The sequence below is a fragment of the Myiozetetes cayanensis genome, unplaced genomic scaffold (genome assembly GCF_022539395.1).
Source record: "Myiozetetes cayanensis isolate MyiCay16 unplaced genomic scaffold, myiCay2020 scf5-8, whole genome shotgun sequence".
NCBI classification, from domain to species: Eukaryota; Metazoa; Chordata; class Aves; order Passeriformes; family Tyrannidae; genus Myiozetetes; species Myiozetetes cayanensis.
The window spans coordinates 37,416,495-37,704,852 of NW_026087742.1; the positions used below are offsets into that span (position 1 = coordinate 37,416,495).

General features: G+C 42.4%; 3 protein-coding genes across 7 annotated transcripts; all 3 read right to left on the reverse strand.

The window, feature by feature from the left end:
* Positions 1-4,341: 4,341 nt before the first annotated feature.
* Positions 4,342-213,750, reverse strand: MAML2 (mastermind like transcriptional coactivator 2). Its single transcript, XM_050334141.1, has 5 exons — positions 213,241-213,750; positions 66,661-68,118; positions 17,306-17,509; positions 14,855-14,966; positions 4,342-9,107 (listed from the first exon to the last, which is right to left on the reverse strand). The coding sequence occupies exons 1-5, from the start codon at positions 213,634-213,636 to the stop codon at positions 8,125-8,127; spliced, it is 3,153 nt and encodes a 1,050-aa protein (XP_050190098.1). The 5' UTR covers positions 213,637-213,750; the 3' UTR covers positions 4,342-8,124.
* Positions 213,751-214,050: 300 nt separating this feature from the next.
* On the reverse strand, positions 214,051-216,171 carry LOC126649738 (proline-rich protein 2-like). Its single transcript, XM_050334147.1, has 2 exons — positions 214,749-216,171; positions 214,051-214,413 (listed from the first exon to the last, which is right to left on the reverse strand). Exons 1-2 carry the CDS (start codon positions 215,049-215,051, stop codon positions 214,246-214,248), a joined length of 471 nt encoding a protein of 156 aa, XP_050190104.1. The 5' UTR covers positions 215,052-216,171; the 3' UTR covers positions 214,051-214,245.
* A 5,643-nt stretch (positions 216,172-221,814) lies between these two features.
* Positions 221,815-234,958, reverse strand: CCDC82 (coiled-coil domain containing 82). 5 transcript variants are annotated; one of them, XM_050334143.1, is made up of 8 exons: positions 234,820-234,958; positions 233,823-234,369; positions 233,121-233,355; positions 231,877-231,969; positions 229,742-229,866; positions 228,865-229,035; positions 222,577-222,762; positions 221,815-222,014 (listed from the first exon to the last, which is right to left on the reverse strand). In XM_050334143.1, exons 2-8 carry the CDS (start codon positions 234,360-234,362, stop codon positions 221,949-221,951), a joined length of 1,416 nt encoding a protein of 471 aa, XP_050190100.1. In that variant the 5' UTR covers positions 234,363-234,369; positions 234,820-234,958; the 3' UTR covers positions 221,815-221,948. The 5 variants fall into 5 exon arrangements, with proteins under 5 accessions (XP_050190100.1, XP_050190101.1, XP_050190099.1 ...); XM_050334144.1 differs by lacking the exon at positions 234,820-234,958 and adding an exon at positions 234,583-234,813; XM_050334142.1 differs by lacking the exon at positions 234,820-234,958 and adding an exon at positions 234,481-234,813.
* Between the last annotated feature and the right edge of the window lie 53,400 nt (positions 234,959-288,358).

A 288,358-nucleotide genomic window follows, 5' to 3' on the forward strand; every position in this document is an offset into this window, starting at 1 on the left:
GTCAGCTGTTGAATGCTCCTCTTTGTAACCCTCTAAAGCACTCCAGACATTTTCTTTGAGAAGGTTTTAAACTCCTCCAGTATAAACAGATGGTCTGTTGGTATTTGTATGTCAGAAGCTAGCAGTTTATATTGTCAAACACACTAGATTAAGTCTTGGGGGTTGGAGGGAAAGTTAATGAATAAGATTATCATGAGATGGCTTTACTCTACAAGATCCACAGAATTAATCAAGACCAGTGTGGCATATAATAACATAAAGATGCCATGTAACTATAGGGAAACTCTTTTGATTAGTGCATTTGTTACTTAAATGGAGGGAAAAGTTGGCTTTAGGGGAGTGTTATGCATGAAATCCTGATTTTAGCTGTACTAATGCAGTTAACTCACTGCTCACGTGTGAATGGGGATACCACATAGCCCTGCAGCTTTGATCAGCCTTTGGGAACACACATGGAGTTCCTGTCTCTGCTGTAGACATCCTGTCAGCCTGGTTATCTAACAGACCAAGGCTAACATGTTCACACTAAGGAAATTATATGAGAGAGTACAACGGGTTTCTTTTCACTGATTTTGATTTGTTGTACAGTTAACTTAATCACAAAGGTACTATGAATAACATTATGCCAATTAGAAGTCTTAACTGAAAGAAAAAGTAACATGGAATAAAAGGACAATTCTTAAAAGAGGAAGGAACTCAAAAAGGAATAAACCATCACTGGTAAAGTTGTGCAGATTTGCAAAGGGTTATTTTGCCCAACACATATATATTTTAGACATTCTTCGGTATTTACTTTAAAGACACTGAAGTTTGTGGAATCAAATAATATGGCGTGTGCATTCTGACACGTTTCTCTTTTTAAAAGCTGCAATTTCAGAAAGTTCACCAAATTCCTTGTAAAACAAATTTGAAGAGGTGCAGCCAAATTGCAGAGTCCCCACATATGCTTTTCCTTGAGAAAGTTAGATGTCTTTCAGTGATGGAAATTTCATTGATATATGAATTATATATTAACTTGACTGTCATATGTGCCCACTTGTTCATGAAATCAGCTTATGGAATTAACCCTGTAGGATACATCTACAAGAGGGAACTTTCCAGATCAGATCCTCAAACAATAGCACAATAATTTCTAAGAATATTTCTCAGAGGCTGGTACCCTGGAGTTCTTCAGGAACTAACTTAATTAAAAAAAAAAAAATTGTAGACCTCTAGATTCAAACTTCCCTGTTGTACTTAGAGACCTGGTCAGCACAAATGGCAGTTTGAATACATTCCCTGTTTTTATTTTCACCCTGTCCCTCCAACATAATGGTATCAAGGGCAAACTCTGCCCTTACATCCTGTTTATTGACCTTCACAGTGTCCAGGAACCTTTCCTTTCATGTCAAATTGATATTGAGGGATAGGTTTTGCCTTCAGATCTGTTAACTTCAACATGAGTTGCATGGATGCACCTACACTCAGCATTTCACCCAAACGCTTAACAGCACCACAGTGTTTTCCTGATGTTCCTGGGCACGAAGGATAAAAGAGAGCAACTGTGTCCTCTCAAACAAGGCATACCAGTCAGCCAGAGTGAAAACATGACAGGCAGCCTTCCAAAAAATTTAGATAGAGCATCTTTGTTGTCTGAAGCTGTGCACAGGAATGTACAACATGTCTGGAGCGAGTGAGCAGCTCACCAGGCATATGCCAGCAAAGCCAAGCAGGGCATTATCCGTGCTGCTTCAGGAGGCACAGGCTGGCTCTGCCATTGCACATCCCAAGGGTGATGGAGCAGCCCATCCAGCCTTGGTACACAGGCACACAGCACACCAGCAACACAAAGATCTTCATGTCCACTCAAAAAGGCCATCACTTCCTGGGTAATTACTCTTCAGCCCACAGGAGGCTGAGTTATTACAGGCAAAGCAATAATTAAAGCTCTGGCTCTTTTAAAGTAGTTCCTTGTAATGAAAATGCCAGATTGGCAATTGCTACTTTGGGTTGGGTTTCTTTTTTCTTCTTCATATTCTCTCTCTGTGTGTGTGTGTGTGTGTGTGTGTGTGTGTGTGTGGTTTTGGGATTTTTTTGGTTGGTTGGTTGGTTGGTTGGTTGGTTTTTTAAAGCTTATATTTCTAAGTCCTAATCAGGCTACTTTTTTCATTTTGCATGACCTGTTCTGGAGCATATGGATGAGGATTTCACCCTGCAATTCCTCCATTACGACAGTAACTTCTGGTTGAGCTAGCTTGTAACAATTTTGCGAACAAGAAAACAATTAAATAAATTTTGTATTTTGTTAAAAAGGATACTTGGGCTATGATTTGGAATCCTAGTACAGAGGGTCTGTCAAACTGGTCTGCATGACCCAGAATGCCCAATTTAAAAATAAGGATGAAGTAAGGTTTTCCTGTGGTCTAAACTTTTATTCTGGCAGGAGGACTCGTCTCTCTGCCATCCCTCGTTCTTGCAGCTGTCAGACCTCCATGCTGCCGTAGGAGGGAGCAGCACTCTCGGCTGGTCTGCCCGTCCGTGCTGGTAGTGGCTCCCACCAAGTGATTCGGATGCAATGGGAAAGGTCAGCCCTCATCTGGGTCTGGCGCAATTCCTGCTGTGCTGCATCTGGCCAGACAGGCAAAATATTCACTACCACCCCTGTCTCACACCCCTTCCATGTGGTCTCGCTGGCTACATCTCCCTGGGCAGAGGATACGGTCCTGGGGACATTTTCTTTCATGGAAACCACGTGGTACTGGGTGTGTCCATATTATTATACCATCCTATCTCTCTTGTCCTGCATCCACAGTGGGAATGCCTCTTTATGGTGCGACCTGTAGGAGGGCAGATATTGCACTTAAGCACTACGAGGGACCCTCACAGCCTGGTGGCAGAGGCAACCACACTTCAGGGATGGGGAGGGGGCCCGGGCTGTTTTTCAGCTCACTCATACAGATGTGCATTCTTCAGGTGGGCAGCAGCCCTGCCTGAGGGTTCCACATCCCACCTGCCCTGACTTCTGCCTTTACAGCAAGGATAGACAAAGAAGCACCTTTAGGGCTTGAGTTTCTTGACCTGCTTCAGGTTTACCTTCAGATGAGTGGGACTGTACCTTATTTTCCCCCCTTGAGTGCGAGAGAAGCACTGTCTGCCGCCTGCGCTGGAGATGCTGAAGCGAGGAGAGAGCCATGCACCTCCTGGGCACCTCCTCACTTCAGTGTGTCCATCCAGGATTGGGAACGTGGGCACGGCGGGTGTGGTGGGACGCAGGGCACCTGCCAGCATCCTTCCCCATCCCTCCAGTGGAAGCGCCAGATGCCAGGGAAGGACAGAGGAGCTGTTTGTGGGTGGGAGATACAATGGAGGGACCGAGCAACACTAGCAAAAAACCCCATGAGGGCAGCAGCCAGCTGAGCTGGTGCTGTGAGGGGCAGCCAAGGGTGCCTCCTCACTTACCTCTTGGGGGAAGGTGAGCAGAAGGGGACTGAAAGGGTGGATGCACTGAATGGCAGTCCCTGAGCATCATAACCAGCAGTGAAGCAGTTAAGTTGTGGGGAGCCCTTTTTTTTTTTCTACATCTGAAAATAGCACAAGGCAGCCTTTGAGCACAGGCATTGATGTGCTGACATTTGTCCCTCTGAAACATCCCCTTCCACCATCCCTTCTGCTCAGTTTGTAGGGTAGGAAGAGCTGCCCACTTGGAGATGGAGCCCAGAAAGCCTCTCGAGGAATAGGACATCACTTCCTCGGTGCTGACCTGCTAAAAATAGCCTGGTAGGGATGAATATTTGTGTGAAACAGTCTGGACCCGATGTGATCTGGTATATAGTGAAATCTCTTTAGGCTAGAATGAGGTGTAATGCGTTCAGGTAAGGAGGAAAGGGGGAGAAGGGCATCTGGCATCTCATTAGGGGTCTCTGCTAGTGAGGGGAGAGGGGCAGATATCTTCAGGGCATGATCCAGGGCAGGGCATGGCATGGGCTTGGGGACCTGGCCAGCCCTCTTGGGGTGCCTAGCTCTTGGGGGTTCACAGTTCTCAGGCTTTAACTTCTGCAGGATCCCAGAGCAAATTGCTGTGCTGCAAGACTATCAATCCATTCATCAGGAGCTAAAATACCACTTTTTGTTAACCGTTACTTGTTAACCCTTGCTGGTAATGAAACTATGTCTTCTGTCACTAGGAAAACATCACAGCTCTCTTGCAAAGAGGCAGGCTGAGCTCCTAGAAGCTACCACATGTACATTTTTCTCACCCCCCTCCTAAAATATCACCATAATTTTAATTTACTCAGATAAACCAGCAGTTGACTAAACAGACATTCAGTATAAAATTCACATTAAGAAAAGAGACACTTGGGATAATTTTGATTGATTTATTGGCAGAGTTTGATAGCTACTGAAAAACATACTATTCATGTTTAGGTGAAAAATAAATGGAGTCAAATAAGTGTCACTGCATAGTACTAGGAGGTATATACAGCCACATGTAAAAATGCATAAACACAAACATTTCTGTACAGCATCTTTTCAGTCTGTATAGAGAAACACTGGTTTATAATATGGGGAAAATATAAAGCAGACATACATGCAACAAGGACATGACAGTTACATAGGTCCCACCTGCATCCCAACAGCTGCAATAACAATAATAACAATAACAATAATAATAATAATAATAATAATAATAAAAGCCTTTTTCAGGGAAAAAATTTGAAACCTGGAATGTTTTCATATTGAGGTTTCCAGAGAGCTTCAGATGTTAAACATATCTGAAGGTAATTTAAAGGCTTGATTCAAAGCCCTGTGAAGGCAATGGAAAGACTCCATCGATTTCAGTGAGCTTGGGGTCAGACCCAGCTATTCAACCATGATCCCATTCTGCCCTCCCCCAAAACCCAAAGTTGAAGTCTGCAGATAAAAATAAACAATTGTATCATACAAAACTTTGTATATAGAATACAAAAGGTAACCGTTGACTTTTTGTATAAAATACAACTTTTTGATAGTATATTTATTTCACATATGTATAAATATAACCCAAATAATATGATTTTTATTATTCCTACCAAAATATTATTACTTTTTGTTGTTGTTTTTACAAAAGTTTACAAAACAAATAATTCTTTATATTTACAACCCAATACTGTGAAGAGTGCCCGGTCAATGATGAAAAATAGTCTATAAGGGTAGTGCACTTAGCCATTGCAAAAAAAGAGAAAAAAGACACTAGCTCCATTCAGATACAAGTGTTCTGAAGAAATGGTACTGGATTCAAGTTTTGGTTGCAAGAGTCTTTACAAGCTTGCATTTCAAATACATCAGGCTTATATTTACAGGACTGGAAATGGCCTCTACCATTTTTTAATTTACTTAAGACAGGATAAAATTTTGCTCCCAGGTATGGCACTCACAGCCCAGTGTCTTTTCCACTCTAGGCTGAGGCCAACAAGAAAACACTCAGCATTGAACCCACCACCATATGATATCACAGAGTAGACAGAATATCCTGAGTTGGAAGGGACCCACGAGAATCACTGAGTCCAACTCCTGACTCCATGGGATCAGCTCCTAAGCTGAACAATTTTTTTACATCATTTGAGGATCTGGAAAACAGTCTGCTCTTAATATAGAAAGCAGTGGTGGCTTTTTCAATGGTGTGTGAGGGTATTTGAAGTTACCAGACTTCGGTGACCATTGTTCATGGTGATACTAACTCAGCCTCAGCCTTAGTGGCGTCCATTGCAGAGTCATCTTGTTCCTTACCAGGGTGTTGGCAGTCACTGTTGACCTGCTCGTAAACGGGGTGTGTGCCTGTGTGTGAGGCAGATGAGCCAATCTTCCTTCTGCTTCAAGCTCATGTAGCTACTATTTCAGTCTAGTTTTGCATGACCTACAGGAGACACATTTGTTAGATTGCATTTGCATCTCTCCAAACTTAGGTGGGACCCCAGTGATCTGAGCTGAAAAGTTCTTCAAAGACTTGGAAAAACTTGTACTGACGTATCAAAGGGACCACATGCACCCCAGCCAAAACTGGGGAGAAGGGGGAGCTTTCTGGGCAGCTGAGCTACCATGTTACACAGTGCAGGGGTGTGCAATGATCACTAGCTGGAGTGGCAGAAGGGATTCTTCAGCAGGCTTTCTTGTCCCTCTTATGACAAACATTTCTGGGAATGAACAGCCTCAACTGGCATGTCTAACTAAATGCCCACATTACACCTTTCCTGGAGGTGCTAGTGCTCATTTGTGTGACAGTGCTTCTTGAAACATCTTGAAAAATTGTGCCCATTTGAAATGACAGGGTGAGCTGACTGGAAAAGCCTTATTAAAACCTCTCTCAAGAAATAGGTCAGATAAGTGCAGAGGCTATTGTCAGATAGTCTACTCATCCCGCTGCCACTAACAAGGATGAATAAAGCACTTGCACGGGCAGAGCAATGCCTCTTGGCACCAAGGCACGCGAACATAGGCATTGTATTCCTTTGCCACATCTAGTTTTAGCTAATTCAGAGGAGGCTGTGAAACACGTCACACCACATCATTTTAAAGAACAGCATTTTCATTTGAATTGCAAGATCTGTTCCCATCCATGAATCCTGTCTGAATCACTGTAGAGCTGCTTTATAGTGACATAGCATATCCTTCTGATGTCCTTACTGACCAAGTCTATAGCAAAAAATTTAACACAGTTGAGACTGTTCCTTGGTAGGTGTGGAACTACCTGTATCCTTATTGCTCTGCTCTGTTAGCCTTCAAGGCAAGGTGGCTCCAAACTATCTGTGGGAATAGTCTTTGCCCCAGGATATCTTCCTAGTGATGCACCGAAATTGCTCAGGGCACTGTTAGCTGGGCCATCACCAAACCCAGAACAGATGATTGAGTCCAGTGTCCAGAAATATTTCCCCAAACTGTTTCATCTACAAGCACAGACGTGGCTGAGTGGAGTCTCCTACTGTGAGCTATAATTGAAATGCATGCTAGTTTCAGGGGCAGAGCCTCTCATACTCCACCCAGTGGAGGCTGTGGGGACCTTGGCCATCACTGGAACTCTTTCAACTCCCCTCATATACCAAAGGAAAAAAGCATGGAGCCAAAATGCTGTGCAGTCAAAATGGCAGCCTCTCCCCAGACAAAAACGATGGCATTTCTTCTGGGGTGAACCTGTTTGATAGAAAAGGACCGGGCTGAACTAACTGACACTCACCAAGGTTTAAGATGAAAATGAGGACAGTGGCTTAGCTGAGCATTTGCCCTCCTCTAAGCTGGACTGGGAAAGTAGTTGGTGAGGGTCAAATCGTGAGCACCCTTCTCACTCAAGTTCTCCATTAAGTCACTGTAGTCCCTGGGGTAGGGCAGGGTGGCAAAGGGAGGATCCTGAGCTTTGGTAATAGTTCATCTCGTATTTCCCTCAATGCCCAAAACGACTGTGTTACTGGCAGGACAGTATCGTCCTCTGATACTCACTGCAAGCACTGATGAAAGGGAAAATGCAAATGCTAGAGCATACTGAGTAACATGCTGGATGATCTGCTTCCTTCTTCTCTTGGATAAGACCACTTACCCTGTTGTGTGCTAGAAAAGATAGAGGGTTTATAACAAAATAATTGAATAAGCAAATGTGAGTTTGTATGGAGCAGAAGTAAACAGTTTTTGTAATGCCATGAGAGACAGGGCTTGATGCTGTCAGGGCTGCAGTCCCAGGGAAGGTAAGGGCTGCGAACATGATGACTGAAGAGCTCTGGACCACTGGGGCTCTTACTTGCACTCAGAGAAATGTTGTTCCACAACCCATACCACTGTCTGGTGCTTCCATGTGTGGGAAGCTAAACACATTTTTCCCCACAGTCCCTGTGAGAAGAACTGATGAGTTTGCAATGCGCTGGGCACTGGTGTGGGGAACAGACCCTTCATGCATTCTCACTCCTTTGTGACAGGCAGGAATATCACTTACGCTATCACTTCATCTGGGGTAACCTCAATTTTGTTCCTAGAGCAACTCTTCAAAGAGGGCAGTTACCCTATGTGGTATTTTAAAGAACAGCCCAGTTACTGGAGTGTAAATTAATAAAGCAGGTTGTTGGCATCTAGAGAAAGCTAATGTCCTTGCTGTCTCTTCATCTGGTTCCCTCTTAGTACTGTCACTTACGAGTGGTTCCCTAGAATTTCGTCGAGGTTGATGTCTTTCATCCAGTCATCGTTACCAGGTTCTGTTTTCAGTAAAGAATCTATAAAGTCCGAGTCACTGTTGAGCGCAGGTCCTATACTGTCACCTTGCTGGTTCAGAAAGTCAAACGCTAGGTCATTACCATGATCACCTCCTTGGTAACCCCTAGAGTTTTGGTTGGTAGATGTGAAACCAGTTGATGGCAGAGATGACGGCGGTGTCATACTTGTTCCTGGCTGATTCAAGGTAGGCATAGTCTGTCCTCTCAGCTGGTTAGGTCTTATGCTGAGCCCTCGTAGTGAGCCAGCAGATTGTCCATTTAGAGTCTGGTGCATTGGGTTTGGAGGGGGCCTCATTTGGACTCCCGCTGTTAACTGGTTAGGAGGTACCAGTGCCCGCTGAGGAAAATGCTGGTTGCCTACATTGCGTTGCAAAGACTGGTTAGGATATGGAGTGCCAGTGGGGAAACGGACCCCTGCAGGCTTCAGTGCATCCTGCTGCTTCACTGCAGCTTCTTGTGGGGCCCAGTTCTGGGCAGTGGCAGTAGCTGTGATCATCACGTTGGCCGGCCGCTGAGCAGGGATACCTGTTGCTCCATGGTTCAAGCTTGGCCTTATTTGCTGAGTGTTGACCACTGACCCCGTCCCAAAGGCTGTCACACTGTTTCCCTGTGTCATGGTTTGCTGTCGGGACACCATGGGGTTATTCTGACTGGGCAGAACCTGATTTTGGTTTCTGTGTGGCTGCATTTGATTCATTCCTGAAGTCACGTTGTATGCACTTGGTTGGTTGCAGGGAAGGTTCCCGTAGCAGCCCACACTCCGAGCAGCAGGGACAGAAGGCATTCGGGTTCCAGCGGCGGTGGACATGAGACTGGAGCTCTGGGGCATGATGCTATGAGTTGAAATTGGGTTGGATAAGGACATGTTGTTGGAACTCATGCTCACAGCTGCTGAACCACCTGGAAAGAAAAGGCAAAAGTTACAACAAGCATGAGTGTATCAATAAGTGGTGTCATTCATATACCAACAGGTCAAAAATCCTATTTTTTATTAGCAGAATTTCTTGAAGAAGATACTGTGCTCTTAAGAGGACTTACCAGAACTTGCTCAAGGCCTTCAAGATACCTATCATCCAAAGGGTGGTTTGGCCTATATGAAGCCCTTGGTGATCTTTCCATCCCTTCAGAGGACAGCAGATAAGCCAAAACTGGTGCTCATTGTAAGAGAAATATTAAAGCTGAGAAGGACAGACTGAATCACTGGGCAGGAGAGAAGACTTCTCTGCCTTTTTTTACAGAAGTGCCAGACACCTTAGACAGAACAAAGCCTGTTTTAGTGATCAGAGATCGAGAACTTCCTTGCTGGGCATGGCTCATCCTGACTCCCTCTAAAGACAATGGGGAGCAAGAGGCACCATCATCAGGCTCCTTTTTCAACTACAGCAGCAGTATCCATCCCTTCTGGGAATGCCTGTCCCAGATGACAGTGGGAGCTGAGATTGCAGCTCACATATCTGCAGCCATGTGCTGGGAGAGCAGTTCAGCCCAGTCTGTGACCTGCTTGTCCTCCCACGTAACAGCAGAGCAGGTACAAGAACTTGACTCAGTGCTGTACCTGGGGAGTCCCACTCAGATGCCCTTCTAAACTCTCTTTCCAAATGGACTATGGCCATTTGTCCCTGCAGAAGCTGATCTGACCACAAGGGAACCATACATGATATGCAGGCATTTGCAGCACATGAAATTCACCTTCTGTGCATCAGAAACCTATGAGTTATGAATTGGCACAAATCTACCACTCGTGGCTAATTCTGCCCACTGGAGGATTTTCCTGTACCTGACACCTGCCAATGAATCATAAAAAAAAAGGCCTTCAGCCTCCAAACCTGGACACAAGCTCACTTCTGCAGCACCTTTGCAGCTACATAATCTCTATTTTGAGGCCATGGTAAGTCAATTATGCCATTGTAGGCTGATTGCTTATGCAGTGCAAGACTGAATTAATCCCTGAGAGGCTGGTTGAAGACAACCATTTTCCAGACATGGATGCTGTAGGTGGCACTGTGGAGAAGTGCACACAATCAGCTGCTCCATAGCTTAATTCCCTTTGCTACTGTTGCTTCCAGTACAAGCCCTGCGGGAAGCACAGCTTGGAGAAGTCAGGTTCAGGGCTAACGAAAGGAGATGTTTCTTCACACAGCGTATGGGTCAGCTGAGGAAATGTTTGCCACATGGCACAGTACAAGCTAAATTCTCATATCACTTTGTGTGGCTCCCAATGCGTGAGAAAACCAGTTGAATGGGCTGGCTAGCAAGATACCATTGCATTTCGGGAATTCCCTGAGCCTCTGCCAGAGGAAGGAACATACAATTCTGTAGATTTTCTATTTCACGGATAGCAACTAGTAACAATTGTTGGACATAGGACACTGCCTTGGTTTGATCCTTCATACATACAACAAAACCAGACTGAATTTGACTAACTTCGACTTTTTCATTGAATATATTGGTCTGTGTGATGAATTTTATCAGGTGGTTCATCATCAGTTCCTTCCTCCCACACAGGTGCTTCAAGACTGTGTCATGCCTGCAGCATTCTCTGAAAACTTTAGTCTCAGTCAGTGTCGTGTTTTCCAGCCCCTTGGTCCTTCAAAGCTCTTTTTGACGTTTGATTTCAGAGCTGTGCATCAGTGCTAGTCACAGTGACAGCTTTTGCACATCTCCAATATAGATGTAAAGTAAGCTCTATTTTTCTTGTTCGGCATCATTTGGACAGTGTTTGTGCATTAGGTTCCAATCACACACCGTGCTCAGAGTGATATCTGGAGATCTGTCAGCGATTACCTTTTGAGCTGTGTTAATTTTGTGTCACTCTGGTTTCTTAACAAAAATTGGCAGTATGAAGTCAGATGCTTTATAGGACATCATCTGAACAACTATTACCTTCAAGTTGTCATCTCATTGAAAGAAATACCACACAAATTTGAAAAGATTCTTTCATATCAGTCCATATTGTTTGATAGTAATTATATCCCCTTCCTATGTTCTTTATTATTCAGGCTGTATTTGCTCCCCAAGTAGTTTCTCTGAGTTCTTCATTAGGCCACTAGGGCTGCATTAACCTACTTAATCTTTTAATTTTTGTCATGGCATTGGCGATCTGGAGTTTCAAGACTAAATAAAAAGTAACATTAAGAATTTGGAGAACCTCTCAGCCAGCTCTTTTAAAACCCTTGAAGACAAATCATATGCATACATATTTTAAAAGTCTATGTTTAGGAACAGCTGTTTAATATACTGTTCCTGTTGAAATATCATCATCATAATGATGTTCCGCTCCCTTAGACTGGAACTGAAGAAAAAAATCATTTATTTCTGACTTTTCTGCATTATTTTTATATGTATGCTATTTCCATTTAGTAATGGATGCAAAAGATTAATTTTTTTTCCTTAAGGACTTAAAAATTAACTCTTGCCAAATCATTATTAACACTGAGAGTGACTCCACAACCAAAGTGCTTGTTCCAAATTAATATAAACATAGATACCTAAATTAAGAAGCTCCCCCCTGTCCTGGGAGGCAGCCTGTTCCACAAGCTGGCTCTAAGTGGGAGACACTTGCAGAGAATATATTTGCCTTAAGAATTATGTTGTCCTAACTTAAGCACCTAAATTCAGTCCCCAAGCTGGTCAGCTCCTGGTACAGGAGATGCTATGGGGAGTCCACCTGGCTTTAGCTCCACAGGGACAATCAAATTCTCACAATCAGTGCTCAGCAGGCAAAAACACATTTAGCCCTATATTTGGCTCTGCTGATGGGTTGTGCATTTTCAGAGCTACTGTAATATCTCCTGTGAAGAAAGGCTGAGAGAGTTGGGTTTATTAAGGCTAGGGAAGAGAAGGTTCTGGGCTGACCTAGCACCTTTCAGTACCTGAAGAGGGCTACAAGACAGCTGGTGAGGGACTTTTTACAAAGATATATGGTGATAGGACATGGCGAATGGCTTTTAACGGACAGAGGGTAGGCTTAGATTGGATATAAGGAAGAAATTCTTTACTCAGAGAGTGGTGAGGCACTGGAACAGAATGCCTGGAGACATTGTGGATGCCCCATTCCTGGAAGTGTCCAAGACCAGGTTGGATGGGGCTTTGAGCAACCTGGTCTAGTGGAAGGTGTCCCTGCCCAGGGCAGAGGGGGACTGAAACTGGATGATTGTTAAGGTTCCTTCCAACCCAAACCTTTTTGTGATTCTACGGTCTTTTTACAGGGGTGATAGGGATGGGGCCCCTGATTCTTTGCTCCTTTATGCTGAGGAGGAATGGTGCAGAATTCAGTGGCATTTCAAAAGACCTGGAACACCAAGCTGGGGAGAGGTGGTTTCCTCCCTCCAGAGGAACTACAAGTTTGTGGAGTTAATTAACTTGTCATTGGGATGAAGCCCCTCCTGGGGTGACCCTGCCAGCTGTTGAACAGAGCCCAGTGCTCCTGCAAATGCCACACTCTGAAAAACACAAGTGGCTGGGACATGGGCTGTACTTGTACAAAAGACGAAGCTTCCTCTTTCTTTGTATTGCTATTTTTATGATTTTATTTTTAACACAAGTATTTTGTGTTCTGATTTCTTCCAGATGGGAAGAAATGCCTTACCCAGAAGCACTGTGTACAGCAGCTGGGCACCCCAGGCTACAGCCATTCAGAGAAACGTCTTCCCTACCTGATTCACCTGCTTCTTGCCATGACATGGCACTGTGAGGAAAAGGATAGAGGAATAAAACTATTAATCAAGTTTCTCCAAGCCCCGGTGTTGTTTTAGTTAGCTTTTTGTCTCTTCTTCCCTGACCTGAGCAAAGCTATTCCCAGAAAAAGGGAACAGATTCCCTGCTGTTACTCCCTTATGCAAGAGTTTCCTAATCACTCCGTCTGGTAGCTTTGTTGGAAGCTCCCAGAACAGCCCTTTCTCCCAGGCTCGCCTGAAAAGCTGCTGTCCTCCCAGGGCTCACTCAGCAGGGACTTGAGATTTGAATGGACAAGTGCTGCCAATCTCACATGTTTCAAACCCAGGAGATGGGACGCCAAATACCACAAGACTGACAAAGAGACCATCAGATTAACAACAACAAGAACCACCGAATAACAGTGGTGATCTACTAATTTTGGAGCCTTTACAGATGTGGCTGCAGTCACTTCCATTTTCTCTCTCAGGCTAGAAAAGGAATGTTTTTAAGTAAAAGCCAAGAGTCTCAGTTAATCATTTGATTCCAGGAATGAGCCTTTAAACAACACACCAAATCACAAGATTCCCCAGCAAACGGCCAGGGTTGCCAAAGCATTTGTTTTGGGAGCACAGGAGGTAGCCAGCGAGCAGGGCGCTCTCTGCCCTGTGGCATTGCCCTCACCATGGGCTATTACACTGGCATCAGGGACGCTTGTGCAGATTTACTGGAGATCATAAACACTCATGTCCATTAGAAAGTGGCAGTTCCCAGCAGCAGTTTCCATCCCGCAGCAAGCTTATCACTGCTAGAACTTGGAAGCAAAGCAAAGGGGTGCTTGAATGTTGCCTGAAGAGCCCAACCTGGCCCTTCCCCACAGAGCTGGGCTGGTGGTCCCATGACCAGCAGGTTGGGCAGAGGGGTGGCATGTGAATGAGCTTCACTTCAGAGCTCATTAAAATCATAACAGAAGATGAAAAAGTTTTGCTACAAAGGACAGGTAGGAAGGAAAGACTCAGATCACTGGCTGAATCTTCAGAGCCAACAGTTATGGAAAAACAAAACACCAAACCATCTTTTTTTCTTCAGTGTGTTGTATACAAAATAACATGAGAAGGCAAAGGATCCTTTTTATACTTACATGCAAAGACACTTTGCAGTATAAAGAACATCCTTTGATCCCATCTGCTGCATTTCTCCCACCTCCTCTCTCTCCTCAGCATTTTTCCTTTGCTCTCTGAGTGGCCTCCAGCCAGCCAGCAAGGTGAACAGCATGAAAAGTCAAACAGGTAGGCCTGTGCTTCTGAAACTAGACTCTCCAAGGAGGTGAGGGCACAAGAGCTGAAACGAAGGACTAGTCCTGAAGTGTTGGGCATTTCCTGCCTGTGGCAGTTCTGGCAGAAACCAGGGGCTTTTCCTCTACTCTTTGACTGGTCTGTTGAAATGCTGCTTGTAGACCAGCCATGACCATGGCATATTAAACGCACCAAGAGTACCACCCATGATGGTGCCATGTGAGGTACTTAAAAATCAATATGAAGGTCTTCACACTGTACATGAACTGCCATTCAAAGGCAGGGATGGTTTTCATCTCATTCTCTGAAGCAAAATGGACCACATACATGAGAGAAGCATCTGGATGGAGTGAGATTGCATAGTCAAGAGGACACCTGTGCATCAAGTATTTCAGTGCACCTCTGCCCCAGACAGTGCTAATGGGAGGGGTACCAACCCCTCCTTCCCCATATCTGAGAGAGGCAGTATCAGCTAGGATGAACCACCAGATCATACATCAGCACTTCTCAGTGGTGCAGGACAGTAAGGTAAATAGCACAGGAGAGCAACAGCCACCACCCACTGCCTTTGTGGTGATGTAAGTGGATATCCAGAAAGTCATGCCCTGGTCATCTGTACATGCATGGCTCTTCTGGATTGTCTTCCAGCTGGAAGGAAGGAAGGAAACAAACAGTTTCATTGAGCCCATGGGCACTTACCAGGATATTGGTTTGCTTGTTGCATGTTGACCACGTTCCTTCTTTGGTCTTTATAATCTGGTGGTGGTCGTGTCAAGTGTCTGTTCAGCTGATCTTGTGGAGTTATTTTCTCCTAGAGGATTAGAGTAGAAATGTATTAATTTGCTTTTTCTTATGCTTTCCTGTCTCTGTGTTTTGCCCATCTCTTTGTTATCTCAGTATGTATAAAGCTGAAGATGTTTCTTCCTTTCACCCTGTCTGGTCCACAGAGGCACCTGTGAAACTGTGCCATCACCCACTAAATTCTATATGGAAAACTTTTTGCTGTTTTCAGTGTGTTTCAGACTGGTTTAACTTTCCTTAAAACCACTGGGAGTTTCTCAGCCTCTGAGAACACTGTCCTTGTCTGCACTGCAGTACAAAGTATCTTCTGATGTACACCCTGCCTTGCTCACTGTGCTAATCAGATAAGAGAGGCCTGATGGTTCCTCAGGGTTCCCTCCCTGTCTGTGCAGCTAGGTGTGCTTTCTCTGAAAGAACGGAGACAGAGCAAACACCCATGTCTAACCAAAAACAAGCACACAGCTGTGCAGCTGGGGAGCAGCAAGGGTTGACACCTGCTCCTTGTCTGTGTCAATGACTATCAGCCCATTTCACCCACACAGTTCTCTCAGCACGCGCAGCTGGCAAAGAGGACTTCAGCTCATCATCCCCATCCACAGGCATGCCCATTCCTCACTCACTTCTTCCTCCTACACTGGAGGGGTGACCAGAAAAATCAGCAAAGCCCTTGCTTTGTCCACGCTCCCTGTCTCCCCTCAGCAGGGGTGCCAGCAGGACACACGGTGTAGCAAGGATGGTGCTGTGCTGGCTGCTTTTCATGCCACTCACCAGTGCCCTGTCCTTCCCCATACATGTGCGTGATGCTGTCTTTCCTGTTACACTGGGAGTACGAGCATTGGGGCAAGGACAGAAGGGAGAGATTGAAGAAAAAAATATTAGTTGGGGAGAATTTTTTTTTTTATTATTTTGAACCTGCAGGGACATGTCTCTGGTAAGAGGAAGATAGAAATCAAAGTCCTTGAATTGAAATCTGATTAGCTGTCCTGTGGTCATAAAGATCTGGAAAGGGCAAGCACTGGAGTCAATGCCAATTTCTCATCAGAATCAGTGTGACCTGATGCATTCGGAGTGCTACTGTTCACCCATAAGCAACACCACCTTAGGACATGTGGTCCCGTGGCAGGAAATTGTGAGTTTGGTGCACACATGCTCTTACTGGGCAGCTGCTGGGCAAGCTTCACACCTCTGCAATGCGCCCAGCTTTCATGCTCAGCTGCCAGAATGGCAAGCTGCCTCACCAGTGTGAAAGAGTCAGGCCCTGGCTGGTGACAGAAGTCCACCAGAGTGATTTGAGGATCTTCTGCCTGACAAGAGCAGGCAAATGTACCTTCCAATGAAAAATCTGGTTTTTCTTCTCCCAGGAACACTTAAAAACACTGGGAAAAGAGTCTTTCTTGTGGTATTTAGGCATTTCCATAATGCATGATGGGTGAGTGGTCTGATTAAGGTTTTTAAGGCTTGTTTTTACATCCTGCTAAATCTGAACCCTTGTGGAGAAGAAAGACAAGTTATCTCGCAGGAAATCCTTGCAATGCATTCAGAAACTGTAGGCAAGCTTTTTGTGTGTTTCTATGTACACAATACAACAGCAAAGTCAAGCTGATTAAAAAAACACATTCTGTAGAGTATTTTCATTTTCTATTTATTTTTAAGAGGAGCTATTTAAGCAATTAACTTTTTTTTCTGCTAAAATTTCTGACAGAAAACTGCAGCACTTAGAGCTGACTTGAAACTTCTTTTTTCTTCTATATAAATCAAAAAGTCGAGAAATATTTCCTTGTACAATCCCCCATGCTCCATAAAATGACCAGAAACTCCCAGCTGGTCTCTCAGATACCAAAGGAGGGGGAAGAACTGACTACAGGTATCTGGAAATGCAAAAAGGAGGACTCATGTATGATCCCAGCTGAGCACGCAAACTTGTGCTGAAACCCAAAATCAGTGTACCGGATCCTTGTTTACACACAGGCTCTTTACACCATGCTGCCTGGGTCAAAGAGCCTGGAAGTCAACTTTCCTCTGAGGTTGAAGTAGCTTATCAGTGCATGTTGGTTTATCTTGCAAAGAAAACCATGGACGACCTCCATATGCCTCAAATCAAGCATATGCTTGGACTGTTCTTGTAATGACACCACAGTAGCTTGGATATTTAAGTTGTTTCATATAGACTGAAGAAGGTTTCAAAAGGGCTTAGCAAAGTGCTGAAAAATATGAGGCACACTCTTGAAGTTCTAGGCATTGCCAAAAGGACCTCACAGTTTAGGGGGCTTTCTTTCCCCATCTTAGCTTTCTTTTCTATTGTTTTTATGACAGCATTTTCCATGTAAAATAAGAAATTAGAAAACTTACAGCTTCTGCCAACATCTGCTGCTGTAGAAGGAGTTGTTTTTGCTCCATCATTTGCCGTTGCAGAGCCTGTTTCTTTTCCATCAACTGCTGATTCAACAATGATTGCTGGGATGAGTTCATGTAACCACTTCCAGTGTTTGGATTTGAGCAAGAACTGGAGCTTGGAGTGGGGCCAGCTCCCTGGCCTACCACAGAGTGTTGATCCTGAAACAGAAGAAATGGTTCGTGAAGGATGAAAATAACAACAAGCATGAAGAAAGGGAAATAATCTTTTGTATGTAATTAGCTCAAGTTCAGGACGCAGCCCACAGACTTTCAGGACAAGTGACCGATACAAAGGCTTTGACAAAGTAAGAAGGGGATTGAATAACTTCATTGCTCGGGGGAGACTGAAAATGTGCCAGGTGATTCCAGTGGAAAACCTCAGTATTGTACCAGGAGCTTGGGAAACATGACCAGAAGTAACAGAGCCGTCCTGGGGATGTTTCAGGAAACATGCACTGGGCTGTATGGCAGTTTGTTTGACCACAAGGGAACAAACTCAGTGTCTGCTGGTTCCTACTATCTGGTGTACAGCAGCAAGAAGTTACAGACTTATTACTGAAAGTGCCATCTATTCTTAGAAACTACAGAGGTGGTAAGTTGATACTTCACAGTGGGGTGAACGGTGCTGCTTTCATTCATCCCGTCATCTCCCTAACAAGAGCAATCTCTGAGAGATTGCTAATTGACTCCCACTAGCAACAGGATTAAATAGGCTTAAAGTGTATCAACTTCCTTGGTAAAACAAATGTGTAACTGGGAAGGTCCTTGAAGAGTGCTTTAGGGTCTCTCTGGTATTGGTGAGGAATCTAGACCCACTTCCTCTTCCCAGAGTGCAGCTTCATGAGGAAGGGATGGCAAAAATTCATTGCAGAAAGCAATGCAGAAAGTACTTGCTCATACAAGATGAGACATGAAATGAAAATATGCTGCTCCTTTTCTCTCAGCCATGATTTCCCTCAGCAGCAATATGTTTTCTGCCTACTTGCTCCACCAGTGTTTAGTACTTGGGCCTTTACCAAATGTAGGAAATAGCTTTCTCTGTGTATACACAAAACCACTCAGCCTATGTTGGATCACTCGATGCTCAGGTATTCCTTAGCCACCCAGCTTCAAAGAAAATGGGATACACTGGAGGGGTCACAACAGTCATGAGACACATCCATTCTCTGCCTCCACTTGGCTGCAATTCACCATAGAAACCAACCACATAGCTCTCTGTAACCTGACAGACAGCAGCATTTTTGCCTTGCAACACAAGACTCCACAGCTGGAGTCTGATGCTCGCTATTAGGCAGGGGTTCTCTCAGTACCGAGGTGTAGATCCAGGATCTGGTCTACAGCCTAGCAAAAGTCTGCTCCATGGCCACTGTCCCCCATGGCATCTAGGGAAATATGGACTGACCAACAGTGAAGCAAGGACTGGTCATTTTGCTTTGCAAACTCCAGGAAAGCCCATGTGCCTTAGCTTTTGCATCCTTCCCCTCCCCAATGACACTCACTACAGACTAATCCCACTTTTCTTTCTACCATCTGGCAAGGAAGAAATGCAATGATTGTTACGGGTGTTTCTATTTTAAAATAGTTCTGTGGCTTCTAGATGGGGACACATGAGTGTGTAGCTAGTTAGATAAAGTATTTAAAGACTGTTACTGAAATAAAAACCCTGACTTTCTTCTGGAGCCACCTGCAGCCCCCAAGGCAGTCTTACAAACCCACCCTTCAGATTTATTGGGCTCTTACACAATAATATCCTGCACACTTTCTTTCAGTTCCAGAAGGAATCCAGGATTGCTCGGCACTGCCACATTTTTCAGCCCTTATGTTAGCTGCAAGATAGAAAATACCTCCTCTCAACAGACCTGCTTGCCAAGTTGTTGCGCAAACTTTTTTGTCTTTCTTAAAATATTTTGAAAAGAAAAATATGTTACAATAAATTGGCTTTGACTTCTATATTCAAATGACAACTCTAGCTTGAACCCAGCCACATGTTCCATCCATTAATAGAATTCATCTGTTGCATTTTTGCACAGATAGTGCAGGCTCCCCTGAATGTGCTTTCATGGTCCTGCTTAAAAAAACCAACAAAGGCCAACTTTTTCTTTCCCTCATCCCCTACCAGCCCATATAAGCAGTAGGAGGGATTTTGTTTTAAGATAAACTGTGTAGTGTCCATTCAGAGTACCTATCAAAGAAAGCTCTTCTGTAATAGCCATTGGCACAAAACACCAGCTGCTTGGCAAACAGACCCTGAGAAAACAGTGTAAATCATCAATTTGGAGCCAGGTTGGGTTTTTTTTTGCATTTGGTCGTTTCTCTGCTGTTCATGAAATGTCAGTGTGAACCTATGAATCTACGATGTGTTACTTCTCCTGCCAGCTGATCTTCAATCAGCCACGTTGGGATCGGAGAAGTTTCCTAATAAATTAGGGGATTAGCTGTGCAGCAGTTTGACCCTTCATGAACCAGTGCTATTGAGCCTTGCTCTCATCCCCCGCTTGCAGCACTGCAAATCAGACAGCAGAAGGGCTACACTGCTGTCAGCGATGTGGAGCTCTGCTCCTGCACTTGGACAAAGGGCACCTTCCAACATCCCTGATGTTGAACTGTTTCATCCTGCTCTAAGCCTGGCTTTACTGCAGCAGCTTTAATACAACTCCACACATCTAAATCTGCTGGTATTGCCTTTTGAACCTCATTCCTGGGTTTCCATGCTGTGGTTCACGTGCTTTAACTTTAGAAACCCCTGACCAAAGAAAGCCTGGAGCGAGACATGCATGTCCCCTTGCCCAAGGGTCCTTCTGCCCAGCAGCCCAGCATCCCTCTGGCTCCAGAACCCCAAGTGCTTGCCTGCACAGTGACACCATGCACAAGGAAGGTAACCTTTCCACTCTGCCTCCAAGGAAGCAACATGACCAGGAGAACATCCGTGCAGCCAGCCAGGTGTCAGTGAAGGCTGGAAGCGTCACACCTCCAACAAGTACAAATGTCCATCTGAATTTGCCCCCAGTTTCTGCCCCACTTGCTGGCATGCCACATCCCTCCAAATGAGCTGCAGCCCTTTCAGGGCTGTGTCTGGTGCCAGCTGGGGCAGTGGCAGCAGCTGAGGGCTGAGTTAGTGTTCATCAAGCACCACAGAACCCCAGCTGGTCCAGTGGTGCTGAAACTTCAGCACGACAGCACTCTAAGTACAAAGCAGGTGTATTGCATCATGTGCTCTGATGTTACAGTGAGATATAAAACCCATGAGACGCAGAAAGAGGCCGTCAGTGAGAGCTCCTCAGAGCTGGTAGCACAACTGGAGTTTTGTTCATCAGCATCACAAAGAACATTACGTTCAAATGTTTAAATTAGCAGTAAATAAAGCACTGAAGACCAAGTTTTCTTTTCACTATCCCTGATGCAGCTGACTTTTGTTCATACAAATGAAGGGATGTTTTGGCTTCTAACACACATATGAACTTTATAAAATGCACTTCTCTTTTTTTCCCCTTTTCCCTTCCCCTCCCCTCCCCTCCCCTCCCCTCCTCCTCCCCCCTCCCCTCCCTCCCTCCCCTCCCTCCCTTCCTCCCCTCCCCCTCCTCTCCTTCCTTGCTTTGGACCTTTCCAACCAAATTGCACCTTTCTCTTTCCCCTCATTTTCCTTTCTCTCTAAAGCTTGTCAGGAGCCCTGAAAACCTTTTGAAAGCTTATGTCTCTGCATTCTTAGTTCAGAAGTGTTTTAGGGACATTTGGCTGGAAAAGGAGAGGTAAACCTTTCATCTCTTTCTCCTGAAATGCCTCGAATTGCTGAATAATTTTGCTGGTACAGAAGGGAAACAATGGTAATTTTTTTTACTAAACCACAGTGCCCACAGAGGCTGTTTGCTTCCCAGCCAGGAGCCCTGGCATCTGTGCCAAAAGGCAAGCTTCTGTTTCTTGCAGATTTTCCCTCAAAAGATGGGGAATTTTTCCACCTTTCTGTTCCTCTGTGGGGCAACGCATTCTGTGCCCAGCGTCAAGTCGGGAATGAACGCATCAAAGCAAGTCTCCTCTAAGTTTAGGTCTCTAACAAAAAACTTAGAGCAGATTTTGTCTAAACTGCCTGCTGGAGTTCTCCCCTCACTGTACAGAGGGATGGGGCTGTAATAATTATGCTTCAGATGTTTACTTTAGATAATCAACTTAGGAACCCTGATTAGATGATAGGAACATTCCCTTGCACTCCTCATTTTCAATGCTTCTAGTCACACTTGAGTAAGATGCCTGGAAGAGTGAGTGTGAACACACTTTGATTTGTCAAGCACTAGTAGATCACTTTCTAAGGGTGTTGTACAGAGTGACCAGAAAGCCTCCCAAATTAGCCATCTAGAAGATAGGCTGAATTTCTCCTAATACTCTGTCAGAGAGTATTTTTATGCATTCCAGGAAGATCGCTTTCATATGTACAAACAGCATTTGAAAAACCTGAATATTGCAAGATCTTGAGACCCATTTTTGCTGTGTCTAATATCCAGAGATACAGCTGGGTGAAGACTGCAAAATATTTCCTTTCAGTAATTTTGTGGAATGTTTATAAGAAGTTGGCTCAGCCAACTTCTGTATTTTTCTCCTGAGAACATCTGAGCTCTCAGGACAAAAATTTTAGGGCCAACCATGTTTCCGAGGCACATACACAAGGAATCAGGGACACTAGCATTGTAATTTCACAAGCCCAGGCTGTCTTCCAGAAATACTTGTGCCTTCATCCAAGCAGAGAAAAGAAGCAAATGCTGTGTCACTCCTTCAACAAACTGGAGTGACAGAGGTCGAAGAGGAAATGCATACTCATCCCTTTCCACTGAAGCTGGAAATGATCATGAAAGTAGAGAGCACACACCTGATTTCTGAATCCTCATGGTGTGAGTCATCCACTGGAGTGATAGGTTTGGACATCAAGCTATGCAGCAGGTACTCAGCATGCAGGGATAAGTATTTTAGCATACCCAACTGCTGCAGCTCTCACTGGAAGAGCCAGGGACACTAGGCTTTTTAAAAAGACACTTTTTTTTTGGACACACTGACATTAAAGTAGTACCTCATAACTACTTTCAGAAATAGGTAACACTGTGCACAATCTCACACATAAAAATGGGTGAGCAAATCCCTCAAAGGAGCCAATCCTCACTACTGGTGAGAAACCACGAGCAAAAGACTTTGACAGATAGTTAGTTATTTGTGCAATTCTTAATAGAAACTTTTTATTGCACTTTGCCTTTTCGGCACCAACAGGAAGCTGCTTACTCCTGAGATCCTTGGGAACTGATTTTCAGCCATTAGTGATTTATTTGTAGCCGTGCCATAATCCTTGATGGAAAGCTGCACAGCCCCATAGCCGCTAGCAGGCAGTCTTACAACAATGTTCTCAAACCCAGCTCCTTAAACTTGGGCAATGTGGGAACTGCATCTTGCAGGGTCCAAGCTCAGATTCATCACTTGCACAGTCACACAGCAACAGACCCAGGAACAGTGCCTCATTACCAGCCTTGTTTGACAATCAAGTCTTTAACGAGAACAAAGGCTGACAGTGATTAATCATTAGGACATTTCTTGTTCCTTGCTGCACGTGTTGGAGGCAGCCTCCTGCAGAGGCAGTCTGGCAGATTTCCTGTCTGCTCTATACCAGGGCCCGGGTCCGGACACACAGGGATGTCTTTTCCCAAAGCCAAGCGCACAGATGAAAGTCTTGTCTCCATTTCTGAGCATGGCAAATTCGGAATGCATGTGCATTCTGCAAAAATAATAAACCCTTAGCTGTAAATCTGATTGCTGTATATTCAGGCAAAATGACCTAAAGGAGATTTGTTCATGTCAGAATTTTTCCCAGAGACTTCAAGGATGGATTATTAGTATTTTACCACATGCACCATGGTGAACTTTTAATGTCATCTTCTGGCATAATGTATATATGAAGGTGTCCATTCTAGAAATATTTTGTTTATTTGTAATGAAAATAACATGCATGTGTTGAAAGTTCAACAGAGGAGGTTATTGTGAAATGTCTGCATTGGAAGAGGAATGTTGGCTCCATCAAAGTCAATGGCAAAACTCCAGCTGACTTCAACGGGACTAGAATTTCCTCCCAGATCTCCATCCAGCCACAGGGGCACAGTGGCACTCTTGGCTTGGAGTGACCTCATTTTGCACTTTCTGGACAAGATACCTGGTTCAGAGAGACACCATGTACTAATGTACTATCCTGTGCTCTGTATGGAGTTCAACATTTAAATACCTCAGGAGCTTTAACTTATATTAAAATAAGTTTGCCAATAAGCACGAATGATGAAGACTCCTATCTGGTTTTGGACAAGACCAGACACATAATGATTTGTTCTACTTCAGCGTTATCATTTGCAATGACTGTAATATGCAATACCCACATTGCAACAAGCCAGACCCTTTAGTTTTTCATCACATGATTGCAGGAAAACAAATTAAAGGGGTTTAAGAAATTGACACCGCTCTAGCTAGAGCAAGAGCTGGTATGAGTGGACCTGTTTTGCCTAGTACTACAGGACAAGGTACGTGCGTACACATAGGCTCTGTGCTTCCATTAAGGAGTGGTAACTTCCAGCTGAGGCAGTGGAAACTTCCTCAACTGACTGAATGAGACATTTGTGATTATCTGTCTGTACCTTTAGTGTGAGCATATATTATCTGTGTATATGTATATCTTATTCATCTAAATGTTCTTGTCTCATTGCCATATGTTTATTATCTTTCCCAAAAATTTTCTAGCCTGAGGTCAATACAGGAGAACTATCAGCAAGCAAAACTAGAGTCTTGTAAGAGGAAGAGTTGGATAATTCAGTAATAGGTGACAGTCTCATATATACACGTTTATATTTAAATGTTCAGTTCCCAAAGCAGTGCTAAAAAAGACACTGAAGTTTTACATATAATAGGTTTATGTATAACATGTATCTTTTCTGGCATCTCACCTTATCCTCATGTTTCCTACCCTACAGTGACTCTGACAGTCCCACTAATCAAGGGGTACGTAGGCAACATACAGGGAAGCATGGTCCTGAACTCCCCGAGCTAGTGGAGACCTGGGCTCCTAGGATCACATGGAGCCAAGTGAACTAGGAATATGTGGAAATTTTATTCTCAAAAGCCACTATTCAGTCTCAAAGATAAACCATGCTGGAGGACATTGAGCTGAGGGACATTGAGCTCAGTAGGATGCTGTGTGAATGCAACCATCTTCCGGACCTGAACCCACACAGGGCTGTCACTATAAGATCAGGTATACAAAAGCGCAGCATTTGCAAAACTATTGCATTCTAACGGACCTAATGGAAAGAGAATAAGTCTATGCCTTTTCTTTTGATCATAACCATTAATGCAAAATTCTATAGGAAATTACTGTAATTTTTTATCCTCTTGCTTTCCAGGCTATTATCTAGTTTCCTCAGCTTTTTTTCCCATTAACATTTCTCTAGGATTTCTTTGCACCTTCTATATCCCTCCTCATATAGGATTTGCCCTCCCTATTAATTCTCTGTAGTTCAAACATATCTGTGTCACTTCTAAATAACAAGTACAAAAAATAAAAAAGAAAGAAAGAAAAAAAATTGATGACATAATGCCCAAATTTTCCTCAAGCAATAAAAAAAGGCAAAGCAAACACCATCAATGCCAGCTTTGCTGCAAGAGTGCATGAGGGAGCAGTCAACTTGAACAAAATATTCAGTGAAGAAAGAAAAAAACAATTAAGCACAAAGAACACTAGCAACAATGGAAAAACCACATCACTTGAGCCAAGCACTTGAATTCAAATGGATACAACATGGGTGACAACACTATCAGAGATACATTTTAAGATCAAAACTCTCCTACTGAGAATACACAGCAAGAACATGAGCATCCTTAAACCAGAGCCTCCTGGGATTCACTTTCTAAACCAACTAAGCTCTGAACTCTGACAGAAAACAATGCCCAATACTGAAAAGCAATGTGTGAAGAATGGCTCTGACCTCCATCTCCACGCACTGACTGAGGCTGCGGGTGAGACATGCCTCAGGTGGGACTGGATCTCTTTGTTCCCAGTTACCCATCCCAGGACTATAACTGGTGGACCAAGTCACTGGGCAGAGAAGCGGTTTCCCACTGTGACAAAAAATGTTTCAACAATAATTGTTTCCCACCATGACAGCCCACAGCACTGGTGCAAGTGCACAATGCAGGGTTCAACAGAGCACCTATAACTGCCCATCTACTCAGTTTTAAATGAGTCCTTATCACACAACCCCAACTGTGGTCTTCCCTCTCCTTGCTGAAGGACCTTCTCCTTCCTTTATAACAGTCACTGTCTTTGTTATAAAACAACTTAATTTGATGGGTGTTAATTTGCAGGAATTGACATAGACCTTAGGCTCCTGCCATCCCCTTTCACTCTCTTCATGAGTGTCATAAAATGGTGTCAGTGGCCGCAGCAGCCTGAGGGTTTGACAAATCTACCTATCCCTCATCTGTCTGTGCCAACAGCAGTTTCATTAAAGTGTGAAAACACCAGGTTTCCTAAAAAGCACTCCTGGGATTTGACTCATTTTTCATTATGATCTCAAGATGTAGGAAGCAGTGTGGTTTTCTCGGGTACCCCAGCAGCTCCAAATACTTCTCTGGGCCAGGCAAAGAGTAAAGCCAGGACCCTGAACTTTAGGAAAACAAAATTCCAGCCATTCAAGAAGTAAGTTAGTAAGAGCCCCTGACAAACTGCTCTCAGGAAATAGGGAGCAGAACAGAGCTGGAAGATCTTTAAGGACACTTTCCACAGAATGCAGGAGCTGTCAATCCCCAGGTGTAAGAATTCAGAAAAGGAAGGCAAGGGACCAGTATGGATGAGTTGGGACCTGCTGGTCAAATTAAAGGACAAGAAAGAAATGCATAGGCAGTGGAAGCAGGGACAGGTATCCCAGCAAAACTATAGGATCGCTTCGCAGTTGTGTAGGGATGGGGTCAGGAAGGCCAACTTGCAACTTGAGCCAAACTTGTCAAGGGATGCAAGAATAACAAGAAGAGCTTGTACAGGTATGTCAGCCAGAAAAGGAAGGACAAGGAAAGCATACCTTTCCAATGAACATGACCAGCAAACTGGTAAGAATGGATGAGGATATTCTCAACATCCTTTTTGTCTCAGTCTTGACTAGCAATCTCTATTCCCACATTTTAGTTTTAGTGAAGATTCAGACTAAATATATGGAAGAAATTTTTTTATGATGAGAGTGGCGAAACACTGGAACAGTGTCTAGTGGAAGGTGTCCCCACTTATTGTAGAGGAGTTGGACTAGATGATCTTTAGAAGTCCATTCTAACCCAAATGATTTTATGATTCTATAAGATTATTCTTCTCTGAGAGGTAACAAGGTTAGACAGAGCTCACCCACTTATGCTTTCAGTCATGCAGAGTTTAGCTCTTTGCCTGGCCAGGATCCCCATCCTGGGAGTTGATCTGCTGCCTCACTGCTCCTCTGGTAGCCTTACTGGGCATGGCAGTGCTGCGTGATGGTGCATCTACTTCAGGAAGAAAAAGGTTATCAAAGGTAACAGAGGTCTGCTACCACTGTACAATGGCACAGGCCCTTCAAGGAGCACCTGGCATCTCATTGGGCTCAAAGAAAGCTTAAATGGAGCCAGCTAGAGAGGTCAGAATAGCTTGATCCACAGGGACCAGTCCTGCCTCGGAGAGCATGCCTGGGAGGAATTATCTGGGGAAAGGCTTCTTAAACCAGATGAAGTAAAAAAGAATTATACTTCTGGCATTTATTTAGCTATTTACTGCCCAAATCTTGCAGCGTGGGAAAGAATAACAGACTATCCAGAGCCTGCCGTATGCCAGCTATCAGATAATGTGAGACTCCAGAGAATGGGAAGGCTGATGCCAACAAAAACTTTCTTGGATGATTTCTGCTTGTTTTGTATTATTCTTGTGCAAGAGCAGTGAAAACCCATTTTACACCCCTGTTTTTAAATAGATCTACTCTCATATGAAAAAGAACAGGTGGACAGGGTTTTGCTGTCCTGTTTTCTTTCTCTGAGTAAGGGAAAACACAAATGCGATTTCCTACGTCAAATCATCCTCATATTTTGCTGCGGTATTTCCCACAATTGGGATATAGCAAAAGTCAATAACCCACAGAGTAAGGAGTAAGGGGCTCTGGGTAGGCTGTTATACTCATGCTATCCACTCTGCCAGACAAGCTATGGGCTTTGCTGTGGGGAACACAGTGTTGCCTTCTGGCAATGCCTTTGAAGAGGCACTGCGGAGGTTCAAGTTCTGTCTCCATCTTCACATGGTTGGTCACACCCAGACAATCGAATAAACACATAAACTAAGAAAAGACTCAGTTTATTGGTATCAGACTTTTTAGGAGTCAGAGTGTACCCTTCTCACTGTCTGGTGGCAGAGTTGAGGGTATAAAAGTACAGCAAGGAGCCTTTCATTGGCATCTGCAATGCCCACTGAGATGCACTGGACCAGACAGTTCAGATAAAATGGTGAAGTAGAAACACCCAGCTGACCACTTAACTGTGCTTATGACAAGAGAAAGCAAAAGGAGAAACCAGTTGAATTAAATGAACTACATGAGTTGTACCGCATTCTGTAACCACTTGGTTAGACACCACAGAGGTAAAAAAAAAAAAAAAAAAAAAAGGACTTGGTTTGGTTTGATTTGACTTCCCTGTAGAGGTCATCCCTTAGCAGTTCTGGCAGTTGGACAAAAATAGAGGACAAGAGAGAAGTGTTCACTTATTGTGAGCTTGGTTTATTTTGGATTTTAGATATTCTAAAACTGCATATTTACTCTACTGCAAAATTATCGTGATCTGTGACATCCTTTTCCCTATCCTAAAAAGCAAAAGTTGGATTCTTTCTTGGGCAATAGACAGCGTATGTCTCCTTTAACTTAAAAATAAGGTTTAAATAGGATTTACTTGGCTCACTGCTTTGCACTATTTGGCACAGAAAAAAGTTTATCCAAAGGCTGTTTTGCAGGCTACTCCTGCAAACAACCTTTTCTCTGGGCTGCACAAAAGTTTCTGGTAAGTTTTTAGATCTCGTAGGCCAGAGAAGCCTACCAGGCTTGAGCCTGTGTGGATTCAAACAACAGGAGGACATTCTGACACACAAGAATTCACATATATTTGTTAATTAGGGGAAGGGCAAAAATCTTGTGATAGGTCAAACTGCAGGTTCAGAATATTCAAAATATCATGATAAAGATTTGATACTGGATAGCAAGGAGTTGTGATGTGGCATTTGTGAGAGTTGACATCAAAACTCTTGAAAAACTGTATTAAAGTTACTACTTGATAAAATATCTCTAAAATACCATGCCCCTCTTGTTATGACAATTATAGAAGTGATGGAAAATACTGAGAGTTTGAATCAATGACATAAAGTACCTCAAATGGGTGTTGAAATATGTATGATTATGTAAATTAGACTGCTTGGGCTAGAAAGGGCAAGTTTACAAAGTAGTTGGTTGGCATGGTAAAGAGCTCTTTCCAAGTACATCTTGTTCTTCAGATCAAAAACGTGTTAAACTCAGGGAATAACCCCTTATTAGCAAGGTCTTGTAGCAAGATCTTTACTTACTCTAGTAAAAATGCTTCCTTGATTTTAAATAATGTTAGTTGTACCTCTTGATTTCTGCTCTGCTTCTCTGTAATACTTTTTGTGTGACTAATCAGACTTGAATCTAACAAAAATAAAGTGTTAATTAAGCTTTATCTAATCTCAATCTAATCTGACAGCAGCAACCCCCATCTACTGCTCTGCTGTGCACTCTATTTGGACCACCTACTATACATGGATAATTAGGTGTCGCAACTACTACGGCATCTAAGCTCAGGAGAATGCTGAGTGATTCAGACAGCCATCTTCGTAGCCAGGCCCACCAGTCCTTGCTTTCCTAGACGTGCAATGGACAGGAGTTACTGTATTGTCCCATCTAGGAGCCAGAAACGGATTCTTTTCATGCCATCAGAAAGTTAGGTATCTAATCCAGTCACCCAGGCTCTCCTGGTAGTTCATGTAATGAAGGCAGCTCATTGCTTCCAGAGGGTTACTGGCCAAGTCTGGCCTCTGAAATGGATGGGATTAATCTGGAGTTGCTTCTATTCTTCTGCTGACTGGAGGAGCATGGGGGGCTAACTTGGACATGAGACTGCACATTGAAATGAGACATCTCTCATCTGATGATAAGAAATCTGACTGAGAAATTACATGGGCACCAAATCTGTAGTAACAGATTTCAGAGCCAAATGCAAGTGCATTGCAAAGATCCCACTGGGCTTTGGACCAGGCTCTGTTGTCAAGACAAGTTAATAGGTGTGGGATATGGAGAGCGATGTGCAGAGAACTACAAAACCAAACATCCTGACAGTTAGATGTGTTTGCTTCTGGCCTGCACCTCTCAAGCTCTTCTGGAGGAATTACTCCAACTAATGCTCACCTTGTACATACAGTCATTTTGCAAGGATAAGGGATAATTTAATGTATTCTCCTCCCTTACTCAAATCAGACTTATCTAGTCTTTGTCCACATACACTGTGTGACCTGATTCCTCCCTGAGATAATTCTTCCTAAGCTGCTAAAAGCTTGTCTCAAAAGCCAGCTCAGAGGTCAAGTGAGAGGGATTTCATGATTTCACTGGGTATCTTTAAGGAGAAAATGAAAGCTTTGGGTTACACTGCCAGTCTGCCAGCACTAGACATAAACTGGGTCCAAAGAAATCTTCCAATGCTCACTCCACTGGCGGGAAGCACAACTTCTTGGTCCCCTGGCCAGAGCAGCTATCAGTTTAGATAAATAAAACCAAACGAAATGGAAAAGAAATATTAAATGAATTGTAAGGGTCAGGCAGACACCTTACAATACGGTGTAAGTAAAGATCTCTAGAGAGTTGCCACAAGGACTTTGCCTTTACTTTGTTCCACGAGCTCTGACAGAAATTCTCTGCTGAAATTAGGGGCAAAACTCCAAGCAACTTAAGCAGGGATGTGGGCGCCTCAAGAGTTTGCAGAGCTCTACACTGGGAAGTGTACCTGGCTTCTGAAAGGAACAAACGCTTAAAGGCATGGCATACTGAAAAAATGTGGCATAAAGGGAACAATGGATATACAGATAAGCAGACAGCAGATGATATATTCCTTCCTAACAAAGAAGGACAGCCCTCTTTACAGCTGAGAGACCTATCAGCATCTTTGATATCATTGTTCTTGGGGGAACTGCTGAATAAAGGGTCTCTGTCTTTTTGAGCATAATTACAACTGATTTTTTTTTCCTGATAAAGAATGTAGTCATTGAGCCATAATAGCATTATTTGATGACTTAAATTCATCCTCTAATCCCTCCAAAATGGTATAAATTATTGAATAAGTCACTCAACCCTATAAAAGCACTTTGAAAACATTTTGTTCAGCACGATAATGATCAGACAGAATCTAGCAAGAGTTACAGTAAATTAGACTCATGCTCCAAGCTGGCTGCCACTCAATATACTCATAGCTAAATTCTCACCTACTGAGTTAGACACTCTGTCATGGATAAATTAAGACATAGTCAGTTCTAAAGTGTGTTGGCAAGGACCTTTAGTTCCTTCCCATTTTTTATAGAGCACATCCATGTGATTTCTGGAGGTACTATCAGAGAGCTGCACAATGTTATGCCTTGGAGAGATGCTGTGGTACCTCTGAGCAAACCCAGAAACAGGGGAAATTAGTTTGGGTAGACCTAATGTTCCCAGAACACAATTTCCAGCATGTAGATTAGCTTCTCAGGCACTCCCAGTTTCTCTGCTGCCAACCTCAAGCAGCGCCACAAGTTAACCCTTAACAAGGTGCCCAGAGGTGAAACTCCCTCCTCAGCAAAGCACATCCACCAGGATCAGAGCTACTCCTGCAGTGTTCCTGTACTGTGAGGAACCAGATCTACCCCAAATTCAAGACCAACACCAGTGAAAGCCATGCTGTGAGCACCCTGTCTCATCCTACCACTTTCCATCTCTTACATGGCAATGGGGATGCCTCAGTAATGCGAGTCCTCGCAATGTTGTGACACTGGGGCAGTGAAGTGGGATCCTCATCTGAACTGAGGTTCCTTGTGATCACATATCACCGGTGATCACAGCAACTATAGGTGAAATACTCAGCTGAGAACACACTTTGACAGCCCTTGTAATCATACAAAATTTGTTAGTTTTTATTAGTAGTATCAGTGTGACAAAATAGTTATTCATGACGCTCCTTAACAAAGCGCATGTTACCTGCTCGAGTGTTATCAGTGACGATGACAGATAGCATGTACCAATAATTACAATGACAGTGCTCTAAATTCTGCATTTCTCTGAACTGATGATAGATAGCTGACAATTTTAGAAAACAGAGATGTCTTCACTAAGCATCAACATGTGATTCCCTGTGCCCCTGTCTGGGAGAGGTGCTGCAATCCTTAGATGTGTCACAGTCATGGACTAGCAGATACTTCTGAACTGTGTTCATTCTGAGGAATTTGATCCATCTTACAGAACACTGCCTAGGTTTGTTCCTGTGCTGGAACAGAGAGCCAGTGTGCTTGGGACCCAAGCCAAAGCACTAATTCTGCCCAGCTGCCAATGTATTCTGGGAAATTTCTGCCCACAAGCTAAACTTCTGCTTGTTTCTCTTCATTGTAACTGATGCCTCAGCAGAAACACTGGCCTGACCGTCTCCACTGCCCTTAATACTGGGCAAAAATCAGTGATATGTTCATAACACAGAAAAATCTAACACAGGTTTCCCCATATGAGATATTGTTGGTTACAACAGCTTTCTCCTATCCCAGATTCTATTCTATTCTATTCTATTCTATTCTATTCTATTCTATTCTATTCTATTCTATTCTAAAGAGTATAAGAGGTAACAAACATCTCCAGCTACCTGAGTATCCTGTTTCCAACAGCAATTCGTAATAAATACCTGGACTACAGGAAATAGAGTGCAAATAGAGTGCTTCTCCCCCTCATATATCTTCTCCATGTCAATCATACCTGCATGCTTCCAACAGGCCCTCCCAGATTTCTCTTGATCACCTCTGCTGCCTTTCTCTGATCCTCTTCTAGGGGTAAAATGGAACTGCAATGCAGTAGTCAAAATGTGAGTGAATTATGGGTTTAAACACTGGGAAAATTATGTTTTGTAGTCTGCTTTCTATTCCCTTTCCAATACTTTGTACCTACTATTTACCTTTCTGATAACTGTTGACCCTTATATTTTCAGAGAACTACTCATAACAACTCAATATATATCTACTGAGCAGTGGCAGCTAAGTTGGACCTCATGATTTTGTACATATACACAGGATTGTTTCCTTTAATCATGTTTGTTACTCTGTATTTATAGACAAGCACCATTTCATAGGCATTTATTTGTCAGGAACCTTTTTTCTCTCTCTTTTTAAAATTTTTTCTTCTTTCAGCTGGCATTTGGTTTTACACTGAATAATTTATGTTACGAGCAAACTTTATCACTCTGTTACCCCTTTTTCTAGATCTATTTGTCTGTTGTACATCAAAGATCCTGGCCTTAATCCCAATGATACCACTTTATTAAGAATCTGACTATTTAATCCCACAGTTTCTTTCCTAACTTGATTTAACTGTCTCTTAGCCCATTGATAGTCTGAACTTTGTTAGATAAGAGTTTCCACATCTCCTTATTTATATAATAACTGAAAGGAAGTTCCTTTTAAGCAAGGCAAGTAGCAGAAAACAGGTATATGCTAAACCAGACTCAATCCATTGACACTGAGACTCCTAAATAATATTCCTGGCTGTATGTTCTCTAGCCAACCAGCAGACCACATCCAAAACACAGGAAAAAGACCCAAGAATCACAATATCCTACATTATGGCATTTAGAGATGCCAAAATAATTCTGCTTGTGACCTAAAGAAGTTGAAGTCTGTTCTAACCTATGCCAGCTAGAAAGGTCCTGCAGGGATCTACTTGTTCTGTCAAAGATCCTCCTTGAGTGATGCTGTCCATGAAATGGTCCCTGTGCTTACACAGCAGTGGAAAGTATAAATCTGGCTTTGCTGGCTTTCTGGCTACTTGGGGATGACTGTACTTCAAAAATCTCAGTTCCCCTTTGAAAGTTTGACAGCTTTCATGGCACTGGAGCAACACATTTAATAATCTCTATCCTCGTCTTCCACCCTGGAAGCCAACATGTGAGGTGCTGACACAATGGACACAATCTCATTGTTCATATCTTGAGGAGAAATAAAGCTGCCACACTTGGATTATTACCTTAATGTTTAGATTATTACCTTAAGGTTCTTTATTATCACAGGAATGTATTGAGAAGTGAGAGAAACAAAAGGATCATTGAGAAATTCCTCTCATCATGGCCTCTCCTGCAATATTCTGGGGACCAAAACAAGCATACAGCTGGTATCTGTGCAGGGAAGATATGGACTGGAGACTGAAGCAGGGTCACTTGCATAAGCTCTGAAAAGGTAAAGACTGATACTGACTTCCCCCACTCCCCCAGATATGTCAGACTGAGCATCATTACATTCAGAGGAAGAAGTGAAAGGAGAGATTACAAGTTTATAGGAGTTACGGAAAGATTTGGAAAACAAACTTCTGCCTCCTTGAGAAATAATCTTTCAAAGAAAGCTTTCAGTGACAGTAACAGAAACAAAAACATCTTCATTTGCTTTCTAAGACCTCCATGAGCTTTTCCTCCAAAGACAGGGTTCCATCTTTCAATGCCATCAGAAGACCAAACGGCAGCCAAGGTCAACCTGACAAACACTTGTGCCAGAGATTCCCAAGATGGAAGACTGTGGGACCACTTGGCCTTTCTATTCATTTCCAGACAGCTCATTCAGGGAGATTTGCTAATGGCTCTGTTTAACTCTGTAACCAGCAATGCGAGCCATCAAGACTAAACTTTTCCTCTTCTGTGGCTTTTCCTGGAGTTGTGATGTCCCTAGCCAACGTTTTGACCTGGCAAGGAACAAGCTTTCTTTTCATCTCTTCTCTGGTATTTTGAGATTCCTATCAGTAATTCTGGGAGAACAAAGGTGGATCACATGAAGTTGGGATGGAAAACTGGCTGAGCATCCCCTGGAGAAGACAGAAGTCATCTGACCCACTGTGCTCACCCCTGCTTTCCATCACTCACCTGCCATCCCCTTCCTGATTCTCTCTTGCTCTACCCTGTTGAGTTTTGAACATCCTTCACATTTGGATGGGAGAGGATCTGTTCAGTGGGATATTCCCTGAAAACTGGCCTTTGCCAAAGTCCTCTATGCAACAGCAGTGCTCCCTCCCTTCTGTAATGACTCAGATGAGTAGGCCCAATGACTCAGTGGCTTGGAGAGCTTAAATATCAAGGGACTATTGACAATAGCCTTCCCTAGCTTGAGTAAGGATTACAAATCTTAGTGCTTTGGGATTGGAAGATTCCACCTCTTAAAGTTGTTTGTGACCTCCCTCCCTGGTATTGCAAAGGCATAATCAAGTAGTACACTGATAGAAACAGTGGAAAAAACCCTTCCTACTTTCCTGTGGCTGCTTAGGCATCACACTGGGATCTTCAGGGAACCAAGGTAGCACGTAAGAGATCAGCGTTATTCCACAGTTCCTGACTTCATGAGATCCAGAAGAGATTTAGCTTTTTCTAAAAGTGCACCTTTTCTGTCTGTTTCCTCCATGAAAAGAGAACATACGCACCTAAGATTGTTGCCATATTTCTACTAAAATGCAAAGGACTGAATTGCCAGAAAACCCCCGGACTAACAGGCAGTGGAAGTTTGGAAGCTGCAGATGAGAGCAGCATGCCCTTGTCTCCGTGCCAGGTCCTCCCTCCTGCCCACCACAACAAATGCACCTGGCAGCATTAGGCTATGCTAGCACAGAGTCAGCAGCAGAAAAACAGACATTTGAGGAGGTGGATCAGTCTGAAAAGCACATAATGGGAGACGAGAGACTGACCAAAAAGATAGAGGTTGCTAAACAGATGAAAAAAACAAACTAAAAAATTGTAAGGAATTATGATTTCCCTGAATGTCCCTTTCCATATACATATGGGATGCACCCAGAACCACCGTGACCAAAATAAAGATGCTATCCAGATAAATACATGTTTAAATATTTGCTTTGATGTAGGTTAACAATAAGGAGTAGAGGGGGATGAAAACATTCTCAAATAATCACACTCTTAAAAGATTACATTAAGCTCCGATACACTGTTGATACATCCAGTCAGGAAGAAAAGATTACTTAAACTGAACAGGATTTTTACATATGTAAGTAATTTTATTTGTGCACATTTTTGTTCTACTTTCTTGGGGAAGGAAAATGTGATGTACTTTGAGTGCCTAAAGACTTCAGCTTGACATTTATCTCATTTGTTGAAAACAGATCCTTCTGAATTGATTTAATAAAATCTTCAAGTGCCAAGTTTCCTGCTTGGAGCAATTGTTTTAAACAGTGAATGAAGGTATTTCAGTATCCTTCCCCTTTTTTTTGTTCCAACCCCACAAAGCCCTATTTTTTTTTTTTTTTACTTTCAGATGGTCACTCTTCATTATTTCTTAAAAACTGTCAAGTTTGAAAATGAGATTGTGACTGCTTTTGTTTTGTTTCAAATCCTGTCTATTCCTTCTGCCAAATCGATATGTAACCAAATGAAGGTGGGAAAGAATTAGTACCAAACTTTGTTGGAACTTTTTGGCAGTTCCTGTGTTCACAGTAAAAGTAAACAATTACTGCATATTACTGCACTCTGATTCTCTCTGAAGGAGCAGGTCCATTCCCTCACCTCAAGCAGAGGAGCAGGTGAGCCCATGCCCGAGGGGGAGGTGCTTCATGGAGTGACCCCTCATGGACACCAGCATAACAGCCCCAACAAACTGCAAATCCTTCAGTGGCCAGTTTCAGGACCCAGGTGAGGGAGAATAGATTTGAACTTTCAAGCAAATGAAACACAGGTCATCCAAAGGTCACTTTCTTACCTGACTGCCTGGTTAGCCACTTATGCACCCACCTACCCAGCTGCCTATGTGACTGTCTATTATTTTTCATCACCCTTATACATTAGCTCCTCCAGGTCTTTGAGAGATGATCTTTGAAGAGCTTAAACCTTACAAATCTCTAGTGATTCATGGTTTTGCAAGTCATTTTGCAAGTCCCCTTCTGGCTTCCTTGTAGGCCCCCTTCAGCTACTGGAAGGAATCCCTATGAATAGGTGCATTTCTCCTTTCCCACGACAAAATGACACAGGTATCCTAGTTGTTGTCAGCTCATCCAACTCCAGTTTACAGAGAAGTTCTCTCATGACTGCAGCTCAATGACTCTTATTCAGACGGGCTCCCATGTGTGTTGTGCTTGTTTTCTTTTTCTTTTTTAATCATCTGGCACAGCCCCAGATACTTCCTGATAAATCATATCTAATGTCTGTCTTGTGGTTTTCTGATGTGAACAACAACAACAAAATAAAAAAATCAAAGTGGTAAAAAGCAATATTAAAAACACATTTAGTGCAATCACACACTGGGGGGAAATGAAGAAAGCACTAAGCTCTACCTCCTTCTCTACAACCACCTTGAAAGTTTGAAAGTTACATTGAAAACACAGTGGGTTGTAGAGTGAAGCAGTAATGAGAATCAGAGGATTAAATCAAAAAACAATTAACAGTTTTATTCTTGACATGCTGTTTCCTGCTTTTGGTTTAATTTATCTTTATCATTCAGGTATTTGCATAACTGCTTAACTAAGGTGTTAGTAGTATTACTCAGGGAAGTTCAACATTTTGCTGGATTAGAGACATACATTTTTCAGTCCCCATTGATAACAATTACTGCTATTTTGGTTCCTGCTATTAAAAGCTTTCCCTTCCAAGGCTTCTATAGGCTCATTTTTTCCCCCCACTTACTTAAATTTCTAAATCTTCAAGCTCGTATTCTCTTTTATACCAACTCCTACCAGTTGTCCTAAATCTTCCTATTTGACCTCTCTCTCTCTTCCCCTCCACATGCTCTTTCTGAGGCTCCTACAACTGAAAATAGCAGTGTGCATGTGGCCATGATTCAGCAGCTACTTGGCCAACAGGGGCTAGACAACCATCTCACCAGGAGGAAAGCAGCTGCCTCAGTGCTCCAAGCTCCAGAGAAAGTGGGAGGTGGGATTCACCCCTAACTAGTGGCTAGACATAAAGCATTAATTTAATCTTCCGTATCATTTGCTCACAGCTGCTTCCAACTCTGCTCCTCCTTCTGACAATGTCCAAACTTCCCAGCAGATGGCATCTCCTCCCAACTTCTACCTGAGCTCACCATGTGCCCGAAGACAGAGCCTGCAGCCGCTTTCTTATGAAATAAACAATTTTATGTTCTATCTGTGCAGGAAACGTGCCCAAGGAAAGTGCAAACAGGAATGAATCTACACCATTACACATTCATTTTGCAGCTCGAACTACGGTGTTTCTCTCAATATCCAGACAATTATGGGTTTTTCACTGCTGGAGAAGACCCAGTGTTTATTTGCAGATCAGGTCTAAAAAAAGCAACCAAAGAGTGCAAATCATTTGCATCTATTACAACAGGAAATCTAACATAGAGTATAATCTATTACTTTGCAAAGCCAAATGGAAGCAACAATAACAAGGGCAATAAGGCTGATGTAGATGACCTTCCCTTCTTAAGCAATAGCTGGAGAATTGGGATGGTTGCAACCCTCAACCCTCAGCCAGATACTGCATAAACACATGCAGTAGGAGAACACTTCCTATTCCTTCCCTATGTAGCTGCATACTGTCTTTTCATTTCACCTCTGAGGACAATGTGAGCATGACTGAGTGACACCAAGACCTTTGTCCCAATGGTTTGGTAAATTAAGATAGGCAGAATTTGGATAAAGCTTCGATTGGCACAGCCATAGCAGCACTGTCAGCTGTTCACATCTGTGGATGCAGCTCCTCAGAGCCCAATTCTCTTGTGGGTCATGAAAGAAACAGGAAGGGACAGGGGACAGAAAATTGAGAAGAGGAGGTTTGGAGGAGGATGGTGGGAGAAGCTTTTAGATAAAATGTGAAGGATTTACTGACGGCATGCACTGCAGGAAAAATTTAGGACACTACCTCTTCTTGGAACACCATACTGGCCAAGTCCAGCCCTATTCTATCCCTAGCTGGAATTGCTTCACTGACCAGTGAAAACCAGTATACTGAAGGAATATAGGTCTTTCATTTTCAAACTTAGCTGTTATGGCTACCAAATAAACAAACAGAAATGATGCTACTGGGCTCATGTGACCACATGGAATTAACTATCACAACTCGGCCATGAAATGCTAACTGAGAATTCTTCATGAATAGCCCAAAGTTTAAAAACATGCCTCCAGATAAAAAAAAGCAATGCAATTATCTGATATAGGATTTGCATCGACAACCTACAAACAGAAGATGAGACTAAGTATGCAGAGTAAATGGGCCACTTTCTCAAACCTAACTTTTGACACTATGGTTTCCCTGAAGGAAATCTGTTGAGATTACCAGTGAGTCACATTCAGAACTGGATTTATGAAGTACATAAAAAAACAGCCACAGAAATTATAGAAAACGAGAGGAGCTGCATCAAAGATACATTTTTTCCCTGTATTAAGGCTAAAAGAGCCTGCTGATATAAAATGTGATTAGCACTGGTACACTTCTCATATTTGTTACATTTATTATGGTTATTAAACTGCACCACTTGTGTGCATGCTGCTGCAAAGATGGTGATCTTAGAGTGCTTTCAGCTGCAAGTTGACCTAAGGCTTTTATAATCTGAAGTCTCCTTCTTGGAAAGGCAGACAGAGACAAGCCAGAAACTGAACATGAAAGCTATATATACCATTTGGTTCAAAATACGGGATCTCTATAGCATGCTTGTTGGCTTTCTGTTCAGTCTCATTTCTAGGTAATGAGTGAGATTTAATAACAGAACCTGTTCATGTTGTAATCACTGGTCATTTTTTTAGTTGAAGAGGGGCAGATAAACTGAAGTTGTGTGTTTTTGAAACTATCACCCTGTCATTTAACTGGAGTAGTAATTTCCTTTAACATTTTGGACATGAATTCAATTCCCAAAGAGAGAGCAACCCATTGGCAAGGACTGCTAATGCAACACATGCCCGTTTCAAAGCATCCTTGGTGGCTCATTTAAAGTAGCAGTCAAAAATCCCCTGACTTTCTGGGGAAACTGTCCTGATGGTGACTTTTTAAACATAACCTAAGTTATTATTTTAGTTAAAATATGCCTTTTTCTCTTCCTTAAATGCGCTGTTTGAATTTTAACTGCTCTCAAATTTCAGATTTCAAGCACACAGTAAATGGGCAGGAGGACATTAATTTGCTGGGCAATTTTTCCCTCCACAGGCAGTTTTGTGCCTTAGGCAAAACACAGAGGGGAAGACTGGAGCACCACAGGACCATTTTGATTCCCCAGTAGTGCACCAGGAGGTGGTGACCTGGTGCTTTGGTCCCTGAGGGGAAGGCAGGCTGCAGCAGGGACCACCAGGAAGAGAGATATCTGGAAGGTTTAACACAGCTATGGTGTCCAAGATGCTGGGAAACAATCACAAGTTTTAAACAGCTCTTGGTCTGGGCTTTTCTGGGACACTGAGAAGAATTCTGCTCTAGACGGGTACAAAGCTGAGCAACCCATGCAGGAGGCATGGTAGCAGGAGTCTCTAAATCCAAGGGATGCCAAACTCAAGCCAGAGGCTCAAGCGAGACAGCAGTTACTAATCAAGGGATGTCAGCCATGGCCGAACTGAAGTCCTATCTGCTATTATGCAAATATGTGGGGCCACAGGATGCTCTCAGTTCCTTACTGAGGGAACAACTGAAAGCAGGGTGATGCAGAGCTGTGTGGGTGCACGTGTGCTGCTACTGGTACATGCTCAGCATCCTCCCCTCACCGAGACTGGTTTAGGAAGGTCTAGAGGGCTCAGGGAGGAAGGAACCCATGAGAATTGCAGTCTCTTTTTTTCCCCAGGCACTGGCTAAAATCCAAAGACACAGGTTTGCCTTCATTCGCAGATGTGGTGGAGACCATGGGGGATTTCAGTCCTGGACAACTAAGATCCCCTTCTGCCTATTCACTATGAGTACAGGCTGCTTTGAGAAATGCCTTTGTGCTGGGCTTGTAAGGGCCAGCCTTAATTATTCCCGTTCCTCTTAAATCGTCTCTTTGTGCTACAGGCTCAGTCGTGATGATTTTTCATTTGAAGGGATTGCATCACATCAGACTTGGGGCCATAAATCCCCCAGAATAGGCAAATTAGTGACAGCACTGGCCTGTTTTACAGCAGGAAAGTGTAAAGTTTATTGTCATTTTTAGAAGTGAAATGATTTTAAAGTGACATAATCTTAAAGGAAAAAAACCCCACACCACACTACCAGCAACACTGCAGAAAGTTAATGTTTTCCCCAAACAAAGTGACCAGGTTATGGGAAGGGGTGGGGGTGGGCGTGTTGGTGGAAGTGGCCAGAGGTGAATGAAAACAGGAAAGGAGAGTAGCTCTGATGTGGCTGTGATTGCCTGAACATCTTAACTCTTTGCTGTCCCTTTCTGACACTTAAGCGGCTTTGGGCTGCCTTGCCTCACAAAATAGCCTAACCCGTGAGTGTGCTCCATCTGTGAAAGGAATAGATAGGCCAGTGGAGCTGCATCCTGGGGCACATCCCTCCCAGGCTGTCCCTTTCCTGGGGACAGCCAGCTGTGGGCACATGAGAGGCCCTGGGATCAAGCTTTATTTTGATGAAATGTTTGGAAAGTACATACTGAGATTTGGTGGGAGGGATAGCAAAGCACAGCCCAAAGATCTGACTTGGCATTGTGCCCCGGTGCACTGTTTCAGATTTAGAGGGGGAGGATTTTTCCCATATGCTCTGCACTGGCTTTGCACTGCTCCTCTGAAGCCAACTGCCCCCACCCCACACCGAGAGCTTCAGAAGTCCCAGCTTGGGGTTTTGATTCTCTTGTTGCCCAGCCATGCTGGATGGGAGCACCTCTTCTGTCACGTGGGATTTGCTGACCTACCAAAGTAGGGAAAGAAGCTGCCCAAGGAAAGGCAGGGGCACAGAGAACTGACCCCTGCTCTGCATGCCCCAGTATCACCTGTTAGTGGGGAAGTTCTGTCCTTGCCTGGAAAAGGATTCATAGGCTTCCTTCTACTCTGATAAAAGTTGTGTCTAATACTAAAAGCCCCTTTGTGATCATGGCACCAGAGTAAAGCAAGACTGAATACTTCCAAGGAACATGATGCCATCCTGAAAACCCAGACAGCAGCCCTGGAGGACAGCACATGGGTCAGTCTGAATTAGCAAAGCAAGGCTGTGAGGAAGCTGCAGGGAGCTCTGCATTTCCAAGTCTCCCAAGTAGTATTTGAAGCTAATGATGGTTATCACAAAGGAGTCTGTACTCTGCGTGTCTGGAGAGATGGAGCTCCGGCAAGATATATTTCCAGAGCCTGCTCTTGGGGACAGCCTATGCCAGCTGGCCACATAACTCCACTGTGCTCCCGCAAATCCAGCTCCTTGCTTGGTGCCCATTGCACCGGTTAGCAACATGTCCCAAAAGCCAGCTTTCCTTATACACCCTGCTGCCAGTCCACAAGTGTTGGGTCACACTGTCCATTCAAAAGGGCTTATGAACACAGGTCCCTTCTCCATAGTGCACCAGCCCCAGTGTCTCCAAAGGCTACGGCATCTTGTGAGTCCAGCACAAGGCAGTGTATGTCTTCCCCAAAAGGCCTGACTTCCACGCTCAGAGCAAGTGTTTCAGTAAGTTACAAGGGACGTTTCTGTTCAGACAGACGCTTTTCTGCAGCCAGCTGCAAATCCATCTCACAGTAATGTTTCTATTTCAGTAGGCAAGTCTATTATGTCAGAAACCGTCTAGCCACAATCGTTCAGAACACAAAAGCAATCGCATAATCCCCTTACTCTGTGAGAGATAAGCAAGGCTCCAATAAATGGAGCACTTCTTCTCTTGTGGATTTAATCCCCATTTGAGGTTTTTTTACTGTTATTATTATCCTTTCTAATCATCCAGGAGTGAGCAAGGATTTCAAATGAAAACTGCCCCTAAAGGTTTCTGTCTTTATATACATGTACATATATATATATAATATAACAAATTTACATGTATATATACACACACACATAATTTTGAGTGTATGTATCACTACATTCACTGGTAAGATTCACAAGAACTTCTTTTACTCTGATTCCACAAGCAGGATCCCTTCCCAGCAGAAATATGAAGTGCTGCAGCTTCGTGCCAGTGGTTTCGAGTTGCAGACTTTAAGCTTTCTCTGACCTTTGTACACAATTTTAATTCTTTCTTTTCTTCCTTGCATTTCTAGATCGAGGGTGATAAAGGAGACCTACTGACTCAATGAGGTCCCATCACCCCAAAAAGCAATTGAAAAGAATAAAATTTGTGAGCTTCAGAGGAATTTTCACCCAACCAGCAAGGTAAGTAATAAAACAAAATTTATGGAAAATAATTCACCAGGTTTCTTTTCTGTTTTGACAGTAAAAGGAGAGACCAGCTCTTCTTCTTAAGTAACAGACATTTGCAACTGGCGAAAAACTTCATCTCCCCGGGCCTGAACCAGGTTGTGGGCTTGTACAGCATCTGTCCCTGTTGGGACTCTGTGTCCGACACTCGGTAGCGAGTTTCTGGACTCTCATCCTGGATGCAGGCCTGGGAGAAGGAAAAAGCAGCTTCAAACCATTTCCTTTGGCCTGGGAAGAACTGTTTTCAGGATAAGTAGCAGATTGCTACTTCAAATGAGGAGCGAGATATAAGAATAAAAAGTCTGGAGATGAGAGAGTGAATCCAGTTTACAAGAAACCTTTTGGTCATGAGTGATTAAGTGAAAAGTTATTCCTCCCTGCCTGTACTAATGCCTCACAATTAACAAAGCATTTAAAGGATACTTAAGAGATGATATACATGAAACAGATCTTACTGAGAATGCTTTGTGTTGGGCTCAGCCTTCAAAGCCCCAAATAGTTTTGCTTAGGCATACATGGCTGGCAGGGGGACCCTGCTCACTCGTCACAGCAAAAGTATGAAAGAACAAAAGTAAAAAAATGCAAAACACTGAGAGCTGCAGAGTGCCTGGGACTGCTTCTACTACTAAAAGTAGGAGTGCAAAATGAGGGTAAGCAAATCCAAGTAATTCAATCTGTTTCCCATAGCTTGGGACACACATAGGTGCCAGAGAGGGCATGGCAATAGTAGAGAATTGCGCTAAGAAGAGCATCAGGCAACAGGCAGACAGTAGCAAGGGAACAACTTGGCGCTATTTCAGAAATTATTGTCCCCTTAACTTGATGCCACCTCAGTGTTGGTTTTAATTACGTGATTTTATTTGGCATTGCAGACTCTCAGCAGAGATCCTGGGCTCCTGTTGTTACTAAACACTGGCTGAGAGGTCAGGCTGAAGATGTTTAAGTGCTATTTCAAAACTGAAAAGACATCAACCTCAAAATTTGGCTGAAGAGCAACTAATTTAAAGCTGATGAAGAGCAATCTTTGAAACTGTTCTGACTTGTCTTGTAGCTTTCTACAGTTAAAAAGTGATAGCAATTTTTTGGAGGATAGATAATAAAAATGTCTTTGCAGTATTTTCCACTAAAGCAATATATACATGAGTACTTCTGGTTTATTATATATATAAGAAATATCGCAGTTTAAAAATGAGTCAAAGAACATGTAAAATTTTTAGTACGCAGACTGCCATTTACTTTGTTGTTGAGTGCACTGAGGACAACATATCTGTGATCTGCTTTTACAACGGTAGTGGGAAATAACCTGAAATAATTACTTCAAGTTATACAGTGAACCAGAAATTCTAATGGTAGTTGAATTATTCTTAGGAGTAAAATTAGGTAAGTGTATAAATATTAGCATGAAGATATTAATCACAAGCTTCCACCCTATGTGCACTGATCCATGATTCAGTGATGTCAATGGGAAAGATGAGTGTCCTGCCTGATTTCAGGCAGCTACAAAAATAAAAGTGCTGCTGGTGTAGGAATGAGGATGCAAATTTTGAAAGGGTCAAGCATATTGTTTTCAAATTTTCGATGTTTTGTGGAGACATTGATATTTCAAAATGTTTTTTTGTTGAGGGTTTTTCTTTAGTAGTTTTGGCAGGACTAAATTAAATGCTTAATATTGAAATGCAGAAAAAGTGCAGAGATAAATTTTAAACTCTAGTCCTAATAGAAATGAGTGCTATATGTTCAAGTTGCAACCACATTTCATAAACATTAAGAGAGCTCAGATATCATGAATGTTTCATTTAGTTTGATGATTGAATGAATTCCTTTATTGAAACATGACTTTTAGAAGGTAGAATTAGCATTAAATTCAGAAAGCAAGAGATTTTTTTCCTGTGTCATAAATCTTTAATACAACTAAATAAATTAAATAAATGTAATTAGAAAAAATATTTTATAGGACCAAAGTCACTGAAGTCACTGTAAGAGTTCCCATTGACTTCAACGGTTCTGTAGGATTGTACTGCAGATTTAAGTGCTTTTAATTGAATAAATTAAAACCTTTCTGTTAAACTAAATTAAATGATTCAGAAGGCAAATTCTACCCTTCAAAGGGACATACCTAATGAGTAGAATTGCCTGAGCTTCACTTCTAACTGATTCTTCAAGGAGCTACTGGAAGCCTCTTCCCTCAAATTGTTAATTCAATGGATGCACAGCATGAATTCTCCCATCCCTCCCTGCTCCACTGCCAGAGGTCTGGCATTAGCTGAGGAGGAACCATGAGACAATAACAGTGACAGGAAATGATAAATGCTTTTTGTCTCCATCCCTCTTTTTGCCTCAAGGGCAAAACTTTTTATTGCAGCCTGGTGGTTTCACCTCTGCTATGTGCTGGCAACATACTCAGAGCAACTCCACTGGGACCCCTTCCTAGGGCATGTGAGTAAGTGTACAGAGCATGCACGTGGCAAGCTCTGCAGAAATGGGAGGGAAAAAAGACTGCTGGCATCCATACCCATCCACATGTAATAAAGTTATGGAAAGCTAAAATGATAGAAGTAGGAAACTGAGTATAGGAATAAGGTTCATGCAAAATTGGCACTTACTAGACCAGCTTAATTCCTTGGTTAAATAAAATATGTTTTGGTTAGCAACAAATACAAGAGACAGATTATATTGTGTGAAATGCATTACCATAGTCCCAGTTTAGCAAACCCATTGATTTAAATCTTGTTTTCTTACACTGGAAACAGACTGGAGTATTTGGCTCTTAGGCTTTTAATGCACAGTCATGGCATATGTAGGAGACTGAAAAGGACTTTCTTGGCATGAACCTCCTCAGCTGACAAATCAACCAACCAGTTGCTTTATCATTAACAAAATAATTTACACGGCCCAAATCCAGCTATGGAGATTTTCTTGGGGAGGGAGCATAGAGCATCTTCCCACAGCATATCCCAAATAGTAATGCCTGCTGTGGTAAAAGGACACCTGGTCTTGGGTCAGTAAAACTCTGACTCCTGCTTTGCCTCACTGCTTTCCCTTTCAGCTTTGTTTCTGCCCCTCAAGACCATATATCTATTCTCAAAAAGAGTGTAGGCTGGCTTAGGATTTACTAAGGGTTGGACTTGTCCCACAGTTTTTGTGGTGTTTTTTTTTTTTTTTGAACAGCCTGTTGATCTATCTGTGGGGTTTTTTAGAGCCATGCTTTTGTATAGCATCTGCTGTGAATGTGAACACTGAGAAGGCTGGGCTCACATTTTCTTTCCATTGCAAAGTCCCTCATTTGTGTCTTCCAACTGCCAGGAATGTGAACACTACCTGTGGCCTGAAAGTCAGGCTGTGTTCTTGTAGCCTCTGCATCATCGCAGCAATAAAAACGAAGTTAGCTCTGCTGTTAGTGACCTGAGAGCCAGAGTGTGATCCAGTCAGTCCTCCCTGAGCTGTCAGTGCTATGTATTGCTAATAGGAAGGGGAAAAAAAAAGTAAAAACTTGTTTCTTTTAGTGAAATAAGCAGCTATGACTCATAATGCACACCAGGGACCAATCAGTTGACTAAAAGGTATCTTTTTCGCTCCCTTCCTTTCTCTCCATAACCAGTGACACTTTGGCCTCAAAATGAGTATCACAATAGTGCTACATAGCGTCAAAGGCTTATTTTTTATGTTTTTATCTGAAAGCCTTACAAGCTGGAAGGCAAACGGAAATTTAGACAAGACAGATATTAATTTTATTCTCCTGCTCCATTATTTTTACCTTCTTTTTTCTTCCTATGCTTCTGACAGATCTGAATCTAACTAGAAGGGATACAGTTATTCCTCTTTCCAGAGGTGACTGTATCATGTTTTGATAGAGACCTGCTGCCAAGAGCTGGAATTGAATTATGTTTCAACTTCAAGATTCCTGTCAGCTTGGATCACAGAACTTTTCTAGCTGAAGGAATCGGTCAATAGTCCAAAACCTTCTCCGAAGGGACTTCAGTGAAGTCTAAACTGGGTGCTTAGGCAGCAGCAAGTAGTCTGTAGCTAATGCCTCTGTAGTAGTTCTTGGTTACATGAACCAGTCATTTATCCACTCTTTCAGACAGTAGCTACTCAACATCAAACCTGGGATGTCAGCCACCAGCAGTTCTGGATAAGCTTTTCAAAATCCCCCATTTCTGACTTATTGGCACCGCTTTCTTCAGAAAAGATGGAGATGCCAGGTGCACTGCTAAAATCAAGTTACTTGCATCTGACAGACAGCTGTCAAGTGAAGAGCTCAAGAAAATCTGACCTCCGGTTTGTCTTAGTAGCTTCATCAAAAAATGTATCTTCTGAGTTCTCATTTTCACAACCTTTTAACATGCAACAGCTCTCATTTCTTGCCCCCTCCATCATTCGCAGCTCTACAGAGCTGAATCATGCAGCACTCATTTGGTGTACTGGTCATGTGCCTGAGTCACATGGAGGGAGATGGCTCATAGCAGGACCAGGTCGCAGAGATGCCTCACAGCACCAACTCAGGCCACGGTGTGGCCTCTGACCAGGCTGCTGGAGCAGGCAAGCACTGGTGAATCTCCAGCAGCAGAGCTTCTCTGTGGCTTGCTTTCTGTTCCAGACCCTCTGGTCTGCTGTGCATACAGCTCTTCAGGGATCACAAATCCATCCAAGAAGCTCTGCCAGGTGTGGGCTCTTCTGAGATGTGGCAGAGGACACCACAGTCCCCGAAATGGAGGTCTGGCTCCAGAGAGGTATGACACAGAAATTCATGGGACTCATGAGGGCTAATTAATTTGGACATCTCTATGATACTGTTGAGATGCCGTAAGTGCTGTGACCCATCTGCCTGTATTGCTCCAGTCAGGAGTCCTGTAGTCCTGAGCAGCATCAGGTCCTAGGCAGGCACTTGGCATTCCACTGCACAGTTTCAGAAGCTGATAAGCAGTTCTGGAGATCTGGCTACAACCATGCATGCTGAGGGCTTGGAAAGACTAGCCACTTTTGCTGACTTGGATACATGTTAGGATACCTTCAAATCCCTCTATTGTGTAAAAGAGGGGGTGATACAACCAGGTAATGCTCCAAAGTTCCTTCAGAATAGCAGAAGGAGGCACAGGCTTGTCCACAGCAGGATGCTTCTCTCATAGCAGACACTCTGGCATAGCCCCCAGTGGAGACTCACTGTATGCTCACAGGAGTCCTTCTGATGGCAGCATTACTGCTGCTGAGTGGCAGATATCAAGCTGACAATAACACTTGTCTGACAGCATAGAGGTATCCACCCCAGTGCTTCAGCCAGCTTTGTGACCAGAGAAAAGGAGAAGGAATGGTGGTAAATACACACTCCTTGGCTCCCATGGAACTCTGGGTCAGTGATTGATATCACCCTGGGAGCATCAAGAGCTTTAAGACAAGGAGTGACTCTAATTTCTAAAATAAATGTAATGCCCTTGTACACAGTTGTTGTGGCAGCATTGGTGAGGATCCAGCTAGGCACATATCTGAGTCATGGCTTTATGTCATGACACAACAAGTTTAGATCACCTGTGTAAAGTTCTTGGGTTACAGCCAGTAACCAGATGGACAAATTTTCATCTCCCCTCTCTGCTTATAATAAGGGAAATATGCCTTTTCTCCAGTAAAAAGTGAAATTTCCCATTAGGAGGAGAGTTTTTATGTGTGTATTTACTAGCCGTCAACTGTACAAGCTAATCAAATGCACTTTCATAACAAAATTATTTTTTAATTGCATGAAAATTATAAATTTGCATGATGAATGAGGAATCACATTGCAAAAGGGACAGAACCTTCAAAACATCATTTTAGATCTCATCCTGCTCCAACTTCTTTTTTTTCTTGCATCTTCCATGAACTTAAGCTCTTCCATTTCCCCCCAAACACATGGTCATTGGGCCACAAACAGCACCTGGTGCAGCTCCAGCTGGCTTTCTGCCATCTACATCTATGGGAGCAGAAACATCTCTGTTCGTGACCATGTTTGAACACAAGAGATACAGTATAGTATAATTAGAAAAGATTAACACATCACTCAATCCTACAGGGTCACATAATCATTTAGGACATGGGAACAGTGTCAGTTCCTGATTTAAGGGCCTCAGTTACAGATATGACAAGCTAGCCATAAAGTAGCAGAAAAAAACCCCACAGTGCAATCCATCCTCCTTTCTGAACCAAAACTGCCAGTTGGTACTCAACAAAATGTCCACCAGAATATGTAAAATTAACGCCTGCCAGATCACACTAGGGTCCAGTGCTTTGACTGCACGGTTTCATTTTGGTTATGTATAAGAAAACAGCCCAAAGGCCACCCCAACTGCTGCTGCAGCAGCACTGAACTAAGGGCAAAAAAGTATTTTTCCCATATCCTGCAAGAGAAGTAAGGACTTCTTTCTCCTCTCCAAGGACAATGTAGCAGAGGAATGGTTAGGAAGGCTATTCTTTTCTGGTAGATGCACCCTTCTGCCTTCATATCTCTGAAATCTAGTTTGCAGCATAATTTCAGATGCCCAGGAGTCACAGATTACTTCTGAGGGTCAAAAGGTAACTAAGGAAAACAAGGTTTCTATTTGCTGTACTGGGTCTGTGGATTTCCTTGAAATAATGTGGATTCACCAGCTGGAAGAGGTTGAAACATGCTGAGCAGCCTGCTGGAAAGCTAGAAGGTGGAGGAAAGTAATGGAAAAGAATTTCACTTTTTAAAATTTTATCCCCCCTGAGCAGTATCTGCCTCACCACGCTAAACATTTGCAAATGTATCTCTTCAGGATGTTCTTCTGTAATGAAATAGGAGAACAGAAATTTCCCTCATTCCTTACATCCAGTCCATAGAAACTGCTGGTGAATCATAAGCAAAGTGGGTGGTAAAGGAAAGAAGACAGAAAGAGAAGAGAAGGAAATGTAACAGTCTGCTCTGGATCTGTTATCCGTGAGTAATAAGGGCAGTTATGGAAAAAAACCCCTGTTTATCCCTTGCAATTACTAAGTGTACCTTTCATCTTGATCACAAAACTTTGGTAATGGGATTATGCCGTTTGGCTGTGAAAAACATCATTTTAGCTCTACAGTATCCTCTCCCCAAGGATTTATGCAAACATTGCCTCTAACATCAAACATGCATATTTTAATAAACTGTATTAGTCTGCCTTCTATTAAACTACAGTTCAAAACACCAGTGTTAATGAGTTCTCCCCATTTCTGACCAAAAAAAACACAATAGCTAGGAAAAAAAAAGACTTTCTGCTGACAGGGGGGTTGAAACAATTTGTGTTTAACAAATCAAACAAAGCTAGTTTTATTTTTACATTCATTTCTACTGTACAGCTTGGGGGATAAAGCTCAGTGTTGCTATCAGTGAAGCCTTCCTGATTTTCCCCTGTAGGGACCATCTAATTTGCCATGCTGTGCTGTGCTGCCTTGTGGGCGCAGGTTGGACTCTGCCCTGTCCTAGCACCCTGCAAAGTGTCAGTCAGTTTCAGTGCAATGACTTCAGATTTTCAGCCAGGTACAAGCAGGAGCAACACTCGAGTGCTGGAAGAAGCAAGCAGCAGTTTGGGGAATAGTTGCTGGCATGTGAGGGCAGGGACACTCGGCAGATCTGTTGGCCTCACCCTGTGCCAGGCTTGCTGCATCAGCTGCCAGGGGTGGAGCTGCTCCTTCATCCTTACAAACAAGCTGCCACAAATGCACGATCCTTCCTGCTAGCTGCTCTGAGTGCTCACAGCAGCTTCCTCCATTCCTTCCAAACTAGGAGGCAGTCCCACAGGGGAGCTGAGGCATCTCATTTTTGGCAAAGAACCTCATTCCCATGAAACTAAGAGCAGCTTTTACACCACCATTGAATAACATGGCAACAATCTCATGCATTAGACCAATTTTCTTACTGCCGTGACTTGAAAAATAAATACTACCACAAAGCATGCTTTCAAAAAGCAGAGTGGTTTATCAAGCTTGCCTTCTCCTCTGCAATGATGGTTTATTAAAAAATACTCAAACATACTTTTGCCTGCACTATTTAGTGTCATTGCAGACCATGCACCTTTCTGCAGTATACACCACACGATGTCACCCAGTTTAACTATACAGGAAAGATTTCTGAAAAGCAGTTTCAGTGTATATGAGCAGGGCTGAGGCTGCACACACGTGAGCTTAGCCTTGGCTGCTACAGAATTGGGTGTGAAAACGCGAACAGAGCTGTACAACAGTGTAGCAGTAGGACAGAAGGCTGAATGTGTGTGTGCCAAGTTTTGTCCTGGTCAAAGCGCACAGCCAAAAGTGGAAGGAGCTCACACAGATAAAGATGAACCAAACTGCAAGAGTCTAACTTGGGCTTAAAAGAATGCGCCCATTGACCATGGTCCAGCTGCAGCTTGAAAGCAGCCTGAGGAATACCAGGCTGACATGTCAATGTAGCCTATGCTGGCTGCCCAGGCGTAAATTTCTTCTCTACCTTTGCAGAGACCAAACTCTCGCTGCTGGTCACTAAAAGGCCAGACTGTGCTCACAGGCTGGGCCCACAGCTGAGCTCATGCCCACCTGTTCACCACCCTGATGGGGCATTCACCTCATCTGCCCTTGGCTCTCTAGAGTGGGGTGAGCCATGGCGTCATTTCCCCACCGCTTCTGCCACCACCGTACATGTCACCACTGCTCTTGGCACCTCCTGGGGGACAGAGTCACTCATTCCCTGGAGGCCCCTGTCTCTCCTTTTACTAATGGGGATTATAAGTTTAAGTGAGAAGCATCATATTTAGGTAAGTATTGTTCAATGAGGCAGCTTGGAACCTAAGTGATTAGTAGGTAAAATTCTTCTTCCAGGCCTTTATTCCCTGAAAGGCCAAAAAAGACCTTCGCTCGTGGCGGTGAAAAAGCACTGGGTTGAGACTCCTACAGCGCCAAACCTTTCTGTCACCATCACAGTGTACTGACAATTTTTAGTTATTTTTATATGTATGGCATATAAAATTAACAAACATAATTTATTGCTCTCTCACACTGTAGCTGAATGTTTTACACAGAGGACCTATTCATCACCCTCTAACTAGTGCAAACAAACAGGGTTCCACAGTGTTGATTGATGGATATATTGGGTTTCTTTACTGCTGCTGCTTCTCATACTGCTCTTGAATTAATAACTAGGAGTTTACTTTGTATATTGTTGTGTTATTTTTAAAGAGCATTTGGTACACCTAAAGCCTGATTCTTGTTAACACTAAGTCCTTGATACACCAAAGTGGTCCGAAGATATAAGTAAATTTTTCTTCGATTAAAAGCTCTTTTCTGTGGTCATAATGATACAAAGGCGATCTCTGCCTCATTCAAAATCAGAGACAAAATTTTTGCTTAGGAACTTGCAATAGCAGGAAGGAGTAAACATTTCTGTTGTCACTATTTCCCCAGATTACCCTAGTAATCAGAAGTCTTTTGAACATAATTTAAAAAGCAGACATTAGTATTTTGGGGCTTTACATACTTGGCTTGAAAAGGATCCTGCAAGAATTAGTTTATAAATCTAATTTCCTTCATTTTTTGCAAGAAATATTTGGAAGTGAGCAAGGCTAGTACCTTCACATATATGCTTTTGGCTTCTCCATGAAATGCCATTCCAGTTTGGATCAGCTATAAATGGCTGAAAATCACCATTTCCCTTCTGTTGCTTGTTCCTTGGGACATTTGTGCCACCCTTTGAAATTAGTCATTAAACTTGCCCTGAAGGCATCAGCTGGAGGAGCACATATGGCAGTCGAAACTTCTGGGGGGTGCTAAGCTCTCCCAGAGCTGCCATCTTTGAAAAACTCCTTCCAAGAGTCATGGCTCCCAATCACATCCCTGTGCCTGCTCTCAGAGCTGAAAAAGCAAACAGCAGATCCACTGTCTCGAGCCCTGGGGCTGCTGGGCCAAAATGGGCCAGGTCAACTTGAAACAAGTCAAGTGAAAAAATACTGCCACAATGAGGGGCTGTAGGTTAGGTGATCCTAAACTTCTTTGGGGAAGACATGGCTAAGATTAATTCCCTCAAACAGGACATAATTCCTGGCATTCTTTGTATCAGTAACCTTTTCTGATATGATGAAGCACCCTTATTTCTGTGGCTCCAAACAGAACTGTGTGTTACAGTGGTCACCTTCACAGCGATTGAGGGGAGATGTTCAAGGACAGACTGTAGGAACAGAGCCTCTATATACTGTAATTGTGTGCAGTATATCTTCCAGATTCTGCCATTCAGGCATTTTGAATGCAGTTTTGCCTCTACATCATACTGTCTGACTGCCCTTCAGAAATATTTCTTCTGAATTTGCCCAACTCCAGGTTTGATTCCATGCTTACTTTTGGTATCCACAATGTTGTGTAGCAAAGATGCCTAAAGAAAGTGCTCCCTGGTGTTAGGGATAAGATGCCTTCCTCTTGCTTGTTTTGCTGCCTGATGATATCAGCAGGTGCCTACAACTTTCATGCTAGGAGACAGGGACTAACTCTTCTCCATTTGTCTTCCCCACTTCTTTCATGATCTCTGTCTGTACCTCCTCTCTCATACCCTGTCATCGTCTGAAAAGTCTCAGATTAAATGCAAGGAAGATGTTTCTTCCCTTCCATATGTTGCCTGAGATGGACACAAAGGTTGCTTGAGATGTAAACACCTAGCAGTACAGCTTCATTATCCCACACACACATATATATATATATATATATATATATATATGTCTCTGTGTGTGTGCGTGCTCCCCACTTCCACCACAGTGGCTCCTGCTGTTCATGTTGCTGTTTTGAGCAAAATTGGTGAGGGTATTTCAGGTGAGTACAGACTTTGTTTCCTTCTCCTTCACTACAGAACTTGCCCTGAGTTTCTCACAGAAACCCAGTAACACGCTGAACCAATGAACAAAAAGATAGACCTGAGTCTGTACAAGGAATAAAAATCTGCTTTTCCCAATATTTCAGAGCATTGGTTTGAAAATTAAAATATTTAAATGTACCTTTTGTTTTTAACTATTGTTTATGGAATATGGCAATTATGAACAATATTTTGATTACATTTCAGTAAGGACAGAGTTGCCCTCTGCATCATCACACATGAAAATACATTTGCCTTTGTGTAAATAGACACATATAAAGCAGTTGAGATGCAAATTTAGAAGCTTTGGTGTGAAATCAATTTCTTTTGTGATCTACATTTGAAGTGTAGCTCTTATCTTGCATCTATTTGCCATTTTGTGAAGTGCTACCACAGTGTACATGAGATTATTTCCATCACACGAGTATCAACACATACAGCCTCCTGCAGCATGGAATGTAAACCTATGAATTTTTTAAATGGTTTAAGCTATATATATTTAAATATTAATGAAATGAAATTCTGACCACTTTGGCTGGTGAAACCTCTAAAGGGAAGTTTCCTGAAAATACTCTGACATTTACAGGAATCTTTGCCTATTTGAAGTTTTAACATGGGAGTACTTGGTCAAAACATTTTAATTTGACAAATCTATAAAACCTGGAAAGTTTCTGGTAATTCTGAATCCAATCTCCTAATTTGGAGACTAAAATTAAAGCCATGCTTATGCATCTAAATACATGGCCAGTTTTCACAAGTACTGATCTACTTCATCTCTCCTCAACTTAGTCACCTTGTACCAAAACACCTACTTAGAAGCACCACATATTTTTCAAATGCTTTCACTTCACCAGCTGTGTTAGAAGAAAGTATTGATCTCATCATCTCAATTTTTAACCTTTACAGAACAGTAAATAGTTACTCACTTCACAGAACCTTTATGGATGAGTTAGTGTGTAGAAAACAATTAGCATATATTACATAATTTCATTACTTCTGCTATCACTATCTCTTTCCTACTGATATTTGTCGTGAACTCAATTTGGTTTAGTTTTTGCTTGTAGCATTTGCATGGCTAAAATAACACAAAATCTGAGCAAAATTTTATGTCTTTTTTTTGTTCAGTAACATTTATAGTGTAATTCCAGCTTCTGCATTGTTTTGTTGCCACAAAAAGACCAGAGATGTAAGAAAGATTTGGGAAAAGCACAATAATGACTATCCCAAATGTTTACTCGGGGGACAGAGAGACCAAAGGGCACCTTGGAAACGTCATTCAAGAGGACATGGGGCAGCAGCCATTCACTTGCTTCTTGCCCTGAGAGTAGAACACTGTGTTGTCCAGATCTATAGGCTCAAATGCAAACATCAAGACAAAGTTATCTAATTAGCAGCCTCAAAACTGCCTCTGGCTTTTATATGTTGTTTTTGTCAGGCTTGGTTTTGCATAGTAGTCTCCTCTCTTTGAAAGACTATAATGAAGGTGATTAAAATGATTCATTAACATTGTGCCTGTTTGAGCAAACAATCCAAACATTTCTATACTCCCTGGTATCAAGCGCAGTGATCTTCACACAAATGTCCAAAGGTCTTTTAGCTTTTTTATTTTTTCCACAGCTTGACTTTAATTAATGTTTCATGTGCAAATTTATATACAATTACCATGCCAACTGAACTAGCGTTCAATTTGATTTGGATTCTTTGGGAGGAGGAGAGGGAAAATATCCTCAGAGCTCATAACAGATCATTTATTTAAATGAATACTACAAATAAATGCCTGTGAGTCTATATGGTGTCCCTAGCCATACCATCTACTTCACTTTGCTTAGAGGTGGCCTCCACAGGTTCCTGCTTGGTTCTTTCTACAAAGAAAGGGACACAAGAGGTGACAATCAGAGGACTAGTTTTTATTTTGCTATGAAAGCAGACTAAAAAAGGATCCTATTTTTAATCTGAGAGCCTTGCTATCACAAATTTAGCACTTATTTTAAATTTTGTCTTAAAAGCAGTTAGGTTTTTGGCTACCAGCACTCTCCTCAGGAAAGCCAAACAATTTCTCAAATTTATGTGAGTGTGCTGTTAATTTCCAGCCTAAATTTACTCATGGCCAATGTCAAAAGTGGTTGCTAGATGCAGTGGTTGGAAAATTTGTTAGAAGAAAAACAGAGGAGGATATGTTAAAGCTATACGGTTTTTGGATGAACATTCTCTAGATCTGCATAAATAATTTGGCTATGGGCACATAAGTCCTATCCCGCAGCTTTAAAAAGCTCAGGCACAATAGGGAGATGAACGCTTGTATCTCCCAAACCCAACTTCCTTAGTATTTTCAGATCATGAGTACAACACTCCAGATAGCATTTCAGGAGGATTAAAAATCTGAATTTTTTTTTTTCCTATGCAGTACTTATATACATCTATGGAAAACCCTTCTGAAGAATGTCTCCAATGCTTCCTGCAGCCCTGGAGCTTTGCCCACCAAGAACTGTTGCTTCTGAGAAGAAAGGGCAGCCTTGATAGCACTTTAAATATGAAACAAGATTTTGACAACACAGCTGTACTTAGCCCATGAACTAGCTTTCATATTTACCAAAGAGCCCTGTAATTTGTGGACTGAGAGCTATTTACTTCTTTTAAAAATAAAACTCAGCAGTGAAAACTCTAAGTGAAGAAGAGAAGATGCCAAAATCAAGGACTGTGGCATGTTTGTGTCTCCTGCATCGATGTGATGGGTGCTGCTACTTTCTTGCTGTGTTAGGAGCCGACAGGGCTGTGAGATGTTTCTCAGTGGTGTTTCAGCTACCCAGAGTTGGGCGCTGAAGAGGAACCAGGGCTGAGAAAGGACAGTCAGTGGGCTGGAAGCACGAGAGCAGAGCTGTGGGATTAAAAGTAATGATAGGGCTGAGAGGAAGACAGCAAAAGAGGACTTTGCACATTCCTTGTGCCATAAGGCTGGCATTGCACAACAGGCCAAGGAAGCCCTAGCCAAGACAAAAAAAAGGCAGTTTGTATGCTGTTGCTAGGAATATGGTAGTGAAACAAGTGAGTAGGTCATGCAAACAACTTGTTCTACAGAAAGCAAACAAAGTGGATAAAGTCTGGTAGAGTACAACAGCTGTGACTGGAAATGAGACACCGAGATTGTTTTGGATTTGCTCTGGTTCAGTCAATGCAGCAGATAAACAGTTAATGCCATTCCAGAACAAATGGCAACAATCAAAAGCCAACAGGAAAAGGCCATCACTTGCCATAATGTGAGCAAAACTACTGCAGTGAACATCCTCCCTGCTGGGAAGTGGCAACACCAGATAAAAGCAATTGGAAAAAAGAAGTATTTTGGAAAAAACCTCACCCTGCCCCAAATACATTTCTTCCTGATGGAAATTTTTGAAGTCCAGTTATTATTACTGTTTAGCCAGGTTTGCTCACAGGAAAAACAGAGGATGACAGAGCTGAAAAAATTCTCAGTCTGTGCAATGCTCATAAGACCCACTTTAGAGTTTGTGGATCCCTTGTGTAGTGAAGCCCACAGAGTCCACTCTAGGGAGAAAACAGTAGAGGGAGACACTTAGCAGGCTGCAGAAAGGGTTAAAAGTGGTCAGTTCATCACTCTTCTGTGTGGTGCCTTGGAAGTTTTCACAACACCAGATGTGCGAAAAAAAAAGAAGCAAGCAAGCACAGTGAACACCAGTAGACATCCTGGTGCCCTGGAAGCAGTTAAATTAACACCCAGCAGGGACAAATTTGCAGCTTTGGGAACAAGCTAAAAGTTAGTCTGTTTTCATTCCTGGAGTGAATTTGCAAGTGTATGACAGTGAAGTACAGCCTGGGAAGGAGCAGGCAGCTTTGGATTAAGAATGGATAGCCAGAATTTGCTCCCACCCTCCCTCTTCCCACTCTGTTTTGCACTTAGGCTGTGAAGCTCCCAATGCTTCTGCTAATCCTGCTGTCTTCCCGTGTCTTTTACCAGTTCCAGTAGGAAAAAAAAGTAATTTTTTTTTTCCATTCTAGCTGAAACCAGACAAGACTGGAGTTACCCCAGCAAAACCTGCTTTCGCTGGGATTGCAGTTAACAATCCTTTGGAGAAATCTAGTTTCTGCAATGGATAAAGTTGGATGCTTTTCTAACCAGAACCAAAGCACTAAATCCTTTAGTCATTTATCACTCAGTTGGAGCCGGGCTGTGGCCCGGCCTGCAACCACTGCAAATTATAGAAAAGACTGGAAAAAGAAAAGTCTCTTAGAGTACATCTAACTCATCTTCACAGAATTACATAAAGCCCTCAAAGTCCCTGTCCCTCTTACAAGTTACACAACAAATTGTCTCCACAAAAATACCATCCTTCCTCATTTTCACACCTTAGTCTTTGCAAGTATTTTGGCATCAGTCAATCATGGGGAACTTTTCAATCAAGGTGGACTACACAGCTTCTTATGAAAACCTGAAAGGACCATTCAATGTCTATCATTCTTCCTCAAGAATATCTTTGGCAAGGCAGGAAGAAACTTCAAATCCTGAAAGAGGCTTCCCAGATAGGTGGTTGATGCCCCAAGCCTGTCAGTGTTTAAGAGGTATTTGAACCTGCTCTAACTTTTGGTCAACCATGAATTGGTCAGGCAGCTGGACTACGTGACCATTGTAGGTCCCTGCCAACTAAACTATTCTATTTATTCTATTCTGTTCTGTTTTGTTCTACACTGTTCTACTCATGTTGGTTATTCAATGGCTTCACTTGCAGCTGTATATGGTAGAGAAGCTGTAGGGTCCCCTGAAGTTGAAGAAAACCAGAGAACTGCTTGTATTAGTTGTTTTCCAGTGGGACAAGTATGTTGCTTATTCTGTCTCCCTGACTGATGGAGAGTGGCAGCCTGAAATATGTAGTACGCCCTTTCAACCAGCCATTCGAAGGGCTCAGGGCTGCATTTCCTGCCCTGTTCTGAAGGCTTCCTGCAGATGCTTTGGGAACTACTGGAGACAAAGCCCTTAGGCCCCTTCACTTATTCCTGGCATAGGGACAGAAACAGTTTTTAAGTGTTACCAGTCTTCTACTTTCCCCTTTGAGAAGACTGTAGGTGTTTGTCCCCTATGCATCAGTAGCCCCTATTCTGCCCCATTTTTCTCCCACACTATTTTCCACCCTTAGATGCCCTGTCCTCCTCTGCCTGCACCCAGCCTTACTTTCAGCTTTCCCCTCTGAAGCTCCCAATCCTTCTCCCTTGTTCCGTCTCATCCAAACTCAATTTGAACTCTGTACTACTGCCTTCCAGGCTTCTTCCTGCCCTCAGACCCTCACTCTTCCTGCTTCCTGCTTTACTCCTTCACAACCTTCTCTCACAATCTTGGTCCACCCCATCACAATTGCCCTACTCTGGATCCAGTCTCACCTGACTGCTTCTTTCTCTTGCACTAAACTTTCTGCTTCCTGACTCTCCCTGTCCTGTCCTTCCACACCCAGACTCCCTCTTGCATGCAGCTGTTTACCTTCCACTCCTTGTCCAGCCTCCCTGGTAGCTGAGGTTCCCCAGCACCACTCACATGAGTTGAGTTTAACAACTCGCTGTCGCTGGCAGAAGCAATCCCATCTCCGCTTCTGGCCTCCAGCTATGTGCTCCCACCACTTCCCTTGTGCCAATGTTGGCTTTGCCTGACCCTGCAAGCTGAAGAAAGTCACTAGAAGAGGAGAAAACTTACACAGAGAGAAAAAGAATAGTTTTCTGCTTGTTTTGTGAGAGCTCAGACAAGTGCCAGAGTTGGTGCCAGAGGAAGGAGTGGACAAAGGGCTGGGTTGAGGGAGGACTTCTTGTCCCTTTCTGAAGGGGCTTAACATGAAATACAGGTATCTGGCATGATAGAGAGGGATAAATATCCCTTCTTTTACTCAATTCCTTTTTACTGATTCACTGGGTCTGTTTCAACTCCAGGCTCTGTCAGAGGATTTCTCTGCAATGAAAAACCCTTATCCAACAACTCCAATGGACTGACTGTAGTGGCTTTGAATGACATCTTCCTTCTCTCTTTCCCCAAATACACAAGAATATATAAAAGATACAGTAACATTTCCTTCATCTCAAGGTTTTGCTGGCTTCCTTATTTAGAGTATAAATTCTTCAGGGCAAAACCTGTCTTTTACACTGTGTGTACATTACCAGAAACAGGCATGCAGCAAATGAAGCAGGCAGATGGTTCTGGAATAGTTCTGTTGGAGCATCTGGCTGATTTTCTGGATCAGCATCACATTCAAATGGTAAATTCACCCGTGAAAACTCACATTAAGGAAACATTACTTGGTCTGTTCTGTCTTAACAACAGTCATCTGTGGCCTGGGGCAGGTCTCCGCCGTAAAAACACCAGCGGTAAAGGTGGCTGAGTGGAGGAGTAAATATTTGCTATTAAAATATTCCTTCATTTTGAACCCCTAGAGAGACAAATTACTCTGACTGAGCACTCTTGAGCGCTTTTGGGAATTCAAATAATAGGAAAACTCTAGGGAGAGAAATGGTAGCTGGGGCTTGTTAAAATTTTTTTTGTTCCTTGACTTCTTGAGGTATTCGTAAATTGCCTACAAACAAGTAAAAAGTTACAGGAAAGGGTTTTTCATCATGCCAGCTCCAAATGGTTGTGGAATTATATTGTTTTTTCCAGGCTGCCTTTCCAAAATCCCTGCAGGAAGTTGTCTCAGGGCTTGACTCTGGCCTCAAATGCTCAAGCAGCAATAGCAGGAATCCTCACTTCAGCCAGGTAAGAAACCCTTGCAGATACCATAGCTTTATAGACAAGTTCACAGGTCAAGATAGACTAACTTGCCTATTAGCAGAGAACCATACCTGAAACATCCCTGGCCCCTTTCCTTCTGGTCAGCATGAAATCTTCACAGTTCCTTATCCCAGTCTTGCCCCGCTAGACTTCCTTTCCTGTTAATCTAATAAGCACAAACTCATGTCCTGTTTTTGGTTATGATTCCTCAATTTACCCTACTACCCCAAGCCTGTAAACTGTACTCTTAGCCACCAGCACTGTGGAGCTACTCACTTGCCATTTCCTCATTGCAGCCATCATCATCTTCTCCTGTGTACACACCTGGTCCCTCTGCTTTCTTTCCCCAGCCCCTGTCTTCCAGATGGCTGAGGACTAAAATCAGAGGAGTGAAGCAGGTAACAGCCTGACTGTACCTCCTTGTCTCCAACAGCATGTTTTTCCCCCACAGCCAAGACAGCTGACTTGGTCATGAAGGGCCTCTTGAACCACTGCTGTCCTCAAATCAACATTTCTAGACCTGCAGGTAGATAGAAGTTCATATCTATCAAATTCCTTCCATAAAACCCATCTTATCTTTGATATTAAAAAAGCCAGTTCAACACTGTTCCTTTGAAACAGGTGACATTTTTAATCTGAGTTTATACAGTTCTTCACAGGATGACATTTTGCCCTATCAGTGGATCTCCCAGGCACTTTCACAAATAAGACTTAAATTGTGCTGACATTAGCAAATAACTCAAATAAGGCAAGTGCAATGATGGTTTTCTTTGGTACCTTCATGGAAGTATCTTCAAAAAGCAGTTCAAAAGAGACTTAAGGAACTTTGCCATCTACTGCCCAAATCCCTTAACTTGGAAGCATTTCACCATGGCTAATAATCTACTATTCTTCCAGTGTAAATACTTTGTGCAAAGAGTTCAAGAAACCTTATGGAAGTGGGAATGTCCCTGAGACTCTGAGTTACAATGTCCTCAGGGACTGACTGTTCACAGTGTGACTGTCTATGTATTTTGTTCAGCAAACTGAGCATGAATGATGTAAAGCACTACCAAGATAACTATCTGTCATGACAACACAGGAACTTATGACATTTTCTCTCTGGTTTCATGTTCATAAATCAGCTGTGACCCTGCAACAGATAGTGGTATTATGGGACATACTCAAGTTTTTATACAGATTATTTAATTCAGAAGTCCTTGCACGAGGGAATGTGACTAAAATGGAGCTATCAATAAAAGCTGTCATCCAAATATTATTTTTATAGAGAGCATTGAAAGAAGGTCACATTGTTATTTTCTTACACTATGGAACAGTTTCTATTATTACAGATTCCTAAAGCCTGAAATCGTTGTTATTTACAATCTAAGTTAAATTCAAATCCTGGTTTGTACGAATTACCATAAGCCATTCTAAGTTTTCTCTCTTCATTTCACAAATATTTGCAAAATAATTCCTTCACACTTGAAAACAGAGAGATTGCCCCACCAAAATGTGTTCTTCTTTTCTTTTGTAATGGTAAATACAGAGGTCTAGGAAAATACTGTTTTGATATAAATCATTTAAAGAAGCCACATTTTCTTTAAGAAATTTCAGGGGCTAAATTAGAGATGTAAGTTACTGATCAGGAGTGAATAGTAACAAGAGTTTCTATATATCTGCACTTTCAAAAAAGACACTAGCTCTTTTGCTCCTGATGCTTCTTCCTCACTGACTATAGCACTCTGACTATCTGACAGTCCAACATATACTTTTTATTGAATCCATATGGTGCTCATGCTTTAAAACAAAAAGGTAGAAGGTCATATCCTGCTGCTTACCGTGCTACTGTAAGTCCAGTTACACTATCATGAAATGAAAATTCCCTGGCTTTACACTGGAGAAAATGAGAGGAGAATCTGTTTCAGCATCTCTGCAGAGCAGCCAGGTTAGTTGAAATACCATCTCTATCCCCTGGAGATATTTAAGAGTGATGAATACATATCAGTTAAGCTCTGGGCATTGGAAGGGCTGGTGTAATGGAATGGTCTGCAAGGGGGGATCACCTCAGCACTTGGAGCTCCTCTGTGGTGGCACATGCCTTGGTGCAGTGCTGCTCTGCGGCTTTTCTCCAGCCAGATGCAGCCATGCTGTGTCCCTGGGGAACGGAGCAGTTGGATGGCCATTGGCTTAGGATTCAGTAGAAAGGAAGAATGGTTGGATTTAAAAGGAGCCTGTTAAGACCTTGTGAAGAAAGTTATCCTAGGCATGCTCCAGTTAGGGTAAGTAAGGGCAAACACCACCCACCCACACCACCCCCAAAACTGCAACTAATCGCAATTCCTGGGTTATTGAAAATGAAAATAGAGAAGTGAAAAAGAAGAAGATGACTACATGCTCAAAGCAATTCTAAAGGAACAGGGGCTAACGTGGACCTCAGCTTTGTACAAGCAAGCACTGTTGTCGCTTGTAACTACATAGATGCTTCCAGAGCCTTAAAAATAGTGACTACTGGTTGTTCATGTAAAGTGGGGGATGAAGCTCTCACGATCCCTTGTATTATCCCCGCCTTCAAAGCCAAAACCAAATAGGACACATGCCCACATATAGCAGATGGAGTGGCCTTGCTCCATGAGGGTTCCTGTTCTCATGAGCTCAGCCTTCTATTCTCCCTTCCCTTGAGCAAATGAAGTTGAATAAAAACAATTGGAGAAAAATTCAGCTTGAAATCCTTGAGTTTAATTTGGCTTTAGGTCAAAACCAGAAGGGGATTGATAATATTTTATTTAGTAGATACAGGCTTTTTCTCTTTTTTTAATTTTTTTTTTCTTCTTCCCTGAAAATAATGGATCTTATTGAGCAAGTCTCATGTCCGATCAGAAACTTTGAAAATGTGTGTGGAATTTCTTAGACTAGTTAAAAACATTAAATTTTTCATTCAAAATCCTTATTTCAGAAGCATCTTTCACTGACTGGACTAAATTTCTTCACAAGGGGAAAGTTAGACTTCAAACTTTTACCCAAGCCCAGTTACAGATTTTCAGCTCAGGTTCTATATAAGTATTGCAAACCTGATTAAACCTGTATAGAATTTGGAAGTTCTAATTATTCCCTAAACAAAGAGAGTGTTGAATTTCTATGAGATTTTTCATCACTGTGTGTATATTGCATTCTAACAGAAAACGCAAAGGAATCTTTCCCACAACAAAGGAGAATAAGAGAGAGGCAAACAAACCCTTGATTCAGATCAACCTTGCAGGAAACCAAGATGATTTCCATCATTTTTATGACTTTTCCCTAATTAGCAAATCCCGCTGCAAATTTGTTTCAATTTGACACAAAGGGAATATGACAAGCAGAGAAATTATAACCCTTCCATTTCCAGTTAGCCAGCTTGGACTGATAAATCCAAGTTCAAATGGGTTTTGGGGATCTTAAAGCTTGGGGAGTGAAAATCCAGAGGATGAACTGGTTCTCTAAAAATGTGAATTTATAGCATTTCAGTCAGTGATATCTGATGGCAATGTCACAGCAGCCCTTTATGAACTCACATTATCAGCTACAAAGCATTCCAGCAAGTTATGAGATCGTCCTTACAGCGCACAACTACAGTGATCTGAGAGGGAGCTGAATGATACCAAGAAGAATCAAACCTTGATTCCTCATGAAGAAATAGACCATGAGTAAAACAAGTATTAATCATGAAGTTAATTAGTAAATGCTGGTAATTAATCATGCATTACTGTTATTGATGTGTAGGAATCCTCAGAAGTGGGAGATGATCCTTCAGGAAAGCAGACTGTGCCGCCTAAATGAGCTGATGTCCCCATTGCAAGAATCAGCAGCAGTCGACCCACTAAGTTGCTCTGACCTTAGTTGTCTTTACTGGAAGATAATACTAGAGTGTCTCCTCTTTCTCTGATTTAATATTCAGACTTATGGGAGAAGTGGGCCCTGACCAAGGAGTTGAGGGGGTCTTGCAGCTGTGCAGGCAGGCACTAAAGGTGCCCATGGAATTCATAAATACTGCAGGTAAACAGTTATGTTCAAACTTTTCAAAAACTCTGTAATTTACCGAGCAATTGTATTTCTAAGTTTTGTTCCAGCAGCTATAAAATACTCTGCTGAGAGAGACCTAACTGATTTTCTGAACTTCATCAGCACTTTGGAAAAACTGCTAAAGATCTCTGAAAAAAATCCACTTCTCTCTCTATAGCATAGAAAAACCAGTATTCTTGCTGCAAAGGCCCTGTAATGTGTGTCTACAAAGCTTTCAAGCTTCTCAGCTGTACTGTGGGTAAGGTAGCCACATCCTGCAGACACAACTGTGTAAAGTGGTCAGATGACAAGAAACTTCAGAAAATTAGTTTGCAGAAGTCTGTGATGATAGGCAAAACTCCTTTCCTGATGTAATATCCAAAGTTTGGCACTCGGCAAAGTTCATTTAGGACAAGTTTCCTGAGCCAAAAGATCTCATGGCTGCACAGGTGAGAGATCCTGCTAAACTCATGGTAAGTACTTGCAAGTACTGCTAGGGCCAAGGTGGCCAAGTCCCATCCAGTTGGCTGGCCTCCCTGAGGAGCAACCGAAGAGGATACAGAGCAAGGAGCTAACATTGCCTCAAGCAGAGTTGCTCTCTCTGTTTTTATTCCTTTCCAGAATGTGACCTTGCAATTTTTTTCAGAAAACAGTAGTATTTGCAGAAGTCCTGCCTGTCTCTCCTGTGCTGACAGACTGCTGGAAGGTTCATCATGGCTGAATGAAGAAACTGTTAAAATTCATCTGCCTGCCAGTCCATTAAGAAAATAGGGAAATGCACCTAAGAAGAGAGCACACAGTAGCCCAAGAAGAAGAGGAAACACCAGCTCCCATAAACCAGCAAAACTGTGCTTGCATCCTGCCAACACTCGTTCTCCAGCATCTTTTAATAAAACAACTTCTCAAACCTAGCCGTAGGTTTCACCTGGTACTTCTTGCTAAGGGATTTTCTGTTGGAAAAAAATAATGGTTATTTGGTCAGGAAATTTTAAAGAGTTAAAAGGAGAAAGGTGTGCAGGCATACAACTGTATTTACCCTTTTTAAAACAGATTGTTCACCCAAACAGTTTGGTGAAGAAACTCCAGTTCTGCATGATTCATTCATGCAGTGTTATTGGACTCCAGGGAAAACCTAGGCTCTCATTTTTCAGTAGTTTCTCATAGCTGTTTTTACATCCATAGATTATCTCCACACCTATATTCTGATTTCATATCTTCAAATGTGTTGAGCCAAAGTCCCACAGAAACTACTCGGAGTTGCTTAAATGTCCCAAGGTCAAATATGTTTTACTTGTTTTGCATCTGGTTTCTAGATTCTGGAGTACAGTGAGGTTGCACATTCTAACTTTGATTGGCAGGTCTGAAACTTGGGATCTGAGACTTGGGTGCACAGGGACTTGGCATAGCATAACTGAGCTATAACAGCAGATTTTGTCAGATCACTGTCTTATGATAACACAGTGGGAGCTGGCCATGTGGTATATAATTGCAGACATTTCTGTGGCAACCTTCTCCTTCATATCTAAGCCTGTATTTTATCCACACAATATTCCCAGAAGTGTGATGGGTGTTTATAAAGCTCACAGATAAGTCTGATTTTCGTTGCCAAACAGATAGCAAATGTGCAAACAGTATTTTTTGTCATATCAGTCAAAATATATCTAAAAAGAGAATTTCCTAACCCTGCCTTCCTGAGAAAAATGATGGCATAAAAATTAACATTGTCAAATACATAATCTAAGATAACAGAGGAATTCATTAAAATTTTGACTTCAAAAGAGCTTAAATTTTTGTAAGCTAGAAAACTTAGATAGGAGTCCAAAATAAGCTTGCATCTGCCCTACTATCTCACCTTTCTGACATGTATCTACATAATACATAGCAGTGACACATTCATTCCATTGCATTAAGCATGTGTTTCTTGAAATTTTTCTAAGCACACATTCATGATACACCTGAATAGGTTCTAAACTTGCCATCACCAGCTGTGCAGAAGTGTATGCTGAGAGGGTCATTACCTGCCAACAGTACACATCTCTTGGAGGAATGAGGCCAGGCTGGAAAAGCCTTTTATTAGTTGGACCAGAATCATTCTATAACAAATAAGGAGGAATTTGCCGTTTGCCTTACCTGTCTATGCTGCTGAGAGACTGGATACTGCAAACCTGAGATTTGCTGGCTTTGCTGCATTTTCTGAAGCATCATTTTTTGCTGCATTGCTAGGGTTACATTAGGTGGCCTCTGAAGAGACTGGTTTGGGAGAGGTTGAGCAGGTTGTGACTGCGGCTGTTGTTGCTGCTGCTGCTGTGGCTGTTGCACAGGAGTTGAACCCTGTGCCTGCTGGGTGTAGTGCAGAAGGGCAGGCTTGTTTTGGGAACCCAAAACTGAAGGCATCTGCTGGTTTGTTTGCTCTGAGTTAAAGTGAAACAAAGGCTTTGTGTTGCCATGATGCTGCTCTAGAGGTGGCTGAGCACTGCTGATAAAGTTCCTGTTGAGGTCCTGAGGCTTTTGTTGCATGATTATATCCATTGGATTGCTCTGGGGAGTGGTTGGTTTATAAACATAGTTGTTCATCCCTTTTGACTGGTTTCCATTCACTGGTACCCCAAGCATTGCTGAGCTCTGTGGGCTGAACTGCTGCTGGCGGAAAGAAGGACTGGGGATTTTCTCTTGCACAAAGGGTCCGGGGGAAGGTCCTGATGGAGACAGCGTGGACCAGTTGGCTGTCTGGTTCTGCTGCTGCTGTTGCTGCTGAATCAAGGCATGCTGCTGCCGGTTGGCTGCGATCTGTTTGAGCTGCTGTGCATGAGACACCTCTTGCCAGTTGGGCAACGGCCGACTGGACGCGGAAGAAACCTGTGATACCTGTGTTTGATTCTGAGGCACCGAGGGGATGGGTGAAGAGGTGGACATGGCAGTGGTGGCCATAGTGAAGGCTGAACCTGTAGAAGAAGGCCTCATCTGTGGGGAGCCCACAGGAGCCTGATTCATGCCTGGTGCATATTCACTTTTTATCACCATCTTATCCATCTGCAGAGGTCTCACAGGGCCCCTCTGGCTCTGCTGCCCAAGGTCAATGTTGAATGGCTCGTCTTGTTTTATCGTGGCATTTATCATATTCTCTAGCTCAAGATCAGTCATTGGTGGCACTGATATATTAGTCAATTCATTAAACAGTTCCTGAAGCTCAAGATCCATCATTTGGTCCCAGGAGTCTTCCCCATATCTGTTAGGGAACATGTTCTCATGGGACGTCTGGCCGTCTGAGTGTTTACTGCAGGACATCGTTTCTCCTGGCTCTTTCTTTACCTCTTTCAAAGTCATATTAAACATGCCATTCCCACTAGTATGTGTACTGTTTGCTAGGCTGCTGGCCTTTCTTTGTGATACTTGCCCCACAGTCATAGTTCCTGACATTGACTGGCTTTGGCAATTGTTAACATGTTGTCCACCTTGTCCCACTGCGATACTGTCACCCACTCTTATCCTCTTAATATCAAGGAAAGAGCTCTCTGAAACACCATTGGGCCTCTTGTTGTTGACAGGCGACAGATTTACCACCAACTTTCTCTTCAAGGAGCCTTGGAGCTGAAAGAAGCAGAGACAAAAATAATAATCATTAGATAATACTGAAGAAACCATCCATAGTCCAGTTGCTTGAAAGGCAACAGGCAAGTAAATACTGCTTAGCTCATAAAGCTTCTCTGGGCTTTTTCAGTCAATGAAACTGTGCAGAGCTGTAGGAAAATATGCTTTAAGTGATGAATCTCCCTGCCACCACCACCCCTGCCACCAGCATTTTTCAATCGCTGCTGCCTCCTGTTGATCACAGACCCTTTTTCCCCAATGGATGTGAGGGAGGAGGCAGCTGGAGCTGGAGCTGGTAAAACCTAAGCCATATCTGGCCCAGATTTGCTCCCATCTAGCTCTGCCAGACAGATCTAAAGTACTTTTAGATGGCAGAGATGAATGTAGTAATGAAGCCTGCCCTTGTGCTTCTCCATTGCTGCAGGCTTTCACTCTCCTGATTTCAGTATATGACCCAAAAGACCATTTTTGACTGCCACAGAGTCCAAAGGTCCTAGGATATGTTGTAATGGCACAAACAAGACTAAGGCATTCTGAGTTTACACAGGTTTATACTGGCCAGAGATGTGTATAATTAAAGACGTGAGATGTAACTTGTTGAAAACTGAGAATGAAACCACTGGAGACATGTCAGGTTATGTCAGCCAAGGGTCTGGCTCATGATGTACTGATGGATTATTTCCCAGAGATGTATATTAATACATTAAGCCCTAATTATTTATGTTCTGAAACATCTGCCATAAAACACACAGTCCACATAACACTGCTCTGACAGATGTAACTCTATTTCCTTTTCCTTGGATATTTACAGCAATACTTTAATTTGCTTACCAGCCCTGTGGGCCTACTGAAGGAAAAGAGGTTCATGGCTCTGCCTACCTGATTTACTCTCATCTGCTGTGGTTGTATACACAAATTCCCACCCTGCACACAGAAAACAGAGATGTCAAACCCATGAGCTGAAAAGTTTGGCCTTGGTGCACATGTCCTCTAATAAGATGACACCTTCAAGAAGAGTTGCTCAGAACATCATTCATAAAGGAACAGATCACTATAAAAGAAGGGTAGCTGTCCTATATTTAGCTCTCCACTTTTGTTCTTAGAGGTCTTTTCCAACCTTAATGGTTCTATGATTCTGTGACCAAAGGGGTCACACACGTGAGCAGCAGACAGACACACACACACGCACAGCCCTCACTCAGGGCATGCTGTCACTGTTTCAGCCGTGAGCAATGCCAGGAAACTAAGCAGTGAAACATGGCTCATCTTCTGCCTTTCTGCACCTGGGTAGAAGTGCAATGGCCTGGGAGACATCAGGCAATGCCATCTGACAAATACCTGTGTGTGCCAGTGAGAAAATGGTGCCTGTACAAACTGTGATGCCTCTGGGAGGCTGTGATGGGCAGAGACAACTGAGAACTCTAATTTTCCAGTTAAGTGAGGAAGGATGATTTATAAGATCTTCCAGTCACATTATCTGCATCATAGTGTTTCACGTATAGAAGTCCATGGGCACGTAATACTCTGTTGTGGCCTCTATGCCTCTCAGCTCCAGGCTTATCTATAGGTAAAAGCTCTTCCCAGATAACTCCAGGTGTGAACAATTTTATTCTGATGTGAATACCAATGAGTTGCTTGAGAAGAGATCAACTGAGAAATACTTATTTCCTCCATACCCATCTACCCTTCCATTGCATCAGAAGGTCACTGGATTTAGCCCTTAAAAATAAAGTTTGTAATTTCTCTCTCTGACATTGAAAATTTCATCTCATATCCCAAGTTAAGTTTTCAGTATAGCTTTTGAATCACAGATTCACATTTTCATTTCGTAAGGATAGACATGTTGGTGCCTATTTGTACAAGTCCACAGACCGTGTACCTTCAAGAGTAACTACTCGTCACTTGCTGTCCCTCGGGAGGAGAGGTTTGGGTGGTCATTACAAAAGGCACAGGCTGTCTTTGGTTAGCATGTTCCTTTCTGACACATGAGTCACTGTACTTTCCTTTGGAAAAAAAAAAAAAAAAAGCAAGCTGCACTTCCTTTTACCATCATCTTTTCTGTCGGTGTGTTTATTAGAAATCATTCTTGTGCCCCCAAATTCATCTTCCTGGGAAATGGGGAAGTTCCCAGGTCATCAGAATACATGACTTGGCAGCACATTTTGCTTTCAGAGTTGTTGCTGACAGAAAGACTGAATAGATGAAAAATATATTCTCTGCATATGTACACATTTGATGTGGTTAATATGACTTTCTGAGTTAATTTCAGTTTGCTTGACATTTTGAAGCAGAGGGAGATGTTTAAAAAGTCTCCACATTTTCAGGGCACCTGCACCAGGCTTTCTGATACATGTAAAAATGCAGATGTTACACTGGGCTTTGAATAGCAGCTGCTCTTCTCCTGCATTTGCAGTAGCTGCTAGCAGATAGCAGGGTGAGCTGAGTGAGCAGATAGGGCTGAGCTGGGAAGTGGTTTGCCACACAAAAGTCAGCAGCAGAGCCAGGCAGAGCTCCATGGTCTCCAGACACATCCCTTAACCAAGCACTCCCTCCCTCGACATGGGCTGGAGGACTCCTGGTTTCACGACATCTGCTCTGCTGAAGTGCCTTCCAAAAGGGGCACTGTGCAACTTATCACATCTCCTCAAAACCTTGCAAACATAGCCCTTGGAATGCTGACAACACCCTGGTCAATAGATGTCCCCACATTAAAGCAGAAATGATAGTGAGTGAGGCTGCAAGATGCAAGGGACTCTTAGGGGACTTCACTGAGGCTGCTAAAAAGGTCCTGATTTCACATCCCCCACAAGTCCAGGATATGGAGAGCAAGGGCATGGGAAGGATGTGAATAGCCCATAGGGATGAAGCCCCCTCTGCCTCCTTGCAGTGAGCTGTTACCAATTATATATCGGGGGGGTTGCAGGGGACTGGTCTGTGTTCAGTGACACAAGCAGTGTCCATCACAAGCCTCTCCATCTCACTACTTCATCTGAACTCTGCCTTTGGAGGAGCACTGCTGCCCCAGCCTTACATGTGGGTTGTTTTTGTTTTTGTTTTGTTTTTTTTTCAGAAGGGATTGGACCAAGGTTCCATGACTCAAATCTTTGCAGTTTTCTAACAATCACATTTTTTAACTACCAATTGGAAGTCACTACTCAAGCTCTTTTTCCCAAAGCAAAACACAGACTCTTCAGAAGGAAAAAAAAAAAAAAAAAGAACTTGCCAGATTTCAGGCTCCATCTCTTCCAATTTGCAAGCCAGGATTGATTTGGGTCAGTAAATGTAAAGCAAAAGTTCCTATAATACACACAGAGACACATTCCTCCGATCAAACAGGCTTGCGATTACACATCTCAAACTGCTTGAACTGCATAATACTGAAAGGCTCAGTGATGGGAAACAAGTGACATGACAGTAAGTGGGAGAGGACAAAACCTTCCATACCCAGCTCCATCCCACAGGTTGGTGTGCAGCACTGGATGAACCATCACAGAGCACAGGCATTTCCTGGCAGCCTGTGTTATAGTGAGACGTTTTGCTGAGCAGCCTCTGGTGAGTCAGAGTGTGTTCACGCACTTACAGCGAGGCAGTGCTGGATGATTGATCTTCTGAAGTTAAAACTGCACAGGCTGAGCTTCTGGAGATCGTGTCCGTGAGACAGCCCAGCACTGTTAGTGGCCAAACTGCTTGGGGACGTTAACAGTGGAGGGCAAAACTCTAGAGATGTCTTGGTCTAAACGACCCAGTATGACACCACGTCCTGTGCAGAGGGACATATATAATATTTATAAATTTTATATTTATAACTTATTCTGAGTTTTAAAGGGATTTAAGAGAGGCAGTTTCTTCTCTAATGCTCCTTGACACCAGGCCAAATCAGCAGATCTACCGAGCTAATACCAAGGGCGCATCAAATCCTGCTAACAAATAAATTCTCTTTTGGGAAAGAAAAATTACTTAACCTTTCTTTTGGTTGAAGTTTTTTACTAAATGTAAAACTAGAGGATTTTGCTGAAAATTGATTATTTTTTCTGTCTCAATTTTTTTTCAAAAAATGGAAACAAATGATTTTTTGATGCCAAAGCAAAAGTCATCAATGAGAAATTTTAGAAATTGTTTTCTCCAAAATACACATATTTAACAATATTTTTATCACATATTTGATACACGTCTGACATTACTCATGTATATTCACCTTGCATTCCTTTCTGCAGGGTCTGTTCAATATGGCCAAGAAAAGAATTGTCTGTGTCAGCAGGAAATTGCACAGTCTATCTGGTTTCACTTTCAATGAAAGTCTTATTTTTTGTGCACTTTATACAGCTTCTGCAATTGAACTTCCTTTAGAATTTGTTTTTTATCTCACTTAAAGCTGTGTAGAAGCACAGTGCTTGACAGAAGTCCTATGTTAACCATCCAGCACCTGGAGTTTCACAGCTCTCAGGACAAGTAAAACACAAGCTTATCCCTCTGACTTGCCCAAGTATCTCCACAGTGCCTGCAGATCTCAAAAAAAAAAAAAAAATTCCCAGGGCAAATGTTAGTAACACATTTTGAAATGTTTATAGCTGGACACTTAAGACTAGACCAAAACACCAAAATGTCCCAAGTGACCTACAGAGAAGATACCAGAGCACGATAGTTTTAAGTTCCCAGTAATCCTTATTAGCTGAACACATAAAAAGAAGATTCCTACCACCTTTGTTCTCCAACTCTCCCAATGTCCTGCTAAGGTCTGCAGCTTTCTTAGCTTGTGTGGTGGAACAATCAGGACAAAACTTGTGAGGTGCTACTAACTGAAACCCCATGATTGCCACCCTTTGTTTATGAACCAGGCAGTGTGGCAGCATTAGTGATTCGTGGAGAGTGATACTTCTGATGTTAAAAAAAAGGCAGCTTTAGATTTTATGCTTTTAATACAGAAGCAGCGGAAAAATCCACTTTAAAAGGTCCCTTTTGGACTACCTAGACTTTCTCACAATATGTGCTGACTGTATCTATGGCTGCACTGTAAACAAAATCCTTCACGTATCTGGGGAGGCAAAAGGGAAAAGGAATTACAGGAAAAATACGAGAAATATTCAAACAATGAAAAGAGGCCAAAAAAAAAAAATCATTCCAAAGGAGGAAAACATGATGAATGCTACTTCTTATTTATGCTGTGAAAGCACCTTTGCATTGCAGGGTTTGACCCAGCAAGCCACCCCTGGGGGCTTAGAGCCTGATCCTGAACGACAGTAACTCTCGTTTTCAAAATAGGGGTTTGCAATGTTTGTTGTCGGTCTTCTGCAATGCTACCTCCTGCAGTGTCTGTGGCTGTGCCAAGCTGGGGAGTGCCTCTCTGAGCAGGGACTGGAGCTCACCAGAGCAGAGCCTCCCAGTTGCAGGTATCCCCGTGTGCAGAGGGACCAGGTGCCTCTCTCCTTGTTTTCTTACCCCTTCAGCCAGACACAATAGGACAACAGGATGGTTGTGGTGACTCACGCTGTGGTCAGCTGTGAAGCCACAGAGGCACCCTGGGGCTGACACAAGGACAAGGAGAGGCCACTGCCCTGAGATGCCACCTCTGGGGCCATCACAGGTCCTAATGCAACAATCACACATGCATCCTCAAGGCCCATTTCTGACAACACACTCACGAGGGCTCCTGTTGCCTCTATTTCTACATATCTCATAAAATCTGATGGCTTGGCTGTTCCCCCTCTTTCTCACACCCAGTGGCGTCAGGTTCACCCTGACATCTCTCCTGAAGACCTCAAGAGCAGGGTTCTCTTCTGAGAACCTCTCCCTAGCCCTTCTGCTCTTTGCACAGCATGAGCATATTTATTTTTAGTATTTGTCTTAATTTGCAGCAGCTACCTGACATGGCTGAGGATGAAGGCATGACAGTTGTCTTCAGAGAGATTTTAGCACCCCAAGTTCAGAAAGTCCAATTTGCTGGATGATGCTGGATCTGGGAAGCAGCATTAATTTTTCATGTCAGACTGAGTGACAGAAAGGAGGCTCTGGGCACAGTGCACAACAGGGGGCAGTCCTGAAAGCTGGTGTGTCCTCACAGTGCCGCACAGCACCATGGCCGGGTCAAGGTGGCCCCTCCATGGGTGCAAAGAGCTGTGCAGGAGTAGCAGATGCTGTTTCTCTCTCCCGTCTGGTTTTGCACAGCCTCAGCTCCAGGTGCCTCCTGCCGCCCCCTCTGTGTTCCCAGGAAGGGGACCCACTGTTCTCTCTGAGCAGTGAGGAGGAGGAGGCACAGGTGCCTTCAGCCCCACACTGTAGGCTGAGTGCAGGGCACATGAGACAGCACACCTCAACCCTGTCTCACTTCCCTCCTATTTAGCTAATCAGTTCCTGAGATCACTTGGATGACCAAAAGCAAGGTTTACTGCCATGAGAATTTTGTTCTGCACATCCCAAACCTTCCCACTGCCGATCCCTGTCCTTCTTATCACAAGCAGTTTGGGAAGAAACTTGGTGCCTATACAGGCCTCTTGAAATGGTGTCCTGACTCTGGTCGATCCTTGGGCATAAGTACCACCAGCAATAATAATGCTGACTGAGAGGCAACATAAGTTTTCCTCCCTGTTTACTGTAATAAGTGCCACTAAAACTGAATTTGTAGTAATAAATAAGGATGTTCCTTGGTTGACAAGTATCCACTTAATTCTCATTAGCTGGAAAAAGGCTGGAATAGTAATCAGTATGTTAGAAATCCCACAATTTACCTTCACTTATGGAAAAATTATGTATCTTGCCAACTGAACATACCAACCTAAAAATGCATCCATATTATTCACAGTGTACTGCCTACAAACATAACGTCAGGGCTCTTGTCCAAGTTGCTGAAGCACAATAATTATATTTTTTATGCAGATTTTACATCTGATGGATTATAAAATATCATGTCTAGTCACAGTCTTTGAGAAGAATAGGAACACAGAAAAACAATAGCACTTTAACTAGGTCAAGATTGCTAATCAGAACGTAGCAGTCATTACTGTGTGCAAAACAAATAGGCATGAAAGATCTGCATTTCTTATCTTGCAAGCTGTGTATTTGTCTTCTGGAGAAGTCTTTTCTGTTGTGTGTTTTTTTTTTTTTTTTTAATGATCCTTTTCAACCATGAATAAATTAACAATCACTTTGTGTGAAATCTACAGAAATTTATGTCAACGTTTATTACCACGAAATGTGGAACAAAGCCTAATGCAACCTGAGCTCTGGGAAATACGACTGCTTAACTGATCCTATCCTGATGAGAAGGAAATATCAAATGCATTATAAATGCTGACAGGATGATCAGGAATGTAAAAGAGGTCATCCAACACCACCCTCCACATTGTTTACCAGTTTCATAAGTCAGCTTAAAGTATTAAAAACACATACTGTCTTGCACAGGAAGCTCCTAATCCTTAAAAATGTGGCTGCTGTTATTTGATTTGCCTTTTAGAGATCAATAGCACAGCAGACTTCACCTAAGGAAAGACTGCTGAGAGCAGTCTGGTCCTGATATTCTGCTCATTGTTGCTCCCAAACTGCCTCTATGAAGGCTTTGTAGGCTCATTAGGGCAGATATCCATGCCCACATGTGGGCTTTTATTACCTACCTAAGCACCTATCTCCTCTGCAACACTCTGTATCAAAGTTCAATTAGTGGAGGAAGACAGTAGCCATCTATCTAGCCTTGGAAAATAAGGAAATATTTAGACTATTTCTCTCTTCCTGCAAATCAATGCGTCACGCAGGATGCTCAAGCCAACTGTTTGGCCTTGAGGTCTTCTGCAGGGCAAGTTACATTTCATAGGAGATACAGTCATCACTTGTCAACTGGAAAAGAAAGATCCCTTCAGCATATTACCCAGTCATGCTTCCAGCATCAGACTCTATCAGCCAGGACAAGGAGGGCCCATGCCAATGAGAGCTGCCCTTCCATCATGCATCAGCTAATGCTATTAACGAGCAACTGGCAAAATGGCTTCTTGTTAGAAGGAAGGAGTGCTGATCCTCTGCCAAAAACTTCAGTGAAGAAGTGATATTTAGAATCAAATTCAGACCTGTGGTAAGAGAATGTCTCTAACGAGGTTGTTGCACTTGCCTGATGGCTGTGTTTGACTCGTATTAGCATCTTCACCCTGCCTCTCCCCATCATGCACGTTCACCCCATTAAGGACATAAAGTAAGAACAGTACTTAAGAGCCACTTTCAAACCCTTCAGCTTAAACATGCAATGTCAGGACAGGCCAAGTGCACCCCACCAAGAGTTTGATCTATATGAGCAGAACAGGCAAAGATTTAGAGGGCTTTGGAGGATTTGGAAACAACAATTTAAAAGCTTTGAAGAAGAAGCTTTCTTCTCCTATGAAGAGAATGGACAATAGAAGGGACAAATAAAAGAGAAAATGATGAAAGTTTATATAATAAGACTCTAACTGATTAACTACAGATCGAGAGATTATTTAACAAACTTGATCTGCAGTAAATTCAATGCCAGTGAAATGATATACTTTTTCATCCAAAGTGGATAGAGTCTGAGGAACTGCATGAGAGATTCAGAGCTCAGCAAGACCTAAAGAGGGACTTAACATTTGTTTGGAAATGGGAAGATGCTGACTTATGAAAGGTGATGATAGCATATGTAGCAGAGTATGAAAAATATTAAACATCCCATTTCAAACAGGTTTACGGTTCCAGGGGACTGGGAGTGCTTCTCAGTGGGCAGGGGAAAAAGAGGTAAGGGGAGGACCAGTGGTTTTCACAGGCCTATCAAGGTGGTTGTGTATCTTCCCCTAATATATCTGTCATTGCTATTGATGAGATGCCACAGGGTCTAGAAAGACACAAGTCTGGAAGAAAACTGTAAAAATGACCAGTATCCAGAAGATGATGAAATATGGAAGATCAATTTGGAATTCTTATGTAAGATCATCAGCAGGTTACAGGAACCCCAAATGCTTTGTTGCCTTGGAATAGCACATGTTCAGATGATTTTTCATTATTTGGTCTTTCTTTCAGTACCATCTTGATAAGAAGGTTGAGAATATCCAAACCCAAGAAAATGTCCAGAGAGGCTGAGTGGAGACAAGCACTCACCCAGGAGGGGATGCTCCAGGAGGTGGAAAAGGTCAGTGTGAATAGAGGGATCCAGGAACAGTCCAGGGTAAGAAAAAGGCATCTTTAAGATGAAAAAAACCCCGCAATTCAGGTACTGAAAAGCTTACAAGATCATGCTTAAAAGAAACGTGAGAAATGACAAGAAGAGTGGAGAGAATGAATTTGCACAAGAGAATGAGAGGAAGTTCACACAAGTACACAATGGAGACATCTTTGAATAAAGTGAAAAGAAGTTTTCTGTTGTTCTTTTTCTCTCTGATTGGCAAAGAGAATATTGCGTCTAGCAAAAGCCTGGCTTTTGTAAAAAGATTTGCTTTGGCAAAAAGGTTCAAGGAGACCACACCTAGGCAGGACTTGCAAACCTTCCCAGGGATGAGGTGATGTCATTTGTACACTGCAGCCCTTCAGCTCCTTTATCCTCCCCTCTGAGGCACAGCCCTGCTGCTGAGCACACACCGTGGTTTGTGGCTTGGAGCAGCAGTGTCAGTGACTAAGACTGTCGGTGCAATCCCCTGCTGCAGATGCTCACACCCCTGCAGCCATCCAGTCTCCTGGGAGCCTTTGTACTGGATGCCTTTATCCCGCCTACAGCTTTCTTCAAGGGGACCCTAGACCCACTGCTGAATCTCATGAGACACAGTGGGGTGCTAAGCAGCTGATGAAGATGCTTCTGGTAGTCCTGGTCAGCAGCCCATCCCCACCAGCTATGGTAGTAAATGACAAAGGGTCATCACAGAAGTTTCAGGTATTTTTGGCTGCTATGATAGTTTTCAGTTAATGGAACATAAGTGGATTCATTACAATTGATGCGTCCTATATGCCTTATTTTCCTACTGATCACCTGTTGAGTTGGCTTATGCAAATAGAAACGGCACTGAAAAATTAGTAGTTCTAGGCCTCTCAAATATAAAAGCCTTTCTCAAAGTCATATTTTCCTCCACAGTAGCCTTGAGTCTGTTTCTAGAGTCAACTGTGATTGCTGGCTTTGAAATTTCAAAATGAGAAAAATTCTTTATTTGGCAATAACTGAGTGGAATAGTGTCTCCTTCCTGACACAACACACTGTGACAAGGGGAAACATCCCTACAAGAATGGACACAGGTACCACAACCCTCCCAAGAAACAGAATTCCTTGGCACAGCCAAGGACTCTAAGGATCTCCCCACTACAACGGAGATTTGTTGCATCAGTGCTGCATCACTTTTGTAGCCTTACACATCAACGATGCCTCAGGTGTGGCCAGAAGCAAAACTGTTCAACTGCTCTGCTGACTTGGATAAGGGACTCCAGACACCTAGAGTCAGTCCCCACCAGGAGTCATGCAGTGGAAACCCTCTGCACTTGTATAGCTCCATAGGCACATTTCTTAAATTCCATCTCTGTAGACCACTAACACAGTAGATTTCACTTGCTACTTGTCCATTTACCATGTTACTCACAGAAAGAAAATTAAAGTATTGTGGCAGAGGCCTTAGTGGAGAGTTCCTTAGAAGACCTTTAGGATAAAATGACAGAAATGTGAAGGGATCTCTGGACATAGAATCAGTGAATCAGAGAATGGCTGCAGCTGGAAGGGACCTTAGGGACACCTTCCACTAGACCAGGTTGGTCAGACCTCCATCCAGCCTAGCCATAAAGACTTCCAGGAATGAGGCATCCACGGCTTCTCTCAGTAACCTGTTCCAGTGCCTCACCACCCTCACAGTAAAGGATTTTTTCCTAATATCTAATCTAAACCCACTCTTTTTTAACTTGAAGCCATTCCTCTTTGTCCTGTCACTACATGCTCTGCTAAAAGCAGAGCTACCAACAAAGTTACATCAGATTGCTCAGGACATTGTCCAGGCAAGTGTTGAACACATCCAAGGATGAAGACTCCACAACCTGTCTGGGCCCTGTTCCAGCTTCTTTACATCTAGTCAGCAGTTTGTGTTCCTTGCCTCTCATCCTTTTGTTGTTCACTTCTACGATGGACCTGGTAAGTAACTAGAAAATTTGGAATGTAGAACAAATGGAGGGAATGCATAAATTTGACTTATCTCCAAGTCAACGATATATATGAAGAGGGAGGAGGAGGAGATGAAAGCAATAAATGACAATGTACTTGAGAAATGTCAGTCTCCATTTCTATGCATATTCCTTCAGGGAAGACATCAGATCAGTAGTCTTTAAATGACATAAATCAAAAGGTTGACCGAGCAAACTGATGCTGCATGAGATGAAACTGAGTTGCTAAATTATGCTTTTCTTGAAGCCTGATCTTAAGTTCATTGAGATTACACAAGTCTTTAGATGGATTTTGCTGGCCTTTTTTCTCTCTTCTTGATTATAAGGTTCCATGACAAGGGCTTTATCTCTATATATTTTTCTGAAAAATACTCTTCATGCATTTAGACGCTGTCAAACACATTAGTAATGAGCCCCATTTTCCAGCTAGATTCCAAAAGACACCAATGCACATTCAGTGCCTCTGAAAAGCAGACATCTATTTAGGTGTCAAAATATGGATCCCAACATACTTTTGAACATGCTAGCCTGGATAAATATAATTTTACATTTTATAACTAATGCGAAACCTTTCACCTTTACAGAACTAGTTAATGGTGACTAGAAAGCGTTACAGTTGAAGGGTTGGACAGCAAACTGCTTTATTTGAAACTCCAGAGGTAGCAGATTGGACAAATGACCACATCATTCTTGGTGCTAATTAGTTCCTTTTGCCCTTCATATGCTTCCCTTTCTTTCATAAGCCTTACCTAGGATGCTCTGGGTCAAATGTGCTCAGAGGGCACACTCACCAACTTTCCACTCTCAGAAAAACCAACGAAAAACTCAGGGTTATCAAAGCTCTTCAGTGAAACCTTGTATGTGTATTTTACTTAGACCAGGCTGGCTTTGGTAGATACATATTTATTCTCATTTATGGAGTTGAAATAAGCATTTTATACCCTATTAAATACCTGAAAAAAATAAAATCAAAGGTATTTCTGTCCAGAAAAAAAGTCTGTCTTTTCATGCCGACTTCTGTCTATAGTGGTCTACACTTCGGAGAAGCCTTAGGAAAGGCTAGTCATGAAGTCTTGCTTGGGACATGGACCAAATCAGAGCAGTCTCCAGGGCAGCTGTTGCTCTGGCAGGCATGGATGAGTTCAGTCTTTAGGTCATCAATCAGGCACATTTCACACACACTTGAAAATACAGAGGTGGGGAAGTGTTTTGCCACATTCCCCAAGTGAAACTTAAATTCCAGGGACCCTTGATATGATGATATTTGTCTGCATACATGGCCTTGTTTTTGAATCTGAATCCCAATTACTGAATCCCAATTCAACAGTGAGATAAATTTTCTGTTGCTGTAAACAGATGCAGCTACACTGACCTGTATCAGTGGTTTATTAAGAACCAGCCCCGAAGCCTGAAATCTGGATTACGAACCAGCGTTTACTGGAAGTGCAGATTGCAGCAGGAACTTTTGTTGGACGCCTATTGCAACAGACTCCTCACTTCTTTTTAAAGTGCCTCTAGTGTTGCAGGCTTTTACTGAGGGAACACAATGGAGCTGGCAGGAAAGCCACAGCTCTTCACCATCTCAGAAAAGAAAAAAAAAAAAAAAATCAACAGTCCTTAAGGATACAGCAATGCTAGGTAACTGGGACAGTGAATTAACAAGGGCTGACTTTTCCCTCCCTCTGTTTTCAAGGATAGTAAGTAACAAAATCTGGCAGGCTGAAAAGCCCCTGCTCGGAGAAGAGAGACAAAGAGGCAGGGCTGAAATTCATCGTGTCAGTTTAAAAAGGCAGAGTTTTGCATTTACACAATATGCCCATTCTTGTTCTCCTTGACTCATGGAAAAATATTGAACATCAGACAAGAATGTAGGAATGTGTCTGGTGTCTGATCTCCACAAAAATCTAAATGCCGTTTGCATTCACATAAGAAATCAAGACTGGCTGTCCAGGCTCTCTTGATGTGTAAAAAAATAACAGTAGTGATAGCAATATCATTATAATAACAGCAGTAATGTAATTTTTTTAACTGGCTGTGTAACTAGTACAAATAAAGCACAAACCCAGGCACTCCTGGCCCTTAATCTCAAACACAACTCAGCAGAGCTTTCTCTACCATTTGCCTGTCACAAGCATCAAAAAGGCTCCTCTCCACCGATGGCATCTGAAACCACTGTTTGTTTTCCTGGGTAGCAGAGGTTAAAGCTTTTTATTGCTTTTTTGCCTTCAGAAGCCGTAATAGTTGCAGTGCCTATATTACCATCTATGGCAAACAGGCTGCATGTCTGCCAGCTGTCAGGCAGCCTATTCATCTCCAGTTGCCTTTTGCCTACTTTCTGCAGCAGAAGAATTTCTCTCCACTTGATTTCATGTGCTGGAGTCCTGTGCCTGCCGACGTTCCTGCTGCTTGTTTTTAAACACAGTCTGACTACAAGCACAGGGAGCATGGGAGCACACAGCCCTGAAGAACTTGGGGCTCCTCTGTCACATGCAGCTTGCCAGGCAGAGAGCTATGGCCCTGGGTCTAGGCAACATAATACAATGGGCAGGATGTGAATGCGGGATTGCTGGCTAAACCCAGCCATTGACTGGAGGAAGAGGCAACCAATGGGGTCACCATGGCCTGCACTGATGGGCTGCTCTAAGACACCCCAAAACACCTTCTTTCTGCGTGTTCCATGGCAGAGATGTGGAATCTGGCTACTTATCCTCTGCCCAGAAACCTCTCTTCTTTCCCAGTTCTTCTCATCCATCTATGACACGTGGTCTCTGTGGTAAGGATATTGGTACACATAATGTCTGGCCACTCCTGACCCAGCTGTTCCTGGAAATCCCCTCAGGCACCTGCCAGAATCATTAGGCAGCAGTATATCTCTAAAACATCCAATACTGTGGTGTTTTACAACTTTACCAAAGCCTGATTATCAGATAGGACTATGCAAGAAGATAGGATAGCCAGGTCTCCAGGCCATAAAGACCAGATCCTACAGTCATATGCTGTGCTATATCATTCTTTGCCCAAACAAATCACGACACCATTTACAAAAGGCCCTGAAATCATGAGAGGCAATGCTGATACCTAGTGGCTGCCTCTTTTCTTCTCCCCAGTAGGTTAGTGATCTGAAAATCTGTTGATCTGCCTATTTCTTGACCCATGGCATGAGCTAGTGATTCACAGGAGGTGGAGAGAGGATGAACACCTCTGCCAGACCTTGTGAGAGGGGTAAAATAGATCACTCAGTTACATGAGGTTTGCCAAACTGGTGTGTTTATTTTACATTTTCCTAGGTGTGACCCAACTCATCATCTGCTTACCCAGACTGGGAGAAGCCTCTTGAAATTTCACTTAAAATCCTAACCAAAAAGGATCAGTCTCATAGCTCCCAATTACCAAGCTCCGAGCCATGAGGTGCTCTTCCTGCCATTACTGCTATATGAAACTGCCTACAAAAAAGAAACAACACTTTAAAAAAACCACCCTCACACAGGCCAGCCAGGAAGCCCACAGCCAGAGGCATTTGCCCACCTCCCTGCTCCCCAAGGAGCCTAGGTCTGAGCTCTTGAAGTCAACAGAAAGACTATTGTAGACATCAGTGTGTCTTGGATCAGGCTCCAGCTACCCAAGAGAAAAGATGGGCTTTGCAGCCCATCCAGATGGTTAACAGCTTTACATATAACCACTGCCTTATTAAATCTACAGTAAATTAAATGAACACTTAAGACACTCAACTGAAAGTGCTATTGACTGCTGTAATTAAATTGCAATACCCAATTAACCACACCAGAATAGGAAATGAATATATCATGGGGCACCACTCTACAGTGTCTGAGCCAATCAGATGCTGTATATACCTTAATTTGGGATGAAATAATTTTTAAAGGGAGTTTATGATTATTTAAAGATGTGTTTATATAGTGCACACATATATATGTCTATATATGTGTATGTGTATATATATATATATACATACAGACACATATTATATTATTATATTTAAGTCTTCTGTCTGAGCTCTAGCCTTACACTGGCAGAGACGTACTTTCAATTCCAGGTCAGCCACCATCTTCCAAGATAAACTCCCGCATTATTAAAACATCTAAATCAGAAGGATTACAAATGTCACGCAGTGGACATTTTTTTCCTCTTTATTAAGAACTTTTACATAAAGGTGTCTGAAATTTCAAAGCCATTTCAGACTGAGGCCAAAGTGAATGTTTGGAGGGAAAAAAAAAAGAAGAAAGAAAGTCTTTTTCTCTCTGTTTAGCCTGTGCTGTCAGGTCTCTGCCTGCTGCTCTAACCACAGCCACCCCAAAGCAAAAGTTTACCTTTAATTAAGACATCTAAGTGTTAGGATTCTTAGGCTCTGAGCCTCTCTCCCTTTCCTCCCCCTCCTTTTTTCCATCAGGAGTGGAAACTTTATCTCAGCTACAAAGGCACACTTTGCCCAAATGTTAATAGACTACAGTGAAAAACTTTCACTTCACTCCAGACGAGACCCTGGTGGAAGGTTTTCAGCCATTCCCAGTGACAGGGCCCCCTTAAAAACATGGTGGTTTTGGGGCTGCCTTAGCTTGGAGAGAATTCAGGCATGGCCACCCCACCCTACTCTCCCAGAGATAAGCATGAGGCCCCAGTCCTGTTTTGGCCTTTGTTTGGAGGGGAATTTACTCTCCACAAATCATGAAACTGCAGCATCATAATAGCAGCACTCAGAATGACAAAAGGTCAAATTGGGTTACAGCCATTCAACCCTACTGAGTTATTTGGGTAGTGGCAAGAGGAGTTATTTTTAATGACTTCATGTCCCAGGCTCATCAACAATAACCAGAGAGTGCCTATGAGCCTGCAAGCCTTCATCTTCAGCTCAGGATCCAGCAGATCCCAAGAAAGCAGAGATATGACATGGGGTGGGAGTCATTTTCCTAATTTGGGGGTTTCAGTAGAGAACACACTTCCTTCCATTTCCTCAGTCATCTCACTCATCCTGGCATTGTCCACAGCATTGCCCCTGCCTTGTCCTGGGGTGGTGACCAGGTGCTATTTCTGCCTGATGCTCCTAATGGCTTCAATATCTTGGTGCCCAATGGACAGAGCTGAGGCAGGTGCCTGTCCTTGGTGATGCTGGACCCTGCCTCCCTGTGGGACCATGTTCAAAGGGTCTGAACTGCTGCCCTCCACCCAGGCTGGGGAGCCAGGGAAGGCAGAGGTGGTCCTACCATGGTTCTGCAGTATTTTGGAGGGCTCATATAGGTATCATTTCTGTAGGTATTTGCTTTGCTTTGGTCATGCCGCCACTTTGGCCACTTCCATACATTTTCTGGACCAAACCGATCTCTTATTGTTGCCCTCCCCATAAGTGGAATTGCAGCCCCTGTGGCCCTCTGCCACTGTTTATGCTGGCGGAGACCAGTGGATGTTGGCAGGTAAACTTGGATGGGATTCAACAGTGAGAGGGCAGAGAGGGAAGAAAGGGCACACTGTGGCCCTCAGTGCCTTTGCCTGCCTTTCAGAGAGCATGCTCACTGACAGAGGGAATGGAGGTCACAGGTGGGGTGAGAGCTGTCCTTGCTGGTCAGGAGCCTGGGCTGAGGCAGGTTGTAAGATGCTTAGATCTGAAAGGTACCTTGGATCCTGTTAGGTATCTGTAACATGCTCTCTGTGGAACATGCTCGGCTGGCCCCAGAAGCTTTCTTCTATTTATCTGACAGCACTTCTGAATGCATCATGCTGCTCACTCTGTCTCATGAAGGAGAGGCAATACGGTCAAGTGCAAAATGTGTGCTGGAACAGAGATGCCTCAGGCTTCAAAATGCATGGAACGTGCTTGAGCAGGAGCAGGGTGAACTCTGCTTCCTTGGCCATCCCTCCTCCACTCCACTGCACCAAGAGGTAGGAGAAGTGAGTCTGCCGTTGACTCACCTTTATGCCTCTGAGATGCCCAAGTAACCCAACCCTGACTGAAGTCAACAGAATACTCCTAATGGGCCCCAAGGCCTGTCCTTAATGCCTAGAAGAAGAACCTGGCCTGGACTGCCTGGCTACTATTCAAAACGGCTCTTAGTTATAAAGAACAAATTGTAAGTTCTCATGTAATGTCCCTGGCAGAATCCAAACTTGTAAAAGAAAAGCCTGTAAACATCATTCCTACTCAGGAACTGTGCAGTGTTATTTTCTGACCCCAATGCACTTTGACATATTGCAGAATTACGCAGGTCGAATGTCCCCCCGATGGTCTTGAATGAAAAATTTCAAAAGGTTTCTCTCCTTTTCTTTCCCTCTCTGCCTAATACAAAGAAACATTTCATTTTGCTCATGTAGATCTAAAATGATGACATACAGCTTTGAAATGGCTTCAAGTACAATAAGCAGATTACAAGCAAAAGCAGTTCATGAGCTCTAATTCTTCATTTACCTGCTGCGAGGAGCAGGTCCCAGAGCCTGCACCTCTCCACCGAGCCCCGGGAGTGCATGAGGGATTTGTTTACATGGTGGAGGAACAAAGTCATGTAAAGGAAATTCTGAAAATGGTTTTGCTGAATTTTACTATTTTCCAGCTTAATTGAAAGGAAGCACAGCTTCTCTGAACCTGAATCCTCCTCCACTGGCAGATTATTTATTAAACAGCAATGGTAGGCTGGAGCTGTTTTCACTTAAGGACAATTCTTTCAAAGCCTAACAGAGAAGCAGAGTTGCCATAGTTACCTGAGCAAGCTCTCAGCAGAGCACAATTCCTTCCTAAAACCCAAGAGTTTAGGGCAACTTGCAAGTTTGTCAGACAAAGCTTAATGATTTGCTATTTCATGCAAGTGTATTGCATTTATCCAATGAGAAGGTGATGTGAAATCTCAGACAGGATTGTCCCCCCTCCCCTTCTTTTTGGTGTTGATCCAGAAGCCCATGGGGTTCACACCAGCTGAAAATTCTGCAGGGTATCTTGACAGCTGGGGAGGAGTTTGGAGTAAAAACACATTTAGATCTTGGCACTGATTTAGGCCATCCAATCCAGCCCATCATTAACAGCTTCTGTACAGCACTGGTCTTCCTCCAGGGGCTGTAAAAATGAACAAAACCTTTGTTCAACCTAAACTTCCTTTCCTTGTCTGCTGTTCCTGCAGACTTTCCATTCTAGTGGTCCTATTGTTTCATTTGGAAATGTCAGAGAGCTGCACAGTGTGCCCATTTTATAAGGAATATGTTCCATTTTAGGAGGCCAAAATGGTACACTGTGTTGTTCCACAATTAATTTACTTGAAACTTGCTTGGGCTTACTATTGTTTGTCTGAAATGGTCTTCTTTCTCTTTCTTTCTTTATTTTTTTTCTTTTTTTAGGTTCCAGTATCTGTATTTAGATTGGTAGCTACTGCAGACACTTTGCACCTGAACAAATAGGATTGCTGAGGGCAAGATTAGGTCTTTTGTGCCAGCTAATTTGGACACTGGGCATCCCAATGAATGGGCATTTTGCTCTTGAACATCCCTTACTGGAAGCGGCAAAAAAAGAGTAAATACCCTGATTGTATCATCTGTTAAGTGGGTCATTCCTACAAAGGGAACTGGAAAATCTGCCTTCCTACTCACAGTTTCCTTCAGTTCTTCTTGTCGTGGTTTTTGTTGGAGAGAGCAAAAGGGAGAAGAATGTGCATAGAGACTTAATTCTCCTGAGAACATGGTGAAATCAGGCAATCCACAAACTGACAGTCCTACATCCCCACAGAGCCTAGGTTTCCATATTGCTCTGACCTTCTCCCCTCTTGGCTTCTCACCCCAGCAGCCCTATATCATGGTTTCAGGCATAAGTACATCCCTGCCAATCAGCACAACTGCAATTTAATTAGGAAGAAGGAGAGATGACATGAGCACAGAGAAAAGTGGCCACATACATTGGCCACTTCTGTCATTAATAGGATTAAGTTTTGTGAGGTTCTTGCTAAGGGGCTGTGATGTGGAATGGATAATGTTGCTGACCTGGGACCAGAGGCTCAGAGGGATTTAGACCCCTAAATCCTACTCAAAATTAATGGGGATTAAGTGTCAAAGCTGAGCAGCTGTTTAAACTCCCCTGGAAAACCTGAGGCTGAGTGCCTACTCAAGCAGTACTGCTGGCCTCTACTCCCCTTTCTGACCAACGCAGTTGACGTGCATTTTAGAAGACATCAGTATATGCAGGCGTGGTGCAATTTCAAGTAGAAGACAGCAAAGAGGAACAGGGGAAAGAGAATAAAAGAATTATGAAGCAGGGAGATAAGGATGAGACAATGCATGTTTTAGTCTGAGGAGTAAAGGACAGAACTCAGCGAAAGAAGAGATCTCCAGCAAGATCCTCCAGCAAGATCCTGAAGAATTAAAGAAGAAAGAAAGAGGAAATGAAGCAAAGGATGGCCATTTCTTTCTATTGTGGAGACAAGTCTTTGCTGCCCCTCAAGCTTTAAGGGGCCACTCGTATGTGAAGCAGCTTGTCACTAGTGAACTTTTGCAGGACACACCCATGTTATGACCGACTTTTAAGTAGATAGCTATTTTAAAGATGCTGTTTTAATAAATATCATGTTTCTGGCTGGAGGATTGACATAGGGGACATTGGATTTCCAGAGACGATAAGCATGCTAGAGTACTATGCCACTGGAATTTTGGTTGCTGAGGGTCTTTGCATTTTCCTTCTTTCCCTGCCAACACTGAATTCATTCCATTTGGATTTGACAGACTGGTTGGAGTCTCAGAGAAATAAAGCTCTTACAGGTTGCATGAAAATTAATGGCTAGGAAGGCAGAGGCTGGCACAGGTACAAACTGACCCAGCTGGCATCTAATGTCTTTTACCTGGTGAGGATGTTACAGAACACACGAGAAGGAACTGGGTATGTTGTGGTTGGTAAGAAAAAGGAATGTAAAGGGACAATGACTCAAACCCATAAGAAGCCCAGCTTCTTTTTCTGTTTCATCAACATCTCAGTTTTCAGAGGTAAATTATCCTGGATGATTTAGGCCATAAAAGCTTTTGAGTCATCTTGAGTATTTAGCTGTGAAAGATGAGACAGTTCAGTTCAAATCACTCATCTGAAGACATGTTAAATAATTAACAGTGTATGGTTTGCAATGCTATTTGCCATCCCACGGGGTTGCTAGTCCTCTGACCTTGTAACAGCCTTATTTCATAAACAACACTCCACAGGACTGCACACTGACAGAACTTCTTAAAATAAGGAACTGTAATTCAATATCAGCCCAATACGTGTTGTGGAGCAGGTAGTTTGTGATGGTTCTTTTGGGCCTCAAGTAAATAGAGTGAGTTAAACAATAGGGAAAACTGCAGAGGAAAGAAAGGGAATGTGGTATAAGCCAGTGCCAAAGCTTGAATACATCTGATGTAGTAAACTAAGGTCACTGCCTTTGTTAAGAAAATCTTGGCAAATGGCATCTGTTGTAGAGGTCAGGCAATTATATTCTCAAGGAAACACAAACTTGCATGCTATTTAATGTTTCCAGCCTCTGTAGCGCAGTCCTATGTCAGTTTAAATATACAACATCCCCGATGAGTAACAGATAGTGCTGGACATGTTGCTTTCCTCCAAGCTCAGTTCTAACAGTGGTAGAAACATTTATGGCAAAGTTGGGTTTTCACTGAGAAGAGCAACCTCTTTGAAATGGAAAAATATTGAGAATTACTCATAATAAAATTGACTGCTTTATTTTGCCTCTTTCCAAGTTTTCTATTTTATGTGAGTTTTATTTAGCTTTGTTTCCAGTTTACTGTTCGTTTTCTGTGCTTGTCATTTCATTTCATTTCAGGTCTTCCAGTGCTTGCAGCACAGGTCAGCTTCTCTACTCTCTGACTGGCTGAGTGTCCCTGATCACAATATTTGTCAAACAGTCGAAATATAAAGATAATCACTGAATGTTATGGGTTGACACCAGCAGCAAACTAAAGTGCCAAGTCATTCAGAAACTTGCAAAACTAAACTCTTTTCCAGGAAGCAAACCAAACCAAAGAAAAACAAAAACATGAAAACAAAACAAACAAACCACAAACAAACAAAACAACCAAAAATCAGTGTTTTTCCTACTTCCATCTTAATTCAGCTGAACTGTTAACTACAGGGTGCAGCTGTTGGTTAAAAATTATCTTGGCATCAGAACACTGGCAAGTGGCACCAATTTTTAAAAAGGTTCTAAGAAAAATACTTAAACCAGGTAAAATGTATATATAAAAAAATTTCTAAATAATATCTTTAGGTGACACTGGGATAAATAGGATATACTAGAGAAGTTCAGCTCAGCTTTTACAAAGGAAAATTGTACTTCACAACTCCAGTAAGGACTTTTGAAGAAAATAACAAACATGTGAACAAGAAAAATTCATTGACATAGCTTAACTGGAAAGCTTGTGCCCAAAGGCACTCAACAAGGTCACTTGCTTGAGATGCTTAAGGAAATTAAGCTGCTGTGGGTAAGAGGGAAGCTCTTCACATTGGTTAAAAGGCAGAACAGAAGGGTAAGAGCAAGTTATGAGTGAAAACTCACAAGAAAGGGAGATTACCAGCATCTAGGTGATAGAAGAGCAGATGGAATTCAATATAAATTGATATAGAATCCAGTACAAACGAAACAGTCCTTTCTCTACCTACAGAGAGGGGACCTAAAATCCATCTTACTCTTTGGGAATGAGGTCCCCACGTCAAAATATACTGTACTATAACACCACCTGAATGCCCAGAAATGCAAATGTTCAGACACCAATCTGAGTGATAGCAAAGGAACAGAGAGCAAGGCAGACACATCACGCTGGCAGTATCTAAATCCACCCCTGTCATAAAAAGAACATAGTAGACAGAAAAATATAGAGAGAAGGGCAAAAAGGACAGTCAAAGGGAAAAAAGCCCCAGTTTCCACAGAGGAACAAGTTAAACAGGCTAAGATTTATTCAGGCCAGGAAAGGAAAATTTGAGGGAATAATATGACAAGAGATCAATGAATCTTCAAATGCAAAAGTTGGACAACATCATGTTAAATGTGCACACGACAAGGTAAAAGCAGACAAGGAGGTCCTGATGTGAGAAACTGCTACAGAGTTATTTTTACCAGGATGTCATTCATGCTGTAAGTTTAAATAGATTCAGAAAGTAACTAGATAAATGAATTGAAGTTGTGTCAGGGGAGGTTTAGGTTAGATATTAGAAAAAGGTTTTTCACCCAGAACACTGGAACAGGCTCCCCAGGGAAGTGGTCACTGCACCAAGCCTGACAGAGTTCAAGAAGTGTTTGGATGATACTCTTGGGCACATGGTGTGACTCTTGGAGGTTGGTCCTGTGCAGGGCCCAGGAGCTGGACTTCATGATTCTTGTGGGTCCCTTCCAACTCAGCATATTCTATCATTCTGTGAATGCAAATACTCCATTTATTGATGCTTAGCCAAAGATGGCTGGAGGCTGGAAAAGCATCGTGGGGAAGGCCAATATTTGCTTATCTGGACATTATGCTGTCATAATAATGATCATTAAGAATGACTCCATACAGAATCAGACAAACCTCAGCCAGTCCAGATTTCATATCTGGGCTTGCTCTGAGATTTAAATCCCAACATTTCTAATTGTGTATGAAATGAAATGAAAAATTGCTTTTTTCCACTCACTCTGTTCATTTTGAACTGCTCTCAGTTTTGAGGGTGAGCATATAGGATATACATTGGGAAGAAATGCAAGAAGTTTTTTAAGGTATCATATCTTCTGCTGTGCAAATGTCATTTATTATATTTATGTTCATATAATAGTCATGAAAATGGAGCTTTCATGTGGTAGAGATCATTGTCTACTGGTGTAATATAACAAAACACTAATGAATGCTAATGATGGGATTTGTTTCTGCACACACGAGTATTTCTGTCCCATACTGTTTAAAATGAAGCTTCCAAACTCGTCTATCATCACTAAGTCCAAATTCAAACACAAAGCATTGAAACAAACCACTTGAAAATGTAAGCATTGACCTGTCAGAAGCATCTCCCTACACATCTCTGGTGTTGCAGTCTTCACTTTCTAGAGATGAACTCAGTCAAGACTTTCAGAATCAGCTGGAATGTTATTTCCCTTGAGTAAAATCTCTTGAAACCGATGAATATGTTGCTATTGGAAATCCCCGTGGGGTTGAGATTTTACTTCCAGTGCTAAAGTCTTGAGAACACCAAATGATTTAGTTGTAGTTGTGTAATCCTGAACTGGAGGCAGGGAATGAATAATCTAAGAACAGGTTTGTCATCTCCAGCCACTAAATACTGACATGGAAAATGTTCTGCACTAAAAATGAGCAGGTAGGTTGACCCGGAGGGGGACGGGTTGCTCAGACTTATCCAGTCCTTGGTCTCTCTGCTTGCCTCATGTTTTCATCATTTTCTCTCCCTGTTTCTCCTGATAAAGCTAACAATGTCTCAGTTGTTTTGCTCCTTGCCACTGCTGAGGGCTCTATTTTTAATCACAATTAATATGGAGGCCAAAACAAAGCAAAACTTATCTCTCACTCCCATTGTTTGTAAAGGGGATGTTTAGTCTGAGGTCATGGGGCATGCCTCTGGCCAGGCATGCCCCAAAGTCAAGCCATGCTCAGGGCCTGCATGACTCCTGCCAATCAAAACTGCCCTGCAGTTGCTTTACACATTATGTTTTTTTATCATCTGAAGTCTTCTAAATACTCCCTGCAGCTCTCTGCGTAGGTGTGTGGCGTGGCACGGCATGGAGAGATGCTGGGGAAACAGCACTGTTTCTTGAACTGTCTGTCAGTGCCATGACCACCCCTGACCCTTTGGGCAAGACTATATTTTTAAGTAAAGATGCCTGACATAGACATCAGCAGCTCCTCTCCTGACCATGGGTTATTTTGGCAGGAATGAGGCCACCTTGACCACTGTGGACTTAATGTACCTGACCGAGAGGGATCCAGATGGGTTAGCTAAAGTAACAACTAACTCATGATGGTGCCTGAAAACAATGGCTGATGCTCCTGAGAGCCCATTTCCTTGGGTACCAAAGCCTTATGAATATGCCCCAAAGAATCCTAGTGTATACACAGAAGCAGAGATCTCAGTACTATCATGGTTTCAGAGGGACTTCAAATTTCTGTAATTCACTACAGAGCTCCTTTCAGTTCACATGTTCCAGCCTTCCTTATCTACCTGAGCAGTCATGAATGCAATACAAGAGATGGTTTACCTATGGCAAACAGCCTTTACAGTCCTTCACAGTTCACCATGCAGGGAGGTAGCTTTGGTACTGCACCACCTGAGTGGGCAGCTGCTAAATGTCGTATTGCTACCTCAGAAGAATAATGTTATTTTCTTTTAATCTTTTTTTCCAGGATTAATTCCTAAAATGCTTGTTTATCTAATTTACAGGAGCTGGTTACATTCCAATTTTGCACACAAAGAAATAATAAAACCATCTTGATTTCAAAAGACCTTGCTTATCAAATGCATTTTTCGTAGACAAGATATTTGTTGAGCATTAGTGTATCAAGGCAGTTTTCTGTGCCTGTGCCAACAGCCACTTTTCCCTGAAGAACTGAATGTGTTTGAAATATTTTGAACCCCCACTTTCTGCTTCACTTGCTAAATAATTTCACATTTTTTTCCAAAAGCTGATATTCTTTCATCAGATAGCAATCCATATTATCGCAACTTCCTGGAACAGAGGAATGCTACTGACAGAATGAATATTTAGGTACAGAAGTAATTTTATTTTTTGCTTATTTAACACAGGAAAATGCTAAATCTGCACATTTCTAACGAGCATATGTGTAGATGCACTTCTTGCTGAAGCTGTCCAAACCAGGTTATGTTCTATAAGCATGCTTAACTAGTCCTCAGGGTTATTTTTTCCTACTTGCTTTTAGCATACCAACAGACAAAAATGCAACTGAAGGTCAGCTTTTGCAAACTTCCATGCATTCGACTTTACATGCATTCAGGCAACCTTATGTCCATCACTAACAGATTCGAAAGGCATGTAAACATGCACAAGGGAAATTTTATTAAAGAATGCCTATGCTATTAACTGCTTGCAGCTGCCCTATTAAGAAACAACATCATCAGCCTCAAAAATCCTGAAGCTGGTTACTGAAATGGTTACGGACTAAGCTGTCTATTTAGTTTGAGTATATATTTTATTTGAGCAAATGAAGTGAATAACCATGTGTGCAAATGATCAGACATGCTGATTTGTGTGTGATTACTCAAGTCAAATGTTTAATTTGCATAACTGAATGCAAATTAGGTACAGAACTGCAGGCTAATGTGAAGCATGCCATTTGGCGCCTGACAGTTTTAAAAATCAGACTCAAAACCTCCATGCTTAGTGAAACTAAATCAGAACAGTGGAATTCAGCACAGCAGCTATCTATCATTTGATTCTGCTTGTAATTATTTACCAATAAAGGAGGATGACACATAAACAAGCAGGAGAACCACAAGTCTGTTTCATTTTTTATCTCTCCAAAAGAAACCACTATTCTGAGCTTGTAGCATATTCTTTCTGGTCTTATTTCTTAAATAAAAATATCTGACAGGAGGACCTACAACTGTCCAAAAATATGCAAGGGCTCCCCTCTTAGAGTAGATGTTTGGCAGTTTCTTTGTAAGTGGAAGGTTTCCATTGTACATGGTCCTCAAATTATTTTTAGCTTTGCTTGTTTACAGTCTGGAATGACATATTCACTGTGATTTGATGTTTCCTAGTATTCTTGATCCACTCTTTTCCAAGGGAAGCAGTGGAAAGTCTAAGATGTAGTAAACTGAATGCAATACCTTGTATAAGGAAAATATTTATAGAGAACAATCTGACAGGGATTGGGAGCTGAACTGGATGATCTAATGGGGATTACATTCCTGGAGTCTAATGATTCATAGTTGCAAAATGGCAAAACAGCAATTCTCATGCTATTTAAGAGCACGGTGAGTAGGGTTTTCTGGTGTATTTGAAATTCTGGTTTACTATAATATACAAGAGACCCCATTGATTCTGCTCAGGATGTCTTTCTATAATATCTATAGCTTGGTTATAAACCCAAATACTTCAAAAGCCAAGTTTGGGAGCTGAAATATGGTCAGGAGATCAAACAGTGGCTGAGGATATCCCATACTCCAGCTTACATATATATCCCAATTTGTTGCCCTACATTTGAAGATGCAGCCCAGCTGAGACTGCTGCTGAACATGGAATTGCTACCTGTTTAAACTGGGAACTACAAAAGAAGGTTTGAAAGAAAGGCACTCAAAGCTCCTGCAACATAGGAGCCAAAAGACATAGACTTACAAAACACAACAGCCCTAAAAAAACCCCAAGTGACATGATTTTGCTTGCCCAATTAACAATTTATGAGTGACAGAGGTTGGCAACACTGAGGAACTGACTCGTGAATACTCTGCTTTCTCCATCAAGGACAAAAGCAGAGGGAAAAAAAAAAGCACAGGGCTGCCCTTTGGCTGTCTTCCCCATGGTGGGCAAAGCCCCCTGCAGCCCCTCTGTGTGGTACGTAGGGGACCAGGAGCGGAGCAGCCTCGTGCGGGGCACCGGTGCTGCAGCACACACTTGGCCTTAAAGAACCGACAGTTCATCGTCTATGTGGAAACTGAAGGTCTGTGCGTGTGCCCTGTCCAGACGATGGCTCTGGCTGTGCAACCACTGGAGGAGCAAACATGAAGGAACGCCGGACAAAGGAATTCTCACTTATCTGCTGGACGGTCTCAAGTGTTGTCTACAAATCTTCTGAGACAAAACCCAAACTCTGAAGATAGAAATAAGCTCTGTTTATTCAAACATACTAAAAATGTCTTTTGCTAAGCCTCTCTGTAATAAAAAAACCTAGAAGAGAGGCAAGTATTGATCATGTGTGATGCCCTGGTAGAAGTTATTTCAGTGAGCTGTGTGAACTATTAAACACCTATATTCACTGTGTGCATGCATTTCTGGGAACACACTGTATATTAGGCTGCAAATCCCACTGCTTCACTATAGGTGAAGCTGAGCTAACATCAAGGACAAGAGTTGTTTTTCAAAGGCAATGGAGTAAGCAAGTCTGTTCCTGAAGGCCCAAGATGCTAAAGCTGTGGGAGAGATAGGGCAGTGAGCAGATGAAATTAATGGAATTGCACTTCATTATAATTCAACTAAGAATCTGATCCTCTATCAATACAAGTGCACTGGTAGATTCCTAAAGATCAATATATGTGTATGTATAGATCACATTCAACTTGGAGACTGATTTCTCTCAATACAGCTTCCAGCTATTAAAGACCATTCTAATTCTGTCTGTGTGGCTGCGGGGCTTTCTACCCATCTATAGCACCTCACGCAGCAACACTCAAGACTAACCAAGTCAGCCCTCACCCTTCTCTTTCATAAAAAAAATGGAATGAGAAACCAAAATTCAATTCAGCAGTTACTTCGATTTCATGAGACGCAGTATGGATATGCTGTTTCTCCTCTGGTAGAATATATCCATATGAGTTCAGACTTATAACTGAGCTCCTGCAGCATGACACTGTTGGCACGTGTCAGCTCAGTCATGGCAACTCCACGCTTGTGTGTTCATAGTCCCTAGCAAATGGGATATAATTCAAGCAATCCTGAAGTAAGTTACACTTCAATGACAGCAGGTTATGCTAAGTCAAATTTCCATGTATCTGTCAGGAACTGGAAGTGTGCACATGGATTGTTACCACCAGTAATCAGAAGAGCACAATTACTGAAGTTGTGCTAACATACCCGAGAGTCTGAACTCTCTGTATGCACAGACCATGGAAGAGGTGTTTGATGACATAGGTCAGATTTCCCTGTCTTGAGGACTACATTATTCCTTTTTCAGTGATACTACACAGGACTTCAGCAGTTGCCAAATTTCAAGCACTGATTGTAACCTCACTTAACAGAAAAGAAAAACAAAATAAACAAAAATTCTTTTGGCCAGGAACTGCTAACTGAAATAGCTCGATGATTTCAGTGTACTTTGTTAGGATTTATAATCTCCAGGGTAAAACACAATCAGCATTTGCAACACAATGTAAGTATACAAAAAAAAGCAAGTAGAAATAGGAATATTCCCCCAGCCAAGAATTCTTGCAGGCTGGATCTGCTGATGTGCCTGCGCCTGCAGAGGCTTTCAGGCGAGGGGCTTGCAGAAGAGCTTGCAGGATGTCTGAGCTGTGGGAACTGACAGACAGCCTGGGAGGCTCAGTAGAGGCAGGGTACCCATCCTGGCATTTTCAAGACTTAACGCTGTGGCTCTGTAGGGAAACTATACTGATTTAAACAACAGTCACCACTGAAAATGGTCCTGCTTCTCTCCTCCCACTCTTCCTTGTGCACTGGCATTTTTCTGGCCTCAGACAAGCTGGGTTGGAGACCTGAGCCAGCTGCCGGCTCTCTGCTCGTTTCTGTAAGGCTAATTTTCTGCTGATTTAGCTTTCTGCACACGTTTTCTGGTGGGGGCAGAAAACTCTCAGTGCCAGTAGAAGGGGAGTGGCAGGGGGACAGCAAGGGGAAGGGAAAGAAGCAGAGCCCTACTTGGCTGCAGCAGCTGAGCATTAAGTCCATTTAGTGGCATCAAAGTATGACACCATTAGTATTCCTGTCCCATAAAGGACAAACAATCAATTCAACTTCAGTTCTTAGGGTTTCAAATCTGATTTCTCTAGCAAATCATTTGTTTGATGATAAGCTGCTTCCCATTGCTTACTGCAAGTAGTGCTGGCACACGATGCTGCAGTCAGACAGCATTTTGAACCTTCCTTTTCCCCGATCCTCTCAATGCAAACTGTCCCTAGTTGCATCTGTGTAAGCTCTCTGGGAACAGTACCAGCAGCCAGTACCACATATGGATGCATTTGGATGTCTTGGTCCTGGGTAGGTGGGCCCAGGGCTTTGTTGTCTCTCTGAGACAGTCTGAACACAGCCCAAACCACCACAGGCAAGGACAGGGAGGGGAAAGAGGACACAGGGAAGGGGAGGGCTGAGATCACAGGAGTGTGATGGGAACTCAGGCATCCTGACTGCTATCATAGCAGTCTGGCCAAGGTGTCCAATGGCTTCAGTGCAGACTGTGCACTCAAGTACAAATGAGTTGTGCTGTTGACCTGTCATCTCATGGCAACAGTGACTCCAGAAAGCTGTTTGTAAGGAGTCTGGCTCCATCCAAACACTGCTTTACACAGGCCCAAATGGCACAGAAAGTGGGCCAAAACTGACCAAACCCAATCAAGCAATAACCATTATTCATGCCTTCCTCAGGCTAACCCAGTGGAAAGGTTTTCTAATTGAATTTACATGCCTAATACAAAATTAAATACAAAAAATCCAGCTTCAGAAACGTAAAGGCTGTAAGTGACACAAGGCACGTGGAGCTCAGGTTTAATGCTGTTCTCTTCCCCATACTGCCATGATGTCCTGGTCTCACCCCAACATGCACACAGTCACTGTGGGGGTGCCAGGACTAATCCATCAGTGCTGCATAGTGCAGTGGTCTCAACAGGATGAACTAAGAGAACATAAATCACCACAGAAGCTAATTAGGCCAGAGAGAGCCAAACAACCTCAGTGACAAACCACATGAACCACTTTGTCTTATTTTGACACTCTAGGCTTATGAGGTTTCCTCAGCTTCTGTTGAGCCTTAGATCAATAGACTTTACATAGAGCAAATGGCCCACCAGTGCCTGCATATCCAACAAATATAAAACCAGAGAATTAAAAGCTCCCAAATCTCCAGTCTGCAGCTTTATTCTCCGTCTCTCAGACTTTAATACTGGTTTTTGTTATCATCTGGTAATTTGCTGACTTCTCAATTCTTCCCAACAGCTGCAGCTGACAGATTTTTTCTAACGTTATTCCAATGAAAGTTTAATGAGAACTTTGCTTTAAATAACCTAATGAAATAAGGGTACCAATTAATCCCTTTGGGCCAAAGTCAGTTCCTCTTTATTTTTGTTCTCCAAAAGAGGCTGTAAAAGTCCCTCCTGCAGACAGTGGTCCTGTGGAACTTCATGGAGATTAACCCATGAGTTTCAACTGCAATTGCATGATGGGGAGTTGGAAATTTTTCAGTCAGGAAGGATTTTCCATTGCAGAAATGCTGATTTGTCAAAAGCAATATATTTTGTGGAAAGTATTTCCAAAGAAAAAAGCATTACAGGATTTCAGTGCTATGAGAAACCAAAAAAATCTTCAAAAGTAAAACAAAGCCAAACATTAAAATATCAAAATTCACCATGACATGGAAATTCAGCTGGTTTAGCAGAAAGTTTCAACTATGCAAATAGCTTGATGTCCCCCAATATTTCTAGACAGGTTCTCAACAGTATCCACTTTAGGCAGCCATGCAGAATTCCTAAAACCAGGAAGGGACCTTAATGCAAAATCTGTCTACATCTTATGTGCAAAGTGAGACACAGCATGCCACTCAGTAATTTCAACATTCCTTGATGAGATGTTGCAATATGAGCTACATTTGCTCTTGACAAGACCAGGGTGGATGGGACTTTGAGCAACCTGGTCTAATGGCTGGGCTGCAGTAGCACAGAGCTCTGGGCAAGGTCTTTTATTTTGCTGAGTGATATCAGTCTGGGATCTCCCTGCTGCTGCTGTTGGATGGCTTTTGCTCTCTGAATTAGCTCATTTAATGTTCATGCATCTCAACACTGCACTGTAATCTGCAGTGTAGACAGAGCATTATTTCTCATCTAAATTTATCCAGCTTCAGTTTTCAGCCACTGGATCCTGTTATGTCTCTGTCTATCCATTCTAAAAACTTTCTATTATTAGAAATATGCTACAGAGTTGAACAGATCACATCCATCATCGCTTTATGATCCTCCCACTGTTTTCCTCATTTTTAAACCACAGTCTCCCGTGTCTGCATATGGGTCTCCTTTTCTCAGTCTCTGTTTTACAGTGGGGAAGCAAGTGCAAGGCTGAGAGTGTGGCACTGGCTGGGGATGCAGTTCTCACTGAAAGAGGGCAATTAGAGGGCAGAAAGAACTGGTAAGTGCATCTGCTGTGTTGCTGGGTCCAGCATCACCACGGGCACACTTGCATTATGTCAGTGTTTCACATGGTTGGTGGTGCCTGAATGATTGTTCTGTCTTGATCTCTCACCTGATAGGTATTTAGCTTTTGTCATGCCCTGCTTTGTTCTCACAGTTATGTGCCAACAAAATTATCTTCTCTTCTCCCCCAAACTGTCCTACAAACCTTTTAGTAAAGTATACTACATAAAACAGTCTCTGTCGTACCCCGGGCTGTCAAATCACGACCGTTTTTGGAGAGAGCTCAGATATGGATCTCATCGTGGAAGATCAGGTTCACCCACAGAGATGAGGAGAATCCTTTGTCTGCAAAAAGCAGTTTGCAAAGTTCAGTGCAAGTTCTCTGCTTAGTCCTGACGTTTGTGCGCTGCCCACACAACCAAATGGAACAATGAACTGTGGGAAACATTCCTCTGCCGCTCTCACCAAGCTGCCAGAGCAGGATGCAGAGCTAGGATTTATAGAGTTAAGAATTACACAAGGTTATATGGCTATATAAAATACAATTAAGATGCAAAGAATATTTTATAGCTTGACTGCATCAGTGTCATAGAATTTCATAGCTGACTGTGTGTTTTTCCATTTCCTAGAGCACTCTTTAAAAGCTGAAGGAAATGCATTCAAAGCCAACAAGATTAAATTATACATAGTTCCTATTACTTTGCTCTTATAAAAGGACCTCACATGGACACCTCAGCCTAAAACACAGGAATGATGAGGTTATTTTTGCCATAAGCCAAACATATGTCCTTTAGATTATGTAAGAAATATTTGTGGTCCCTGCTGGTGTTGTCAGAATGTACATCATGTATTAGATTCCCGAATACACAGAAATACCCTGCTATTAAAGCAAAACAAAAGGGATTTAACGGGTTAGACTAATGAATTTCAGGAACTGATTATCCGTGGCAGTATGATACTGCCTGACGCGTTAAAAACAGTGAAATAATGTAGGACCTTGCCTAAATAAGATTTATACACAGTGCCAGCTAGCTGGTAAAAAATAGCAATAACCTTTTAAAACATTAATTTAGGCTTTTATTAGAATACAAAGAACCTCCAGTTTTTGAAAGCAGGCATTGTCTCCCCTTTTAATTTCAACAGCACCATGGCTTGAATACAACACAGCAGGGTGTGTGTTTTCTAAAGTTGGGTTATTATCAGAGAGCTCAATGCAGTTTGCCAATAAGTCTTTATTTGGCAAAGCTTAAAACTGCTGACAAATGAGATTCTTCCTACAGCAGTAAAACAAGGCACAGTTCAATATGCCTAATTACAAAAACACACCGAGAACCACTGTGAAGTATGCACATCGCTGAAAAATCAAATGATCTCTGCACCACAAGTGAGGGGTTGGCATCCCAATGCCACCTAACCTCATGGAATCAAAATACATAAACACAAAAGACCTAGGGACAAGATCCTGCCTGGTTTGTGCAATCCTGTAACACCCAACAGACCCCGTCAAGCCCTTCTTCAGACTGCAGTGACCCACTGCCACAGGACATCCTGCAGTCATGCTGGCTTTAGGAGCTTTCTAACCGTGGCAAGATGAGCACCCTGTAAGATCAGAAGCAAGTTTAAGTACACAGAAGGAGAAGTATGAAAAGAAAAATTCTCATCTTGAACCAGAAGTTCAATTAACTGATTTTTTGACTACAAAAGTATGGCAGTGCTTTTTCTTCAGGACCTCTGAGACTTTCTCTCCAAGGGTATGAACTGTTGAGGAGTTGAGAACGCAATTAAAACCTTAAAACTAAATGAAAAGATAAATCTGTTTAAAGTGAAGTAGTTCTTCGTATCTTTCTCCAACATAAGGCTAGGTAACTAATGGACTAGTTTCTTTAATAGTGTGGGAGAGTGTGCACTTTGAGTTCAGATGTGAACCTCATTCCGATGACAATTATATGTAGCACTGATGAACTCTATTCTAACTCCAATGGAATTAGTATTTCATGAGAAATTGATTTGCCCACTTGGACTAAAGGTTGTTTCTAATGTACCCTTTTGTTAATGTACCTTTCATCCATGAGCATTTGAGCAGCTATTTGTGAGCAGCAGTCTCTGACAAGAGGATATAAGCAATGAAGAACCACAGTGAGCATGACTAAGAAACAGAAAATGATTAACAATTGCATTTTGACTGAGGAACAGAGTCCTTTTGGTTGACATAGGATAAAACTTTTGAGCAGAAAACTCGACGTCAGTGTCAGGACATTTAATGGTATTCCCAGGCAAAACTCATAATAAACAGGAGTAAATCGGTACAGCTATATGCACTGTTGCTGTTTCATGTCTATGGTGCATTTTTCTCATACTTTTAATGTTTTAAAATATGGGCACATTTTAAATGTTTCATATTTACCATAAATATTTATAAAAATATTAAGAACTACAAAGAGAAATAACCCATTGCAGCGAAGGCAAGTACCCAGTAAAAATGCCAAATCCCCAAATCAAATGTCCTATAATATAATGGAGTGTCTTATTTGTTGCCATGTCCCATCACTTCCTTCAGCTACACTGAGTGTCCCTGAATGGGGATTTACAGCAGCCACCACCGTATGTCTCAGTTACTCAGTCTGTGATTGTTTTTGAGCCAGGAATGAAGGGTTTTATGTTTATTCCCATTGCTTTCAGGATAAAATTGCAAATTCTGAGCACTAAACTCAAATTTTAGCTTGAAAATTAAACTTGGTACTTTCCCAGTTCTGTGCTAGCTGAAGTCTGATACATCTGCACCTAAATAACATTAGCAATATTCTAAGAAATGCCTGGAATGCTGAAGGAACCTGAAATTCCCTTTTCAAAGGCATTTAAATCATAAGAGAGAACCAATTTAATAGATAATTAATTCACTTAGGCTCCTGGGTGCACCAAGTCACTTTTGAAAATAAGCCCCAGCCTCCAGGGTCATGTAAGCTCTTTTGAAAACTTTACACACCAGCTCAAATTCACCTTAATTGTATTGATAATAGAGCTCAGGGTGAAACAGGATTCCTGGGAATCATGTATAACCAAAAAAGGATCCTGGTTTCATTGAGAGATCCCAGGTTAGGCTTGCAGAGCTGGCAGGGCAAAGAGAGGAGCTTTTTGTTGATCATATGTGATCTGTAGATAACTGAGACAGAACAACAGAGCTCTAGATGCATATCTTTCTGAAAAGGATAGTTGTTAAAAGGATAAAGGGAAACCTTAGGAGAACAATAAGCAATATATTAGACTGTAAATTAACAGCTGCCCTTAGTGGAATCAGTATTAGGTGTATGGAAAGTGCATTGTTTGGGTCACTCAAAGCTCTGCTCGTACCTGAAACTAAACTCCTGTTTATGGTGTGATTAGAAAGGGCTATGATGTGAGTATGTGGAACAGAGTGTTGCAGTCCATAGAGCTGAAGAGTGGGGAAAATGCAGGGAATTCAGAAGACAGCAGCAAAAGAGATGAGGCAGATGGAAGCACCAAGGTATGAGAAAAGATTAAGAGTTAACTACAGATAGCCTGCCTGAGCACTGAATTCAAGTGCCCAGCTAATATAAATGCCTTGGGAGCAGAGTTATTATTTACTGGGGTTTTAATCAGAGAATCATAGAACATGCTGAGTTGGAAGGGACTCATCAGGATCACTGAATCCAGCTCCTGGCTCTGCACAGGACCACCTCCAAGAGTCACACCATGTCCTGACAATATTGTCCAAATGCTTCTTGAACTCTGTCAGGCTTGGTGCTGTGACCACTTCCCTGAGGAGCCTGTTCCAGTGCCCAACCACTCTCTGGGAGAAAAACCTTTTCCTGATATATAACCTAAACCTTCCCTGACTCAGCTTCATGTCATTTCAAGTCCTGTCACTGGTCACAAGAGTGAAGAGATCAGTACTTGCACCTCCACTTCCCCTTGTGAGGATGTTGAAGACTGCAATGAGGTCTCCCCTCAGTCTCCTCTTCTCCAGCTTGAACAGACCAGGTGACCTCAGCCGCTCCTCATACAGCTTCCCCTCAAGGCCTTTCACTGTCTTTGTTGCCCTCCTTTGGACGCTCTCTAATGTCTTAATATTCTTCTTACATTGTGGAGTCCCAAACTGCCACAGTATTCAAGTTGAGGCCACCAGTGCAGAGCAGAGCAGGACAATCCCATCTCTCAGCTGGCTGGCTGTGCTGTGCCTGATGCCCCCCCCCCCCAGGACGAGGTTGGCCCTCCTGGGCAATGCTGACTCATAGTCAACTTGCTGTCAACCAGCAGACCCCCAGGTCCCTTCCCATGGCACTGCTCTCCAGCTCCTCATTCCCTAGTCTATACACACAACCAGAGTTTCTCCACTCCAGGAGCAGAATCTGGCACTTGCCCTTGATAAACTTCATGTGGTTGGTGATTTCCCAACCCTCTAATTTGTTGAGGTCTCCCTGCAGGGCCTCTCTGTCCTTGAAGAAGTCGGCAGCTCCTCCCAAATTAGTGTCACTGGCGAACTTCCTTAGTATTCCTTCAAGTCCTGCATCCAAGTCATTAATGAAGATGTTGAACAGACCTGGGCTGACCAGTTAAGCCAGGGAACATTCAGGGATGGATTTAAAAGATTGGACACATGTAAGGCATACATCATTTGGCGAGTTAGTGTGTGTTAGCAGAGCCACAGTAAGTCTTTACCTGTGCATTTTCAGCCCAAAAGTTCACTTGCCCTAGACTGCCCTGAAACAGGTTAGAGCTAAGCTGAATATTTTTGTGTGCTACAAGCAAGCATGCAGCTACCACCAGAGATGAGCTCATCTGGGGTAATTTGTTCATAAGGCCAAGTGCTAAGGAAAAAAAGTCTTAATTCTGAGATTTACTGGCTTCATTGTTGTGACCCTGTGAAGAAGTGGAAGGCTTATTGCTTGGGTTGTTTAAAAGTAGATTGACACAATAAAAGACAGTATACTACAAGGAATAACTCTGAACCCAGCAAAGAGATTAGTTAGATGTCTCAAAGGTCTGGGCAGCTTTCTTATTTTTTTATTTCTGCAACTTCCATATGACTTTCTGTGGAATACTGAGTGAAGGCATCTAAACAGAACCAAAGGCCCTCCACTTCTGTTTTGTTCCAAGACTCAGTTTACTAGACCACTTTTTCTAACCTCTCGGATGTTAGAATAAATGTTTTCCTACTTGCTATCTGAAATTGGGAGTGACAAAATACGCCAAGAAAAAACATTCCTATAGCATTTCCAGCTGGGACAAGACACAAAGGTTGCCAAAAATCTCGTGAGAAAGTTTATTATCAAGAGATTTCCAACCGCTTCTTTCGAAGTTCTGCTCAGTGCTACACTGTTGCCAAAACTGACTCTAAGCTCTGCTTCTCCTGAAAGCTGTCCATCACTCACCAGTGAAACTTTACGTGTAACTACCACATCTGCAAGAGGTGAGGCTGATGGGCAGCATCAGTGTGGGTAGAGGATGTGGGAGGTCTTCCCTAGAAGGCAGGAGGTGTTCAGTGCAGGGAAGAGGCAGGTCAGAAGATCCCTCAGTCCTACTCTGCCTTCCCAACATGGAAGCCCATGGTTTAGCCCATGCAACTGCACAAGACTTCGCAGAATCACAGAATGGGTAAGGTTGGAAGCGACCCAGTCCAACCTCCCCGCTCAAGCCAGGTCATCCTAGAGCACACTGCACAGGATCGTGCAATTGCAAGAATTGCAAGGACTTGGTCCAAAGCAAAACACCTAACATAACACATACAGATGTAGACCAAGGGTCCTTGGCATTCCACAGAACCTTTCTGTCCCACCACATCACTATTGCTAAAAGCCTGATCACTTGCATTTCTACTCGAGCAAGCACCTCGGTGATGCTACCCCTCTCTGTCTCACTTCATGGACTTCAGTGTTTCCCCACCAGTTACAGTCTTAAAGACCACCTTCCTGGAAAGTGCCTTTAGTTCCTCAAACAAAAGAAATCCTGAAAAATATTACAAAAAGACTGCAATTAGTACTGAAGTTCTGGTTGATGGCAACCTGGCTATGAGTCAGCAGTGCCCTGGCAGCCAGGAGGGCCAACTGTGTCCTGGGGGACATCAGGCAAAGCATCGCCAGCCGGTCAAGGGAGGGGATTGTCCTGCTCTGCTCTGCACTAGGGCAGCCTCAGGCACGTGTGTGATTCTCAGGGTGTCCTGTGCAGGGACAGGAGTTGGACTCAATGATCCTTGTGGGTCCCCTCCAGCTCAGTATATTCTGTGTGTGACTCTGTGTGATATATATATATATATATATATAAATTCCACTAGGAAACTATGATCTCCCAAATGTTCTCATGTTCAGTAGAATAACAGAGTTCTTTTTTTGTTCAACATGAAGTGGAAAGGCTTTTGGTCTTCACAGTTTTTTTTCTCACTTCCCTTTCATAGAGACAACGGGGTGGGGGGGGCAAAAGAACAAAGAGGAAAAAGAAAAAAGAAAGGGAAAAAATAGAGGATGAAGAAATTTGATTTATCAGCTTCAGATTTTTCACTTTTTATCTTTCCATCCCAATCAGAAAATGGAAGCATCAACTTTCTGATAAGATTCTTATTTCTGCAAAAGAATTTTTTTCTAAAAAATTAGTTTATGCATTAAAAAAGAAATCCGCTACGGACAGCATACAGCCAAAGCCTTGGCCTTGGGGCTTGCACAGGTTTTAGTTTACAAGCATGAGAAGTTTAAATAGAAGACTGTAAATGTTCTTTGATATAGGACTGATTGGAAAAATTCCAAAAGCCTTGAAGTAGAGAGGAAAGATATATATTGAGGAAAACAGCAATTAAATAAACAATGATTAAAATATTGCAATATAAAGATTGGGATATTGAAAAATTCCACTGACTAAAGAATATATGAAGAGTGCTTTTTTTTTTGGCTCAGACCACAGTGCCCAAGATATTATTAAACTTAGAGAGAACACTGTGGAAGAAAACTGTTTTACACCCATGTTAGTCTAACTTTATGATAGTGTGGTGATTTAGTTATGAGTGATTCCAGTGAACATGTACTGGTTTAAAGCTAGGGCAGTGGGAAATCAGGTTTTATTTTAGGTTTTATTTCCCGGTAAGAAAGAACCTGACTTTTAGAAATGTGATGGGCCTGATCTGCTTCTTGTCTCTATGGGTTTATCCTGATGTAGACCACCTGCAAATCCTGCCCAATATACTTTGTATCACTTGAATTTAACTAAAGGCTGAAAAAGTAATGATCCATGTGACTGTACACAAACGGAAAAGTTATCGATAGAAAAATCTGAGAAAAACCAAAACCCCAGAATCCTATTTGAACTTACAAGTTTGACAACAAAAAATAGACACTCTCAGCTCGGGGCCATGCAGCCTTTGATTGCCAGCTCTTAGAATGTGCAGGTGTTGGATCACCCACAGCAGGGCTGTCCCACAGCCCCCCTGGAGCAAAACCCCTGCTCTTTGATCCCTCCCCTTATCTCGATGGGAGTTCCCCCCTCTCTGGTTCCAGGTGGACCACGGGAAAAGGAAATGTTCTCTCTGAAGATGAAATCCAGTTTGCAGAACCCATACCTCAGCCCCTTCTCTCCACACGAGTGAACCGGAGAGCACAGAACAAGAGTTCCACCCATTTTTCCAGAGGTGAAGAATGATGTGCCATGGACAGGCAGCGGAAAGAAGATGTCTAGATCACCTGTGTGGTACAGATGGTGACATAAATTGGCATGTTCCCACTGTGGCCTTCGTTGTAGGCCAAACATACCATTTACCACTGCTCTTTCCTGACAATACCTGCATGTCAAAGGTTTGCACATAAACTTTGATTTGATGCATTCTCCTAATGTGTTTGTACACGCTGCCATGCTCACTGAACAGCAGCCTTTGTCAGGAAAGTATCTTGCAATGTTGTATGACAACTTCACTGGAGTCTTTGGAAGAGCCCAGATCCATTTCCCCAGTAGGTTTGTGCAGGTCACTAAGGAGACCAGTCTCACACTTTCTGAAGTACCTGTCTACACTGCACTGGCAGTCAAATTCAGACTGCCTTCACACTGTATCTAACTGAAGAAATTTAGAGGAGTGAGTGCATTTGCTACAGCAATAAGTTATCAGAGATGCCAGGGATGTGAGCACAGCACATCCAAATGCGACTAGGAAGGAAAAAGGAAGGAAGGACAAGTTTCAAGGTTTTACAGAGACCAGCGAGTCAACACCACAGGCTCAGCAGGTGTCCACGGTAAAGGTAAGGTCTATCTATGGCATTTGTAGGACATAGTGTGGGACTGACCATGCCTACGGAGTGACCTCTCTGGAACAATTTTGAAGTCTTACACTTTGTTGTGTTACTCTTTCACACAATAAGAGTACAGCATGAGCTGTGAACACGTGCCTCAGAAAAACGTAAAACAGTTGGCATAACTAATTGCTCAAGGAGAAAGACAGTCACCCCTGCCTCGAGCTATTGCCAATGCTTAGGGTGCTCAAAGTTCCACAAAGACAGTAGAGCATGAAAATCTGAGATGAAAAAAAGGAAACAGGAAAGGAGAGAGGTAAGGAAACCCAAAACCTAGTTATTTTTACATACTTTGGGGATTTTAATATTATGCTATTATGCCCATTTTGTGCTGATAATTTGTAGACAAATGCAGGCGTACAATTGCAGCCCACAAGAGGCAAAAGAAGTCAGGAATATCAGCACCGGTTTTTATTTGTGGTCTTCAAGCAAGTTTGATGACTGTCACTTAAGACCAACAATGACTGCTGACCAGAATCCCCTCTGAACCACTTTTCATTTCTTATCTTTTAATTCTCGCTTCTCTGAATTCTGAAATAGACTCAGAGTCTTGTATCTCTGAATGTGGCATCTTCTGTAGCAATTGATTCAGTGGTTTAATTCTGCTGTTACACTGCAATGTGAATAAACGTGGGTATGTGTTAAAGCATTCAGCACAAGGACCTTTTGGCAGGCTCACTCATAACTGTCTACCCTGAAGGTTATACAGTTTGTTTGTTTGCACCTTTTCCTGTAATACCTCCAACAGTCACTGTCATGGAGAGGATGTTTCAGTAATCGTACATTCCCCTGAATTAGCAAGTAAATTTCTAGGCACTAGAAAATGCTCTGACGAGCTTTCTGTCATCACCACAGCCCTTATAAATGACAGTAGCAAAAAACCAAAAAAAGCCAGATAAACTGCACAGCCAAAGACCCTGGAGTATTTTAGAAGTGAGTTGAGAGCCTACAGGGCCGGATCCTCCTCTCTTCTTTACATTTACACAGCAAACCACATCCTGTCATTGAGAACCTGGTGAAAGTGAAAGTTCGCCCAGCAGAAGAGCCCCTGTGCAACCATTAACAGCTCTGAGCAGGGAACTGATCCAGCTCCTGCCTGAGAGGGAGCAGGGATAAATACAGTCCTCTGAGGAGCATGAAACAGGTTACAAGTTGCTACCTTGAGGGCAAAGCTGCCCTCAGCTAGGACAGCTCAAATGTGGGAGATGATAAGAAATTTTTTTTTTTATGATATTTAGCACATCAGAAATACTTTTTTTGATACTTGGAACCCATCCCCAGCAGGGAGTAATGTGAAAACATCAACGTAAACCACAGGCAAGGGAATTCATCTGCTAGTGGTATAAACCCATAAGGTTGAGAGAACCTGGCTAACTGATGCTTTAGGGGTACATGGGACTTTTATTTCATTTTAGTGAAAAATTAATAACTAATTATCCTATAGCTTAGTGAGGATATTTTTCTGCCTTCCTCTTACAGCAAATCTGACCTGGACTACGTAAAAGTGTTTGTATACACCGGAAAGAAAGCTAAATTATAGATGTGAATTTCAAGTAGATTAGTTAAAGGACATTTAATACTTACATGGAAGGTTTCATTCTGAAATAAAGTAACTGTAACTTGTTTTAGGAATGAATGAAGCAAACTAAAGGCTCCTTTATGTCTAGATAAAAACATCCACTCATGGGTTTAATAGGTATTACCTCAAACGCTTTAAATTCACATTTTAGTTATTTCACTCTATCTTCCATGCAGATAAGCCCAAGCAATACCACTTTAACTGAGGTTTTGTCTCAGGTGCCAGCTTAACCTCTGCAGACACTCTTAAACTGAAAAGTGGGTATCTACACAGGGCTTTGCACTAGCTTTCCTAAATTGGTTTACAAAATAAACCTAATTCAGCTTCTGTGTAGAGATAAGTCCTAAATAGTTGAAAGAATGGGATTTATAGATAAACGAGGAGGGAAGCCATAAAAGCCGCACTGATTTCTGGCTGTGCTTCTGTTCAAAATCCCATTTTCTTCTAATCTGCTGCCTCTGTTGAAGACTGTTGGATCCCTCTTTTTTTCTTTAAAACTTCAGCTGAGTTTCAACTTGCTTCATTAGACTGACAATGAAGACTTAATCCCTCTTGGAATCTGCAAGATGTGAAAGACTGTGAGTTAGCCAGGTTTGACAGGACTCTGATTGGGAAAATTGCAAGTGTTCTTTGCTGGTACAGGTTGTTCCTATTCATCAGAGCCATCCTCACCTTCAGCCACAATTCTACAGAGCTAAGAGCACTAAAAACAGGGTGGTAGTGGATGAAGCAATAAAATCCTTCCTTCTGCATAGAATCCAATCTCATTTCATCATCTGGTTAGATGCAGACTTCTATATGGCCACACTGACTCCATGGTTTGCACACTCTGTGGTGTTCAGAAAAATACTCCAGCTTGACAGCACAGGCTTTTGGTTTCTTGGTTGGGACTTGGAGCAACCTGTTCTAGAGGAAGGTGTCCCTGCCTATGGCAGTGGAGTTGGAACTAGATATCTTTAAGGACCCTTCCAACCCAAACTGTTCTATGATTATATGATAAACAGTAGAATAAAAACACAAGGAAAAACTAATCTGATCCCATTCAGACATTTGGTCATGCTTAGTAGAGATGGATTCCTCATTGTGAATGACCCCACAGCTGTTAAAGCATTTAGCAAAGCTAAAGACTAACGACAGTGACAAACATGTTCTAGGAGGACATAATTTGCAATCAACTAAGGCAAATATTTACACATGCCATTATCACTTCCTGGTGGGATTACTGTCATCCATTATTTGCAGGTCTTCATGCTACCGTACTTCCTTTAGGGATTTGAATTTTTGCAGAGCTGTGGCTCCAAAATGCTCATCCCAGCCAAGATTCATTACTCACGTTACAGGGAAAGCTCCACTGACTTCCTCTGCAGCACAGAACTGACTTTAAAGACTTTTTGCTTATATGCAGAACCAAATGGTGATTAATCCATCATGCCTATAGTGCAAAACTGGTTTGGATCTGAATTCCAGAGGTATGCCATAAATTTCTGTCATTTTGCATAGGGTTTACTCACAATCTAAACATGTTAAGGACCGAAATAAATGTTGTTAACACAAAAATTACTTCACTAGCTATGGCTGCAGAAAGCGTCCAGAGCCTTTTAAAGGGACTTGATTAACTGAGAAGTAATTACATTCTGAAAATTGGTGAGTAATTTCACATTTGTGGCACTCGGAGACCAGTTTCCATTCCCTTTTGCTCTAGTACAGATAAATGCTAACCCTGTAAGTTTCCATGGATGTCAGGGGTTGCTGCTCAGCACTCTGTGAGATCACACTGCTCCCCGAGGTGCAGCTGAGTGCAATTCCAGAGCCAAGAGGCTTTGAGTCACAGCCACTCAGCACACGGTAGCAGGAGTTTCAAGACATTGCCACCAGCTTTTCTTATTCCTCAGCCACAAACTACTGCCTCTGCCCCAAAGCTGCAGACCAGATCACAGGAGGGGTGTTCAGCCTGAAGGACAGAACAAAGCTGGTCTTATGCAGAACACTGCACTGCAGATGCTGAGCCAGAGGCTCCAGAGCTGCCTCCTGCCAGTGCTGAGCCGAGGCTGGTAATCCTGAGACAGGAGTCAGCAGAGAGCTGCAAGTGGGAGATGCTTTAATTTTTGCAGTGAACTTTATCAGGGCTTTGTCTGTCAGCACCTTGATTTTTGCAGACCTCAGCCTACAGAAATAGCTGATGTTGGGCAAGACAGCTCTGATCTTTCACCCTCCTCGGCAGAGGCCCGCCAAGCACCACTGTACCACCTCACCACCTCCCAGAAGAAGCTTTGACAAGGCACATTACAAGCCTAACAGGGAGGGGTTAATTTCCAGGCAACCTTCAGAGACAAATATGAGGCTGTCATCAGCTCAGTGCTAAGCAGATGACTCTGAGCACCTTAAAAAGAAGACACTATTTCTGTAATAGTGGCAGGGGGATAACAGCATAAAGAGATCACCTTTAAACTGTAAAACATAGATGACAAACAACAATTTTTGGAACATCCTCACTGACATTAGCTAAAGTGGGATGAAAACAACATCACTCATTATAATGAATTTTGAGTGACAGTCCCAAACCCCATCATTCCTGAAGAACACATAGTTTTGAGGCTGAGTAATCATTAAAGCACAACAATGTGATAAACAAAGCTCTTCAGTGCAGTCGCTGCTGCCAGCTCTGCACTGCAGAGCAGTTTTACATGAAGTGTGGTTCTTAGGGTAAAACTGAGTCCTTCTGACAGCTTTATTCCTCTGCAAGGTACGACTCTTTACACAAGCACATCTGAGCAGAAGACATCATGTACTCCAGGTCCAGTCCAAAGGGTGGTACAAACCCTCCCAAGAGTCACTGAATGTTAAAGACTCCACCACTATCTGTCCACAGGCATGATGCCATTCTTCAACCTAATCTTGGGAAGATGTTTAATGGATGTGTTGGCATGTTCATTTAACAAATATTTAATTAAACTCCCTTCCAAGCTCTCAGTCACTGATAGTTTTCTCCTGGAAGATGTTGGCAGAACAAATGGTGTGTGTCCAAGGGACAGTCCCCGTTGCACAACACACTACTCAAAGGCAGTCGAATGGGACAGCAATGGGCACACAACTGCTAAGAAATGAGCAAAGATAGACTCTAACTAATTTGCAAGCAGTGGTGATGTTCAGAAGTTTTCCGAAGTCTAGCTCAGGTCTGTATCTTTCTTCAAAGGAAAAAAAAGGAAGGCAGACCAAAACACCCAAGGGCTAATGTTACTGAGAAAGAAAGATGGAGCTGTAATCAAGCTGACTTTAGCAGCATGGAGAGCTGCATTCACTGCTTTTGTTTTCTACATAGACAGAAAAGGTCAGATTTCTAGCTACTAATCACTAGCCAGAAAGCAGCCTCAGGATTTGGTCTTGGCATCATTTCTGGAAAAGGTTAAGAAGTCAAAGTTTATTATTGTGACATTCTCGAATAATTAACTTATGAATGAGACAGGATTTTTTATCAAGTATAAACTTAAAAGGTATCTTCTTGTATACTCAGAAATTCAGAGTCATAGAAAAGTCTGGGAAATAGTTTCTACTGCTTTAGTGTATCAGAGACCACAAGAAAATGAGGAAAGGAAAAGAGGCAAGATCTCTCCTGATACCTGAAGAAATAACAGAGCAGTGGAAGCTGTGAAAGATAAATCTCTCTCCAGAAGGTGGAGACAGCTTGCAGATGTACTTTTCCTTGAAGAAGGCAATGGGACAGGCTCTGGGGAGAAATGATTCCTCTTCGAAGGACAAAATTGCTCAATAACTCTTCAAATCTCTTACCCCAATGAGGGAAACTTTGTTTCATATTTAGATGAGCTAGGTAAGTAGCCTGAGATGAAGAAAGGACATCAGACATGGTGGTAGTTCTTAGCTCAGACAGCAGCAAAGAAGAAAGTTGCTGTAAGAGGGATTTGGTATAAGAGAGAGAGAGGCTGCATTGCTTGTATATTGTTGATTTGAGTCCTTTTTGAAACCCTAAAAGCTCCCTCTGCATTTCTAGGAACAATTTGGAAGTGCAATTTTGACCATACTGATATCTAGTATTTCACCAAAGCTAGGATTTCCTCTTTGTTTCAATAGTATAGTTTGAGATTTGGGCTATATTAGCAACTTCTGCGTGCAGTCCTGCTGTGTACTCAGTCCAACTGTGTACTGCAGTCATCTAAGGCAGAATTCAGCTGCTGGGCTTGGGGTAAATAAGATTTGAATGTATCTTCATAAGCCTCTTCACCCACAACTATCTGGTACAACCATGACAAGGAGGTCCTTAATCATTACTTCTGGTTGCTGTCATTGCTGTAGTCAGTGACTCAAATTTTCTCCTAGGTGAAACCTGACAGCAAAGCAAGTTGGAGAATGATTTTTGTGTGGAAAACAGTAGGGGGGCATAGAGTAAGGTTGTGTATCACATAACATTAAATCATCTCCTGGTGGCAGACAGTGACTCTGTCTCATGTAATAACAGTCCATTTGGTCTTAAATCTCAATGAAGCAGTCAGTTGTGCTGACAGAAAAAACAAAAAACCAAGAGGGCAGGTGGGGCGAAGCAAAAGTTCCTCTGACGGCCTGAAAATTAAGCCAATGTTTCATGAAGGCAACACTAACAGTTAATGCACAAGCATCGTTTCCTTCTCCCTGTTGCTCTTGACCTGGTAGCCAAAAAACACAGCACACATGTGGCGAATTTGATCTCTAGATAACTGCACTCAGTAGAATTGTAACAGTGCATTAGCATGAAAAATAACATACTGCACAGCTGCGTGAAAGTGGATCTGGTGCTTGTCACATATATTTTAATAGAAGATGCCTAGAAGGTGATCTCAGAACAAACATGTCACAAAGCAAAAGGCAGAAAGGAGAAAAAACACCCTCAAATCTCTGTATGTTCTTAAAGGGGTTTTGACATACAAAGTGTAGGTTTACAAGAGTTGAAATAAAATTGTTTCAAGTTAGAAATCTCTGTAATCTTTTTTATACAGTGAACCTCAGGCACCAAGGGCTTTGGCAGATGGGCTCTGGTGAATCTTGCTGGGATGATGCAAGAGAAGCATCCTGCTGGCACCCCATCCCTTCCCTCTACCAGATGATGGAGGCAAATGTGGGTCAGTGGCTTGGCCACCTACCTCCCAGTCTGGTACTACGGACTGAGCTCACCTTCATCAGGGCACTGGGGGAAGGAGGTGAGAAAAGACACTCCCTTCTGCAGACTTGGCTCCCAGGCAAGACAACCTCCCTAGGGCAGTGGGGTGGATGGCTGAGGCGGCAACAACTTACCATCCCAGCAAGGTTCACCAAAGACTATTAATACCCTTAGAGAAACAAACCCACTGGACTACCTTGGGTTTGGTTTAGACCAGATTTAGGCAGCATCCTTAAATATGCAGCGTTTTCTGTGAGTCCCTAATCACAGCCAACAATGTATGAGCTTTTACTTAAAACTCTTACAGAGTGATGCCTCCCTTGTAAAAGACAGAGGGATGATAGTCACGTGTAAATAATAAATATTGCTATGGCTCCTTATATTTGTAAGGTTCCAAACTTAACCTCCTCCAAGGTCTTCCCAGGAAATATTTTAGAATTGTATCTTCCCTGCAAGACCTTGCATTCCTGAACTGTTTATTGTCTGTGCGCTGATAACCTTGACAGTCCATTTTTACAAGGTCTCAGCTAAAACTTTGAGGGAGGTTGGCTATCTGTGTGAGCTTTCCAAAACTGCTGTCTTCCACAGTCATCCATTTTTCAGTATAACAAATCATTGACTTTCTAAAAAATCCCTTGTCATTAGCATTTTGGCATGTTTCACTTCAAGAAGAAGACAAGCCAAGAAAACTCAGTGATGATGTTATTAAGCTAGACAGGGAGCACCTGAGGATTTCAGCTCCTCTGCAGTATTAGAGAGGGTTTCTTTTATTGAATGCCATTAGTATATTAGGATGAATACCTCTGTATCCTAGAAAGCTCCCATATCTACCAGACTATTGGGTAAAACAAAGGCTCTGGCAACTTTAACTCAAGCCCCAGTAAATATTTTTCATGGGTAGAAAACTAAGTGTAAATGACAGATTTAGCTCAGGGGAGTTATGGTCAGGCCTGAACTGCACTGACAGAGCTCTGCTGGGAAGCCTGAATGCTGCCTGCATATAGCCAATATAATCAGCCCTGTGACCTTCTCAGTTCCTAGCATTTGACAAGGGGAAGAAAGTACTGCATGAAAAGCAAATTTCTAGAAGCAAAATCCAGTACTCTTCCTCAGGTGCACATGACCAGATACTTCTCTTTGGTGGGATAAGAGCCACCCCAGACGGTTTCTCTCAGGGACACACACTCAGACACTGGGGTGATGGGTGATCTCTTTAAAAAGAAAAAAACCAAAACAGCAATAGCCCCAAGACCTAGGTCATTCAGCCCACTTTATGACTGCCTGAAAAACCCTGATCATCTCTCCTTACTCAGGGAGATGAAGGGGAAAGGAACTTCTCCCAAGGGTCAAGGTTCTCTTACAGAGGACAATAGGGGCACATGCCAAACTTTTCTTATTTCCAACAGGGAGAGGCTGCAGCTGCCATTATTCCCATGAGAGAGGGGCAAAAGGACCTCTGGAGTAGTGTTTGCAAGGGTGGCTGAGGAAACATCAAGAGAAGATGTGGGGGAAGGAAGGAGGAAGCATCCCCTGACTGTACCCACAGTTTTCCCCCTTTGAGGAGGTCTAGTCCTCCGTCAGATTGTCAACATGATTAGGGCTGTCGTGGTGGCTGCGTGAGAGCCAGCGGTGCTGATCAGTGTGTGAGTCCTGCCAAACCTTTGCCCCTTTGGGGCACAAAGCCTCTGAAAGCTGGGCTGAGTCCACACATCACAGTGACAAGGCCCCACCCTGCATAGTGTGGAGAAGAACTGGGCAGCCCTGGGGAGGATTTCACTCTTTGGATTTTCATAAGGGGTTTAAAATAAAAACCTACGCTTTTCAAAACGCTCCAGGAGCTGAAGCTGGGCTGTGGGGCTGGCTGGTATTCATTGCCTTGGATAGCCTAGGCTAGGAGAGCTGGTTCTGTCAGTGCTGCTGGTGAAGTGGGAGAATGAAAAGTGAGAAGGCAGTGAGTCCATCACATTCCAGCAGAACCATGTCAAAAGCAAAGCTTCCCTGCAAGACTGCTCAGATTCACTGAGTCAGCAAATTCCAACAGAAAAGCACCATTTCCTGTATTTTCTTCTGACCTGGGCAGTACTGAGCTCTCTCACCCAAGACGAAAGTCCCACGTGGACATTGGAATCAACAATATAGCGCAGAAAAGACAACCAGTAGACAGTGCAGGAAGAAGAGGACATATGCAAAGAGTTGTCATAGAGAACAGATGAGTGGTACTGCTGGAAAATCTGAATAGTGCAAGCCTTACTCCTGGTTTACATGCTCATCCTTTCCTTATACATGGTACACAGCTCATGCCAGCAACCACCCAAAAGTTGTCCAAGTGAGAAAAGTTCATAATTAAAGGAACAGCAAACTTTTATTCCATGCACGGCCATGAGTGTGGCTGTGCAGGGAGACCCTGCACTATGCTGAACAATCGAAGCATGGGAGCCTTTCTGAGAGCAGGAGGACCAATTCCCCTTCCCCCTTAGGAAACTCACAGCTATACAACACCAGAGCACAAATCTGTGGGGCAGAATCCCCCTGGCAACTTGGAGTCTTACTGCAGTCATAAACAAGATCTTTTAGCCTCCAGAAATGAACCTCAACTACTTCAAAGCAACAGTTATTTTATAATATATCATATTATATATATTTTTATATATATATATATAAATACACGTATCAAATAATGTAGCATTCCTTGTCCCCCTTTCATTTAAATGTATTTGTTTTCAGAAGGCAGCAGGGAATCCTCGCTAGATGAGTGTGTGATAGTCAGCATGCTGGGACAAAGTTCATTTAGCAGTCAGGAGTGATTTCAAAATCAGGCTTCACAATAAGCAATAGCATTGATGAAGGACAAGGTGTGGGAGAAGGGGACGGATCTATGTTTGCTGAACACGCCCAGCAAGAGCAGGCCTAGCTTTCTGCACAAAGTGGGACAAGTCCCTGTCTTGTACATGCACTTTTGGGAATGTGCCATCCCACCAAACAAACACCTGAAGCCCAGCTCTGCTGACCTTACTCAGGCAGGGAATTCCTCACAGCTCAGCACCATGAAGACTCATGGGCAAAATATTGCAGACGCAGCTCATGCAGTATTAAGTGGCATCTACAGTTCCATGGCTATCATGTAGCTGAGTAACAAATTGTTTAATTTCAGAATGGATGCAGAAACTATTTGCTTCTGGAAAACCCACACTCATATCCAGGTGTAGGACATCACACTGACTTCAAGAGAAGGATCATGCCCTTCTGATCATTTATCCCCATCACAAACTGTATGAGCAGGCAGGCCCGGCCCCAAGGAGATGCTGGGTTTTGAAGTTCTTCCTCCCATCAGTGACCATAGCCCCATCTCTACATGCAGGGGCCACCCACCCGGTTGCAGGCAGCCCAGACAGCATCAGCCTTCTCTGCAGTGGGCTAAGTGTTACTGCATCCAGTGCAGAGCTCACCAAAGTAATTTTACAAAATCTCATTAAGCTCAGCTCAGTTTATTTTACAAACGAGGAACTGACTGAGGAGACCTTCAGATCCCTCAGATAGCATAAATCAGCCCCTGACTCAAACAAGCTAGAGGTCTGGCTCCCAGATTTTTATGACACAAAAGGCAGTAGAGCCAGAGCAGGTATTGGGTGAAGGATACCCTGGTACCATTGCCTTGCAAAAGCTGAGACTGGCAAGCTGCTGCTGACTACCAGGCTGCTCACCAGTGTGACCATGCGGATTGACACATCTGCTGGCACCAACAGCAGGTCTGCTAAGCCCAAGGAATTGTGACATAGACATTGCTCTTCAGTGGTTTGACCACCCCACAGGTTATATCAGACAGCTCCCCCTGCCTCTGGCATGGTCCCCACTTGTGTGATGTTCAAATAACACTTTCATGTCATGGCCAGAAATAGTTTCATTAAAATTAAATGCAATTGCAAAAATTTCTATGACAAAATAGACAATAAGTGCAAGACAATACCCAACTCCACAGTTAATTGTGACTCCAGCTGCTTCTCACTCACGGTAGTTTAAATTGGGGCTCCATTTTAAAGCTATTCTGTAATTAGTTATAAATTTGACAGTGACCCAGAAAAATGGAGAAGTTAATCTCTTCTCTTAGAATGTGGGAGGGGGGTATCAAGTTCTGGGATTTTCACATTTTCTTTTTTTTCTTGTCACCTTAATTCATTCAAAAGTGATAGCTTTAAAACACAGTGATGAAAAAGTTATGCTGTTCTTGTGTCTTCTAAAATAAATTTCACATGAAATACAGTATGTGTTAAAGGCATTTGGATTCCCAGGGAATGTGCGTATACATTTCACTTGTCCTGTTACAACTTCCTATGAATTTATTCAGCTGGCTTCAATAAAAAAAAAAAAAAAAAAAAAGGAAAAATCTGTGGGAATCTTTCTGTGTGTACATTACAAAGCTAGTAGGCCTTTACACTGATAATTTAAAACCAGCTAAGCACATGTGCACAAATGGGAAAATATGAGTAATTTGGTTTCATGTGCTTTCCAGCTTCTTGCTGTATAGATGGACACTGAGCCCTGAATGCTGAACTCCTGAGTTCAGCAGAACCTCTGCAGGGCTGACAGACCTTCCCAGGGACTTAGCATGTCTCTTGCAGAAGATAAAGCCAGGCTATAGGACACTCTTATGGCAGGACCTTTCTAGGTAAGGAACCCCTAGGCTGAAAGCTGCTGCTGATGTTTATTCCCTTGAAAGGGTCCAGCCAAGTGCCTGGTGGAGGCACATAACTGAGTGATTTCCCTGGCAGCAGCATTTTGCTCTCGCTTTCAGATGAGTTTTCCAGTGAGGGAGCTGTTGGTGCTCACTGTGACAGGAGCATCCCTGCTCGCTGTGCTCCAGGAGGAAGCCAGCACGTGTGCAAGGGGAGCAAGGCCCCTTTTGTGAGACCCAGCCAAGCAGCCTGATTTTAACATTACAAAAGCCACAGAGTGCTGTAGGAGCTGAGGTCCCATTTGCAAAAGGAGCTTTCAGCTTTGACTCATAAACTCTGATAATTCGTGCAGGGGTAATTTAGCACAGCCAGCTGTCTGCACAGCCCGAGTCAAAGGCTGTGGCTGTGAAGCAGCATTGGTGTGCCTGCCATCCAACCAGCCCCTACTCCCTGCTCAGTGCAGAGAGTTCAGCTACCCTGGACTTCACTTAACACTAATGGATGGACAGGAAGCTGGTGGTGCTGGTTCACTCTAGGTTGGGTTTAACCTGTATGGCTGAAGGTGTGATACTGCCCAGCTTTGCTAGTTAGAACTGTTCTCCAACCACTTCTGTTAGGTCAGATAGGTGTCATGGATGATATCCCTCAGGCACACAGGGTCAGGCTTCAAAAAGATGTGAGAATATGCAATGTAAATGGGTGACTGTACACTAAGAGTTGCTTTATTCTTCTAGTCTGGCGTGCATTGGCTTCAACAGACTTGGTCTTTACAAAAGCTCTGAGCCAGCTGGCACCGAGAACCACTTGGCATCAACAGGATTTGACTAAAGACCTCTTAATCCTAGTAGCTCTCTACACCTTTAGGAAATTAAACCTCATTGCAGATGCAGACTCGAGGAGGTTAAACCTCATGGAAGGGGAGTCCAATTGCCTGTGGAGTCGATGTGGCTAGGACACACCGAATTCTCTGGCTGGTGGCAGGTGGGATGCTGTGGTTAGCATCACATTGACTGGCAGCTGGCTCTTCGCTCCTAATAAGGAGGTGCAGCTGGGTTAATTGGAGGCAGCTTTCAGCACTGAACAATGCTTGAACGTGCTCCATGGTAGCTGCTGTGAGACAGCACAACTGCTCTGGCCCACACCATACTCCGTGTGGGTGAGAGGGACATTAACATTAATGTTAGGAAAACTGATCAGCCTATTACACAACTGGGTGACAGCTGCCACCTCGCCAGCACACTGAGAACCACAGACCTTCATAGATGAACCTGGGAGGTAGTTATGCTGCAAGCCAACAGACTGAGCATCTTCTTGTATTGGCAGCTGCCTCGCATGGAAACCTACAACACACAGCACCTTGGCAGTACGCTGACAACATTCTTCAATGACCTCTGGTAATGTGTTTGCAAAGGGTGAAAGCACATCTGTAAAATGTACTGCCTCTGGTTCTCTGCTGTGGTCCAAAGCAAGCTATTGAGCAGCTGAAGCTCTTGAAGGATCACATAACAAGGTACTAAGCTCTCCTTTAATAATTCTTCAGGCCTTAAAAAGTTATTTCTAGATCTCCCATTTACCAAATGTATGATTTCACTGCATAGAGTGGCTTCCACTGGTTGCATTACCATTCTCAGCCAGACATCTACAACTGTTTTACAGTCCTAAACCCTCTTGGAGGAACTCAGCTAGGCTTGATGAGCTTGGGGAAGGACATTCCACTTCCTCTGATATTGTTGCAATATTCATGAATTCTCAATTCTTTGTGGCACTTGCCCTCCATTTTGGGAGTGTAGGAACTTGAGATCCTCTAAGCTTTAGGAGACAGTATCATTGCCTCTTGAAAAATACAAATAAGCTTGCGAGCCTCATTACATATTTCTAACAACTCTGTGACTTATCTGTAAGGTTTATGCTGGCTTTTTAAATTAAGTAACATGTACATTAGGAAGAAGACCTCGTATACCACAGAACAAATAACTTCCAAATTTTTAAATCTACTAATTTCTACAAGGAAATTCTTCTCTCTTTTTAAACATGGAGCTACTCAACAGAATAGCAATAGTCTTTTTCTCAAAAAAAAAAAAAAAAAAAAAAGACAAATGACAAAGAATATTTAACGTCTATAAAGCACTTTTCTGGAAAAAAAAAAAGGATACATTTTTCAGCCCTGTTTAACACCTTACACAAATAATAGGAATTAGTCTTTAATTCATTTGTCTTTTTGAGGTCCTTACAGTGTTTTAGCTGCTGTTTGCTGAATTGGAAACATAGGTTTTGACCAGAGGCTGGGTGGTGTCACTTGTCTGGCTGCAGATGTCACAGCAAGGGCCAGATTCTCACAACACTACCACAAGACAGTTCAAACTGCATTTAATTAGTAGGTACCAAATGCTGCTGCCTGCCTTCTCTTAAAAGCCCAGGACATAGCCACGGGTAAACGTTTCACCAAACAGCACATGATGAATTTGAGTTTTCATCAGCTACCTCAGCTGGTCCCTCTCAGCCTCCTGCACCAACATCTGGGCCAGCTGCACACCCTTCCTTGGTGCTGGGGTAAGAACTGTGGTGGCCAGGCTGAAAGAGATGGGCATGAGCACACGAGGTCACTCAAAAATTTTGTCTTTCCCAGCTCTGAGAGGCAGCTCTTACTTCCCCGTGGTGTCAGACAATGAAGAAGTTACGGTGACAATCTCCATGAGTTTGATGTTCCTTTCTCTCCACAGATACCATGTGCTGCCTTGCAACCTCCACATACCTCCAGTCTCCCATGGGAATGTTAAATTGGGACTACTCCTGTGGCCTGCAAAATGACAGTGGTGATTATGGTGACCTGAACCTCAGCAGAGCAGCGAACAGTGCTAAGCCCTTTTGCTGCCCATGTTAATGAGTTAAGTCCCTCCCTTGAGTGCAAGGAGTGGTTCTGTGCAAAACCCCCAGCTGAACAGCCAACACAGGGTCATGGATTACTTTTGAAAGGTGACATCTCTCTAACCTTTAAAGCCATTCCCTCACCTCAAACATGGGGGAAACATGGAGAGGACAAGCGATATTCGGATACACAGAAAGGACAATTAAGTGGATGAAAAGATGTAAAGGAAGGAAACCGGTGTTCTGCAGCTCGGGACGAGAGGACTGGGGGATCTATCTGCGAACATCAGCAAATGGAGTGGGGGAAGAGTCAGGACAGGTATCATTTCTAGTCTGTTGGGGTTTGATAACATAGTAGTAGAGCTCAGAGGCTGTTAATCTTTAAGATACATTTGCATTTAAGTAAAACACGGCTTAACAACTGGTAACAATCTATCTACTGCCTAAAACTTCTGGAGCTGTTTGTGCAGGCTCCTAAGACTTCCTCCTTTTGCAGAAGCTTCCCTAGCACCCTCCTTATTCCCACCTCCAGCCATGTCCTCCACATCTCCTTCCCATCTCTGCTGGTTCTCACAAAACTCCTGTTCCCAAAAGACAAGCTTTCCCCTCGAGAGACTTCTTCTCAGTGCTAGACTTCCATTTTGGATCAATAGAAGCTTTGCCCATGCTAGTAGGAGCAGGAGTCTATGAAATAACCATCACCAGCCACAGAGCTGATGTAACCCATGGGATCACAGCCACAACTGACAATCTGTCCTCAGTTTCCTGAGCATATAGCTGGTGGTTTCCTGAAAAGGAGGAGATTCAATCCCAAGTTTACTGACATAGCAGGGCTGGGGGTGAGTCTGAGAGCCATAAGAAAAAGAACTGCAGAAGGTGGCAGAGGACACTGCAGGGTTTTTTGGTTAAATCTGAAATTCCGTCATAATCACAAGAGGACTGAATCCTCCTCTGAACACCTTCTCCTCAAAATACAAAGATATTTCAAATACCTCCATGAAGGGAAATTAGTAACTTCATATACTCCAAATCAGAACCTGTTTTCATGATACTGCTAAGCAAAAAAAGGTGTGAGGTTTCCAAATGACAGTCACAATGGTAACTTCACTGTATGTACAGGCCCACAATAACGTGCATAGCACTACACCAAACAGCTACCTACTCACTATACAATATCAACATATTTCATAAAAAACAGTGATCTGAGAATCTGCCTCCCAGGGCTGTTGCAAACCTTAATTTAACCCTTGAAAAACCTCAGAGGAAAGAGGTTTTACAATGTTTTCAAGCCCTAGACATAAAAGTGGGGACAAAAACCCCCAAATCACCAACTGTGCAAATCAACCAAATAATAGTCAAGCTGTCACCCAAGATTTTCATTTGGAGGTGAAACCATTTGCATTTTTATCTGTCATGTATGTGCAAGACAAATAACAGTATGCATTTATGCTGTCCCTTCAGGGAATTAATAAATCTCAAAACACCTTAAAATGCACATGATCAGCCCCGTGGAAAGAGTGTTACAAATTGTCACAGTGAAAAGATGCATCAGCCATCTTCACAAAGAACAAAACCAATTAACAGTGCACAACGTGGGTTTGGTTATTCAGTTAATCTGTCTGCAATTGACCAATTTTCTACCATGGAATAAGAAACATATAACTATTTTTAGGTCAAACACTAACAATTGGGGCTACCTTATATTATGGGTGGGAAGACAACAGATCAGTTTTTAAACAGAGAAAATAAGAAACTCATGTTTCAGTCACATTATGACTCGAAGCCAAGAGAAGCCAAAAAATTCAAAGATATTGGCTAACTCCCACAGAATGCTTAAAAAGCCAACTTTTAGCCCCAAGTGAATTTCTTCACTGAGTTATAAGTCCCGAAACTTGCCTTTTAAATGTTACTTGCTGACACAACTTTAATCACAATGCTGCAAAAGCTGTATGTACATAATAATAATAATTTTAAACTAAATGTTTCCAGTGTTTAGAACTTGTCAGAACTCCTGCAGATAGCTGCATCTGAAATAAAATATTTAGGGAAGAGCAATTTAACTTGGCTATGGTGAGTACAGGTAGTATATGTAGCACTGGCTCTGTCTGAATATTGAACAAAAATATCCAAAGGTGAAAATACACAGAATAAAAATTCAATTCTGATGAGATGAGAACAAAAATTTGTCCATTGCAATGCTGTTAGTTAAGTGTTAGTGCTCAGAGCAAGGACTGTGTACCACGACTCTTGGGTTCTTTATCTCAGTCTCACACAGGTCTGTTCCCAGTGCTGGAAATTAATATAAAATGCTCTGAAACCTATGCTTGAAGAGTCCTACGTGCAAAGCATTACTGGGGTGGGTTAACATTTTAAAAATGCTTGAGAGATTTGTCCCAAACAAGGAGATTGTAAAGCTAGGATTTTCTTCTTATCTGAATATGACTGAAAAACCTGTGCTCTGTTACCTTGATATTCTCCCACTCTGGGATTTTCATGGTCATACAACCAATGAGAGACTTTGCACCCCAGAGCTGACAAATTTCTGAGCGCTCTTAATGCCCTGAGACTTTACTGGAGTCTTGATTCCCAAATATTTCTGAAAATGAGGCTCCTTTTTAATTGTCCTACAGCATTTCTCATGCCAGAAACATCTGGGAAAGGCGAGAGCTGACCAAAAAGCACCACCTTTTTTTTTTTTTCACTCTCTTGCACATTGTTTGAAAAAGGTTTAAGGCTAAAATAAACTTCTCTGAAGCAACTGTGAAGCAGTTCACAGACAATGGCAGCAGCTGCAGATAGCAGAAGTTCATTCCTGTTTATTATATTCATTAAAACTGAAGGGAGAACTGTGGCAGCACCAGCTTAATGGTCATGTGAACATAATCATTAAGAAAGCATTGTTCTTTGGAAAGATGCAAAGTGTCAGACGGAACTTCACACCCTTGTCATAAAACCCCCACTTATTTCCTACCATTAATTGGATTAAATGGGCATTGTAGGATCGGAGGTGGAGGGAAATGGGTTAATGAGCATGTGTAGGAGGCAAATGACACTGGAAACTCAGTGTGTCTAGAGAGAGTGGGCAGAGGAAACAAAATCAGATGTGAGCAAATTTCTGGAGGGGAATTGGGCCGACAAAACTCATGAGACAGCACTTTGTGTTCTGATCATCCTTGAAAAGTACAAAAAGCAAAACTCTGGCCAGTTTACACATGTGTTTCAAACAACAATTGAGAGAGAAACAAAACCCAACCATGAATCAAGGGACTGCATTGACAGCCACAAAGCAAACTCCTTTTGAAATCCAGCCACATCCTTGTATCCTACAGCCTGTGCCATTCAGGAGTTCCCATCGTGCCTTTTGGTGCCATGAAATTCCCTCCACCTTGCTAAAAGCAGGGCAATTCCTCTTTGTAAGCACCAGTGAGCCCACTCACTGTCAGTCTGACTTTTCTTTAGTTGCCTTTCCCTTTCCAAATTGATGTTCACTGCCCTGTACTGATTGACTGATGTTAAAGGTGGATGCAGTTCTCACTCTCCCTGTAAGCAGGCTCAATGCCGAGAGCACCGTATGGGTTGGACTCCACCTCCTCCTCATGCAGGCAGTAGGTGAATTTGCTCTTCAGGCTGTTTTGGGTCAGTGTGAGAGCTCCTGTGGCTGCATCTGAAATCTGGGTGTCCCTCCATGGGTAGGTATGGATGGTAAATAATTTTTGCATCTATAGGCCACCTCTCAGCTTTTCCATCAGCCAGTGCTCTGCAATGGACAGATCTATGGGGCAGAAGTGTGGGAACAGCATTACTCTGTACAGACCACCACATCCCATGGTTTAGGATCTGTATGTGAACCATGAAATCCATCCCATGGCCTCTCCTGCCCAACCACAGAAATGCAGCATGATACGTGACAGAGCGTTGTATGGGGCTACAAGCTCAACCAGGAATTCCACTCCCTTCTCAGCCAGGACCCCCACTGATTCCTGTGAATGTTTTATGCTTCAGAGAAGGAACTATTGAGTTGCTCCTGGGCTGTAAAACTTATTTTCCTTAGCTGCTAAAAAAAAATGACCTTCAGACTTGAGCTGGCCAACACCAACCTCCATTCCACAGCTATTCCCAATGTTCACTGGTATACGACTGCAAAAGCAAATTACTGGACCTTCTGGAAAAATACCTTCTACCTTTCAGCAGAAAGAACAGCAATTCTTTAACAAAATGTACTCCCTTTTTTTGAGGCTGATCTTCCTTTGTGCAAAGCTGTCTTTTCCTGTAAGTACCAGGGATTTTTTTGTACAAGGATAATTGTTCTTACCTTTCACTCTTATATTAGTTGGTAATTTATTTATTTTTTTAACTTTAAATTTACTCCTGCTAGTCTTCACACACACCATTTTGTGCATCTAAGTCAAGGACATTCAAAAACCACTTCTTCAGCCTAGTCTCCCACTGGAATGATGTTTATATGACTGTGCTGCCCATGTGATCATCCAATTGCCTTTTCATCCCTTCCAGGAGCTTTAGAGAAGTTGGATAATTTCACCTTAGTGGGAGGCTGGAGTCTCAGTGGTCACAGCTGAAGCTCTAGGAGGGCTTCCATGGCCCCTCCTGACAATGCACCTAGAAAAAACCTAGGCACACATCACTGCCCACTCTGCTGCTGATCCCCTGGCACCATTGCAAGGGCCACAGGCTGTTCCCAAACAGGTCCCCCATCAGATGGCTGGAGAGGTAGGACTTCACGGTGGCTCTCAAGGTACTTTAGAAAATCTGATCAAATGTAACTTTTGCATCTATGTTTGCTTTGGGTTTATCTCGTCCGTCCCTTCAGTCAAAATTCTGCTTGCCCCAGCAACACGAGGGAGGAGAATGCATTCCTTCACTCAGCTGGATTTGCAGGGAGCCTAGCCGTCATCACTGCTTTTGGCCTTCTCACTGGATCTCAGGAAGTTGTTATATGTTATACATGTAATTAACTGCGCTACAAATGCCGGGTGATCCCTAATTCCTTGCTGCCTTTGCTTACTGAGTTGGGTGTTGACAGTACTTGGAGCAAGAGACCCACATACAGAATGTAAAATTAAACCAAAAGCTCTGGTTAGGGTTCAGATTTTAGGAAATTATAGACTGCAGTCCAAAACTTCCTGCTTTGAGCTGCTCTGTAGTCTGTGTGTTTCATAGCTCTGGGGAATAAGAGTTCTTTTGCCATAATTCTTTCATACACGCAGAAGTGGGAAATTCACCTTTCAGTCCTTCTGAAAGCACCCTCTGTGCTCCACACGCCAATTAGTGCTTCTGAAGGCTGCTATAATGCTGGAAAATTGCCAGTCAGACTCAGAGAAGGGCATCACCTGTATAACAATCTCAAAGTGACCAAAGCTTGCTGAAATAGATATGTACCTGTCTTCCCAGTCAAATGCCTTTCTCAGATTGTGTCTTATGGTCTCCACCGAAACTAATGCAAGTTTTTCAGTGGCATCCCAAAATTTCTCAATGACACTGTGAAAAGCAGAAATTTATCAGGTTTATTTTACACCATTTAAACCATCTCGCTCACAAGCTAAGTAAATTGTGTGCAGAGCTGAATGGGTGCCAAAAGAAGAAGTGGGTTCAAAAAGTGAAGGGACAAGTTCAGAGGGGACTGATTTGGTGGTGCCCACAGCTCATGATGTTGGCAGTCTCACCGTGTTGGCGACTCCTGCAAACTGGCAACATTCACCAAGGTAATGGTCATCTAATCTCCTACACTCTGGTCTAAATATTCACTCCTGTCATTACTAGACATAGGGACCAGGTTAGATGGACCTTTTGCTTGCTGCCTGCAAGGGTATCCCCGTGTGTAGTAAAGTAAATCCTGCCGGAGGTTGTCACAGTCAAATGAATTCATGACTTCTTAAAAGAAAAAAAAAAATCAAAGAAAAATCTGAAATTAGGGCTCACTTTCCACAAAGGTAGTGAGGGGAATGTTTTTCAAACTATCATCTGAATTCCCTCCAATAAAAATGGAAATATTTAAAAATTTTATTTTTTATTTATTTTATTTAATTTTTTATTTTATCTGCAAATCATAGCCGAGAGGCCTCTGGATACTTAAAAAAATATTAAAATTTTAAAAATGTATTAATAAAATGAGGAGATACAAACTTCTTCAGTAACTCACATATTCCTTCTATTGACTTAAGTAAAAAAGGACTACATTTTAAAGAGTACTTTCAAGAAAAATGTTATTTCATTATCTTTTTCAAAGGGAATATATGGGTTATTGAGTATTTTTGTTCCTTTATCATTCACTTTATTCAGACAGTGTTGCTATTTTAATACAATTTGAATACAGTGTACTTTCATTTAAAAATAAACTTCTTTACATTACATTTAAAATCTTGACATCTTTTATGAGACAATTAAGCCATATATTTCTATAAGTTAAATTAAACACAAATAGCTTTCAGGCAGTGCATGCTGTTAGCGAAGTTTTAAGAAAGCAAAACAACAGGCTTCGGGGAAGTCACTTGCTGAGCACCTGGAACAAGAATTTGCTGAAGTGATAAACCAGTGCTTGACAGCTGCAACTTGTTCTGCAGGTGCAGAAAGCACTTCTTCCTCTCAGTTCCTTCAGCTTAGTTCAGTTCAGTAGTTACTTCACTGAATGCTAAGAAACCACTTGAGAAATAAAAAAAAAAACACAACAAAACTAAACCAATTTTCCCTCTCTAGTCAAGGAATAAAAACTACATACAAGATATTTTCACACGAGTTTGAGTGTGAAACTGAAAGACAAGATGGTCTGAAATAATCTGTCCAATCCACCTCTAAAGATACGCTTCTTAGCATTCAATACATTAAGTAGGTTTTTAAAAATGAATTATTTTACATACTTATTCTTGAATTATCTATCATATTCCCTTAATAACAGGCAACATTATGACATTCGAAATGAATTTTTGTATTCTGACTCTGTGTATGTGCCATTTGATAAAATTACCAGAAAAATGTCCACAATAAAAATGGCTTTATTTCATACTATTATCTTTTACAGATAACATTGAAATTTGAATATGTATGTGGTAAAGTATGCTATGGCTTTAATGTGTATGTATTAAAAATGCTCTAAATTGTTAAACCATCCCCGATATTAGTGTAAAATCCATTATTAGCTGCACATTAATGTATTTTGTTATGAAACAATTACTTAAACTTTCATTTTGGAAAATATGTAAATTATACAAAGTAACTCAAGACCTAAAAAAGATTACCTAAATTGAAGGGGTTTACTTGCTTATTTAAATCACAGTTGTGACCAGTACTTTAACTCATTGTCTTACATGCATCCATTAATAATGGCAAATCCTTAACTTATAAGAGACCGAATTTCCAACAAATAAATAAGACAAAATTTATAAAAAACCTAACAAGATGAGCTCAAAATTGTTGTGTCTTACTTTCTACCACTGGCTATGAAAGAAATCCTTGAAGGAATCAATTTATTTTAATAGTAGAAAATACATGAAGAATAATAATTATGCAGTTGAATCTATATTAAAGACTTAAAAATGAAAATGAAGAAAAGGAGAAAATAATGTTTTCAAATGTATTTGGAGAATGTGGAGATGCTGACCTAAGGGATAAAAAAAGCTCTACAAGGACTTTGCTTCTGTTGCATGGTATTGAGAGTCAGCTCACTGAAGAAGAAGAAAAGGTGGTGATTTGAAAAGCTATTTCCCCACCGCAAAACTTTATTATCTAGAAATGTGTGCATGAGAATTTAAAGCTGCTACATCTTTTCCTTTCACTGTTTCATAAATCACTTGCTTCTGATCTCACAAATACTTCTTGCTTCCTTACAACTTGCAGCACTTTTTTTTTCACTGCAGCTGCAAAATCTATAACTCCAAAGTCATCGAGACACTGCCCTTTGAGGGGTGAAGGGGAGGAGGGAGGGGGATCCATTTGCTTTGAAGCCCTGTGCTCCAGAGGATGTCATCCTGGTTTCTTGCTGGCCTATCTCTTAAGCCTGTTAAAGGGTACTAAAAGAACTGTCAAAACTTCCAGTGCAGTGCAGCAGCACTTTCTCCAAATCCCATGAATGTAGCTGGTTTCGTGTGATAAAACAAGCTAGAAACAAAAATGCTCTTAGTAAAATTGAGCTGAGGTTGATGACGCTTCACATTGGCCCCTTTCCAGGACACAACCATAACACCCTTTCCTGCAAGCACTGGTGATTATAAATATGACTCTTGAATCACCTGGTTTGATCTTCTGGTTTATCATTGCCCAGATCCTCCTACACTGACCCCAAAGATTTCAGTTCATTTGTGTCCCCAGGAGAGATCAGCAGGTGTCCCAGGTGGAGAAGAAAGTCAGATGCTGCTGCTTGGTGACTCCTGAAATGACACCATCCCTCGTGACTGCATGATTCAAAAAGCTTGTTACACCTTCTCAGTGCCTAGCAGTATGATAGGGAAATCCATCACAAGGGAAAAGATATTCATTGCATAGGTAAAAAGTGGGAAAATATTCTCTTTTCCAAACACTGCACTCAGAACTGCCCAGCATAAGGAATTTGGGATGTTTTTACTGGCCCCCTGTGATATATTTGAACAAAGATCAACTTTCAGTCACATTCTGCCTCCTTTTTCTGCTCAAAACATATAGCTGCAATGACAGGAAGAAATCAAATGCTTCATAGCATACTTTTAAATGCAAGATTCAACTCTGGTTTACAGAGTCAGGATTTACTAGGTTTCCTTTGCTCCTCACACCTACCTATGGCACTTCCAAATTAGGTAACAGCAGACTATACTAACAAGAGCCTGATTTAAAGGTAAGGTGAAGATGTAGCACAGCCTGTATTACAGCACCCAGTGCAGCACTGTGAGGAGTTCAGTGCAATTTTGGAATTTAAAGCCTCAGTTTCTCATAGAATCAGCCTGAGGACTGGAGCAAAATGCTATGGGCTTTTGGATTAAACCCCAGCTGCTGAAAACACCCAGCATCCAGCCTCACTTAGGAGCATTCAGCAGAGCAGCATGCAGGTCCTCTGAAAGGCATGGAATCTCCACTGCTGTCCTCTAGTAGCACGTGGACTGGTTTTAGCCCCCATTAAAAACTAAATGCTATTATAGGCTCTCAAGCAGTGCCATGTTGTTCCTCCTTTTAAACGACATTTTAGGCAATAAACATGTGGTGCTCACTGGGCTAAAGCCAGTCAGCAAACTTCCACCTGGATCAGAAGGCAGAAGGCGTGCTTAGGGATGTGGCAGGCCACACCTCAGCACAGTGGGTCTGGGTCTGGTGAAGTGAAATGAAATTAGCTAATTAAGGAGGTGCATGGTTCCATTTCATGGAAATTTAGTAGGCACCTCAGCTTCCTGCAAAGCTGGAAATACTTTCATAAAGTGACAGTGCTGATATCCCTACATTAGGTAGTGTACTGGCCATGAAACAAAGAAATCCACGCATCCTTAACTCTTTTATAGGGGAAGCAGAAATCTCTCAAAAGTGTAGTTAAGAGTTGTGGGGAGCGAAGAAGGGTGATTTTACCACTGATGTCACTGACAGCATAAGCCTTTTATGGTCATGACTTAATAGTTGTGTCTCTGCTTCAAAATCAACAAAGAGCAGAGAAAAAAGGCTCGCTTCCTCCTTGGGAAATGGTGTATGTTCAGGGAGGAAGCTGCCTTCCTGTTTTCTCCATAATTGCAGCTTTGCATGGTTTTAGCAAGTTCCACAATTTTAAGCCTCTTCCATATGGAACATGTTCCTCTAAACATCTGGCTCCTTTTTTATTGCAGTGATAAAACAGATTTATTTTCTACAAACCATATAAAATATTACTTTCTCAGTGTACAATCTACTGTGCCTTTAAAAGTAAAAAATATACAAAGAGATCAATAGTCTGACATTTTTTTCTGTTACTAGTAACTAAGTTCTTTTCTAAAGAAGACTTAAGGAATAATTCTGAATCTGGAAAGGAAGAAAGTCTGGACACCTACATTTATTATCTCCGTGTTCCTTGGTGCAGACCACTGATATAAACCCAAATCAGAAAAGAACTACAAATCCAGACAAAGTACATTTCTCAGATCCAGGACAGACTTGAATGTGTATCTCTCACACTGGTTCTTAGCCTATATGCATCACCTTGTAACTATCATTGAGAGAGAAAGAAATGCTTTGATTAGTTTAGAAGTCATCTTTCTAATTTGCCTGAATAACATTAGAAAAGAAAGGCTTATGCCAAGAAATGAATCGGGATGTACAGTAACGAAAAGAAGAGCACTCTTTGATTATCTAATGGTAGTTAGGCTGCAATGTCAAATTTTTGTGGGCAAGGCACTCTAGCAATAAACCAGGAAAAAAGCCATTATAAATCAACAGATCATCTTGGCTTCCCCTTCCATTAGCTGTTATTTTTAGCTGTACTACATGCATGGCTAAGCAGCAGTGCTGCAGAGTGCTCCCCCAGAAGTTTTAACCTTTTTCTCTTCACTATTTCACCTGCTGTTGCCTGAAACAACACAAGCGTTCACTGCATGCAACAAGCCTAAAAGTGAGCTATAAACAATATTGTGAAAGATCTGGCCAAGGCTCGCTACAGGGATGTAGTCCAACAGTGTCTTCTTTAGAGAACAGGCAAAAAAAAAAAAAAAAAAAAAAAGTAATTTTCTAGATGCTTTGACAAATCCTGAATTAAGCAAAGTCCGGCATCATGCAGAAAAAATGGTGATGCTTTATACCTCAGCTTGCAGCTTGATACCATTTCCAGACTTACACTGCCCATGAAGCCCATCTGCCTCTGTGGGAAGTGACCAACTAGGGGAAAGGTAATTAGTGTTGGGTCACTTTTGGGAGAAGAACAGGGATAAGAAATAGTGATGAAAAGGAGGGTCAAGAAATGGGAAAAGGCTTCATAAGGCATGCAAGCTGTGTGAGCAATGGTGTCTGGAGTGGCCCTGTGGTGCATCCCTGTGCTGACCACCACATGCTACATCAGGGCAGTAAACCTAACCAACTGTCCTCCCTATACCACACACGCCAGACCTGCTCCTCCAGTCAGGAGAACCAGGACTAAGATAGCCCTCACTAGCAGGACAATACCTGGATGAGACAGCATCCCAGGACTACCCTGTCAGTGCTCTTTCTAGGTCCTTCTGCACTGGCATCCACCATCTCCTAATAGAAAGTTTGCTTCAAAATGTAAGGACAGAGAATACAGCTCTTCATTTAAATGAACGCTGCATCCTTGAACATGCAAGGGTTAAATCTGAATCTCTTGAGTGTACAGTTAAAACCAAATCTGGGCCACCCAGGCTAGAGACTAACTGGAAGCTGAAGTGAAATCAATTGTTCCATGTCCTTGCTCAGCCTGAGAGAGGAGTAGATGTCACCCTAAACCAGTTCAGGAAGGGCTAAATCTCACAAGAGAGGCAGAGGTCCCATCACTGTGATGGCACCAAGGGTCTGCCTACCCATCAGGTGAGAGATTATGCATTTTTAGGGCCTGATGGTGGCACAGCCACAGATCATCTGTGCTCCTCAGGCCTCACTGCCCTACTGAAGGGAGAAGACAGGGTAGAGACTTTTGGCTCTGCTCCTCCACCATCACATGGTGACAGATACAGACCTGCAGGTGCTTATGTCCTGCCTAGAGGAATCACAGTCTCCCTCCTATACTCCCAACCAATCATTAACGCCCAGTAACTCAATGTAAGGAAGTTTTCTTGCAAATACTTGCTATTTTTTTTGGTGCCTAACAGTGTTTGCATAATGCAGCAGGATAATGTAAAAAGTAATTCACTAGAAATAAATAACACTTTTTTCTCCTTAAATGGCCTTTGCTACCTTCTCTAGAGTTTAATTGCAAAATTAATACATATATTGCATGAAAGACTTATTAAAAACTGTTAGATGCCCTCTTACTAAGCACATCCATTTGTAAAGCTACCTCAAATTTACTTAATTTCAGAGTAGGGACCAGGAAGCTGCTAGTGGAAAATTACCAGACATGAAGAGACCTCATTACAAAGTTTACACCTGTATTTGTCATAATCACATTAGATATCAATGCTCCTTTTTCTAATCTCCACCATACCTTCTGATAAAGGTAAATGCATATACTCAGAAAAAACCACTCTTACACCTTAATGGTTTGGAATCAACAATAGTTACAGCCTTGCTTCCAAGTGATGAGTACAACCACTCATAAAACTGCTCTCTGAAATGTAATATCCAATAATTTCTTTTAATCTGGTCCCAAGCCACTGAAGAAAACTGAAACACAGTAAGTACCATAGGACATTTTGCCTTCACAGTATTATGAATCTTGTTGCTGGAGATTTGCAGAAACAGGCTATACAAATATTTGATTCAGAAGTTGATGATTGTGGCGTGAGATAAGATGTCAGAGGTTGGAGCCAGGCCTCTTCTTGAGGTCCTTTTCAACTCCATCTTCTATGTTGATAAAACCTACATGCCACAGCTAAAACTAAGTATATGCTTAAGTGTTCTGTCAGAGTGATGCACAAGTGCAAAGCAGATCCTGCATCTCTCATGGCTTTAAGATACACACTTTGTTTTTGTAACTCTTGTTCAAACTCTCCCTCAGCAGTAAGAGGGCACAAGCTCAAACAAGCATGGCTGTTGGGAAAGCAGTTTCCTTGCGCCTGCTATCCCCTGCTGGAGGGGCGATGGGCAGAGGAAGATTTACATCTGTTGCACAGGACACATAGCTTTCTCCCAAACTGCGTTGGAAACCTTTACTGTGATCAGAAAGAAATCACCCAGGTTAACCAGCAGCTGCACTAGAGAGGTAGCATCCAAGTTCCTGACCCTCTCTCAAAGGCAGATGTGCACGCTTCATTTAAATAACAAGAAATACAGATTTAACTCCTGAACTTCCCCTTCTCAATCTGGGGCATTTCCTGAAGTCGTACAAATTGTTTCCTACCTGACATGAAGCTTACATCCCAAGGGAAGGCCCAAGTCCTTTCCTTCCTCTCTTTTATTCTCAAAGCCCAGCACTGCCTTGAGTCCCATGGTGGTTTAGGCATTTCAGGAGCAAAACTACATGTGTCACCCTGAGAAGAAACCTAAGAAGAAATGACTCAGCTTAGTGTTCCAGTACGCCAACTCCTTGCTAGTTACACATGACCTGGTGAATGAAAAGTGATCCTTATAAACATTAGTAGCATTGCCATAAAAACAAATAAACAAAACCAGCAAAACCCCCAAACAAATTGAGAGCTATATCTGTGCATGTAGTTGTGTTCCTTTAAGTGAGGCAGTTTCTAACAACCAGGAACAAGATAGGTGGCATTTCCAGTTCAATCCTGGTTTGCACAGGATTGAATGTGGGTCAGTCTTTCAGGTTCTCCCTGCCTCATTTTACATTTGGGCAAACTTGTTCAGAGTGTCATGCTGATTAAATCATTAACATTAGAAAAGATCTTTGTATTCCTTGGATAAAATGATTGGGGAAGTGGGAGCATGGTATTATCACATCTAGATAATGAAGTAAACAGTCCTCAGCTAGTGTCAATGGGAGGAATTAACTAGTGTATGTAGAGCAACTGTTAAGTAAACTGGATCTCAGAAGCCTGTAGTCAGATGCTATAGAGCGCTGTATTTGAGATGTTTATTCTAATTCATGTTCAATGAAATGCAGTTAAGAAACTTAGTTTAAAAGGCTAGATCCTGAGTCTTTGCTGCAAATGCAAAAGGAAAGTCTGTAAAATGAAGCTCTCTACTTTGCTAGTGCTTCATGTTTCCATAGTACCAGCAAGTGAGCTGGGTTTTAAAGCCAAGTGAAGCAGCTGCCCAAGACTCAGATTTCTGAACACATAAGACAGTTTGGATGGGCAACATGAGCAGAAACACAGCTGGTGAGACAACATCAAGTTGGCCAAGTAACCAAAAGATTACTGCATGGAAGAGGTCCCTGAGACCTGTCATAGTCTCTCCCTGTCCTAGGACCAGCGTTGCCCATTCTGCAAAGTAGATCATGGAGGAAGAGAAAGGCCAGTATATCCTCAGCAGAGATGGACAATATGGGCCTCACTGTGAAACAGGGAGGAGCAACTTTCAGCTTGGAGGAGACATGCTCCAAAGATCCCTTGAAAAGTCTACAGAAACAGTAGCAGTGGCGAGGCTTGTGTTAAGCTTCCTCATCTTGGCACCCTGCCTTTGCTGCTTCCCAGTTCCCTTTCCATAACTCAACAGCCATGAAGATTGTGCCAACATCTAGCATGGGACTGAACATCCCTCCTTGCCCTGGGACTACAGTCCTTCAGTCAGTGGTGAGAGAAGCACCTCCCAATGTGGCAATTCAACCCATCTGAAGGACAGACCAGGCACTTGCTTGTGTTTGCCTGTTACACTGACTGCAGAGATAGTCTGGATAAGCAGCTGAGACAAATGGCCAAGTTTCTAACCACTAAAATGAAGTAAATACCTCTTTCCAGGAAAGCTGAGGGGAAATCTAGTTTCACTGAAGTTCAGGGGGTTGCAGTGGATAGGGATTGCTTTCATTCCTATCTAGTGCTCCACACTTTGTTACTGTTCAAGCGCAGTGAGTTTGACTTTAATCAAGCAAGATACATTCTGTACTGTGGCAGGAAAAAATGGCTGTGGTTTTACCCATTTCTTTCCCTAGCAGACCATGGGTTTTTATTCAAAGTGCTAAATCCCTCCTCAAATTAGTTGCTTTGGTGGTGAAAAAAAAAGCTTTTATTTTTTAGACACTCTAGGATTTTATGAATGTATGCAAATTAAAGCATCTTAAAAATAAAGGCTGAAGAGTCTAAGGGAAGTCTGGAGGGCAGTTGGAGTGCAACATGCTGAGAAGTTGTGTTGGGTTTTTTTTTCCCCACTCAATCATTTTACTAGTTAATCTTCCTGGGAACAGACTGATATTTACTCATCCCATGAGAGAGTGGAGTTGTCAAGAATCCAAATGACACCAAGGGATAAGATTTAAGGAACTCTACTATTAGTCATCAAATGTGAGGAAGCAGCACAGTTCTTTGGTGATGGACTGTACATATGAGCTGAATTTCTCTAAACTAAGAGGGAAATATTATGAATTGTCGGTAGAAAAAGAAATTACAAGCTTGAGAATGATTCCTCATCACTAAATCCCATGGGAAAAGTCTGTAGCTATCATGGTTGTATGACAGCAAACAAAATGACAAATAGAAAACAACGTATGGAAAGGTTCAACCATCACATTTTCCATACTAGCTTTCCCGAAGGCTCTCATGAATCCCAGATGGCTCCCAGCATTACTCCATGTTGTGCCCTGCAGACTCAACAGCACAGATCACCACCAGTCTGGACACCACCATGCTGCAATCTTGTCCAAGAGGAGAAAGTGCTGTAGCTTTTTCCATCTCCCTACAAGCCATGCTTTGCTTTCTTCTTATCTGGTTGCCATTTATGTTAAACTGCTCTTAAAATAAAGGTTTAGAAGGCACAAGATCTGAGTTAATTTTCTTGCTCTGTGCTAACTCACTATGCAACTTAATGGACAACCAATATACTCGTGTTTCTACTAGAAAATGAAATACCACTGGAGTTGTCCTCTGTTCACCACCACTAACACACCACAGACCACGTTCAAATCATTAGACTCTTCTAACTTCCAAAGTAGAGTCTGAATACACACTCAAACTGGGGGATGCTTACTCAGATATTGGGGATGGTGAGCTGAGCAAGTTAAAAGTTTGAGTTGGTTTGAGACAGAAATCAACCACAGGACCATTCAAACAGCTTGGGTCCACTAGCTTGGGTCATGATTACGTCATCACTTTTTTGTGGTGCTTGGTCTCTGGCCCTCTGCACTCCATCTATCAATGAAGGATCATAGCAGTTCTTAACCTATGATATGGAGTTAAGATGTGATAATATGTCATCTCTCTGTAACAGAAATAATCACAGGTAGGAAAGATCAATATAAGTATAATCTTACGAAATGCTGCATTCTTCCAATACGCCTCTGATTTATTCTATCTTATGAGTCCACAAAGGCTGCTACACATCTTGCAGTTTTGACCCCAGGGGTGCAAAGCACAGAGAGTATGCAGCCCTTTAGAAATGTGCCTTGACACAGTACTTCTCATCTGACTATCTCAGTGTATTTGATGCCCTTATCCAGGATGTATAGAGCCTTGTTCCACAAATCGTTCCAATGGCAGTCACACAATACGAATTGACACCTCAGAGACTGGGCAGGCTCTAACGTGCACAACATCTTAAGATGGATGAACAGACATATTCATATATGGGAAAAGGCAACACTGGGTCATCTGAAATGCTCTCAGGACTCTACTGATTGCATTGCCTAGGTCTCCACTAAGTAAAGAAGGAGTTTAGATACTACAACAGTGTGTTTACAATCTACTTCATGGGCCAGTTGAGCCATGGTAATTCACCTTGCACTTACTGGAAGACCGCAGCAAGGCAATTTGTTCTAGTTCAACTGGTAATTAATTGGGGTTGAAATTAGTCTTTTACACTGGCTCCAGGCTAAGAGTTTGTATGCAAATGGAGAATTCCACAGCTCAGCTAAGGTGTTGTGGCTTCAATCATGGTAATTTGGGCCTAAATCTGACCATAGCATGCATCTTTTGAACTAGATTCAAGTAGAAACTGCTAGGGGTAAAGTTTTTGCCTAAGTGCTGTGAAATATAAAAGGGACTTGCAATTACATGTTTCTTACTCGCTCACCAAGATTTATCCTGCTTATTACCACTTCATTGCCTTCTACAGAGTAATTATTAATTCACCGTAGCATATGTCAGAGAAAAATTAGGAGCGCTGTCCTACCCTGATAGTTCTCAGTTACTAAATCATTGGTATTAAACTCGGAAAGATAAGAGGCAGAGAAAACAACCCCTCTGTGAAGAATAATCTACTTGAGGATACCTGTATTTCATAATCCTATTGTATCTGTAAGTGAACCTCCAGTAAATCAAGAAAAAGCATCCATTTAAGTTGTGAATGCAGTTCCACCTGAGAGACAGAGGTCTGTACAAAGCCTGTGACAACTCAGCCAACTCAGTCAGTCTTATTGCTACTCTTTTTGCATGTATATATGTTGCTCTTCCATATGTCTTTGCTGAAGTTGAAGAATATCTTTGGACACGTGTATATGGCTGTGTGAAGTGAGGCCAGTCCAACTGAGTGGATGAGAGCCAGCTCTAGTCCAGAATTATGCTTCAGCTAATGAGTCCTGCTGATCTGCTGACAGCAAGGAGGAAATAAACAAGAGGTGAAAAAGAGAAGAACCACAGGGCAAAGAGGCACTGAAGAAGGATTTCAACCTCTGATACATGCGCAGAGCCCCGAGTCCCTTCTCAAGCCACACAAAACACCTGGACAGAGCTTGTCAGTTCCTACCTATGTTTGTCCAGTGCTCTCTAAAAGGCTGATAACAGATGGGAGGGAAGTAGCCACATGTCAAGTGTATGTGCAGGAAAAGCAGCATGCTGCTTTTCCATAGCACAGCTGTGAAGATCCAGCATGAAGCTTACCACCAGGCCTCCAGTCTGGTACCACCCAAAGGCAATCAGGATGTGCACTGTCTCCGCAAATGTGTGATTGATTTTCAAGAAGCCCTGTGCTTCTTGAAAATCAATCAAGTGACCCGAGAGGTCACTTTGGCAGCTCCCAGACAAGAGGGGTAACTTGAAGATGGAAGTTGCACTGCTTTAGCTAGGAGGAAACACAGATAACCATTCCAAACGTGCATTACAGCAAGAGTTATACCATTGCAAGTCGCTTAAGCCAGAATATATGTGCAAGCTGACACATGAGATGAACAAGTAGTTGAACACTAGAGAAAGCCCACTCAGAGTTTAATGGACCCTGGGAAACATCTCACCATCACTGAAACCAGGAGATCTGCACACAAAATCAGCTTCCCTTGGGAGACAAAGGGGAGAAACTCTCAGCACACTGACAAGCACAAGGTCCACAATGCAAGCAACAGCCGCCTTCCCCTGTTCATACACACCCCAATACCCAGATCCTCGGGCAGGGGGATGTACAGGAAGCCCATACCAAGGAATGTGGGACCCTGGGGTCTCCAACATAGCGACACAGTTAGGTTGTAACCTTGTTAAGCTCACACAGGAAAGTAAAATAACTAAGTGTGGCTGCCAAAACTATACAGTTGCACCCTTAGCTCATGAAAACACACCATCTTCCTCTTAGCACTCTCCACATCACTGCAGATCGTGAGAATCAAATCCACCCTCTGCACTCCACAGCTCTATTCAGAAAGGAGCCCAGGGATTCATTTCACACCATCATGGCATGGTAGACAGCACACAGTTACTAACACTAAGCACATTGTGATGATGTCTGGCCCTGTCTTTCCCAAACTCCTTACCTGCTTTTCATCTACTTAAGGTAACCAGCTCAACCTCATGGTGATGAGAACACCAGAGGGATGCATGGAGTTACCATTACAGTCTTCTGTCATGGTCACTGCTTGTCCCATCATACAAAGTGGAGTCCGCATGAACATCAACAAGTGCCTGGAACAGGTTTTTTCTGCACAGCTTGGCTTTCACACAGCTGTGGAGAATGAATTTCTGTGGTCCGTTGTAAGGAAGCAGTGTTCTTCCAAAACAAACAAAAACCTCAAACCAAATGAAACCAAAAGGATGGTTTTTCCCCCCCTAAGTAAACCCAAACCTGGAAACTTTCATTGTCATAAAAGAAGTGCTGACTGCTTCCCAAGCAGGTAACAAAAATGTTTACCCTCCAGTAAAGCAGATCATTTTGATCATACAGCAACAGAGCACAGCTTGAACTTGTTCTCAAGATCAGGTCCTTCCCTCCAGCATATTTCTGCTCAGGGCAGGCGTAGCATTGCCTTAGACTCCTCCAAACTTTCCTGACAGGCCCCTAATATTTCAGAGTTATCTGAAAGGCAAACAATTCCCCACACTGATGTCTGGCTGGCGAGTGGCATGGTAAACAAAGCAGTGACTGAGCCGAGAGGCACAGTTCTATGGAGCACAGCTCTGTTGTCAGAGCACAGCCATCCCCTGCAGGCTCCCCACATCAGGTACACTCGAGCTCTCCTGGCCACACAGGAAGACCAAATTCAGCTTCCCATTTGCAGATGACATGTCTTGGAGCAGCCTGTTGGGGACTTGTGGGCTCTCAGTCCCGTGTCCCATTGACCCCGAGTACAGTCTCGACACTGCTCAGCATGAGCGCGGGCGCTGCTGCAGCCGGTCACTGCGAGCAGTCGGAGGCAGCATGCATTGTAAGGGCTGTCAGCACTGCAACCAGTTCCAGTGACTCCTTTTTGATTTACATTTTCTACATCCTTTCTGAGAAACCTCAATTGTCTATTTAATCCCTTAGCACTGGAGCAAAAGCATTCAGCTGTGCAGCCCAGTACAGCAGGCGCAAATTTGATACCCATTGAAGCTGAGAAGTTACCAGGCATAAAAACCCATATGGGGACAATATAATCCCTGGTGTAATTCCATTCATTTTCATGTACCAGTGATGAATCTGACCCAGCAATGAGTATTTCCATCTCATACCAGCTTCCTACATCCCTCTAGTGTGTTCACTAAAAGCAATTCCAGCTTGCATTTATATGGGTGTGAGTAGAATTAGGTTTATTCTGCTGATGTTCTCTGATGTTTGCCTGCATGCTCTGGTCATGAGCAGGGACCACAGCTTTGCTCTCTCTGTAGAGTTTTCCATAATGAATAGATCCCTTTTCAACGATATAATTTTCAACTCTGCTTACTTCCAGAGTGTGATGGGAGCTGGGTTGGGGCAATGACACGAAACACTATGCAGATTCAATTAGGGCAGCCCTGGTGTGCGAGTCAAGCACCGCTCTCTGCAAAGGGCAGAGATGTGCTTCAAAGGACTGTCTCACACACAAGGTCCAAAGGTGATAACATGGGCCTGAAGGTTTGTAATATAATTACCAGTGGGTGCAGTTGAGCATGTGTGTCTCTTGTGAAGTTTTATTGTCCAGATAACAAATTACACATCAGGATGTATGAAAGTCACAAGCATTATACCCTGAATTTATAGGTCTGGCACTAATATATGCATTCGGACTTAAAGCACTTTCTTGCAAGTTAAAACCCAGCTCTGCTAAGAATTGGGGTAATTCAATACTTCCTTTGAAAAACCTCACATAGGAAGATTAGAACAATCTTAGTGATTACAGTCTATCTGGGGTCCACAGATGCCACTAATCTATGGAAATTGTGAACTCAAAGGATTTATGTCTAAATGTGATTTAAAATCCACTACCAAATCTCCATCATGGTGAGTTTTTTTAATGATTTCTTTCTCTCTGCTCCCTCTCTCTCTTCTCCTTTTCCCCCCTCAGACTGGATTTCTGTAAGCAGTGCCTGTCGGGAGGACAAACAGGCACAAGCTGAACAAGTGCCTGCCTCCTCTGTGGCCCCCAGTGTGTGTGCACCCTCCTCCACAGTAGTAGCAGCAATTGCCCCAGGCTGGGCCCTGGAGCCTGTCTGCAGCCCTCACCCTGATGAGAGGCAGCTGTGGACCGGTTTTGGTTTATTCTTCTTAAAGATCTATCATAGACTCCCACGTGAATAGGAATGTAAAGAGAAGTCACAAATCAAACCTGAACCATGCAGGCCACTTAGGTGAACGATATTTGGGCCATATGTTTTGCAGGTTCATTTCATCAGAATAGTAAATTGGTCTGAAATTAGAGCCAGATTTTAGAAGGCAGCACCAAAGATGTGTCCCTTCAGCATGCACGCACATGAACTCAGACAAAGGGACAACGTCACTCCCAACCCGCAAAGAGGCAAGGTAAATGGACACCCACATGCAGGACACAGGGATGGGCATATCCCATGGACTTTTGTTTGGTGTGCTAATGTACAGCCCTTCCAGGTGACTCTTCAGGGCCTGTCCTTTGAATTGTGACCTTGGCACCATCTCTTCCCTGTGTGGACACAGTTATTACTTCCCAGCACTGGGTATTCCACATGCAGATCCTCACATACTTCGGCGGGCATACATCCACAAATCATTAGTACAAGCTTTTAAATTACAGGGCTTTCAAACAACAACAATAACCTTGTCTTCCCAGCCTGTTCAAATAAACTGTTGCAGATTAAGGGCCTCAGTTTTTGTCAAGTTTAAACAAATATGTAGAGCACAAGAACTCTGCAGTATTGCATTACCGTGACAGCCAGCTCCCAGCAGCAATTCAAGGCAAAGCAATGCACTGATGGGATTCCTTGCCCACGAGATCCCCTCTCACCAGCTCAGAAGATGCAGATCCAGAGGGTCCTTAATCCAAACCAGGGTTTTGGCTTTACAGCTTTGGAATAAGAAGGTTTTGCTTACCCCAAACCTGGCTTCAATTTTATCTCATTTCCATAAATAGCACTAGGAACCTCTGGCAATGTTTTGCCACATTTTCCAGTGGAGGACAGGCAAAGACTCAAGGCCAGTGCTTTATAAGGGTATCTGAACAGTGTTTCTTCTGCCTCTTCGCACCCAAGAGCCTCTCAAACCTCCTGCCGACATGTTTTATTCTCTTCTACTTTTCAGTCCATATTTTTGAACTGTCATTCCCTTGTGTTTCACCTCATTTCCTCTTAGTTTCTACCTCCATTTTGTCACTTAATCACGTGGGCCTCTATAGCCTCTCATTTGCTTGTGGTAAATCCGGCATCTTTAGTAATCCAGACTGTTTCACTCAGGGGACATATTTACAGGTAAATCTCCTTACAGACAGCTACCTCTGACTCAATAGTACATTTAATCCTGCGGCTGTCAAACAAAAGGTGATAAATCATCTACCTCTGATCAAACAAATCCTTCCTCTTCTCATTCAACCATGGAACTTCTCCCACATTACTGGAGATGGAGCGTTGGCTTGGGTTCTGAAAGTTACGGACTGAGCTTTTCAACACTTAAAAATCAGCTCCCTTGTCAGCAACATCTAAACTCCTGTTGGCTTAATTTGTGCTGAATCGGGGTCTGAAGAAAGTAAGTTTTTCTTTGTTTGATTTCTTTGGGTTTTTTAAAGGGTGTTTTTTGGGTTTTTTTGAGGGTGTTTTTTTTTTTTGTTGCTTCCTGATGTTGGAAGAAGGAAAACAAACCCAAAAGGCTTGGATCAAAAAAAAGCTTGGATCAAAATCCTGCTGTAGAGCTAGGAAAGGGTTAAAGGCATCCTGTCTATATCCCAGGGAGGGACTCAGGAGGCTGGGCAGCCCCTGCCTCTACACAAAGCCCCATTGAGCTGGGGCAGGATGGGGCAGGAGGGGTGTGCAGCGCAGTTGTAACTCCACAAGCCCGTTCTTTTCACTGCAAAGACCCAGCAAGGCCCGTTGGCAGCTCCCGCCGAGTTTGCAGGCTCTGCCAGCCAACTGCTCCCTGTTTGTTCCTTTTTCTTAAAACAACAAGGCACACAAGGAAAATAAATACAAAAAGCCCCCGGTATGTGCGTAGGATTAAGCTGCAAGAGCCGCTGCTCCAGGCCAAGGGTTTAAAAAACCTACAGTTTCTTCTAGTGTGCTAATTTGGCCGTGTTGCACCTGCAAAGTATTTTTTATTCCAGCATCTTTCTAAAACACAGATGTACATGCTGAGCCAGGAGCCCTCTGAAGTGCTCTGTGTTGACTTAACTCTTTCCCTCTGGCCTCCAGTGACTTCAATAAGATCACCCATGCCAAGGCTGAGCGCTTTGAAAACCCTCGCTCTCAGGTGCAGGGCCTATGTGCTCCAGTCTGTGTGCCTCAATTTCAGCTACCTACATCTACCCCTTGACTTCCAAACATCGTCTGATCTGTACAGCCCATAAGTCCTGATTGCAATAAGGCTGTTCAGTGCCTATAAAAAATCAGGCCACTTGTTTTGAAGTACTCAGACATGGATTTAGGATCCAGATCCCAGATGCTCGAAAACTACAGCTTAAATTTAGACATCTGCATCTGTACCACTAGCAAAGTGGTACAGATTTATTTTTGGAAGCAGTGAGCCCCACCAGCTCCCATTAATTTCAGTAAGAAATGCTGGGAGCAGAAAGTCTTGGAAACCTCTCCTAGGGAAGCTGTGCTAACATTAGACTCTTGTTTTCAAAAGCATTGGCTTGAAAAGAAATAACACACAATCAGAAGGAAGGAAAATGTTTGTTTAGCCTTCCTATTTAATAAAGTCATTTATCAGATCCATGAGCAATGGATCTGGTAAACTCCAGGTTTTTTGAGGAATGGTGTCCAGTGTCCTCAAAATCCCACCACCAAAAAGCAGTTTGCTCAATACTCTCTAACACTGCCAGTCCCTTTGGTGGGACAAACTGCTGTGGCCAGATCCTGATTACCGGCTGGGCAGTTGGCTGCTGCCACTGAAAACTGAGTGACAGCTGCCTTTCCTCCAGTGCCAGCTTAATTTCTTCTTCTTTCTTCTAACCAGACTAATTTTCATGGAAACTGCAGGAACTTATGCACTGCAGACCTTTCACCTTCTATCAAATTTGGTTGAAAAATTGCCCAGAACTTATTACGGACAAGAAACACAACTGGATAAGTTTTGTTTCCTTAGGAACCTAGGCTAAGAGGAAAAAATAATCAGGTACTTGTGGATATCTGAAAAATTCAGGTTAGAGAACTGAGTTATAGCAAATTAACTGGCTACAAAAGACAAAGCAAAAAAAGTTCATAAGGCTGCAAGACCTGATGGCAAGTAGAAGTCTAAATGCAGGCACAAGCTTAAAAAATGCATACAATAGAAAATATGTGGCATTTTCTTCCATTTTGACCCCTGTGTGAGACAGGCAAGAGTGGAGGTGTTCGTGTTTCCACTAAATGGAAAGCATGTGACTCACATGAAGTGTAGGATTCAAGGAAGTGTCACATTCAGATAAATCCCTGAGCAATGCACAGAGGTGTCTACAGCTACAAAAGCAGGAATTCACACCAAGCTGAGGATTCCTGCCTTGTGTGCCGCAGTAGTTGTGAAGCGCATGGTGCCTGGGGAAGAAACAGCCTAACAGGAGTTTTTGTAGATGACATTTGCTATGCTTTTAAAACAGTTATAAATACAATCCCAAAAGCCATAAATTCCATCTGTGTTCACAGCTGAAGGAGACACCAGTAACTCGGTCTCATCTTCCATAAGACAGGAGAAGATGTCAGGGGAGAACACTGTGATTTTCTAGAAAGAAAAATAAAATGAGGAAGATAAATCCATGGCAAAAGCAGTTCAAATATTTTTAAAAGAGGATGCTTGGGAAATGAACACTATCAGGGCAGTGGAACTGTATTGAAAAATGCAGGAAATGGCCCATTTCAGGAATGGAGGAAGAGCTGCCAGGCTGTATCACGGCCTCGTATTGCTCTCTGAACCATGATCACTCTGGCTGTGGTCTGCAGGACCTGCTTTTGGAACAGGCACCCCCAAGATGTAAGATGTCAGAAATTTTATTCTTCTTGCCCTTTTATCTTTCACGTAAGAAGAAAACTGTTGATATAAAATTTTGCTACTACATCTTTTGAACAAGACACAAACAGAAGTTGCGCATGCCAGACCTAAGGGTTCAGCTGCCCTTGCTGGCAGGAAATATTAACCTCTGTGGCTGCAGATAGCAATGCAGTAGTTTAGGGGGTGGCAGTGCCGACATGTTCAGGAGAGAAACACAAGGCAAGTCCTGGGGTGGGCTGGGACAGCATGTGTGGGTTTTATCAACTCCATACATAACCATTCCAATCTCTTTTCTCCAAGGATTGCGAGGAAATTCCCCAAAGACCACATTTTTACCAAGCAGCAATCTGGCAGCATTTCCTTTTGAAAGCTGTCAAATGCAGTGCTTCCAAAGCACGCTATGTGGCTGCTGGGGATGGGTGACCTGGGCACTGGGTATCCCGGGTGCCCTGGCTGGTAGATGTGATGCCTGCTCTTACAGGGTAGCAGAGAGGCTGCTGGAGCTTCCCTCATTTCTGCCCACCAGTCACTGCATTGGAGGGAGAAGCTGAGAAAGTCTGTGGAAAAGCCATGTTTCTGATCATGGAACCTAGTGCCAGAACTGGAAATAAACCCATAGCAGACCTCTACACTCCAGTTTCAGTAGCTGGCCACGTTTTAATTACTCTCTAGGTTTTAGGTTAGCAAATGTCACTTGAAACCTGACAAGAACACATTTTCTCCCTATCTCCTCTCAGAGCAGTGAGGTGTTAGGGAATATGACTCTGATGTAGTCCTGCCCCACTCAGTTTTCCTACCTGCTTCTGTTTAGCCAGTTTGATGTTAATATGGAACAAGTTTTGGCCAATCTCATGGCACTAACTAGATTGCTGAAAACTGTTCAAAGAAGGCAACTGAAAGAACTGACCAAAGGAAAATTTTCAAACGATGGTTCTGAAGTACCACAAAGTGGAAAAAGGGCTATAAAGCAATAATTTCTGACAGTAAATTCAGAGTGTGAACCCAAGATTTGCCTCATTCAGGTTTTGTAGATTATCGTCAGAAATGCATAACATAGGGTTAATAAAGAGCACTGTAGCACAGACCAATCCCTTCTTTCACTGGGGGCCTGCAACCTGCCATCCTGATTTATTCCTTATTCATAGGGTGAAAAACACCCATTGGTTTCAGAACATATTTCAGATCAAGCACTGAAGCATTTGTGCCTAGATTTTCAGTCCATGAATTTTACACACTTCTGAATACTAACAACAATGCTCTGACTTTGTAGGGATACGTGCATTTAAACCAGCATCAAAACTCCTTTATGGTTAGGATTTAAAATGTTGAATGCATTAGAGAAGAGAAACATTTGCACTGTGTTTCTTATTGTTGGTTGCCTTTCTGTAAGTGCTTTCAACACCACCAAATTAGTCCAGAAGTGGTTAAAAGCAGCTAAAGGGAGCTTTGGAGGACTCAGTGTCAGCTGGTATTCTAATGAGAATTAGACAATCGGAAATAGACAGCTCCGAGGCCAAACAATTAGCCAGACAATTAAAAGGCTCTACTGTACAGGGTTTTATGTGGGATAGGATAATGCAGCCGCAATATTTGTGCTAATAAGCTAGACGGATAAGAATGAAGTTAATTTCCCTTCTCAGTACCTAAATGAACAGATTGCTCCATTTTAGTCTAGCCCAAAAGGATGTGATTTTTCTCTGCTCAGAAAAAAAAAGGTAAGAGAAAGTAATAAAAATGTTAGTCTCTGGCTGGATATTGAACCGGTGTGGAGCTTGCAGGGGCCCAGTAGCAATGCCACCCTGCTCTGCTCTGTCTTCTGCCTTTTGCAAATGGCACTTTCACCCACCATGGCTAAAGCTCTCCCCATTCTCATTCTGGATTCTTCCGTATGTATAGGATAAGAATTTTACACATCTATTTTGACATTTTCCATAATATGTTGCTCACTACAGATCAGAGGTATGACAATTTCCTGTGAAAAATGAAAACAGGGATGAGTATAAACACAAACTGCCACTACCCCAAAATATGCACCTAAGCTTCTTGTATTTGGAGAAATCGCAGCGTGTGGCACCCCATGGGATGCAGAGGATGAGCCTCCTTCTGGGAAACCTCCCTTCATGGTGGCGCCTTCCTGTGAATGCTGTACACTGAACTACAGAAGTGACACAGGCTGGAGGCCAGAGTAACCCCAGAAAGACTCCCAACTCCAGATGGGTTATCTTACCCCTATATTCTGAAATGCTCCCTAATGCCTCTCTAAACCCACAGCATAGCAATGATATGCCACAAGATCACCAAAAATCGAACTCTCATTACCCATCCAGTTTTGTATGGGTCAGGCTTAGTTACTGCAGCAGCATCTTACACTGGTATTTCCCTCAGGGAAAAACCCTCTGAACTTTAACATCCACCTGGCCTATGTAAAACTGTACCCAAACCCCAAGGCACGAAGTAGATGCTACCAACTTGACGCAAATGGAATACAGTCCATTCCCTTGGACACAGTCTTGGGCAGCCAGCTCCAAGTGGTACTGCTTGAGCAGGAGGGGTAGACCAGGTGACCTCCAGAGATCCTTGCCAACCTCAGACGTGTGGCTCTCTGATGTGCCATGTGCTGATGGTGGAAAACGCCGCTGAGGCTTCCAACACCTTCTCCTGCACTGGAAGTGTCACATGTGAGAATGAGGGCTGGGAGTTTGTGGAGGTGTGTCTAGAAGCTCCATTCAAAACACACAGAGGCAGAAATATTGGAGGTTTCTGGTTCCCCTCTCCTTCAGACAGTGCAGGCTGCTGCCAGAGTCTGACGTCCCACTTTTCATTAAATAACTGGCTTCTGTGGTGGACCAGCAGTCATGTGTTGCTATTTAACAGAAAGCACCACCAAAACAGTGAAAATGAGCTATTTTGGTTTGGTGCCTCCTTGCAATTACAAAAGACCAGAAGCAAGTTGTCATACACGGGATAATTGATTCCCCAGGAAAACAAGCCACTTGGAACACAAGACACTCTACAGAGGGTCACGCTGTTGTTTTTTCTGCTGTGATGGCAGCGTTTTTGTATCTTTCGAGGCTTACCGCACATGCACAGGATAGGTCAGATGTGGGCAGCTTTCCTCTCTGCCCCTCTCTCTCCTCCCTCTTCCCCAAAAAAGCCAAATGAATAGACACGTGACAATATCACAGACTCAGAGGCAAATGTATTTACAAGGCATCGGCATGGCTCAGTTCAGTCTATAATTACCAAATTATGGCTTCAGCCAAGCCATTTCTCCAACAATGCCCAGATGTACCAATTACTTCTCCTCTACAATGAAAACAGATGAGAAACAGGTGACAAGCCCTGTTTGTAGCAGAGGGAAGGAAAGAAAGTTTTGACTAATGAAAAGATTGCCCTAATAAGAATCTTGTACCAAAACAGTGTGGTGAAACTGCCTTAAAGGCTTCGCTCTCTGCAGATCTGATGTAGAAGATCACAGAGCTAACTATCACTTTAATATGTTTAATACAGGCATCTGCACTGGTAACCAAAATCTCTTTTTGGCCACTGGAAAATAGAAGCATGTGTTTGAGGCTACGTTCCCATCTTGCCAGCCCTGACACCATGAACTCTGGCCAAGTTCTGCTACACCAAGTGTCTCACTTTCCAGACCGACCCTGAGCAGGAGGCCCCTTTGGAGGATCAGGTGTACACTGAAGTCCTTACCCCTTCCCTGTCTTGCTTTTAAAAGGACTTTTTTGTATGACTGCTCCCTGGTTCTTGCTCTTTTTTTGAGCAGGCACATATGGAGTTGAGGAGCTCCATGTTGCAAAGATCACCGTCCAGTGGAAACCACAGAGCCTCAGTTGCCTCTTCCCTGGGCAGCCTGACACAGAGACCAGGGAAGCAATGTAAGATGCAAATACCATCCCTCTGGATGACTGGAAATGCCATTTTTGACCAAAAAGTCTTTCCCAATAATCACTGTATCAAAACCTGCTAGGTAAGCAATTTTGTCCAAAAATTCCTGAACATATCAAAATCCCTGGAAAACAGGCAGTGTCTTCCTCCATTTGAAATCATTCTGCATTCATAAGCTGCAACAAGGGAAATTTTACCAGGTGGACATACAGAATGCTCATATTGATACTAGTACTTCTGCCTACAAACCACAGCACTGGAAAAGAAGTACTTACACAAAGCTTTATCAAAGAACTTCAAGCATGCATTCGCTCTGTCTGGGATATACAATGAAAAGCTACTTGATTTTGATTTTGTGATTCATGTAGATACATCCTCACTAATGACAACGAGGTACAGTGATGCAGAGCTGGTGGAAAGGTAAACAGATTTACACTAGTCTGTAAAAGAATACATTCTTTAAAACCATATCACTGTCTCCCAGCAAAGTGTGAGGGCTTTTTCTGCTATGACATAATTAAGATTACGAATGATAATGAAGTACTTTTACTAGTATGTGGCCAAGTGTCGTTCATATACGACTAATAGAAAGTTGTTCATAATTTACATGATTACCACGTTAGTACTTCCCCCCACACTGATTCAGTCACATTTGTCAACTTGTTTTCGTTTATTTTATTTTAATCAGCTCTAGCAACAAGATGTGTGAAGCCTTGCTGTGGGGTTAGCAGCACAGTTATCTGAAGGGCTGAATCACAAGTCCTCCGTGAGCATCACCGAAGGATTTCACTGGAGACGCCAGTGCAGAGTTCAGGCGATCAGCAGTGGTTTCTGGATGGGTTTTGACATACTGCCTGTAACCAGCTGAGACCCAAGTCCTTCTGAAATCAATGGAAAGTCCTGCATGGCCACAATTAAACTCAGTGAGATTCAGGAATGTCTGTTACTCCAGAATATTCGCTACAAGGAGGGCCAAGCTGCCCAGCTTTTATTTTCTATTGCATTTAAGATAACATTTTCTAGGTTTCCCATTGTGTGGCTTTGGCTTCTGAGCCCATCTGCTACACTTCAGGGTATGTTTTCATTGTGTTGCGTGGGCTTTTGGCTCATTAACATGGTGTTAATGGAGTATGGCAGCTAGAGCCTTCCTCCACTCACTGATAAGACGCTCCTTCTGAAAGGAGGTTTGCCCACAGCAGATTCAGCAGCTGAAGCATTTATCTGCCATGGAGTGTTAATAACTCTTGGGTTATAATTACCAAATCTCAATATTTACATAAAACCAGAATCTCTATTGTGCAGCTAATAGCACAATCTTGAATGTACAAAATGCCAATTTGCTATGAATGAGGAGCTGCTTGCTAAAATTCAAAAGCAATTAAACTGTAAGCAGTAGCTGACATTTAACAATTGTACTGTTTGCCAAGAAGTCACCACTTGCTGGGTGCAATTCTGGCAGTGAAGATGCTTTATGGGACAGAAGGACCTGGGGATTCTCCTCCCCAGCTACACCACAGAGAAGATTAGTGCCTCAGCTAGAAGACTGGAAGACTCAAACCATTTTAAAACCTCTAGACATAAGGAAGAATTTTTTTTTACAATGAAGGTAGTGAAACACTGGCACAAGTTGCCTAGAGAGGCGGTAGATGCCCCATCCCTAGAAACATTCAAGGGCAGGCAGGATGGGTCTCTGAGCAATCTGGTCAAGTGGAAGATTTCCCTTCTCATTGCAAACAGTTTGGATCTATATGACCTTGAAAGGCCCCTTCCAACCAAAATCATTCTACAAGTCTATAACCTGAGTTGCTTCAAACAGCTGGCTGGCAGAAGATCCCACTGCACCTTCTTGAGATCCTCTGATGTGGGATCAGGTTGTGCACTGAAAGATGGGGCAGCTCCTCTGTTTTCTGCTGCTGAAGAGAGGGAAGGTAAATTTTGTTCTTCTGTCTATTCTTTATCTATTCTTCTTTGGTCTAGTGTGTAAGCTGTTAAATATGTGATGTGTCTTCTCTGCATGAGTGAGAGATCTGGTCCTCCAAATCTAATCTCCTTCATCATATCAGTAATTATACTGCACACCAAAATAAACAGAAGAGGAGTGTATTTTTAATATTATTACTCCTTGGAAGATTTTTGTGCGTGTTTTGTCTTTTTTTTTTGCTTTGTTTTGATGGCCCAAAGTCCCTTTCTTTTTTTTCCCTCGAGAAGCAAAATTGTCTATTCAATGGGGGTTGAACAGAAAAATCTACATTCAACTTTAATTGCAATTTTGAAATTGAATTTATTTCCTCTGGAAGGATTTTTCTTTTTTACTGTTCTTTGCTATTGCAAAGCTGAGACAAATTTCAAAACAAAACTTTGTTTCCCAGTGAAAAAAGAAAGCAGTCATTTAAAAAAGTCAAGATATGTCCGTTCTCCTGTCACTAGAACCACTTGCTAAATTTCACAAGTACTATTAAAAAGTTTTGGTTTATCCAAACCTGTGTGATTTTTTTCAGCAAGGAAAGTCTGTGCCCTATAATTTCATCCCAATCTCCAGAAAGCAGCCTTTATCTTTAACCCTGGGAATCATGACTGCAAGGCTTCCCTCAGTACATTGATATAATAAGAGGGTCACCTGTAGAAACTTTACAGTGGACTAAACGCAGTAGAGAAAGTCTGCCTGGTTATCACAGCAGATCAATGGATATTGTGATTAAGCCAAGGATCAAGGCCTGCACAGGAGACACTCGATGAAGGATGAGGTCATGACCCCTCCAGCAGCCAAGCCATGCTGACTGCAACCCTGCAGAGGACAAAACCTGGCAGAGGCTGCTTTAGTGTCCTCATCCCTCCTCCAAAAGCCTGGCCAAGGGGGATGGAGGGCAGCTGGTATCCTGCATGGGGCACATCCTGGTTACTGTTTCTCAGCTTCAGCCAGGTTCTGCATTTTCCCTGGGAAATGCAAATCCAGGACTGAGACTCTGAGCTTTAGGTAGCTTTTAAAACCCCTCTTTCCCATTTTCCCTGCTCCTCTACAGCCTACAGACCAGTGCTGTGTCCTGGGAGTACAGCTCTTTTTGACAAGGAGTGGTGTAAGGTTAAGCTGTTCAAAACAGTTCCTGTGCCTACTCTAAGTTTTTGAATAGGAAAAAATTCGACTTTTGCTAATACTCATTACAGCTAGGGATAAAGTTCCCTATCTCTCAGCACATTTGGTAACTATTTACTTAACTAAATAGTGAAAAAGAGAAGCCTCAATTCTCCAGAGTTGCCTCCCTCAGCTTGTTTATCACTGTGTTGCAATGGCTCTGTGGTTGTGAAATCCTGAGCTGAAAACTCCAAAGGAAATTTCTAGTGACAAGCTTTCCTTGAGGCTGTAAACAAATAGAATTCATTAGGAGGAAGGAAAAGAAGCAGAAAACATCAAAATTAACACATGCATGCGCGTGTATGCACACACACACACACACACTGCTTTTTCATAACTGTGATGAGGAAAAAAATCCTTATGCCAGGCTTATTTTTTTCCAAGGATAACCAGCTTGACCTAATGCTCTCTGCAGTTGGTAGGAAACTGAGCTCTTTCTCAGACTGCAACAGAAGTAGGATTTTACTTTCAGGCAGCCTGTTTCATCTCCCATGCCCTGAAAGTGCTGTATGCTTTCTACACCTGCTTGTGCAAACTACAAAACATGGCTCTCTAGGAGTTATCAGGTGTTTGCTGATAGACAATGTATTTGCTTAAAAGAAAAAGAATGAATAATGCATTAAAAAGAAGCTTCTGAGCCAACTGTACTAATGGCTTTTTACCTGTAGCACCAAGAGCTTGTATATTCTGGCTTCGTGTTAAAAAGTGTGCTGATTAAACCATAATATTATGTTTTGATCTAGCCTACAGCTGAATGAATTACTGGCAGGAAACACAGCTCATGAATTCAATCAAAAATCCTTTCATTTGTCACAGCCGCTTCCTGTCCGTCTTTTAAACATCTGCTTCTCTTGTTCACGACAGAAAAAGTCTTTGTTAAAATAATAAGCATTCACCGATCCTTCCCCCAAATAAAGTGTGCAGTTCCTTGATGAAACACGCTTTCCTCCCCGCTTCAAGTTTATTTTATATATCTTTAATAGCTTCCTCACACCCCTCTCTTTCTTTCTGCTTTGAAATTCTTGAAAATCTCAAGCTGACAAAAGACCACACTTCCAAAGCATGAGCTTGAGCTGCCCCTGGCCTTTCTGCCAATGGGACCCAGCATTTGGGATGCTTTGATGCAATCCCTGACAAGAACCTCTATCCAGCTCCTTAAATGGAAGCCACTTCCTCCCCAAGAAGGCCAAGCATCCATCTGGTGTCCAGGGAGAGGTGTTTTTCCAAGGTGCTCACTCTCCCGGGCATGTGAAGCTGCAGCTGGGACGGGCATGCACTTCTGGGAAGTGTCACCAGTCCTTCTTCATGAGCACTGAAGCACCACAGCTCCTCCCGGCCAGAGGGTCAGGCTAGGAGAGAAACACAGAGCAACTCCTTTCTTAACTTTCCATTTCCAGACATTGCAGTGAGGCATCTCGGATTATGGCTATTTAGTCAGCTATAAGTGAAAGTGGTGGATATCATTTGTGCAGCCCCCTCCTGCTGTCCTTAAATGTCTCACAAATCCACAATCGGCATACTGGGGTTTATGTGCATGTTTGGCACCATCAGCAGCTCCAAATTTCTTTACAATCATCTACAGGGAAGAACACCAGTCTTCCAGTGAAATTTTAAATCCCTACTTTGAAGCAAACCACTTTCTTTGCTAATTACTTCCTAATAATTAATTATCTACTTCCTGCACCTCTTCCGAAAGCACTCAGGGTGTTCACTTCTAAACTTGACGATCCAACGCTCGGCACCAAAATGCAGCTAACTCTGGAGTGCGGCCTAAGAGTGCTATAACAAACCTTAACAGTGCTCAGAAAACCCACCACTGCAGGCATTAAGATGGAAAGTTTAGGGCTGGAAAAGAAGCAGCTGCATTAGAAAGAACCTAACCTCTACAGAGGATCAGCCTGTAAGTTCTCTCATGCTGTGTGCCAACCCTGTGCCTCTTCCTAAAGCTATCCAAGGAAGGATGCCCTCAGTGACTGCAATGGTCAGGATGGGGACAGATGGCTATCCTGTGAGAAGTGGAATTGAACTATTCTTCCCCGTTCTCAGAAGCTAGAAAAAATAAGCCAGTCCAGTTAGCACATTTTCATTGTTTTTTGCATCATGTGAACTTTCATAATGTGAGACATGGCTGGCAAGTGACTGAAAGCTAAGACTGCATGTGAAATAGGCTGATGACAGACAGAAGTAGAAGATGGTTAGGGAGATTTGCATGATGCTTTTCCAATGCTCAAATGACTACTTTTTTAATTTCCAATTTTCCACTGCGTGCTCATAAAAAAAATTATTTTAATGTAATCAGTTTTGATGCATAGATTACTTTCGTTGCAGGAGATTCTTACTTTTACTCTCATTCTTTACTACAATACAGCACTATATCTAAATAAAAGTGATATAAATTAGGGTTATCCCAAACATAAGAATTCCTGCCATGGGTTAGCCCAAAGGTTAGTCTGTCCCAGTGTCCCATCTCCATCTTGGACTGACAGCAGGTACACAGGGAAGAGGATGGGAATGGGGTAAACACATAGCAATAAATCCTTTGTATTTTCCACCAACTGCCAGATGTTTGTAGCTTAGGGAACTCCCTAGACAGAGCCAGGGTGTTTGCATTTCATGGCTATCAATATTTTTTTTTCTTCCTGAGATATGTTTAATTGCTTTTTACCTTGCCAACTATTAGCAACACAGAATCATGCGGTGGTGAGTTCAGCAGTTTAACTGTGACTGTTGTTTCTGTCTGTCTAAAGCCCGACACCACCTCATCATATTGGATGTCCCATAGGTCTTGTATTGAAAGAAACGGCCCAAGTAATTTCCAGCAAACTCACTGGAGGGCATTCATGGTTGTCAGCACCTCTGTACTATTCTCTCCCTCCCTTTTTGGACCAGGGAGTCCCCAATATCTAGAAACTGTCCTATACTTTGGGTTATCTTTGTAACTTTGGTGCCTTTTTATTTCTAATACACTCTTTCTGAGAAGGAAAGGCAGAACTAGTAAATTTGTACAGTTCTGGTTTTCCTCTTTTTTCCTACTCACCCGTGATGTTTGATTTGTTTTGCACTGCTATCAAGGAACAAACAGCTGTTTTCACAAGCTATTACAACTCTGGGATCTAATTCCTGAACAGACACAGCTAACTCACAGTCTATCAACAGGCATCTACACTTAGGAGTTTTTCCCATGCACACCACTCCATGTTTATCTAAATTAATCTTGTCTGCTCTTTTATTGCCTCACTATAGTGAGCGCCTTCTGCAAGTCTTTGCAGTCATCTTTCATTTTTACTACTCTTAATAACTTACTATCTATCAATAGCAAACATTGCCACCTCACTATCCATCCTCTTTTACAGATCGTGGGAGATAAGAGCTTCAATCCTGCCCTGAGCCAGTTCTCCCCTTATTCCAGTTACAGTGACAAACCCACACTCCTACTAGTAGAACTTGTTTTGCTTGTGGAAAGAGGTTTTCCACTGCCAGTGCAGCTTTGCCAGATGTGTCCACGCTAGGAGTATATTGCTGGATTCATGTGATGGTATTTTTGTACCAATATAAAAAACCCCCAAACCTTTCTTATGGTTTAAAATCATCCCTTGGACATAGTATGAAAGCTGGGGGTGAAGTGCAACCTTCCCAAAGGAGGAGTACAGTTTAAGTAGGGAGACATCAAGTTAATGCATAACTTGTGATATTTAACCTTGGCTTTGGGTTTAAATCAGGCTCCTGTGGGGCTATAAATTAAGAAAGAAAAAAATGGGAGCTGACAGAGAACGTAGGAGCATAAATTATTTTCTGTAAGTAAATAAGCAGACAGTTGCTGTCAGAGCTTCTTCTGCACATCCCCACATGGCCACATTAAGATATATGTGATGGTACTTGGAGGGTATCTGAAAAACAGCTACTTCAGATATCTGCAATATCCTTCCTTTCCAGTTGACCCAAGCTGGGGCACTTCTTGAGCATCCCACTTTTCTGCCTTCTGCTGGAGTGCAGGGTAGGAGACTGAGTGCAAATGCTTGCATATAGAAAAATACTAGACAATATCAACTTGACCTTAAGCTAGAAACAATACAAGACATGGTGGAGCAAGATGGGAGCCAGGTTGCTGCCCATTCACCTGCTGAACTGCAACCAGCAGACTTGCATACAGGCTTTGCCTGCTGGGTGCTGCTGGTGAGAAGGCTGCAGGTCAGCAGACAGTGTCAGCGCAGGAAGCTGAGCCATGAAGTGATTGCATGAGGTGAAGCATGAGCTGGTTGCATACACCTTGTACCCAGGCACATGCTACCTGCTTAGTTTGGAGCCTCCCATCCCTCCTTTTTATTTTTTTGTTTGATTTAGTTTTTTGTTGGTTTGGGGTTTTTGTGTGTGTGTGTTTTTGTTTTGGTTTGGTTTTTTTTGTTTGTTTTTTCTTTTCAAGAAAGGACATTAAATGCCATTAAGAAGCATCAGATTTCCAGCAAACCAAAGTAAGCATGTTTCTGTCCAGTGCAAATTAAACAGTGGAGATCATGGCCATCAGCTGTTGCTGAGGCCAGAAGTTAAAAGAGAAATTATAGAAACTTATAAAGGGACAGAAAGTCCATTGGAATTACTAAAAACAAAGATACTGTCTCCAACTCAGGGACTTCCAGCCCTTTGACTGCACTGGGAAAAGGACTGTGGCATATTCAGCTATTTTCATATGTTTTTTCTCCATCATCCACTCCTGGACAGAACTAGGACAGGATCCTGGACTGAACATACCCCTTGCAGACCCAGTATAGTTGTTCTTCAGCCATGTGTAAAAGTCCTGCAGCTCATTTTACAATTGTGTGTGCTCCAAGAAATGCCTCTTGCTTTTGATTTTGAAGGCTTAACTGACAGATCCAAGAAAAGTAAGCCCCAGATAATCTGATCTGTCTAATGCACAAGGTCCTAGATATATCAGTGCTGCCAGTATTTCTCCTTCCATATTATCCCTGTGCTATGTATCACCTGATTGAGAAAGGCAATGCAGTCCACTGGACTGAGTGCTGTGCAATGCCAGGGCCAACATGGGAGATTTAGAGAATGCAAGAGTCTGACTTTTTGTACTAGATGGGAATATGTAGGCCTGAGGTCCAGAGGTGACTACTCAGACTAAAGAATCATATTCTTCTGACCTCTCTATTGAGCATGTATTTTGTATCACTAATTGTTAAATGCCAGAAACTAATTTAATTTTAAAAGATCTTTAATATCATGCATTTTTAAAAAGGCTATGAAGCTCCTACGCTTCAGAATTGCAACCTGACACCCAATTCCCATCTGTCTGCTATTAACAAAAACAACCTAGATAATCTCCAGTTGCATGTGGGAAGAGATGTGAAAAACTGATGAAGATGATATAGTGTAGACCAAATAGCAGTCAGCAGCATCTTAACAGCACCCATCAGATCTGGTGGCTAATTTAAGGAATGACTGAATGAAGAGGAGATAAAATTAACAGATAGGGCCAACTATATACACTGACAAAGTGAAACTACATTTAGCAAGGTGTAGAGGGTGATTTGTTTGATTTCAAGGCCACTCCAAAACTCCATATCACTATATAAGGTATCAATTACATGAGCAATCTCAGCTCCAGATGCTCATCCTAAGTGCCTGAATGAAAAGAGAAGAGACATGCCAGGAATAGTCTGTATGAGGCAGGACACATGAACACGATGAAATGCAGACTGGACTGCCACTGGCACTGCTGCCTCACAAGCGTGCACGCCGGCAGGGATTTCAGGTGAGCTTTGTCACTGGAGGGAATGTGAGCAGCTTCAGGGATTTCCTACAGAGTTTGTGTGGACTAGGGAGAGCAGATGTGGGTATACTGAAGCCCAGTGGCAGGAGCCCTGCAGAGGTAATCTAGCAGGGTGGGCACTTTGGGCTTGGACAACAGTCAGGAAATGAAGCAGAAAAGCATTGGAGTCAAGGGGCTTATTGACTTCCAACACAGCCCATCCTGCTCAAACACCCAGGTGTCCTGGTGCTGATGCATTAACTTCAGGCTACCAGAGAAAGCTTTTGCACCCCTAGGAGAGCTCCCACCCCTGTGTGTCCACACAACCTCACCTACAGCCCACTGAGCTTTGCAGTGTCCTACCCTGGAGGCACCATGCTACACTGACTGATGAGGAGGAGAAAAGGACTGTTCAGTGGATGAAGAAAAGGCTGGATTTCTGATTTCTGAAATGAGACAGGTGCAGAGTGGGAAACCATGAACAAAATCTGCTAATGAAGCACAGTACCTGGCAATATTTCCCATCAGGAACTACAGAATCACAGAATCAAACAGGTTGGAAAAGACCTCTGAGATCATCAAGTCCAACCCATGACCCAACACCACCCTGTCAACTAGACCACGGCACTAAGTGGCACATCCAATATCTTCTTAAATACCTCCAGGGATGGTGACTCCACCACCTCCCTGGGCAGCGCATTCCAATGCCTGATCACTCTCTCTATTAAGAGTTTCCTTCTAATGTCTAGCCTAAACTTCCCCTGGAGCAGCTTGAGACTGTGCCCCCTTGTCCTACTGCTGATTGTCTGGGAGAAGAGACTGACCCCCAGCTCGTTCCAACCTCCTTTCAGAGAGTTATAGAGAGTGATAAGCTCTCCCTTCTACAGGCTAAACAACCCCAGCTCCCTCAGCTGCTCTTCATAGGGCCTGCGCTCCAGTCCTTTCACCAGCCTTGTCGCCCTTCTTTGGACACTCTCCAGCACCTCAGTGTCCTCCCTAAACTGAGGGGCCCAGAACTGGACACAGTACTCAAGGTGTGGCCTCAACAGTGCCAACTGCAGAGGCAGAATCACTGTCCTGGTCCTGCTGGCCACACTGTTCCTGATCCAGGCCAGGATGCCATTGGCCTTCTTGGCCACCTGGGCACACTGCTGGCTCATGTTCAGCCTCCTGTCGATCAGCACCCCCAGGGTCCCTTTCTGCCTGGCTGTTCTCCAGCCACTCTGTGCCCAGCCTGTAGTGCTGCAGGGGTTGTTGTGGCCAAAGTGCAGGACCTGGCACTTGGTCTTTTTAAACATCATACCACTGGATTCAGACCATTTATCCAACCTGTCCAAGACCCTCTGCAGAGCCCTCCTACCCTCCAGCAGATTGACACTCCTTCCAACTTGGTGTCATCTGCAAATTGCTAATGGTGGACTCAATCCCCTCGTCCAGATCATCCATAAAGATGTTAAACAGGACCAGGCCCAGCACTGATCCCTGGGGGACACCACTGGTGACCGGCCGCCAAGAGAAGCAGTGAGGGGGCTTGCACAGTGGAAGGCAGTTGAGGAAGAGCACTGTGGTGGCTGGCTGAGGCTGCAGGTCTGCTGAGCAAATGGGAGCTTTCTGCAAACACACAGCCAGTTCCTCACGCCGGGAGGATCACACGCGATTTTTGTGTTCAGAGAATTCCACTGCATATAATTATTCCTTTGATCATGTTAAAAGAGCCGTCACCGTGTGCTTGAATCATGGCTTTGCTGGGAATTACCAGTTTGGACAGGGAAAGGAGCAGCCCTCTCTTACAAGTTCCTCTTTTATTCTTTTTTGGTTTTGTTTTGTTTGTTTGTTTAAATTTCAATTTGTACATATTTCAACCAAACTGTGCTGCAGTCAGGACAAGAAAATCATTCCAGGAACTACTTTAATTATCATTAGCAAAGTGGACGTCCTGTGCAGTTTTTGCTTTTGGCCCAGGCAGCTGCCCAAAGACTGCACTTCAAAGGTCTCTCCTCAGCTCACATTAGAGCACCACCTCAGTTTCCTAGACACAGCCTCCACCAGCTCAGGACCTGCTTCTCCTTGCATTTCTCCACTTGGTTTAGGCTCACCAAACATCAGTGACCTCAGTCGCGTGCAAGCATCTTGCAGGAGACAATGAAGTGTCTAAGGCAGCTGACTTCCATTACCTCACTGAGTTGCTAATCCAGGAGGACAGCTTCTAGTTAGCAAGTGGCTAGAGCTGGGCTTTACAGTAAAAAAAAAGAAAAAGGCAGAATTTTCCTGGAGGATAAGGAAAGCTCCCTTCTGGGGCTTTCACCAAAGTCCAAAGGACTCAGAGCCAACAGAAGGTCAAATGCTACTGAATCTCTACCAACCAAACCAAACTTAAGTACCATTTGCCACCTCACATCATGATCTGTCTCAGGTAAACACTGAGACAGAAAAAGCTGAGCCTAGCTTTGGTGTGCAGTGCTTCATCCCACATCAAACCAGACTATTCAGCTGTGGGAAGGAGAAATCAGTGGCTCTGGCTCTCAGGGCTTGCCCACTAACCTCCAAGACTTGCCTCTCACATGACAGCACTCGTTGCCACACAGCCACCAGAGAACAGTACACGAGACAGGCAAGCATATTATAGCTCAAGTATACCCAAATGCTGAGACAGGCTGGGTTTGACAAAGTAGCACTGACTCCATTAAGCTCTTAAGGGGGTTCAGAGAGCTGCTTTCCCTTTTTGCTGCCTACCAACACCGCCACCATGGGGCATCAATCTGTTTTGTGCCTGTGTTTGAGCAGCTTTGCATGCAAAATGCCAACGTGTCCCTCTGGGCTGACGGGTACATGAGCTCTAAAGCCACTGTGGCCTCTGCTACAGTCAGATCTCTACAGACACTGCTCTGCTACTGTGCCAGATCCCAGCTTATATTGACTCCAATAATTAATTGCTTTTTCTATTTTTAAATATGAAAGGGTCTCTGTTTGGCTGTCAAGTGCAGTTATCGCAGGCATGAAAGAGCCAGTTTTCAGCTGAAATTTATCCAGAGGTTGTTTGGGATTTGTAGAGTAGATCTAGGGGCTGCATTTCTCTCCCAAGTGCAGTTCCTCCAGGGCTTCATGAAGATTTGCCAAGTCTCACACAATTTAACCCCCCCTTTCCCTGCAGCATTAGAGCTAGGATGGAGCACTGCAGCCCTGGGTGCTACCTTGGCTGGTCAAGGTGGAGCTCTGTCCCACAACACTTGCCCACCCTGAGAGGTGGATCCTTCCTGCTCATAAATCACATTTTCTGGAAGAGAAAAAGTAGGTTCATTTCATCTCTTTGTTCCAGACTCGAGGGTCATGGAGGCATCACCCTCCTAATCTAAGAAATGTTCCAGTGGTGGGGAGATAGCACAGGTGTCTGCTGGTGTCACAGCAACACCTGCTTGTCTTTACTGAAGTAAAACTGAGCTGCCTCTACGGAAGAAGTTTTTAAGTGTTTTTTTTTTCTAATCGATCCAAGAAAATGTAAGCTGGCAACTTCAAAGTAATAGTAGTAGCAAGACCAGGCTGCCAGCTGCCAGTGTGACCTGGGTTGACTGCAGGCTGAGATGGTGATGGCCAGGGCAGCGCAGTAGCAAGGTAAAGCCTTCACAGCATCGCTCTCTCTGTTTATTGAATGTGCTACTTGGACAAGTAGTTAAGGCTATTTGTGCTGTATAAGTAAAAAAAATAGCCAGCTTGACTAATTTTTTTTTTCTTTATCTTGACTTGCAAAGTGAGTTGACCACAGACTAGCAGGCTATTTTCCCAGGCTACATTGACAATGCTGTTTCTTTGTCTGGATGAACACTGACCTTACTGCACTGCTGCACACTGGCCACATCCATGGAGTACCACATCCTCCCACTGAGGCATGGGGCTGGCATAAGCCGTGGCACTTGTTTGGTAAGAAACCATCAGCTGATAGCTTGGTTATCTGTTTGGGTCACAGAAAAGCTGGCCATGACTTTTCATAGGGCTGTTATGGTGTGTCCCACTGCAGTGACAAAACTAGCTTCTGCTGGCAAGGTTTTGTAGTGCCAACCAGGTTTTGCCATGGACATCCATCTGACACCACCTTTCAGCTGATGGTATCCTCACCCAGCCAACTAGCTGCAAGTGCCTACCCCAAGGAAAAGGCTGAGGTTAAATCATGTTTGCTAGCTCATGTTAGCCAAACCTGATGGAAGACAGACTGACTTTTGGTAAACAGATGTGTTTGTTTGAGATATTACCACCCTGGGTGTTTGACTGTCGGAATCACAGCCCTTATCCAAACCGGTGGATAAAACAAGCAAACATGCCTTTGGCATCCCAGTTCACTACCTGGCATCTTACTGTGAAGCAGCCTCCATATGTCTGTCTCAGCCCTGGGCTGCTGGAATGCCTGTGGCTCAGGCATGTGTTGCTTTCTGGGAGGCTGGGGAGAAATAATCTAGCAGAAAAGGTGGTATGGATGGTACTATAGCACAAATCCCTGGAGCCAGACTTTCGGAGTGGTGGTGGTACTTGAGGGGCAACTCAAGTCACTCAGATCTGACATTTCTCCCTCCATTCAGGCTACTGTTAGGGGAGAAGACAGACAACAAAGCTATAGTCATGTCACAGGGACATTCCCAGTTTGCACAGGTACCCTTATTTTTGTGTGTGGCATTATGATTCACCAGAGCATATATGATGGCTCACACCCACCAGAGCAGGCTCCAAGGCTCTTGCTAGGCTTTGGCAATATAATGGCAAAAAGTACCTCCTTCCTCTTTGAGAAACTTGGCAGCAGGGATAGGAAGCCAGACATGCCACAAAAGTAGCAATCAAATAGTTTTCTTAATCAGGGCTCATTTTGTAAGAGATCCAGCAGGCTCCTGAATTTTGCTGACTGCTTTGAAAAGCTGGCATTATTATTTCTCTGAAAATGGAAAAAAGCACCCAGCAAGTAAGATAGCTATGCATATTTCTTTAGTTATGTGCAGTACAAGGGATGTCTGCAGTGACAGTGGGTGGTATCTCACTCTATCCACATCTGCACAAACTGGGAGGGATTCCCACACCAGGAAGTGAAGACCCATGGCCTCTCATTTTCTCTTTGCTTCACCCTGACTATCGAGATGAAGCAAGCACTGAGATAGCAATCCTTATATTTTTTCATGGATCTGAATACTTCCTTTCCAAGACATTTAGGCACCGACTCCCTCAGATGCCAAAGCCAGCAGTGTAATAATACCTGTGCAGCACTGCTGAGCAAAAGGTCAAAATCAGGCTCACTGTATCATTCATGTTCCTTGTCTGAGGAACTGAAGGTAATCTTATAGATTATGTTAGGGCTTTTGGAGATTTATGATATAATTCCAGGCTGTCCATGGGCTTTCCCCCCACCTTGTCTAGTTGCCTACAAATTATAATAAATTGGAAATACTGAATGCCTGACTATCCAATATCCAGGGTCCCTGACACAGCGATGACTGATATTTGGGGTTTTACTTCTAAAAGTGAGTAACATCAATATGTGACCACGGTCAATTTATCACTGTGACAAAGACCCAGCTACAGTGAGTGGGGACAAGAATATATCAAACCCCAAAGGTTTAATCCTAAAAGCATACATATATCCACTCTTATTTCACGATGTTACACTATTGTAAAATGGGAGAGCTGACTCTAGAGGCTGGAGACTGTAATTCCATTATTAATGTGCTCCTCCTTGTCTCCTCACTGGATTTTTTACAGGGAACATCACAAGAGTTTTGTGGTTTTATGAGCTTTAGTGAGTTTTATGCATTTGCTGAACCAATTCATGCACTATGCTTTTCTCTCACCTGCACCATGGTAATTCTGGAGTGATTAAATTCATTAACAGGGCACAGAAATCACTGCAATCTCCCCAATATTGTTCTGCCTTTACGGTTGCAGCATGGTGGTTTTCATAAGTAAATAAGAAGGTTGCAGGAAAATACAAATGTTGACTCTGGTGGAAGAGTTTAATTTACTAAACAAATCCTCAGAAATTGATCAAACTTGTAAGGTACCAGAGAGAGAAAAAAATTTGCTTCTACACAAACAAGAGTGATATTTTCAAACATGATAGCTGTATCTGAACTGGAGGAAAAAAAAAGAAAAGAAAAAAAGAAAAAAAGAAACCAACAACCTCAGGAGCAGCACAAAACATCCTTTGTTGCCGGACGTGAGAAAAACACTACAGTTCTAAAAAAAGCCATAGGAAGGAAGTGGAAGAACCTCAGAGGCGAGTGGGAGTGCGAAAGGAATGTGGCTGCATTTTTTCCCCCTCCCTGCATGTAAGCTTGCTGTTTGCAGGCGAGAGAAGAGCTGTTGTGAGAGTTTTGCTACTTGGGAACTTTGCTGTTCACAAGTGCAGTGCATATTAAAGCAACTGACTCTTCTATTTTCTCTTTCTGGACTTTACAGTTAAAAAAACCCAACACCCCAAATGACTACTGGGTTTAGCATCCAAGTTCTGCTCTTGATTCTACTTCTGTAAGTTTCAAAGAATCTGTAAGGTCAAAATTATCTATTTTCTTCTGATTACTACATTCTTGCATTGAGTTTTACCACCCTGATGCCCCCTCTCTTCTCAACTTCTTGCTACACTCACAACCAATAAGACATGGGAGGAAGCAAGCACTGACTACTTCGGCATTGAAACATTTGGAAAAGCTCTGAATTATATTCCTTGTAGCTCCCAAGCCACTGAGATTGCCAAAAAAACAAGCAGAAGAAAACAGAAGAGTCATTTGAAAACAATGTCATGAAAAGGAAATCAATTTCGTATGCATTTCTGAGATTAATGACCAGCATAAAAGAGAAAGAACATGTAGACCACAGACTTAGGAGGACTTTATGTTGCACTATGGCAGAGACTTATGGGCAGAATAACAGGTACTCTCTGCTCAAAACTACCTGCATCTTTAAAACATCTCTCTGGACCACCGGGCCAGAGTAGTCCAATGGCTCTGAATAATGAATGACTTGCTAAGCCACAGTCCCTGCTGGCAGGATGTCTCCAAGAGTCATGGATTTGCTAAGCAGTGCTATATGGGCCATATTTGCTTAATCTGAGAAAAGGCCTTATCATTTCAGCATGGAGAAAAAAAAAGATAGTAAAAATCTTAATATAAAACCAATTTGTTTGTTTATTTGTAAGTGATGATTGTCATCCCACTGTTTGGCTAAATCTTGCAGTAACTGTGAAACAACTTGAATTTGTTTTATGAGGGAGTGATGTAAACTCTGAAAGGCTTCACCTTTCACATTCCCTCTTTGCAGCGATGCAGTATGTTCTCTCTTTCCAACAAGAAATACCATTTATTTTTACCATTTCTCTTCATGTGCTCTCCATTATTAATGAGGTTTGCATGAGAACATATTTTCTGTTTTGTTCCAGAGCTTGTTTGCTCCTGCACTGCCCACAGCCACACTGTATGTCTCCTTACACTGCTGCAGAGAACAAAGGCAGCCAAAGGGCACAGGGAGGACAATGAGTAGTAACAACAACACTCCTGACAAGTCAGGCTAGCCAGGGATCTGTCTCCCCCTCCCCAGGAAGATGAGAGGGAAAGCAATTTTGCTTCTTCGTAAAAAGCACTTCAGAGCCCCCACGTACCCCGTGGCTACTGTGGCTGCCATGCTTCACATTCCTAGTTGCTAGAGATTTGCCGTAATCTCAGTGTTAACTTGAACAAGCTTATCTCTGTGTCCAGCACTTCCTGTGGAAAAGCATGGACCCAAGTGATGCCTTGCATTTAGCAGAACTCCTTACACTGGTGCAAAACAGGTGGGAAACCGTGCCCCACTGAAAGACTTTTCAACCATCTCTGTGCAGTAGTGGGAATAGGAACCTCGTGGTTTTTTATGACTGTGGTCTCCTCCTAAGTACTGCGATCAAGTAGGGGTCCCAAAGGCGGTTTGCTTTAAGCTGAAGTTTTTAAAGTTACGTGCATAAACAACCATGAGAGCCCCTGAAAATTAGAACAGACTATCTTTTACAGCTCCCTGGTGAGATAGAGTAAAGCAACACCTTCTATTTTACACAGGGCATATGATAAAGCTGAAGGATGTGCCTGAAGCACATGTGGGAAGTCTGGCAGAGCAAAAGGAGCTGTGACTTCCAAACCAGCAGGATAAGGCCTTTCTGACACAAGCCCTTCTTCCCATCCTTCCTAACAAAGGCCTGACTCAGGCTCATGGCTCTGGGTACTCTGCACCAACACATTCTTCACCCAGACCTTTCTCTAGAGATGGTCAGAGCTCTTAAGTTCTGGTGTGAACTTTTCAGTGCTGGTAGTTGACGGCAGCTCAGGGCATACCAGATGTCAGGGTGATGAGTTCCTTCCAAACATATCGACTGACAGTTCCGGTGGTTCCGCTTTTTTGTTTACAAATGCAAACCCAGCCCTGACTCTTCTTCATCTCCTTCTTCACTGACACACTCTCCCTAGTGACCAGGGAGAACCACAGGAGGAACATGGGGTTACAACACTGAGCTGTGATCAAGGAGCTTCATGGCCTGTTCTGTCTTCGTCTTCCCAGGAGATCCTGAGTAAAACTCAATGGACTTGATCCACAGCTCCTGTTTTCTCTGCTTGCCATCACAGTCTACCAGGTCTGAACCCAGGTTTTCTCTAAGGCTATGGGCCACTGTCATCATGACCATTACATCCTATCTGCAAGCTCAGGAATAGGTCTGGACTGTCTGCAGACAGACCATTGGTCCCTATACCACTAATGGAAAGGGACAGGCTTGACAACTCATGAACATTTCCAGTGGGCAATGTGAATGCCACCTTCAGTGCCCAGCTCACTTGCTCTACAGGGCAGCTTTCTCCCATCTCAGTTCTGCAGCTTTTCCAGGTAGGACCTCTCTCCTATAGCTTGTGGTACCACAGGGACTATGCCAGGGTGGGGGCACATCATTCGTGCTGTAATACAGAGACTCGTAACAGGATGCCGGCTCCATGGTGGGAGGCAACACCCACACAGGCAGGGAACGATGATGGGAAAATTCCTCAGTGCTCCTCCCATGGCCCATGTATCCCAGCTCTGCCAGCAAATATCTGCAGGGGTCCCTCGGCGGCCTGTGCACCGCCTTCCCTGTAGCCCCTCTGCTCTCACCACTCCCTCCATCCCCCAGAAAGACCAGAGCAATGCACTGGTGAGGATGTACCCATGGTTGTATAAGGCTGCTCTGCATCACCGGCTCTTGTAGGATCAACAGCAACCAGCCAGGACACGACTGTTCCCAGAAATCATTCTGCTCTCACATTAATGAGATCACTTTTTATGAAACAGTGTGAAAAGTTAGATCAGATGTGTTTTTCTCTGTGGGAAATGCACTGTTATTTGTCATTCATAGGATGACAGCACAAAAAGCTGCATGCACTTTTCCCCTTCACTTTCCATCTCCACACTTGGGTGAATGGGGTGTTTTCCCTGTGCCTTCCACCATCACCAGAGTTTTATTTTAACTCACTGACTGCCACTGTGCCTATTCGGTGACTTGAAGTGCTAACAAAAGCTCAAAACTGGCTGTTGCAAAGCTGATACTCCAGTTAGTACCAACCAATTCAGCTTTTGGTTCCTGCTCAGCAGTGCTGAGCGAGGTGAAAGTGCTGTAACCCATTACCCAAACCCTCAGTCAGCCCAGGCCATTTTTTTTTTGTTTGTTTTCTTTACAGCAATCTCTTGAGTGTTTGCAGAAATGCAAACAGAAAGCGCTCCTGACAGATTGAAAACAATTAGGAAAGACTCAGAGTCACTGGAGCAGAGATTTTGTTATGATAATAAAGAATGTTCTTTGCTGGTGTATTATTTTAAAAGGAGAAAATTAAAAAGAAATATATCATGAAGGAGCTGACAGTGCTCAAAACCCACATCCTGTTGTTATCCATGGGCCTGGTACTATATACCGCTGGCAGCTGCGAGATGAACTTTCCCATTAGGCCCCTTGCAAGCCCTTAACCCTGACCCAAAGGGACCTTCTTTCCCTCTTTTAAAGGGAGAGAGAGAAATCAATCTCCCTGCTGATTCAGCTGTGGGCCTCTTATGTCCAACGAATATTAGCACTGCAAAAAGAAGAAGGAAAAAAAAGTGCAGATTGAGTTTTTTTAATGATGTGGATCGGTGATATTTATGGACTAAGGTTCCTATCCCTGGGACCCATTTGATGCAATCAAATTACTTTCATAAAGCATCAAAGACTCAGATTCTAAACTGAAACCCCTTGTTTGGTCTTAATTCCTTCCAGCATGCTTAGAACTAATAATTTCCAAGACCAGATTAAAGTCACGGATACTACTAGTCCTAGTTCTTGTAAACTTCCTCCTGCAGGACTGCCTTACTTGAGAATCATAGACACTTTTTTCAGGTTTTTTAACAGCTACACACATGTCTTTTTAATTTCCTAAGACAAGGCTAGTTCCTTTCAAGATGTTCCTCTAGCTCACTGCTATTACTGTCAAGCTTGCTTGCTCTCCCTATTTTGCCTGTTTTTTCTCTATTTATGGGCTTCTAGGAATATATTAAGCTTCATTCTTTGAAAAAGCAGTGTGTCCTTCTTCTTAGCTGCCTTGCTTTGCAAAAAAAAAAAAAAAAAAAAAGAGAGAAAGAAGAAAAATGAGAAAAGGCTCAGAAAGAAAAAATAACTAAATAATAGAAAGAAAGAAAAAGAAAGGAAAAGAGGCAAGGAAAGAAAGAGAGAAAGAAAGAGAGAGAAAAAGAAAGAAAGAAAGAGAGAAAGAAAGAAAGAGAGAAAGAAAGAAAGAAAGAGAGAAAGAAAGAAAAAGAGAAAGAAAGAAAGAAAGAGAAAGAGAGAAAGAAAGAAAGAAAGAAAGAGAAAGAGAAAGAAAGAAAGAAAGAGAAAGAGAGAAAGAAAGAAAGAAAGGAAAGAAAGAAAGAAAGAAAGAAAAAGAGAAAGAAAGAAAGAAAGAGAAAGAAAGAAAGAGAGAAAGAAAGAAAGAAAGAAAGGAAAGAAAGAAAGAAAGAAAGAAAGAAAAAGAAAGAAAGAAAGTCCCACCACACTTAATCCTACCTAAAGCTTAAATCTTTTCGATCTTTGTAAAAAGCTAACAGCGCCTCATTTAGAGACAGAAGTAAAAAGTTCACCAGAAATGCCCCCATCTGGAAGCATTTACTGGCTTAAGGTATCTCTGTCTTTTGCCATGTTTCTGTGAAGTCACATTTACAAGCTAAGCCAGCCTTTCTGTTCAGACAGTGGGGATACATAGGCAAAATAAACTTGAGACCAGAGCCTTAAGAATACTCATAGTGCCTTGTAGTATGCCACTGTCATAAAAGTCCCATTAGTGGAGCACTGCCTGCAAGACATGATCTAGAAGAAAACAACAGCCATTTTGGGAGGTCTTGTACCCAGCTGAAGGTTTGTGTTTGGTCGTGTATACCCAGGGTGATTCCTCTGAAGCTACTGAGCACAGGTTTTGATGGGGGTACCTTAGCTTTTGCCAGGACAAGCTGAGGCAGGTCCAGGCAAGGATTCTGGAGGCAGATAAATGGGGGCAGCTCTCAGGAGAACTCCAGCCCAGGTGAGCAGCCTTGACAGTTCAGTGAAGATCAGCAGGTTAGCACTCCCCAGTCTTGCCTCACCAGCTCGAGGAGCACCCCAGACTCCTTGGAGTCTCACTGACAGCTCATACCCCAGAATGGTCCCAAGGTAACTCACTTAACTTTGGCTGCTTTCACATGGATTCCCCCTGACCTAACTGTGTCCAAGACATCATTTTGTTTTGCAGATTCATAGCAACTCTCATATCCTCATATCTGTGCAGACGATGTCTGTGGACAGGACCAGCTTCTTCAGTGCAAGAGCTCTGAGAAGTAGAAGGAGTGAAACCTGATCGGAGATGTCTCTGGAGCTGAAAGGGCTGAAGGTTCCAACATCTCTAATGGTTTTACCATGGTCCTGGACACAGGAAACCAGAGAGAGGGAAAAAGAGAGGGAAGAAGGGAGGATGCTACTACTTTGTACAGTGAGAAGCTCTCCCTTCAGCAGAAAAGTTGCCTCCACTTCAGCCTTTCATAGGTAATTCTGGTGGAGGCAGAAGAGGTGTCTGGTGTCACCAGATTCAAATAAATCAAAATAAATCCAGGTAATTCTTTGCTACTGTGACAGTAGAAGGATGGATAAATGCACTTTAAACCCACTACATTTTTATGTTATTTTTAGCTTTGGTATCTAACATGAAGTATCCAGGTTGGAAAACTCTGACCTAAAGGCTTTCTCCATTTCATCTGTGAATGAACTCAGCAAAGGTTTTCCTGGCCTGACTAGGAATTGGTGAAATTTAACTCATTCATATGTCAAAACCACTTTAAAATCCTTGGTGATGAAGCATTATGGAAGAGCTGAGTGCTCAGAAATTGTGACTCAGCCTTTCCTCTCTCCTGTCCCACTCCAAAAAACTACAATCAGGAATTGGCTCAAAAAGTGCTAATTTCTTTTTTTTTTTTTTTTTAACACGTAGTACTGGAGGAGGGAAGTTTTTTATCGGACTCCTAGGTTTGAAGTGACTGTTCATCTTTCCCAGTTCTTCTCTGCTCCTGAAAGGGACAACTCTGATTTTTGTTTCCTCTTAGTGCAGATCTAGACGTGAGCTACAGGATGTGACCTAGGAGGGGCACAGTGACTGGGGAAGGGCTGTGAAGTATGTGTGTCACCTAAAGCATTCCCTCTCACAGCAGTGCAACTTCACAACTTCTCCTTTTGTCTGTGATCCCGGAGTGTGCCATGGAATAGGGATGAGCTGAGCCTGATGTAAGGCTCTCAGAGAGGGAGGGAGGCCACAGGGCTCCAGCTGCAGGGTTGGAATGGGCCATGGTGGGAGACGTATACCTTTGGAGTAATCACAGCATTCAAGGACCTGGAGACTGAAGTGAGACAAAACTCCAAGGTGAGACCGCTGCTGCAGTCAGGTGAGCTAGTAAGCTGCCAAGGATAAGGTGTTATCATTATTCTAATTAGCTGCTGAGTTACCATTCCTGATTTCATCGTTTTGTGGGGTGCACAAAGAAGACTCCAGGGGGAAAGAGCCTTAGCACAATGCACACTTTCAACACAAAAACTGGACTGCCAGAATCACATCATCTTTTGGCTCATGGACTTACACTGTGGAGGACAGGAATGTGCTGAAAAAGGAAAGCCCTCTCTACGCCTAAGTAGCCCCTAAGGTTAGGCTACAGAGAAAGAATATAATCGTGTATAATCATCTAATTTTGTGAACACTTTTCTCTTGCCATCAGAGATAGAAGTTGAAAAGTGGACACTGCTGTTCATCACAAGCCTGATAAAAATTGTTATAGGAAATAGGAAGAGTGGGTTTCTGTATGCTTCACATTTGGAGGGAGGAGACCTAGAGCAGAGAATGAGGAACTAGCAATACAAGGACAGTCTGGGAGTTGAAAGTTATAACTATGCGATGTTGTGACCTTTCAGGCCTTAGACTTCAAATGAACCCTGGCAAAACAAGACTCTGTCCAGAGGCCCAGGCACGATGGCAACAGGGTCATGTCACATGAAATGTGAGAAAACTCTGTATTGGACAAATAAGAGTCAGTGAACTCTGCAGCTGGCTTCATCAGCACAGCTTCCCACCCAAGGGTGAGCTCTGGCATCTGCCACCACCTCCTCAGACCTGTGCTCCTGTTTGTTGGTCCCCACAGCTCTGGCAAGGACTCAGAGATCTTTGCTCTCCTTTTTGGTACCTTCTTGCCTTGTCCTAACTATAACCTGTGGTTAGAAAAGAAAAGGTTAATGTAATTAGTCTTCCCTAGTGCCTGTCTCTGAAAGAAAATTAGTTTTCCTCAAGTATGCAGATATGACATGTTATTATGTCATTATGTAAATGGTGGAGCCTTTTAAGCCTGTGTATCTTCCCTGCAGAAATCCCAGTGAAGGTGGGGCCCTGGTGGTTCCACAAAGACACAGACACATAGAGCACCTACACCAGAGTCCCCTGCTGCTCTATCTCACAGTAACCAGAGGCTGAGGAACGGATCTCACAAGAAGCTGTTGCTACCACTTCTACTCAGCTACTGTAACCACCAGGTTACAACCGGGTGTTCAACACCAAAGGTACAAGAAGCTCTAATAAAGTGATTAAAATTGCCTTGGGGATAACAACCGTTCCTGTTATTATCAGTAGGGAAACTGAGGCATGGAGAAGCAGGGAATTGCTCATGGCCACACAGAGAGTGAGTGGCCGCACTCCAAGTTCTTCCACTGATGCTCAGCTGTGAACACCCCTTCAGGCCATGCTGCCTGTCACCAGGAAAAAACAAGAAGCACGCTGCAACTCGGCAGCTTATAAGACTATAAATATACTTCAAGGTTGCACTGATACAATAATAATCCACGGGAGTGAAACCTGAGCCATTTATGTGTGTGTGTATAAACAGGGCTGGGAGATGTGTTTATAGTGCTGCTCAGAGATTTCCTCTCCATTATACTCCAAGCAGATGCATACTGTGCTGAAGACAAAATATTCTCTTCACTTGGATGTGCTTTCTTGGACCTTTCTCACCTTCCAGATGCAGTTTTCTTCTCTGTGCCTCCCTTCCACTTGTTCTTCTTCTTGCCACCAAAATCCTTCCTGCTCATCTGGATGGAACAACAGGAACAGCAAACCACCAGATCTGCCCAGTTGGGAATAGTGCAGTCAGAGTCTTTCTCTCTTGCAGAATAAGTAGCAGGATACAGAGGAATAGGAGGCAAGTGTAAGAGAAGGGAATAATAAAGACAGTAAAAGGAAAATTTGGCTTCCAGAACACCACCTCTACGATTGGTGTATAACTCTACACCAAACTGTGATCTAGAATATGGAGTAATGATAGCTATCCCCGCCTTCCCACCAAAACAGTTTGGGAGTCAACTGAGAAGAAAGGTCACTGTTTCCTTTCCCTCACGTACATCCCTCCATGAGATGTCCTTGCAGCTTTCGTTTCCTCCTCCCTGGCTGCCTTGCTTTGCTCAAACCACAAGGCACAGCTGGAATCAGGGACAGGCTGCTGGGCCAGCATGCATCCACCTTTTTTGGTTGATTTTAATCTCACTTTCTTGTGTTTCAACATATTCATCAATTCTCCTCCATACACACACAGGTCAGGGCTTCACTTCTATCCATTCACAGTTTTTGCTTTGTGAGCTTCTCCTGTGAATTCATCTCATGTCTTATATAATGCTGGATCATGTTTAATTTATGCCATTCAGTCTTTCCTTCAGACCAGCCTCCCTGCACAACAGCCCCAGACTTTTTATACCACTGTCCCAGGACAAGGGCTTGGAATTGGACCCTTCCCTCTGGAGCTCTCCTGGCTTTACCATTCTTGTTGTCTCAGCTCCTTTCCCTCCCAACTTACCAGCTGTTCAGTGAATAGCAGCTACTTCCAGAGCACCAAAGGCAATGACCCAAACTGCTTTTTGCCCTTAGGATAGTCAAAGTATGCCCTAGTTTGGGGTCCTTTCATGTACCAAATCCCTGTGTGGCCTGACTTCTCAGACTGCTGGGCAACTCACGTCAAAGTCAGTGGGTAACAAAGAGGCTCAACATCCCAGGCATGCAGGAAACAGTAGCACCCCAACTGAGGGGACAGATTAGACCACATAGCCTTATTGAATTCCCAGGGGAATCAGCTGAAATCTTAAGGTGAAGGTCATAACTAGTTCCAGTCATGTCAAATAAGTAACTCCCACAAGCACAGTTTGCACTAACTGGTTCAAATGCATCACATTCCTACTCTAATCACTGATTAAAGAGGAGGAAACTGCACATAAATTCTGTTATTGCATGGGCTGGACTTAAACTCCTATCAGTTCATATCTTGTTGCAACCATAAATCTTCTTCAGTGACAGCAAGTTTTTATCAAGAAGTAACCATATATTCCTAATAGCTGGCAGCTGGCCTAAGACTCATAGTTTATAAAACTTGTTTTAAAATAAGTCATAAAATTCATTACATAAATTACTGTAAACCTCCAGGGTTTAAAATGCAAGACTTGGACTACAAAATCATGAGACTGGCTTAAAAAAACCCCAAACAACAAAAAAACAACAATCCAGGAGATTTAAGAAAGAAAATAATGAAAATAATCCAACATTCATTCACTACCAGGTTTCTGAAGCTGTAATAAACACAGCTAGATGTTCACAATATTTTTTTCCCTACAGCCATGATAGAGTCAAATATTTTTTGAACAAACTTGAGATTTCTACTTTCTGCCTCTAAGGACTGCTGTTTTACCAGAGAAATAGTATTATTAGAACTTGCCATCATCTATGTATGAATTCACTGAACAAACCAAACAAAATTGGTCATTGTGGAGTAAATCTTTTTCTAATAATGACACTGACTGTGATGGAGCCATGCCAGAAGTCTGATGCCATTCTGGTGAAGAACATCATATGGTCCCAGGGATACTAGCCCACATTCGAATTAGCTGTCATAATTGGCAGTGAAGCCAGACCTGCCCAATCCAATACATTCTTTAGCTTACAAAATGGACCAAAATGATACAATGGGATCTTCATGGGCATTAGAAGGAGTTGGAAAGGGTGAGGCGTTTTGGCAGGTGAAGAAATGAGATTGGGAAAAACAAGATAAATATTTTCCCTGTGAATAATTGTCCACAAAATCTGCAAGTGAGACAATAAAACCCATCTTACTGGAACAACTTTGTTCTGTGAAAGAAAGGTCTTTGGTAAAGACGATTCAGAACGATAAATGAGAGCAAAGGAGCATCCCATACAAATGCAGCTGTGAGGCAGCGCTGTGTGAAGACAGAATGGCTCTGGGAACATCACTGTCTGGTGAAGACTGTGTAGCCCAAACCCTTTTCAGCTCTCATCCTCCATATACTTAGAAGGAGCTCTGAAAATGCCTGTTGCAGAAAGCCTGAAGATGACCATTTTGTTATCTACTTGTTATTGATTCTGATTATTTTCACGTCAAAATTGATCTCCAAGGCCCCACAGATCTCTGGTACAACTGGCATTCAAAGATGGATAAAGAGGGAAAGATTCATATTCGCAGAGAGAAATACTGACTTGCATACTTGCAGTTATGTCTATATAACCTTCTGAGCAGCATTTGACCCTAAATGGCTGGCTGGGACTCAAAACATTTCTTGAACAATACATCAAAATAATCTTTTTTTCTAGGCCATGAGGTGATGGTTGTGTAGGTCCCTTGAGGGAGCTGTACCCCTGAACCAATGAAGGCTTTGTAAGGCTTTCTGGAAAGGCGGAAGCCCAAGCAGAAGGCAAGAGTGGCAAAGGTCTATGTGGAGTAGAAGTACTCAGTCCTGATCAAGCAGGAGGTCAGGTCTCAAAGAAGCAGTGCTATCCTGCTATCCTCCACAGAGTACTGTGCATCTTCCCCCTCCACTACGTAAAACCAGAATACAAAATCATACAAGCAAAAGGAAGAATTTTTCCCCTACAGGAAATCTTGAACCCTGTATTGGAATATTTCCTGTCAATGACACTTCTGACAAACAAGCAGAAAACACATAAAGGGAGTATCACTAACTAGTCAACTACAAAGGATCTGGGACTCCCTTGATTTCATAAGGTATAGAAATATTTACTTTATCCATTGCATGGTGTCGAAGGTTTTGGATATTTGGTCATACTTAAGTAGTTTTACTTTTGTAAATAATTGATAGGACAGAGGAGAAAACGTGCTTACAAATAGCTCTGGTAGACACCAGTAGTCCCTCCTGCACACTCAAACAACACGGAGGTTGTGACACAAACTGACAAGAGAAAGAAAATTTATAGATGCTGCTGGACCATTAAGCCAACTCAAACATGTCCTTTGTGACATGCAGCTGAAGGAGGTCACTTGCATATTTTGATTCCCAAAACAACAAAACAACCCAAACTCTATGCCCTGAGACATCCAATGCCTGCTGATTAGCAAACTGTGAAATGCCTGCATGTACACAGATGGGGCAGGTTTTCATCCAAGTGTGTGGTCCAGCTATGCCTCATGGTGAGAAGAACAGCCTGGGCATCTTCTACTGTTCAGGGCTTGGGAGTGGGTTGGGTAAGTGTTGCATGGGCTCTCATTGTACCATGGAACCTGTGAGACTTTCCTTGGCTTCAGGCCAGGATTTTCACAGGGAGCAGAGGGAGCAGGGTACATCACTTTACTCACTAAAGCTGTTCTGACCATCATCCCAACTGATGGCTAAAATTTTGTCCTAAGCTACATCCCCTTAGATATCAGCAATGGCACCTGGATGAGCAGGGCTTGAGTCAGATGTTAATTATCATGATTTATCCCTTTTCCTTCTCATGGGGAGGCTCTGAAATAAAAATAGGTAGAGGGTGGTAATGCAGCCACATCTTTCCTCATCCTCCCTTACTCTCTTATCTTCCAGAGCTTCGTTTTGGCAGATGTGCCTTGTTCACAGAACTGTCTGCATTTCCTCTCTGCCCTTAAAAAAAAAAAAAAGGCAGGGTGGGAGAGGGAAAGGGAGGGGAGAGAGAGGGAGAAGAAGTGGGCTGGAAGAATTGGCCTATGTGGCATTTAATAGGCACTCTCTCACACATGCAGGTATAACCTGTATGTGGTGATTGTGTCAACTACAATGCTCCTTGTCTCTGGGGATTTTGCTACATGTATTCAAAAGCATCAGTATTTCTGTTTAGTTAATAGAATACTAGGTCTTATGCCCTTTACTTACGAGGGTTTATGCATTTGCAGCAAACCTTCATTCTGAAATTAGCTGTGAGTTTATTCTTCTGCATATGCTTTCAATAATTGAAAAACAGCTATGATCTCCTCAGCTGAGTGGCATTTTGCAGCACATTTGTCCATATTGAGAACTATGTCTGCCTAATATTTGCAAACCAAGATAAACAGAAACAAAAGAAAGGAAAAACAATTTGCAGCTTTCCAATGCACACACATCCAGCAACATTTTTCTCTACCAGCAAGTACATCTCAAACACACTAGGCCAAGTGCGGCAGATGTGAGGAGTGCCAGTTCTTTGAAATAGTTTATTTTACAACCAATTAGACCAATCATCCGCAACCTAAAAATTCTCTAAGTTGGCAGTTGCACCAGGGAAGTAGAGACCTTTAATATACTCACACAGATTTTTATACCACATAGGAAGCTGATCACTGTATTTGTGTATGCAATGAAACATTTGGGAAAGAAACTACCACCTCTATGGTATGCTTGGCCTCTGCAGTTTTTCATGTTCTTCCTGTGTTGCTCAGGGACATGGGAACAGAGCAGATCGTCTCAAAGACATTGCTAGGAAGTGCTCACTGGAGTCCAACTTTCTGCAGAGCATTTTGGTAAGACCCCAGAATTCCACAGCTCTTATTCACCCTGTAAGTATCTCCAACCCTCAAGAACTCTTGCCTTTCTTTATGTATTTTTTATCATTTTTTTTAATGGTATGCTATCATATAAGAAAGCTGATGACAAGGCAGCAGCCACCCAGAAATTGTTCCTCTCTGTTGAAGGTGGACTGGTGGCAAAGGACAGCAGAGGAGAGCACCAGACAAGGAGTACACCATGGCCAGAAAAGTGGAAAGCTGTCTTGGCTCCTTCATGGTTGTTGAACTGTGTTTAAGCATCTGTCCATTACAGTTTTTTTACAGAGTTTGAAGATAAAGAGAGAACATTTACTTGATGTTTGGCACGTTTGAAAAATTCCTCCTCAAAACTACAAAAAGACTTCCTTGAAAATTCAGTTAGTAGCCAAGGGGTCAAGTACAAAAATCAAATAGTGGCAGCAGAAGTGGAGCACATAGGGAGAGTCTAGTGAGAAGGGAAAGTCCATAATGAGACAAAAAGACAATGGTATAGTCAAAGCAATGCTCGAGGAAAATTCTCCTTTTGACATGTTTTGAATAAATTCATTTGCCTTTCTGTTCTCATCACTTTTACATTTGTAGTCTTTCTAGAGATGAGTTTTCAGAGTGCACTCTCAGCAGTCTCAAATTACAGTAATTATGAATTAGTCCTTTCATAGAGAACTGGGGGTTTATATGAGATTTTTAACTCACACCTTTGCCAAGTTCTCAAATGTCCACTCTTCAGGCCTGGATAGGAAGGCTGGGTCAAAGAAGTCCCAGTTTGATTTCTTACACCAAAAAATGCACACCAGCAGGACTTGGGCTACATAATGAAGGTCAGAACTGTGAAGAGGCATTAAGAATGAAAGTATTCCCTAAGTGCTCAGGGTGAGACTTGCACCAATTTTACTAGAAGTTCTGATTTGCTCCCAAGGCCAGAAACTTTCCCAGGAATACACTCTAAAGTACATTAGTCACTATTGGACCAAACAGCAAAACACGCTGTGTATTTAATGAGTTATCCTCAATTTAAGGTCTATAAAGAGCCTACTTTTCCAATAGACCTTTTTTAATTTAGCCCCATTAGCTGAAGATTGCCCATTTAATGCAACACATCATTATGGTTTTATTGTTAGTTTTTTATGAACTGTACCAGATTAGCTGCGGAGAATTTACACTAGATGCCCTAATTAGACCTTTAAAGGTAGCCATAATTTTCTTTTCATGTGCCCATAAAGACTGATAAATTAATCTGCAGGAACATGAACTCCGTCATCTTTTCTCCCTCTTCACCACTCACTCCTTGTTCTGATAAAGCCCTAATGAATGCACTTGCACAATTCTCTTCTGTTTTGTTTTCCTTTAAAGGCTAATTTTCAACTAGACAATTCAACCAACTGCAATATTTTTCCATATATGATGCCAGAGAATAAGCGTCAAGCATGATCCTTTTTTCTATGGTTTAATCATTTCCATTCTGAGTGGAAAACGATCCATCAACAATAGCAAACAAAGAAGTGTGATCTGTAAAGCTTAACTTTGGATCATTTATTTAGCAAAGGGGAAAAGCAGGAAAATAATAAACAGTAAACTCTAGGGCTGCTAATTGTAAGTTAATTAGCAAAAAATGCCAGAGTAGGAATAGAATCTCTCAAAGAAACAGTAGCAACAGAAATAGTTTTCTCATTTACAGTTTTGAATATATCCCTCACACAAAAGACTTAAAGGATCTTGAAGGATCCAGCCTCTGTTTCAGCAAAAACCATTCTTAAGCAGCAAAATCTTAAATATATGCTTAAAACTCTGCTAACTGGAAGGGATGTTCTGCTTTAGACAGAATGCCCATCTACTCTACCTATCTGGCTGTTGCAGAATCTCCATTCAATAATTTTTGTCTTTCTCAAGACAGGAATCAGTGAAAACAAAACTGTCTGTTCATTAGTGCTGGCACCCACTTACAAACTGAAGGCCATAACTTTTACTGCACTAAGTAGTTTACAGTGACTTTTCTTCTTAAATATTTGCTTGGATTTAAGCAATTGAAGAAGGGACTGTTGATTGCATTCATACCTACAAAATCACAGAATATATGGCTAACTGCACTCCTAAACACATGTAGAATTTCGTTCTTGAGTACTGAAGTGAAAGAAGCTATACTACCAATATCAGCCATCAGCAATAATGTGGAAGTAGCATGCTTGCTAAAGAACTATTCAAGTTATATGAGGTAAAAATGTGACTTTGGTTATTAAATGAATGAAAATTGTATTAGTGGTTTCCACTGATGAAATGTGGTGCTTAAGAGGTCTTGGGCATAATTTAGAAACAATACTATACCAAAGTGTCTGCTGTACTCCATTATACCAAATACTAAGGAAATAAAATACAATTTTAAAAAGTCTGGGGGTGGCAAAGATTCCTCACAGGTAGTACCCAAAGTGAGTGGTAGAGCAGCTGAGTCATTGCTGTCCTCTGTGGGATTACAGTGTGTGGAGGAAATCAGGATGAGGCCCTCATGCACCCTGGAACTAGAAAGACCCAACACAAAGCTCTCCTTAACACAGGGCATTGTAGTTTCCTTTGGTCTCCTCTTTTACTCTTTTACTAGGGTGTTTTTTGTTTGTTTGTTTGATTTGGGGTTTAGTTGTTGTTTTGTTGTTGTTTTGTGGGGGTTTGGTTTTGGGCTTTTGTTTGTTTTATTTTTGTTTTGTTTTTAATTGGTTTTTTAAAGAAAAGAAGCAAATATGGTCCTACTCCAGGTGTACTTATATGAGAATCATAGAATCACAGAATCATAGAATTGTTTAGGTTGGAAAAAAACTCTAAGATCCTTGACTCTAACAATTAGACCAGCACTGCCAAATCCACCACAGATCATGTCCTTAAGTGCCACATCTATACATCTTTTAAATACCTCCAGGGATGGTGACTCCACCACTTACCTGGGCAGCCTGTTCCAATGCTTGACCATCCTTTCAGTGAAGAAATTTTTCTTAATGTACAATCTAAACCTCCCCTGGCACAACCTGAGGTTGCTTCTCCTTGTTATTTGGGAGAAGAGATTGACTCCCACCTCCCTAAAACATCCTTTCAGGTAGTTCTAGAAAGCAATAAGGTTCCCCCTTGAGCCTCCTTTTCTATATGCTAAACACCCCCAGCTCCCTCCTCATAAGACTTGTGCTCCAGACCCTTCAGCAACTCCACTGCCCTTCTCTGGACACACTACAGCACCTCAATGTCTTTTTTTCTAGTGAGAGGATGAAAACTGAACACAGGATTTGAGGCGAGACCTCACCAGAGCCATTTACAGGGGCAGAATCACTGCCCTTGTCCTGTTGGCCACACCAGTGCTGATACAGGCCAGGATGCCACTGGCCTTCTTGGCCACCTGGGCACACTGCTGGCTCCTGTTCAGCTGCTGTCAACCAGAACCCCCAGGTCCTTTTTAGTCAGGTAGCTTTCCAGCCATTCTGCTCCAAGCCTGTAGCACTGCCCAGGGTTGCTGCGACCCAAGTGCAGGACCTGTAATTTGGTCTTGTTGAACCTCACACAGTTGGGCTCTGACCATTGATCAAGCCTGTTCAGATCCCTCTGCAGAGCCTTTCTGCCCTCCAGCAGATCAGCACTGCCACCCAACTTGGTATTGTCTGCAAACTGACTGAGGGTACACTCGATCTCCTCATCCAGATCTTTGATAAAGATGTTAAACAGGCCTGTCCCAAATACTGAGCCCTGGAGAATGCCACCTTATGACCAGCCATCAGCTGGAGTTCACTCCAATTCACCACTCCATTCAGCATAACTCTGAGCTCAGCCATCCAGCCAGTTTTTCACCCAGTGAACGCTGCACCCATCCAAATCATGAGCAGCCAGTTTCTCCAGGGGAATATTGTGGGAAATAGTGTCAAAAGCTTTACTGAAGTCCAGACAACATCTACAGGCTTTCCTTCATCTATAAGCAGATCACCTTGCCGTGGGAGATGAGGTTAGTCAAGAATACTTGCATATGCCTAGCCTTTACCCCTAATTCTTATGTTTGCTGGCCAATTTTAACCAAACGTTTAGATATAAAAGAATTTGAAAATATTTTAGGTAACTGTACAACTATTGACAATAGACAGAAAAAACAGGAGTGTATTCATGATCCCATTAAAACAAAGGTGCTTTGGGTGATTTATACCTTAGTAGATGTCGGTGAATCCACTCAAGGCAGCCAGGACTCACTTGTTCACAGTCCACAGAACAACTCGATGTGTTTCAAAGGGATGCTTTCCCCACACCAATTGCATCAATGTAAATCTGGCCCTAGAAGGTAACATCAGGACCCAAGTCCCCCTGATGATCAGATGCCCGAATGGGAGACATTCAGCTGGTCTCTAGACCCATGAGTCCCTTACACCGATTGAGAGCAGGGGATGCCTTTCAAGCCTCAGCCCCTCTCACACCTCTCTTCTGATCCCCATATGGAGGAGCAAAAGGTGCCTCAAACCACACTGGGACCCTCATCCATGTCATACTGTCTTCAGGCACTCAATTCCTGCAGATCTCAGCAGATCTGCTTTTGCCATGTACCAAGCAACCAACACATCGACTGTTAGCAACATGGCAAAATTTAAACATCCCAAACCTCACAACTGTAGATTAAGCAGTCTTGCTCCTGATTTGTACCTCTTATTAACTTCTGATAATGTTTATCCAAAACAACAAATATAAAAAGCATTTACAAAAGAGCATTTACATAAAGAAGGGAGTGAGACTGGAAAACATAGTTCAAACTCCCACGAGATATAATCGTTCCAAGAGGGCAATGAATGTTATAACAAGCACCAGTCTCAGCAGTCTCATTTAATTACAGGACCATATACATAACCCCATCAAATTAAGTAATCAGGGACACAGTTTGGCTCGTGGACTCAGGCAATGTCTTTCAATTACACTGGGGGAAAGAATACTAGGCCTTTGGAACAGCTATAGCCCATGTGTGACTTTTCACATTATTACTGGCAAGGACTGAGGATGTGTTTTTGCAAATGCATAGTTCCCAAAAAAATCTGAAAGGCCTGTGGAGCCCTCAGCAAGAAAAATGCTCCTTAGCCCCATTTTACAGGCAATTTTGCAGGGGATTTGCTGAAGTGAAAACACGCTCTCAATAAATAAAAGAGAGAAGATGTTTTAGCAGTGCTTGCATGCATGGCAGCAGTGCCAGACCTACAATGTGTTCTGGACAAACACTGGCACCACAGTGAATGGCATGATCTACCAGATGCTAACAGTGTGTTACAAGGCTCCCAGAGGTAGCAGGTCCTCTATTTCTATCACCTGCCTTTGTTTAAACCCAGAAACTGAAAAATAGCTCCCTAAAAAGAATACTGTATAAAGGCTGGCATTGCTTTCTAATGCCTGACCCACCATAACATGCTCAACCCTGTCCAGGTCCCACATGAGCTGTATGTCCACAGAGTTTCCTTTGGGCTGGCCACAGACTTTTAGAGACGGGAGTCCAACAAGAAATGCTTGGCTCACAGCCTCAGTTAGGACTAAGTTATGGACATGTGAACCAGTGCATGCCATCCTGGCAATTCACACCATATCCATCTCCCCAGACAGCACTGCTGCCTGCCCGTAACAGTGAATTATGCTGCCCAAAAGGAGGATTTACACAGTCTTTATGAAGTGCTCTAGCTCTGAAAGGTGCAGAAGGGGCTTCTTAAGAAATACAAAAGGTCCAGGAGCTCAGTATTTCTAAAGGAATTTAATATACATGGGATTGGACCTTTTGGTCAAGTCTGTGTTGTGGCCAATTCAGGTACTCTCTGTGCATACCAAAAAGAATTACAATTCATGTTTAGGGATTTGCACAGCATCTATTCAATGCTTCTGTTGCTCAGCAAAACCAAAGTAAAAGCACGATCCATTTATTTTTAAAGCAGGATCTGTCCTATACATCTTACCAATTAAAAACATTGCTTTAAGGAGCTAAAGCGTTTTGTGTCAGAAATCATTCAACAGATTTGGAAACATCAGTGGTATCCCTAATGTAATAGCACCACTCCCCAAGCATTCAAAAATCATGAGTCAGATGTTTCCCTCCGAAAGAAAAATCACACAACTGGGTTCAAAAGATGCACATTAAAAAAAAAAAAAAGTAATCAATTCCAAATATGGGTTTGGATTTCTTAGTATATAATTGGGGGTCATGTTTCAATAATTTTTCTGACACCAAAAGAACTAGAAATTTTCTTTGGTTTTCAAATCAGAGCTGAATGATCCTCACATAATCCATTGTTTCTAGGAGCTGGTGTTTTAAGCAAAATAGAAAACACTGTCTCATGATAAAATCATAGATCTGGCAACACCACTAAGTGTGATACTTTTCTCCTACCATTAAAAGCCTGGCAAGGCAGGAAAAAACACTGAGATGTTCAAAAGGCTCTAAACAAATTCTGCTTTTGCATTTAAAAAAAAAAAAAAGGTACCTTTGCTTCAATTTCTGCTCTGTGCATTAAATTTGAGAGGGATTAAATTCTTTTTATTAAACCATCACTGCTGAACAGCATAGTCATCTACAGCAAGAGTGGCACAGGAGACCTTTTTTTTGTGAAATCATCAATGCCCTTTTAGAGTTGTCACTGAGATGCGAGGGCATTCAAGTCCTGAGACCAAGACACTGGGATAATCCTGAGTACAAGACATTATCATGTGGTCAAAGAAAAAGGTGGCTATTTATCCTTTCACCAGGCAAATCAATTCCTACAGTTGCTTCCTCTCCCCATGGCCAACAGCAGCTCAGACCAATAGCTCAAGGCTGTGCTCCCACATGGACTCCAGTGTAGTGCTAAGAGCTCCATGCCGTGCCCTAACACCACCTCCTGACCCTTTGGCTGGCACAGAGCTTGTCTGGCCATGCATGATGCCGTGTGCTGAGCCAAGGGGCAGGCTTAGGCAGAGGAGATCACAGAAGCTTTGACAATATGCCTCATACATGAGCCCTCAAGGGCTGCCTCCAGGGCCTGTTTGACTTATTTTACAGAAGTACTCTGAAAGCTTTCACCTCTATCTTAAATGGTCATATTTATCTTTCTCCTCTGGCAAAGGGGCTAAGGGGAAGGGCATATTTCACCTATTTATAGAGTTGTAAGAAGGAGTAATTCACTCTAACTGGTTTTGGTTTTATTCAATGAAAAAAGACTAAGCAGTTTTAAGGTATAAATTCCCGGACCTATTTTGGCTGTTCACAGATCAAATATAATGTTCTTATTTCCCTCCACAGACCACAACAAGTTCCAGGAAGATTAGCTCTGCTATAGATGTCTAAGATACATTTTGGAGGAGGGCACTGGAGGACACAATAAATGCATGTACAGTATGATCTCTCTATTTAAATCAAAGCTCTTGCAAGGTTTCATGATAGGACTGGCACCTGCTTGATTAAGAAACAAATCACCATTTAAACCTCATAGTAACTCCCTAAACACAGGGAAAGCCAAGCCTGTAACTACCACCAAAGCATGTTTTGTATCCAGCTCAGATACAGACCATTTCTGTGCTCAAGTGAACAGCACTATACCTAAAATGTAATTTCTAGAATCATACTGGAGTCTTTTCAACAACACAAAAAACACTATCACCAGCAAGTTTTTAGCAAGAGTTGACTAAAGCCTGTGAGAATTTGGCCATAGTTGTGTGAATTATGGACCCATAGTTTTTTCATAATGAAAACACAAAAACATTTTTGATCATAGCCTCTGCTTCTTGCTGTCCTGAGTATTTTGTGAAGGTTTATAGGAGTTCTCTACATAATTAAACAACCTGTGTTAAATCTGGGAGGACATTTCTCACTACACTTCACAAAAGTGATTGCTGGCTAATATGATCGCATGTAACAGCACTAAGCTCAGGGAAAGGTTCTTCATACTCACTAGAAAGAGTATTTTTGTAGATACACTTGGCGCTTAGTGAACCCATGTCACTCAAGAATATAACCGTGCCTTCCTCTGCACATCAGTCCCCTTCAGATCTAGGAACCAATATAATGGTTAACTCAGATGTGAAGAGTAATTATTCGGATGGGGCCAAAACTGGAATCCATATCACCAGAAAGATCAAAATACAGATACTCCTGTTCTCCTGAGAGAGGGAGCCAACACAGTACTCATGGAGAACGTTAAGCCACAAATATTAAGCCTTTTAATGAAAGGGAGTTGTTGTTCAAAATTCCCTAACACTGGGCTCGACCACAGTGCTGACTGCCCTGCTCAGCAGCTTCATAAAGCATTCAGGGAATTTGGTAATGGACTGACTAAACTGCTTGAGTTTTTTTGTTCTTTTTTTAAGTCAATTTAAAATAGGAAGGAAGTGAAAGACCAAAGAAAAGCAAGCATACTACTGCTTTTTGATCCTGGAGTGATTGTAGTAATTGTAATCTTTTATATCTAGCCGCTCTTCACAATAAAATAATGAAAACGATGTCAAGACATAATAATTTGCTAAACCCAAATAATAGGCAGTATAGATTTAAAATGAGTGTTTCCTTTTATTTTAAAACACACACTGTTACCAACGGATAAAATCTTAAAGGAGAAATAATTCACTATGCCAGAATAGGGCCGCCTGTGATGTGGTTTGAAAACTGGCTGAAGGTTCATAACCAAAGGCTAATGCTCATGTAAATGTAATGAGTTCTGCCCTGTGAGGCAGTGCATGAATCAGTGTATTAAAGTGGAATTTTTTTAGTACTTACAAATAATCTAAAAGAAGAAATAAACAATTCAGGAATGAAACTGCCAACTGCTAGCAGAATTGGAGAAACATCAAGAAACAAAGAAAACAGCAGAATATTGCAAATAGAAAGAAACCTGCAGTTAAAAAGTGTAAGAAGCTGATGTTTAATTCAGGCACAAAAATGGCAACTTGTTGCCTGTGGAAAATACTTACTTGGCTTACATATATTCAGCAAGGCAGAGTCCAAGTGCAGATTCTGAGAAGATGAGAGTACAAAGGAAGAGCAGATCAGTGCCATAAAAATGCACAACCAGAGCCTCAGAGGTATCCGAGCTCTCAGCTCAGACTCCTTTTTACAGGAAGTAGGTTCCTCTGTCCTCCTGCAAAATCAGTCCTATAGCACAGTATCACCAACCAGAGGGCATGAGTCCACAGATGTGTAAGCCCAACACACCAACAGCTGGCTTCCAAGTCCTGGCATTGCTGTGCTGGAAGAAGACAGGCATAAGGGGACTGAGCACAGACACATTAATGGTTTCAAGTGGTTGTATCTCCCTGATGTTGGGTGATTGAGAGGGCATTCTCAGCTGACAGCAAGGCAACAGGGCTGCCCTGCCCGGAGCTGGCGTGCAGCAGGTTTGCTAGGGCTCAGCGTGTGCAGCTCCAGCTCTTAAAGCTTTGGGTGGCCCACAGGGTGATGCCATATTGGAGAGAAGACAGCATGAGAGAGATGGGGACTGTTCATGCCCTGACAAGTACAGGATGGAGAAAGGAGATCGTGCCCAAGAGGTAAGGATGGCATGATTTTTGAGGAAAACTGATGCACTGTATGGAGAATCTGTCAAGAAATAAGTGGGAGAAGCAAACAAGGATGATAAGAACCTGCACATGCTTAAAGGATGTAAAAATCTGAAATGCAAAGAATTTATGACCCATTTTCCAAAACAGGTTCAGCCTTCTTTTGGTATATACATCTGTCTATGACTAGTGCTCACAAAGAAATGAGAGCTGAGGCCTTCTGAAAGCCAGTTACATAAATATAATGAGAAACTGAAACAAGAATTAAATCAAGGCTGAATCCCAAAAAGACATCCTGACGCTGTGAAGCTGTGGAATGGTATCCTGAGGGATGTTTCTTCACTTGGGCCTTTCCAAACTGGACTGAAGAAAGCATTAACACAAGTCCTGCAAAGAACCTGTGTTTCTGAAGGGAAAGAGGCAAGCTGTTTGCACCAGCAGGTGTTTTCCTCGTCAGTGTCAAATTTTAATTACGCAGCACAGGTTCACTTTTGAGCATGTTACAGGAAAAGAACATTTTGAGCCCAAACCCAGTTTCCCAGCCTCCCAGAGCTCTCACCCATTTGCAAACAATTGCGAAGGTGGAAGAATTCAGCGAACAGATGTAGCCTGCCCCCCTAGTCCCATCTGTTCACATCAGAAAACCACCACGCAATCTGGCACGGAGAGCTCTCTCTGCTCAAGATAAACACTGGCCTGGGCTGGAAGGGGAGAAGGAATGAGGGGGGCAGGGAAGGGTGGTGGTCGTGGGTCAGATCAGAGAGGCACTGCCAGCACTGCATGTGAAGCTTGCACAGCATCTGCCAGTACCACGTCTGGCTCAAGGCAGAGCAAAATCCTTCAGCAAAGTCTGTCAAAACACAAAGAACTTGCCTGCAGCTTTTTGCATCCCCCTGAGTGCACATCTTCCCACAAACACCACTGCAGCAAGGAAATGTCTCTCACTCCCCAACCAGCCAGAGAAGGCTTGCGAATTTGGGGATGTAGGCATGAGAGGATGTGCCAAATACACAGTGTTTAAGGGAAGGCTGAAGTAAATGGGTGTTCGAAGGTGCAGGCATGAAAGGCAGGGAAGTATGGCCTGCGAAGCACTTGGATATTTGCTTCCTTGCACTGCAAATCATTAACAGCAGTGCTGGACACCCTTGATAAAAACTGCTGTGATTTGAGAGCATCAGTGGTACAGGCTTAGATCCTGTGTATCCAGCAGTTCCTGCTTCTTCCCTTGAAGCCTGACTCCAGGTATGGACTGCTCACCCTTCCCTTCTTCATCATCAGCTCGTCCTGAAACCTTTCTGCTTGTCTGGAGCTGCTCCAGGCAGCTTGGGGAGCACACAAGGCAGCAGCGAGGTGATGGAGCTGCAGTGCGACAGCCACTGGCGCCAGGCAGAGAGCAGAGATGGCTGCCAGTTCACACTCCTCCCAAGCGTCCTCCTTCTCTGTCTGTGGAAACAGGCTGACAGCACTTTGCTCCTTCTCAAGGGTGTTGCAAAGATCTAGATCCATGAAGTGTTCAGCTAGTGCACCTTCAGGCAAGTATCTAAGCTGTAAAGTAGCCACAGCACTGCCCTAACTAAGCCATCCTCTGGTTCTCCCTGTGAGAAATGTAGCATAAAAACAGCATACAGCCAAGGTACAGCATTAAAAGGATAAGAAAAGTATACAGTAAATAGGGAATATAACATCAATGAAAAACGGGAAAGCTGCTCCTCCCCCACTGCTGGCGTAATTCAGCACTTCACATGTGAGATCATAAAATATTAATGGTAAAAGGCAAAGCCATAATGCTCTTCTGCTGATAGCTGAGGTGCAAAGTATTTTTAATCCTTTTTTCCTTTTTTTTTTAATAGATATTCTTGTGTTGATGTTTGGGGGTGCTTAATATCCTCTGGGAAAGATAAACATCAGTGATTATTTTAGGCCTGTATGACCTTGCTGAGGAGTAACATGACTCCTTGCAGGGCTAAGAGCAGACTTGGCAGAGTCTAGTTGTAAGGAAGTCTTCTATTGTGCAGACTTGCTTTGCCTGTGAAGCAATATGTTTTTTTGTCTTGCAGAGTGGAGCTCAGAGAAAAGGCACAGCCTGCACCAAACTCTAGCAGCAAATGACTGACTCATTTTCAGAAAATTAAACAGGATCACAGGAGGAAGTAATAACTGGCCTTTGGAGCTGAATGCTTTAAAACCCTGATCTCGATTCACCCTCACAATGGCAAAGGAAGAAGATAGCAAATGACAGTGGAAAGAGAGGCAACTTCTGTTCAGTTTCAATCAGTCTTTGATTTATGACAGATTTCATTAAATGTTAAAAAAAAAAGCTCACTCTAAAATATCTGGCAATGTATTCTTTTAAATTAACAAAACAGCATTTCAAATTCCTGCCATGTCTTGGTTGGCCAACAGCAAAGCCTCTTTCCTGAACAAAATGATTTGTTGTAGCAGAGTGGAGTAAGCCACAACAGCTGTAAATCTGTGTTTGCTTCCCTGCATAGCCCTGCTGCACCTGCAGATGAACTTTCAGTTCTGAATTTGAAACAAACAGCCCTTGCAATAAATGAATTTATTAGCTTTCACATGACCAGAATACTGCAGGGCACTTGAGTCATGGATGGAGTTATGAACAAGGGACACGTTATAACCTAAGCAGCATAATGCAATTATTTTTAATTCTGCTTCCACCTAGTCTATCACTCCTTTTAAGTTCCCTACAGTTGTGTCAAGGAAGCCCAGGCCGCTGGGGTGGTCTGATTTTTTTCTCCTTCCTCTCTCCCCTCCCACTCACACGCAGCTGTGTGTGCCATGTACACCTCCACTATGTGACATGTGGCTGCAGTCCTATGCAGCATCTCTTGCCCCTTTCTCCCCAGCCAGCTGCTGCACCCAGCCCTTTAACAAAAAGCATCCACTTGGGGTAAATGAGTGTGGCTGTGAGCTACCGTAACTGAGCTGAGCTTTCAGCACATCTCAAAATCATTTCTAGATCAAATTAAAGATTATCCTTTTGGGCTGAGGGCCTATATTAAGAAGGCATAAAGAAATGCAGGACTGGTGTAGTACTCCCTAAATTCAGCAGAGTCTCTGCAATACCCTGAGTGACGAATGTGGCAGGATCTAAAGAGCTTCGGTTTACATGTCAATCAACCTCTAAGAAACAGCACTTCCAAATAGCCAAAAAAAGTTCTCAGGCACCCAGGAAGTTCAGACTATCCACTTCACGAGCTTATTTTTGCTATCTGCTCTCCATTAAAGGGATTTAGGCAATACCAAGGAGGCAGAAAATCTGCCTTGGTCAGCGTGATGAGATGGCCAGAAGAAGGAAGGTGCCCTCCTACAGCTGTGTTGATGTGTAGCATGAGCTATTCTGCCTCCACAGAGCTTCTACCTGGCTGAGACAGGGGTAAAGAAACACCATAGGAATTCATAGCCCTTGGAGAAGTTTGTAGTAGCCATTTGGAGCAGCAAGGGAACATGGGTATCTCCTCATCCCTCATTTCCACAGGCTCTTTTCACTATTGCCAGAACCCTTGGTTAGTCCCTCTAATTAGTCTCTGCCTAACCATGGCCTTTCCTTCTCACCTGGCTAGCCTGAAATGTTGCTAGCTGGTAAAAGTTAGGACTTCACTGAGAAGACACCACTAAACCAAATGAGACTACTTCACTGTGTACAGAGAAGCTTTGTACACCACTGCCTAAAAGAATAAAGCATCAGGACAAGGATGCAGTTAGGTTTGAAGTAAGTTTACAGCTTCACTCTAGCTTCCTCTCTGCCCACTGCCCTGAAGCTTAGACAAGCCCAATGCAAACAGAGTGAATCCCCTGGGGCCAGAGGAAGGAGTGTGCAGAGATTTCCTTCCCTTTTCTCTCCACCTTACCCTGGTTCTGCCAGTTTTCCTTCCCTGATACTTGTAGAAGAACGTAAGCACCATTGACACCCATGTCTGGGGGCCTGAAAATGGTACAAGCTAACATAGCTAGACCTGCTGTAGGATATATCCTTAGCTGGGTCTGGCTCAATAACTATTAAAACCATTTTTCCCTTGGGGGAGGAAAACAAAGCAGGAGCTCTGGAAACCAGCTTCCCAAATTTCTCTGACAGCACAGCATGCATGACCCCAGAAAATTGCTGCTACAGTTTATACCAGCCAGCTCCTCTCTGGCTAGTGGAGGGAAAGCTGAGAAACATTACGATCCTCAGAGAAGGAAACTTCAGTAGTTCCTCAGATGGAGCAGTATACAAAATAACATGCATTTTGAAGACATGGTTCAGTTTAAGGATGACTCCCTGAATGATAAACAATTTTGTGGATACTTTCACTGTGCACTCAGTAGCAGCTTTTCCTTTGGAAAAACAGTGGTAGAACCGTGTGCAAGCGTCATTAAGAAGCCCAGCCCTTATGCTTATAAACTACTAAAACCAATCCCTTCATTTCATATGATGTTGCTGCTTTTGGATTCATCTACATCTGTTGTCCTCTTGCCTTTGTTGCTGAAAAGACTTGGAATAAACTATCTCCTGGAGTAAACCGGTGTGTTCTCAGTTGATGTCAATAGTGCTGCACCAGTTTGCACTGGTGGCAAATCTGGCCCCAGCCACACAAGAATCAGGAAACTGAGGTTACAGAAAGGTTTTTTTGTACTACAGGAATGAATGACAGTGCAGTTTCGGTTTCCTGTGTGACTACATTTCTCACATCCCTCACTTTTGGTCTTTCTCACACACTGGATCCCAAGCACAGCATGCTGCAAGGAAAGATTAAAGATGTTGCAGATCTCATTAATCTGCAGTGTCACTGAACATGTAACTACTACAACTCTGCGTGGAGGACACAAAAATTTCTGTACTGAGCCAGTAATGTCACAAAAACAAGTAACAGCAAAGAGAGGAAAAAAAGGCAGGATAAAAGCAACTCTTTTGAGTAAAGGATTAGTTTTAAAGCAACAACTATTCATCTCCCTGGGTAACTCCTCTGCTGGTGTAAGCTGTCACAGATCCATGAAGCCAAATTATTTACACTAGTTGATTTGTCCTGCCGTGTTTGGAACACCAGGTTTAGTCCACTTTGTGTTGCAACTTGTTGAGTCATCACAGCCTCCAAGTAACTGGAATATCATCTCCCAAGACAAACCCTGTTAAATGCAATGAGATGCAGCAAAGAGCCAGTGGCTTCACTAACAAAGCATGGCTGGATCCTGTGGTGATACTTAATCTTCAGATATTCCCTAGACCACAGTGAAATCAAAAGGAGTTTCTTACACCTCCCATGTTATAAAGATCTGCCCCCAGCTTCTCAGCTGGAGCTCCCAGCTCAACAACAAAATACCGCAAGCCAGCTTAACATCAGAGGCTGTGGTGGTACCCAGGCAGTTTTTTACCTTTGGAAGTAAACAGGTGATGATGCTGTTGGCTGCAGTTCATGGGAGTCTCACGTTGTCAGAGATTTTACAGGATGCACCTCCTGAGTATGATCACAGGAGAACTGCCATCACCAGAAGAAGTTTGTCACTGACTGAAGCAGAACTAAGATTTTCCTGTGTGTTCTCTGGCCAAATCCTATAGAAAGTAATTTTGATTCCTCCTGTTCTTATAGAAATCAGAGCTTTGCTAGATAATGATTTATGATGAACATTTAGAACACCTTTCCCTAAGAAGTGTATGTTAAAATAGGACTCCTAGATTCATCTATTATAACACTGAGCAGTCAGGTAGGAAATTATTATTCAAAACAAAAAGTAAGAAAATTATCCCCACAACAGTTCTTTTCTATAGAAAATAGATTTTTTTAAACATTCAGAATCCCTAAAAGCAAAAGAGTCCAAAACAAAATCCTGTCATTTCCCACCTGCTCAAATACATTTTGAAAAGAAGCATGTGCCTCTACCTCAATTAAATACATCATAGGAACACGACATGGCATCCAAGATTATAGGGAAAAGTCACAGTTACAAAAAATTATACTATGCAGTGGTATTTTTATGCTTCAGAATAACCCTGACAGCCTGCACCTAGTGTCTGTACTCTCAGAGTTTGGTGAGAAGGCAGTGGCTAAACAAGGATTCAGGCAGGGTTTAGTCTCCTGGATGAGCCCTGTGGCCACAGTTATTCATTTTCTAATGTGGGACTAATGGAACTGGCTGCTTTTGCAAATTGCTTTGAGATCTGTGCATAGAAAGTGATTTGTAGAAAGCATGCATCGCTATTAATTCCACCTCCAGGGAATAATGGCACTACTCAGAGTACGGGAAGCTCAGTATGAAGATAGCTTTTTGCTGGACTTGGGCCTTGATTAATTTTTTTTCTCTGTTTACGCTATGTATTTACTTTTTTCACTTCATTCAGAATAGCTAATGAAAGCAGTATAGTCTGCTTCCATTTTTGTTTCTGGAACAGATCAAAGACTTTAATGGACTCAGACTCAGCAGAACTGTAAATGCTCCTTTCTGTACAGATACAGCCAATTAAATGACCCTGTTCGCTTCCAGGAGGATTACTTGAGATTTTATTATTTGCACTGCTCTGAATTCAGTCCTACGAAGAGAGTGGTCACATTCTGCCAAAAATTAAAAAAAAAAAAAGTGGAAAACAGCAAAAGATTTTTTTTTTTTTTGCATCTCCTGTATTTAATGCAATCAGCTTTAGCATAGTGCACTACACTCCTCCTTGTTAAAGCAGTCCTGTCCTTTTCTTTTTCTCCCTGCCTTGGAATTGCTACAGAGGGATAAAGTTCTGCATGGCTCACTCACTCACACAGTTGTAATAAGTCAGAGTAGGCTGGCTCCCTGCCCAACAAAACACAAACTCCCCTGAAGTCTCCAGCTTTTCCATGGCAACACCACAGTCATCAACATAGCAAACAATTGCTCGAACCCTTTCTACTTCTCCACTCCTAGTGCAGGGAAGGATTGCATTGCATCCAGCCCATGGACCTGTGCTAATTATCAGGCATGAAAGGAGATAGTGATGGAGATCATGTTACCCTCTGCACAGAGCTTTGCGTTAGATCAAAGGAAAGAAAAGGCACTGAAACACTCAACACTTCTCAGTGTACTCTGCTTAGATGGGAAAAGATTGCTGCTGCATGTACAAGACATGAAACATCAAAAAGTGTAAGCACGCTGAGACTGAAACAGGGATGCAGCACGACCAAACAGGGATGCAGCACGACCAAACAGGAGTCCAACCCTGAGTAGAGTCCCTCAGCTCAAGAGAAGCACCTGTCACTCCAAGGTGCCTGATCCTCGCCATGGTTATCAATGTGCACTTGTGCTGGGCAAGTGCCTGGCTTTCAGGAGATAGCACCAGACTGATGGTTCAGCAAATAGGGTCGTTCCCCAGCTCTGCTGTGAGTAGCACTGCTCATGATATTCATGGAGGGGAGCAGTTACATTGCTGGGTCCTGATCTGTCACTGCTTTGCACTGGCATCCTTCACATCTGTCCAAATAAAAGCCAACGCCAGGGCTGAGCACCACCATCCTCACCTGGTAGCATTTTACTCACACTTCATGTATATAAGACCTCACAAGCTGCAAGGCAATAGAAGATTAGGCCCAAAAGGCCCCAAAATATCTTATTTTAACTAAGAGCTAGTGGTTTTCAAGCTGTGGTCTGCAGACCCATGAGGGTCTGAGGACTACTTCTGAAGGGTCTGTGAGAGTCAAGTAAGAAAAGCAAATCAATTTGCCACAAGGCTTAAATTAGTTGTAAACAAACCTTCATATGCATTGGAGAACTTTTATAGGATCTGTAGTTTGTAAAAGATTGACAGGTGTGTCCACAGGCTTTATACTTCCCTGCAGACGCGGCAAGAACCTGTTCTGTGCAAGAAAAGCTCCCTTGTTTTCGGATAATTTGAGGGTATATGTGAAAGCATGGATAAGAGTATGGGCAGTTCTCTGCCACTAAGCCTCAGCACTGTAAACTCAAGAATGGATATAGTTTTCTTGGCATAAGCAAAATTATAATTTCTTTGGACTAAGATTTTGCCTGTTTAGTTTTAAGGCCCTCATTAATGTAAAAAAAGCTTTGTAGGCTGGAAATGCCATAGGCCAACTAGCTTCTTGTGGACAAAGTAATTTTTAAGGTAAATTGGCCCCAAACCAGCCATTTCCAATTCAAATCCTGATGCAAAAGAATGTCCTTCAGGCTTTACAAAATTATTTAGCTATTTTTATAACATTTGAAAAACTTATTTCTCTGGAAAAAGCTCCAAATGTAAATAATATTCCAAGTATTCAAGCTCAAATGTAGGCTGAGATAGTGCTGTGCTTTCAGTGTGCCTGGCCTTGGAGTAAGTCTGTGTGAAGGTGTAAACCTCTGCTACTGGACCCATGACCTGAGGGTGTCAGTCCCCATGGCAAAATCCCACCACCATTTGTCTTTCTTCTCTGACACATGTGCAACTGAGGCACTATGGGGCCACGGTGGTACCTTGTACAAAGGCTCTGCAGTTTGCCTTGGTCCAGTACAACCTGTGGGAGAATTTATCCATCCTTCGAGGTGAATGGTGCGAACAAGAACTGCGGGAAGGATTCTGGTGCGCTAAGAGTGCTTCAGTTAAATGGGTTTCAGCCCAAGTTAGTGTGGACCCGCTCTAAACCATGCCCTCCGCCAGATGGATTTGTTCAAACCTACATTAGAGACATTTTGGTGTGGATAGTTTAAGCAAGAAGGTGAGCTTTCTACGTGATAGAGATACACATGGCTCAGGCAGGATTTGCTGCCACTAATACAAAACTGGATACCCTAACTAACACTGAGTTTAACTCTCATTGGCAAGAGAAGTACTTTACAGGACGCTCCCAGCGTGATGAGGTTTAGTGATGGTATGTTCGATGCCATTTTAAGATTGCTTCACCCTGGCCACTGGGTTACATCTGCCCAGTACAGGTGCCAAACTATAACCTACTGGTCAGTGTGTTATGCATCCGTTTCTGTGGCTCATCCACAGAGGAAATGAGTCTTTCAGCTATTACCCTAAAAGAGCTGTTTTTTCAGCCCACACTATGATAGCTCGTAAATTTAATTCTAGAGGTCCCTGACCTCTAGAATTTGGTAGTGGTGAAAACAGTGGTTAGCTTGCAAGTCTCTGTGTGTTAACATGAACAAGGACACAAAAAAAGAGGTTACCCTATGATTATGTACTGATGACCTGAACAAAGCCAGTCAATCCAAACTGAGTTCTTCTATGAAAATTATTTTTAATTTGATTTTCTTTATATTAAAACCATAACATTTCACTTCAGGGTTGGGCCCAGTCCTTTTTTATTCAGCGGCAACAAGACCACTGTCTTCTCTGTGAACAGGGTCACTAGCACAACCCCAGTGGCTCCTACTGATATACAACAACATGATTTTCTCCTGGGACTCTGTGATGCACTACCACAGCAATCGTCTCAAAACCTACAAGACCTATAGACCCAGAAAAGCAATCTAGAGCTTTGCATTAGTCTGCCTCAGTTGTGATAAGATTCCCTTCAATAGGCTGGGGAGCCTATGGATGAACATGGCATTCCTGCTATCGCTCCCTCATGTGCTACTGGTGATGGCTGCAGACGTGCAATCAGCATATGGGCCCCAAGGAGCATCCTCAGCTGAAGGAGGTCAGATTGGATTCCGGAGAGACCACAGAAGCAAAGATCAAATGGCTTATTAACCGGAGGTGAAATTTCAGCCTTGTTGCTATCAGTACAGATTCTCTTCTTTCTCTCACTGGTGTTAATCAGAAGAAAGTAATGAGATTGGGTATAAAACTGTAGGGTTCTGCCTTAGCCAAGGGAGTACATGTTCATTTTCTGCTTTGTACCCAGCTGCTCAATCTGCCTTTCTGCATGCAAAGCCATTCCCTGTCACTAGGTCATACCTTTTCACTCTGCAACACCAGGTACTCATTCCCTTCACAGATGGATGGGATGAAACCTCTCAACCGTCTGCTTAGAGATCCTGTGCAAGCAAAGGAATCACTTAGCCCGCAGTGGCAAAATAAATGTGAAGCCCTTCATACCATCATCCTACATTATGGTTCAGCCCTGCCCAATATATATAAAAGGTGTCCCTTGCCATTAGCCACAACAGCCCCAGGTACCAGTTGCTCTGGTTTGCATGTCTGCACCCTTCATCATATCAAGATGTAACTGTTCCAAGAGGAACCAAACACTCCACATAATTTTGTGTTCTGCTTCTCAGGAGGGTTTTCATTAATAAGGTGGCCTTCTGCCTGTGAGTGGGGAAGGCACTGACTATCTCTCCTGCTAAGCAGCCCATCCTGGCTACTGCAGAAAGACTTCGCACTACCACATTTCTAACCAGGCTAAGAGGCAGGAAGCTTTGCAATTTGGTTCATGTAAGGTTCATCTCTGTTTCTGATGCTGTGTTCTAGGAGTACAGTCCCCTCTTTGAAAGAGCCTGAGGGCCTTAAGGGCCCTCATAAGCACCTGTGTGTGGTGCCCTGCCCTGCTTGGTTTGGGAATCACTTGTATGAAGGATGCTTTTTTCTTATCACTTGAGTTCCTCACTGTAACAGACTACACAGAGAGGTTGTGGAATTTCCATCACCAGAGACATTCCAGAAGCACCTGGATGAAATCCTGTACTGTGTGCTTTAGGATGGCCCCACTTAAGCAGGGAGTTGGACCGTATGACCGACTGTGGTCCCTTCCAACCTGATCTGATTTGTGATTCTGAGTTTCTGCTGGGGCGCAATTAGACAGCTCTTTGCCTCAGTAACTGCTATGGCAGAGGAATCACTGGAAGTGTGATGCAAGAGCAGGCATATAAATGAAAGGGGGAGGCAGTGAGAAGAGTTGATTAACCAGACCATCCTAACCATGGGCTACTGGGGAGTGTCACAACTAAAACTAATTGAAAATAAACACTGACAGTAGCCATGGCTTGTTCCCATCAAGGAAACCAAATGAAATATCAGGGCGCAGAAACGGAAGGACCTGTTCAGAAAAGTGCTCTCACTAATTATATTTCTGAGTGGTAATCAGAGGTTTTATTGACATCTATGGCCCTGCATTTGAATTTTGCTGGAGAAACCCTCTAAGTCACAGGAGACCTTTGAACAATCCATTTCTGGGCTATAGAATCTCAGTCACCCACACCAAACCTCTGCAACCAGGTCCTCACCACTGCAAAGTCAGTTGGATGAGGGAAGGACAAGATCTGCTGTTTGCAATGCTCAGTGCCTAGTGAAAGAGCTTGTACAGCTCTTTTAACCTCTGCTCAACAGAATATCTCATGCCTCACTGCCTCATGTTTTTACCAAGGCTCCAATCTCCTTCCTGTCATTCCTTGATAACAAGGTAATAAATGCAGTAAAGATACTGATGTGTTAGATTAGATTGGATTAGATTAGATTAGATAAGAGAGGGTTAGAAGAGACTCTAATCAGCACAGTTGTTCATGCAGGACTTAAAACATCTCTTGCTATAGGCAGCTTTGTTTTGCTTTCAAGTCCATTGCTCCTGTAATCTTGTACCGTTACAGATCATTTCAGAAGAAGCCAAGTCCTAACAGGTAGCTCCTTGCTCCCATGAGAGGCAATGGCTCTGGACTCCCCTACAAAGCACTCACATTAAGTTGGTGCCCACACAGTCTTTGAAGTGCACACATGGAGAGGTTTGTAAAGTAGAAAAGGTGACAGCTAAAGAAGGGTTAAGTGCTGAGGGAGAAATCCTGATCTGAGGAAAAAAAGCGTATCAAGACATGGAAAGTACAAATCTTAGACATCTGAATGGTTTGTAATAGGGCTCATAACACAGGAGATCTGGCCACTTGGCTCCTGTTCCACTGCTGCAGTGGAGTTGGTCAAATTGGATCAATAGAGTTTTCCTTGAAAAATAACAAAAATAATTTTTCTACTCCTTGAAAGGATGACTATCCTGCTCTGTACCAATTTGCTTTCCTAGTCCCAGGGTAATTTTTTCAAGCTTCCTTTGCTTACATGTCATAGGTTGTACAGAGAGAGACACTCAGGCACTGACAGCAAAATTTCACTCTTTTCCTCAGCCCTTCAGCTCTGCTCTGCCCTCAGCTTCCAGCACTGGTCTCTAACACACCATTAAGATCAATGCTTACTACATGTACTGGGAAGTCCAGGCATCCCAGCACGCTGCAAGGATCAGGCACCCATGAGCCTGAGAGACAGTTCCAGCATCAATACTGGATTTTCCAGCTGGAATCTTCCTGCATGTGGTATGCCTAGAGTCCCTTACAGGTTTACAGGGGTTTACAGGTAAACTCCTTTTCAATAAATTATTGCCCTCAGTTTTTTTAATATATTTTCAGTAATACATCTAAAGAAAGAAAAGCCAAAACAAATAGAAAGCAGAAACAGTGGCAGATCACAAGGCGATGATAATAATTCATCCTTCTCTGAAGGAGTAGAGTTAAATCACTGGCAAGAAAAGAGACTGGACTGTCTCTTACTAGCACAGTTTGGGATTTTTCCTAGATCACACATACTTGGAAGGAAGGAAATGGGCCTTTTACATTTATTCTCTAGTATTTCTAACTGTTCAAGAATCAACAAGGCCTGTCTTTGTACAAGGCATTTAAAAATAGTGTTTTCACTCTACAGCAAACCCAAATGTCAAGTTAGTACTACAAGCGTAATTTCAGAAAGTAAATAGGTAACCACTTCTTAGGCAAATACAAGGAATACTTTGACCTCTGGCACTGATGGATGACTCATTGACTGATGCAATGATGTCACATGTCAGTGTTTTTTTGTGAGCAATGGTTCCAGTCTGTATTCTTGACTCAAGCAAAATCTCATAGGGATATGTTTTCCAAAGGTCTCCAGAGATTTTAGGCTGAGATTCAAAAATACAATTAGATGTCCAGTTCCCTGTGGTTTCAATTCACTACAGAGAAGACTAGATGCCTAGATGTTATAAGTAAAAAAGATTTGGACTCCTAGCTGTTCCAAGATTGATCATTGGGATGCAGGAGAGGAATCCAGGAGTTCAAGGATCCAACTCACTATCAATCACAGTTATAGAAATAATTCTAACTCTGTAAGAAAATTTCTTTTCTAAGACATAATTGCTCTTCATTTAATTGTAGTTGCTTTAAATAATTTGCACATGGGCAAGCAAACACATTATAGAACATTACAGAGGCATACAGGCAGCAGCACTATCAAAATTTATTTAGAGTTCAGAGACACTCCAGATTCTGTAGCATGAGTCAAAATGTAAAGGGTGACCAGGAGAGCCTCCACATTTTCTGCCTTTCCCACACCACCTAGCCCTATTTAAGAGTCATTAAAAATACAAGACAGTGAATGTACTGCTATTCTCAAAACTTTGGTATACTCTTAAGTATTTCCTGAATCAGACCAATAAAGATGCCTTCTCCAAGATGGGGTCCACTTCAAGGAAGCAGCACTCAACCCGGAAAGTATTTACTCATATGTTTAACATCACACATATTCTTTAAGTATTTTTCTGAACTGGAGCCTGAGCATTCAGAACTGCATGCCCAGTCTGTGAGCACTCATGGCCTGTGGTGAGAGGCTGAAGAACCTACAAGAGCCTTGTCAACTCACAGAAGTTTTTGCTCTAACTTTCTTATGACAATGACACAGGACCTTTGAGATCGTCCTTTATAAAACTAATGAGAAGAAGGAGGGAATACACTTGTGGTCATCAGATTTCCAGTTGAAGTAAAATGAGAAAGACAGCTAGAGAAGCAGTACGAGGGAAAATGAGGAGAGCATGTGGAAAACATGTGTTCAGCATCTCTCTTTTAGCCTGGCCCTCTGGCCTTTCCAAGCTAGAAAAACAACATGAAGCAGTGTCAGGAGCATGAAAGGAGAGAAGGGAGGGCCATAGCTCAGGTGAGAGAGGGGTGAATGTGGAGGAGGAAGAATGGGTAATAGCTTTGGGAAGCGGAGGAGGGGGATGACAGAGAAGGACTGCACCAGGGTAAGAGGATGAGTGTGCCTTTTGTGACCAGAAGTCACAATGTGAGGCTGTGGTGAAGAGTCCTTCTGAACTGTGTCAAAGAGCCTGTGCTTTGATGACAACCTGGGAGACCCAAGCACAGACAGTATGTCCTGGGAGAAGGCTGCAAGAACCACGATAGTCCATTGCAGTAAACGGCCCTTATGGCACACCTATCATCAAAAGGCAGTTACCCTTCACAGGCATGACAGAATGAACACACATCCAGTGCACTAGCAAGGGCGTTATCGACCTCACTAGCCATCCTGGCCCTAGCAGGGTCCCTCAGATATATTGTGTGTGATTCAAATGTATGTCAAAGGCCTTACATATGGTTGGTTTATACAGAAAGTTTTAGAAGTACACACTGTTTACTCAAGGAACTGGATTACCTTCTGCAGAGCTATTCTGGTCCACCTGTAAATACATGGGCTAAAGGGCTTTATGAAATGTAGTTACTGTGTATTAGCAAGTGGCAATTTTCAAAACCTGGATATCTCATATTATGAATGCTGGAGGTTTGTTTTGGTTTCTAAACACCAAAAAAATGACAGGATCAGGCTATACAACTACTGGATACCAATTTTTTTCCCCACAGTTCAAAGCCGGCTTTTATTCCCCAGTCCCCTAGGGCTAAAAAAGTTGTGTTAAACTTGCAGCATAAACTGCTGCTGGGAATTACCCTCGTCCTGATGCTCTTGTGTAGATGAATAGCAAGGTCTGTATGGTGCTTGACCAAGGCGATGAGAGGGGAGAGGACTGTGGTGCTCCCAGCCCTGCTCACACAGCAGCCTCACAGCCCAGGCACATCTGCAGCTTCCATGGTTGCTGAGAGTGACACTTATGGCATTATAAGAACTCCTACATGGAGGATGGTCACACCCAGTCTGAGGATGGCCTTCATGCTGAAGCTGGAGCTGTGCTCTCCGATTCACCATCCACACAGACAGTAAATTGTACCTTCAGGTTGCCTCAGGTACCCCTAGAAGGACAGCCTAGACTTACCCAAAAGGTTGGCTCAGAATAACTGAATCAGCCATTATCTCTGTTCTCTCAACTCACGACTTTGACGGAAAGCAAGAGGATTTTGTGGTAAAAGGGAAAAAAAAGCAGGGAGGTGGGGGGATGGGGCCAGAGTGTGTTTGCAGCTGCTGGCCATCAAATTTCAATTCAATCAACATGACTGAGTTCCAGCTCCTGGGAAAGAGAGCTTTTGACGACATATTGACATAGCCTGAACTACAGTGGTCCAAGTGGCAGTGCTATAATTATAAGGATTATATTTAATATTGCACTTCTAAATGAAGGTCTGAAACACTGTCATACTCTCTCTCTCTCCCTAAAAGCTGGCCAAAATATGTCCTAGGAACCATTATGGTAATACACAAAGTTGATAGGAAAAAAGAAACGTCAGAACTCAAATCGTTATGAAACGGGATCATGTGGCTGGCAGCTCAGGTCTGATGGGAGACGAATGAGGAGCAAAAATGAGTGTGAAAGGAAGAGCAGTTGGATTTTCAGGAAAAATGAAAAGTAGTTTTTAAAAGTACAGAATTAACTGGTTTAAGGAAGTAAGTCAATTGATAATTAATAAACTACTTACTTCTGAATTTGGATTCTTTTTGTAGCATGTTGTGGACTTCAGCCAGGCTGAGGCCTGTTTGTTGAACAAAGACCAAACCCTGCAAATATTTCTAGACTTGCTTAATTCGACACATCTTGATTTCAGTGCGATTACCCATGTGTGCACAATTAAGCACATGCATAACTGTTTCCGGGAACTGGGCCATAGAGGTAAGCAGCTGCATGTTGAAGACCAAGTGTATCTAGCTTGGAAGCATGTTGAACCAAAAGCTTTCAGAGAAGCAGAGACAATGCATTTCTTTGGAAAACAAAATAATTGTCTATAGACTAGCATAATGCCCCAAAACAAAAAGCTTGATCCTGCATTAGGTTGATGTTCAACAGTGCCAAGTCCATAGAATTTCCCATAGGCCTTTTCAGGAGGGGCAAATCAGATCAGAATCAAGACTAAAAAACGCAGGTGTTGAGATACCACAGCAGTGATGAAAAGGGAAAAAAAAAAGGGAAAGAGAGGAGGGGAGAGAAAAAGAGGAGAGGAGAGAGAGAGAAAGGGGAAGGGGAAAGGGAAAGGGAAAGAGGAAGGGGAAGGGGAAGGGAAGGAATTGGAGTGTCGGGAGATGGTTTCTAAAGCAACATAACCCTAAATAAACGGTCTGATTTTCCAAAGTGAAAAACATAAACTGAACAGCCCAAGAAGCATTTTTGCCAACTGTCACTGGGGTGGCATTTCTAAAATCTGGTGGAATGACTCATCCCAGAACAACAACTGTTGCCAACAAGGTCTTTCCTCCAGGTCTAGTTATTTGAATGAGAGAGATATAAAAACAAAATAAACAAAAAATTCAGAGACAGGTTCTTCTCTTGCGGTTCAACTCTGAAACTTCCTGTGAAGTCACCCACTCTCCAAGGTGCCTCCCTAACCCACTGAATAGGAATCCAGGTGATCCTCTGGGCTTAGGAAAGGAACAGCCCTTCTGGAGTAAAATCCCTGTTCGTTAAACCAAATTCTTCCTTCTGCACCTGGTTACCAACTCTATCACCATGGATATGTGCAGGATGCATCCTCTTGAGCCATTCTGCCCTCCATGGCAGCAAACATTACTAGGTGAAGCATGACCCTGCTGACAGGTAGCACAGTTCTCTAATGATTTGAGAGAGACAACCTTATATTCAGTGGGAGCACACCTAGTCCAAAGACTACAGTGTTGTGCAGTAATTAAACACAGCCCCATCAGCACAAATAATAATCCTTCTTTGGCTAGTACAAAATGCAACAATTTCAAAGACGCTTTCTGAAGCAGTGTTGTTTTGCTGAATAATTTATGTCCCTGAGTCCTCCAAAAATGAGCAGCATACGCTTCAATCCTGCAATAGCTATTCAGTGGAGACAGTGCACATTATGTTCAGTAAGCTCATTGCTTAAACACTGTTGCCATGACTATAAGAAAATGATTTTACTATTGTTTACAAGAAACTCTCGGAAAGTCATTACTACAGTAGCCAGAGTTTCGCCTCAAGTCAAAATTTTTGGGAAGAAAAAAAATCTGAGGTATAATTAATTTTGTGATCAAGATAATCCATTGAAAGACTTCAAAACCTGAATATATCATACAGTGAGGAATGAAAACAAGTAAGAATCACCACTGTCTCAGGACTATTAACTATCTGGTTTTCTGACTGTTTCATTGGCAAATTCCATGGAGAAGAAAAGCCCTGAACTAAATAAGTGTTGTAACTCATTTTCAAGGAAGAAATAATTTATAGAGCAAGCACCAATATAGGAGTTCAACTGTGATGTGTAATGCTGTAAAAACAAACCACTTTGTACACAATGTAAGGGAAAAAAAGACTTTAAAAATCTGACTTAGAAGAAACATTTGCGATTATGAAATATGGCTTTTCAGTGTCCTGCAATGAAACCAATACCTAGAGCACTTAGTTTTGAATTCTCTACTGCATGTACATGTACAAGAGTCCAGTACATAACCTCTTGATCTCAATAATGTGCTGATGATCAATAGTTTCCAAAACTAAAAAGTAACTCTGAAGCTGTTGGAAAGTATCCTCACATTTCCTATGGACAGTAACAGGCCACAGAACACAAAGCAAAGAGATGATTAATGGAGTGCCAGACTAAGAGTCAGGAAATCTGGGCTCCATTCCCAGTTCTGCCACTGACCTGCTGTTTGACCTTGGGTAAGACACTTGACCTTTCTGTGCTTCTGTTCCTCCTTCCATTCTTTGTCTATCTTGTCTCTTGAGGCCCTAAGCTATACAGGGAAGGGCTCAATTCTCACTGGGTGTTTGTATAACATCTACTCTAGGGAGGTGGCTGCAGAGCTCTGTAATAAAGCCAGGGTACCACAGGGATGGCTCTTGCACAATAGCATGTTTTGTTTCAAAACAGAATAGCTATGATGAACCTTCTTGGTGTTTCATCTGCTTGTTAAGGATCTTACCAGGTCTTTCAGCCAGCCTCAGGCTCAGGCAGCAGGTAAACATGTTTGCAAGATCTGCATCCTCACTTGTCAGAAGCACGTTCATGTCAATTCCTAATTGGTACTAATTTCTCTGCACCTTGATTCAGCTGTGCTTGCAAGAGCATCAGAATTATAACTGAGTGACACAGATAAAAATAGCTACAGGAGCCATTTCTGAAAAGGAATTTCTTCAGGGAAATGCCAAAACCTGTGAAACCACAGGCAGGAGATATTTTCAAATTAAAACTAAAATAAATTATAATTTTTCAATAAGTGTGTTGGAATTTTGTGGAAGTTACTCAATTAAGAAATATTTTTGTTTCTCCCACCCTAATCCATAAATGCAAACTATCCTTCATTACTACCAGATGAGAGGCAACACATGCAGGACAAGGTAGCTCCCACCTGCTAGCACTGGTGTGCAGGTGCAGCCTCACAGAGAGCTAGCTGATCAATAGCGTATATGATCTCAGTTCCAGTTCCACTTTTCTCCCAGTTTGCTGAAGCATCAAGTACATGAAACTTGGACACAGACAACTTAATTGGGAGACTAATTTGAGTACAAAATGATGCAGGACCAAGAGCAAGTAAAGCAAGAAATACTCAGTCAGGTTTGCATTTCCAGTACTTATATCTGTGGGTCAAAGGCTGAAAATGTGATTTGAATGCACCTCAAAGGCTTTGCAAACACAAACATTCAAAACTCCTGTCATAGGCTCCATCAATAATGAATTTCTTCTGAGCCATAAAACTCACTCCCAGATCTCAATGCACTTTACAAAGATGATAAATAGTACCTTTCATAAAGGAAACCAAGGTTTATGGAAATGAAATAACAGGAATAATCTGTTGAATAGATCCTAGAGTCAGAGTAGAAACACTGACTTTTTAGTTTACAGCATGCTCACCTAAAGACTGTTGTTTGAGGGTTGCAGGTATTTTGTTTTAGGTATTGGTGTTACCACTTCATTACAATTATGGGCTGATAAACTGCATCTAATAATACTTTGTAAGAACCTGACAAGGTATAACAAATTCACAAGTTGGCTCTCAAGTGTCTATGGGAAGCCTTCCAATGGAAATCCAGGACATAATAGTTTATACTTTTGTTTAAAAATAAAAACCCCACAAAAACAAAACCCCACAAACAAATAAACAAACAAAACAAACTGAAAAAAGTCCAGAAAAAAATTTGTCTCTTATTACTGTTAAGTTGAAAATGTGATCCAAATCTCATTCAACTCCTTTTCTGCAGCCAAGACCACTGCTTTTTTTCACTGCTCAAAGCTGTTCCAAACTGAAGCAGTGTGATATGGGTAAGACCCGTTTCAGGTTTACAGACACGGATTAAGATTCATGGCAAACAAAGACCTGTCATGAATCCCATCAGCCTCATCCTGCTGCTGCTGGGAGTACCACCACTGGGAAGGCATCCAAGGGAATGCTGACATATGGACACTGGAGAGAAGTTAAAGAGCAAAGACCTTATTCCTCTTCTCTTCAGAGAAGCCAGGCGCCTAAAGCTCTTCTAGGCACCATGAGCTGATTCTGTACCCTCCAAAGTGTTGTATAGTGGTTGCTTTAATCACCTGCCTGAACTCCATAGATGTGATGCTATTAGGTCATTATCATGTAGAATTGAGCCTTCTGCAGAAACCAAGGTCCCATGTGCTAGTGAGGCAGTGCCACCTGAAGAGCTTAAGGCTATAGGAGAAATAGTGGCACAGCAGGGGACACGTGCAAGGTCACAGAGACACTTCCTGGCAGAGCTGACACCTCTGTATCAGTGCTTTGTTAGCTGGAGCAGCTTGCCAGCATCCAGCTCCTCTTATACCACATAGGAAGGGCAATATAAATGGAGCAGTGGAGATACTACCCTTCCCAAAGTTGCCAAAGGGACCGGGATGGAACACTTCTTTTCCATTAATGAGACATGGTTAAGTTTCAGTTTCATAAGCCAACAGACTTAATGAGAAAGGCAGACTACAAGACTGTGAAGATGGTATCTTGGTAGAAGGGACTGTTGACAGCAGTTAGGAAGAAGAACAGAGGCATGCTGTGGCCTTTCTTAACCTGCTGACTAACCTAGCTGCTGGGGATTTTTTGGTCACTGCAACCTAACTGAGCCTCGCATACACCTTCTGCAAGCAGTGTGAGGGGAAAGTACTAATAGTGATGCAAGTCAAAGTTTCTGCAAAACAGCTTCTCTGACTCAGACATGCTTTTCTAAGGTTCAGATTTCCCCACAGAGCAGCCAACATTTTTGCTGGAGGCACACTTCTCAGCACAGGACAAACAGAAGCTGTATATCACTTTCCTTTGTTGTGGCGCTACAGACAAGGGGCTCAATTTGAGTACTGCAGGGGATGCAAGAACTCTATCAGAGAACATGCAGTAATAGCCAGGAAAGTTAAAAAGTGCTCAAGTTGGCCTTGGAGAGCACATCAAGTCCAGTAAGAGACACTGTTCCTCTGCTCACTACCTACAGCAAGTTTGGTGGTGGAAACAGCCTGTATAAACAGTTTCAGAATGGAGGAGACTTTCATTAGATGTATTCAAAGCCTAAGAAGCTTTAAATGGGGCAAATGATTTGGTGGGAGTGCGAAGGCTGAAGAGGCTCCTACACTAGTGTAAATTTAACAAATTCACTTTCTGAACTTTTCATTAAATATAGCTTTTATGCAGCTTCCAAGGAATCTTCTTGATTTTAGTTTGGAAAACATTCTCATGGCTGAGGGGAACAAAGATTTTAAACAGCGCCCATGTCCATCCTAAACAAATTTCTCCCAGCAGGCCAGAGGGCCCATGACAGCAGATCAATGTTTTCTACCCACAAAGACAATGTAACACTTCATTTTACCCGACTTGGCTACATAAATTAGCTTTATCAGAACACAGCTTCACTACTGCAGAAGCCCAAGTAGCAGACAGTGGTCCTTCACCTCGCAAACAGAACATTTCATTGCTTTGGCACTAAACTTTGTCAGGCACAAGATCCCACTCTAGTTTTGCAGGATGGTTTGTGCTTTAATCCACTTGTGCTCACTATATTGTAACATCACTTCACCACACAGCTGGTCACTTTATACTGCTTGCTTCAGACCACTTCCAAAAGTTACATACATCCACAACCAGAAAATGAAGGTATTTTTGCAGGGTACCCTGGCAGTCAACTAGCAAACACAGCAAAAAGCTTGGGAGAGGGGTTAAGTGCAAACTTGGGCAAAGACAGTACAGCACAGTCATTCCTTTAAAAATACTCAGGGATCTTTAATGCTAGCACATGAGGCCAAACCTCGGCAAGCACAGTGTGGATCATTAAAAAAAAAAAAAAAAAAAAAGTCCTAAGGAAATTAATTCAGGATCTCCACATAAAATAACTGCCTAAATTGAGGTTTTACAAGTCAACCTTGGCTCTTGATACCAGTCAGGCAACACTGTTTTCCACTGAGGTCCTCAGGGAACTGGAACAAACCCATTGACTCTTCTAGATTTGTACAGCTGTTGATGAGAATTTAGGGGAGCAGGAACAATTAACACATTCCCCTCTTTCTTGGATACATCACCTTTATGGGATTGTTTTCCCTTTTCTTTTTTTCACCTGCTTGCAGACTACATCTGAGGAGCAGACCCCTTTCACAGTCACTTTTCCAAGTACAGAAAATACTAATATATTTCATTATTATTTTAAATTAATTCTTATAATGACAAATACAGCACAACTTTGAGATAGGTGAAAGTAGAACAAGTCACCTGTGACTGATGACAAACATCCCTTAATACACTCACAGCCACCGGTGTGGTGGCTGCAATGAAAGAACCTGACCTGAATAACACAACAGTGCCCATGAGACAGAGTTCTCGGCTTGCACAGAGCAAAATGAGCAGGACTCAGCCTAAGTCAGAAGAACGATGGAACAAATTGACTGATGGAGACTTGAAACTGCAGCACAAGAACTTCGGTATTACCAGTTCAGTGCTTAAGCCACTGAGGAATGCCCTTCAGAGCTAACTGTTTATATATAATATAAATAGTATAAACAGCTAAGTGCTGGAGGGCATAACATACATATAGATGTATGTATAAAACAAAGACAGAATATTTTATCTGTTCCACTCTGCACCATGAAAAGTAACACCACCGTATAAATAAACAAATGTCAGCTCTTGGAAAATGCAGGGAGGCAGAAAGCAAAAAAGCTTCCCTAGCCATGTCCTGAACAATAAATTTTTCCTTCACACACACCCACATCCACTGGTCCAGCTAAAAAATCTGATCCCCAATCTCCAATTAGTAAATGCTGCTGCCAAAGATACTTTCTCAAAAAGCAAAGTAGCACTGTCAAATTAAGCCCAAACCAAGCCCTGCTAAAAACTCTCTCTTCTGCCAGTTTTAAACTCTCCACTGGGAAAAGATAATTATCAAATAATAGTATCAACAATGTCAGATAATCACTTTAAGCTCTTTGATATGTTCAAGTGTACGTTGTTTCAAATGTTACTGAATGTCAAATATTTACTCTTGAGTCCAACTGTGTAAATGACCCATCCAATGCCACTAAAAATTGCAGGCACACATGTAACAAGAGCAGTGGGACCTGCAAAGCAAAAGAAACAGCCCTGGGTTTTGCAAAGAGTGTCCTGATAGCCAGAATGCCCCAATGAGAGTTATGACTGCCTTTGCACTTATCTGCGTGGAGGTGTGGGGTTTTTTACGTGGTGGACTTAGACCAAGGCAGGTGGAACTTTACATTCACCTTGGAGTCAGAAAGGTGTCCGGTCTCACATGCTCAATGTGAGACTCACACCAACACTCCTGTCTTTATGTTTCCTTGTGCCAAAGCTGTACCTGCCACAACTGGAGCTCAGAGCTGCCCCTTGTTGTGGGACCCTGTGCACGTCAGATGTGCTCTGAGGAAAAAATCTGGAATTAGAGGAATAGTGTGTATAAGCTTCCACTGGATTTCCTCTTGGGAAACACCCCACAGAGGATGAATTCTGCTTAGAGATTGTTCTCTTGCCACCCATTTATAATGCACAGGGCAACAGGCTTAGTCTGCCTTGTCCTTCCTCTTCAAGTACCATTGGAATAACAGGCAGAGCAAATTCCTTCTCCAGCTGTGGCTGAAGGAAAAGCAAGACCCTATTATTTCTTGGTCCACTCCTGCCCTCTGAGTTTTCAAGAACAGGAGCACAATGCTGTACTACCTGATATATGACCCTCAGCCACTTGAATTCATCCCACTTAGACACGTGCATTTTGCATTTCCTTTTTAATATTTGCAACAATGTTCTAAGAAGCTCTTGGTAAGGGGAACATGTATTTCCATGACACAAAGACGTGACTTTGAACTGCTGCCTTTCTCTGTTTCTTAATTAGGCAGTCTGACCACAGCACCAAATGAGGAATTCCTGTGTCAAGCACAGAGTGGGAGGATCAGCGATGTGCAGTGATATCATTACAACAGTGCTGCTTCATGAGCCAGCGTTTCTTCAGTGTCGGAACACAGTTCAGGGCCCCAAACGTCATGCTCACTGAAGTCACACACCTTGTCAGCAGGATTACTGACCGCTAGCATGCAAAAACAATGGGGACTTGGTCAGACCTTTCGCTTGTCAAGGACACCTGTGTGTGGAGTTTTCTGGGACGTAACGCAACATGCAAGGTGGAGCGAGGGCCGTGCACAGCATCTCCAGCAAGGAGCAGGTTAACAGTTATTAGTGGTATTTCAGAAACAAGCACAATCTCTCTGCACTTAGGACATGAAAATCTTTCAATATTTTCTTTGGAGGCTTTTCATTTAGCATTTTCAAACAGCTGTCTCCAGATATTTCATAATAATAGTAACAACTAGTAAAAAAAATTTGAAAACAAAACAACAACAACAAAAAACCTACATAGGCCTGTCCCCTGATTCCAGAAAGTGACTTTTTCTGGGACATACATTATTAGGCAAAAGTTGTTTGTGGTTTTTTTTCCCATAAAGCAAGTGCAAAGCACTACATTAATACACACTGGAAAAATAAGATAATGGCTTTCTTGATTGTGAGGAGGAATGTGGGAGATTTAATCTGAACATTGAGTCAGGTCGAAGCGCCTAAACTCCCCTCGGACACAATGTTATCGCATTTAACGCTTACATCATCACCCTCACAAATGATGCTGAGTAACGCAGCCCCAAACGTCGATCCACGCACCGCAGCGAACTCCCGGGTAAGAAGGGAGAAACGACCACAAAGGTACCGTCTTAGCATACGTCAGGCACTAAGAAAGATAAGTTTGATGTCTGGAGCAGAGGGAGCGATCTATTTTCAGCTGTTCGAATAGCAGCCACGGGCCTATCAGGACGCAGTCATTCCTCTCTCAATGTTTCGCATGTGTGCCGAGAATTAGAGGGAGGCAGCGCAGCGCAGCGCAGCATACGCCTTCAAAAGCGTGGGGCGCTGACTGCTCGTAATAAGTAAGAGGAGACACGGCTTCGCCTCCTTGACATGTTCGGAGCAATTTCCAATTGAAAAAGGTCAACGTATCATTTACAAAGCGGCAGTGCCTGGAAAACTCTCGTAACTCTGCTCCGCGAAACACACTGGGTGACAATAACAACCCGAACATCGCTGGTGACGCCGGAGCTCGGAGCTGACCTGCAGGGCTCTCGGCACTGACCACTGCCCCGGGCCGAGTCGCTATCCGAGTTCGAGGGGCCCGGCCGCGAACTGAGCGAAAATAGATGCCTGAAACCTCTGATGAACGGGATGAAGAGGGGCAGCGGGGGGGCAACTCTCAACACGGGCGATACTTTAGCGCTACTTTTCACCCCTGCCCAGGGACGCGCGGAGAGCGCCGGCCGCCGGTGCCCTCCTCAGGGATGCAGCTGTCACCGCCTTGGCAGGGCGATGGCAGAGGCTTTTAGGACCACAACACGATTTAAGAAACAAACAAACTAACAAAAAACAACCAAACGGAAAACACCCCAAGCAATCCCAAAATCCCTTCGAGGCGCACACTCGCCCCCCGCTCGGCGCCGGGGCAGACCTGCCCAGCGCTCCTCGCACCCTCCACGCCGTGGCGGGGGTCCAGCGCCCGGCAAGGGACCACCTCAGGGTGCGGGAGGCCCGGCGTGCCGAGCCGGGCTGCCCGCGGACGCGGTGCCGGTGCGCGGCGCTGGCCCCGCACGGCGCTGGCCCCGCACGGCGCTGGCCCCGCACGGCGCTGGCCCCGCACGGCGCTGGCCCCGCACGGCGGGGCGGTGCGGGCAGGGCGGGCGCCCCGGGGGAGCGAGCGGGGGTCCCCGGCGCGGCGCCCCTCCCCGCCGGCAGCGGGCGCTGTGACTCACCGCCAGGAGCGCCGAGGCGCGCTGCTCCCCCGCCGGCTGCTCCCCGTTGATGCCGCCGTTGCCGAGGAGGTGCTGGTGGTAGTCCGGGGGCGCCGCGCCGGCGGCGGCGGAGGGGGCGGCGGCGGCGGCCGCCTTGGGGTGCTTGCCGGCCTTGCGGGCGCCCTGGCCCTGCTGCACGAGGTGCAGGAGCTGCAAGGTGCTCTCCCGCTCGCGGTCGGAGCTCTCGGCGCGGCCCCGCTCGTAGCGCCCCTCGCAGCTGAGGTGGTGCTGGCGGCAGACGGCGATGCGGGCCCGCAGCCGCTCCACGATGGCGCTGTGCACCCGGGGCGCCGCCGGGCCCCCCCCCAGCAGCCCGGCCCCCAGCCCCGCGGCCTGGGGGGGAGCCGTGTCGCCCATCGCTGGCTGCCGGTCCTGGCCCTCCGGATGGGTCGGTCCTCACTGCCGCATGGAGGAGGGCGGGGGTGGCGGGGAGAGGCGGGGGCAGCGGCGGGAGCCCGAGCCCGGGGGCTGGCGGCGGGGCGGAGGGCGGTCAGCCCCGCGCCCCAGCCCACCCCGCCCGGCCCCAGGCGGTGACGGCCCGCAGGGGTTGACAGATCGGGGGCGGGGGTCGCTAGGGCTGCGCCAGCATCGGCCGGCAGGAGGGGCGGGGGTCGGGGCCAGGCAGCCCCGCCAAGGGGCGCCCGGGGAGGGGGTACGGAGGGGGCTCCGCCGGGGGAGAAAGGTGAAAAAAAAAATAAAGCGAGCCTCTGCTTCCAAAATGAATCCCTGGACGGAGGAGTTCTCCCTCGGGAATGAGTGAGACTTGGCAGGTTTATTGGGTTTATTTTATTTCGGGGGCGCGGGGCGGGGGGGTTATTCCTTGAAGTGGAAATTTAAGGCATTGCCGTGCTCGGCGGTGCGGAGAAACCCCCGGCGGACCAAAAATCCCGTAGGTTTGGTGGAGTGGGTTTGTTGGGGGGATTCTTTCTTTTTTTCCTTTTCCTTTTTTTTTTTTTTTTTTTTTTTTTAAGTCTTTAGTAAATGTGCAAATAAAGAGCCGGGGAAGGAGGAGGAGGAGGAGGCGGCTCGGGTTAGTTTAGTCTTTGTGCTTTCTCGTTTCTCTCGCCCGCTCGTTGCTGGCCACTCTCCGGCGTGTGACTGTGTCCGGCTGGCTGCCGCTACACTGTAGTTCCTCTGAAAATCAGAGAGACGGATCCCCCGGTCCGGAACAATGTCAGTCAGTGGACTTCCAGACCACGCTTCGCCTTCACTTAATCCAGCCACTGGGTAAATCCGTATTGCTTTCAGTGCTCATTTCCCCCCTTAGCATTAAGCCGAAAGCTACGGACCCAGGCAAAGAGCTCCTCTCGCGTACTTTCCCTTATACTCCCAGATATTGAATAGTTTCAAGTACAGTTTCAAGAAAAGCACGGAGGAGGGAGGGGAGGAGGAAAGGGGAAGAGGAGGGGGGGAAAAAACCCACCCAGCCCCTCTTCAGACAGTAATTACAAACGGAGAGTTGCACTTACAAACTTCCAGCATTTTGCCCCCAGAACAGTCCAGCGGCCACTTTTCCTTTGTGTTTTTGTATATTCCATGCCCGGCTCGGCGGGCGGGTGGTTGCCTGTGGGCTGTCGGCGCTGCCGGTGCCGGCGCTGCCCGCGGCCCCTCGGTGCGGCGCGGCGCGGCGCGGCGCGGAGCGGGGCGCTGCGGGGGCGGGGGGCGGGTGTCACCGGCGGAGGGAGAGCGCGGCCGGGGCGATGCGCGGAGCCTCCCAGCGGCCGCCGAGGGGAGTCGGGCTGCCGCCGCCGCTCTCCGGGAGGTATGTGCATGGGAGGAAGCCGAGGAAATCCCCGCTCCCCTCCTCGCTCTGTACCTGAGTGCCGAGCCGGGCGCGCAGCGCAGCGGAGCGGAGCGGCCGCCGAGAAGCGCAGCCTCCCGCGCTCTCCCTCTTCTGCCGGCGGCGAGACCTTCAGGCGAGTACGAGGGAGTGAGTTCTCAAATAAATCACGGCGCTGCGCTCCTCTTACCAGCTGGATTTCTCTGGAACGGACGGTAGAAAAACAAGCGGTGCCTTCTAGGGCGCTCGCATGCACGGGACGAGCGCACGACACGAGGTCAGGCTCGGGATGCGGGAGCTCCGCGCGCTGACAGGAGCTTCTTGGGTGTCCGGGGCAAGTCACGTAGCGCCGGCACTGTGGTTTCTCCCCAGGAAAGCCGCAGCCTTGGTGCTTCTCTCGCCCGGCTCCTCTATTTAGAGCAGGGCAGTTTTAGACTGCGAGATCTGGCCCGTGGAACTGGCCTTGCTGCAACTGGCACTGGCAGCCGTCAGGTTCTGCGTGTTGCTGTAGGTGAGCTGTGAAGGAGGATGCAGAAATAGCTGGGAGCTGGCCGCCTTTATTAAAGCAATATGCTGTTGTACTACAGTGGCTGCATTAGCCAAATTCCCAAATCCCTCTGGGAATAAAAATGGCCCCCCAAGCACGCAGACACACATCCCTGATGGAAATCCTCTAACGTCTTTTTGTACTAAGCTACAGCCCTTGGTACATGGGTGCATCTTCTCATTCAGTTCTGCAATGGGTCGAATCAGAAAAATGCACAATTTCATCACAGCATACCTGAGAGCATTAAGCTGAGGATGAGCTGACGATAACCCTCTCAGGTGGTTTTATTGCCTTCCAAGGTCACGTAAATAAATACTTTGAATGCTAATGATGAAATGACACATTCCTGGAGAACTCCCCAAACTATAAAAGATACACAGCATTGGACATATGGGAAATATGAAAGCCCCTGCTTTCATGACCCCCATCTCTTTCACGTTGCAACAAACCTTCATGTTTGTTGCATGAAGGTTTGCTGCAACATGTGAGTTTCCAGGACCTGGCTCAGTGAGATCCTGAGCCCCCAGCATGTTCAGACTCATGTTTGCCTCTGCAAAGGCTTTGAGTCTTTGCTGAGGGACGAGGTCTGGGGTAGCGGTCTTAGGGATGTGCTACCTTCAGAGGAAGGCATTATTGCTAACAGGAAAAAGAGATTTTTTTTGTTTGTTTGTTTAACCTTGAACAACTGAGGAAGAGTGGGTTATTATTTGATACATAGCAGTTACTTGCATCTGTTGAAAACAATGGGTTGGCACAGCTGGAAAATGAAATTATAATGTTTGTAAAATAATAGACAATGTTACCTTTGCTTCAGGCCTCACTTAGGCTTTTATTTGTTCTTTACCGCTCAATGTTATTGCTGTGTTTAGGAGGGTCAGTCACAGAACACATGTGCAACAGTAACAAACCAATCTCATGGAGAATAAACAGGGGTATTTTAAATGACAGCTTGGCTGGGATTTTCAAAGTGGCTGTGGGAATATGAAATCCATAGTGCTGCTCCGGAAGCTACCAAGGCAGCTAGGATGAGTTCTCTCTCTTACAAGATTTTGTAGAACTCAATTACTGAGCCTTCAAAACAAAGGTTTTCTTTTTTTTTTTTTTTTTCATTTTAACTTGAGAGGTTTAAGATTCACTTTTTTGCCAAACAGCATCTCGCTCGGTCTGTGGTTTGATCTCTCTTTTTCGGGGTGAGAGGCAGCTGGCTGCGGGGCTGCGCTGCGAGTCCCGCTCGCTTAATCCGCAGCAAATGCTGCCCCTGGTGTTTCAGAGCAGGAAATACCCCAAAGCCGTCCCTCGGCTTTACATGTTTTGTCCGGAAGACCCTGGCGAATGCCACCACCCCTGGATACCACCATCGGGTTTGGATAGGTTGTTGTCAGTTTTCTTAAAAGCAAACTGTTCCTAACTTGATCATAACATCCCTTGCGCGTTGTGTTTACAGGCATTCTACTAAACACACACAGGATAAAACGTTTAATGTAACAGGACCTGAACAATGAATTACTTTTTTTCCTTCTGTTGACACTGATTTGGGACCTTTTTACATGATACTGTAATCTCACATGAGCTGTCATGCTTGAGCATTTTTTCTTTGTGAATTCCCTACTGTTGTTGAAAGTCTGAGTTTCCCAAGCTGGCAGCCCCTTCCAGATCAGCAAAGCACTTATTTGTGCTGGGTTCACAGGCAGACATCCCACTGTGGTAATAACTTTACAAAAATTGGAACAAAAAGATTGAGCTGAACCTATGTCACCCAAAATCTTGAGTGCATACCTTATGTTTAGAAATCATGCATCAAATTGCTTCAAGGATGTATTAAACTCCACAGGAATGGCTTAATATCAATCCTGAGGAGGATTTTGCAAACTTGGAGCTTTGAATTTTCAACCATTTCCATTATTTGCTTTTCAGTGAGGGTTCTTGGCTGTTTTGAATGCCTACAGTTACACATACACGTATTTCCCAGGGTATTCCTAGCTAGGCAGGCTCGTATCATGCTGCTTACCTTGCAAATTGCTTAACTTTGAGACAGAGTCTGACTGCACTCAAGTCAGTTTTCTTATCCTTAAATTTTGGGTACAAGGTGCATGCAACTGCAGTTGTTTAAACTGTAAACTAAGCCATCTTGAACACACTGCTTTCGGGGGCTTGTTTGGTTTTGTTTGTTTTGTTTTTATTGTTGGTTTTGTTGTTGTTGTTTGGGTTTGTTTGTTTTGTTTTAAATAAGAATATAATCCCCAGAGCAATCTCAAGAAACTATGATTGCAGCTTATTTAATAAACAACAGGGGAAAACCCCCAAAACTCCATGCCATCACTTACTACCTAGACAAATAACAAAACTCACATAAACTATTCAGGGAAGAGGAATCACTGAAGTGATTATTATCAGGTTCTTTCAATATAATTTTGGTAGATCATATTTTTTACATTCTTTTGTCTAATCTCTAAACGCAGATTAGAACTTGGTATCTCTTTCTTCTCAATGCAGAATCAGAAAGTCATCTTTTTAAAGTCTCTTTTGCGTGTGGTAGGTATTTCTCTTGGAGTGGTATTGTATTTACATGCGCTTCTGTACCACATGTGTACACTAGCACACTCACTCTGTTTATTCAGACAGACTTACAGAAGGATAAAACCAGAAGTCTTTATTTATCCTAATAAAAGTAAACTAGAGGAGCTAAGCATGGGAATTGCCTGCAATTGCCTGCGGAACTGCTAAAAATAGCTCCTTTTTGGAAACAGGAGAAGCCTTCACTGTCGAAAAAGTAACAGTAACAGCTATCTACTGTTAGCAAACTACTTTCTTTCCAAAACCTGAAGGACACAGGGACAAAAATCACTTCTTATCATACTTCCCTGCAAGAACTGGACAGAATGTAGACCAAAAAGGGCCTTCTGTCCCAGAAGTACCTCGTGTTGGTAAGCCTGATCCTGTGCATAAATACCTTGTGTGAACTTCATCATTATCACTGTCTCGAGTTACAGAACTTAAACTAGAGCAGATTATCAAAACATTGCAGGAACTAAAGTAATTTCCAAGTACGATCATTAATCACCCGTGCCAAGTCTAATCACATACTGAGCTCTCTTCATTGTTCCATTAAGACAGGTACTTTATCTTAATTAGAGCTATTGCTTCAAAAATTAACACTAAAGACAATTTAAAATGTCCTATCGGAGCAAACATTTTATTCTCTCACCTCCTAACTCCATTCAGCTTCTCTGATGGGGAAAAAAAAGCATGAAGGACTGCTCAGATTTCTGAGTTCTCCCATCGTTAGATACTTGCACAATTTTTTTCTGCTAGAAATATTCTTACTGAGTAATTCTATATATAGAAAGCCTCAGGGGGTAGAGTCCTCTTTGTGCTTCATGCTGTACAAGCACTAGCATTTACAGACTGACCTGGAAAATTTGATCTAAATTTTTACATATTTACTCTCTAAACAATATTTTCATTTCCTGTGGTGAAGACAAATGTAAACATGATGTAATGACACTTCACATTTGCTGTCTTGCAGAAACATTTCAGGTAAAACAACAGCCACAAAAACCTTATCACTTCCTCCAATCTCAGTGAGGGGAATATCAGAGTTTAAGAGAAACTATACGCACAAACATCATATCAACCCCTGCAAAATCAAATCAAATATCTCTTTCTAACTGAAATAGAAATCAGTGATGTAAATTTGAAGCATTTTCTTAGTCCCACTGGTGATAGTACACATAAGATTAGTAAACCTACGGAAGCACTTTTTAACAAGAAACTTCAGCAGGATACTTTTGGATCTCTGTTAGCAACAGAAAAACATTGTTCTGGAAAAAAAAGTGCCTGCAGGAACAAGTAGTAGATAGCTTACACTTTTTAGGTTAATGGAGAGGAGGTGAGAAACAGGGTCTGGGATATGAAAGAATGAGTAAAAGTCACTGAACAATTTTCAATCAAAATGTATGTATTCCTGAAATATTATCTTTAATCAGCAAGCCAGAATTTCCCAAACTTATTTTTTAATTTGGTAGCAAACAGTTTAAATGTAGCAAAATGAAGGAAAAGGAATAGCGAAGAATTCCTTCAGCTTTGGTAACCAGGGAGACAGATATGAGACATACCAAATCTCAGAATTATATATATCTAACTCACAGTTATGGAGGGAGGTATGGAAGGAATATCTTCAACATAAATTGAAACAATCTCAATCTGTATACTGAGAATTTTCATCTTGGTTTTGTAAATCTTGTATCTGTATGTGGTAAAAAAGAGAACTGATACTATTAGCTCTCCCTAATAGCATATAAACCATTGCCTAACTTCAACTCCTTAAAAAAGTAAAACCAGTTCATTTCTTACAATGAATGCTGGAAAAAGGGTAGTGAATGACAAATCTAAGATGCAGTCTCTGAATAAAAAAACTCAGCAGATGTTCACTGTTAAGCTATACACCTGTTAGCAGTTGCCTTTCCAATCAACCTATTTGTTTCTATGAGAGTGTAAAATCAATGTGGGGATTTCTTATGGACAAATCCATGAAACATCAGGTTTCATTACTTTTGCTTCTGATAGAATAACCTGTTAAAAGAATTCAGAGTGTTAACAGTATATTGCCTTTCACTAGGTTGCCATATTAGCCACAAAAGACTAATAATGTTCATACAGCAATATGTAGGAACAGTTCCTAACTGGATTCAAAACGCTGTGCCCCACATGTTATCTTAGGCTACATCTGGTTCATTTCATATGCAGCACAAAATACAGGACAGAAACATTGAATGATTAGGGTTGGAAGCAACCTTTAGAGATCATAATAGGGACATCTTCTGCTAGACCAGGTTGCTCTGACCCATCCTGACCCGACCTTACACACTTCCAGGAATGGGGCATGCACAGCTTTTCTCAGCAACCTGTGCTAGTGCCTCACCACCATCACAGCAAAGAATTTCTTCCCTACATCCAGCTATACCTACTCTCCTTCAATTTAAAACTCGTTCATTGCCCTGTCACTACAGGCCTTGGTAGAAAAGGCCCTCCCCATCTTTCATGAATGCCCACTTTAAGTACTGAAAGGGTCCAATAAAGTCTCTATGCCTTCTCTTCTCCAGACTGAACAGCCCCAACCCTCTCAGCCTGTCTTCATGGGAGAGGTGCTCCAGCCCTCTGATCAATTTAGTGGCCCTCCTCTAGACTTGCTCCAGCAGGTCTATGTCCTTCCTGTGCTGAGGACCCCAGAGCTGCATGCAGCACTCCAAGGGGGGTCTCACCAGAGTGGAGTAAAGAGGCGAAATCCCCTCCTTTGACCTGCTGGCCAATCTGGTTTTGATGCAGCCCAGGACACGCGTGGCTTTCTGGGCTGCAAACACACATTGCTGACACATGTCCAGTTTTACAGGATGGATGGTATCTTATTTAAACCTTCCTAACTCCTCAAAAATCTACTCTGATCTGGGTCACATGTAATTCTGGTAAGCCATGCATCCTGCTTCTGAGTAACTCCTACTTTCTGTTAAGTTACACTGTAAGAATTCCTGCTTATCTTGCATGGGCACATTAATCCATTCTCTTAGGCTTGCAGTTACTGCAAGTTGCTGCCATTATGTTTGCACAACATAATTTGATGTTTAAAATCTGAGTAAATTGCCCCAGCTGCTTATCAGAGACAGCAATGTGGGCCCACGTATTCATTTAGATGGCTAAGCCAGGCTCAGTCTGTATGACGCCTATAATGTGACTCATCACCTACTCTCTCAAGAGAGGAATGACTACAGTGCTGCAAATGTAGTCAGGACTGCAGAATATTTCCTCTGTTGCCTTGCAACTGTCTATACTGATTCCTCAGAGGAGAAATAGATCTTTGCATTTGGGTTCTGTTTATTGTAACTATCAGTCTAACTGGCTGGACTTACTTGCATATAGTGAGCAATAAGGAAGGTAAGATGCAAGTCATAAGGTCTTGTATAACATAGCCTTACCTTTCCAAACACACCCATTTCAAAAGATCTCAGCATCTCCTACCTCCCTACAATGCAGCTCAATATACATAGGTGGAAGTTTTATTTCACAAGTAAATAGATGTTGATTGAGCTGTTATTTCTAAGAACAGAAGGAAACTTAAAATGATTTACGCAGTAAGGCTGGAGGACTGATTTGGTAAACCTTTGGGTTATTATTGACACAGATGAGAAAAAAAGATACAACACATTATCAAACAGCAGTTTAAAGGCATATATGAATTTAAGTGTATCCTAAAAAGAATCTTGAAGTCCAAGCAGAGGTAAAGTGCGTGGAGATAAAGCAGGCCATTCAAATTTTTATACGATGTCTTTCAAAACGGTATACGATCACTTAATCAATTTTCTCTTCTTGGAAATTGTCTGCCTCATCCATGCAATCTTCAAGATGATTGTATCTCTACAAATGAAATAAAACCTGTATTATTTTATCAATGTTTAATAACTGGGTTACGTAAAGACTGCTTTTTCTTGTTCAACACATTACCAAACATGTCAATAACAATTTAGAAAGAACGATATCTGAAGGCTTTTTAAACGCAATTGAACTTCAAGTTGTCTTAAAATAGTTCATGAAGTGTTCCTGAATAATTCAAAGTACTTCAGTGTAAATAAACAGAATTCTAAAATATTCTGTGCCTTATGTATGTGTTTCCAATCTTTCTAAGTTAAAGCTCGAGTGTTTTGTGCTGCTGCTTTCAAACGAAAGAGGAGTTTGCCCTCCACAGCCTAGAGATCATGCAGCTGTCAAAAAGCTTCATGTCAAAACTTGATACAAACTCTATGTAAGCACAGCAACATACCCGTGTTTGAAAGACTGGGTCAGCAGAAATGGATAAACAGTTAAGCTGAGTTGTATTATACAAGGCAAATAATTCAGAATTGATCAATTAAATCAGACATTTTATCTCAATGTACTTTTATCTGCTTCAAAAAGGACACAGGAAATAATTCAGGCATACCTTCTGAATCCACCCACTCTCTTCCAAGTGGCTGAGAAGTCGTTCTACAGTGTCTTTGACTGGTTCATCCTCAACACCATCCGATCCAGCAACAGAGCTGCAATCCACATACAACTTGTACTTGAAGTGCTTCAAATTGTGATAAACTTTTGTACGATTTGCACACACTGTGCCAACCTTCAAAACCTAGGCCAGAACCAACAAATCATTCTCTCTGATAGAACTGATTATCTTGACAATATATAGAATTGGTAAGTTAGTCTAGTAAGACTTAATCAGTCAGTCCAGGAAATTTTTCTGAATAATGAATTAAACAGAATGATGCTACATGCATAAAATCAGCAAAAAACCATGTAGTTTTCACAGCCACAGCACAGCGATTTTTGAGCAAGCAGTCAGCCAGCAAGTCTACGCAATGGCAGCTTATCAGTATGGTCTTCTTGCAAACACAACCATGTTTATAATTGGTGGTATCTTTCCTATCTCCTGGTGGAACTTTGTTACAAAATCACTAACACTTTAGACAACCACCATATTGTGCAAGCAAGGAAGAAAAATTATTTGTTTACTTTTGCTTAATATGTAAGTACTTCCTAGGATATGAAATACAGTTTTAACATTTTGTAGACTGATTAACATTCAATAAATACACAAGTATACAAATAGACATATGCCTCAAAACATTTATTTAATAAATATGAAGGGGGGGTTGAATTTCATAAAAATAAAATCTGAAAACTGAGGTTTTGTAGAATGCAGACGTTAATCTGTGAGAGGTACAGCTAGGCCACAATGCTGTAGAAATCAAAGCCTCTGCATCTCCCAGTTATCACCAGTTTTATTTCTAGGATTTCCATGCAGAAAAGACAGAATTGTCTTATTCCATAGTTTTCTTTATAGCAGTATTTATAGATAAACAGGTGGTAAATATGCTTGCAACTACATAATCAGAGCATGGATTACAGTAAATCTGTTATCATCTATCAGCACTAACATGAAAATACTGAGTAATACATTGGTTACAGAAATCTTTGACCATCCTAAATCTTCACTAAGAGTAAATGAAATTGGAGATATGGAGAGGGAGAAAGAGTCAATTTTCACCTGCACTTAAGGATATCCTGCATTTCACAAGAGTATGTTTTGTCCCACTTGTAGAACAGTAGGTTCCAGTAGATACAATGGCAAGTCAGAAGAGGATTCTATCCTCTCTAAGTAACCCACAAGTGTACCTATCACTACTCTCACCTGAGGAGACAAAGCTTATTAGGTAAGAAATCCCCAGAAAACCCAGCTGGTTTTTGGGGGTCAGGTTTTCTACACTCAAAAGCAACGTAATTAATACATACATAAAGAAATGCAGCTCCAGATACATACCTAAGAAATTAATTTAGTTTTTCTGAAAAAAAAACACCTCATCAGCTTATCCTTCAAGAACAGCACTGTTTTGGACTGATGTCTTGTCACACTTTTGCAAGTAACAAGCACATAAATGGCTAAAGGTCAGAGTTCTTTGCTTCAGTAACACAAGCTGCAGTTGTACTATTTCACATTACACACACACATATATAAAAGAACCAACTGTGTATAAGCTGAAAAATTATTTCTTCTGAGCCACAACAGTGATACCTTTTATTGCTGCCATTGGCAATAATCTGAATTATCTCAAATTACAAGAAAGTTAAGTTTTAATTGATGCTTACAACCTGCATTTTCAGAGAGCTTTTCCAAATGCACAACCAAATGTTTGCATCTGTGAGCAGCTCCCCAAAACACCTGACCTTAAATATCTGAATATATTTAATTTCTGAAATATATTTTTATATAAAACCAGCAGCTCAGTTGATATCAGCAGACATAATATCACTGAAGTCAAAAGAGACACACTCACTTTTAAGAAATTTTGCTCTGACCTACAGTAAATGGTTATTAACTGCACTGTTAAACATCTTGAGATAAAAAATGCCTATTACTATATTGTAATTCTCTATTATAATGCACATGTTGTACCTATATGCAGCTCCATTTCTACTATTCCCAAAAATGAAAAGCTAAGGCTGCTTAAGCAGTGCTGCAGGTGCTTCTGAAGCACAAGACCTACCAACCAATGCTTGATTTATTCAAATTTCCAGAATTATCATTTCAACTACTGAAACAATCAAGAACTGAGCTGTGGCATTTTGTAGAGCATTTCATAACTTTCCAAGGATCCCAAGCAATGCGGTGTGGCACTTGGAACATTATGTGATGCAAAATAGGATACCATCCTGCATCAAACTGATGGCCCAGTTCTTTCCCCTGTGACAACAGCTAGCAGGATTTTGGGACCCACTAATAATTTCCCTTCAAAAATATCTTGTGGCAATGAGTTTCATAGCTTATATATGTGCGAGGTGTAAAGTATTGCCACATTGGAGAAATGCCAAATGCAAATAGCTAAATATCGTATAAATGCAACTATGCATTGTGTTTTTAAAGCAAGAACGATAGTCTAAAAATAAAGAGCTATTTCAGAATGCAGTGTTGGAAAGAATCTCAGTACTGTACTCATTCTAATTTTTTCCTCTTGCAGTTCTCAGTCCCTCTGTGCTAATGCTTAACTTATCTACTCAAACTGGCTCTATCAGCCAAAGTTGTGTTAAATCACTTTGTATGGAATGCAGGAGCATGGCCTGACAACAGCACAACATGCAGTGACTGAATCCATGTCCTCTAAGCATGTTTATAAACAGAAGTAGAACACCAAAACTGAAGAGAGAAAACAGTTTATAATCCAGGTGACACAGGAGCAAGAAGTGTGGGGGACACCTATACCTGTAAACTGTTTTGATTCCCCTGACTATGAAGAAATGAGAATTGGCACCTACACAGTGAACAATCACTGCAAGGCTAAGCAAAACTAGAACATCTGTTTCTCTTCTCTTTCTACTGGCAAAGCAGAATACTTCAGAGATGAGAGAAAAGGAAAGTTTCGTGCAGAAGAAGGGGGCTGGAGGTCTGTCTTTGTTCTCTCCACATCCACTTTTCTCGAGTATTTTCAAACAAATCTATAGAAGATAGTCCAACTATGTGTTTCCACTCAATCTGATCTGCTGTTGCTGAACTACCTTCTCTATCAATTTTGTGAAATGCCAGTTTGTGAAATGCCAGTTTAAGTAGCTTTGTGAGCCTTTTTTTCCTTTTTACTTTTTCTTCCTTTCTTTTTTTCTCAATTGCCAGGCCTCGTTGATCAATGCACTGTCAGCAGAACTTTAAAGACAACTTGAGAACAGTACTTTTAGCAGTCTAAATGGCAGGTCACCATAAGAACAAAAATGTTGTATTATAAAGACACTATCAAAAATTACTGGAAAGTGCTCAACTACTCTTTCTCCTGACTGTTCTACAGCCCCTGAGCTGTACTGAACATGCACATAGCAGACATGCCCCCAGATGCTACTGTACATAGGGTAAAAAAAGCTCTCATTCTCTACTGTTAAGCTGAAGAGGACAAAAATGAACTAGCAAGTTAGTTCAATATTCAGGATATTTCAAGTTTTTTCCAAAGTGAAAAACAGACAACACTTTACGTAGGACAACATTTGGTCAGCAGTGAGGGAATTGCTACTTTTATTTCCACAGTTATGTTGAAAGTTGAGAAAAGATTAAATTCTTGTGCGAGTTCATTTATTATTTCTGGTTAGGTAAGGCACACACTTCCCATGAAAAACTGAAATTTTTTAAATTAGTGATCTACATTTAGAGGTTTGTATGTAAGAAAGAATGACTGTACTACAGGCTACAGTATCAGTGCTAGGATGACTGCAGAGGACTCACTGTTTTCATGCAATAAACAAGTGACAAAACCTTGCTGGAAGAGCCTAGCTCTCTGGACTATCATGCACATACATATTTTTCAAACCAGAGTATCAGCAACTGCTGCTCAGAAAGGTCTGTAATCTAAGAAAAACTGGCACAGATATTCCTAGCTCCTGCATTACATGCAGAGCCCAATATGATGGCATGGTAATCACACCAACACCCCTCAAATCTCTAAGTTAGAAAATTTGAAAAAATCCAAACCATACAGGCTTCTGCTTCAGTAAGATGTACTCACAGTCTGACAAGAGCTTCACTTTATTTTTGCATAAGAAATCCCATTATACCTCATTATCAAATACACTGAAAAAAAGACTTGTTCTGAAACTTTTCAGAAAATACTGTGAGGAACTTCAGCTGTATTCAGAAATTCTTTTACACTCACAAAACAAAACAAAACAAAACAAAAACACCATCTGCACCTCCTGAAAGGGAAGAAAGGCAAAACTTGGATATCAGCTTGATTAAATATAGCAATATTTTACTCTTGACAAATTGTGTGCTTTGAGTTTTTCATAAGAGATCATGAATTACATTACCTAAGGAGATCATAACAATCATAACATGTAGCTGTAAATTTGAAACGATGATATCTAAATATTAGAAATACCTAGGTTTTTAAGAGTCAAGGTCTTCAAAAGGCTCAGCTGTGAAATAAAATTATATTATGTTATTATTAAATTACTTTAGGTGACTTCTGAAGTTATGTAAATTGACTACCTCATGCAACATCATGTAACAACAGGAAAGATGCCTTTCACTCCAAAAATATAACTTAATTCAAAACGTTCTAGCAGAGACAACTGAGTGAGAAAAAGATGCAAGACTACCTAAAAAAATGTTCTCTAGTTTGGAAAAGTAGTTCTGATAATGCAGTAATGGGGAAAAGGCTCTAATAACATGTAGTGTTGTAGCCAGGAACAAGTCTTCTCAAAAGCAGATCAGCAACTTCAAGCGTCAGTGCAACTGAGATGCCAAGATACTTTGTCCTAAATGAATAGGAATGTGGGAAATAGCAGATGTGCAAAAAAATCTGAAGACTGAAGCAGTAAATTCTGACTAGGTTGCACTTGGACTATTGGGACGATCAGGGCACTGTTTTAGTGTTTGGACCTAGAGCAAAATAGAACTGCTGGAGTGCACATGGATGCTCCAAACTCTAGAGGAATAGTAAGCACAGAATTAGCAAATCTAGTGACCCAATGTAGAACAAACCTTACTTGTCACAAAATAGAAAACATAATCATTCAAGGGAGATGATTGTCCATCATACAGAAAGTTACTTTTACAATGTCTCTGAAAGCTAAATCAATGCAAGATCCCTGCTGGGAAAGTCTTAAGGGCATTATAGGCACACACAAAGGGAAAGGGCTTTCAAGTGATCTACCCTCAATGAAAAAGCATTCTGATATTTAGAATATTTGAAAATATGAGGAGAATGTAATTCTTGATTTAAAGTCTCAGACTCCTGGCATACAAACATAGTATCTTATCAAGATCAAAAAAAAAAAAGTCATAGTATTTCTCTGGTACTTGGTGAATGCCACATATGTGCAGAGCATCAGTCATGTAATTTCTTCATCACTGTTTTCCCTTCTTTTAAGATACACATCTGCTTTGGGATTTTCAATCTTCTATTAATTGTTATCTGACAAAACAAGAAGCTACTTTAGAAATAACTGCATACTCATATTAGTACTTTGGTTAGTGTGTAAATCTTCACATGTGCTGTCAGCCTCCTCAATACAGAGTTTCAGACTGCTTCCCCAAGTACCACAAAAGACAAGCATGCTGAGTAGGTTGCCATGTACCTAGAGTTTCCTTCTTGCCCTGGATGGGACTCTGACTATAAAGATTTGAAGCAGAGAAAAGGGTAGAGGCAAACGTCAATTATGACTTAAGGGAAAGAGTTACCAATGTCTTATGTCTTAGAGCTCTTTATCCTTTATCATGAAGACCAGCTCGTGGCTGGGTACACTTATTAGCACTTACATCTGCTACATCAAGTATTAAGTGGTAAAAGTGGGAAGGAAATATTGCATGGATCATTGTGACGCAGGTAAAAACAAAGATCACAGAAAAAGAACTTGTTTATTTTCTTGATAAAAGCTGGATTTATTTGAGGATACTTTTCATTACCTCTTTCCCAACGTATAAGAAAGAGGGAAGAGGGGCGGTCCAGGCAGAGGGGAATGCCTCCACTCATCTTTTCAAGTTCTATAGGAACTTCCTTCATAATTCCTAGCTAAATCCAAGACTATACTTCAAACTGTAAAATGGTCCTCATATCTAAAAATTAATAGGGTTTAAACAAGGAAATACAATAGCCTAACACTCGACTCTAGCATTATAGACATTGGATGTGTTGATAGGTGAGTTTCTGTAATACTACACAAAACTTTTAAAAATAGAGTGATTGTTTGAAGTTACCTGCTTGTCATTTGACATGAAGTCATCCGCTTTCAAAGTTTTACTATTATAAAGCCGTCCAGAGAGCAACACATTAAACTTACAATGCCGCTTCAATTCACAGGCCTGACAAGACATATTTTTTGGATTTTTCAAGATTATGTGAACATCTGGGTAACAATCCACACGCTCCTGAAAAACAGATTTCAAATAACATTAAATAATCTCTGTAAAATGAATGATTCCTCAAATAGAGTGCTGAGTACTCTGTACTCACAAAAAATTAGTCCAAGAAAAACAAATGAGATTAAAATCTGCGATCTTTCATCATTCAGTTGTGAACATAGACCTCCATCATTTTCCAACACTTCACTCAGTTCACTCAAACTCATGAATTCTTTCTTTCAGCTTCAGACCTAGAGAATGGCTTCTGCATCGTGGCAGAATTTTTCTCACATCTTTTTTTTTTTTTTTTTTAGGGGGTAGGCGTCTAACTACATCAGTTGTTCTCCTTCAAATAAATACACTGTCTCACTGCACTGGCCAGACTCCATTATTACAGTGATTATTAGATCACCACACCTATCACAGTAATACTATTCTAGTAATATGCATATGATGACTCTGTTCCTGTGTAGTGACTTCATTTTTTGTAGTACTAGTAGAAGATTCATGAGCATACTAGTTTATCTTTTTGTGGGAGGAGGAAGAAATTTTGTTATAACATTTATCAAGTCATAAAAAAGTCCTTAAAAAGTCATCTGCTGAAGTTAGCAGGAGAAGCATTCAGGTAGCTGAGAAGAGATTCTGCTCTGCTACCTGAATGTTTATCTGGTTATCAACACATAAAATATTTGATTTGGAGCCCACTTCACTATTCAAAGTAGAATCTACATACCTTGTATCGATCTTTCCAGCGACTTCTAGCGATTAAGTTCTCAAGCCGAGGCTGAATGAAGCGGTTATCCAAATAATGAAGTGAGAGCAACATATCTTGTGCATACTTCTTTTGTCTTGTTCCATCTGGTCAGTGAGAATCATTACTAATTTGCTGACCACGCTTTGTTGTACAAGTTTCTTGAGATAAAATTTGCAAGGACACAGTGCTTCTGCATACTAAAAACTATGAATGATTTTAATAAATTATTACTCAATATATTTGCTACTGTTACCCATAAAAGTGATCCATGCATCTTTGATAAAGGGATGTATTTAATTATTTTAAAAGTGGTACATGACTAAACTCCACAATCAAGGTTAAAGTGAAAAGCTGTCATCCCAAATAGAGATCCATTGATTCAATCCAATTTAAAAGAATGGGAAAGGAAGAAGGAGGGGAGAAATGTCTTGCTTTTTGTCTAATCTATTTAAGTTGTTCTTAATGCATAAGGGGGGTGGTTGCAATCCATGAAAACAAACTGCTCTGAGCTACTTCAGAGCACAAATTTTGCCAACTCTCTTTGTGACTTGCAAAGAGCACAGAGAAACTGACCTTTACGCTCCACCATCCCAGTCAGATGCCTTGAGTTAGGCAGCATAAGTACTTCCAAATACTTAACTCAAGCAAAAATAAATGAACAAGCATGAGGATGAGTAAAACTACAACTGTTCCACTACTATTTCCCAAATACACCCTGGACCCCAGGAATTAAATAGGACTTCCATAGGTGCAGGCCAATGCTTACTATCCTGGAACTTCAGCATGTATGGACATACAACTTAACACAGCTACCTTCTCATGTCTTCTGGCAATACTGTTACCAAAAACCCCACCAGAACTGAGAAGGACTGATGTCTGTCTATCTAGCCTCTTATATAAAACCATCAATTGTCATAGATTTCATAATCGCAATTAACTGTTTTTCCCTATTCACTTTACACACACACATTTACAGTATAAGTATGTGCTAGACCATAAAAAAATCCCTCTCAATAAAAAGCAAGTCTGAACTCTAACACTATAGTAGCTACTCTTGATTCGAGCTAATGAAGACATTCGCTTTCCTTAACTCATAAAAATTAATTCTATGTTACAGAAATACTTTTTTGTAATGCTAGGCTATGTTCATACTATTCAGTGTTCACGTACGACCTCCAGCTCCCCTGCAGAGCTCACCTACTTCCGGCACCTTGGTAGTAAATTGCTACATTGTGTAGAGTAGATACCACTTGGAATAGAAGGAAGCTATTACAACATTAATCTGGGGAAGTTCACTTATTACTTTTCATAAGCTTGTTTTCACTTGGTGAAACAAAACAAACCAAACACCTGAAGAACTAGCAATGGTAGATAAAAGACACTTTTAACTCCAAGAATATACAACCTTTATTCTGAGGTCTGTGGTATACTTCAGTTTCTCTGTTTCCTCTTAGTTCTGATAACACCAAAATTTCCTCTCTTTGGCACTTCACTGACTCTTCCACAGTCTGACACTGACAGTCCTCTCCTTAATCCCATCTTTACAGTGTTTATGAAACTACATGTGAGGTTGTCATTCAGCCCCACTAGGACAAATGCCAAAAAGCACTTTCCCAGAAAGAACAAGACAAGAAGTACTGACTGATGCTGAACCTTATTTACCTGAAAGCACAAATGTTAAAAAAAAAAGGAAAGGAAAAAATCAGATATGGAGTCACTGCCATAGCTAAAATTATTTATTACCACATTCCTCAGAAAAAAAACATGGAGCACAAAAGATTTTGACAAATCAGCAGACCTTGCACTGTTTTCATTGACATATCTGCTTTGAAACTAATTTTGCTTTCATGCTGGAAAGGTTACTACTGATCAGTAACACAAAAAGATTTCCCTTCATCTCAAGAAGGTATTTTAAGCCTTCTAGGCTAAAAAGAATTAAGTCTACACGTTTTTCCAAGATTAGTCTATCCTCACCTCCCCTGCCAAAGTTACAGTGCAGGAAAACCCCATGCAGATTTCAGGACTCAGCTCTATAATCAGGAGAAACACCCCTCCCTAGATTAAATGGCTTTGTATAACTTTGAATGCAGTATTATATTATGTGATTTACTTACCATATAATGAGCTCAGAAAAGTGTCATCAATTGCATTTATGAGGAAAGCCTTTACTATTCTTTTGAAGTGCACATAATGATCACAGCGAGGTACTTGGAAGAAAGCAGTATCATCAGAATTTACCCAAAAAAGGGAAAAAAACAGAAAAAAAAGAAAGCAATATTAGAAGTCCTGTAAGAAGAAATCTTTTTTACATAACTATGAATTTAGAATTTCAAAGTTATTTAAATATGGATTTAGAAATAATTGCAAGGTACAACATCTACACCCGTAAGATCCTGCCTTTAAATTGTACTTCTTATCCCAATTATCCTACACAGTTTTAGCACCCTCAAGTCACATGTGCCTTCAGCAAGAAGAGCGCACAGAAAGAGCTACAAACACTAAAAGAAGTAAATACTTTGTTCTATGAATAGCAGAAAAGAATGCAAAACAGAGAAGACCAGGCTTATGTTGTGGATTTTTGGTTGTTTTGGGGGGGGTTGTTGTTGTTGTTCTGGTTTTGTTTATTTTTTCTATCTTTCTTTCAAATACACACCATTCTGCTGAAGTCTTCATTGGGGAAGAAATACCACAAATGCTTTTGATCACCTACACTAGCATGGACTGCCCAGTCAGTACATACCTGCTTCTGAACAACAAAATACAGAAGAAAATAGCTCATATAAAGTTCTGTTTTAAATGTCTCTGCTCCATCCAGAAATCGGTTCTCATAAAAGAACAACTCGAAGAGTTTTCTTGCTCTGTGCAGTTTGACCAATCTTGGCCAATGAAGTAAGAAACCTCTCTAGACCTCTGCTCCCAAGTCTCACCACCACAGAATAAAAATACATTAAAAAAAAAAAATCCCAAGCCCCACACTCTCAAAGTCATGGCAATTTGGACAGAATTAACATAGCTGCTCTTAGCATATATCACAAGATCACAGGATGGAGGATGATGCTTTCAGGTCTCCACAGGAATGACTGTGGCATCAGCAGCCTACTTCATCCTAAATCAAACTACCTTAAAAAGTTCTGTGCAATAAAATTTCCCTTCCTTCCCTCTCTTAAATTAAGATACTGAAAGACTGCAGAAGTTTACTGTGGAAATCAGACTGTTTCCACAATAAATTGAAGACTTTAGGAATCTGCTTTCAAACTATCATATCTTATTACTTAGCATTTGTATTTAGCCCATTAATCTTTATAACAGTACTACAAACAAGTTATACATAGAGAATTACCACTAATTTTGATCTTACATTGTGGGACGTAGTATGACAGCAACTCGCTACTTGACATATTTAGTTGCTTTTGTTGCAGCTGATTTTCACTCTTTACGTGCTCTGTGTTGTTATCATCATCATTATCATCATCTTCATCTTCCTCTACTATAAAATCTTCCATGCTGTCACTGTCAGTTTCACTACCTTCTGTTGGTGTGAGGGGCAAGTGACAGAGCGGTTCCTCTTCTATTTCTGCTTCACTATTAGAATCCTAATTAAATTTTAAAAGGTACTTCAAACAAGAATTTTCAGTATTTGCACTGATAAGATACTACATATACTAGCTAAGATTTTTGACCATTTCATTACACTATTTGTTCAATTAAGAAGCAGGCACACATTCCCAAAAAATACATCATTCTGTACTAGACAACAATTACTTTCAGATTAAATTAGCCATCTCCAAGTACCTCTCTTCAGTCTATTTGTAGGAATTAAGCTAACATGAGATCTCCAAGTTACTTTACCAGGTATTCTGCTTCCTGATAAAAAGCATTTGACATCTTTTCAGCAGTCACCATTGTTATCTAGTTAATGTGACTATTAAAATGTGACAGAACTACTGATTTGTCATGCATTCAAACCCAAAAACAATCCCACTGATTTATATCTATTAGTCTTTGCCTTTCCTCACATTAAGTATTTTCTCCAGTTAAATTTCAAAGATAAAACCCAGACCTCCCAATTTGCACTGCTGCAAGATCTCCGAGTTGCACTTTTTCTTGCAAGTTCTTTCAGTTTTGCAAACACTTTCTGTTTCCTAGTCGAAACATTCTCTGTAGGGCACGCTTTATCAGGTTGCTGTTCTTCGGAACTGTCATCCTCATCCATTATACAGCGGCGTTTAGCAAAGACTTTTCTAACCAGTATGTCACTGTCCTGACTTTCATCACTGTCATACAGGACAGAGGTGTTCGACCTCTTACGCTTCCCAGGCACAATGCACTCATCCTCCCCATCATCTGTTCCTTCCGTATTGTGGCCTTTTTCCTCCTGATCTGAAAAGCTGCTCTTCATACAAGTTTCATCCTTTTCATCTATTTCACTTTCTGATGTGGTAGGCTCCTCCTCCTCAGAGGTAGCTGAGGATTCGTCACTGCTGTCAAATACTATGAGTTCCCTTTTAGTACGCCTCCAATCGACCCGGGATTTGGACAGCTCTCTTCCTGCTGCCTTACTTCTTGTTTCGTATCTTCTGACGGGCGCTTTTATCTCCATTGGGAGGCTGTGGCAACACACCAAAACACAAACCGGTAAAACAATGCACTTAATACATTATGCCATTAAAAAAAAAAAAAAAAAAAGAGTACATAGGCGTACATATTTTGTTACATACACTTATGACTTGACAGCACCATTCATTAAGAGACACGCGTGGAAACCAGCACCAAACAAAGCTAAGCCTGCACAGTAACTTCTGGGGGGGAATACACCTTACTGAAAACATGCAAAGGAGCAGAAGCAGCCCGCGCCCAGCGCCGCTTCTGGACAAACTGAAGAACTCAGGTCAGGTCTGAATGCAGCTACCGGTCCCACCGTCCTCTCCCAACGCCGGAAGCCTCCAGGTCCGTTCTGGACCCGCTCTGACGGGACGGGACCGCTCGCTCGGGACCAGCGCCTTCAGGCCCCAACTGCGCAGCGCCCCGACCCTACACCTCCTGCCCCTTACCCTTACCCTGCCCGGCCCGCAGCAAGGCCTGAGGGGACCCGGCTGCACAGAGCGGGACAGGACGGGGACAGGGACGGGGCAGGCCGGGCCGTTACCGCGCGCCCGTTACCGCTCCCCGTCACCGTTTCCCGCCGCCCGCGCCCCGCTCGGCAGCTGAGCGGAGGCTCCGCCCCCCTCCGGCGGCGCCGCGCACCGCGATTGGCCACCGCCCCCTGTCACTCAGCCTGCCGCTATGTTTACGGAAGTGCGGTCAGGCCGCGCCGGGGGTTGGTGTGTAGTGGTTGGGGAGGTGGAAGTGACGGGTTCGAGTCCCGCCTCGGCAGGTCTCGAGCAACTCTGTCGTGTGGTAGTTTGGTTTTTTTTGTCCGGCCTACATGCGTTCCTGAGGAAAATCTGTGCGGGCTTGTGAAGTACGGCACCTCCCCAAAGGGGTTGACAGGGACCACCGCTGGTGTGGTCCGAGGCGCTCAGCTTCTCTGCAGCCCTGGGAACAAACTCGGCGGATTAATGAGGAGCGGCTGAGGGAGTTGGGGATGTTTAGCCTGGAGAAAAGGAGGCTTGGAGGGACCTTATCGCTCCCCACAACTGCCTGAAAGGAGCTCGTATCCCGGTGGGTGTCGGTCTCTTCTCCCAGGCAACGAGTGACTGGCCAAGAGGAAATGGCCTGAAGTTGTGCCAGGGGAGGTTTAGATTGGATCCTAGGAAGTATTTCTTCACTGAAAGGGTTGTCAAGCATTAGAACAGGCTGCCCAGGGAAGTGACTGAGTCATCATCCGTAGAAGTGTTCAAAAAAACCGCGTGAATATGGCACTTGAGGATATGGTTTAGTGGTGAATAGGGTGGTGGTACTGGGCTGATGGTTGGGCTTGATGATCTTACAGGTCTTCTCCAAACTTAATGATTCAGTGATTCCGTGAATAATGAGCTTCTGCTGTTGTTCTGCGTAAGATGTCTGTTGAGTAGGATGCTGGATTCTGTTCAGAGCTAATATGATTACAAATACATTTTAATAACAGGATTCATGTCTTAAATTTGCTTTGCTTGGTCTGTGGCAGAAAACTGCTGCTACCTTGGAATTCATTCTGCTGACATTTTCTGTACAGTTTTAGCAAGATCTTGAAATCGTTTCCATGTATTCCTTAAAAAATAGCTGGCAACAAAACTGCAAGGAGAGGAAATCCTGGAAATGAAACACAATTATTTCTCATCTTATTTGCATAGCACTGCTATGACATTGACATGGCAAAGAGGTGTTATATACACGGTAGGTTGAATTTCCAACAAAATGTTTATATTGCAAGGATTATCATGATTATAATTCAAGGATTATATTGCATTAACGGATTTATAGTCCTGGGCTGACATTTGTTTTAACTGCTTTAAATTTAAATTCCGTACGTGAATTTTCAAATAAATAAAAGGATCAGAGTTTTCCCATTATTTAATATCTCCTCCGAAGTGTGGTGGAAGTTAACATTTCAGGGTACTGCTCTTCATCGCGCGTCTTGCTTCCAACGTCGCCACCTTGTGACAAAAGGGGTGAAGGAAACCTAGTAGTTTTACGCGTGTAGTACACGAAATAAGGTAGCTAGAATGAAAATATTGTATGTAACTGAAAAAAATGTATAGTAAATAAATTTTTTTACTTGAATGACATGAAGAGTCTTAGTTATGAATACTGGCTTCTGAAGGACAGCAAAGAAGTTTTTATTATTCACAGTGCTGAAAGATCTTACATCCTGACTTTTGGGATGATTTTTCAGAGGAGTCTACAGCATGAGGTCATGTGTGTCCTTAGATTTCAGTTGCAGACTTCCAGTCAAGAGATACGCAGTTTTCCAAACAGACCAGTTATCCTCAAAGCTCCTCTCTAAATTTCTTAATATTTTGCCTACACATTAACGAAACTCATTCATCACATAAAAAATAAACTCAGTTGATTTTCTTGTGTACCAAAGCCTTTTTGTGGAGCTTGTGCAATCACTGTGCCACGTGATGGTGATAGCATCGCGCCAGCACTGAGTTTTCTATTTTACTAGGGTATCCCAATCTCCTATGATTTTAGATAACAGAGAAATTAATATGTTGGAAACTTTGTTTTGAGTAGCAGCCCTCACTAGCCCCTTCTGTTCCTGGCTGCTTTAGCTGCTGAGTATTTGCCATACTGCTTTCCAACTGATCTGTTAGTTGTCTGGCTGTTGCTATGTTCACACTGCAGTTTCTCTGAAGCTTGAGCTCTTCTGTGGTTCAGTAATGTACAGGATTATATGAACATTCCTTCCATAAAACAGACCCTTCCTGCTTGGGGTATTCTCCTTTCCCTAAGGTAAGCAATGGGAAGCTCAGAGCCCACAGTTCCCAGGGACTGTTTCCTGCAGCAGTGCAGCCTTTGCAAACACTCTGTGACTTCCAGGCATATTGAGCATTAGGCTGGCTCATGCCCAAATAGTAGTGCTGAATTTACCCCAGCTGGAAAAAAAGAAAAAAAAAAAAACTAAACCAAACAAAACAATGCAAAAAGCTCATTCTAATTTTTAAACTTACGAGGAGGTCTAGGCCTGTCTGGAACTGGCACAGCATGAAGGTGGCTCTCGCTCTCAGACAGATTGCAACAACTCAACAGCTCGTTAGAGCAGAAATGGCAAGTCACCTCTGAGTTCACCAATAAGTGGTTTAGCCAACAGAAGCCATGACAATGAGCTTTAATGCTTTCAAAATAAATTTTCAGCATTGCAGTTCCTTAGAAGGGACTTTTTACTGGTCACCAGATTATGTCACCAGAGACTCCCCATCCCCTACACCAAACATGCTGCTCATGTCCATTGATGTCATGCATTAAGTAGAGACATAAATTAACCACAAAGTAACAGTTTTATCACCAGAAAGAGCTGCTGGGACTCATAGGGAGGCCCCCAAGTAAGACTATGCCTGAAGTGTAGAAATTGAATACAGGTTATCTTTTTTAATTTATGTCTGTCTCTTATTTTTTCTTTCTGTCTTTGTTGAACACAACCTTCTACATGGTATATGAGGAGAGTATTAACAGGGGACTTGTTATCTTGCCTTTCTCTGCCTCCTATTTCTCATCGATGGAAGACCATTTCCCTAATTTTATGGGGAATCCCTGCAAATGATAAGCCTAGCCAGAAGCCCTGGGAGCTGCTGGCTGACTTTGACATGATTCTTGTCATTTTTTTTGGCTATTGCTCTGTAGTCAGTAGCAACAGAGAATAGTTATAATTTTTTAACAGAAAGTATTTTAAGATTCTATTTCAATGCCTATTTTAGAGAATGTACATCTCCATTTAGAAGAAAAATGTTTCAAAAAAATTTAAAAATTTTTCTGGAGCATAGAGTAATTCTAAATACTCTAGTAATTTAGAGTATTCAAATAGTAATTTTGATATTACTATTAGAATAGTAATTCTAAATACCTACCCTCCTCAGCCCCTTTTGCTGAAAGTATTTAACAAATGTTAGTATGTGTTTAACACAGAGTGTTTGTTACAACTTTTCTCAGAGACTGGAATTCATTTCTGCACAGAAGCCTTTTTAAGGAATTAAATGGAGTTTGTGAGATCCTTAACCCTGATTCTGGCTCTTTGTGTAGTGTTGAATTTCATAGAAAGAGTGAGTTTCAGACAAAAGAGACCAATGGAGCTAACATTTAATCTCTTTTTGAAACACTGAGGGTTTTCTGGTCTTGGGAGATTCTGAAATGATGTTCCATATACAAAAGTTTTCTTTGTGTGTCTTATAGGCTGGTTCACAATTGCTAGATGACTTGCGTGTTTATTTTGTCAGCAGTGCCTTTGTGAGTTCTTGTTGTCCCTGCTATTTGAAAGCCCTAGTAATTGATAAGATATGTAGTTTATCTTGCCACTTGTGTGTGAGGTTAAAATCTTTTATCTTCAGTACCTGGAGTATATACAATCTAATAGTAGGATGGTACAAGGCTGAATGTTAAGGTTCATTATCACTATTTGAAGATCACCTGTATTTCGATCCAGTTCCACTCCAGTAAAACTCAGTTTATTCTACTTTCACTGCCATAAGATATCAAAAATACCTTGATCTTTCAAAGTTACGGAGTGTGAATTTTATCCTTCTGTGTTGAAGTAAGAGACTGAGGAGTAAATAGGATTTGATTTTTGTCTGGTGCTGTTATAAGGCTGAGGCATTCCTACATGATCCTGGAAAGGTTCTGTTTGATGTGCTAAGTTTTGAGCAAGAGTCATGCAAGGAATACTTGCTAGCATCCAGCAGAACTGTGTAATGAAGGTCAGGATTTTTGTACATTGAGGGGAGTGGTATTTTATCCTACTTTCAGAGTTTTTAACCTTAATTTTGATATTTCTTGAAGAATTTATTTTTATCTTTTAGGATGGTTTCTTTTCTCTTTGTCACAAACCATATAAAATCCCTGGGCAGCAGTTGTCTAGCTGGACAATCTTTTGCCAGGAGGAATGTGATGAGTCATGATGTGTGACCAGAATAGCTATGCTGTGAAAATTGCCAAGAGTAGATGGAGTTGCACCCATAAAACTGTGCATAGGTACTCTAATATATTTGATCTGGGACAGCAGAAACAAGGGGTGCTTAGAATGAAGTGTAGTGTCAAAAGTGTTTATCTGCTTGTTAGTGCATCTGCAGTAACTTCTTACTATGATAATATACCGGAGTCTCTATACCTGCAAAGCCTTTCAGCTTTAACTTTGTTTTCGGCCTGGCTTGATTAACAGCTATTAAAAGCTTTCTTTTGTGTATTTCCTTGCATTATATATGTAAAATAAGCATTTAAACTATAATGAAGAGACCACCTGATTGGTTAACCTAACCTAACCTAACCTGTACTACAAAGAGAATACCAAAGTATATACAAATAAACTGACATCCCTAAACATAATTGCTTTTTGCGACATTTAGTTCTTATTTTATTGAGGGAATGAAAGCGAGGTAACCCTATTGTGAAGAGGTGCAATTTACATATTCTATCTGTAAAGGTTAGAAACCTATTAAATTAAATTGCATAATAGCAAAGTCAGAATAAAGGATTGTTTCATCTCATGGCTAATGGTTCTTCTCCCAGATTTACTATTTGAATAAAGCACCCTTCATCTGAAGGTATTGTTGTTATTCAGATCCTTGGCAAAAAGAAGAGATACAGATACCAGGACAGCTGCAGACAGAGTATCGAGTTTTGAGTCTTAACCTGCTGCTGGTGGAGCCAACAACAGAAGTTCAACTGACTTCAACCACAGGGACTCAGACCCTGAAAGACCAGCACAGGAAAAGAGATGTGGGAAGAGATATATAAGAGAAAAAGAGAAAGCAGGTTTGCCTGCTCTTCTTTGAAATAGATATATAATATATTTTAAAATGTTACTTTTATTTTAGATTTGCACATTTGGACTACATTAAAAAACTAGATCACATGGAGAGTTATTTAACTGTTAAAATAATTAAAATAGAAGATGGATTTTCTCTTTAAAGATTTATCTCTGAAATTCTTTTTTTTTCTTATTAGTGTGAAATTTGCACATCTGCTCTGGTTCAAAAGTCTCCCAGCCTCCCCTTATATTCTTTTGTATCTGCTTACCTCTCATTTGAGAACTGGCCTGTTGTACAGCAATACGCTACTTCAGAGGGCTTATATTTCCATCTTTAAAATCTGGGAATCTTTCAGCATAATTGGGATATATGTACAAAAGAACAGTATCAACAACATGTAATATGTATCAAAAGTATCCAAAAGCAAACTGTAGACAAGACAGACACAAATGCTGGTACCCAGCAAGTAATCAAATATTATGTTCTTAAGCATAAGTTCTTTGTAAGTACAATTACATTTTTTTCTTAACAAAATATGCTCACTCAGTGTCCTTAGTACAGGTATGGTCTTTTCAGAGACCAGATGATGCAGTGGGGTTTTTCAGTCACCTTAACTATGTATTTAAAGTTTCCCACCCCTTCTACTCTATGCTTGTCCTTCCCTCCAGAAATAGCCTTTGAGTTCACAACGAGCCCAGCTACATGATATTGAGGTTGGGATGTGGTCTCTGGTAAGCCAAAGGAAAAGCCAAATGAAAGAGTGTTACAAAAACCTCCTGTCTTGAAATTCTGCCTTGAAATTATCAAAACCACAGACCAGTTGGTAGAGGCCAGTACAGGATCTCAGCTGCTGAGTTAATCCACTTCCTTTGAAATTACAGAGATCAGAAATACTCAAACTTCTACCTCCTTTCCCCACACTTCCAAACAGTACTAGTGCAGAAAAGCAGAGTTTTCAGCAAGGTGAAATAGACCTGGGGAAAAAAAAGTGCTATTTACTAAGTAAGCAGTCACAGGCTGAATTGCCTCTGAACACTGTGAATGATGAAATAATTTGGCCATGTGAAAAGCCTCAAAGACCTGTGCCCTTAGAGGGCTGGGCTAGATTTTTATCTTAGATTTCTTAGGCTATGTAGTTTGTCAGTTCCTTTCCCATGACTTTTCTATTTCTGATGTTATCTAACTAAGCATATTTTCCCATTCAGATCGAGGGGTACATAGTTCATTAACTGATGTCTTGTATTTTAGCTACACAACATGCTTAGGAATTGTCATAGCTACTTTTTAAGCACATGGGGATATTGTGGAAGGGAAAGAAAGTTCTTGGTGGGGAGTGTTGGTAAAGTTGCTTTTATTAGATATGAATGTTTGCCGGTAGCTTAACTTTAAAATTTATGCTGACTCTAATTTTCATTTGTTAAAAGACTTTTGCATTCCTCCTTTTTTTTTTTTTTTGTGTAATTTGGCTTATTAAAAAAACCCAAACAAATCCAATTACTACTTTTTATAAATTCCCATAACATATTTAAATTACTTTTTTCTGTCTGAAGAGAACTCTCTCTTTCTGTCCTATGAGTTATATAACCAATTGTGAGCAAAACTGGTCACAATGAAAAATTTCCTTGAGATTTCTATGATTGCTTAAATGAAACACTTAGGAATTTCTTACATTTTAATGTAATGATATCATGCAATTATATGGATTTTTATCTTCACATAAGAGGCCTCCTTCAGTAGTAGTGTATAACATATTTTGAGATTATGCTTTTCTTAGAGTATTCATTTTTTGGGCTCCATTAAACTTAAGTGCCTCTCGCCTGAAGTTGGTAAAATGGTGGTTAAATTTCACGTCAAATTCCAAGCATCACATTTACAAAGTACTTAATATTGTTTGGCAACAGAAGAGTGCAGAGCAGAACATTAGAATGTAATTGTAGGATTGCTGGGTCTCTGCTTTGCCCATGTACTTGTATAACTCAAACCACAGTGGCTTGATGTTAACTGCTCTCAGTGGAGGCATGAAAGGGGTATTTCAGTTTCAGCTCATTGTTGCTCCTCTGAGTAGTCATTACCTGTGTTAGAGAAGCACCTACCAGTTCACATATAGAGCTGCACTGTTGATTATTGTGAAAAGATGGTCTCTGTTCCTTAGAGTGTATGATTTAAGGGTGAAGTAAGAGACAGAGGGTGGATAACAGGAAACTAAAAGGAACAGAGGGACACAGCCAGTTATTTACGATTGCAATGACAAGCAGAGGTCACAGAACCACAGTTTTGTAAACACCATGAATCAAATCTCAGAGAACTTTGGAATTTGATTGTTGTTTTGGCTGAAAACTTTTTTTAGCCTTCAGTTAATCATTCTCTTCTCCCTCTGACAGTGCTAGGCAAGTAGGAAACACAGGCAGTTATCTCAACACTTTAGCTGGTGAGCTAAAGAAAATAAAAGAAGTTGAGAGAAGCTCCTAAAATCTTAATAGAGACAGGAGTCAACTACTCTGTTCATAAAGAAGATTCCAGGCAAAACAAGCTTGCTTCACCTGTGAATTCAGGCAAACTCAGGGTGACCACTTACTCCACTTGAACGTGATTAAATGATTAGTGCTGATAATGTTTCCTGCAGCTGGAAAGGTTTATGCTCTAAACTGGCTTTAGTTTCTGCCCTCCTTTAGGCCCCTAGGATATTTTGAATAGTCAAAACTGACAGCACTGTTGTAGTCAAAGCTATATTTAAGGAAACAGCAAAACTCTGCAGAGCATCTTCCTTTAGATCTGCAGTGGATTCTGCACCTGACTATTGTGCTGAAATTCATTTAGGTCGTGGTGTTTGTTGATGGGACTGGCATCTGCTTTTGTTCCTGCTTCTTGTAGTTGAGTAGGCCATGAAGGAAACTTTCTGACAGGTAGGTTCATGAGATCTGCATGTGACCACACATATCCCCAGTACCTGGTACTGTATAACCCCAGAGCTAGTGACTTCCAAGCCCATTACACTTCTCTTCTTTCCATCTCTCAACAAATACTTCATAGCATTTCAGTTTTTATGGTGCCAAGTTTGGGAGCAAATCTAACAGACATATCTTGTATCTAGGTAATAGCAACAGAGATGGTCATGAGACCATTCAGATATGATGAGACAACTATTTTCTCTCTGTGCTTCATAACAGAATAGCTCACATTGCAAATACTTCCACCTCAAAATGATACCCCCCCCCCCCCCATGAAGTAGTTATGTAGGAAGAATAACCTTCTATGCAGGCTAAGGGAATTAAGCATATTGCAAATGTTGTTCCTTATGAACACCTACGTGATATCTTTCTTAACGTGCTATTAGTTCCAGAGATGTGAATCCCTGGAGTCTGTTTTGAAACAATAGTGTTTCAAAAAACTCTACATTCACTATTTTTAACTTCTGAAAAATGAGGGGTTAAAGTCATTACGCATTAAACCTAATTTTAGGGACTTGATTTCCCACTGAAATCCTTGCAGATCTGGCCCCAAGTTCTACATAGGTACTGTACTGTCATTAATATCAGTAAAAGTTATACATTTTAATGCTTCTCAGATTTGCTTCCTGTTGGTCTTTCTACATATTTTGAGGTGAAAAGAAGCTTCTCATCCAGTGAGAGAGCAAATGGAACCGAATCACAGAAATTGTGGCATGGTAACCCTCCAGACTAAGGAAGTAGTAATCTGAGGAGTCTGTGCACAGTGAGGAGACCAGGGGAACGGTAGGATCATGGTAACCAATGGTAGTAGTGGAAGCAGGAGCAATGGATATTTTACAGAGCTACAGCACAGTAAGGTTGCTGTGGGCTGTAAATTTTCTAGCCTGCTCTGGGTGCAAGGCTCGCTTGCTGACACCTAAACCAAGGTGCAAAAGGAAGCAGTGGAGGGGAAGGCAATGGAGGAGAAGTCATGGAGAATGATAAGGAAGAAAATAAAGTTGTTTCCCTTGTACATTTATCTATGATTAGGGTTTTATAGTTGAGGGTGGGGTTCGGTGCTTCTTTATTTGAAAGCAAAGTTGCAAAATAGATAGGTCCTGTTGCCTATAAACACAAGACCCATTGACTGAGGCCAGATCTCCTGTGAACTTCAAAGTTTAGGACTGTGTCCTCCTCTCCTGTGACAGTGGTTCAGAAGCATCTGACAGGTCTTTGCTTATGCTGCTTCTGCTGTGTCAACAGACAGAGAACAACTGACCCAGGACAAGCCCATTTCTTAAATGCCAACATAAAGTATTTTTATCTTCATAATGTATGCAGTTTTATTGCTTTCTTGTTAGAAAGTGCTTCCAGAAAAAGGAATTTGAAGAGATTTTTTAGCATAGGAAGTTATATTTTATAACAGGAGGCTCTTAAAATAGGCATTTAGAACAAGTTTTTAAAAGTGATTTTTGAAGGAAAGGAAAAAGAACGGTTACTATGGGGTAATGTAATGATAACCCTTCCTCATTAGTTGACAGGTGCTGATTTATCTTTTTCTGTTGCACTGATTATAGATTATGTAACACTGAATATATTTTGGGACAGAGTAGATTTCTGGATTTATCCAGTATGGTCTCAGGAAATTGCTTTCTTGCTGGGTTTGCACTTATTCTGATTTGATGAAAAAGTATTAGTTACTAAAGAAGAGTAGAGTTTTGAGAACTATTTAATAAACGGGTTTATCAAAAAGTGAAAAATTTTTTGTACAAAACTTGTCATAGAAATGGGTTAGTTGAAATTACCCCCTTAACTTAAAGATTGCTCAGAGCTTTTTTAAAATTATGAATATATTAATATTTTCAAAATTGAGAAATCCCTGTCTTATATTTCAAAATAATGTATAGTTTAAAACAACATTATTGACACATATTGTAAAATTTATTATAAACCACACATTCAAAACTACTCAAATAAATTGTTTGTACGTTGCATCAGCGTGCTATTTTGATTCACCTTTTTGTTCAGATTTAATGGGGTTTGTAAATTTGGGGGGGTCAGTTTTGTCTATTCCTCTCAGTTTGGAATAAGAAGATTTATTTAAACAAAAAGTTTCAAAGCTTCACTCATTAAGTAGGCCAATTCCCACTGGTCCTATTAAAATGAAACAACACTGAAAAGAAACCAACAAAAGAAGTGTGATGGTTTGTCTATAAATTTACAGTCTTGGGAGATGGGGGAGAGAGATGGAGAGAGAGAGATGGAGAAGGGGAAAGATAGAGGAAATTACCATATGTGTACACTAAATCTGATGTGATATAAGACAATTTAAACTGCATGGTATCTTTGCTTTGTAGCATATCAAAGAAACAGAGAAGGGGCCTGAAAGCCAGAACTGTAGCTCACAAAAGACTGCTGAATTTGCAGAATAATCTGAGGTTTTATTAGTCCAGGACCCAAAAAGCCAATTCTGCTGATACTCTATCCTAAAGGGACCTACTTCCTCAAATTCAGGCTGTGTGCTGGGAGATAACCAAGTGGGAACTCTCACTTTATGTAATGGATTGATCCTTTCTGGTTCAGTGCAGCACTGAAATAAAGTGACTGAAAAACAGACTCTAAGTCATCAAACGTGAAGGATGGTTAGTCAGAACAGCCGGATAGGACTGTCAGTCTGACTCCAAACTTGAAGTGGACAGAAAGAATCCCACTGACTGCAGTTCACTTGCAGTGTGTGGTTCATGCTGTGAGCCAAAAGTGTGGCACACTAATATTTCCTTTAGGATTCTTTTGATTTGTAGTTTTGGGGGGTGTGTGTGTGTTTGTTGTGCTTTTTCTTTATTTCTTTGTGGGGGTTTTGTTGGGTTGTTTGTTTTTGTTGTTTTGGGTTGTTGCTTTCTTTTTGTTTGTTTATTTGTTTTTTGTTTTGTTTTGTTTTTTTTAATACTCCCAAGTAATTATTTGGCCTTACTGCACAATATATCCTATTTCAAGATAACCTTTGGTTTTTAGGTGCTTGGGAGTGGTTTTCCTGACATGAATCGTGCTCGTGCTCTGAGCTGTACTTAAATGACAAAACGCCTTCCTCTCTTTAGCACTTACAAAGACCTTTGTGTACTTTTCCATTAAACCTCTAATACGCTGTCATGGGCAACTCTGCACCCCAGTTCAGCAAAGCACTTGACTACTGCACAGACCCCGCTGCCTTCTCAAGCCGAAGCGAAACGGGTTTAAAAGTTTTCCTGAGCTTGAACCACTGGGGGAAAACTGCTGAGGGAGGAAGAGCGGGGAAACGGCGGGACCAGAAGTAAAGGTGTACTTTTCACTTTCCAGCATGGGTTGTGCCCAGTAGATGGCACTTGGAACCCGCGCACCGTCAGCTGCTCGCCACGCATTCCAATGCATCTCAATTTTCCAGCTGAAGTGATTTTTAGTTAACACACACCCTATGTTTTCATTAATACTGGCCCAATGAGGTTACTTTGACCTGGATTAATAAAATGTGTAATCATTTTGGAAATATTTGGAGTCAGATCTGCCAACTGCTTTTTTCTTTTTCCTCTTCCCCCCCGCCCCCAGATCTCGCAGTAATCAATACAAGATCCTAAAATGCAAATCACGCAAAGTGTCTTGCATGGCACGTCTCCTCTCAGCCTCTCTTCCTGCCTCTCCCTGCATAGCATTACCCATCCTGGAAGTCACAGTTGTCAGCGCGGGGGAGAGGGAACCATCAGCCAAATTTGTCCTTTCTGGGTACTTTTCAAGGAGAATGAACGATGCAAATGCACAGAAAAGCAGGGCTGGCACTACCCGCGGCATTACCCGAGGGCAGTGCAGGGTCCTGATACAGCCCCGGCCAACCTGGGGACTTTTACCCACCTGTGGGAGAAATATTTTGGAACCTGGGACGAGGGCGGTAGGCGCGCTGCGGGGCCGGCAGGGCGCGCTGCTGCACCGTGGGACCCGCCGACCTGAGCCGCCGGAATCCTTGGAATCCCCCGCATCTCCCAGGAACGGCAGGGAGGCCTGGGAGAGTGTCCTCAGAACCCCAGCAAGGGTTCCTACCCATATTTCACAGGACAAAAAAATTAAAAAAAACCCCACAACCGCAGACTGCTGTATAAACCAGGACAATGTTTTATTTTATTTTGTTTAACAAAATCTAATTTTCACTTTGGGTGAGGGGCCAGAAATGACTGGAACCTTCCCTTACCAGGTCTTTAATATTCTGTAATTACCTATTGACATCTGTTTAATTTCAATTGGTTTATTTATTTTACAATTATTCTGTAGGAAACAGGCACATCTAGGAACCAAGTTAATTGTATTACTGTTTTGTATGTTGAGACTGTTGTGGTCTTCTATAATAGTCAAATATCCTTTTGGCTCAATGTTTAAAGGTGCACCTAAAAAAAAGATTTGCCTGTTACTGCTCCAGGAGAGGTATTCTGCTGTACATCTGTGGTTGTGCCATCTCTGTGTTTCTGTTTGTTGCAGGTATTTAATGATCATTAACTGGTCTGTGAAGCACTTCAGTGCATTTTTAACTGCAAGTGTACAAGCAGCCCTCCTGAAGTCAACAATTCCCTTCAAGCACTTTAGCTTAATCGTGTACTTAAATACTTGACTGTGTCTTCAGTCACCACATCACAACACCTGCAGAGGAGCGGTGAAAAGTATTATAATTAAATATGAGTTAGAGGAGTCGAGGCCAAGATCAAGTCCCATGGCTCTGGAACAAGCTAAGACTATGAGAGTCCTGCTGGGTGCAGGATCCTGGATTAGGGGATCCGAACACAAGATCAGTGCTGATCTCAGTAGTCTGTCTGAAGATTAATGGCACTGTCCTGCTGAAGGGGCTGTCACAGCATGTTGTAAATCCACTGCCATGTCATATAAAGGCACTAAAGAAGCTGCAAAATGCTTTAACAGAGCCTGGATGTACACTAATGGCCAACTTTCAGCATGGAATTCCCTGCTTACACGTTTCTCCCACAGCTTCAAATACCATCAGACTTTGTATAAGCAGATCTGAGTGTAATTCAGCTGACACTGATTTAAAAGGATAATCTCTACAAAAGTATTGACCTCTGCATATGAAAGAACTAAAAAGAACAGCAGGTAGCTCACTGTGTGAAACCAGCTCCTGAGGCACTCACAGGCTTTGTCTTGCCTAAACCTAAACCCTGCCATGCTCTGAGCCCAGTTTGGATAAATGACCACCACCACACCAATATGAAGGCTCTATCATCAGTTCTGCAAAGCAGGAGGCTGAACTGTGTGTTCATATGTTCAAATGCTGATGAGATGTCAGTATTAGCCAAATTCGGGGGCAGGTGGAAAGGAAAAAAGGTCTTATTGATATGGCTACACAACGTGCAGGGAATAACATATGATATGTTATTTACATATGATTTTAAACAGCATAGTAATGAATACAGTGTGGAGGCAGATGGCTGGGAAAGAGCAAGAAGCTTCTCTTTCCCCCTGAATTAGAGATGGACAGAATGTGAAGGTCCTCATCTAGATAGTTGGAGCAGTGAGTCATGGAAGGCTAATGTCCCTCCTCAGTCAGTTAAGTTATTATTTGGACCTCAGCAGTTTCAGTAATAACAGAAAATGTATTCATTATGTTTGTAGAGATAATGTCCACCTCAATCTAAATCAATCCAGTCAAATGGCAAATCTGTGAAATGGAGGCTGAATGAAATAGATTTAATCCATTACTGAGGTCTATACTGTGGCCAGTTCTGGATGAGGGGATTAAGTGCACCCTCACTCAGTTTGCAGATGACATCAAGTTGGGTGGGAGTGTTGATCTGCTGGAGAGCAGGAAGTGTTGATCTGCTGGAGAGCAGGAAGGCTCTGCAGAGGGATCTGGACAGTCTGGATAGATGAGCCAATGCCAGTTGCATGAGGTTCAACAAGGACAAATGATGGGTCCTGCACCTGGATTACAATGATCCCATGTGGAACTACAGACTTGGGACAGAGCAGCTGAAAAGTTGTCTTGTGGAAAAGAACCTGGGGGTGCTGGTTGACAGCAACTGAACATGAGCCAGCAGTGTGCCCAGGTGGCCAAGAAGGCCAGTGGCATCCTGGCTTGTATCAGCAATAGTATGGCCAGCAGGATCAGGGCAGGGATCATCCCCCTGTACTCGGCGCTGGTGAGGCCACGCCTCAAATCATATGCCCAGTTCTGGGCCCCTCATGACAAGAAAGTACAAGAGGTGTTGAGGCACCCATGTGAGACCTGACACGCTCTTTAGAGAGCTGTGCTGCTGAGGGCTCATATCAGGGATGTCACTGAGCAACTATCAAGCCTCATACAGGACACTGACTATTTATTTTTATCTGCTGCCACTGTTTCATGTGGGCATCAGTGACATAGCCAGGAGTAGTCTGAGGAGTATCAAGAGGGTTACAGAACCCTAGGAGCCCTGGTAAGGGACTCTGGAGCACAGGTAGATTTTTTATCAATCCTCCTGGTCAAAGTGATTTGAAAGAGCCAGTTGAATCTGGTGAATCAACAAGTATTTACAGGACTGTGTCACAGGCAGGGCTTTGGCTACTTAGGCCATGGGACTTGCTTTGAGAAACCGGATCTACTGGGGGATGATGGTGTCCATCTGTCAGAGAAGGGGATGAGCATCTTTGGTCGCAGGCTTGCCAAGCTGGTGAAGAGGACTTTAACCTAATATGGATGGCAGAGGAGAACCTCAGCCCATCCCATTCCTACCAGTTTGATGTCAGTGCCAGCAAGAGATGCCCAGAGCCTGGAGAGGGATCACAGGAAAGCACCTGAAGAGCAGCACAAAGAAATTCCAGCCACTCTAGCTAGTAGGTTGGCTTTGTGGGGGTGGGTGTAGGGGCAGGGCAGGGACACAGCGACCTAAATGCCTCGGTGCAAGAGCAGGTAACATGGGGAATAAACAAAAGGAGTTAAGAGAGTTGTGCACACCTTCAAGGCCGTGATCTTATTGGCAACTCTGAGCAGTGGTGGGTTGGCTCCTATGACTGAAGTGTTGGAATGGAAGGCTCTTTAGGAAGGACAGGCAGGGGAGACAACAAGGGGGTGTCATCCTCTATGTCAATAACCACCTGGAGTGCATGGAGCTCCGCTTGGGGATGAGTGAGGAGCCAACTGAGAGCTTAGGGTCAGGATTAAAGGGAGGGCAGGGACAGGTGACACTGTAATGGGGACCTGCTACAGGCCACCTGTCCAGGAAGATTGAGCCGATGAGACCCTCTACAGACAGATAGGAACAGCCTCATGTTCACAGGCCCTGGACTTCATGAGTGACTCCAACCACCCTGATATCTGCTGGAGAGAAAACACAGCAAAACATAGGCAATCCAGGAGATTGCATTGATGATGACTTCCTTTTCCAAGTGACAGAGAAGTCAACAAGGAGAGGTGCTATGCTAGGACTTGTTCTTACCAACACTGAGGGGCTAGTGAGGAAGGTGAAGCTCAAGGGCAGCGCTGCAGCAATGACCATGAAACAGTCGAGTCCAGGATCCTCAGGGCAGTGAGGAGGGTACAGAGCAAGCTCACTGCCCTAGACTTCAGGAGAGCAGACTTTGTCCTCCTCAGGGATCTGCCTGGCAGAGTAACATTGGATGAAGCCCAGGAAGAAAGAGGGGCCTAAGAAGGCTCATCTCCTCCAAGCTAAGGAGAGGTGCATCCCAAGAAAGAGGAAGTCATGCACAAATGTCAGGAGACCTGCATGGATGAACAAGGAGCTCCTGGACAAACTCAAGCACGAAAAAGAAGTCTAAAGAGGATGGCAGCAAGGACAAGTAGCCTGTGAGGAATACAGAGATTGTCCAAGCAGCCAAGGATCAGGTTAGGAAAGTTAAAGCCCTGACAGAATTATATCTGTCCAGAGACATCAAGAGCAGCAAGAAAAGCTTCTATAGATACACTGGTGATAAAACAAAGCCTAGAGAAAATGGCAGTGCTGGGTTAACAGTTGGACTCAATGATCTTAAAGGTCTTTTTCAACATAAATGGTTCTATGGTTGTATTGAATCCTCTTGAATTTAGTCAGAGGCAGGCATCTGGTAAGCACCAATAAACTTATTTTTGTTATTGGAAAGCAATTTATTGTATATTATTTTCTATTGCTTTAAAGTTAGCTCAAAAGGTAAATTAGAAACAGTCTTGAAATATTTTGCTTTGTAGATAAACACTCAAAATAAACAAAATGCTAAATAGATTTAATGAATATATTTTTAGCAAACCTATTGAGTGCAGTCTTCTGATTCAAATGGATAGCTCAGAACTCACAAACATCACCTTCTCCTACCTCTACTATTTTTGTCATAATATTTTGTTTAGAAAGTGAAAACAGATTTCACACTCCTGAAAAGCCAAGCCAGACTCCTAAGGGAGTTAATTTCACTGATGTGTGAAGTTACCAGAGCCTGTTTTTTTCCTTAATTTCAGGTAGTACAATATGTAAATTGGCCAGAATACTCTGGAGAATTTCTTTTGGGAGTTCTCCTGAAACCTGTGATGTCTTACACTTTTGATTCTCTCCTGTCTACAAGTGTGTGTGCAGCACAGTGCTACGGCCTCTCTCCCACTCCCCGACTGGTGTTTTTTTAACCTAAATCCAAGCACCTACCCTGCAGAGATAATTTTTTTTTTTCCTGAACTGAGCAGTCCAGGCTCCCTTTCTAGTCAATGAAAACAAGAGAAAGGCATTTCTAGGGCATGAGTCACCTTATCGTAACGTGCACAACTAAAATCTTGTAGAATGCTTTTGATTTAACAAGAAATGTGAAGTGTTCCAGGTTCAAGGCATTGAGAATCAGTGAAATTAGTATTTCAACATTCTAGTTTTATTTCTTTCTGCAAAGGGCATGCATTTGAGTACCGTTTCCTTATGGCTGTTCTAAAAGCACAGTTCATTAATAATTCTGAAGTGTCTGGATATTAGGGCCACACTGGCTGGGTAAATATAGGGATATCCAGGCAGCAAAAACATTCAGAATGAGTCATGACTCTGTGCATCAAAAATGAGGTTCATTAATCTCAGAACTGAAATTAAACTAATGTTCCTCAGTGAATAGACAGACTAATTTTAACAGTGTCATTGCCACTCTGTATTCTTTCTTTGAGGACAGGTAGAAATCCAAGGCAGATTGTGTTCCCAAACCATGGGCAATCAGGGAGAGAAAATGCTGCTCTGAGACCCTTGGATTCTCCGTTGTGCATATTGTGCAAGCCAGCTGTATCAGGAAAAGAAATGTTTCACTCACATCACTGAGACTTAAGATGAAACACAGTCTTTTGGCAAAGATACATGACTAAGTGTCACGAGATCTGTGATTTCTTCCCAGCTCTCCTTCAAGTCTCCACAGCTTACTTTTTCCGAAATGATTGACTTAAGTAACTAAAGCTGTAGGCAGAGAACACAGACAAATTACTGTATTTTCTTAAGACTGCTGAATCACTGAAGCTGAGATTGAAAATTAACATCTACCTTGTTAATTTTTGGAACTTGTTATAAAAGCTGAGGGAAGGTAATCTATGAGTACCAAGAATAATTATTCTGCAAGTGTAACTATTAGAGTGTCAGAAAAAGAACATTCTGAAAGACCCTCAGCCTTTTTTTTTTTTTTTTTAAAAGCGTTGGAAGACATCAGTAATCACTAAATGCCTCTAAAATCTCCTTGAAGTGTTATAAAGCCACAAAAAGACAGCTCAGCTAAACCTGGAGTGGTTCAGCCAATAAGATATGCAAAGACTGACTTCCAGCAGATTTAGGTTTATTACAGCCCCAGCTAACTCATCTGCTGAGAATCTCACTTTTCTGGCCCACCTGGTAAAGCTGCTGTATGTGGACCACAAAATGTCCCAGATCACATCTCAGGTGTTCTAAATATGCATTTTGGCTGGTGCGGGGGACAGCACTAATTGGTTAAGTATGTTCTAGTGTCTGGCCACCAGCTGCCAGCCACAACACTGCACAGCACTGCCTTAATGCTGTTTGTTCCAATCAGTTAATTTGTCTGGATTATGAACTCTTCTGCCATCAGGAAGAGAAAAGCACTTTAAGGCTATTTCAACCCGTCTGCTCTGCCTTCCCCTGTCAAAAGCCTAATTTGCAATTAGGAATTTCAGCAGCACTTTCATGTGCTCAGAAAGCAGCGGAGCAAAGCTTCCAGAGAGATTTATTTCCCATAGAAATAGAGGTATCAGCAATTCCCAAGAAACTGGTCTTTGTCAGAAGTTAGTAGATTGTTAGTATTGTTGTAGTTTATGAGCCTATAAAAGTGCACAGAGCTGTGGTGTCTCCTCCAAAGATGGGTATGGTAACGTGTGCCTCACATGGCTGGTTCTTCTCTCAGGCTGGAGGCAGCCACACTGCCAAGGGATCAGGAAAGAGCTCTCTGCTGGGAGCCCCAAGCTTAGGGTAGTCTTGTCCTTTATGATGCCCTAATAACATGCTGGTTAGTGTAAAATAGGGATGAGATGTATCAAATCCTCCTTTTTACCTATGGGACTTGCTGCCAGAGCTCTCCCTCTGCTCAGGTAGCTGTGACTTTGCCTTTGCTTGTAGCTGAGCCTTCTTTTCCCCTAATTTAAATATAATTTTTCTAATAAGATGCTAACTCAGGAAGATACTGAATTTTTTCCTGGAAAAGCATTGATTTTTCTATAGTTCCCATTATTTCTTCCAACAAAACCTTTGAAATTATGGCCTTTGTTTATTAGTTCTGTTGTTGCTGTTATTGGTACAATGCAAATTCCTTCCAAATGAATGATCCTTACTTCTAACAGTGTTGTTTTATAATTAAATCCTGAGGTCATGCTTTCTAAGGGATTTCAGACCAATGAGTAATTGCTCATTGAAATAATCTGCAAATAAAGAAGGCAGGGATGAACAGACTGGCATGAATACAGAAGGTGTGAATCGTATTCTCACAGGTAAAAGTCCTTGTAACTGTCCCTCTCCAAATTAGTTGAACCCTTTTATAGTCAACACAGGGAAATGAAGTATTCGAGGGTGCAATTCCTATCAGCCTAAAGCAGACATCTAAACTCGAGTGGAGAATTCGTGCTCATTTCACTCAAGTGACTATAGTGGGAGCTCAGAATTACTAAGTCAAATTTAGGTGTCTACACTGCAAATATCTAAAATGAAGTTAAATGAATCCTAGGGTGAATATGTTTTGAGGCAAAAAGCCATAGTCTTTATTCCCAGGTTACAGGAGAGTTGCAAAGTGTTAAGTGTGTTAAATCCCAAATCCTATTAACTGCAAAATTACAGTGCTTTCCTCTTTTGTCAAGTGTTGTGCCATCCTTTCCGTGTCCCTTTGGGTCCTGAGGCTGACAGCAGTGGACTGGAGGGAATGTCCACAGCCACCAATGTCCTCAGTTCTTACCCAGCAGGGTTTGATGGCTGGAGATCCCCTCTTCCTCTATTTTAGGGTCAGTTTAGGTTTATGTTTCACTATTTTCTTAATACAGCCTGCATTATATGGGCTTTCCTTTCTTTAGGTCTCAACTATTCATTTTTGTGGTCTCTTTATTATATCTAAACTGGTTTAGACAGTTGCCTGCCTTCAGTGACCACTGACTGACCATTGGGATTTGTGTTTACAGTCCAGGACCTCCAGTACACTCCATGTTTGCATTCTCACAAACCCTATTTTATTCTGGGATCACAGGTAATTTAATCTACACAGAAAATCTACTTGTTATCACTGTAAACCAGAGCTAACCCAAAGCAAACCTGACTGCTGGACATTTCCTCCCCCAGTTAAATAAAACAAGCTCATTATCAGCTTAGGCCAGGACAAGCTCAAACAAACCCTGACACCCTCTGCTGTCAGGTCAATAAAAAACACGTGGCCTTTTACCAGGAATAACAAAAAAACCCCAATCATATTTACTGGACTACACCAAACACCATCCAGAAGTTGTTTGGCTGTGTTTGCACAGTGCTGTGCCTCATCTGTTCTGCTCCAGAAGTTGTGTAGCTGTGTTGACACTGCTGTGCTAATACAGCTACATAACTGCTGAGTAGCGTTTAGCTTGTGTATGTCCAGCTCAGCACATGGACAGAGAGAGCTTCCATCTGTCTCCATCCATCTTTAGAGGCAGATTCACAGTCTGTCTGCCTTTTGCAAAAATGCAAGCAAGTAAGAGGACAAAGATGCTTGGAGTGTTTCTTATAGTGATGGCTTAAGTGTTTAGGAGAGCCACTGGAGTAATTCTAAATGCCTGGATATTTGAAACACATTTGCAACATCCAGTGTTCTGAGCACTGACCACCTTGAAAGTGGAACCACAGATAACTCTTGATTTGTTCTTCCAGTTATTCATAAGCAAAAATCAAGGATCCATTCAAAAAAATTAGGCAAAATTCAACAACCATGGAAAAGTAGCAGCCACCTGGCAGTAAACAGCCAGAGACATAGTAAAGGGACTGGTAGTTTCACTTTTATTTACATTTATGGAATTCATTTGAGTAGATACATATCATAGAAATGACTACATTTCAGCTGGTTCTCTTTTAGATGAATGTAAAAAAAGGCTTCTAGGGTTAGAGTCATCATGTTGTGAAAAGGGTTTCTAAAGTAAACCCAGCAAGTCGTGCTCTGTATGTTTCTTTTTTTTTTTTTTTTTTTCTCTTCTCTGTCATGGCAGGCTCCAGTGGCTAGCTTAGATGTAGATGCCTGCTTTATTGACATACAAAATTAGATTAGATAAACTCTATATACATCCTAAAGGTGCTACCTCATAGCTAGAGTTTCAAGTGATGAATATGAAGTTTTATAAAATGCTGAACACACATGACACTGAAGCTGTAGTGCACAGCTTCATTTTGTAAGGCTAAATCAAATAAAAACACCACAGACACACAGGGCAAACACAGAACTGATGAAAGCTCATCCTGCCAATTCAAATAGAATCCCTTTTGAAGGGATAACTTTGTGCCAGTGGATTCTATTCCAGAGCAGAAATGGTCTCGTGTCATTCTCTTCTTACAGTGCACTGGGTATTGACTATTTTTCCAAGTGACAAGAAGCTGATGTAAATACCATATCTATTTTTTTTCTAACATGACATAAATACAGTTCTGTGCTCTTGTCTGACCCAGATGAAATTCTTACTGTTTGGTAATGCATTATATCAATGAAGGTGGAACCAAGGTTGTTCTGTAAGGGCTTTTATTCTTGAGCAATGACATCTGCCATCTGGCTTGTCTCCTGACTGATCTGTGCTGGCAGACCCTGTTTTGAACATTGAATAAACCTTATCAGGTGCAAACATATTTCAGATCATTGATCCTAGTTACCTGCTTTACTCTTATTTGTGCTGTCTGACATGTCTTTCACCCCAAGGAGAGCTCCTTTCACATGATATGTGAGGAACGGGGCTAGCATGTGCTGGCATCTTCCAGTGCTGATGCTGGTTTCATAGTAAGCTTCATGCTCTGAGATGGCTTCTACTTTGAAAGCTTTATTGACCTGATAAATGTTCCTAGCTCATGTTAAATGGGCTGTGAGTTTGATCCAGATGGCTTGCTGGATACAGCTTTGAGGTCAAATGCTGCTGACACTTGTGCCAGTAACATGTGTGAGCTAAAGCATCTGGAATCAAAACCATAATTCTCTTCTTAAACAAACCAGGCCTGTGTTAGCTGGTGGTTTTACAGCATGAATTTCTCACTTGATACACTACAAAAGAGAACTACTTGTGTCTAATAGCTTAGGATAGTCGATGTAGAGAAGACAAACCATTAGAAGATACTGTCCTTTTCTTTCTAATTTTCCCCTGCACTCACCAAGGTATCTGTGTCAACAATGAACATCCTATAAATGGATGGTGCCATTTCTTGTTAATGCTGAAACAGATTTCCCAGAGTTATATGCATTTTTAAATCAACTGGGAGATTTGTATTCAGACAGAATAATAAGAGCACACTTAAAATTAAAACAAAGAAGAATTTAAAATAGGGCCAGGAGACCCAATGTTGTTCTCTGACAGACATGATTTGTTTTGCTAGAAGGGGAGATGTCAAGCAGAGCTTTGGTGAGGACAGCAGAACTGTTTTCAGTCAATAGTCATAGTAGAAATTTTAGCAAGTTCACTTTGATTGTGATCACACCTTTCTTCTGGCACAGAAAAACTGCATAGATAGTAAGTGGTGCGAGACAGAAAAATATTTAAATCAAATAGTAAAGAACTTTCTTAAAGCACAGTTGTCATTCATAATTCTATGGTTGCACAACAGGAAACAATTTGGGCAGTGCATCCTTCCTGCCTGGGAGAAGCAGCTCTTCATGTGACTGGTGAGTCTTCTCAGAACAGTTCATGCTTTAAATATGAAAAACTTACTAAACTGATTTGGTCGGGATGGGTGGGTGTGTGTGGGTGTGTGTGTGTGGTCAAATTTTTTGGGAAAATTAGACAGTTGCCAAGACTGCCCTTTTTTTTAGAAGTGCTGCCAAATGGTTCTTTTTCAAAAAGATGTTTGCCACAGCTAGTGTCACTTTTAGCTCTGTACCACTGTACCGCCTATGTACCAACTTTCCCAAAGGCCATCAGCCTTCCACATACTAACTCTAAACCTAGAAAAAAATCAGCAACCAGTCAGCCAAGATACTTGTGTCTCAAACAAAAATAGGGAGATGTTCCATAGCGATCACGGCACTTTTGCTGTGGTGGAGCACAAGACCCCACGGTCAGTGAGGGGCTCATGTGACCACGTTTGACTGCAGATCAGGTTTGAGCCAGGGAATAAGTGGAGCCTCTCCGAGGAGTCAGTGGAGTTGGTCCCTCCTTGGAGCAGCGGGTCGGCAGTCGGGGGTCTCCCCTTGGGTCGGGGCGCCGCGCAGGGAAACTGCTGGAGGCTGAGAGCCTTCGAGGCACCGGCATTTCGGGCTACCCTGCTGAAACCTTCAGGATTCTTAAGCCAGTCGGGTCGTACCAATTCCCTTTGAGCTGAAAGCAGTTTAATAAAGAGAAAGAAATCGAAAGGACCGGGGGGTCTCGCCCTTCCCGTGCTGCCGCCGGGCGGGGCGGGGGTCCCACTTGCCGTACGTGCCGCAGGCACTGGGTGGCGGCAGCAGAGAGGAAAAGGAGCGGGGCTCGGGAGTCCCACGTCATGTCGGGAGAGCGGTGGGAGCTGTTCCCGGCCCGGGGCACCCGGCGGAGCGGCGCTCCGCTTGGCTCCCGGCGTCTCGCACAGCATCCCGGTGTCTGCATAGAGAGGGGGTGGTGGAGAACATGCCGCCAGGCAGACGTGCCTGGGGCCAGTGAGCCTGCCGCCACTAATCCTGCTGGCCCTGCTCGTTGTGTTACAACGCAGTGCTGCTGCGGGCTGGAGGGCTGGGGGTGGGGGTTCTCCTCCTCCTCCTTCTCCTCTTCCCTCCGCTCTGGAGCATCCTCAGAGTCTCCCCATCCTGCAGACACCGTGGACTTCCATTAGCTGCCAGACCTGATTTCCATGGTGATTTTCCAGCCCCTTCTGAGCCCCTCGCCTCTGTGTCCCCTGATAGTGGGGATAGGTTGGCACTAGGCACTGCTGACACCCCCAAAACTGGGGGTGTGGGGAGGGGGTGTGGGGTGGTGGCATCTGGTATCCCAGTGGGTGTGCTGGCACCAGGGGAGCTGGGTAGGCTGGAGAAACACCTGCAGGGAGGGTGCCAAGGGATGAGCCCAGCATTGCCCAGCGCAGGGGTGCACAGGACAATTGACATGAGCTGTGTGGTGGTACAAAATCGCTTTCCCTTTCTTGGCTGGGTCCATACATGGCTACTGTCGAAGCACATCCCTAGGAGAAAGTTGTACTTGTTCTGGTGAGGTCTCCAAGGTAGACACTGAGGTGCTAGAGCATGTCCAGAGAAAGACACTGGAGCTGAGCACTGGTAGCAATAATGGCACAGCATTAGTCCTATAAATTTTTCTCTTGGATCAGCCACAAGCAATTCAGTTGTCGTGTTCCAGTTGTTCCTTCAGGCACCCAATACAGCTCTCCTTCTCTGGGTCGTGCTCTTCATACTCTGCAAAATTTTTACCTGTCCTCTGAACTCCTTTTAAAATTCACATTGCTGACTGGTGTGAGCCTCTCCAGATCAAAAATCTGATTGACTTTTTTCTCCTACGCCTGATCCTTTAATTGCACACTGCTGTGCAACCTGCAGGTTCTTCTCTCAGGAATCCCAAAACCTGTACTCTCTTTTACACTTCCTCAGGGTAAAGCATACTTACAGACTGAGGAATGAGGTGCTGGAAAGCAGTGATGTGTAAAGGGACCTGAGTGTCCTGGTTCCTGGCAAATTGACTGTCAGTCAGCAGTGCCCTGGCAGCCAGGAAGGCCAACCGTGTCCTGGTGGGCATCAGGCAAAGCATCACCAGCCAGTCGAGGCAGGGGATTGTTCCACTCTGCTCTGCGCTAGGGCTGCCTCACCTTGAGTATTGTGTGCAGTTTTGGGCACCACAATATAGGAAAGATATGAAAGAGCATCCAAAGGAGGATGATGAAGATAATGAAGGGCCTTGAGGGGAAGCGTCTGAGGAATGGCTGAGGTCACTTGATCTGTTCATCCTGGAGGAGACTGAGGGGAGACGTCATTGCAGTTACAGCTTCCTTGTGAGAGGAAGAGAAGGGGCAGGCACTAATCTCTTCTCTGTGGTGATCAGTGACAGGACCTGAGGAAAAGGCCTGAAGTTGTACCAGGGGAAGTTTATGTTGGATATTGGGAAGAGGTTTTCACCCAGATAGTAGTTGGACACTGGAACAGGCTAAGCAGGGAAGTGGTCACAGCACCAAGTCTGTCAAGTTCAAGAAGGATTTGGACAATACTCTGAGGCACATGGTGTGATTCTTAGGGACAGTCCTGTGCAGGGCCAGGAGTTGGACTCAGTGATCCTTCTGGGTCCCTTCCAACTCAGCATATTCTATGATTCTGTGATTTTTTTTTTTAATTAAGACAACCCAATTGTTACTTTATCCGTTCTTAGCCTTTCTTCCAAGAAAAGGAATCTTACCTGTGCAATGAAGCACTCTGTTTGCGTCATTCCCTAGAAGCACAGACTAAGAGTCTGATGAAAAATGCCAATTACCATTTCTCCCTTGGAGTTTAATAAACTGTAGTCATCAGCAGTATCACCATAAGCCTTCCCAGAGGCCAGGTACTAGAATAAAGTATTTTCTTAGTGTTTTGAGTTCCTCCTTCCCTGGGTATTCATCCATTTTGATCCTTTCTTTGATCCTTTAAGTTGATCCTTCTTTCATCCATTTAAAGCTGTTTGTTCCCTTTTATTTAGAGTGCTTCCATTGACCTAGAGTAAGGATGACTCTAAACTGTAGATAAAGGTTTTTATTTATCCTGTCCTTTTGCAAAGGTGACACTTGAGAACCTCTGGTAGAGCTTAAGGACATCTGCTGGGGAAAGCACTTGGCTGAGCAGTAAGGTGGAGGTCTCATCCCTATTTTATTTTTATTCTGTTGACCAATGAATCTGGATTTCCTCCTCCACTTTAGTAATTTCAGTACTCTGGGGCATGCCCTAACAGAATCTGGTGGCAAGCCCTGTGGATCTCCTCTCTTTAAGGAAAAGGCAGAGGAAGGTACATCTTGGATCATCACTGCAGTGTAGCTTGTTAGTTCAAGCTAAAGTAGGTATGTGCACAGCACCAAGACCTTGCTTGATATAGGTAGGCTTGGCCTGGTGTAGTCATTAGGACGATACCAGTCTGTGTCAAAAACTAGAGGATAACTCAGTTCTGTGTCATGGGAAAGAGATTTAGTTCTTCACACTCCCAGGGTGCTGTCAGCAACAAAGGATGTTATGTCATTAACTTTTGCTGTGTTTAAGTATATTGAGTGTTTTAATAGTCAGCTTTGCTCACTGGAGGAGTGTGTGCCTGGAGGAGACTATGGCTGGGCACCAGAATGAACCATTTAGCTGGTAAAAAGTAAGTATTCCCTGAAAACTGGAGCCAGACTCCTTATCCGATAGGAAATTCAAAAGCTATGGAATATCCTTTCATTTCCAAATCAGAAAGAGAAGTGGTGAAATCTGAAATTCAGTGTGATTGAAGATATCACATTGGCTTGTTTGTTTCAGATTTAATGTCTAGACTATATGTGATGTAAAAATGTTTATAAACAGTAATTTCAAATAATACTTTGAAATATTTTAAATAATTTTCCATTTTTCTTCTTCTTAGTGAGATTTAGACTTTGTCAGGGAGTTGTCCCAAGATGACCTGGCTTAAAAAGCCCCAGTGTTTCCCAAGGACTGGAATGCTCCACTAATTTTGTGACTAAGTGTAATTATATTTTTATTTAATATGATCTGAATTTTGCTAATTTTGAAGTTCTGTGTTTCTTATTCAGAGGAAATCTTCAGCATTAGTTATCTATTTCAGTGGGGATTTTTATCTAGATGTCATAGAAAGGAAGGTAAATGTAAATGGTACTTCATATGTAAAATAAACATTCATTTAATTTCTATGGTAGGAACACATTTATATTTCATGGTTTCTAAATTCATAGTACTATAGTATCTAGATCTGGATGGCTGCTTTCAGAGGGGTTTGATAAACAACATTGTCCCTTGCAGTTAGATAGCAATATTAAGAACAGCCCATTCAGCAGCAAATCAAAAGATTTATATTAAAGAGGAAAGTCATATTAATCTTGCCTCAGTTGCATCAATGCATGAAACTTATTTGAAATAGGAGGTAGAAACAGTAGCCTAAAAAAGACGGTGATTATACTTGAGCCTAAAGAAGCGATGATGACATGGTGATAGAAAAGGAACTGTCTGTGACTTGGAACTATTTTTTGCTTCTGTATTGAAACAGAAAACTCAGTATCTGCAATAACTGACTAAAAGGATGAGCTTGTCTGATACTGTGTGTGTATACTGCTTCATGGAATAGACAGAATACATGGGAGAAGGTGCATTGCAGGGTGTAAAAAGTCTTTGTCAGATACAGAGTGCTTTTGATCTTAGTATTTTATCTTGTGTGAGTTTTTGAGTAGTGTGGATTTCATGTATTATATATGGCATGGACTAGTGTGTTTTACTGATAGCGAAGGAAAAGCAGATCTCTAATGCAGTGTGATAAATGATGCGGAGAGGTGGATGTACACTTATTTGTGGATTTTGTGGGTTTTTTTAAGGTATGCCTGAGTACAGAAGAGCAAATAAAATATTGTAACTGGAAGCTAGGTGTTTGTTATTTTAACTCACTCTTTCATAGTAGCAGATACAGATAGCAGGTTTATTGTTTTCTGTAGATGCTCTCAAATTCAGTTAACATAAAATATTTTCATGGCCTCTTTCGACCAGGACTTGTGAGCTTGGGTTAAACTTCCACTTCTGCTGCACCCAGGCAATAGGCTTCACAGGCATGACACAATTTCTTAATATTCCATCTGTAAAACAGGTAAAACAACTGAGAGCAGTAGCTGATCAGCCGTAAGTGGTTCCGCTATGCATCCACATATGGATCAGATGACCATTTGAGGTCTTTTGCAGTCTTATTTTCTGATTCGTTTTTCCCTGTCTCTTCCATTTAAAACTCAGTTCATCTGATCAGTCATATCAGCCCGTGTCTCTTATCCCATTTATGCTCAGTTTCAACACAGTGACATCCAGTGCCAGCCAGATAATTCTGCCTTCCAGAATTATTACAGTACAAATAATAACAAAAAAACACAGCCTTGATAAGAGTTATTACTACTCAAAAGCAATACAGCATGTTTGTACAAACTATTTTTTATCTCCCAGGAAGAAGTTTTCACTAAGATGGGGGAGGGCATTATGGCTTCATGAATAAAAAACTGTAGAGACTTTTGAGGTAGAAAGCCCCAGAGATTGCAAAAGGCTTTCCAGGAATCATATAATTTCTTTTGTTTAGTTGCTCTAAAGGACATTGTGTTCCTTGCCATTTTAGCTCAAAAGATATATTTCTCCATCTATGTAGAAATTTGTTTTCCAACATGGTGAAGTATGGTGGAGTTTTAGCACTGTTATGAATCTCCTGTAGGAAACGTGGGAACTGTTCTGATATATGGCAGATATAGTGCAACTATTATGATGAAAACCATCCAAGGAGCTCATGTTTCTTCTTTCTCTTCTGCTGTGTTCGGAAAACCCTTCAGTGTGTATCATCAGTCTGGAGTTACAGAGCTCCAAAGCTGGATGTCAGAAAACATCACTGGTTCCAGCTCATCCCTCACGTAACTCCATGGATTTGGATGAGATTATACCATGAGTAAACTGAGCCCAATGATCTTCACTGAGCCTGCTTGACTTCATGAAATCCAACATGAGGATTTGTAATGCTAAACTGTCAGTAGAGGCCAAAGAATTGTGCAAGTGAAGTGGAGGAGTTAGGAAATGGGGAGGGGCGGGGGAAGAAGAAGAGAAAGAGAGGGGGGAGGAGAAAGCTGATTTCAGGTGACTATCAACTCTGCCTTTGTCCTTGTCCTTTGTCTTTCCTCTGCTTTTATTTGGTTTTCTTTTTGCCCTTCTTTTATTTATCTTCATTTTATTTTCATGGTTCAGTCATTTTAGCCAGCCTTTTCTCTGTGGTGCTTGTTCAGTTTTTTAGCACCATCATTTCAACAGCTTTTAACAGCTACACATATTAACCGAGTTACAGGGACCTCCTGGGGGAAGCAAATCAGCCTTTTAGCAGTGCTTGGGAAATCTCCTTTACTCTGATTCCATGGAGCTCTGCATACATTTAGTAGCAAAAAGGAGTTATGGAAAGAAAAGTGGACTTCCGTAGGTCTAACGCAGAGCAGGTGGAGATCTTGGGCTGTGGATCCTCTTAAGAAGAATAAACTCTCTCCATGAAATGAGAAAACCTGGACTGGATGCAGAGTTTACTGATGTTTGCAGGTATTGCGCTGTTGTGGTTGTTATCTCCCTTTTAGGTACATTACTGCAGTGCCCAGGAATCACTGTCATGGACTATGACTTGTACTTGATAAACATGCTGACCATAAAGCAGACCTCCCTGTTTTGGGGTAGGCTCTCTTCACTGAAGATCATCTTTTTGAGGGGAGCATCAGGAAAAAAAAAAAAAGGTTTGCAGTTCTTCTCTGAATTTCTTTTATCATCAGGTCTTGGTGGCATTTTCAGGAGCAGATAGGAAAAGCCAAATTAGAAAGAAACTTGAGCTTTTCAGTCTGCACAGATACTGGATTTAAGCCCTTGTCTGACTCAGAGTTATGATTTTGTAAGTATTTTAGAGAAAATACTTTTTTTAAAGATCACTTTACTACTTGAAATCATAATTTGTAAGAGAAATCTTTTACAAGATCAAATGAGCACTTTTTACTTCTTCAGTGATGACTTTCCAGAACCCAGGATAAAAAGTGAAGGCTTTTTTGTGTTCTGTTTTGCTTTTTGTAACTTTGCAAAAATTGTGCCTGTAGTGAAAGCTCTACTCTAAGTAAGAGGCAAGTAATCTGTGAAAGACTCTTTCTCCTATGAAGTCCAGAAGTTAAACATATCTGAGCAAATAATATTTAATACTATGCAAGGAGGTTTGATACACAGTTCCCACTGCAGAGAAGTCTCCATGTAGTGTTTGAGAACTTGTTTTCTCCAGGAGGAGGCAGTTTCAGAGTATACTCCAAACAAAACAAATTATTTTGTTGCTGACTGTAGATAGCAAATGATGAATATATCCTCTTTGCCAGTTCAGGCATCACTTTTTCTATAACGAGGTTGAACAATACTGAAAGTAAAATAAAAAAATCTTGTTAGCTTTACTGTTTTGATTGAAGGCATAAAAGACACAGGTTTAGCTGATACTTGGTTTCATCCTATGTTTAGTCTTTATTCTCTCTGGCTCTATGTATGCATAAATGCATTCTTGTTAAAATTAAAACCAAGTTATTTATCTGTCAAACTGCTTCTATGAAACTCATTCGCTGTCAAGAGCTTAGTTGAGCAACATGTAGCCCACAGTAGCCAATTTACAAAAGATGGATAATTTCGTAGCAAAGTTGTCATGACAACTTTAACTCCATCTCCGCCTTTTCTATCCACACATTATGAATGAAGGATTGGAGGGGTTGTCAAGGGAACTTAAGCTGAGTATTCTGATTTCTGGGATTTAGTGTTTAGTCTAAGCACTGTTTTTGTTTGCTTTTAATTACTACTTCTTATTCAGAGTGTAGTTAGTGCTGTATTTAGACTTTTTGATTATTTTGGGATCTTATAGATAAATGACATGCATAATATGCAAGAAGAAAAAAAAAAAAAAAAAAGATACTCTAAGACTTCTGTGGAAAATTGAGTAGAACTCCAGTTAAACCACTGTGCTAAACCTCACTTTCAGAAGTACTTCCTATGAAAAAAGGATCTTTGATACCATGTTTCTGAATACAATATCCTTGGTTTTGATTTCATAGCAATTTTAGCCTGGGATAGCAGTACAGAGCTAAATGGCACTGTTTCTGATTCACAGCAGCATAAGTAAAACAAACCTAAATAAATCTGTTTTTTAAGAAGTGTAACAGACTTTCCTTCCTTTTTCCCTTGTGTAATCAAGTTGAAGTAAGCATAAGGATCTTTCACTCTCATCAGTCACTAAAGGACTAATGGTGACCTAGAGTCCATCCAGGAACCATCTTCTTTAGTTCTCAGCTTTTGGTACAGCTAATGCCGGAAGAAGAAGAGATGTTGCGATGTCTGACTTGTTTTATCATAGCAGAAACCACCCCATAATAATCTAAAATAGTATCTTAAGTGAGAAAGTATTGGATGGATGGCTGTTTTTTTCCTGTACTGGCAGCAGTTAAACATGTTCATTAACACTTTTTTGGTGAAAGCCAGTGCTGCCTGCCACCTTGTTCTCCATGCATCCAGCTGACTTGTGAGGGTCCTTTCCAGTCTATCCCTGACCATATATTTTTGACAGAGCCTAGCTGGCAGATTGCAGCACTGCTGGTAGTATACGGGAAATTTGGAGTAACGTCCAAATGCGTGATGTTATGTGTTGGAATTAAATTGATGAACTCTTTCATTTCAGTACAGTGCTCAGGACTCCAGTGTGTAGCAGAGAAATTGCTGTAGTCTGCACTGATTCAGCTGGACCTGAGCTTCAGACTTTGGGCCAGATGTTGGTACTAGCTGATGTAAGTGATATGGAGCAAAAGTTGCTGGAATGCAAGAGTTTGAGCATGAATTGCAAACTGAAGACATAGCAGTGAATGGTTTCAGCAATAACTTCTGGCTACAGATACCTGTGGTCCATCTGTGCTAGGAAAATGGTCAGCTGCTGATCCCTGTCATTAACAAGAGTGCAACAATGGCAGCAAACTCTCCTAGGGCAGGATTAAAGTGCAGGCATTAGGAGGAAGCTTTCCCTGCTGTTGCCCTGAATCACCTTTTCTGCAGATAAGGGGCTTCACTCTTCTGTGGTGCCTTGCCAAGGGTGTGTTTACCATATTGTGGAAAAGAACAGTGCTAAAGGGTAAAGCAGATGAAAGCGTGCACAAAATTATTTAACAACCTAGGTGAAAGTATCACCAAGCAGAAGCAGGGCTGCATTTTTAAATAACCCCCTGGCGAAGGCTGGTCAAAGCCAAACTCCTGGGGAAATTCAAAAAGCTGTTGCCTGTGTCTGCAGGGATGAATGGTTGTGACAAAGTAAACAGCTGTTTCAGAAGAAGTGGAGGAAGCACAGTCTGGAGAATGCAAGCAGAGGCAGGAGCTCTCAGCTGGGTAGATGGGGCTGATTGATGATAAACTGAGGTTTATAAACACTTTGGGCAAACTTCTATACCTGCTTCTGCTCTGTGGATGTTCCCATCCTTGTGGCAAATCTCTGCCATACATTCTGTGCAGTTCCTTTGTGGGAGGAACTTTGACTTGCAGACTTTGTGGAAGATGAGTTTGGAATAATGCAAGTCAGATCTCAAAACATACCTGATCCACAGTTCAGATAACACACCTGATTATCTGGATCAGGAAAAGTCCATACACTGTTGCTGGATGTGTATTCTTTTTGGGAGATGTGTAAATGAACTTAAAATGGTCACAAAGCTACTCAGTCTAATAACTAAAGGAGAGGAGAAAGACCTATTATGATAAACCTTACTGTCTTAAGCACAGAAAATCTCCCAGCACCTTGAGAAAAACATTTGAATTGTATTTAAAATAATTAAACAGCTTGTCCAAGTATGGGGAGGAGTGGGAGGATAGCCAAAAAAGCTTCACTGGCTAATTTTGAAGCATATGGCACAATTAATAATGGACTGAAACTGCAAAATTAGAGCTAGATATTGGGAGTTTTGGATAGTGTGCATTGGTTTAAGATGAACAGCACTTGAATACCACAGCGACAGGTACATAGATGGATCTAATAATGCATACATTACAGAGATGTAAAAGTGTAGAAGTCTGCTGATGCATAGGAGAAATAAGTGAAATTCAGCTATTACTTTTATTGGCTGTGAACACTAGAGAGGCTTCATTACCTAGCAAGAGCTGGCATGGAAACCTCTTATATTCTTAGTGGCTGTGAGCATTTTCCATATGAATGGGATATGTCAGAGCAACAGATCTGTTTTGGACTCTTGACTCAAGAACTGTGGCCTCCAGGTCATAAGTTTTATAATTTCACAGCTCACTTGGAAAACCCTGTTCCTCTCTTCCCCAGCAAAGTTTGCTAGGAGTTCAAGTGGGCCATTTACCCTCTTTGGAAAAAGGGATGTTGAATCATTAGTTTTTCTTGGCATGCATGAGGTTGTGTTGTTCACATTGGGATCCTGGGCAGAATTCCAATGGCACATGCAAAAGAATTCTGTTCCCTTGGTCTTTATGGACCTGTCCTTTCAAGACCAGCATTTCTGAGCACACTCATTTTTTATGCCACACAGCACCTCTTATCTCCTCCTTCTTCAAAGTGTTACTTGTGACTGCCCTTGCTAACTTCAGGGGAAGCAGCTTCATCTTTATGACTATGTGTGCTTGAATAAAAATTTGGGAGAAGGAAATCTTCCTTTATTCTCCTTTATAAATACCAACTGTAAAGGTTAAATCTCTCACTTTAACTAAAGAATCAAGTGTAACTTAATATTTTACATTAAATCTGAAGATCGCATAATTGGGTGGATGTGTGGGAAAATGCCTTGTTTGAGTTTAATATGTGTTATGGACAAATTCACTCTCTCTCTTATAATGTCTTGTGTGGTTTATGGCCAGAGAAAGCACAGGAATTGCAGGTAATCTGGTCCCTCTGTACAGGGTTCATAAACTTGCACAGGTGATCTGTGAAGTCAAGTCAGAGGGGCAAGAGCTGACTGTTCTGTATAATCTAGCTATTTTGCTTTGATGATATCTTTTGCAGCTAAGACACTACTGGCATCATGTGCTATTTTTATTTTCTGTATGATCAGGCACACCTTTACCCAGTAGAAGCTTGGATATGTAGCTTTTTAAAAGCAGTTTGATGGTTTTATTTGCTAGACCTACTGTTTCCCTGGTTTACGATAGCAGCACACACTTGCTCTAGGATGAACATATAGAAATGTATTTATGTGTTTTATTTTCATACCAGAAACAGAAAGTGTGGGAATATTTTTTTCTGATTCTAGCTATCTATAAAGGGTATCTCGAGATCCCTCCCAGAGGTTCCTCCTTATTACAGTAGGGGAATGAACATACCTCTGAAGTGCTTAACTCTGTCTAATATTAGACACAACTGCAGTGGAGAAGTGGAAGCAGAGAAGAAAGGAGTAAGCAAGAGTATTTTCCAATCGTAGTGAAATGCTCTTCCCTCTGAGCAAGACAAAAAAGCAACTTGTGAATTCCTCCCAAGACTCATTCCTAATGTGGCATAGCTAAATGTTATCCTCTATTGAGAGCTGTGTCTGAGTGTCACTGTCAAGCCCTAAGGAAACAAATTCAGAAAAAAACAAGGAGTATTGGCTTTCATGCCTCCAGATTGTAATGTTAATTACCTGATTTAATGCAACATAAGTTAAGAATTTAATCTAGAGACAGTTCTGCTGTCCTCAGTTTGTATCTTAGATTCCTTTCCTGGAATAAACTATCATCTATAACTTTGAAATTTTTGAATTTGTCAGTTTGTGGTAGATCAAACAAAGTAAGATTTAAATGCAGGATTTTTAATATATGTGTCTTCTTATGCCTTATTAATGCAATCAGTCAGCTTAGGAAAAATATGTCAGAGATAACGAACTTGCAGAGTGCATTCTTTCTTCCTCTCCTCCTTCAGAAAATATAGGTTATGCTTATGAAGATTAACTGCTTTCTTTGGAAACTGGAGTGATCTATTTTTATGTAGGAGAGGTAAAATATGGACAGCAACTGTTTATGCCTTTTATGTCCTTCAGGGCCTTATTCTGTCAGGTTCAGAGCAATATTGCCCCCCGAAGCCTCAGACTGGTGCAGACAGAGCCCAGAATGTCAGGGAGCAAAGCCAGGTAGGGGTGTGGATCCAGAAAGGAGCTTTGGCTGCTCTGTAGGTTCATGGCACAATTTGTGGTGGGCACATAGCCTTCCTGAACCTGTTCTTGCCCTCCACAGGTGGGGAGAGTTGCAAGGACAGCTGACAAATTGCGCAAGCAGCACAAAGTCTCTCACACTTGGGGTAATATCCAGCAAGGAGGAGAGGAAACACACCTCCGACTCTACACTGTCTCTCTTTTCTCTTGCTGCTGTTTTGTCAGGTGAGCCAGAGCAGCCTTATGGTAATTAATAAATAGATAACCAAATGATTTCATTTTTATTCTGTTGGGTGTTTTTAACCTTTGCACAGAGTATAATTGAGACTTGATTGTGCATCTTCATAACTGAGTGTGCTGAGGACTTTCAGGATGGAGCCCACACTAAAATATTTCCTCTCTCTGGTTGTTTTGCTGCATGACCTGACTCTTACTAACATAGGATTGGTGTGGTTGATGGGCTGACAGGTAAAAGGAGTAAATGCAAATGCTGCTTCAGTTTGTCTGGTTACTTCTACAACTAGTCCTTGCTGGAATAGCATTTTCAATGTGTTGTAACCCAGACCTATATTATAGCTGTAAAGGAAATGAAGACTTGAATTACTGCTTTTGGCATACAGTAGTTTAAAACACACGCATCCTAAAACTATTTATTAAGTGGATTTTATATGCTGAATATCTAAGCCTTGTTTGCAGCAGCTGTGAGGATTTGCAATTTGCAAAATTTGTGGGTGGTGATAGTCTGTTAAATACTATTCAAAACTAGCCTGGCTTATTTCTCTGCTGTGAGAAAGATCTTTAGGCAAATGTCCTAACACATTCACCATGTGAACAGTTTGCAGGTCAGTGACTGTACATTCAAAAGTGTTTTACTCAGCGATAAAATCTTCATCATGGTTTCATTACCGTAAACACGTGGTGACAAAAGTAGTTCAGAGCTTTGCACATCACATATTGGCTTTATATTAATTCTTAGTTACAATTCTCCTGGGGTTACCCACAATGACTCAAGGTCTTGCACTAATTGAACAGGAGGAAAAAATAAAATTAATGGACTGTAGAGGTCAGTATGTGGCTTATGAGTCATATAATAACTTATTGTAAATACAAGTGAGTGGCTGTACAAGGCTACTGTATGTGTAGTCAGATGGCAGCCTATAAAGGTCTGGCACCTGAGATCTGCTGCCTGTTTTCATATAGAAAAAACCCACACCTTAATAGTGCTTTGGACATTCATGGTATACTTAATTTCTCCTGCTTTGCTTCTGTGACAAATTGCGCCTTTTGTGATTTTTTGGTCTTTCTGGTCTTGCTTAAGAAAATATTTGGCTGAAGGTTCTTCTAAAACAGCACTGTGTTCCCAGTAGTGAATGCTTAAATTAGAAGAAACTGAACAATAGTGAAGTATTTTTCTCTCAGTCATCTGCTCTGACTTCCAATTCAAGTTTGCCGGATGCTGTTGGAAGTGTTATGTGTCTGGCAATGCTTGTGTTGAATTAGTCTGGGTTGCCAGGGTCTGACCTCTGCAGCACACAAGAGTCCTTGCAGCCCTTGGGTCCCATCATCACAGGCTTGCTGCAGGATAGATGAGGCTTGCTGTAAGTACAGTGTAGAGCGGTTCTGTGTATTAGCAGCAGGAACCACTGTGATTTCCAAATGTTGGTGAAGCAGAGAAATACACACAGGGGAGAGACATTATAAAATGTCACAGCTGTGGATAAGGCACTTTTTAATTTTTTTTTTTTTTTTCAGACTGCAGTGATTGAGTTATAAGATGGAAATCTCTTGAAAACAGGATTCAAACATTAAAAGGTGCTTTGGGGGTTTTTTTGGTGTGTTTTTTTTTGACTATTCTGTCATTTCCCAACAATGTTCCAAGAGCTTCTCTTGAAAAACACAGAAAAAAGTTAATTTCAAAGCTTAATAGAAGAACTGGCAGGAATATTAGACTGGTAGAAGCAAAATCTGGACCTGTCACCTTTCCTAGGTCTGTACTGCAATAATTTACTAATGCCAGCTGTGGCAGTGACTATTTGTCCACTGGAATGAAACCAGTCATTAGATACTCATGCCTTCTAGTCACTAATGAACTCTTCAAGATTTGAACCAATGATTTACAGGTTAATGATCTCAAATCCTATTACCAATGTGCATGAGACTAATTGAGAATTGTGAAGCAGGGGGAACTGAACTACTTAGTAACACTTGTTAAAACAGTAAGAAGCATTTTTCTTATAAATGACTTGCCTTTGAAATGTTCTAAAGTGATTGTACAAAATTCATATCATAATTATACCCTTGCTTTCCTGAGAAACAGGAGAATTATTGTTTTCCAAGCACCCAAAAGTATGATGTGAGGTCAATAAATGAATGGAATGATGACCAACTAAGCCACACTTGTTCTAAGTCCCTAACCATAAGTTTTGAATGTGCCTTTTGAACATCCATTGTGCCTGTGCAACCAATAATTCCAGTGTGACTTGTCTTCCTATGAAATTCCATCTGTTGGTATAAAATTTGGGCTCATGCCTCTGATTTAACCCCTATTCAGCAACGTGAGCCATGGCTGAATGAAAATTGTTCCTTTGAGGTGATGGATGGAGCAATATATCACAAACTCATTCCACTGTACCTATATGGCTTTGCTTGTTCTTACAATGAATGGTTTCCATATCCTGGCTCTCTAGTTCCTGTACCTGAAAGCTATGAGAGATGGCGTTTGTGTGAGAATGGGCTCTTGCCTTACATGTTAAGGTGAGACCCTTACTGCCCCTAGTACATTCTGAGGTGTACAAATTTTTAAATCATATCTACAGAGTGTGAATGAGACCGTGCACATGTAAAAGCATTGGAATTAATGGCAAGTAGTATTTAAAGTAATGATGTGTACATTGTAAGTCAAAAGACTGAGAAAAGCAAGACAAAATAGAGGAATGCTGTAAATAAAAGCAAGGGCAAGCGTTGGAAGCAGTGATGATTGCTCCATGACCACAGACCTCATCACAGATATGGAGCTATGCTGGTACAAGACAATTCACAGTGGACATGAGCCTTCTTTCGCAAGAGAGGCTGGGACGGCTCCAAGGGTCATGCATTTCATCACTGCTCACTATGAATCCAGAACACTGGATAAGGACTTTTTAGCTGGTGTCCTTCAGCCTCTATGTCACCATAAGTCATCCTGGACGAAGCACTTGGATACACATAATCTCAGCCCTTATAACCATATAGGAGGAACGAGAGAATTTTGAGATAATGGGTAAGGAAAATCTACTTCTACAAAAAAAAAAGTCTACTTCCCTATCTGTATGTCTTTGCCTTGAGTTTTGCTGCTTTGACTGCTATGTAGGAACCCTCCTGAGGTATCTGAGCCTTTTACAGTCTTTGCTATAGTTGAATTTACAAACCCCATGTTGTTATTCCAGTCCTAGAGGTACCTGGTCATTTGCTGGGCTTTATAAAAGGACTCTGCAGCAGAGCCAACGATTCGGGCACAGCCCTAGCCAGCAGGTTTTCCTCTTCTGAAATGCTGTGAAATATTTTGGCATTGGATGAAGGTGGGATAATAAATTGTGAGATTATTAAACTACTATAAGGAAGGTTATGTGGTGAAGTTAACTAATTTCAAACCCAAGCTAATCCTGTAATGCTGCCAGCTGTGGAATGGCCTTGTCAGGGTGTTATACTGGCTTAATTCTTGCCTCATGACATACTGCTTTGAACAAATTTTGGACACTTTGTATAGACAAGAAATAAATTAAAGCTTTAGAGATAAAGCATATATACAGGGTTGTTTTTTTTTTTTATTTTTATTTTTTACAAACGCAGACCTAACATCATGAAAGGGACTGCTAAATTATGGTACTGAAGTTTTATGAAATGTAATTATAGGTCCAAAGCTATTTTCTGTGGAATGAAAAAAGCTTACTGTACACTATTAAAGTGTTTTATGTCCAGAGATGACTGACACAATGCATTATGGGGCTAGAATAAGCATAATTGTCCAGGAAAAAATAATTGAAAATAGTCCTTTAGATGTCAAAATAAAGCTATACATCATTTGAGACTGTCAGCAGTTATTACATATCTTTGGTTGTAAAGACAAGCTTCCTTGGGAGCTCATAATTTATGCTTCAAACAAAAATAGCATTATTTAGGGCTTGTGTTTCAGCATGTCCATGGGGGCACTACTGCACCTCTTGTTTCAAGTGGCCACACATTTTGCCATTATTCTGCTGGAGTAACTGGACTCTGTGAGCCATGGGGAGTCAGGACACGCCCTGAGTCCCCTGGTCTGCTGCTGCTGGATTGTCCCCAGTGCCTTGTCAGCGTGGGAGCATGGGAAAGACATGCTGGTGCCTACAGAGGCATGACCACATATGTTGGCTGCAGCCCCAGCAGAGCTGGTGTGCACAGCCCCCTTTCCCTGCAAGGTTCACGGGTGTCTGCTCTGCAGGATGGGAAATATACTTTTCAAAGGTGAGAAATAAGAGCTGTGGGCTTACTCACACCTTGGGACGCAGGGGCAGGGTTGTGCCTTCAGCAAACATTTTTAATTAATGTTGCTCTTAACTAAAAAGAAATCCATAAATGTGTTACTATCTTGATTTTTTTGAAAGCTGAGAGAGTCTTTGAATGAGTGTATTCATGGTTGTTTTTTGCATATGGGTTATGTTAATTACTTCAGTCAGCTTGTTGTAAAGTAACAAAGTTTATTTTGTTTGTGAATAACCATAGCAATGTACCACACAGGAACACCTTGAGAGCTAATTAACACTGGGTAACCAATTTGATAATTCCTTGGATAAAAGCCCCGTTCAAGCTGATTAGTCTTGCTGTTCTGGAGAGGCTGCGGTACCTTTGTTCACATGCAGAAGTAACTTCACAAGAAAGCCCAGTAGAGCTCATTGAACTTCCTTCAGCAGCAGGGACATACAGTAAACATGAGCCAGCCCTCCCTTCTCCTGTGTTACCAGTGATTTATACATATTTAGCACCATGGTAGTGAAGAAAAATCACACTCATTTTGTTTGTAAGTGTGTGACTATATAGTCAAAACATAAAATAGTATAAAGTTTATTGAAACTATAATCCACATCTGTATATGAATGCTGCTGTGAAAAGTGTGTTCCCCTTCAAAGCACAAGCCACACATAGACTATGTAAGAAGAGCACTGGCTGGCTATATGCTAGATAGTTTCACAGCCAGAATAATAATTGTTCTCTCAGTGAGGATCATGGCTAGACAGACTGGAGAAGGAGAAGGAAGTGAAGGCTAGCAATGGAAGAGGACATATTTTCCTGGAAATGATTTTTAAAAACTGCTTCATCATCTTCTGGTGATTTTGATAGCTCTTTCTGCTGAGGGAGGTAGAATCACACACCTTTTCTTTATATGTGTGTTTACTTATATAAATAGAAACATGAGATGCAGTCTGTAAAATCTGTGCTTTACATCATAGTTATACAATAAAAGAAAAAGGAGTCATGTCTGTGCTTATTTGAATGTCCAGGAAGTGATGATGGGAGTTTTGAGAATATCTGGATGAAGGGAATGATAATGGGTGCATAAACTCTAGAAATGGTTAAATCAGCTCTGGAATTATGTGAAGTGTGTTTGGCAGCAGAAGCAGCACACAAAGAGCAATTGTGTGGTAATGGTGAGAGGCAGAAAATGAAAATACTCTGAAAAAATGCAGCCTGACTGGACACACACTACGCAACTATGGGCTTGGAAATCTTCTGGAACAAATTTTCATGCATTAGTTGTGGTTGAAGTGGATGGAATTATTAATACAGCAGGAATTAAAATCAGAAGGGATCTGGGGAAAGCTATCTCAAAAACATATAATTCCTAATCCTAAGGGAAAGAAGATTAAGAATCAGCTCACCAATTAACCTTGCCAATGGGGAGAAAAGAGGATACGTAACAAGGAACTTGTGACTGCATTGGAACTTCCTAAAGATCTAAGAGTCAAAGAATGATACAAAAATTTACACTCAATATTTGACAATAAATATAGCAATTATTATGGTAAAAACAAGAAAACAGCATAAAATACAGTGCAGATATCAAGGAATCTAAGGAAAAAAATCTATATATCTATTAGAACAACAGTCTGACAGGGACTTCAAGGATTTTGAAAGAAGGGTTTAAAACTGGAATGAGTCTTGTTAGAACAATAGGTGGTTTAAAATATAGATGGTTTAAAATCACAAAAATTGAGTTTAATAAAGACAATCTGAAGACTGTGTGTTAGAAAACAAAAATACAGTACAGCGTGGGGGAAAGTTGTAAGTCCACAGTGCTGTGCAAAAAGATCTAGTGGTGGTGCCAGATTATAGACTGAAGATGGGTCAACAATGCAACGTTGACTTAGGAAAGTACTCATGTCTCTCCTGGATGCATTGACAGCCATACCCTAGGTGAAACATGATGTTAACTAATTTATTTTACCTCACATTTACAAAACCTGTGTTGGAGTACTGTTTTGGATGTCACATTTTAAGAAAATGCAGAATAATTTAAAAAGGTCTCAACAGGGAGAAATGTGACCTATGAGAAAAAGCTCGAGGAGTCATCTTGTCTAGGAAAGAGAAGGAAGAGTGAATAGGACTGGAGTCTGCAACCATACTGAAGGCTTCAGGAGGCTGGTGATTAATGGTTCTCCATGTTAATGGGAAGAAGGATGGGAAGTAATCAGCTTAATTTGTAGTAAGGGAGATTTAGGTTAGATATTAGGAGTAACTTTCTAATGATAACGATACTTAAGCACTGGAACAGATTGTCTTGGGAGTCTGTGTGGTTCCAGGCATTGTCAGTTTTAAGAAAGATCTAGTCTGTCAGAGATGGTCTAAGGCTGACTGAGCTTGTCTGAAAGCTGGAAGAGTTGATGACCCCTTAAAATTCACCCCTTTCCCATAGTACTGTCATATATGTTATATAGGTAATGTAATATATAATGAGTAAACTTTTTCATAAAAGTTGATGGGTTTTCATGTTATTAGTCACCATTTTCAGAAGAGCATGTGGAAGCCTTACAATTGGGACCTTCATAGAATGGGGAAAGACTCATGTAGCAGTCCTGAGAGTTTCAGGGATTTAGGGGTTCCTCAGAATCTGAACAGCTCACTGCATAGTTCTGTTTTACCAAGTTGGGTCTCATCATGTTGCCTTTGCTGAAATTAAAATATAATGAGGCACTGATGCCTCATCCATATGACTTTTGGCCTCTATTACTGCTCCTTACTGCAGTGCTGTGCTTCACAGTAGAAGTGACTCGAAAGTGTCATGCACCATTGCTGAGTAACATCTTTTATTTTCCTTAAAGTAATTGCATGCTTTCTATGAAGCAAGGCAAAAATAGCCAAAATAAATAAATAATAATAAAAAAATCTGTAGTCTTAATTGAGGGCTTGATTCTGAAATCTACAGTTTTGAAGCCAATGGTAGAATCGAGATTTTTTCAGATGCACAGAAAGGAAAAGAGTGTGTAATTGAAATAGTTTCTTCCAAGATGAAATAAGGAACCTGAAAGGATGAAAAAATTTTGATTATATCTCCAACTCAGTAAATACTTAATCAAAGATTATTTAGCTGTACTTAGATTAAAAGCATCTATATTTAGATTAAAAGCAGTTTTCTTTATGGTAGTTTTAAGAGGGTTTGTCACAGAATCATAGAGTAGTGGAGTGATACAGGCTGGGAGGTACTGACAAGAGCCCAAGGTCCTTCTCACAGCAGGTCCAGGATCTTGTCCAGTCAGGTTGTAAATATCACCAAACACAGAGATTCCACAACCTCTCTGTGCACCTTGTGCTGATAATTGACCAACTTCATGATTAAAATGTTTTTCTGACATCTAATTGGAATTCCATGTGTTTCAGCTCATGACTATTAACCCCTAACCCTTTTGCTATCAGCCTCAGCCTCTGAGAAGTGTTGGCCTCTGACTTCTCCACATCCTGCTATTAGGTATTTCTTTTAAAGGCAACAACACCCCTCTGAGCCTTCTTTTCTCCAACCAGAATGAACCCAATTCCTTTACAGGGCAAGAGCTCCATCCCTTCACTGGACTCACTCCAGTTTATTATTTCCTGTACAAATCCAGTCATAATACTCCAGATATCATCTCATGAGTGCTAAATAGAGGGGAAGGATCACCCTTTTCAATCTGCCCAGGAGACTCTTGACCTTTTTTTGTTGCAATGACCCATTGCTGACTCATGTTGATGTCCACCAGGACCCTCAAGTACTTTTCTGCAAAACTACTTTCCAGTAGCCTGCACTGTTATGTAGGATTTTTGTGCAATTTCAAAGGCAGGTGCTAGATTTGAAATGCCATGTAAAGGAGCTCTGAGGCTGTGTTTACACCAGTAAAAATAAAATTAACCTTGCCAGAGGCCTAAATGTTGAAAACTTGTGCACGCTGTTAAATTATTAGTATAACCACTGGCAAGGTTCTGGCCTTGTCTATTAGCATAATAACACTTAGACATAGTCTGATGGTGTTTGTCATAGATCAGCATCCATTCCCATTGTCCAGCTTATATCAGAGACTACAGAATTTAGTTGCATGCACCCGATCTATACCTCACCCAGTGGCCTCAGTAGGCACAACGCTCCTTGGGTTCATATTGTTTATTATTTTAAATACACCCTGAGAATCCGTTCTAGTTTTGGGAGAAGGCTCCTTCACTTGCCCATGGATGAACTGTGTGCCTAGTGAGATTAGTGCACAGTCTGGTAGGGTTTTGGGCTCTCTGTCTGAATATTTATATGACTTCTATGGTATAGCTGAATGTTAATGGTCATTTTGTAATTGAACACTGCTAAATGCATTATATTGGGAACATATCTAAACCCACAAATTGACGTCTTCATGGCATTCATAATTGTGGGAAAAGTGTGTGCATAGTGTCCAAGTGAGTAAATATGAGTCACTGGGGATTGCAGGGTGTCATGCTTAGTAAATACTGAGTAAAAATGGAAGCAAAGCTCAAAGAAACAGTTCAGAAATGGTAAACTCTGTTTAGGAGCATTTAGGATCATTTCAACCACAGTTTTTGTGCAGTCTAGATAAACTGAGTGGAAGATAGGCAGGGAGCAGAAGTTGTTGCCTTTGTTGCCCTTCTTTATCTGCTGGGGCTAAAGAGCTGAACAAAGGGGAAACAAGGGTGTGGTTTTCCTGCCTTCATGCCACACAGAAATCATCTTTCTGCATGGGGTTGGTGGGTCATTGGACAGCTGGGCTACTGCAATTTAGCCATTTTGGTCCTTGTAGGCAGGTTCTGGACACAGTGATCCTGGCTTCGCTCAGTGTGGTAGGTGTAACATGGAACATATCTGGCATTGTTGGTGGCTTCTTTTTCATCCCTGTTAATCTGAGTGACTGGAAAGGAAATACAGACATTCTTATCTGGAGTCTGTTCCCCTGCTGAGGCATCCACATGAAAGAGTCAGAATACTTTATGTAAGGTTTTTAATTTTGCCTCATAAGCCTTACTGTAAGTTATTTATTTTTAGAAATGTTAGGGACAGACATTATGCAATATGGATGTTCAGTAATTACTGAGTGAAGAACAGAAATAATTAATCCTCTAGCTCCCTTTCTGGCTTTCATCCAGTCAGTAGAGTGATCCTTGTAAGAGACAGGCAATAGGAACCTGATGTGGTCCCTCACAGTGTTTTAGGATTAGTCCCCCTGCATTAAACAAGTGTTTCCATACTGTCCACTCACAGTGCCCCAGAGACATCTAGAAGGACTTTCTTCTGATCAGTTCTGACCATTGGGAATGACAGGAGGGACCTGCAGCTGGAACAGTGTGGTGGAAGTTCCCTGTCCTTCCAGTCACTGGAGTTCTCTCCAGTGTGTATCCTCAAGCAGCCTGCTTTGCCCTCCTCTTGGAGCATGCTTTCCACCCTGCCCTTATTGTTTCAGTGGATAGCATATATCATAGAATCATAGAATCATACAATCACAGAATGGTTTGGGTTGGAAGGAACATCGAAGATCATTCAGTTCCAACCCACCTGCCATGGGCAGGGTCAGCTTCCACTAGACCAGGTTACTTAAGGCCCCATGTACCCTGGCCTCGAACACTCCCAGGGATGGGGCATCCACCACTTCTCTGGGCAACCTGTGCCAGTGTCTAACCATCCTCACATCAACATGTAATCTAACATCTAATCTAAACCTATCTGCATTCAGTTTAAAGCTGTTTCCCCTTGTCCTATCACTACGTGCCTTGTAAACAGTCGCTCTCCAGCTCTCTTGTAGCCCCTTCAGGTTCTGAAAGGCGCTGGAAGGTGACCTCAGATCCTTCTCTTCTCCAGGCTGAACAATCCCAGCTCTCTCAGCCTGTCTTCAGAGGAGAGGTGTGCCAGTGCTCTGATATTTATGGCCCTCCTCTGGACCTAATTAAGAGGTTCACATCCTTCTTATGCTGGTGACTCCAGAACTAGCCACAGTATCAAACAGTGCTGCATTTTGAGAGTTATTTAATATAGTAATGGGAAGGATTAAGTCCTGAATCTGAGCCAGCATATGCCTACAAAACAATGCAGACTGGGTGTAAACTGGATGGTGTTTCTACAACATTTGTACGGTGACTGGGGAGTCCTGATGAACAAGTTGAACAAGAGCCAGCAACATGCCCTTGCAGTGAAGAAGGGTGCAGAATCACATCCTGGACTGCATTAATGGAAACATAGGCAGCAAGCTGAGGACTGTCATTCTTTTCCCCTACTTAGGATTTATGAGTGGTGCCTGGAGCACTGTGTCTGATTTTGGGTTTCCCAGTAACCTGGAACAAACCCATTCTTTCCTCCAAGTGACTCCTATTTTGCCCTTTACACCTGTTTTACCTCAACTGAGAGTGCTAGTCACAGCTGAGGCTGGGCCAGTGCTCACATAACAGGAGTTTCAAAACACCTCGTGATTTTTGATGGGAAGGTTGTGCTGCAAATTCCTGTGAGCGTGTTTGATGATCACATCCATGCTAGCAAATGCTCAAGGCAGCCCTTGGACAGAGACAAAGGTCTGTGTGTGCAGGCTCTGCTGGCAGAGGGGATAAAGGCAGAGAGACTATGCCTCATCTTCAGAATTATTATCTCCATTAATAATTTTGTTCAGCTCATGATTCAACCTGGGATTATTGGAAGAGTTTCCCTCGTGTGCCTTGAGCCTTTAATTTGCCAACACTTTCTGCACCACCAGGCCTCAAGTGTAAGTTATGAGAGAATAAAGCATATAACAAACTCCTACACAAGCCATAGGTTTTGGGCTATTTAAATTACAGCTGAGAGAGGGGAAATCATGCAAAATCTTTGGGGGGTACTTGCTCAAAGAGCTGGAAAGATTCAATGCAGTTTCTCTTTCTCAGTTTTATGGCTTCCTCACTCAGATGCAACAATAAAAATGTTCCACTGGATTAGCCAGGTGGCTGAACTGTGATTTCTCTGCAACACTTTTTCACACTCCAAAAGCCTAATGACAAGCAATCAAGAACATGTTAATTGGGACGATTGCCCTCAGGGGACCCTGGGGTCCTGGGAAGTTGAAGGTTTTCATTAATTCTGTAGAGTTGGCTGCAAAAAAAATCCCATTTCTTATCCGTAGGAAAAGGCTTAGAAATGTGGTAAAATATGAATTTCCAAGTAAAGGTAAAATGTCCAGACCTTTTTACTTCACTCCCTAGAGGGTCTTTTTTAACTTATTTTTGTCACCAGGGCCTCCTTGCCTCCTGATGGTTCCTCACAGACTTGTACTGAGTGGGTATTGGGGTTAGGAGGACAATTATGCAGCTCCTCAGTGCCTACCCATTGGTTCACGCATGCTGAACTGAAGCTGGTTACCAGGTTCCTTCTTTGCAGACCTGCAGCCACACAGTCTGTGACCCCAGGGACCAGAGGTAGCTCCTCCTTTAACCACTTGGTCCTCTCAGCAGTCCCAGACAGCCTGACCAGCTAGAAGGCATGCCGTGACTTGTTTCCCGTGCTGTGCATCACCCCTGGCCTCATGGAAAGCACAATGAATACACTGGACAGATTTCCATTTTATTTTTTTTATTTTACAGTTCTAATTGAAAATAATTGAGGAGCCTGTCATTTAAACTGCCATCAGTAGGCTTGTATCATGAGCCTGTTGAACTGACAGCCTGCTTCACACACCCTGGAGTTAGTGCCTCGGCTTGTTTGACTGCCAGGCTCTGGGGCTTTGACTAGATGAGCATCAACAGCAATGCAAAGTGGGTGGCTGCCTGCCCTGGGGGCGTTTTGTGGCAATGTCTACAGGAGCTGCAAAGGTCTGCAGAAATGGAGCCATGGAAAGTGTCTGAGGCAGCAGTAGTTTCCTCTCTTCTGTCCTGCAGATTTGTAAGATTAATGTGGGTTTCCTTAGAGATGGGACAGCTATTTGCTATCCGTAAAAGTTAATGTAGCAGGGGAATTCATAGGAAAAATGCATTTAGTTAAGAGTCATCACTCAATTTAAGTGAATTCTGGCAACAGAAGTTTTATTATTGCCATGGCTTAGACAGATGATGATGTTTGTCTAAGTAAATGCTTTCTTTCTGAGTGCCTCATTACCATTAGGAGAGGATTCAGCTGCAGGAAGGGAAGACATTTCTCTCCCATTGGCAGCAGGTGCCATGGAGCTGGTAAACCTGAAGTGATCTCCATGGTGGGGAATCTCTGAAAAGGGCAGTGGAGCAGCCCTCCTGCAACAAGCCTCAATGGTCCACTCTCAGGGGCATCTCTCTGGCCTGCAACAAGCTGTGCTACCTATCAGCTGCACACTGAGGACCACTGATAACCTTTTGCTCCATTAAACAATATTATTTTCTGTATCTGGATGGTGGTTTTCATAAGTCTTCCAGGAAGCTCAGACACTGCAGCAGCTTCTCTGAAACACAGTGTGACCCTGCTCATCTCCTGTAGCTTGTGCTCTTCCAGCAGATGCACCTTGTGGAAATGGGACTCATTTGGCTAAAGCTTGTGGCTAATAGGATGAGCATCCCTCAGGCTGTACTATATGTGTTACTAAGTCTTGCTCCATGTTCTGCCTCTACACTGGTGTGGGAAAGACTCGTCTCTGAAAACTAGCTGAGGGATGAACCCCTGTGAACCCTGCAGGGTTTGATTTGACCCTTATTGTGTATTTGGCACCATGTTGTGCTCTTCAGCTGTTGTGCTCTTTTTGCCTGCGGGTATTTAACGGTAAACACTGCAGAAGACTTGCCTGGCTGAAGATTGGCAGACTGACACTTCACTGGGGTCACCCAAGAGTGGCAGAGCAGGGATAAGAACTCCTGTCTACACTTCAAAAGCTCTTCTCTGATCCCTGAGCTGCTGTGCCTCTGAGCTGTACAGGAATCAACCTTTTTATCTTTCAATACAATTCTTTATGAGGACTGCATTTCTGATTCCCTATTTCTACTCTGTAACAAGCCTTGGTATCCTGATGAGATGTTCTTGTGAGGTCCCCAGAAGTTGCTGCTGCCGACCACTTCTGGACCATCCCGTGTTCCCCTTTCTGCCTTGCACTTCTCTCCTGGCCTGAAAATCATAACAGGGACAAGTAAATATTAACTTATGTGTAAGTATTTCTTAAATAAGTTACAGTAAAATAATATTTCAAAGAAAGAATATTTCAAAATCTTCACATACATCTTTCTGTAGCCTGCTTGGTAAAGGCAAACCAATCGAATATAAGAAAAACATAAACCTGAAAGAGAATATGGATATTTTGAATACTGTGTGAAACACTAAAAAAAAAGAAGTGAAGTTTCTAATCTGTGTTACAGAGCACTGAACAAGAGCTGCGATTTATTTTTGCATTCATATGTAATTATCATGGGGTTACAGTCAGTAAGATGATTAATTCCTCCACTTGTTATCTGTACTGACAGTCAGGCAAGGTGGCTTTTGCTATCACCAAAGTGCAGATACATATCAAGATCCAGATCAGCAACTTGCCTCTCCAGTGTCCCCATCAGGACCTCAGGAAAGTCAAACACGTGAGTAAGGTGCCTCTGGTCTCCTTGTGTAGACACTGCCGTGTTTTCTGAGTTATGCCGCACCTGAGTGCCTTCAAAGATAACTATGTTGCTCAGTATAAATTCGGGAGACTTAATCCGGGTCGAAGGCTTTGCAGTGCAGCCTGGTTCTTCACTGTACTGCTGAGGAGACGTAAAGGTTTTACATTTGTGTTCTGTCTGTGAGGATCTAAAAAAAAAGAATTAAGGGTGAATTCAGAAAAAGCGTGTTTAAAAACAACAGTGAACTTTCCGTTAGAGAGTGTTAGAGAACTCTAACTTTCTGTTAGAGAATGTCCTTCTCCTCCCTGTCAGTTTTGTCCCCGCAGCCTTCCTCTATGCCCTTGCTCTTCCTTTTTGCAAGATTATCCAGTGCTCATTGGCCTTCAACCCGGCTGGTTTGCCCTCCCTGGGGAGCTGACCTGTGGTGCATAGCTCAGGGTATCTCACCGGCTGGACTTGAGTGTTGGCTTCATCAGGGTCGTGCAAGTTACTGTAAGAGAGTCAGCAACCTCATACTGTGCTGGGGTAGCCCTTATCCTGAGAGGTACATGGCCTCACTGGCCTCTGGGGAAGGATGCTGCAGGGTGTCTTTCTGCTGCAGGTGCCTTATTCCCTCTCCTTGCATTTCAAAGAAACTCATTAGCATCCTCTGTGACTCAGAAACACTTCATAGATGAGGCTGCAGCCAAGAAATTGTGCAAGCTCAGCACCCTACTGCATGCACCTGAGCTGTACACGTGTATAAGGAGATCACGTTGGTGCAGGGCTGTGTGTACAGCAGACCTGTAGTCAGGAAGGATCTTCAAAGTTTTGTCTCTTCCTAAACTGCAGTTTTTATTGCTCTGTTTTAACTTCACTGATATTTTTTTTACAATGCTCTGACACATATATTAGCGGAGATGTGCTGTATCAGAGCTGCAGAACAGCCTGCAATTCCCCAGGTTCCTCTGTAGATTTTTATGCTGGTGCATCCATAAAGGAGCTCCAGATCTTCCAAGTTTTCCCCATGAGAGCAGAGTAACACCTTTCCTCTGGAAATACTGTAATAAAACAAAGGGAATACAACGCTCCCATTATAAAGATCCCATAGATGGCCTTTATCATTTATCAAAAGGAAAAGGTGTTCTTGTAATACCTGTTAGAAATGTACACAGGGGAGGCTGCTTGGTGGAGCACATTAATAAAAAGTCAGAAACCTGAAAGATATGTCTTTTTGCAGATTCAAAATTGTACATTAATTTATTTCTGTAGCTTTTTCTCAATAGTCCAGTGGCTTCTGCCATGAAGCAATTTCATTAAAGCTTTGATCATAGTGGTAATATAAAGCCAAGCTTCCTGCAAAGGCTTCATTGCCCTAAAGAGTGTGTAATTGGCCAAATATCTTAGAAAGTTTTGCTTGGTTTCTCCAGAGCACAAGTAAAATTTAATTACCCCAGCAGTAGATTCAGTGCCATCATATACGGGTGTCAAAACTAGTCTTTGCAAATGGCACATTCTAACAGAGCAATAGATATGAGACTTGCCATAAATGTGATTTGTGAACATCATTAATGAAGTACTAGACCTAATTGACTTCTTCTGGCTTTATGACAGCATAAAAAAAGTTCTGCACTACCAGTGATATTTCTCTTCAACTTCTTCAGCTGAATCTCTAATCCTGCAGAGCTCTCTTAAAAGCAAGCTCTCACTGATATTTATTTGGGGAAAAGAAACTGACTGTTAGATAACATTTGCAGTTCTTTAGAAATAAAGATTTTAGAACAGTTCTTTCATTGCAGAATGAAATGAAGATGCTTTGCAATTATCCCTGAAAACCCAAGCACATTAGAGATTAGTGGAGGGTACTTGCTAGCCTGATCATTTGAGAATTCAGTCATGGACTAACAGATTCAGGCTCAAGTCCCTATTATGATCTGGTTTAGGGATTTATATTTCTCATGTGATTATGTGTTCTTGATCTGAAATCATATCCATTTTATTTTTGTCAGTAATTATCATTCTAGCAAGACGTTTTGTTTTTCAAGTATCTTTTGTCCAGACACACTGAGCCAGCAAAGGTCACCATTCACACTGGTAATTTCAGTAAAATAATGTAGTTTATATTGCTTTGGTAAGTATAAAGCAGACAATATCCAGCTTTAGCTAGTATTTTAAAGGATGTTTTGCTGTTCTGCATTACAGGAGGCTTGTGGTCAGAGACCTAGAAAAAGAAAATAGTCTCAGTCTCTGGAAACTGATTATTTTTGCATTTACCTTTACTCCCTTAAAAAAAAAAAAAAAAGGAAGTTGTATGTTAAATCATAGATTTTGGCTATTGTTTTGCTCCACACTTAGGATAACTTTTCATGTGATGTTATTACAATAATCTGAATGGTAAAATCAGGATGGAATGAAATTATTGACTTTTAAGTATTTACTTGAAACATTTGAAGATTACCATTTCACTTTAAACCACATTAAACCTTCACTTATGATGGAGGTTACTGTAATGTCAGATGTGGTAAACATCCCCAGCTTCTGCTGAGTTAATGAACACTGAAAGAGGACCTTTGAGTTGATGATAAATGATAAATTCAGTTGACTTAAACAGTTCATGTAATCCTCTGCTGATTAGTCTTGCTACATTTTTGTTGGTAGTCTTGGGCAGAGGTGGAAGGGACTTTTTGTGGATCTACTGGGTCAGCTGGCCCAGGCTTTGCTTTGGGCTTCTTCTGGTCACTCCAGGTTGCCCCTCACCACCACATCCGAGTGCTCCCAGGAATGTGCAAAGGGTCTACCTTCCCTGACTCTCTTCCTCCCTTCCTGCTTTCCTCCTTCAGTTCCCCAGTGGTGTCAGAGTTTACCAGATCTGTTATACTTTATATTGTGGAGTTTAATAAATACACAGTCATCTGAAGAAGTGATTGGAGATTGAAGGTGAGAAATTTTCCAAACATTCAGCATCTACAATTTACTGATTTGAGTGAAACTCACAGTCATTGTATTAATAATAATCACAACTCTTTACTCTTACTTCACTTCATTCCCTCAAATAGTGCATTTAGGGATATGTATGAGGAAGCCAACAAAGGACAGTTATAGGGTGGCTTCTGGGATGTGCCTTGAATCACGAGCATACTCCTTGCAAAGAGGAGTTGGCTGCAAGCTACTGGCAGGGAGGGCTCCTGCCTGTGGGGACTGTTGTCACTGGTCCCCACACACAGATTTGCAGCAGTGTAAGGAGCACGTTCATCAGTGGAGCAGCTCCCAAACTATTCATAATCAGCAAGCAGCCTGAAAGAATATTCTCCAAGTCCCCCAAATTTTCGAGGTTCAGCTATTTACTCCAGAAGGACTAATCCCTGAATCTCATTTTTGGGACCCTGTCCCTTATGAGCTTTGATTTTAGCTATTCAGCATCTCTGGCTGTATTTATGTTAGCAACAGAATGGAGCAATAGGAGTGAAATATTGCAAAGGTACTGCTGTCCACACTGTATACATTTTGGAGGTCTTAACCTGCAACAACCCTGGAGCCAGTGGTCACCTGTAGCTGCTGTGCAGGAGGTGCAGCTCCCTGTTTGGCTTCACTGGCAAGGAATCCAGGTGCTCTGCTATGTATATGGAAGTCTGCAGATAAAGGTGATTGTTTCAAACATGAATTTTGGTCTAGAATAAAACACTAAATAGATGGAACCTTTGAAATTGTTAAATTGGAATACTCTTAGACTTTTTTGAGGATATTTTCTGTTCTTGTACTCCACACTGAGGAGATGAATTTAGTTGCAGCTGTAAACTTACATTTACCATTTTGAAACCCTTGTGATTTTGTTGGTGTGAGGCAGCAGTTTGTCTTTTGGTTACCTCCCTGCCATACAGTATGATTTGTTATATGAACTTTCTTCTGTCTAATAATCTGCAGTTTGAGTATTCTGAAACCATTATTTATGCAGCATGCTTGACACTGAACTATTCCTGTGCTGCTTCCATGGAAATCTCTGACAACATATCATTGTCTGGCCCGACAGATAAACAATAGCTCATTTTCCCTTATGTCAACCATTAGAAAAGCCCTACTATACCAGACCAAAGGTCTGTCAGTCCAGTGTCTTGTCTCTAACCATGGCAAATGACAAACAACCAGGGAAAAGTGTTAGAACAGACCAAGAATATATAAATATTGGTATAAACTCAAATTTTCATAATTTTGGAACTTAGGGAGTAAAATATTTAATTCAAAGATCTTTAATATATATATATTTTTCCTTGGATTTGCTACTTTTTGGACTCTTTTTTCTATAATAAACCAGAATGAGAAGACAGCTTAATTTAGTTTATAAGAGACTTTCAGAGATCTCTAGTCTGATCTCAGGCTCAAAGCTTGGTCAGGTGGGAGATCAGACCAGGTTGCTCAGGTCTTTATTCAGTTGAATCTTCACAGCCTCCAAGGATGGAGACTACAAACCTTTTCTGGGCAACCATTTTTTTACCCTCCTAGGTGATTATTTGTAAGAAGTCAACTAAACTTGCTAGTGCTAGTAAACTCCCTAGTTTGTCATTTAAAAGCCAGCTATCTAAAATCTATTCACTATATGTCATAGACTCAAAGAATTTGCAGAAGGCAGGTTTCTAGGTGGCTTTTGGAAATCCCTATAAACCGTTGAAGATGGAAAAATACTCAGACACATTGTTTCAGAAATCAGGACCTGTAACGAAGATTATTTCTGTAATTTTTGGTGTGGAAATATACAGGAGATACACTGAAGTAGCTGGTTGTAGGACATGAAGAAGT

Coding starts and splice junctions, on each gene's coding strand:
- CCDC82 (XM_050334143.1), bottom strand. CDS start 234,362: ATGGAGATAAAAGCGCCCGTCAGAAGATACGAAACAAGAAGTAAGGCA. Junction 233,356..233,822: donor GCAGCAGTGCAAATTGGGAG/GTCTGGGTTTTA, acceptor AAATTTAATTAG/GATTCTAATAGTGAAGCAGA. Junction 231,970..233,120: donor GTCATACTACGTCCCACAAT/GTAAGATCAAAA, acceptor CTTTCTTCCAAG/TACCTCGCTGTGATCATTAT.
- LOC126649738 (XM_050334147.1), bottom strand. CDS start 215,051: ATGCACATACCTCCCGGAGAGCGGCGGCGGCAGCCCGACTCCCCTCGG. Junction 214,414..214,748: donor GGGCAAAATGCTGGAAGTTT/GTAAGTGCAACT, acceptor TCTGATTTTCAG/AGGAACTACAGTGTAGCGGC.
- MAML2 (XM_050334141.1), bottom strand. CDS start 213,636: ATGGGCGACACGGCTCCCCCCCAGGCCGCGGGGCTGGGGGCCGGGCTG. Junction 68,119..213,240: donor GCGCCTCGGCGCTCCTGGCG/GTGAGTCACAGC, acceptor TGCTTCTTTCAG/CTCCAAGGCTCCTTGAAGAG. Junction 9,108..14,854: donor ACAAGCAAACCAATATCCTG/GTAAGTGCCCAT, acceptor TTTTCTTTCCAG/GTGGTTCAGCAGCTGTGAGC.